The following is a 257,790-nucleotide window of genomic DNA, read 5'->3' on the forward strand; positions in this document are numbered from 1 at the left end:
TGTGACCGAAACAAGCGTCAAGAGTGAGTCTTAGACGGATGTAACAGAGGGAATCTGGTCATTTTAAAAAAATAAAACATCATTCAGACTTAAATATAAATAAAACAAAAATAATGTAAGTTATTTATTCTTTCTCTGCGGGCCAGTACCAAATGGCCCACGGACTGGTACCGGTCCACAGCCCGGGGGTTGGGACCACTGCTGTAAGAGACAAAACCTGCATCTGCTCAGGCAGATTTTTCTTTTCTTTTTTTCATTTTCTGTTTCTTATCTTAGGTTCTCAGATTGAGGCCATTTCTTGGCCAGAGGAGAACGTTTCTGCACAATCTGCCTCCTGCCATTTGTCAAAACTTTGTCTTGACCCTTTCCAGTTAATCAAAACCAGGAGGCGAAATTTCAGAAAGGGACAGACTGTATTTTTTACATCAAGAGGTGTGTGTGTGTGTGTGTGTGTGTGTGTGTTGATCGGAGATGGAATTGGTGTTAAGTCACGAAGAAAAGCAGAGGCTTTGATCAGAGGGGCGAGGAGTAAAGGACTTTTAAAGAAATGCCAATGTAGGCATCAACTTACACCCTTGAAAGTATAACATGATGCGGTATATTCATTCCAGGATTCTTGATAACAATAACAAAGTTGATCAACTTCAACCACAAACAATTGCTTTATTATTAAATTTGCTTTGTTTTTCACTAAATATGAGGAGATGAATTTAAGGTTTCCATTTGTGGTTTCCAAAAAAGAAAGCAATTTGGCATCGCTCATTGCCCACAAGGACAAATAAATCATGCTGTGACACGAACCTGGTTTCCTTCTTGTTTATAGTGATTACTGTATGTCAGCTGGGTCAGCCTGATTTACCTGCAGGAGAAGTTTCATGACCAGCAGTCGTGACCATGGTAACCATGCAAACACACTGTTACATGCTTTTGGTTTGGACTATTTGGAGAACCAATGGTCCCTTTGCTATGGGAAAATCATGTACCACATTCCTTCTGAAGACTCTGATAGGGAAGTAGAATAAAGGGAAAATGACAAAAGCTAGCTTTCATTTTCTTCCTGACACCACTATAAGTACTTGATATGCGTTATGTATTTATTTCTCATAATTTTGCTGTTTGTTTTTTGTTTTTTTTTGTATTTTTCTGAAGCTGAAAACGGGGAGAGACAGTCAGACAGACTCCCACATGCGCCGGACCAGGATCCACCCGGCACGCCCATCAGGGGGCGACGCTCTGCCCACCAGGGGGGCGATGCTCTGCCCCTCCAGGGCATCGCTCTGTCGCAACCAGAGCCACTCTAGCACCTGGGGCAGAGGCCAAGGAGCCATCCCCAGCGCCCGGGCCATCTTTGCTCCAGTGGAGCCTCAGCTGCAGGAGGGGAAGAGAGAGACAGAGAGGAAGGAGAGGGGAAGGGGTGGAGAAGCAGATGGGAGCTTCTCCTGTGTGCCCTGGCCGGGAATCGAACCCGGGACTTCTGCACGCCAGGCCAACGCTCTACCACTGAGCCAACCAGCCAGGGCTAATTTTGCTGTTTTATAGAAGAAGAAATTAGGTTTGGAGAGATTAAACATCTTTCCCAAGGAATACAACTAATAAGTACTCCATGTGGGATTCACATGTTGGTTTGTTTGGATTCAAAGCCTGAGCTCTCAACCACTATTCCACACTACCTTACTTCCCTACATAGAACTTTCCATCGAAATACCATCCTTTCACTCACCTTATATGGAGTTAGTCACCAAACCCTATTAATCCCCATTCTGTCTAAAAATCTACCTTTCCAATTTTTTTTTTTTTTTTGTCAGAGAGAGGGACAGATAGGGACAGACAGACAGGAAGGGAGAGAGATGAGAAACACCAATTCTTTGTTGTGGTTCCTTAGTTGTTTGTTGATTGATTTCTCATATGTGCCTTGACCATGGGCCTTCAGCAGACCAAGTAACCCCTTGCTCAAGCCAGTGACCTTGGGCTCAAGCTGGTGAGGTTTGCTCAAACCAGTTGAGCCCGCACTCAAGCTGGCTACCTCAGGGTCTTGAACCTGGGTTCTCCGCATTCCAGTCTGACACTCTATCCACTGCACCACTGCCTGGTCAGGCTCTACCTTTCCACTCTTATTGGCAAGACACCTCCTTATCCCACAGTGGGATTCATGTCACAGTCTTGCAATGTCTTCCTGCCTTTGCAGCCTTTATTCTCAATCTGTCTTGTATATCATAGTCAGAAAAATCTCTCTTCATCGCCATTCTTAACACCCGTCCTACCCATATTGACTAAGCACCTGTTTTGTGCTTAGCTTGGCACCATATAGACCCCCTGCTAAAGTGGTCTAATCAGGTTCATGAAGTCAGTTCTGTGCATTTATACAGCCATCACTCCCACTGCCACCAGTAATTCTAAATAACTCAGTTTGGCTTTCCTATTATCTACCCACCTATCTGACTTTTATTTTCCATATATAGCTCATCTTTTAGTAAAATCAAATAAGTGAGTTTTAAATTTGGCAAAATTATAAGTTATTGGAGATTTTTTTATTCATTCAATAAGTATTTACCAAGTATCTAATGTTAGTCAATTATTAGCTATTATATGGTCCTAATAATTTATGAAATGAAAAGAAAATGTATATTATAATGGTGAAATTAAGCCATCTTCAATGTCTGCCACTCTGGTCTTGTTTTCCAGCTTTCTCAAGTCATATCCCTCCTTCGCGACAGGTTGCAGGTCTCTGACTGAACTTAAGACCTTTGCTTTGACTGGTTACTGTCATTGTCTCCTTTTTCTTTTTTGATTCCTTGTTGCTCCTAGAATTTGTAGATAATTGAGGACACTTTCAGGCTGCAGAAACAACACAAACTTTTTCTTTAAAGAAATGTTTGACAGAAAATTCAACATGAAAAGAAGGGGGTAGGGGGAGGTAGAGGAAGAGGGCATAGGGGATATGTGGTGACAGAAGAGACTTGACTTTGGGTGGTGAACCCAGAAAACAATATATAGACAACATATCATAGAGTTGAATGCTTGAAACCTACATAATTTTATTCACCAATGTCACCCCCAATCACTTCAATAAAAAAGGGGGGATGGTACCCTGGGAGTGAGGTCAGTAGATTAAGAGACAAAACGGCACAGACACCACCCACTATTTTGCACACCTATTTGTTGGAAGCATGCCTGTAAGGATGGGGCTACCTTAAAGGGAAGTATATACCTCGTGTTCAGCAGATTGAAACCGGGCCAACATGGCCCTGAAATGCTTTTTTCTTTCCTCAAAACAATGGGAGACAAGAACTTAAATGAGCAAAAGCTTATCCAACTTGCAATCAAACAAACATGCTATGGATTCAGAGCCAACTCATAGTTTGCAGGGACGTTTGTCAGTGCCCTTCATTTCGCCAGCTGGAGCGTTTTATAGGTATCAGCCCTTCAACCCTTTGAAAGGAAGGGTTTGTATCTCGTGGGGGAAATGCATCTCGTCATAAACATGGAGCACAGTGTCCTCCATGGAGCTCTAGTTCTTCTCTAGAAAAGCAGGCTGTATGGCTCTAGATGCCAGCAATACAGCAAAGCAGAAGGTGGGGAAACGGACTGCAGTAAATTCATTTCCGGCGTGAGAGACTGGGAGGTGTTTATAGAGCCAGACGGAAAGACTGGGAACATAAAAGCAACAGGTCCCACGCCCAGGCTACCAATATTCATGGAACAGACTCTAAGAAGGAAATCAATGATTAATTCTTTTGTATGTGTGTGTTCAGGAATTCATGAAGACAGAACAAGCCAAGAACAAAGGATCAACTTCAGAAGAACTATGATAGAGTCAAGGGTTTTAGAAAACAAAAGCGCAGTTACAAATGACTGGAACTAGTGTAGCCACAAAACAACATTCCCAGAGCTTTTTCTCAAACTTGTGCTGTTTTTTTTTCTTTAACCCTGGGGAAAATGTAAAGACTGCTACCTCTCTTGCACTACACATCTTATATTAAAGTAAATCCTACACCAGTTTGAAATTTAAAAAGCAAAATTTTCCCATTGATTTGAGAGAGAGGAAGGGGGTGGGGAGAGAAGCATCAGTTCATTATCCCACTTACTGGTTCCTTTTAGTTTTGCACTCACTGATTGTTTCTCATCTGTACTCTGATCAGGGGTCGAACCCACAACTTGACTGCGCCAGAAAGATGACTGAGCCATCTAGCCAGGGCCAATTTGAGATTTTAATATAAAAAAATAATAAAACCATATAAGAACCATGGGGAAATGCTAAAGAAAAAAAGGCAAAACAAAACAATAAAAACACAGATGAATATTTATATAATCTTAAGGTATAAATGGCTATTTAAAGAATAAAAACAACAAAAATTATAAAAGAAATTAGAACTAGATTTGACTTTATTCAAGTTAAAAAAACCATTTATTCAGGATAAAAGCACCATAAACAAAGGCAAACCAACTTGGAAAGTATGCTCACGAAATTCTCTTCAATTTCCTTTGTGTTGTACATAAGCCACTCCAGGCTCGCTTATGACAAAGGAAAAGGAACAGAAGATAAGGTTGTAGGAGTGTCTCCCAGACTCCAGGGATAGGAGCAAAGTTGGACCACAGGAGAAACTGAGAACCAGGCTCCAAGAAGCCATTGGGAATGAAGGAATGAAGTGGCCACTCTCAGAGTTGTCCTGGGACCAGGGTCGCCTGTCACTCATTTCTCGGTCTACACCCTTACTTCCTTCTTTCCTCTGTCTGGCTCTCTTCCCCCCATCTCCATGCTCCTAACTGCTCCTGACTTTGTAGTCCTCACTTCTACCCACGTACAGAGCTGCTTTTCATTGAAGTCCCTTGTCCCCATAACAGAAAATATTACTGGACCAGTTTTCCCAGTTGTAAACTCCTAATCCAGATGGCTGTGGTCAGGGGTCCGTGGTCACCTGGAGCATGTCAGCTGAGGGTAACTGTGGGGCTGTTAGCAGAGAAAAAGGGTCACCACGGGCTGAGCAGACACCAACACTGGTGACTGCCAGCCAGGAAAGGAAAAGAAATGAGGAGCAGAACGTTTACTGACATTGGCTTTGGAATCTGGATTTAAGAAGACTGTTACTTACCTAACGCTTTTTAGAACAGTGCTCTAAAGCTTGTGAAAAATCAGTTTGTATCTCCTTGAAGTCCTTCCAAATTTTTTTAAATTCTATTTTTCAAATTCTACTTTAAGCTTACTACAATAATTCCAAAATTTGTTGAGAGGATATTCTCTAGCAGAGAACAGTGTTTTATGGTTCTTTATGTTTTTGGAGGTGGAGAGAAGACAATAGAAATCTATGTCAGAAGATACACATTGCCACCACGTGCTGGCACTTTGGAAGGAGAGCAGTTTGGAGTTGAAACTGTGACTCGTTCCTTTCTTTTGTGGTCAACCATGCTAGCAGGTAATATTCACTCACTTATCAACCATTTCTTGAGGGCCTGCTCTTATATTTGACTGGAACATCAAAGGTGAGAAAGATGAAGTCCCAGCCTTCAACGAATGTATGCTTGTGGGGAAGGACATGTGGACAAGAAAGGAGTGTCAGCAGAGCTCGGCAGTGGTCCACGTGAGCGGGGTCGGTGTGCAGGAGGGGCCCACTCCACAAGGTGGGGGGGGGGGTAGGCAGGAAGAAGGAGGAAGAGGAGGAATCAGGAAATGTGCCTGAGTAAATGTCTCTACTTGTTCCTGCTCCCAGCTTGACCAATGTGGGGGGAGGGCATCCTGGCTGGTGCAGATAAGATGAAACTGTGGGGCATCCAGGCAAATGCCACTGGAGACACAGTGAGCAGTTTCTCATCCTTCCCTCGGTGCAGGTGCAGACAAGTGCAGGTGGGGAGAGAGCACCGCACCGAGTGGAGAGGGACCTGCCCCGAGGCTGTGGGGGCAGGAGGCTCGCTGAGTGCACAGGGCCCGCCAGCCAGCGTGGCCCCGACCCTCACAGCTTGCATTTGCTGAGGTTGCCTGGACCGAGAGCCAGGTACTTGCACGAGAGTCTTAGTGACTCTCAGCCCCAGAGCAGTAAACACTCATTTGGGAATGATCTCACACTCCTCCCCTCCCTGGGTTCAGCTGCCTTTTGATCCACAAGTGGGAACAGATGAGGACTGACTGTTTGCTTTGAGAGATGCCTTCTCAGATGCCAGGGGAGGCCCTGAGCTATTTGGTGTGCTTTGGGTTTTCTATCTTGGTTCAGAAGATCCTGGGGACAGATATGTTCCCCTCTCCTCAATTGCACAGTGGTCTCTAAAACTAATCGGCTTTGTTTTTGGGGTCTTTTTTTTTTTTAATTGATTTTAGAAAGAGGAAGGTTGAGAGATACAGAGAGAAAAACATCAATTTGTTGTTCCACTTTGTTACGCATTCATTGGTTGATTCTTGTATGTGCCCTGACCGGGGATTGAACCTGCAACCTTGGCATATAGGGATGATGCTCTAACAAATTAAGCTACCCAGCCAGGGCTAAAACTGATGTTTTGATCATAGTTAGAGGGCAGGGAAGCAGATCCCTGAGGAGTACACTGGGGCAGATTTATACATCATGTCTCTAATCAGTCCTGGAAGCTTACTGCCTCTTAATACCACTCTTCCCAGGAGGAATCAGGTGGTGAGTGTCCAGTGGTCCACTTTACAGCTGGACCTTTAGAATACAAGCCGTTTCTCTCCACGGTCTGGTTCTGTTCATCTCAGGAGACAGCGTGGGCGGAGAGGACTGCTAGACCTTGGCCGTGATTTTGTTTACACTGCACGTTCGGCGCCTGGCATGAAGTTGGTATGGTGCACTCAGTGAAAATGTGTGGGATGAACCTATTGCAATACCTGGGAGTTAAAGAGGAACAATTTCCAATGAGAAGACTTTGTGTCTAATCCTTTCTATGTTGCTGTGATATTCAGAATATTATTTCTAATACTAAAATGATTTTTAATATGTCCTGCACAATGCTATTGCATTAAACTTTATTTTGGAAATAATGAGTGCAAAATTAAATGGCTGAGTTAGTTGAGCCTTCCCAGTTAAACACACCTACAGGGAAAGTTTTTTGTTTTGTTTTTTTTTTAATGAAAAGCCCACATAGGAGGCTGCAACAGTCAACATATGGCCTCACAAATTAATTGCATGCTAAGTACTTAGAAAACAATAGGGAGATTCTCTAAACTTGTCGTCAGAGTGACGGAACACGCAGTAAGCTCTCTAGACTTAAAAAGTTAATAAATGATGACAGGGTGAATCAAATAAAGTAGGCAGTCACTCCCCATGTAGTTCTAACAGTTAAAGGATTAAAGTCCCTATATGTCAAGGGTCACATGGTTGTGTTTTTAAGGGCACAGGGCCCTGAGGGTGTCACAGTCAGTGCTGCTGCTGCTGCTGAGGGTGCCTAAATGTCAGGAATGAGGGCTTTTCCTGCCACGTGCTCTTTGACCCAGCATCAAGAGTCCCAGTGAAGAAGAAGGAAGTGCCCTGGCCAAGCAGCTCTGTTGGTTAGAGTGTTGCCACAATGCACAGAGGTAGCTGGTTCGATCCCTAGTCAGGGTACATACAGATACAGGTTGATGTTTCTACTGTCTCTCACCTTCCTCTCTCTAAAATAAATGAAAAGTTTTTTGTTTTTTGTTAAAGAGGAGGCAAGTCATCAGTTTAACTCTGTTTCTTCTTTTTTTTTATTTAGACAAATTTAACATTGGTCAGCCAGAGCACATAGATTTAGAGAAAACATCTCCACATCATTTGGACAGTCGATCATGCCGTACACCCATCACCCAAAGTCAAATCATCCTCCATCACCCTGTATTTTGTTTTTCTTTAAGCCCCTCCCCCTCCCCCTCCCCCATTATCTCTGTTTCAGTACATGAAAAGCAACCTTCCCATTTGCGAAGTAAATGGCACTAACATGTGTTCAAGGCGTGTTGAGACCCGAGGACCATGCCTCTGAGATCTAGTGCCCATCCAGAGATAGTTACAGAAGTGACTGCAAATGGCAGGAAGAGGGAGGTGAGGGAAGGATGGGAAGAGGGGGGGGGGCATGGGAAGTACAAGGTGTGAGAAGCCAGCTCAGATGCTCAATGCTTGGCCCTGTGAACTCCTGAGCTCCTAACAGTGACAGCCCACCCAGAGTTGGCCTTCCCAGAAATATTGTATTTTCCCAGGACCTCTACCGTCAACACTTAACTTGTTCTATCCTTGTTTACATGGGTCCCAGAGTTTTCTAAACTCCTTCTCTGTTATCAGAATGACTTGTTTTGTCCCTTATTGATGCGGGGTCCCAGAGATGTGACTCACTCATTAGATAACTGAAGGAGCTGAGGTGTTAATGGCTGGTAATGGTCCCCTGGTTCATCCCCAGCAGGTTACATTTCCATTGTAATTGAGGTTTTGAATTCTGTAATCAGAAAGAGAAAGAACTGGCTAATGCGAGAACTGAGAACCTCAGGTGCCATAGGAGGGCCCGTGGGAAAGCTCACTGGGATGTGGGAATAGGTTTCCATGGCCATTTTTGTCACTTCATCAAAGGGTGGTGTGACCTACTCAGGTGAGAAGCCAATATGTAAGCCTCCCCAAGTGGGTGGTTGTATATTCTTTTGAAGGTCCTCTAGGAACCCCTGGTAGCTCATTTCTGGGCTTGATTTTTCCGAGAGTAATAAATCCAAATGTTGAATTTAAAAGTCTTCCTTTAAAATTTAAATACATTTTCTTTCTTGTGTTTTGATTTTAGTGAAGGTGGACAGAAGTGGGCTGTAACTCTTCTCGTTAAGCGTTGTTTGTATACTTGAAGACAGTGATTAAATATCGTCCTCTCTGGGCAATATAACCCTGATTTCTCTTAACAAGAGCCCCTTTGGCACTCCTTAAGCAACATCATAACCTCTTCCCGGACTTGATTCATTTTTTCACATACTGTACTTTGTAAAAGGCAAAGGTTGTGCCTGGGTGTTGCTGTTTCATTTGGAAGGCCAACAGCTGGTATATATAGCCTACGGCAGGGGTCCCCAAACTTTTTACACAGGGGGCTAGTTTACTGTCCCTCAGACCATTGGAGGGCCAGACTATAAAAAAAACTATGAACAAATCCGTATGCACACTGCACAGATCTTATTTTAAAGTAAAAAAAACAGAACGGAAACAAATACAATATTTAAAATAAAGAACAAGTAAATTTAAATCAACAAACTGAACCATAGTTCAATGGGAACTATGCTCCTCTCACTGACCACCAATGAAAGAGGTGCCCCTTCCAGAAGTGCGGTGGGGGCCGGATAAATGGCCTCAGGGGGCCGCATGTGGCCCGCGGGCCATAGTTTGGGGACCCCTGGTCTACGGCATGGTCAACAGAGCTGCTGTTTCCTGGAGACACTGTCCATCAGTGGCCATACGTCCCAGAATGCTAAACTTTTAAATAAAATAACTGAATCACAGCATCTCTTCTGAGTGTCCCCTAATTTCACCAAAGTCCTCTAGTTGTGGGGAGAGAAAATCAAGGACAGATTTCATATTTAAATTACCTATCTTGTACAATGTTCATAGCCCTTAGAATGCTGTCTATGCTGTAAGGTGCTCCTAAAATGCTTGGTGCTGAAGAATGGCCATTTCAGCCCAGACCACCTTTTCACTTGGTATATTTCCCATGTCTTCCATCATTCGCACTTAGCACACAGAACAAATACGGACTCTAAACTAATGCAATTTATGCCCACTGTTGACCGAGAGCTGAATTTTTGTCATATTTTTGAGTTGGCCTTTTTTAAAGCCCAAGGATTAAACGTTAGGGGTGATTTTCTTGGATGAAAGCCAGTGCTCCAAGGAATGGCAGTTCTGGAGAAACCCGAGACTGTCACCACCTGGGCCAAGTTTTCCCACGTCATCAGAGAGCGGCTGACCTCCGCTCAGATGAGAAGTGAAGATCCTGTCTTCCCAAGTGGATAGTGTGTGTTCTTTTGAAGGTCCTCTAGGAATATAGAAACCACAGGAACTGCTTTGGGGGTAGAGTAAAAAATAAAAATTAAAAGAAATATAACCATGTTGTATAAAAACAAGAGTTTGTAAGGATCATAATGTTAGATTGCAGCTTCCCACTGAAGTCCTTATCCCCACTGGGGTGTGAATCAACAGTCAGATTGGAGTGTACTCACATGTACACTCATTGCTGAGGGTGGCAGACTGCAGTCCCCACCATCTAACAGGGCTCAGAACTCCTCAGCCAACTTCCTAACCCCTAATGCTTTATTGTGCTTGCTCTAAAAAACAAGATAACCTCTTACATTACCATAGCACAGTTAGCAATTTTAGGAGATTTAATAGTAATGCCATGATTTTATCTAATCTGGAATCTATATTTCAATATTGTCCATTGTCCCAATAATGCCCCTTAGAACATTCGGTCCAGGATGCAGTCCCAGATTACAGTCTGCATTTAGTTATTATTAGTCCCTGTTACCCTGGAACAGTTGCCCAGCCTCTGTTTGTTCTTCATGACATTGACATTTTCAAGAATACAGCCCACTTACAGTTTATTGAAACTTTCTTAATTCAGGTATGTTTGGTAATTCCTTATAGGTACATTAAAATAGATTTCGACATCTCTTTCATGGGAAGTTAAAAATCATGAGTTCTTCCAATTATTTTCCATTTCATTCAGAATGACATTTACACAAGACATTTACCAAGGCCTACAAGGCCCTGCTTCCTCACTATTAGCCCCTGGCTCTCTCTCTTTCTGCCACAGGCCCTTTGCACCTGCTGTGTTCATGTCCTGGTACGTTCTTCCCCTTTTTTCTCTTGTTCCCTCATTTCACTCAGGTACATTTGGCTGCAGACTGAGCAATAATCTCAGATTCCAATCCATAGCATTTTCATTGTGTGCAGCCCTCCCATCCCAGAATTCTGAAACCGTGTCTCTTACCCCCAAAGCGTATGTGTGTGTTAATACTTTACTCTTCAGAACCAACCTAGTGGCTCTTCAGGGTCTAGTCTCACAGTTTGTATTTAGAGCACTATTCATTTAGGTGAGAGTGCCATCTAGTGGACCCATCATGACAGTCTTTGAGCTAAAGGCTCTTCATTAGTCCTAAAGATTTAAGGAAGGGTAAAACAACAACAGAAACCTGCACAAAAACTCCGCCCTGATTTCTGGATAGATTGCACAGTGAAATCTGGAGAACGCAGTGAGATTCCTGTTGACAGTCTGCAGCCATTAGTGGATTAGCGATATCTGAAGATTTAGGTTTCTATTATGTTTGTATGAGAAGTAATGTAGACAACAGGCCTGATGTGAGAAAAATAAGAGAAACTAAGCTGCTATAAATTCTTTTTTTTTCAAGAGGTTGATTTATTATCCAAAAGGCATTGACTTGACATTTGTGTATGCTATCCCCAAGTGGTGGTAATGATTCTAAATTAAAGACTTTACTCAGCTAAGCTCAGGTGAGGAAGAAATTAGCAAATGTCCCTACTTATTGCACTTTGAAATAGAAACATAAAATATTGAAAAGTTATATTAAAAGGAACCTTTAAAATGTAAGATCAAGGACTATTTTAAGCATTATTGTAAGTTGGAACAATTGACATTAGCAATGAGGGACGGAGAGTGCATTTTCCCTTCCACACCATGTGTTCCGGCTTTTTGTGACTGCTGATCTGAAGGGAATGGAAAATGAAGCATGGCTCATGGTATTTTTATTTTAGACATCTCTTATTACGTGCACTGTTTTTCTTTCTTTCTTTCCTGAATCAGGCTTTTGAACCAAAGAAGCCACCAAAACTGTCCTAGTTAAGATCACCAACACCATGGGTTCATCTTTGTCCAAGACTGTCCTGTTTTTTACCTGTAGTCCTGGCCTACTTATGAATGACATTCCTTTTCACTCTCAAAGTTGTCCTGGCTTTAACGATAAATGATATTGTCACCCTCCAACCAGTGATAACATATGATATGACACACTTGACCAAGGTTCCCCCACAGTTAACTTTTTATCCCATTGCCTTTATTATTCGTGCCCTTTCTACACATGTGTTTCCTAACACAAGGAATACTCTCTTACACAGCCATAGAACAATGATAAATTCCAGCCCTGGCTGGATGGCTCAGTCGGGTAAGAGCACTGACCTGACTGATATGCAGAGGTTGCTGGTTCGATACCTGGTCATGGCACATACAGAAAGAAACAGATGGGTGTTTCTCTCTCTCTCTCTCTCCTTTCCTCTTTCTAAAATCAATAAAATAAAATTTTTTTTAAATAAAGAAAGGAAAAAATCCATATGTTTTCCTTGAAGCAATACTTTATATCTTATCAACCTTTATATCTCAATTTTGTCCTTTGACCTAGTAATTTCCCATCGAGCATCCCTGTCCTCCCACCGCACCCCCACCTCCTGCCCAGTACAGGATCCAGTATAGAGTCAGGATCTGGATTTACTTGTCACGTCTCTTTGGCTTCCTTCCACCTAGAACATTGCTTTGTCTTCTATAACATTGACATTTTTGAAGCATACTATCTTCCACTATCTTCTTATTCCGGAACACTCCTAACTTTCTGTGAATTACAATCACCCTCTTAATCACAGAGCTGGCAGTGAATCAGGTGCCCACTTACCTGGCCTTGCTTTGTCTGATCTCCCTTCCTTCCTTCCTCCTGCCTTCCCCCGGCCCCTGAAACCCCAGCAATGACAATTCCTCCTGTATCACCTAACGGCATTCCTGGTGCCTCCAGGGATCCATGTATCATTGTAGGAAAACGTGGCTCTTAGGAGCTCTTGGTCCCTCTGTCTTCAAGGCCCTGATAAATTATTTTCCCAAGCCCTGCTGAGAGGAATCTTGGCCCAATGGCATGATGCTATTTCCTCAGCTGAACAAGAACCCCTTCATTCTCACATGAAGCTCTAAAATATGTGTGCCCCATTAAAATCAGAGAAAGACCCGCCAGCCAGGCTTGCCAGGGACCCTGGAGGAGCTCTGGTAACTGGAGCCTTGACCATAAGCCCACATTGCTCTGAGTGGTCTCACTGGAAGAAATCTTGGTTAAGGTCTTCACCATGGACTGGTCCCTACATGGTCTCTGCTCAGTCTTGCTGGTTTGAAACAAGGCTTACAGAGCCTGCTTCTGCTTTTCAGTGTCTGTCCCAAAGGAGTCGCCACCTGTCCTCTCCAGGCCACCCACTGACCCACACTTGAGTCCTGCTTATTCTTTTCTGGTTTGAGCCCTGACCTGCCAGGTGAGCACTTGCTGAACCACTGCTCGACTGAGCCCGCATGGACCTCTGGGCCTCCCACCAATTCTTTTCTAAATATTGAGTTATGAAATGATTGACACAGCCTCAACCATTTCAGTGTGGCTGGGGGAGGCCCTGCCCTGCCGCTGGAATCCTGACTTAGCGGAAGGTCGCTCTGTGGGCACGACTGTAAAAAGACGCTGAGTTTCCGGGAACATCCCTCCTTCCCCACTGTCCTGAGTCTGGCCAGCTCTGCAGCTGTTGGGAAACCTTTGTTTTATGCATCTACGTGAGGCAGACATTATTGGTAATGGCATGGGTCTACAAAACACTAGGCTTTAGGCTAAGGAAAACACAGTTTTATATGTCCACAAGGTCTCTCAGCCATGAGCAAATGGTTTGCTGCTCACCATATGACAAACTGAACTTTCTCTTTTGAGATTTTTGGGGGAAATCAAAGGGAAAAGTGAAATGAATGGATCAAAGAGAGCTCGGACAACAAAGCTTGGACAACAAACCAAACAAAGACATCCATTTTCCAAAAGCATGTTTAAACATTTTCTCTAGAAAATCTTCCCAAAGTTTAAAAATAGCGCCTGGCTATCAGTTCCAGATCAACTTTGGAGAAGCATTTCCAGCTCTGTAACCGCGACTGTGTGCCTGTGGCCACGTGGGTTTGGAGTGGAGACATTTTTTGTCATCTGGCTTGTTGTTACTCCCTTCCGTGGCCACAGTATTTGTCTGGGCCATGGGGTTACTCAATCAATTAAATATTTATTGAGTAACCAGACAAACAATGGAAAAATTAGACTTGGACCATATTGCATTCCATACTATCTGCCTTACAGTCACTGGGCAACTGAGATCGCAAAGGCTTATCTTTTGCTTTGGAGCTTAGAAAGGAATCTACTTGGTTAGAAACAGGGAAGAGGCATCTGAAGAAGGAAATGCATGCTTCAGACATTTGGCAGGTAAAATAGTCACACTTTCCATTGATCCATTCGAGGACCATTTATAATGGTCCTCTCCATTTTAGCTATTTACCCCATAAAATGTGGACTGTGCCAATGACATCACTTGAAATTAGAAGCTCCGGGAATTAAAGTTCCACCTCTTCAATCCACTGTAGGAATAGGTCCCTAGAGACTGTAAGTTCAACATATAAACAATGTGCGTGTTGGAGGAAGGGTATATTTGTACACTTATATTTTTACTAAATGAGTGTGGAGGGAATCACTAGTGTTATTTATCAATATTTCTGCTTATCCTCCTTCAGGGGACATGAGAAGGTTTCACCTCCCTGCCCACTTGAAGTGAAGACTAGCCCTCTAAGACTTGCTTCAGCCCCTGAAATATGAATAGAAATAAAATGTGCTGCATTGGGGTAGATGCATAATTTTTAATGTTCCCTTTCGTCTTCCACGGCAACTGGTAATGTTTACTTGGTACCGATTCCACCCACGGGGGTCCAGGAGTGAGGACAGTATAAAAAAGTGCCCCCCGCTGACCTGAAATGGACACACAGCAGGAGACAAAAATCATAATTTTGTTCCAGATCGCTGAAATATCAGGGGTTTTTTCCCCTGCAGCATAACCTTACATACGCTGAGTAACACAAGAATCAGAACATGGAAGAGAGTTACAGCTGTTAGCAAAGACCTTAAAAAGTGATATTGATTAAGAGCCAGGCAGTGAGTAGCAAGGATATTGTGCCTGCAGTTATTTGGGATATAGATTTTGCCTCCATGAGCTTGTGCCTCTAAAAAAAGACTATTGTTAGTAGCAGTGTGTTGTTTGCTGATGACTGATTTTGGCAAGATGTTGCAAGAAAGTGGTGATCTCAAAAAGGAACTGTTTCATTTTCAAGCAGGGATATATAGTTTTTATTTTTTATTTTATTTATTTATTTATTTATCTATTTATTTATTTATTTATTGTATTTTTCTGAAGCTGGAAACAGGGAGACAGTCAGACAGACTCCCGCATGCGCCCGACTGGGATCCACCCGGCACGCCCACCAGGGGGCGATGCTCTGCCCCTCCAGGGCATCCTCTGCCGCGACCAGAGCCACTCTAGTGCCTGAGGCAGAGGCCACAGAGCCATCCCCAGCGCCCGGGCCATCTTTGCTCCAATGGAGCCTCAGCTGCAGGAGGGGAAGAGAGAGACAGAGAGGAAGGAGAGGGGGAGGGATAGAGAAGCAGATGGGCGCTTCTCCTGTGTGCCCTGGCCGGGAATCGAACCCGGGACTTCTGCACGCCAGGCCGACGCTCTACCACTGAGCCAACCGGCCAGGGCAGGGATATATAGTTTTTAAATAGAGTTCAGGGACTTAAAAGACCAAAAGAAGACTCAATGCTAAATAGCAAGTAATAAAATGAAGAAAATTTGAAGTGGCCAAGACCCATTAAAACTCAACCTTATATAAAGGGGCAAATTAAGAGTTTTGTAGTCACATTCATTATTAAAATCTGTGAATGAATCAAGATTCTTCTGAATGAAATTTCCATTATGGGTGTGGCATCCAAAAAATCCTCTCACGTCTACAGAACGGCTCAGGAAAAGAGAGAAAGTGTGTGTGCGTGGTTTTCCCCAGAGGCTTGATGGCCCCAGGGAATTGAAATTGAATTGATAAAGATACAAGAACACAAAAGCAAAGAAATATAGTAGATATGAGGATTATGTCTCAAAAACCACTGTGGCTATTGGCATATGGAGCTGACTGGAAGAAAATACACAAGAAGCGATGTTTTTCACAGAGTTGTCCTAACAAAAGGAGTTTCTGGACAAAAGAACAGTGCTTATTTAAGAACTCGTGTGACTTTGGGATGCCAATCATCTAAAAGCAGAAAGTGGGCGGAGAAAGCTGCTCATCCCAAAGAGGACATATTGCCTGTGCCCCATTTAAATGTGGTCATAGAGGATAATGAGCATGGAAGACATTTAAAGAATTGGAGCCAGATTTCAGGAGAGTGGTCGGGTGAGAGAGAGCTCTTCCCAGGAAGCAGGACCAGAGAATAACGAAGGAACTTCCCCTCCCCCCAGGTAGGAGCCCTCAAAATGTCTGATTTAGACTTGCTCTGGACTGGTGTCTGCCATGTTGTCTCTTATTCTTTCCATTTCTGAATGGAGGTAGTTATCTTGTCCCCACTCCACTGCTGTAGGGGGTTGTGAGAACGACAGAAATGTGACCTTCTCGCTCCTGGGTCCCTGAATCAGTGGGTGCCATGTCCAGACTCCATGTGCAAAAAGGCGATGCATCTTCCCAAAGCCTGCATTTGGAACTAAAGCCCTTGTCAGGATGGCACCTGCTGGCGGTCTTCCTCCGCGGAAGAGATGAGTGTATTTTGCATGCGGAAAGGGGAGTAACTGAATATTCAGTAGCGAAAAGGGCAAGTTCTAAGAGTCACTGGACTGTTCACCAGTATTTCTGTGTCTTCTCTTTCCAGATATGGAAGGGTTACACCGTCTGCCTCCGTGATGTTTAGCAGGCCATGTGATCTGCATGTGGTGTCCCTTAACAAATGAACTTGCTTTTGCCGAGTATGTCTGTTACTTGTTTCTCATATGTCTGCTGAAATTTTAGTGAAACAAATGACCTATTGTTTTAAATCACCTCCTTATTGGGACACCAGAGACTCAGTTATGTATGGATGTCATCACTCACAGGGCCAGGTGACATGTTTCTCTTGACTTCCAGTACTTGACTTTTACCAGGATTCCACACTATATTCAGTTTTATTTGTTTAAAACTTATCTCTTTCACCTGACCTGTGGAGGCGCAGCGGATAAAGCATCAACCTGGAATGCTGAGATCACCAGTTCAAAACTCATGCTTCCCTAGTCAAGGCACATATGAGAAGCAATTGCAAGTTGATGCTTCCCACCCCACCCCTCCCTTTCTCTCTCTCTCCTCTCTCTAAAATCAATAAAAACTCACCTCTTTCAAGATAGTATATAATATTTTTGACGTATGTAAGAAGACAATAAACATACTTGTTCTTATAGATTTATAGGAAAAAGAGAACTGTCCTAAAGCATTTGGTGTGAATTAAATTACTGCTTTTGAGCATTAAATCAGCTGCTGGTGTTGGGTTATGAAGTTGTTAAACCCCAACACTTGATAACAGCAAGCCCACAGATTTATCCAGGGAGAAAGTCTTTTTCAGATTCTTTAAGGATGGATAACGTGGACGCAGTATCTACAGTGTGTATGATTTCTCAAAAGACTAGAAAATATTCTTCAGATTGATGTTCTATTCCTCTTCTCTAAAGTCCAAGTACATAACATTAATCTTAATTCTATGAAATTTAATCTGTGGGGAGTGAAGATAATAAAGTTCAGGTTCATGGCTTTCGGATGACCTAATTTACTTCAGGGATCAAGCTTACAGAATCCAGAGAAATGGAGAATTAACACATTTCCTCCAAATCCCATACGCTTTTTAGGCAAACCTTGGCAAGTGCTCAGCTCCTGTCTGTTTGTGATGGGGTTCTCTGACAAACGCCTGAAGCATGTCCACCCTCGCTGCTTTCTCTTCCTGTGTTAATTTCTCTTCAACATGAAATGTCCCTTTCTTCCCCAACCATCAAAACCCTTCTTGTCCTAGCTCTGGCCAGGTAGCTCAGGTACGAGAGCATTGTCCTGATACACCAAGGTTGTGGGTTGATCATCAAACAATGCACATAGAAGAACCTACTAATGAATGCATAAATAAGTGGAACAACAAATTAATGTTTCTCTCTCTCTCTCAAATCAATCAATCAATAACATTTATTTTAAAAAATCCTTCTTGTCTTTTCAGGTCCAGCTAAAATGCTAATCCTTCATGGAACATTTGGCAGAGGCAATAATGATAATAATAGGTTATATTTTTAAATAGAAGTAAGACAGTAATATTTAGGTTCTCGTTGTGCCAGGCACTGGGTAAAAGCTTTGAGTGGTCATCGTATTTAAGTCTCATTGTAAGTGTCTTCCTCTGAACTGCTTCTATCCACACTGGGCATTCTTTCCCTCAGAATTCTGTAATTATAGAAATGCTCTATTGTGACTTTACAGTAGATGTACCTGGTTTGATTCCCAGCTCTAAGCTCACTAGACTCGTTGTGTGACCTTGGACAAATTATTTTACTTTTCCAAACCTGCGTGCAAAGAAGTAAAAAAACTAACAAGTCAGGAGCACTGATGGCCGTTGTCCTGGAACGGTCCTTTATCAACAACTCAGGATGCCCTGTGCCTCCCTTTAGTCTTAAATACCATGTCATCTTGGTTCTTGGCTTACTCTTTTATTTTGGTAGAACACATCCTCCGGATGATTTTTGAGAAAGTAAACATGAGGCAGAAGGCTGTTGGAGAGACCTCGCACTCCTGAAATTTGTTTGATTGAAAGAGATCCCTGGATCCTTCTCTTCCTGACTTCTTCCGGCGTTCATCCAGGTCAATCCACCCATTTCTGGGTTTTCCCCTCTGTCAGTTTAAGTTCTGATTTTCTTTGGCTTGACTATTTACCCACGTGCTTGTCCACCTTCTGAGATTGTGTGTGTAGCTGTCCTCTCTTCACAGCCTCATTATCGTTGGGAGTTTATTTATGCCTCCTTGTAAATCCATTTTATTGTAATGCAATTCTGTTTGGATTTTGGTGGGAACACAAATACCCTCAAGTATTTATTCACGAAATTTAACCAGACTTGAGGATTGTTGTTATTTTAACATGGAAATTCACAAAAACAGCTACATCAGTTTGCATCCATGAGGAAGGTCACACCTTTTCTACATAAAGTTTGGAAAACGATAGGGCAGTTAGAGTAGGAGTTAGTGGTTTCCATTTGGAACAAGTTGATGTTGAGGTTCCTAAGGCTCATGCAAATAGAGACATCTTAGAGACCTTTGTTGCTTAGGAGATAATTCTGGGCTAGATAAAAATGTATGCAAGTTATCAGCAGGGAGGGGACAGTGGGGAGAGCAAGGAGGGGGCCGAACGTCCCTGAGGGCAGACAGAGAGCAGTGTCTTGTAAAGGAGACTAAAGTGGCTCACAGGGATTGGTTGGGTTTTGCTACCCCCCCCCAACCCTGCCCCCACAATTTCTGGGATTAAAAGAAATTTAAAGCAAAGTTTCAAACTCCCTACTTTGTTATATTTAAAATAAACTTTACTTTCGGGGGAGGGAGGTGGAGCAATAAAAACAGCACAAAGTAAAAAGAATCCCCCCTACACACATGCACAGCCTCCCCCTATGAATGCTCTTGCCAGAGTGGTCCTTTCGTTACAGTTGATGAACTAACTACACTGATACATCATTATCACCCAAAGTCCGTGGTTTACATTAGTGTTCATTCTTGAGAGTGTACATTCTCTGGGTTTTGACATGACTAAGTGACATGTATTCTCCATTGCGGTATCATACAGAGTAGTTTCACTGCCCTAAATACCCTCTGTACTGAATTCTCTTCTTTTTTTTTAGGGAGTAAAACTTACTCCCCTTTTCTAGGAAGAGAAACAGACTCTGATCTCCAGCTCTGCTTTCTGAGACTCAGCCTGCATGGAACCGAACCCCAGGGTGGGGATAAGAAAACTAAGATAGATGGAGGGTTGCTCCCAAAACCATGGATTACTGTAAAAGGTCTCAGAGATTTATAGCACCTCACTGAAAACTTCCTTCCTCCTTAAACACCCACAGACGGGCTAGAACCAGCCTCCCCGCCACAGAAATCGGTCATCCTCGCTCATGATCCAACAAACGCTGACAGGAAGCCAACCACCTAGATAGCATCAGCCAGGCGATGCCTCAGCCACTAGGCAGAGGCGCACACGCACACTTTCTACATTCAAGCATGGGGTACGTAACACCCCCTGAGGGGAAACTAGTTCATCACGTAGCATGGGAGGACTTGCCTCCCACCATCACAGGAGTTGGGACCCGTTGTCATGGCGCGTCCCTGTGGAAGGAATTAGAGGAGTACAAGTCTCTGCTGATAAGAGTTTCTCTGGCAATGGGGAACTATTTCTCAAGACAAGCCTTCGAATCTGCACGGATGTGTGGGCAGGGATTTGAGTAAGAGCCCTGGGTTCTGTGCAGAGAAGTAAGGCGGAGACAAGTTTGATCTGAAAACCTTTCAGGGCAAGTGTTACCAATTAGTCACCAAGACAATGGAGAGATCACTATGAGGTCTCACAGACAGTCTGATTTTAAATGAAATTACCCAAAGCATAGCTAATGGTTTCACTACAGTGGTCGGCAAACTCATTAGTCAACAGAGTCAAATATCAACAGTACAACGATTGAAATTTCTTTTGAGAGCCAAATTTTTAAAACTTAAACTATATAGGTAGGTACATTGTTATTAACCTGCGTGCCTGCACGAGGTATTTTGTGGAAGAGCCATACTCAAGGGGCCAAAGAGCCGCATGTGGCTCGTGAGCCGCAGTTTGCTGACCACTGCACTAGGACAGTGAGTTTCATCATGGCTGCTCATGATAATCACCTGGGGAACTTCTAAAACCAGTGATGCCTTAGGTGTCCCAGGTAGAGTTCTGATTAAGTGGGAGGGGACCCTGGCCGGATACCTTGGTGGATTAAGAGCAACATCCCTGTATGCTAAGGTTGCGGGTTCAATCCCCAGTCAGGGCACATACAGCTGCAGCTCAATGTCTCTGCCTCTTTCTATCCCCCTCTCCCTTCCTCCCTTTCTAAAATCAATAAATAAACTTAAAATAAATAAATATATGGGAAAGAGTGGGACCTGGGCATCTGTCCATCTGAAAGTCTCCCTCTGGGGTTTCTACATGCAGCCCAGGTTGAGCCCTATCATATGAGCTAAATCACCTGTGCACCCAGCAGCTGGAGGAGGTCCATTCAGATGTCAGTAACAAGGCTAGAGTAACATGATTTTGTTGAATGAATGGATAAGGAACTGAAACTGAGAGAAGAGAGAGCCCTCATTGCGAATTATGAAGCAAGACCTGTATCAGGTCTGGGATCAAGTCCTCCACTAGAGACTAGACATTATTCTTTTGCTTCTTTGTTGCATTGAGTTCTACTGCAAATGCCATAAATCGGCTTATCAGGCATGCTTCAAAGAGCACCAGCACTTGATAACAGCAAGTACACAGATTTATCCAGGGAGAAAGTTTTTCTCAGATTCTTTAAGGATAGATAACGTGGACGCAGTATCTACAGTGTGTATGATTTTGCAAAAGATAAGAAAATATTCTCCAGATTAATGCTCTATTCTTCTTCTCTCAAGTCCAAGGGCATAACAATATTAATCATGTGAAATTCAATCTGTGTGAGTGAAGATGCAAAGGGTCAGGTCTGTGGCTTTCTGATGATCAAGGTTACTTCTTTGGAGATTGGGCTTACAGAATCTAGACAAATGGAGAATTAACACATTTCCTTTGAATCCCAGATGCTTCAGGCAAATCTTGGCAAGTGCTCAGCCACAGTTAGTTTGTCATGGGGTTCACTGACAAATGCCTGAAGCCTGTTAGCATGGCCAGGACAGGAGTGTGGCCACCACCCGGTTCCTAGAGCATCTCGGGAGCTTGTTTCATGGCCAGGTGACGGCGTGGGCAGAGATGGAGGGAAGGGTAGGACAAACCAGCATTTGAGTGCCCCACTCTTGTTTCCATCAGAGCAACTCCAGTGTTACCTGTGCTATATTTTAATATTCTATAGAAAAAAAATATTTTTGAAGAAGAGTATCCAATGTTAAGAAACAGAAAAGGAAAATTAATAGTAATGGTTTAGTTTAATCAATCTTCTAGTGTAATAAAAGAGAAAACAGGCCAAGGAGCTAAAGTACATCCGAGATCTAAGAAGATAACGGTGCACTAGAAAATAGCCCCTCACTCTGTCTCCATATTTTCAGTTATAACCGTGGACGATGCAATGACTGAAACTTCCAGAAAGGTGTTAAGTGACAATGATATTGAGCATCCTTGAATAATTTCTGATTTTATAAAAAATACCTACCATGTTTGGGTATACTTAGATATATCTTTCTGGTGATATAAAGGGAAAAAAATCAATTACAAGAATGTTTTCTAGAATTAATGAGAGCATTACAAGTGTCTAAAAAGATCATATGATTTCTCTTATTTCAGCTATAGGTGCGAAATATTATCAGACTTCCAAATATCAATCCTTTTTGTATTTACAGGTAAATACTTCTTGGTCATTGTGGCTTACTCCTTTAAAGTACTCTTTTGAGTTTAACATTTTTTAAAAATAATTATAGATGCACACGAAGTTGCAAAAACAGCACAAAATGATCCCAAACTCCCTTCACCTAGTTTCTCCCAATGGTTACATCTTATTGTAGCTATTTTTCTATTTTCTGTTTTGATGAATTTGCCTACCTGAGTTCTTTTAATATATTCTTGATTTTAATTTATCCTGTTACTTGAATGTTCCTATTTATATAGTTTTGTCATTTTGATGCTTTAAAACCTGCTTTCTACACAGATTGGGGAAATGAGGAGTTGTTGGTCAAAGGGTATAAGCGTCCAGTTATAAGACAAATAAGTTCTGAAGATCTAATGTACAGAGTGGTGACTATAGTTAACAATGTATTTTATACTTGAAGTTGCTGAGAGACTAGATCTGAAATAGTCCACCACCTACCACAACAACAAAAAACAGCAATCATATGAGGTGGTAGATGTGTTTACTAACCTAACTGCGATAATCATCTTGCAAAGGATCCATGTATCAAATCATCCCATTGTACATTTTAAACTTACACAATGTTATATGTAAATTCTATTACAATAAAACTGGGGGTCGGGTGTAGCGATTGAAGACCCTGACTAAGCAATGATGGTATTTCCTCCGCTCTGGGAAGAGATGACTACTCCCTTTTCATTCAGGTTGTCCAATATATTTATCATTATTAGGCATTTCTAAAATAGGCAAAAGGGGGGAACATTGCATTCCTCTTTTATAGACTTGGAATAGAATATAATACTACTTAGCTTTACAAAGGAAATGACTGTCCTCTTAGCCAAGTCCATGTAATGGTTTAATGATGAGACACTACATGCAAATATAAACAACTATAATAAAGGGTAACTGCTCTCTTTATTGGGGTCATTAGTACCTTGATTGTTTAGTAGGTTTCATAAAATAATGTGCTTTTCTTTATTCTCTGTTCAAGGCAATTGTCTTTCTAGCGTTTTTATGACTCCTAACAAGGACAGTAAGTTACAACATGAGACTAGCATTTTCCAAAACATGTTCCAATAGATGTTTCAGGAAAATAAAATTTTTTTCTGTGATCAAATACACTTGGGAAACATTGGATTAAATTCATTTAAACAGGTTTCTTTACTACAGGATGTCTCAAACATTTAATATGCTGTGTGTGTTATGAATTTGTAAATGCTATATAACTCATAGCACTTCCCAAACTGCTTTTTTTCTGTAGAATTCCTTTCTCAGGGGCCAGATTTTAGGCAAGGAGGCTAAGCGCCAACAGAACATGCTTTAATAAAATAAAATTTAGATGAAGAACAAAAGAAGCAACAAAGGCATATCATTTAAGTTGTTGAACATCAATGGGCTTAAATTGCTAGACTTGAGCTTGAACACATTTAAATCTGGTATATGAAGGGATGTGTTGATTTTCAAAATATAGCAGGCAGCTGCGGCATCCCGCCAACCAAGAGCTGGCTTTGCTGACTGTCAGTGTGAGGAATGAGGTAAGGAATGAGCCTGTGCATTGCTCACACAGATGCAAAAAATTTCTGAATTTTCTTTGGAGTGCAGTAAAGCTGCCTTATCAACTTACACTTGTGAAAAGATATAAGATAAAAAGAAATTGTTCTAGACCTCAAGAAAAGGGCACAGGGAACAATAGCACCAATTATTATTATTATTATTTTTAAAAGACTTTATTCAGATTTTAGAGAGGAGAGAGAGAGAGAGAGAGAGAGAAGTAGGGGGAGGAGCAGGAAGCATCAATTCCCATATGTGCCTTGACCAGGCAAGGCCAGGGTTTTGAACCAGCGACCTCCATGTTCCAGGTCGACGCTTTATCCACTGCATCACCACAAGTCAGGCATAATAGCACCAATTATTGATGTAAAAAAAATTATATTAAGAGAATAATCATACTGTCATTCCAAAAACAGTCCTGAAAGATTGTAAAATGTGGAATAATAACAGTATTAGTCAAAGTTCTCCAGAGAAACAGAAACAATAAGATTTATATATCTCAATTGGAGGGAGGTTTGTTTGATTTTAAGAAATGGGCTCAGCAATTATAGAGGCTGGCAAGTTCAAAACCTGCAAGACAGCCAGCAAGCTGGAGACCCAAGGAAGAGTTTATATCAAAGCTTAAGGCTCAGGGCAGAGAGTGTAAGCAGACTTCTCTGTTCCGTGGGGGAAGGTGGAGATCAGTGGGGGTTTTTTTTGTTTGTTTGTTTGTTTTTGCCAACATCCAATGATTGGGTAAGGCCCACCGCCATTATGGAAGGTAATCAGTACTCAAGGTCTACTGATTCACATGTTCATATAAAAAAATACATTCACAGCAATATCTAGACTAGTGTTTGATCAAATATCTTTGTAGCCAAGCTGATGCATATAATTAACCATAACAATATCCTATAATAGAAACTATCAAAATTAGGTCAACTTATAATTATTTGCATCAACTTGGGACCTTAAAGCATCTTTAAAATGAATAATGAATCCACCAGTGAAAAAACTATATAAATTAGCCAGTTATTCCATCAGAATCATTTAGACCAGGGGTTAACAAAGTGAACAAGATAGTTGCCTTTATTTTAAGAGCAATTATATGAGAAAGATATTAACTTCTCAAACCTGGAACAAGGGGTAGAAGTGACAAGATTCATATCAATGAAGATTTTTTCCCCCAATAGTCAGAAGTAATTTTTCAAATGGTGTGCTTTTATTGTGAGATGGTGAATTTCCTATTACTAGATGTATCTCAGCGGAGGATGGATGGCCACCTCTGTTATAAGTGCATTGGGCTTCAAAGGAGGTACAGTCAAAAAACATTGAGGTTGTCTTCAATCTGGAAATTCTAATCCTCTAGTCCTGTCCTGGTTATTTTAGTTAAAAATGAACTCATGTATGAGAAAAAAAAAGTTGCAAAGACAGCTTTACGGATGTCAGGTGATGTTAAACACAATGATGACAACATGATCAGCACTTTATACATGCGGTACAAAGTATTAACACACACTTTAGAGGTAGAAGCCTTTTTTTTTTATAATTTTATTTTTTTAATGGGGTGACATCAATAAATCAGGATACATATATTCAAAGATAACAAGTCCAGGTTATCTTGTCGTTCAATTATGTTGCATACCCACCACCCAAAGTCAGATTGTCCTCTGTCACCTTCTATCTAGTTTTCTTTGTGCCCCTCCCCACCCCCTATCCCTCTCCCATTCCCCCCTCCCCCCCGTAACCACCACACTCTTATCAATGTCTCTTAGTTTCACTATTATGTCCCACCTACGTATGGAATAATACAGTTCCTGTTTTTTTCTGATTTACTTATTTCGCTTCGTATCATGTTATCAAGATCCCACCATTTTGCTGTAAATGTTCCGATGTCATCATTTCTTATGGCTGAGTAGTATTCCATAGTGTATATGTGCCACATCTTCTTTATCCAGTCATCTATTGACGGGCTTTTTGGTTGTTTCCATGTCCTGGCCACTGTGAACAATGCTGCAATAAACATGGGGCTGCATGTGTCTTTACATATCAATGTTTCTGAGTTTTGGGGATATATACCCAGTAGAGGGATTGCTGGGTCATAAGGTAGTTCTATTTTCAGTTTTTTGAGGAACCACCATACTTTCTTCCATAATGGTTGTACTACTTTACATTCCCACCAACAGTGTATGAGGGTTCCTTTTAGAAGCCTTTTTTAAAACAGATTTATTCACCGGCAAGTAATCATGTGTCACCAGCCCCGTCCTGCAAACAGTTCATATCTTCCATGGAATGGTCAGCGCACTCAGAATTCGTCAACAGGGGGCATTCTCAGAGGAACTGATATTTCATGTATTTGGAGCCCAGTTTTCTTAAGTTCAAGTTGTAGACTACCCCTCCTCGATGGTCCCCCCTGGATAGCTGCACTTATTTGAAGAGTAATCTTTCTTGGCAAGGCCGACAGAGTTGGTGGGGGTCGCCGCTAAATCTTCACTGGGGTTTCATTCTGATGATGATTAAGAGTGTGACCTCACATCCTGTCTGACCACAGGAGGATGTGGCCAAACTGCTCGCTGTGATTCCTCAGAGCTCCCTGGAGGCAGCAGCTGTCACTAGGGAGAGAGCAGGAAGGGAGGCACCCCAGAGGTGTGTCACAGATCAGTTCTGCTCAGGAAAGAATGACCACCAACTGCAGAAAGCCGAGACAAAGCCTCGGCACTGACCCAGAGAGGAGTGGAAAGAGTTGATAAATAAGGCTTCATTAGTATTTTCCAAATGAGGAAAACTGTGGTTGGGAAGTGGTTCAAGACAGTTCAAGGGACTCAAGTCTATGGAAAACCAGTATGAGGAAGTGGGGACTATCCACTTAAAATTAAGTAGCCCATGAAGTTCTAATTCTCGTTATGTGACCACTTGGACTCCTCCTTCCTAAGAGGGAATAGAAATACTAAAGTATCTAGCGGAGTGTCTGAGGGATGGAGAGGCAGAGGAGAAAAGAAATTGATTGTGAAGTTCTTTCCAATGGCACCGAGACATACCTTTTCACCCACTTGTGTGAGAATGAAGGATAAAATGAGATGTGTGTGTGTGTGTAGGGGGGGAGGTGTTGATTTTACATCATCCCTAAAGCAGTCTACGTGTGACATGGGACAGTCTTGGCAGAGGTAAGAGGGAGACGAAATGTCAGCAAATGACAAGCTTCACGTTCTCATTTGTCTTTCACTGGAAAATAGTTCCCAGAGGTCACCTAAGGAGGGAGTTTCTGGGAGGATTGCTTTGTTTTTGAGCCAGCGATCCAGCGGCCCCCCAACCCCCACCCCAGGGAAGCAGATGGTCCTATAGCTTACGCCTAGTCCTTTTCCCCTGAAGGAAAAGAAATGCAAGCTTTTCAGGCTGCGGTTAAGACCTGGCAAGTAATATAGAGATGGACTGAGAATGAGTGAGATTCCATAGAATTTCCTCTGTCTCAAGACTTCTCCCTTCCCACGAGCTGGCGAGGCAATTCTGCGGTGTCATGACAACAAACACAAACAGCATCTGATACTCCAAAAGGGAAGTGATACAAAGGGGGATAATGGAAGTCAGGAGTTCAGCCCAAATATTCAGAAGTGAGAAAGACTTCCTGGCTGTCCTGAATCACTTTGAAGAGTCGATGGTCATCAACACTTGTGACACCGTAGCGGCTTCAGTACTTGAGGTCCCGGCAACAATCCCCTCGGTAAACCCGGGACCAGTCAACAGTTGCTGGGCTCCACCGTGTCACCGCTCAGGAGTTTGCAGGACACGCAGCTATTAAAAATGACATCTCAAGGTTGTACATGTTGAGTGACAAAGGGATAATACAAAGGTCTGTGAGGTTTCAGAGCAGGAGACAACCAAGGACAGACTCCTGTTTCTGTCCTTCAGTTTCAGGATAAGTGGGTGCTCCAGTGACCTCTAGCTTTGGCCTTCGCCCAAAGACTCAGGTAAGAGCTAGAAGCCCTGTCTACATTATATAAACCAGGACTGTGCAGTCACTGCAAAACTGGGCATGTAGGCAGTGTCTGAACAGTGATAGTGATTAACTGAAGAGAGTACACTTGGCCAATCACATACTATCTACTGATTCTTAAATAGGTCACCTACCTTTTCTTCCTATGTATCTATTTATGTTTTTATGACCATACAAATGATTTAGCAATAGAAAGGCAGTTGTAATTTATTGAATACATAACTCTCTGCCTAAGTTTTGTGGCTAAGATGAGAGAAAAGAAGGGAGAGGTCTTTGGGGGCCTTTATAATCTCATTTGGAATTTATGGTCTAGTTTGGAACATCAGATGAACGTACAAAATGAATTGATGCTTAAGGGGATGGGGTTTGGGGTGTGATGTATTCGTAAGAGAGGCTGAAAAGCGACATGGGTTAGGGGAGCCAGGAGCACCCGAAAAGAGCTTGGGTTAGACATATAAGGTTGGGTAGCATTTGGGATCTGGCTGCCTGGCAAGGACAAAGGCGGGGGGCATTTCTGTGTGTGGGACTCAGAGCAAGCCACCTCGCAAGAGTAGCAGTTTGGTATTGAGGAGTAACTGGAAAGAAGGGACAAGTATTGAGGTTGGAAACACAGGTTTGAAGTCAGATTGGAAGCCCAGCTCCATTTCCTTGTAGCTATGTGACCTTGAGCAAGTGTCTTGACCTCTGAGTCTCTGTCTCCTCATCTGTAAGGTGGAGCTGTATTCTGCATCGGGTTGTGAGGAAGAGCAGAGAGAACAAGTTAAGCAGCTAACGCTGCGCCTGGACTTGCAAGCTCACAAGAAGTATTAGCTCTTACTTTTCATTCTCCAGGAGGGTAGGGGCCACCTGTCTTTCTGTCATTGTTTCCTAACACAACACATTGGCAACTCTCAATACATGATTTTGAATAAAAGAACAAGGGAAGCAACAGAGGATATGAAAGGACAAAGAAACCCAGGTAAGCACATTTGTAATAATGTTCTCATCGAGAGTCCCAAGTTTCTTTCAAGCATTGTCACATATATGTAGATAGAATTTCCTCCTCGGGAGTATTTCTTTCTTGGGTCATGGGAAAAGCAAACAAGCAAACCACAAAAAACCCGAGAGCTCATTGATGGTGTTACAAGGATTATCCAAATTGATTATCCATTGATGGTGAGAACGAGGCTTATCCAAAGAAACGATGTATGGTAACATTATCATGTTAGAATAAATCCAGTTCTTTATCTGTAAGAGTCAGTGAGTGATCAGGTTTCTCTATAGAAGAACAACAGATCTCTCTGCCTATTAAAGAAAACCCTTGCTAATTTGTTTAGGCACACAATAGAGAGAACTATGGCACAATGTTTAAAACAGTGTTTTTTATTTTTACTGATAAATGATACCCCATACAATTATAATTCATTACAATAGCCCCCCCAAATCAATTTGATATTCAATTCAGTAGGGTAGCATATTGTAACATAAGTTAATTGAAATTTATATCTAACTCTGGGTGTGAACCTAGAATGTTTTACGTGGTGTCTGAATAAGGAGAATCAATGGATTTGGCTAGTCGGCCAAGACAACCGTGTTAATAACATTACCCTGCACTCACTGGGAACTTCTGATGTGTCAGGCATTTGGAAGACCTTTAGTTGTATTTACCCATTTAATCCTATGACAACTCTATAAAGTGGGTAATTCTATCATTCACAATTACACATGGAGAAATTAAGATACAGAGAGTTTGTGTTACTTGCCCAAGATCACCCAACTTGTTTAGCTGTCTGGCTGGGAGGCAAAGCCAGGCATTTGGACCCGTGAGTCCAGGCTCAGTGGCTCACCAGCATTGCCCTCAGCTCAGACTCTGCTTCTGTGCACTGCAGGCCACCTTTGCCCCCCTGAGGAGCACTGTAGAGGGGACAGGCGACAGAGGACCAGCTGTGGATCCTTACCCACCTTGATACTGAAGGATGAAGCTGTTTGGGGGGCAGCCTGGACTGTTGCAGAGTGACGATTTCAAGTCCCCTTTGGTTTGTTAGCAAATCCTGGGAACTTCTTTTAAAAATAATTTTATTTCCAGTTTTATTGAGATATAATAGATGTATAACATTGCGCAAGTTTAAGGTGTGCCATGCGATGGTTTGATGCGCAGAAATACTGTGAAACAATGACCACAACAAGCTCTCATTGTTATCCATGATCATATCCATTCATATTCCCCAATGAGTCTAGTCCAGTGTCTTTTTCAGAGAATCCTCTTCTAAGAGTAAGTTCTCCTTGCTTACGTGTCCAGACAATCACTGAGCTCAATTCTTGTCTTTATTTTGCCCAGACAGATGTAGCTTGTCTCTTTAAGTCAAGTGAATCTTTAAAATATGCCCCAGACACCTTTTTATGAGAACTGAAATCATGATTCAAATTCTTGCTATTTTAACTTATCTCATTGTTAATTACAGAACTGTGCAGAATGAGTCTTTCACCTTCTAATCATGTAAGCTTACTTTTATCTAATGCTGCTCCTTGGGCCCCAAATCTTTCAATAGATACAAATTGGAATTTGAATCAGAAAAACTTTTGGGCCAATTTGTAACAGGTTTCCCAGAGAAGTATTTTTCACTGACATTGTGGAAACCAAACTAGTCTTCCCCTCAGGGTCATCAAAAAGAGTCTGGAAACAGCTATCAGCCCCAAACACGGTCCAAGATTTTTATGTTTTCTGGTTTTTTACAATGTCAGTTTTGATTATGATTGAGCAACAAGAAATTTGGTTGTTTATTGGAACAAACAAGGCTAGTAGTCATTCTTTCCAAAGGTTGGATCTTTCCATTCACTTAAACTAAGCGAAGAATTTCTGGTATGCCCACTAGAGACAAGAATGTAGAACTGGGCAGCCCGCATTAGAAGAGATTTGCAATGCCTCCCACAGGTCATGTCCCCACCATCAGCCTATTTGCATTTTTCCCTTTATGTCTTTAGCAAATGTGAGTTGGATACAAATTTGAATCCCCTTGTGGGGGAGTTGGAAGACACTTTAAAAGATGAATAAAGTAGGAATGGAAATCCCATGGCTATATCTTCATTTTAAAGCAAACAAACCTAGCATTGTGTGCTGGGAGGAAGGAGCCTGGAGACCCACCTGGAGATGGCACGTGGGGGACACACATTGGTGGGTGCCCTCGTGATGTGGGCTGTCAGCAGTGGATGGGACGTCAGGCTGTGAGCATAATTGAGGTTGTAGCTTAGGCCTTTTCCTCGCTTGATCAAAGGGCTCTTTTCATTCCCTTGTCTCAACAGAACCATGTTTTAAAGGCTCCCTGGAAGTTCTCTTGCTCTTAGCTGGTGAAAACCACAGAGGAAAGCATTTTCCCCTCTCTCTTTACCCTTCTAGAGGCTCCTCTCCTCCCAGCATGTATTAGAACCAATAAGGAATGCCTATAATAGAAATGCATTTTTTTTCACAATTTCCCTGTATCACATGTCAACAAAATTCTTTCTTTAGCCTGATCACAAAATTTCACATCCCATAAATTTAATAGATGGGTTGGTGGTTTTCAAAATCCATCCTGATCACCCAATTATAATTCTCTGGAATTTCTTTCTTACTTTATTTAGTAACTTAGGGATATTCCTACATATTCAGTCCTCCTCTTCTCTAAAAGGGACCAGTCTTTTATTGGCACACTTTTCTTAAATCTGTTGAGTTTGCAATGGCAAATCAATGAATCTTTTCTTCCTTCTCTTGGTTGGGTTTATCTGGTCTCATGATAGATCTCAAGTGGAAATGGGAGGATTCAGCCTATTGGGTTTGTGCATGTTTTGCTGCTTTGTATAAAAATCTTCTTAGGCAAATTGCTTAAAGCATAAGTCAAATCTTGTTATAAGAAACTCCCCAATACTGCCCAACTGCTATGTTGTGTGGACTATTGCACTGACGGATGAACTATTATATAGCTCAAAGAATGTTTTAGCTGAAAGGGGTTGCAGACCCTACTTAGTCTAACCTGGTCATCCCACAGATGAGGAAACCGAGAATCGGATACTTTTAATGAATGAGCCCTCAGCCAAGCTGCATGCAGAGTGTGAAGCTTTTATTCCAGTGTTCCATGTTAAGGTATAGTTCAAATGCACCTGAGTGCCACGGGAAAGCATATAATCTTGAAAACAAGCTCCGTTTTGATGTTGGCTTTAGCCACATGTCCCACAGACATAACTAGTGCTTGCCCACCTTCCTGCTGCAGCATATGAACAGTCAGGAAACTAAATTTTCCTTCCTCCTTTGTCTGACAGAAACAGGCTCTTTGAGTAAGGTGGTATTTGAAGGTTTTGGGGTTTTGTTTTTTGTTTTGGTACATTTACTTTTAACATTAAATTGCTTTTGGATTATAGAAATAAGTTTTTGCCTATGTTGAGAATTTGGAAAATAGTATAGTATAGATATAAATTATAAAAAATATATAGTATAAAGTATAAAAAATTACTTGAAATCCCACAACACAACAGTTGTTTCTGTTAACATTTTTCTATACATGAATTTTGTTTTACTTGATATCAAACTATATATAAATTTACCACCCTAATTTTTCTCACATATATATATATATATATATATATATATATATATTAAGCATTCCCCATGTCATTAAATATGCTTTGCAATATTAACAATAGTCAAGTATTCCATCACATAGAGGTCCTCTAACCAATCACTTATTTAAACTATTTTTATCTTCATCTGTCAATTCTCTTAAGATAATGCTTTCTGCACTGTTTATAAAACACAGCTGTGAAAAATAGGGCAAGACAAAGGTTGTATATCCTGAATATTGATCAAATTCTGGTTTTTTACAACATTCACTAGTAGACGTAAGTGATTAAAACAACTCAACTATTTCTAGCAAGGCTAATCAGGATGGGAGCCAAAATTCACCAGTGCCAACAGAAGTCATAGTAATTCTTCAAAAGTCCATACCTGGCTTATTTATTATTCTGGAACCAATAGTAACATATGCTTTCCTGGTGCTACTTTCTAGTGATTGTCTTCTACGGACTGACAATTTGATAAATAAATATTCCATTTGGTGATTGTATAACTAGATGAAGAAACATATTAAGGCTTTAAATCATAGAATTTTGATAGTTTACAATGTCAATTGCTTTTCATCTATAAAGTCTTTTAGGGCTGTATGTGGCATTCGAGGAAGCCATAGGTAGCCCTCTTCTGGACCACTTAGGGTGTGGCAATACTTACTTATTGATGAGGCTTGAAGTGTTAGCAGATGCGAATGGTTTAAGGATTATTTTTTGAATACTTAACCCAACTAATCCTTGCATACTACAAATTGACATCAGATAGAATTAAAAGAAATGTACAAACCAGGTATATTCATTTCCTAGCGCTGCCTTAACAAAGTACCACAAACTGGATGGTTTAAAGTGACAGAAATGTATTGTTGTCTCATGGTTCTGGAGGATAGAAGTTCAAATTTAAAGTGTCAGCAGGGCCATGTTCCTGCTGAAACCCATAGGGGAGAATCCTCCTTGCCTCTTCTTGTTCCTGGTGTTTTTTAGCAGGTCTTAGTGTGCCTTGTCCTGGGGATGCATCACGACAATTTCTGTCTTCCGTGACATGTGATGTGGCCATCTCTCCTTGTATGACTTTTCTCCTCTTTGTAAGGACATCAGAGATATTGCATTAAGGGTCCATCCTATTCCGGTATGACTTCTTCTCAGCCAATTACCCCTGCAAAAGCCTTACTTCCAAATAAGGCCATATTCTGAGGGGTTAGGACTTTAACAAATCTTTTTGAAGGACACAACTCAATCCATCACACCAGGAAATGGAGAGTTAAAGCCCTGAGTAACTGAAATTCCTCATAAGAGTACTTGCTCCTTCTTGCTCAGCTGAAAAGAGTAGATCAAGAATAAAAACATGTTTCTGCAACTGTGGGATGGCTTTCATTAATAGAATAATGGGAAGTTTCCCTTCAGTCACTTACAAACCTGTGTTCTGTTTAAATTCCAAACTCCAAGAGTATCACGTGAGCCTTCTGAGACGATAGCACCTCTACATTATAATGGTCACAAAATTTAATAAGGGAACCTCCTGCATTAACTACTGTTTCCTGGGACATTCCCAGATTGCTCTGAATTGCAACGTGAGTAATATGACCTGTAGTAAGGACTGTGTGATATAGAATGAGGAAAGGACACATTTTCCTGGCTCTTCGTCCAAACCACGGTTTGGCTAATTGAGTCCATCTCAGTTGCACATGAGCCAAAGGAGCAGATATTTCCCAGAATGAGCCTTGATTAGAAAAGTCTGCCCCAATGCACTCCAGCTGCAGGCAGACTGGCAACGTCCTGAATCACCAAAGGGCGTTACAGCATGGCTCTTCTCATCTTCGCTCTCCTCATCACTTGTGATAAGTAACCACCAGCGCTAGGATCTTCCAGAAAGCACTCTTTTAAACCCCCAACGCTCATGGATTGATTTGCATGTAATAAATTAATTACACAGGCATTGTCACATGCATTACACACAAATATTGCACATGCTTTCTTCAACCCACTGTGCTTATAGAATACCCAAGCTGGTATGAAGAATCTCTAGTATGTACAATAAGCTTCTTGGTAGAATCATTGATGAAATACTCCTAGCACAAGTTCAACAAAGACCTTTACGAAGGTTAAGATCATTTTTCTTTACATCAGAACTGATGAGGGATAGCCGAATGACATTTTGTATTAATACCATGCCTCTCTGTCGAGTTTAAAGCACTCTCTCAAGGTCGTTTAATTAATTGCCCTGGTCCTTGAGGTCGCCTCATCAGTTTGCAGGAGGAAAATCTAAGACAAAGAACTAACTCAGTAACTTTCTGAGGATCCTGATGTCCGATAAAATTAGGATTCTTATTTATGACTTCTATAATCACTAAGTGCACACTCACAGGAGCGCGTGCACAGTGCGTCTACTGAGCACATTTTACATGCCCAGTAGTCTGTGCTCTGTAGGACTTTCACGTATTGTCCAACCTCACAGTAACCTTATGGAATGGGATTTATTATCTCCACTTTAGAGATAAGGAAACTGAGGACTAGAAAGGTTAAGTCACTTGACTATGGCCCCCAGCTAGTAGGGTACAGCATGGATGGATATGAATCCAAGGGGCCAATTCCAAAATCTGTCCTCTTATAAAATTAGGGCTTATTCCCACTCCTCTGAGGAGCATCCTTTTGAAGACATCCGGTGGCTGTGTGGTCCCAGCCAATGCTCATTCCAGAATTTATCATGGATTCAAGGGTGAGCTTAGTTATGTGAGCCATAAAGTTAAGGCTCAAAGATGTGACACACAGCACCGTCACTGCTCAGACCCAGCATCCTCGTCACTGCCCTTGTTCTAGATCACCCACGACGTGCCCACTGAGGGTCCAGCATGCACCGAAGGCTGGGCTTGGACAAGCCTGTGTGAGGTGCCCTCACTTCTTAGCCCTCCCCAGAGGGCCACGCCTCTTCTAAATTGGATGCAGGCTGGAGGTGTCAGGAGGGCCAAGGACCTCCCCCGCATTCCCTCCAGTGCACATAAGCTGTTGTTCTTTCTGCACACAGCAAGCCCTGGATGTGTCCAGTATGAGAATGAGCACTATGTGAGATTATAAATAACACTCTCTCCACCCCCCACCAGGGGCATATTCCAGGAAAACGTTTTAGGAGCCTGGAAGAAGATGAGTAAGCAGGAACAACCTTGGCCAGTTGTGACTTGTGCCAAAACATGCGTTTTGAGGTTAGAGTGATACGATTTAACTATATATATTCACAGTAAGCTGCTGTGGGGGCCTCCGTTTCTCTCTGATTTGTTTCTAAAGCATGTCGTGTATGTACAGAAACACTTCCCCCAAAAGCAAAATAAACCCAGATAAAATAACCCAACAGCTGACTCTCAGGAGTGAATTATATGAGGTGCTAGAAAACTTTGGATAACACTCCTTGATGGGGAATGCGACAAGAGGAAAAGAATAGCTTCCTAACGCCATCACCATTACATTTTTTAATTGAATTTATTGGGGTGACACTGGTTAAGAAAACCATTAAATTGTTTTACAAGACTCTTCCTTAATGTTTCATGGGGGGGGGCGGGAATGACAGAGCCGTTTGCATTTGATCTCAATGGCTCATTGGCCATGGGGAATGGGGGAAGGCACCGTTTTGTTCTAAACTCAAAATATTCATGTTACTTTGATCCTTAAAACTAGACCATAGCTTTCTGAAGACGTGGTGCTACCCGCAAGGGGGCGAATTGAGGACAAAGCACACAGATGTCCCCTTCGCCACCCCGTCCTTGTGTTGTCTGCTCATCCTTGCCCCTGGCAGACTGCACCATGGTTGCAGTAACCTCCCACCAGTGACCAGGCCAGCTCCAACAGGCACAGCACCTCATTAAGCACAACTTCCACCCTCCCCACGCGGCTGCCTAGCAGGGCTGTGCTAATAGGGAGAACTTCAGATGGAATTTTAATTCTACTCCCTTATCTACTCCCAGACCATGAGCGTCTGGGGAGGTGGCTATGCAGTGAAGAACTTGGGGAAAACTGGCATCTAGCAGTCTAGAATGAGCACATTCTGTTAATTACATGAATTATAATAACTGACTGAGCTCTGAGCAATGGCTCAGATTCACAGAGAGGGGAATGGAGTCCTAATCCCGGGTCTCATCCTTGTCACTGGCCACTGGCTGCAGACAGAGCCCGGGACCTCATGTCTGGTGCCTCTGCTGCAGTCCCGCCCACCAGGGAGGCCACTCTCAGCCCCTGCTGGGGGGTGTCTGTTTCCTTCTAGCCGACTGCCCCTTCCCACCATTGATGTTTGGTCCTAGGGCACCTACACACCCGGTCATTCCTCAGCTACTGCTCTTTCTCCTGAGGAAAGTCCATAGCTGAAGATCCTCAGAAGCTGAATTGATAGAAAAGAACCAGAAAATCAAATAACAGAAGACCGAGCAAGGCAGCCAACCTATCCTATAGCCACTAGCCCAGCGGAGGGGCAGGAGGTGTGCTCGGGGTGAGGCGGGCCCATCTGGACACTGACTACCAGCTCTGTCTCATGTCCAGAGCAGCTGGCCTTTCTCACTATGATGACAACTATGACAAAGATGACAACAATGATCATGGTGATGGTGATAATGATGCTGATAAAACTTCACAAATGGTTTCATAACTGACACATGAAATGAATACAATCTGATTGGTTCCTCCCTTTGACCACGTTGGAAATTATTTAACAAATAGGAGACAGACATCCTACATGAAGAGTGCAACGACGCATTAAATAAACACTTTTCTTCTTCATTCAACAATCAGTTGTTAGGAATATGTCATGCGAGGAATATGTCATAAAGCCTCCATAAAGTATTCAAAGATGTGTAAGCTTCCTTGCCTCGAGTCCTAACCTGGGGCTTCAGGCCCCAGACAACTCCATGCGACCCTGGCATTTTCTTGTGAATAAGGCAGCATGTCCTCCTCTTGTTCGCATGCACGTCCCTCAGCCCCACCTGTGCTGGGAGTCGCATTTCTGGCGGTGCTAATGTTTGCAGTCATCATTTTTCTTTGCACACCTGGGTTCCTCTGGGCCCTTCATGTGTTTGAAGATGGCTGCCTGCAATCACGCATGTGGCCCGTGGCCGCGGGGCAGACAGAGCTGTCTGGCGCACATAAGAACGGTCCTCAGAGCCTCGGTGCTATGACTCCCAACTTGGCCAACTAATCATGAATGTCAGGAATTCGCCACAGGGCACCATGTGGAATGAAATTTAAGTTCATGTCCTCTCTCCTAAGGGACTCTCCCAGACCTTGTTTGCAGGCAAAGCCCAGGCTGCCTGGTGACTCAGGCCACTGATAGTCTCCAAGGGCTCAGTGGAGATCAGTCTTGTCAGAAAACAAGGGTGACAGACCCAAATGAGGTTCCTGGGGGGTGGGGGGTGGTGGATAGCCTAGACAGTGACTCCTTATACAAAACAGCCTGTGGCCCTGAGCCAGACCAGACAGCCCAGTAGCTAAGCATGTGCTCTCCCAGCCCAGACAGGCCCCATTGCTCAGTAGCCAGGTGGGGGCCTGAGGTGAGTGACTGACCCTCCCATGCCTCGGTCTTCCTTATCTATAAACTGGGGTCATCCCCCTCCCTGGCAGGCCTGTTATAAGGACCAGATGGCATCATATCACTAAATCACTCGGCACAGCTCTTGGGATATAGCAAACAGTCTATAAAGGGTTGCCGGAATTGTCATGGAGGTGTGACAGGGCGCAAGCCCAACAGTGATAGGGACAGCAGCTGGGCTCTCAGAACAAGCATGTTAACTGCACAGAGCTGAGAAGAATGTGTACGTGCTCCCCAGCCTGGCACCAGATAGTGGTATCACAAACAGGATTACGGTCCTTTCGGGGACACCCACACAGCCCCCAAGGAAGCCCTTCTCGTGGGAAAATGGGCGATAATTACTGCTCAGGAGTGAAGCTGCAGATGGGTTTGGGGCTCAGTTTTATCTGCGGGGGAACTCTTCCTTACTGGGGATGTTTCCGGACCAAAGAACCCCCCCTCTCAGGAATGACAGCGTGTTGAAGGCTTATGCTAAGTCTTACTGTTTCCCTTCAACCCCCTAAACTGCTTTTGTAAGTTTTCTTAACCTTGACCTTATATTTCAGGGAATTCAAGCCAGAAAAAAAATAAAGCCAGCCTCAAAATAGTTCCCGTTGGCTACAAATTCCATGTTGGAAAGGTGTGCTGTCCTTGGGCTGGGGCGGCTTGGACACTTTTCGTAACGTCTTGATTTCCAGAGTTGCGTCCTAATGCCTGCCAAAGGGTAGCGTTTCCTTCAGTAGCGACACGACTCGGTCCGCTTTGATTTATTAATTGCCCCCAGTTTGGGAAGCAAGTTGGCCTTAAAAGAAAGCAAATATTTTTTTGTAGGAAGGGGCGGTTAAGTGCAGGTAGTTAAATCACTTGCCTTCTGACCCCTGTCTCTGCGACTCGATTGAACGTTGCTGGTGTTTTTGCAAGGAGCGAGAAATAAATAAATGCGGAGCAGGGAGCAGTCACAGGCGGCACGGGAACTCCATCACAAGTCACGGGTGTTTTGCGCTCTGGGGTCAAACACAGGAACCTCCAATTACAGTGGTCTTTTCCAGAATGCCAGGTTTTAGCGCAGGTCTTAGGGGACGCCGAGGGTGGCGGCAGACGTGGTGATGATCCCACTTGGCTACACCGCGTCCATCTGGGAGGCTGCGCGGCACCGCCCACTCATCTGTAAGAGGGACGTGAGACCGACTGAAAGGAAACCGGTGATTGGCGGCCTTGGATTCCTGATTCCTTGGTCCTTGTTTGGCTGACCCCTCTCTGGAAAGGACGGGCAACCATTCCTTCTTTCAGGTGTCCATTCGGCATCTGTTGCCTACAAACCATCAACAAGCTCTACACTGGAGTCTTTTAAAGAAAACGAGTCAACTCTTTAGTGTTTTCCTTTCTGCATCCGACCAAATCTGCTTCTAGATCCTGCAAAGGGAACAAAGCCCTGCTGGCACCTTGATGTTAGCCCAGTGAGACGGATTTCGGACTTCTGACCTCTAGGACTATAGATGATAATAAGTGTGTACTGTTGGAAGTCACTAAGTGGTACTGACCCTTGTAACAGGCCTAGGGAACTAATATAAAGAACTTTTTCCTCTCTGCGCCTGTCCCCCTTACCTTGTGCGTGCAGAGCTCTGTTACAGTGCGCAGGTGCAAGGAGTCCTCTTGTCTCCCCATGAAAGCTGTTCTCCTATTTACTTTAGTGACTAGCATACCCAGTATTGCCTGCCATACAGCAAACACTCATTTGATGGTTTTTTTCCCCAGTGAATGAATGAAGGTAGGGAAGGTACCCTCTCTCACAGTGAGAGAACAGCCAGTATGCCACGCCATGTCAGTGCCAGTGACATCTAACCACCATCATCATGAAGACGTGGCAGGGCAGCCTGTGTGTCCAGGAGCAGGTGAGTGACAGGCAGCACGGCTGGCGGGAGCGAGGATGCTCAGAGCAGATGGCGGCGTAGCTGCACCTTGGAGCACACGTGACATGCTGGAGAGGCTTGGAAACCAGAAGCTTAAGGACCGCCCTGGATCTGCGAAACCTTGCAAAAGAAACAGAATTTTAAGAAAAATATTTTCACAGCTCCTCCAGCCGAAAGAGAAGGTAACTGCGAAGGTGAGAACACAAAGGCAGGAGGAGGGAAGGTCTAGGTGAGACCTGACCAAGTTGGAGGGCATGAAGGAGATCTGGCCAACAGGAAGCGATAAGGAGAAGACCAGAAGGAAACTGAAGGGGAGGCTTGGGGAGGAAAGGGATTAGGCAACTGGGATCTGGAAACAGGAGATAAAAATAATTAAAGTTGAGAGACAGATAGGTATCTGTGGAGGGCAGGATTTCTCAGCCTCGGGCACAATTGACATCTTAACCCTGACAATTTTTGTCGCGAGGTGATGTGGTGGAGGCTGCCCCAGTGAGCCGCATCCTGGCCTCTCCCCTCTAGATGCCAGTAGCACCCACCTCCCCAGCTATGCCAGCTGAAATGTCTCCAGCCACTGCCACATCTCTGCTGGCTGACAAACTGTCCCCCAGTTTAGAATCAGGGATTTTGAGGAGGACAGAGGATTAGGGAAGGGATACACTTGACACTTGGGGAAGGATGACTTTAAGGAAGAGCAGGGTAGCAGAAAAAGAATAGCAGACAAGACAATCAAGCCAGAGGAAAGAAAGTACAAGTTGTTGGGTGAATGGGGAAGAATCTGACAGAAGGAGGAGTTACAGCAAAATGATGGATGAAAGGAGAGGAACAAACCAAGAGACCAGTGAATAGCAGAAACCAGAGAGAAGACCTAAGAGGAAAGCAGGGATGACTGGCCAAGAAGGAAGGACACGGCCTGAGAGGGAACTGACTTCAAAGCAGGTCATTCATGGGGTTTAATGATGGGTCCCTGACATGAAGGGTCAGGGCCCATTAATCTATCAGAGGATGACGATTGGAGAGCCAAATCCCTGTCAAACTACACACACGTGAATCTCAGGCTCATTATAATTACAGCACAGATAAATGCTGGAGCAGAGGGCTTGAAAGGGCTTAACTCCCTTTTTGAGGAATTGTCAGGATGTTCATTGGTGATCAAACCATATATACAACAAGAAAAGATACACTCAGGTCTGAGCATCACCGATCCAGCAGAAAGAAGGTAAACAATTGCCCAGATAGGTCCCAAACTAAAAGGGAATCTAAACCCTGAGGCAGCTTATTTTATCTGGCATTCCTTGGGGCTCCTGCATTGTTGGTAAAGATTAGAAGGAAAGAATGCAAAGCCATACTGATCTTAAATATCCCCTGCAGACTAGCCAACAGCCTCTGAGAGCTGGGGGTGGGGGGAGGGAGGGAGGGAGGAAGGGAGAAGGGGGGAAGGGAGAGTGAGATCCAAAACCCTTCCAACTCTCTTGAGCAAACCTTGGTTGCAACTGCCTACCCACCTCTCTTCTTTCTGGATCTTGGAGAAGAATCAGTTTCCAGTTGGAAGGACAGGGCATTGGATTGTGCTGACTCTGAAGCTTTCAAAACAACTTGCCTAGGTATTTCTTTGTAAGGGTGACAGAAATGCTCCCCCTTCTGATCCCCCCCCCCCAAGAGCTTTTCTAATCTCCGAATTCCGTGAGAGTTCTAGGTCTGAAAAAGACCCTTATCAGGTCCAGGAATAGAACTAGAAGCACGGTTTGCCAAAGTGCCAGAGCTGCAAGAGTTTTGAAACCTGCTGCCACATTTCCACATAAATCAGCAGCCTGTCTGGTTCCATGAGGCCAGGTCTGGTGGACAGAGCTCAGCTTTGCTGCGAAGAGAGGGGTCAGCTGATACACAAAGGTGAGAACTTCCAGCATAGAGCTGCTGAGGAAGGATGGTGCCTGAGTATGGACCGTAATAGATTCCCGAGGTTACTGGTGATGGTAGTGGCCCTTAGGCCTCCCCTGGTTCTCGTTACATCCCTGGACAAAGTTTCTGTAAGGCCTCTGTCTCTTAGGAGAAAACTGCCCAGATGCTTACTTCTCTAAAGAGTAATTTAGTGGAATATTGAGAGCTGGGTCCTGGGCCCCAAAATGCCCTGATTCAAACCCTGCTCGGACACTTATAACTCTGACCTGAGGCAAGTTAACTGGAATCACTACCTTAGTTTCCTCATCTGTAAAATGCAGATAATAATGGTCAGTGACGGAGGACTATACTAAGCATTAAGTGAGACAATACTTTGTGCTTTTAAAAATGTCTGCAGGTATCAAGTGCTCAGTAATGTTTGTTGCCATTCTTGGAAAATTATCATCATTCATTAAAAGTTTGCAGGAATGTGGCTTTTGAGGGGGTATTATGTCACGAACAGGCATCATTCCAGTTAAGAAATGCATTCCATGTTCTATTAGCATCTAACAAGCTTTGACTTGACCTCTAAGTCTTTGCTATACTACATGGAGCACCATGTTTTCTTTAAATAGAGCTGCCCTACTGGGAGGTTGGGGCCTCCTCTGGCAGGGGCCTTTCACACTGGTGCAATTTTTCCAGGCCTGACCTGCTTAGTAAAGCTCAACAGAAAACACAATCCCACCAATGGATAGATTTAAAGTATTTGCTCCACTCTAGAATTGGCCACAGCTGGGTTTTAACCGGCTGGCCCCTCGAATACATTCAAACAGTGATTTGATTTAAAATATATAAAAAGTCAGACAGAAGCACAGCTATTCTCCATGGAGAAGTATATACATTCTAATTTCTAGCAACTGTTATTGATTTTACTTGCCCAGAGCCTTACTCACTCTCTAATATCTCATTGAAGCTCAATGGTAATGATACCCGTATCAACTCTGCTGCTTAGTTTAGCCTGTTCTGTGTATGACAGGACATCTCTGCTCTTGTCATGCCCTGCACCAAGTATCTCTTATGGAAAGCAAATTAGATGGACATGGTGGATGCTCTAGCATAACTGTGTCCAAATTATTGAAGAAAAAGCAATTAAAATAACAATAGCCATTATTTATGATCTCTGATTTGACTCCATGCCTGTATTCGAGCTCATTTAATCTTTTCAACCCTCTTGACTTAGAGAGTGTTCCTTCTATATATTTTTGTAGATAATCTGAGTCCCAAGAAGGTTATGCAATCTGGTCAGGGTTGTCAAAGTTTTAGGTGGTAGAGCTGGATTACAAACCTGATCTTTAAGTCTAATTTCCCACTTCCCAATGCTATTTCTCTAAGTTTGTTTTTTTAAAAGGAGGGAGGTCAAGTCAGCCAGTGGAAAAAGATATTTTTAATTATAGTAAGTACCTATGTTCTGCAAGCATGGGGGATATAGTTATTCATCATAAAAGATATCTTGGCTCAGATTAGAAAACTTTTATAGCCAACATTCTATCACATTGGCTTGATACCATATTACAGGGCTGAGTACCTCCGAGTTCTCAGTAAATATTGAATAACAACTCTTACCCTGACTGGGTTAGGATATATACGCAGAGTTAGCTCTACAAAAGTAAAGCAGAGAACGTGTGTTATTGGAGTGGCTACATGCAAAGAAGCCAGCTCATAAGTCCTGGGAGAATTCTAACACCCTTTTCTCTGCCAGAGACTTTGTAGTGTGGGCCAGCGACCCTACCTCTTATGCTGGCCTCTTATCATCCCTTGTTCATGCTATGGGGACCGCCAGAGAGGGGACCATCTCAGCCACATATCCTGCAGTCTCCCTTTGTCACAGAAGTTGCTACAGAATTGAGTGTTGTTAGACCACACTTCTAGAAAGACGGGTTTGGCTCGATAGCTCTCATGGGCAAGAAGACTGCCAATACCTGCTGTCTCAGGGAGCTCCTCCTTTGGGAAGAACCCCAGACAGGGACCCAGTGTTAGAACTTTCAAGAATATGCCACTCAAATCACATGAAGAATTTTTTCTTGATTTGTTTTTGAGACATTCAACCAAGTAACAGGAAGGTTCTCTTTTATTTTGTATTGTTTGTACATTTTTCTTTCAGCAGCCTGTATACACATAAGGCTAAGTGTGTTAAAATTGTTTTTGTTTCAAAGTTTGGCAAAAATGGTGTGGTTTTGTCATAATCATATGAATCAGGTGTTTCTTCCTGTCTTGGGAGAAAATTCCAGAGACTCATAGCAATATACTGCAAGTCAAAACTAAGGCAGAATAAGTGCGCAGATAATGAACACACCCCCGAAGCAGGGCTTTGAAACCCTTTTACTGTATTAACAAGTTTGAGGGTTCTTGCCTGTAGCGTTTCCTCACAATGGCTTGGAGATTGGCACACTTTAACACTTTCCAAGGTGTAGCCCTAATTCTCTAAAGCCAACCTGGCTTTATGTCAGTCAAAACTGAAATTAAAGGAAAGGTGCCAGGGCAACCGGTTCTTTGTTGATATTGTGTTGTATGTGTAGCATTCGCAATTCAGTAGGAACTCTCCCCACACTTGCTGGGTCTTGTTTCTGTGACAGGCCTTTATCTGAGAGTAGATGACTATGGTAACATTCTAGGGAAACCTCCAGGAACAAAGTGTCATTTTTTTGTTTATAGGAATTTATAGGTTTTCTCAATAACTGATCATGTAATTATCCTGAAAGGACTTCTGAGAATCTGAGCACTGATTTGTGATCTGCTTTAAACATAGCCCAGGCTTTCTGCTTATACAAGCCTGCCAACGGACTTCATTTATTCTTCAAGCCTGATTGCTTTCCCCTTTACCTTCGTTACTTGATTCAATCTTACTATATATACTGCTCACACAAATTAGGGGATATTTCAAAATGAATATGAAGCGATAAAATAAAGAAGCATTTGATTTTTTTAAATTAAACAAGAACATCAGAAAAGCAAACGGCAAGTCAAAGAAAGCTGTTTGATTATGCAAATGAGGTACAAACCAACTTTTATTTCATTGGTGAAAATGCACTATATAAAAAGCTGAAAGTACCAGAATATCTGCACGGTCCCTGATCCCTTAATTTTTGTGAGCAGTGTATATAATATATAAAGAAATAGACATATTGTAAAATAGTGTGTATGTTTGTCAGCTGCCAGAAATCCTTCTAATTAGGAACATTTTGAACACACAGAATAGTGAAATGATTTGTGTCCCCAGTTGGTGTGTTTTCTTTCTTTTGAGTAACTTTTTTTAACTGATCTCCCTTTTCTAACAAGATGTTGATTTTCTCCACATGAGATGCTGGAGTCTCATAAACATGAATGGGCAAAATGGGTGAAAGTGACAAAAAGATATAAACATCCAGTTATAAGACAAACAAGTCATGGGAATGTGATGTACAGATGGTGGTTATAGCTAATAACTGTATTATATATTCGAAAATTGCCAAGAGAGTACATCTCAATAGTTCTCACAAGAAAAAAACTTTGGTGGTGGGTATTAGCTGGACTGACTGTGGTGATCATTTCTCAGTATATACAGATAGTGAATCATCCTATTGTGCATCTGAAACTAATATGTTACATGTCAATTTGGCCTCAGTTAAAAAAGAAATAAAAGCAAAAAACAAACAAGCAAAAAAATAAGTGAAAGAAGCCATTGGTTTTATTTAGAAGAACTCTCTGTTCTGTGGACTAGCTTTTCACTTCTCCTCCCACTTTGGTTGTGTTTACTGTTTGCTGGCCTCTGGTCTCCAGCCAATGTCCCCTCTCCCACCCCACCCCACTGTTCCCAGAATGCACTCAGCAGTTTCTAACAGTACCTAGGCCACCAGGGAGTCTGACGCATAGCACAGGCGATGCCCTATAGCCCTGACACAGCCCTGCAGCCCAGAACATGGTAAATTGTATAAGTATCCACTCTCTGGTTTGTTTCAGGGAAGCTGACAGGTCAATGTGGAAAACACCCAGGGAGCGGTATGCTGAAAAGAAATAATCATAGGCTGCCCCGAGGGGTGCTCAGACCCATATCATCCATCTTCGTGAGGCTCTGATGCAAGAGGCAGGAGGGGAGTCCAATGACCAGAGCAGGGATCGGGAACCTTTTTGGCTGAGAGAGCCATGAACACCACATATTTTAAAATGTAATTCCATGAGAGCCATACAACGACCCATGTACTTTACGCATTATCCAATAAAAATTTGGTGTTGTCCCAGAGGACAGCTGTGATTGGCTCCAGTCACCCACAACCATGAATATGAGCGGTAGGAAATGAATGGATTGTAATACATGAGAATATTTTATATTTTTAACGTTATTTTTTTATTAAAGATTTGTCTGTGAGCCAGATGCAGCCATCAAAAGAGCCACATCTGGCTCGCGAGCCATAGCTTCTTGACCCCTAGTCCAATGGGTCATAAATGAGGGTGAAAAATCAAGGGTCCTTATGACTTTGATTAAGTTTAGTTTTAAATCCTAGCTCTAGAGATCATATTTCTGTCTCTCCCTCTATAGCCCTCAGAGACCTAGCCTTTCCCGGATAATCAGCAACTTGCAAGGCAGCAGAAGCCGGTAGCCTAGACCTGACTAACGGTCCCACACCCAGCTCTCCGTTCAGCTAAAGATGTCTTGTTTTAGTTCCTCAGCCCTAAGGTGGACCAATCCCCTGGCTACCTTCCCATGAGACCAGATAGAGCTGATAAGGACCTCAGAGCCCTCCTCAGGATCTAAAGAAATGACTCATCACCCTTACCTCACCTTGACCAATCAGCTCCCAGCAGGACCCAAACCCCTAACACAGCGTCATGTGGCTTTGCCCCATATAATCTGTAACCTACAGCCCTTGGGGAGTTCAGGCTTTGAGCATTAGCTTCCCGTTCTCCTGGATGGCTCCATTCATAATAACACAGCCAGTATTTCTCCACTGATGTTCTCCAGGGTTCAGCTCTGCTAGCCCTCGGTGGGTGAACACTTTCTGTTCTATAACAAGGGAATGGGCAGATCGGTGGGGGCAAGCTGGAGAGGGGAGCTTGTCTGTGGTAGGAGAGAGAGTTAGGGTATCAGGAGAGAAAAGCAAGACCCTGGAGGTCCCTATTACACTCAGCCTCATTCTGACACGTCCCACTTTGCAGACTGCTGCAGCCTGAGCAGATGCAGGTTTTGTCTCTTACAGGAGTGTTTACCTTCCGGGGGGACTGGTATCCAAACAGCCAGCCACATCTTCCCCTTGAGGATAGACGCTGAAGACCATGCTGTCAGTAGCTGCCAATTAGTTTACGTTCCAGACCTCCGGGCAAAAATTTTCAAAAGGTCTCCCCTCCAGCTAACCTCTTCCAGAAATGCTCCGACCATCCACCACCCTTAGGTTTGGCTCCCCGGGGGAACCTGGGCTGTTCACTTGGCCCCCACCCCTTCTCTGACACCTCATTCTTATCTGTGCTCAGTGTAGGGGCGGGAAATAAGGAGGCAGCAAAAGTTGGTTCTGTCCTGCGTCTTCTGCCAAACAGATGTGCATAAATGAATACGGTTTTGCTTTTATCCTTTGCAGCTGAATTACTTTCTCTGCAAGGCTGCATGCCCCCATATGTAGCCTGTTAAGTATTTAATAAGGCCGATAACTAATCTCCTACACCATCTCTATTATTTGTAGAATTATAACATCCACAGTACAACAGCAGGGGGAAAAAAGAAGTAAAGATGAGAAAAAAGATAAGAAGATAGCAAAACGAAGTAATCAGTAAGACAATAAAAACAGGACCTGCTATAGGGTAGCCTCTTCCACACAAAATTAAGGTGAAACACTTTTGTGGGTCAATCTGGTGATACAATATTTACAAGCTCTAGGATGGGTTTATTTTTCATGTGCTGGGAGAGGTATCTATCTCTTAGGAACCCAAACGACTGACTGTTGTGAAATAAACTCCTTTATAGCCAGAAAGGGGAAGCTTACTTAACAGTTAAAACAAAATTCTGTGCAATAACTTATGCTAAAAATAACAATATTTAACGTCTACTAAGCACTCCATATATGTCTGGCACTGTGCAAAATGCTTTAAATGCATCACCTCATTTAATACTCATAAACATTTTATGAAGGAGTTTCCCTCATTTAACAGATGAGAAAAGTGAATTTGAGAAAGGTTAAGTAACTTGCCCAAGTTCACACACCCAGAAAGCCAACAATCTGGGTTTTAATCTAGGGTGTATTTTTCTTTCTAACACCATAATGGCCACTCTCAGGTTTTACAAGCTTCTGAAGTGTCTTCTGAATTACCCTGTGAAAATTAATTTATTTTGTATATCACCATATTTTACTATTTGTGTGTTTATAGTCTTCCGTGTCTATGTAAGATTTGCAGGAAAAAAAACACCTCACCGATTTATGCAGTCAAACTCCGAGCTTCAAGGACTACAGTGAGTATCAAATAAAATCATAAATGTGGAAAACCTTTGAAAAATATAGACGTGTTCTACAGAGAAACGAGGATGTCACTGCTATTAAAAATGCCAAGGTGTATGTGATATGCAAGGTAATTCTCAGTTGATCTGAACATTTTGAATCAAAACTCACCTGTCTTCCTAACCATTTTAGCACCCGGTAACCTGTGAACAAGCTACTTCGCCCCTCATGGTCCTGGTAGGTGCAGAGCCATGCGTTTGTTGGAGACAACGTGCTCTCCAACAACCTCGTGCTCTTCCAGCCATCTCTGGACCACGACTACTTGCTTGGCTCTGAGGGGCACGTTTATGTCACGAGTTTCTCTTTTAACGGTCACAGGAACTCCCGATGTGCAATACAGCGGTAAAATGCACACTTACATGAATTACAGCTGAGTCCCCACCGAATGGGCTGATTGGCGCCCCCCAGCCTGGTTTGCAGGCGACGCTGTGTTAGCTGGCGGGAGGAGGGGTGGGCGCTTCAGCCTCTCACCCGGTCTTTCAGGAGCTTCCAGCTCTCACGTGTGTGCGTGGCATTCAGACAGCGTTAAAGCAGCTCTGGGCCAGAGGTTTAAAACTCCCAGAAGGAGCCGGTGAGAACTCACTACTTGTCTGGAGCTCGAGTTAGGAAGAAGCTAGCGGCTCTGTTAACAAACGAAGCGGCCGGAGGACGTCCTTCTAAGGGGTTTTGATGGAGACCAACTAGAGATCGCGCGAGGGCTGGTTGGAAAGGCCGTTTGGGAAAGCCGCTGTAGTCTCGCCGCCTCTCCTTCCTCCGCAGCGGGAAAGCAAACATCTGACCCTGGTCATTAGAAATCAACTGACGACAGGAAGGAAGAGTATTAACCCTCTGCCCCCCCCCCTTCCCGTTCCCTGGGGGAGAAGCGGCTCCTCCTCCTCTTGGTCGGGCGACCCTGGTGTAAAATGCGCGCAGCCGCCTGCGTTCTGCACCCTCTCCCAGCCCAGGAAGAGGCGAGAGGGAGGGCGCAGCGCAAAGCCAAGTCGGGCCAGTCTGTTATTTCTGCGTGGCCACCCTGGGAGACACGACCTGGACCCCGCTTGCCTCGCGCCGCTTGGGCACCCCAAGCGCTGCGTTCACCTGCCGACCTACGGAGTTTGCATCCGCGTCGCAGCTCCTCGCCTGTCCCCGCAGCCCCGGCCCCTTGTGTCTGGCGCAGGTGGCGCAAACGCCCCCGCCCTCTGGCGCCCCCTGCCGGGAGAGGGGCGGCGGCAGCGGCAGCGACAGCCGCGGAGGAGCCGGGGCGCAGCGCGGGGAGACGGCTCCGGCGCCGGGAAGAAGCCGGGAGCGGCCCTGATGGTGCCGCCGCCTCCGAGTCGGGGAGGAGCGGCAAGGGGACAGCTGGGCAAGAGCCTGGGTCCGCTGCTGCTGCTCCTGGCACTGGGACACGCGTGGAGCTACCGCGAGGAGCCCGAGAGCAGCGACAGGTAAGCGCTGGCAGCCCACGCTTGGTCCCCCACCCCCGCAGAGACCCGCGCGCCCTCGCTCTGTCAGTCACGGGCTGGGCGCTCAACTGTCCCGGGTGACACTAAACTCTGCCCGCGGGTGACAGCCTCCCTCAGCCTGCGCTTCCTGCGCCCGTGATACCTCTGCCTCGCGTTCCTGCCGCGCCCCTGTGGCCCGCGTCTTCGGCTCCGATCCCCCCCGGGGCTGGGTTCGCTTGGTTGGACCCTCGCCTGGCCCGCCCCCGACCCGGAGTCCACCAGGCGTCCCCACCCGGGATCAGTGCCTGCACAGCGCACCGGGAGGCGGGTTCCCCAAGTCCCCCGGCGCGCACTGGCCTGCGCTCCCACGCGGAGCTTGACTTTCCCTCTCTTTTTTTTGTAGAGAAGTCTGCTCGGAAAACAAAATCGCCACCACCACATACCCGTGCCTGAAAGCTTCGGGCGAGCTCACCACGTGTTTCAGGTAAGCCTGGGGCTCTGCCGAGTCGCCACTGTGCACCGTGGCTGGTGGCAAGGCGGCACCGCAGAAGAGGGGTTTGGAGGTGCGCTGGGGGGCCGGGGTACCAGGCGACCAGGGGGCCACGGTGGCGCTGGGACACGCTGGGTGAGTTCTCCGTGGTGCAGACCTTTGTGTGTGTTTTCTGAGCCAGGGCAGCAACGGGCACCCGAGAGTCTGCACATACAGCGGGTCCCCTAAGATCCCGAGGCTGTTGACTGGTCCTGGTGGAGATCAGAGGGGAAGTGATTGAAAGTTTACAGGGAACGTGGATTAGATTGTGGGTGTAAACAGTGAGGCAAAGACAAATGCTGCTTTTGCGTTTTGTTTTGAAAACACAATGTCAACGAGTAAATACTTGGCATCGGCTGTCTGTGACCTTCTGCCGGCACAGAGCGTAATACTGTCACGGCCTTTGTGAGCTAAGGGCTCGGGGAGGCTTGCAGCCGGTTGATATGATTGTGTTGGGGGGGAGGCGAGAGAAAGATCAAGATTGTTGATCCTCAAGAAGAGGGGCAATCTTTCAGAAAATATGGTCTGCAGACCACCTGGTGTTAATTAAATCAGTCACCTGGGTGCTTGTTAAAACCACTCCCCCCAAAACAAACAAACAAACAAAAATCTATGCCTGGATAGAGCTAGGGAATCTGTAGTTTGGAAAATGCTCTCCAGGACGATCTTACTCTCAAGAGAAGGATGGGGCACTGCTGGTTGCTTGCAGCCCATTGGAGGCGAGGGCTGGTGTGTTTTTTGCCCTTGAACTCTTGGCTTCTGTTCCCGTGCTGTCAGTGGGTGGAGGCGGCATGCACCCATGAGCGTTTGTTGGTGATGTGCTTTTTAAAGGTGCAGTGGGAGACACTGGGGCCCCACAGCGGACTCTATCTCTGGGAGCTATATACTGTTTGGGGTGACTCTGCACTGAGACCCCCAGAAGTGAACTTGAAAGAAAAGGAGCTCTTACTACTTACAGTGTTATAGTGGATGAACAAACCATAATGCTGTCACCTGATGGAAAAGTTATTTCATGTGCTCGCAGGTTCTGGTGTAAGTGGTTTCAGGGCTGGTCAGTTCGGTGGTATAAAGGCACCATCAGTTACATCACTGTACCATGCTTTAACATCTCTCCTTGGTGATGGAATGACGACCTTTTGGGTGATTCTAACAGTCGCTCCTTGAAGAGGGCTGCCTTCTACAGGACACGGGTGGTGAACACCCAACAAGACATGTGAGAGTTAGAGGAGGTGGAAATGTGTTCAGTGGGCAGGTGAAGACTGGGAAAGGTTAACTGGGTTAGCAAGGTCACCCAGCTGGTGAAATGACCTGGGTCCAGCCCTCTGTTTCAGCTGCACAGCCACAGAAGTTCTTCAGATGCATTTTTTTCCTATTACCAACTACAAAGCCTCTGATTTAACGTGGGAAGTGTCCCTGAGATGGTTTGCTCATTTGTTCAGTGCCTGAAGGTCAGACTACACGTAAATCAGCGATAGTTACAGCATGTGTGTCTGATTTTCAGGAACCATGGAGGCCTGATTAGTATTCTGAGCTGACTTCTTTTGTTAGGCTGTTACCTAGTCCTCCCACCCCACTGGATTTTTAAAACAGAGGGGTTTTCTTTCACACCTAGACTCTCAACAAGAGACATTAGCAGTGCCTAGAAGTTTGTTCATTAAGAGGAATGGGAGAGGATGTCCCCAACTAGAGAAAATAGTCCCTGTGAATATTAAAAGTTATTTGGGTTTAAGTTATTTCTTTTATGGGAGTCGAGAGTCCTATGTGTATGCCGTTGGTTTTCTATTACTTCCATAATTCAGTCACTTTTTTCTTTGTTACATTTTAGGTTTTGTTTTGTTTTTGTTTTTTCAAAATTGAGTTATAAGTAACACTAAGTACACAAATCTGAACTCTAGTTCCATGTGCGTGCACCCATGCAACCTCCACTCAGGGACAATACAGTGCTTTTCTAGTGCTCTAGAAGGCTCTCTCGTGCTGTCCAATCGGCACAGCCCACTAGAAGCTAGTAACTTCTTAAAGACCAAGTCGATGGGCTATTTTGTTTCTGGACCCTAAGAATGGGGGAAGACTGTGTGTGCCGTGGCTTGTGAATTCTGGTTGTCCTGGCCCTGTAGACATCTTGCTAGTTTGATTGTGGTCTGGAAACCAGCCACATGGGCATCATCTGGAAGCTTGTTAGAGTCCCAGACCGCCTGACCCGGCACCTGCAGGTGAATGCAACGTGCATTACAGCTGGGGAAGCTTCTGCTATAGAAACCAGGGTTCTCAACCAGGTCAGGTTGAGAACCAGGTCATTTAGACAGGTCCTCAGAGGATCATGGAGGCCTCTGCAGATGGATGACTAGTTAGCCCCTCTGTCCAATTCACCTCAAATCAGACTGAGAACCAGCCTTCCAGAAAATGGATGCTTCAGCTCTTAGATGAGCCCTAACTAAGCAGTAGATACCATAACAGAACTACTGCTGGGGAGTGCTGTCTAATGGGTACCACCCTACTCTTTACCATGTGTCTTTTGGAGAACAGCTGTAGCACAAGAGAAAGAACTCCAGAAGTCACTTCTGAACGTGTAGAAAGTGATTTGTTAAAAAGTGACTTAAGTCATTATTGATATGGAGGGTGGTTTTAATGCTAAAATGAGTATGATAGATGTAATACACTTCATCTCCTACCTAAAAGGCTGTGGCAATGAAAAGAGGGGTGAGAATGATCTATGCTCTGGGTCCCCACGCTTGCACATTTCTACATGGCTTCACATAAGCAGCACCTCTCCATGTTGGCCTTTTGTACTATGTTCAGTAATGGCAGTTTGAGGACTGCGTATTCAGCACTGTTTTATGCTGTTTAAATACATTCTCCCTAATCTTCAGAGCCTCATTGGAGCGTTTGTATCCTCAGCTTTACAGACTAGGGAACCCAAACTGGAGGGAGTAAGTTGACTTGCCTGGGTTTGTAAAGCTTACTCATGGGGGAGCCAAGATTCAAACCCAGATCTGTCTGACTTCCACATCTGGGACCTTTCGTTATCCCAGAGATATGTACAAATGGGGCTGAACTTTCCAGATCCTGGGGTCTAAGTAAGGAAGAAGACTGCAAATTCAAAAGACAGTTTAATAGCAAACTCCCAACATGACTGTAGTAGTTTTCCTGAATTACCATTGCCCGTGGTGTTGGTCTTAAACAATTGACCTCATATTATCATATACAAAATTGGTTAATGCATGTATAGCTTTCCTTCCTTGTAGGATTTTATCTTAATCACAGGGGCTGTAGACTCTCTACCCCAGTGTACATTGTGCCAGTACCCAAAATTTAACAGGTACCTGTTGAATGAATCCAATGACAGCATAACACAAGTCCATATTTACTGAGCATTCTAATCTAACCTAACGTAGAACATACTCTTTTCCAGGTAAGACTTCAGAGTTGCTGTGTGATCTAACTGAATGTATTATTGCCATATCGAGCATATAAAGTTCTCATGGCATTATTCCTCTTGTGGCTACCAAAGCTTTACCCACAAGCTGATTTTTCTCCTCATCCTCAACCCCAACCAGGTAGTTTGAATGAAAGGTTTGCGTTTACTTTATCTTTCCTTCATTGGGCTTCACATCAATAAAATTAGATGTTAAAGGCTCTTTGAGAATAAGGAAAAAGGAATACATATGTTTGTAGGACAGGTCAGTAAAATCCAATTTTCACTGAGTGGGGCTGTGTCTAATAAATATCCTAGTTCTTTGATCTGTTTAAGGATTTATTGATTATGAGCTTAAAATTGTCCTAGGAAAGGAGCAAAGAAGAATATGCTCCAGTTTCTGATCTCAGGTCACAGACTTGATTGTTAGACCATGGCCTTTGGAACTATAACCAATACATAGTGGTGTGTGATTGACCTCAGAATCATGTCATTTATACTTATATCTTCAGCGATGGGGAAGAGATTCAAACAGCCAGGAGTTAGTTTATGGGTAAGAGAGGACAACATTGTTTCTTAATATGGCTCTTTAACATAGAGTGCATTTGGTGTTTGTCTAAGTGGCATTAGCTATGATGTTCAGCGTTGTGGTTCGCAGACCTCCACGCGGAGGCCACTGGCCACCAGCCGTCTCTCACTGCTTCTGTCCAGACAGTGGTATCTCCCGAGGCACTACTTTTGCTCAAGGTTCTGTTCTCATGGGAAGTAATGACACAGGAAGGCAAATCCTCCCACTTTTCTTTGAGATAACACCACACAGTGTTGCCAAACCCTATTAAAACTTGGAAGTTAACGTGACATTTCTGTAACTATGTTTACTTGGAATTTGAAGAAGAAGAAAGTCAACTGGAACGGCATGAGCAGATTGAGAGCAGCAGACTCTGGCTGAGGCTGCTTCGGGGGCAAGACTGGAGCACACAGTATCGGGTAGGTCACCGAGTTCCTCCAGAGGGCTTGGGTACTGTCTCACATGCACAACGATAGAAACTCGGCCAGGGTCTGAATTCCAGCTCTGCTTCTTGTGACCTTGAGCAGTTTCTTAATCTCTGTGCTTTAGTTTTCTCCCTTGGGAAGCGAGGATCACATTAATACTAGAGTTATAGGGTTTCCTGGAAGATGAAACAAGTTAATATATGTAGGAAGCGCTCAATGACTGTTATCTCTCTTGATCCCTACTGTGTCTTCTCATGTCCAGTGTGGTGAGTGCACATAGTAGGTGCTCTGTGGGTGTTTGTTGAGTTTTGTGAGTTTGGGGCTTTATAGTAGACATTTTTGGAAGCATAAATTCACCACAGCCAGAAACACTGAGGATGTTTACATAGCAGTCCCTCGTCAGTTGTTTCTAGATGCCTTTATAAGTGTAGGGACAATTACAAAGATGTATTTTTGCTTCCTGCCTTCTACCTGACTACTTAAAGTGCTCTACTTGTGTGACCATAAAATCAGATAGAGGTACAGTTACCCCATTTTAGAGGATCTTAGAGGTTGACCCCTTGCCTACGGCCGGGAAGGAGTCTTATTGGCAGAGGGAAGCCTAGAAATCAGACCCTGGGTCCTGGTCTGGTCTCTCTTTCCTCTGCCTTTCTCCCAGGGTCCATGTAGCTTAGGACAGGCAGCTCTGGGAATAATTGTTGGCTCATTTTAGGGCACGGGAGCCCCCTTTCAGAAAGCATTTGTATCGTAACCGTCTGCACTCCCAATGTTAAGGAAGAAGCGGGAATGAATGTTGTGAAGAGCAGAGCAGGGGACGGGTGGGGGTGGCTTTGGGCAGAACTGCCTAAGTCACAGGCATGTGGAAGGCAGCCTCTGTCCCCTGTGCTGGCCTTGTGTCCCATTGGACAATCAGCCCCCTGAGGGCCTGCATCATCTGTCCCCTCACCCATGACTGGATCATAGAGGTTAGCTCATGCCTGGACAGTCCTGCATACACATTGTCAATTGACCAAGAAAATGAATACGTGACCGTCACAACTAAAGATGAGATGTGACTTAAACCATGTAGGCCTACCAGAGCCGCTGCTATCCAAGCATGCCTCCTCTCCTAGCTGACAGGTAGGAAGGCTGTTTTAGAATTCGGATTACCTGCCCCTCCGTGAGATGGTGCCATGGTTTGTATTGGTTCCCAGTTCGACCTGCCTCGCTCCGACTGCTGATGTGGTCCAGGGCCCACTCTGGCCGCTCTGGCTGACTCCCCGAGCTTGCTAGTTCAGTAGCACCTGAAAGAGGGCGTGGGCGTGGGCGTGCCTGCCTGGTGACAGTTGCCCTGTAGACACTGGCTTTGATGGGGAGCCTGACCGTTTTAAAGGGGATCCCTCACCCTCTTATTTAAGCTGGAGAACAGGCATTGGAGGAGGGGAAGAGAGAGCACTGGCCAAGGCAGCCTCTGTATCCCTTTTCACTCATTTTTGGAGCCACAACACCAAGCGTGTGGGAACAGCTAACAATGGAACTGGCCACAAAGGGCTGTGCTGTCACTGGTGTGTCCTTGGAGACCAGGTCCGGTTGCTGCACTCATTGTCCCCGGAGTAGCTGATGCCTGACTTCCTACATTAACATCACTTCATCTTTTCTAAGGGAAGCTCTGGGGTGGGCGCACCCGGAAAAAGCCAGTGTGCTCTTCCATTGTTCTAGAATACTCTGTCTTCTTCAGAGAAAGCTTGCATTTCAATCAGCAGTTTCTGTGTCAGTGCGTCTAGATTCTGAACCCCCTGCTCCCTGCTCAGCGGGGTACCTCCCTTTTGTGTTAGAGGGTCGGCCTGCAGGGAGGGCATTGCGGAATATTGGGGAACAAAGGTCTTCATTCTGCTTCAGTTTATTGCTTTTATTTGGGGGGGGAGTAAATAGCTGTAACATCTGTAGCTTCTCTTTTGCCAAGCAAGGTTCTTCCTTTTCCATGAAGCCACTTACCAGTTCTTAAGTTTTATCAACAATTTTCCTTCACTTATTCAACAAATACCTGTGAGCTTGCTGTGCATGCCACACACATTTTTCTAGGCACTTGAAACACATCTGTGAACAGAGAAGATGGAAAACAAACCTCTGTTATTAGGGAATGTGTGCATTTTAAGTCAACTTATCTTTCAGTAAAAGAATTTTGAGCCGAAGATCGAAGATGACCTTTGGGACATTTTGAAGAACGTTGTTTTTGGCACACATCTGAGTCATGTCACATGTTGGGGGCTAGGAGCTTGAATTTCCCGTGGTCCAGCTGTATCCTTTCAGCAAACGAAACCCCACAGCTCCAAACAAGGACACGAGAACCCAGGGATGGTGGGAACCAAAGATTTTTTTTTTTCTGCAGAGGTTCTAGCGAGAAATTACCAGGTGCCACAAGTTTCTTCTGAGCATTATTGGAGTGTGAAGGCATTACTGAGAGGTGGTGAATTCTCTGGTCCTGTTCCCCGACAGGTGGGCAGTGGCATCAGAATTGGCCCACTTGGGACAAATACTTCGGCCAGTTCATCTTGTATATTCAAACAGACACTTGAAGCAAGTGCATGCACCTTCCATATTCCCTGGTCTTCCTAATAATCTATTGTAAATCTATTGTCATAAATGTATCTGGACCTTCTGGACAACTTCCGTTTCCATCCTAAAACACCTGTAGGGGTGGAATGGTGTTAGGATGTCCATGTGATGCTCCCCATTGAGCAGAAGAGGGCTGTAACTTCTTCCCAGCTTCAAGGTGTGACCCATGCAAGTCAGCAGCAGGTGTGAGGAAGCTTGGCTGGGTAGCTGTGTGGCCTCCTTGTTCAGCATGGTGGAACTTCAACTAGACCGTCTTTCCACGCCCTTTACAACCTCAGAAACCTGAACCACATTCATTCTCAGCCTTCATATCCATTTTCAGCCTTTCCCTCTTGGCCACTGTTGTGGGTGTTTTCTGTTTACCCCAGCAGGGTGAAGCCCTGCCCATCTTGAGTCCTATGGGAATGGCAATGGCAGATAGTGGCAGATGTTAGTGTGAATGGCTGGGAAGCCAGGAGGGCCCCCCCGCACGCAAACTTGGCCCAGGGTTTGGTGGAGAGAGCAGGGGCTGGCAAAGGAGGGCCATGATATGCTTTTATATAACCCATGATCTATGAGTGCTTTTTACATTTTTACAGGGTTGTAAAAGAAAAGTCTATGCAATAGAGGCCTTATTTGGCCCCCAGAGCCGCAGATAGTTACTATCTGGCCCTTTGCCAACCGCTGAAGAGCCATCTGAACACAAGAACCAGGAGTGGGTTTCTCCGTCTGAGTGGAACCTCGTCCACGAGTCTGAGTCCTCACGGAGGTGGCTTTGGGCCCTTAGCCTTTGTGTTGCCTCATCTCACTGTATTGGGATCTCCTGGCCTGAGGGGGCATCTTCGTGACTTGGTTTGTCGGTCTCCAGGAGTCAGTATAGTCATTGAGCTGGACCTTTTTTGAGTCACCTTCCCTAAATGGTCCTCTACATGAGTATAACTTGTCAGGGCGTTAGGAAGTGGGACTTTATTGCAGGTAGTTAAGTACTAACTTTCTGCAGTCTCAGGACGATACTTCTCAGCCTTGGATTGCCGTGGCCGACCTCCCACCGTCCCCGATTCCACACTTCCTTAATTCCTGAACTTGCACATTGATCATCACATGCATTGAGGACTCAAAGCCACCTCTCCATAAATGTCATGTTAGCTTTGAATTCCTGGAGGGGGAAACTTTTCACATTCAAAATCCAAATGATACATATTTTACTTGAACATCTAGGAAAAGTCATTTTCATGAAGGGATTTTGAAATCACGGTCGCAACATTACATTTTTCCTCATATGGCTGAAAGGTATCACACCATTACACAGCGTGGCTCTGTGTACGACATAGGACAGGGAAAAAGTAGGTTTACAGTTGTGAGTACACGAAAGTTCCTTCTTGTTCCTGTGTGAAATACAGTTAATAATAATACAACTGTAAACTTACTTTTTGTCCGACCCTGTATATCAGTAATTCAACTTTTGAGCTTAAACTCTGACCTGTCTTTTTACAATGCCAACTGTTTATTTTTTCTAGATGGTTGTATTTTTAATTGAGTTTATTGGGGTGACATTGGTTACTAAAATTATCTAGGTTTCAAATGTACAGTTCTATAATGCACCAACTGTATATTGTGTGTTTATCACACAGTGCCAACTGTTGTTCCCTAAAAAGTCAAGAAGAGTCCTAAATAGTGATGCCTTCTGACATTGAGAATGGGGAAAAAGTGGAGAAGGAAAGAGAATGAGTTGAAAGAAATATTCTGAGGGGAGACAAGCGAAGTCTGATGGTACTTTGGAGAAGGGAAAAGAAGAAAAAGGTTGGAATGCACCACTTGACATGCTAGCGAGATTAGGATGTTTTGGGGTATGGCACAGAGGAAAAATATGGCTATAAAAATTTGACAAGGAAGAGAGCATATTATGGATACAAAGTTGGGCAAAAAAAAAAAAGTCTTCCTGGCCAGTTGGCTCAGCGGTAGAGCGTCGGCCTGGCGTGCGGGGAACCCGGGTTCGATTCCCGGCCAGGGCACATAGGAGAAGCGCCCATTTGCTTCTCCACCCCCCTCCTTCCTCTCTGTCTCTCTCTTCCCCTCCCGCAGCCAAGGCTCCATTGGAGCAAAGATGGCCCGGGCGCTGGGGATGGCTCCTTTGCCTCTGCCCCAGGCGCTAGAGTGGCTCTGGTCGCGACAGAGCGACGCCCCGGAGGGGCAGAGCATCGCCCCCTGGTGGGCAGAGGTGTCGCCACTGGTGGGCGTGCCGGGTGGATCCCAGTCGGGCGCATGCGGGAGTCTGTCTGACTGTCTCTCCTCGTTTCCAGCTTCAGAAAAATACAAAAAAAAAAAGTCTTGTGGGAGCTCCTGTCCTTGTTAACAGCCATTTTTCCTGACTCAGCTCAATGTTGCTGAGAAGAAGGGCAGACTGAACTTATAAAGATTGCCAGCCTGACCCGTCTTTTAACCTCGTGCACGCATGTGCTCCACACTGTTCCTTTGGAGGTCAGGATGTCCAGTGCCAGTGCGGAGACATGCCACAGCTTTGCCTCCCGCTGACCCCTGCCTTTGCTCTTCCCTAGCCTTGCCCTTGGGACTGTGTCCATGTTTCATGTTGGAATTTTCCTATAGAGAGATGGCTCGCAATTTTTGTGGTGAAAAATTGCACAGCAGAGCGGAGGTGGTCTTCCTGGGAACCCACCAGGACCACAAAGACTGTTCATTAGAGGAAAGATCATTCCAAAAAGTGCACTGGGATTCTGTTCGGCAGGTCCTGAGAGGTTAGGAGAAGCCAGAAGGCAGCATGGATGGGAACTTTGAGAAAGCTTGGTTGAAGGATGGTTTCCATTCTGTGAAAATTGATATGATATTAACTTACCTACATCCATTTTTGGGAGATCATGTTCGCATGTTCTAGCCTAGCTGGGTGGACATACGGAAAGAAATATTTTATACAGGAACCCCATACTTGGTGGAGTTAGGTGGAAGTCACTTCATCAGGCAATGATTTCCATGTAGAGCACAGCTGAAAAAAGATGGGAACAGAAGGGACATTGAACACCGAAACAGCTGCCACAAAGAAAATACTGGAGAGTAGATATCACAGAAGGTTTCCGGTAGCCAAAAATAGGTAAGGAAAAATGTTGCGTATGTCCTACGCTGATGAGTTCCGGGCTGCCCGATGTGTGTGGACTGGCTCTGCAGAAACTGGTCCAGCTTTGCACAAGTTCTCACTCCGGGCCTCTGGCAGGTGTGTGGCCGCGCAGGGCTTCCGCCTGACAGCCCGACTCCAGAGCCTCTGTTCTTCTTAATCACCGGGCTCTTCTGCAAGGCCTGGCCATTGCGGTCTCCTTGCCGACCACAGGTTTCAAGAGGCATTTAGAAGACTCTAGAAATAGAGATGGCAACCCCACTGGTAAGGACTGGTGAAAATGTGAGTCAGTTATCAAAAGTGGACACGAGACGTCCCCCCTTCCTAGCGTCGGTCTGCTCAGGCTACCATGACAGACTAGGGAGTTTAAACAGCAGACATTTATTTTCTTGCAGTTCTGGAGGCTGGAAGTCAGAGCAAGGATGGCTCCCTTGTGAGGGCTCCCTCCTTGGCATATAGACGGCTGTCCTCTCCGTGTCCCCACACAGTCCCTCCTCCGTCCATGTCTGTCCGAATTTTCCCCTCTTCTGAGGGCACCACCTCACTAGGATGAATTGGATTAGGACCCATTCTAATAACCTCATCTGAACTCAGTGACCACTTGAAGCCCCAGCTCTAGATGCAGTCATATTGTAGAGTGCTGGAGTTAGGACTTCAACACAGGAATTTTGGAAAGACGGTTTAGCCTGTATCATAACCTCCTAAAATAGAAAAAAAAGAAACCAGCACACACTGGGCCATGTGATAACGGGGGCATTTGTCATACACACTGTAATCCCCATGGTATTCCTGTCCACCATGGTGCTCCTGAGCCATCCAGTGGCATCAAAGTGCCCTCAGCAATACCACCAGAGAAGGAAAATGATTCCATTGTATCTAAAGTGGCACAAACCATAATGATTGTGCTGTTGACTTCTGTGGAGCCTCTCTCTCCAGGGTGGTGACCGATGATGGCGGGTATAATCCGTTCTGACTCCTGACAGCAAGACGTCACGCCCGGGCTCTAGCCCAGATCCACAGAGCTGGAACCTGCGTTTTGCCCAGGCTTCTGGGTGTCTCCAGGCACAGAGTGTCAGGAAGCGCTGCGCTGGGGGTCATCTGGGCTTCGTTCCAGGGCTTGCTTACTCTCACTTGACTCTTCTTTGCTTCCTACTTGTAAAGCTGAAGGTCGTGATCCACAGCCCTGGCTGCATGTTGGAATCACCGATGACCTGAAAGGAAAAATTCCAGTATTCAGGTAGACTGCACCAGACTGGAGGGAGTGCCAGGCACCAGGAATTTTTAAAGCCCCCTGAGCAAGTCCAGTACGCAGCCAAGGATGAAAACCATGCAGCAAAACGGGGCGAGCATGGCCCTGGCCGGTTGGCTCAGCGGTAGAGCGTCAGCCTGGTGTGCGGGGGACCCGGGTTCGATTCCCGGCCAGGGCACATAGGAGAAGCACCCATTTGCTTCTCCACCCCTCCCCCTCTCCTTCCTCTCTGTCTCTCTCTTCCCCTCCCGCAGCCAAGGCTCCATTGGAGCAAAGATGGCTGGCTCCTTGACCTCTGCCCCAGGCGCTGGAGTGGCTCTGGTCTCGGCAGAGCGTCGCCCCCTGGTGGGCGTGCCGGGTGGATCCCGGTCAGGCGCATGCGGGAGTCTGTCTCTCCCCGTTTCCAGCTTCAGAAAAATACAAAAAAAATAAATAAAAATAAAAAAAAATAACGGGGCGAGCAGCCTGGTTCTTCCTTCAGTGGCCACTCAGCCTGGGCCCTACTTACATTACCCAATGGTTCCGGTCCATGCCCCTCAGCAGGGACGTGTCCAGCTAAAGCCCGTGTTGGTGGGCCATTTGGATCCTGTCGGCTGGGTCCAAGTCTTTCTCTCCTGACATCCTTGTACTCTCAGGGAGGGATGGGCAGAGGGTGGTCAGGGGAATGATGAAGTGGACCAGGTGGATCTCCAAGGGTGGAGATTTCTGAGTTCTGAAACTGATCAGTTCTAAGTCCCGTCGTGTGAAATTCATCACTTTTGCTTTCCCATTGCAGGCGCTCAGCATGGTGTCTCTCACTACTTAGTGACCTTAAGTGTATTTTTAAAAACTATATTTTGCTTTGTTGCTGCGCTGCATGAACCTTTTCCCGGGATATAAACATGGCTTGGCATATTATAAATGGGAGCTCTTCAGTGTCAGGCTCTGTTTTTCTTTCCTTGCAAGCATCAAACACAAACACAAGCTTTCCCACGTTGTATGGTAGAAAACCTATATGCAGGCCCAAGAGTCTCTTCCCATTTTTTTATATTTCTGTTCAACTCTTGAGCCTTTCCCTGTGCTGACTGAAGGGACTTCTCAACTCCCAGCAAACGCAAGGCTTTTTTTTTATATATATATAGGTTTTTATTAACTTGATGCATCGTAAGACAATGCTCTCTGTGGCTGGACTGGAGAGTTATTCCAACCCTATACTTAGATGGCCTTCACCCAGGCAGTCCAAATAGATGTCTGACGTAGGGTTTGGTTACATACGGAGAATTGCATCTTTTGAGTGTAATAACAGCAATTATGCTGATTAAATCATAGAAATAGAAATGACTATATATCAAGTGATAAAGGAACTGTTATTGCATTTCGGGGATGGGTGTGCTCCTGAGATTCTTCCTGGGAGGTTGCTTTGAATTGGAGGCTGGCAAGACATGAGATGGTTCACAAGTGACCCCGGAGTTTTGAATATGCTCTTGGAGTTTTGCGGCAGGCTGAGTGGCCACCCTTCTGGAGAGGAAGCAGGAATAGATATGGAAAATCTTAAGCGAAGGAATGTAAGGATCCCGACGATTCCTCGACACCTCTGCCCCACCGCCCTGTTTCAGTCCTTTCCCAGAGACCTCTCGTGTTTGGGAAGTGTGTCTTCAGATCGAAGTAGACACAAACATGATCATCTGTAGAGGGCGTGGAAAGTCAAGGGCAGAGGACTCTTGAGGCTGGAGAATCCTGGCCCAGGAGGCTGCCACCCTGCTATCCTAGGATGGGAGGAGGCTGGGTCTTGGCATGCCTGGAGCCATTTCTGGGCCATCAGGGCTGGGGGGCTGGGATGGGGCAGGGTGTGTGCCCCCACTGGGAAGCTGCTGTGTAGACCCGCCCATCCTCTTAGCTACCTCGCTCTGTGGAAGTTGCATCTCCAAGTCTGGCCCCTTCAGTGAGTCCTTCCTTGGCTGTTTCCTAAGACACAATTTTCACATCCGTTCTTTAAAATACGAGTTGTATCATCTTAGGACATGTATTTATTTGTTCACGTCTGTATAGCTTGGCGCTGTTGGATTGTCCTGACATTGGTATGTGCTCATATGCGTCCCTTTGATGTGAGACAGCTTTGGTTCTGTGAAACCCAAGGTGCTGCTGGGACCATACTTAACTCTCTGTGTCCTGAGCAGATGAGGGTCTCACCCACTCTTCTTAAGGTCTCTATCCCTGGGGGGGCGTGGCGCCTGGAGGAATCGGCTGTGACAATGAGGGGAAAACATCCTTTTTCTTTGAGGGAAGAATTTATAAAGGGAGGGTCTTGCTTTGCAGAAAAAAGAAATCCTCCCCTTTTTAAACGAGGATGACAGCCGTATTTCACCTTTGCACGCTTTGCATCTAGCAGTGTATGGCTTAGGGCTGCGGGTCCCCCCCCGGTCTCACCCCTCTGGGATGACGGCCAAGCGACTGGAGTGCATTTCTAGACCTTTCCACACCTGTACTCACAGACAGGCTTGTAGTTATTACTTACAGAGTGGGGATTATTCCACAGTTGCTTTTTTCACGTAACAGTGGGTGAGGAACACTCACCCATCAGTACACAGCACCAATTCATTTGTCCAGTGTGGGTCTCACTGTATGGATGCTTCAGACTCCATCGCTTTGCTGGGAGCCCTTCATAAGGCAGTTAGCCAGAGCAAAGGGGTCCTCCCCCACCCCTGACGTTCAGGGTCCAGGCTTTAAACTTTAGCTGCAGATTTCAAATACTATATCATTTTAACCAAATGAATCAGGAAGAGAAAATCTAGTGTCACCAGATAGCACGTGGGTCTGGAACCTTCGAGATATGGCCTGCAGGCTCCAGCCTTGGCACTGACTTCTCCTAGAGTGTGTGGCTGCCAGGCCCCTAGCACTGTGGCTCTCTGGGCGCGGTGGGGACACCCTCATAGAGTTCCTTCTAGGTCTGGCCATCCGAGCAGAGCAAACAGAAGCAGGTTTAGTTTGCAGCCCGGGGGATTTGTTTGACGTCTTTGGAAGAACATCTCGCTCATGAATTCGGTGGGACACTTGGAACTTATCTCTAGAATCTGCCTTGAAAGCAGGATGGCCATCTGTGAGCTGTCAGCTGCTGTCAACTGCATCTCTTCAGTGCCTCTGGTGGTTTTTCTTACCCCAATTATTTACTTAAAGAGAAAAAAAGAATGTCTTTTTACTCTCCTGATACAATACTTTTGAAATCCGCTCCTCTCTGGGGTGAGCGCGCACGGGGTGAGCATGGGAACATGGTTTCGTTCTGCAGGAGTGTGGAGACACGCCCACCCCCAGGCCCCTTTGCTCTGGGCTGTTTTCTTCCAGAGCGTGCTTCCCACAGAACAGGGCAGTGTGAGGACCAGGTCTCCGTTTCCTCGCTGAGGGAGCAGCTGTACTCCCACGGTGACCTCCCTCTTTCTAGAAAAGAGAAATTGTTTCACGTGGGGAGACTTCATGCAAAGAAAAATAGGGAGAAAAGGTGACATCGGATGAGAAGGCTTTCTCATAACATTTTTTCACATCTTTTTCAGGGGTCCCCAAACTTTTTACACCGGGGGCCAGTTCACTGTCCCTCAGACCATTGGAGGGCCGTCACATACAGTGCTCCTCTCACTGACCACCAATGAAAGAGGTGCCCCTTCTGGAAGTGCGGTGGGGCTGGGTAAACGACCTCAGGGGGCCACATGCAGCCCTCCGGCTGTAGTTTGGGGACGCCTGTATCCTAACAGGCTTAATATTCTTGTCTTATGTTTACAAAAGCAATTTTTTACAAACTTATGTGTCACCATATGTGTATTCTTTTGAATTGATTTCTCCAAGGACCCTTATAAAGATGTCACAAGCTGCAGACCCAGTGCCGCGTCCCCAGTTGCGGCCTGGTTCTGAGTCCATATTTGGCTCTGTTTGAAGACGCCAAGGAAAATAGTGAACCCAGCAGTCAGCCACATAATTGAGAGACTAGCCCCTGCACCCGCCAATTACTCACATAGTATCAGATTTTTTTTACACCCTTTTCCAGGTTTAGGCAGTCTTCTTTTAACAGAATCGTGTTCCGTAGAGTTGTGTATTAAGTCAACAGGCTCCTTATTAGCTTGAAGCCTGATTCTTCTCCTTTCTCTGTCTGCATGCTAGCCTGCCATGTCTGCATTTCAGCCTGTGTTCCCTTTGTAAGAGATTTAAGGCCCTGCCTGGTGGCTCAGTGTCTAGAGTGTCAGCCCAGGGTATGGACATCCTGGGTTCGACTCCCGGTCAAGGCACACAGGAGAAGCCACCATCTGCTTCCCCCCTTCTTTCCCTCATCCCCTCCCACAGCCAGTTGCTCAATTAATCTGAGTATAGCCTCACGTGCTGAGGATGGTTCTGTTGAAGCACATCAGCCTCAGGTTCTAAGAATAGCTTGGTACTTGGCTGTCAGCCCCAAATGAGGTTGCCAGGTAGATCCCAGTCAGGGCTCATGTGGGAGTCTGCCTCACTATCTCCCCGCCTCTCACCTAAAATGGAAATAAAAATATTTTAAAATAGCTTTAATGAAGTTGGGGTTCTAATTTGATGGATAAAAGTGAATCTTTACTGCTGCCTTGTTTTTTAGTGGATTTTACTTGCATCATAAATCAATCATTTAAAAAAATAGTACAATTTTACCTTTTTTGGAAGACGAAGAAAAGCTGGCCATATTTGCTCTCAGAACTTCTATCTTAATTATTAATATGAAGAATTTTAAATATGCTCCAGTAAGGAGAAAATAAATTTCCGTCTGCTCAACACCAACAAGTTTTCACACCATTTGCTTTCTTTGTCAGTTTTTCCTTTGCCGACTTATTTTACAGCAAATCCCAGAGATGTCATCTTACCACTGTGTATTTCAGTATTCATTTCTAAGAAATGTAGAGTTCTCTTCCATTACCAAAGTGTCATTATTACACCAAGATAAAAAATAACCCACTCTGAATGTTATTTTTAAATATTTTCCCTGAAAAGACATGGGAGTTTGTTTTGTGAAGTTATTTCTGTTGAATTCTGTCACAGACGAGCGGTCCTTCTGTCACTGCTGAGTGATCTTACATTTTCACAGGTGTGCTTGGTTCTGAGACCATGTCTGGAAGTCCTGCTCTGCATCTGGAACGCCCACTGGGGCTCTGTCTGTAGAGAGTGGAACTCTGGAAGGCAGCGCCCAGGGAGGAACTATTGGCTTAAGTTTCCTATAAGGTTGTGAAATCTTACTCCTAATAAGAACATTTCACCTCAAAGGTAGTTCTATACATTTGACCCCCAAGATAATACTATACTGTAGAAGGGGGTATGTTTTTAGATTAAAATGTGGTTTCAAAAAGGAAACTAACTTTTTATTTTTATGCTTATATTTAAGGTCCTTTTATTTTTTATTTCTATTCTTTGAATTTATTGGAGTGATGTTGGTTAATAAAATTATATAGGTTTCAGGTGTATAATTCTATAATACATTGTTATTGTATTGTGTGTTCACCACCCCAGTTCGAGTCTCCTTCCATCAGCATTTATCCCCCTTCACCCTCTCCTACCTGCCCACCCTCTTTCCCTTTTGTAATCCCTACACTGTTGTCTGTGCCTGAGGGTTTTTGGAGTTTTTTGCTTAATTTCTTCCCCTTTTTCACCCAGTCCCCTAATCCTGTTCCTTTCTGACACTTGTCAGTCTGTTCTCTGTATCTATGAGTCTGTTTCTATTTTGTCAGTTTATTTTATTAGAGTCCACATATAAGTGAAATCAAATGGCACTTGTCTTTCTCTGACTGGCTTATTTTACTTAGCATAATCCTCTTTGGTCCAGGAATAGACTATATTTACCACATTGTATGTGCTTGCTGCCCTTGTCAACTACCAATTGACCGTAAAGATGTGGGTCTCTTTCTGTTAGCCAGGGGGTACCTTTGTCTCTCTCTGGTATCGGATTTCCATTGCCTGGATCTCATATTTTTCCCTTTCTTGATTTACTCCACTGTTTTGGTGAAGTGTATAGTCTAGTACTTTCTTAAATAAAGGTTTTGGGAGGAATGTGTTTGAGCTTCAGAAATTCCCATATCCAGTTGCCTACTTAACCTCTTGGATGTTTTTGAGACATTTCAAAGGTAACATAACCAAATGGAGGTGAGGATTTCTATCCCCTACCACCACCACCATTACACAAATGCTGCTGCCCTCGCTTGCGATAATACCCAGTGAGTTGCTCTAGACAGAAATCCAGAAACAATTCTAGATCATTCCATTTCACATCCCTTCCACATCTAACCTTTCATCGACTATATTGGATGAACTATACTTGGGCTCTCCACTGCCTCCATCCTGGGCAGGCTACTGTCCCCTTCAGCCTGGACTGTTGTGACTGTTCTCCTTGCTTCTTGTTCAATCTCTTAAAATCTGTAGTAGAATGTAAAGTCTTGAACCTCAACACAGATCATGTCCGATCTGGACTCAACCTCCTTCAGTGGCCTCTCTTTGTCCTTGAAACAAAATCTATGCTCCTTACCCTAGTCTGTGAGGCCCTGAGTCATCGGACCCCTGTCTGTCCACCTCACTGTACATTGTCCTTCCTCAGTTTAACTCGTTGTCCTCACTTAATAAACACTCTTACTTGTTACCCATCTGTTCCCTCTGCCTGGATAACAGGTTGTCTTTTCTACTAAAAAAACCAACCAACAAACAAAATCCCACCGAATCCCCCCTCAGTCCTTCAGAATTGATGGTGCCATCTCTTTAGGGAGCTGTCCCTCAAACTCCCTACCGCAAGTATATTTCCTTGTTCCTATAGTTGTGCATTTTAGATCCTTGTTTCATTTTGTTAACAGTACTTGAAACAATTTGTAGCTTATTTTGTGTCTTTTCTTGACTAGATGTAAGGGCAGGGGCCAGGCCTGTCTATTTATTTTTGTATCCCCTGTAGCAGCGTGCCTGGTCCATTTTCTGTGCAGAATAAATGTTTGTGAAAGGGTGAATGAACGCACATGGTTACTGGGTAGTAAGGTCATCCTCTGAAACAGGGCCGTGTTTATTATTTGTGGACTTAAATGTATACTTGGATCTATTCTAGATATATAAGACCGTTTATAATGCATAAAATATGAGAAGATAGCACAAATTAAAAAGACCAAAAAATCAAAACAAAACTGGAAACTTAAGAAAGGGCGCCAGGGTTGGGGGTAAGAATATGCCATAAAGCCACACGGACTTGCAACAGGCGGGTCGTTAGGCTCTGACCTCTCTAGCAACCCAGGAGAAAAGATGTCACATAAATTCACAGAGTCAAACCTGAACAATGGGGAATGAGAGCTGTTTTTCAGACCAAAGAGAAATTTCACCCAAGAGTCACCATAGAAAGAACAATACATACTATGATCATCAATGATCATAGTACAATCAATGAACCCTATGATGGTCATGGTAGGTTTTCCATGGTAATGACCTTCAAGTAAAAATGGTGCAGTGTGGGTAAGACCCATTGATGGGATCCATTGTGATGCTGTCCAGGCTCTACATTCTGTGTGACTGTGGTTTCGGCTGCTGCCTGCTTCAGATCAGCTACGTGGGCGAGGGTGGGAGGGGGCACACTTTGGCTTTTGTTATTTGCAACTTCCTCTGACTTTCAGCATTGCCTGATTGCTAATTCACTCCATCTTATAGATCCTAGTCCTTTCCTTACAGACTTCTCTGTCCTCTCTTTCTGTTCCATCCCTGGGTCTGGTGCACACTTTCTCTGGCAGCATCTTCTAGCTTCCAGGGCCTGCCTCTGAGACAGTCAAGCCTGAACCTTCCTGACCTGCCTATTCGCTAAGTGTCTTCCCACTCTGGGTGGACCAACTCCTGTACGCCGTGGGGCATTCATTCCTTTCCCTCAGTCCAAGTTCACAGTCACTGGGCTTCTGAAGAGAATGGAGAGGCGAGACCAAGGAAGTGATTTCCCTTGGCTTTGTAGAAGGAATAAAGTAAGTGTTTTCATGTGGGAGCTGTCCACGTACAATGAGACTGCTCAGCGCAAAACTGTATTGAGGTGCAGAAGCCTTCCTGATAGTTCCGTAATCCTGTGTGTGTGGCGGGGGCCAGGTGAAGTTGCCGTAGATTTCAGTTATTATTGCTTGGGTTTTCCCATAAACAGCTCAAAATGAAGTCAGTCCTTAAAGAAAGCAATCATTATTCTAGCTGATAAGCAGAACAAATTGTGTGTGTGTGTGTGTGTGTGTGTGTGTGTGTGTGTGTGTGTGGTTATTGTTCCTGTTTTTTAGCACCCTGGCTGGTATACTATACAGGAACATTTCCTGCAGGATCAGCTTTAATACCACAAATTGGGGCCCAGGCGGCAGATTAATTAGAGAACACCGTTTCCATCGCAGGTTGTCCCTGTTGGTCACGGAGCCTTCCTCGCTAGAACTAGAACTCTCATTGCAACAACAGTTGCTGGTGATGCTTGGTGTGGGCAGCTGATCATTGCATTAGCAGCTGACCGTTTCATTGGCTTTGTGTGCTTCGCCATTCTTAAATTCCAAGCTGCAATGTATTTTACCTTCAGGGACTTTCTTAACCCCGTGTTTCCACCTTGTGCCTTATGACAAGCCGTAGTCAAGATAACAGACACAGAGAGTACAGTGGTGGTGGTGGTGGAGCTAGGAAAGGCGTTTGGAGCACAGCCTGGATGAGGTGAAATGCTGGGCCTGCTCAGGGGTGTTCAGCGACAAGCTAGTGTTCTTTATCACATTTCTGCAGAAAATAACTTTTATTGTAAGTCTGAAACTTTTGAGACCCTAAATCCATTTTCCCTGTGGGAGCAGTTATTTTTATAACACAATGGTTGATTACACAAGATTTCTTAGAAATGTAAGTAATGTATAAAAGAGCAGAAGAGATTGTGTTTGTTGAATTTTTCTGGACAGTGCCAAATACGCAATAACTTACTAATGATGCTGACGTTTGGAAATATTCTTATTAACCCTTTAATGATAATAATTGTAAATAATATGCATTTAACAGTGACCATGTCCCAGCTGCTGTATTGAGCAATGTAGCTTTTTTTTTAAATGTTCTTGGCAATCCTAAGAGTAGCAAACTTTTTATTCCTCATTTTACAGATGAAATACATTAAGGTTTAGGCTCAGCCAGTAACTTTCTCACAGTCACATAGCTTGTAAGGGGAGGAGCTGTGGAATAACGTTTCCAATTTTGATAGTTCATTCTTGATTCATTTCTTACAAAATTTTGTGCTCTTATCATTCATCTATTATAGCATAACAAAGCCCCCACATCTTAGTGGCCTACAACAATGATTTTCCTGCATGTATCTGTGGGTTTGCAGTCTGGCATGGCCTCACGGGGGTGGTTTAGCTCTGCTCTGTGTGGAGTCTGCTGGGGAGACTCCTTATAGTTGAGGACTGAGACGGCCTCTCTCACGTGTGGGGCCTTGGTGCTGGCTGTCCTCTGGAGTGCCTCTGCTGTCCCCCAGGTGACCTTTCTCCACCTGCTCCCTCAACTTCCGGTAGTCTAGCCAGGGCTCCCTTCAAGGCAGTGTAAGCATTCCAGGAACATAAAGATGGAAGCCGTCAGAGGTAGAAGCCTTGAAGCCCTAAATAACAGAAGAAGAATTAGCACAGATTACTTTCTCTGTTTATATTACTGATCGAATCCAGGGACAGGGCCAGCCCAGATTTGAGGTGGCCCGTGCAGAGGAATGGGAGAATTGTTGGAAGCCAGGATCGCAGACAAGCTCCACGGCAGGACTCTCAACACTGCCCTGTGAACTATATACTTCTTCTTCACTTGACATTTTTTTCTTCTCTTGACTTTTAATCTCGTGTGACTACTGGGATTCTCTACACGGCCACTCCAACCACTTCTTTGCTGCACCTTCTATACTCCCTTTAAATTCCTGTATGAAATAGCAGGTTAGAGTCCTTGGCCCCAAGTTCTAGTCCATTTATGCCTGCATTAACGCACTTATCATTCTGTGCAAATAAAGACAGTCCCCATGCCCACAGCTAATGTGTTACTTTCTTCCTTGGTCCTTTTAAATGTTCAAGCCTCACTCTTCTCTTGCTTGAACTCTTGATCTTTGTTATCTTCAAACCGGCACCCGGCCAGCCTTGTCGTTGTTGCCAATAGGACTTGGAGTGAGTGTTGACGCCACCTTTAGCTTCTCTCTTTCCTTTCCTCTGTCTAACCCAACCCATAGCAACAGCGTTGAACCTACCTTTTCTCCCTCTCTTCTTCACCCCTCAAGCCCAGGCTTGTGTCACCTCCTCCCTCACTTAACGCAGAGTTCCTAGTGGCCACCATTCCAGCCTCATCTCCCGGGCTCCACTCTCTTCTTCCCGCAGTCGCTGGTCTTTGGAAGCGCTGCTCTTAGTACATTCTGTCACTGCCCTCCTCAAGGCCCCTCCCCTCCCACCAGTCATTTCTTACTGCCAGGGGCTTGAACTGCTCTCCTTGTGTTCAGGACCTGTTAGCAGCTACTGCTTGCCTCCCCTGGACTTGGGAAGTCAAACAAACATTCCCCCATAGTCAGCTGCTGTCTGCAGAGCTCTGCTTGAGACCCATTTGTGGCAGAGCTTTGAATGTCTTGGGCTTCGATTTATATTTTAAATTGATGTCGGCTCATGGAGCACCTGGCAGTTTGCAGAATGTTTTGCTAAGGAATAGACAGGCAGATCTACTTTGAAGTCACGGCCTGATGTAGGTGGTTACGTTTGCAGTTGGAGTTGGATAGTTGTTGTCAAGGGTGACAGGTACCATCTCATTATTGTGCACACACAGGCAGGACTAGGAGGCACGTATTCATAATGGAAGAGGCACATCTCCCTCAGGGTCATTTTTTCCACCCTAAGCCCATGCTTTCTCATCTCAGACACATGTTGATATTTCACTTTCTTATACCCCCCTCCCCACTTTGAGACCATTTATATATTGATTGAATACTGCATTGGACTGAATGCTTGTATCCCCTTAAAATTCACGTGTTGAAACCTAATCCCCAATGTGATGGTACTGGGAGGCGGGGCCTTGGGAGGTGATTGGGTCCTGAGGGTGTAGTCCTCACAAAGGCAATTTGTGCCCTTGAAAGAGTCCAGAGACAGTTCTCTCGGCCTTTCTGCCGCGCGAGGACACAGTGAGAGGACCCAGGAACCGGTAGCAGGCTTTCATCAGACATTGAATCTGCAGCTACCCTGATCTGATCTTGGACTTCCCGGTCTCCAGAACTGGGAGAAATAAGTGCGTCTTGTGTAAGCTATGCAGTCTGTGGCATTCTGTTACAGCAGCCTACGCAGACTGACACAGAAATAATTCCTATGTAAGTCTCTGTTTCTTTAGTGACAGCATAAAAAATTAAGTTCAGGAGTATCTGTATGACAGTGTTATATCTCTACAACCTCCATAAGTTGAAAATATAAGTTGAAAATGTGTTTAATACTCCTAACCTACTGAAGCCTGGCCTACCTTAAATATGCTCAGAACACCTGCCTTAGCCTATAGTTGGGCAGAGGCATCTCACACAAAATCTGTTAAATATCTCATATAATTTGTCCTGCATACTGCTTTTGTACCATTATAAAGTTGAAAAATTGTTAAGTTGAACCATTGTTAAGTCAGGGGCCATCTGGACTGTAATTATAATAAAAAAACGCTACTTTGGTTCTTTCCCTTAAAAAGGGGCATACCCTCCTCTCACCCCCCATTCAACTTGCCTCTGCTTATGTCACGGACGTGGTGCAGGAGCTAAAATAGAAGCCGATGTTGGGATGGAGAAGCAAGAAGGAGTCTATTGTGACATCAGCCTGGTAGTATGCATGTCACACAGGTGAGAGAAGTAGACACCTGTCTTACTTCAGGCACTGTTGCCTGACTTGGTAGCATCCAATGAACTATTCATGTTATTACAACATCCATAATGACGATGATGATGGCTACCATTGGTTGAGTGCCTGTTCTGCGCTACACACTGTGTGGATGTATTTGACACGATGACCCTGTAAGGTTGGTGATTATTCATTGTACCATGCTGACTCCCACGCTCATCCAGATGTTTGTGGAAAGACTTGAGGAAGGCCAAAGTGATACCTAGGCTGGTCATTCCTGGTCCGTCATGATGTCTGCGAGCGAGCTCATCAAGCGTCGTGGGTGTTCCCTCCTGTCTAAGCCTCTGAGCACATGAAACTCTGCCACTGTTGTGACTTTTAAGCAAAGAGCAAACACTGCCCATGGGTGTGATATGGCAGTTTCCACAGATTCTGCATAGTTGTTTCACTGAGCAATCACCGTTGCTGACTCATTGCTCATGTCACCTAGCTGTATCCTCCCACTGAATGTCATTTGCTCACGGCTTTCACAAAACTAGAGGGGATTTTCATAGCAGGCCATTAAAACACCGGTGATTTTGCTCTCCAAAAAAAAACTACAGCCTTCCTGAGGATCATCTGCTTCACCATTCCCCATGTCTTTGGCATCACCCCCAGCAAATTCACTGCAGTGTCATGCACATTGTGTGTGGCAACCCTGATGGATGAACTCCAGCCTCCACAGTGTTCCTGCTCAGTTAGAGCCATGTCCTTCCACTGACAGTAAGAGCCACAAAGCAAACAGATGCTCACCAGCCCTGTGCGCCCTGACTCCTGGTGAGCGAGATGTTTTTGGGTGAGAAACAATGAACCAGGAGAGTTTGGCCAGGAGTGTATAAAGGAACTCAGGCCAGTAAACATCACTGCTCTTGAGTGTGATGCCCCTTGACAGCCAGAGCTTAGCTCTTATTTTGCCTTCAGAAGAGAAATCACAGACTTTCCTGTTGTCCACACAAAGTATTTTCATGAGGTTGAGGTGTTTGGCATTGGATCTGTAAAATACAAATATAGCCTCATACATTGGTGGTGAAGACAATGTGGTATGCTCCTACTTTTTGAGTCAGTTTCACATTAGATTGCTTTATCTGTAAGCCTGTTCATCAACAAAAATATGACAACCTGTCTATTGCAATACTCACTTTATTGTGATGGTCTGGGAATGAACCCACAATATCTCCAAGGTCTGCCTTACCTTTACTATATATGATCTGATTGACCCCCAAACTTGCCCTTGAACTCTCACATTTATGCTGTCTGTCAGCATTCCCATTATCCATGGTAATTAAAGTCTGTAACTTTGCTACACCTGGCTGATTCCAACCTATGATCTGATATGGGCTTAAATGTCACCATTCTCCTGAACCTGCTGGTAGATTATGGTCCCTCTTCATACCTCCACCCTAGCCCCCAATGTCTTCCACATCATGCAGTTACCGCATTCTGTAATTGTATATCTGGGTGATTATTAGTTTAACACCCACACATACACGCACATACCCACACTGCACTGTCAGCCAATGAGGAAGGAACCTGTCCATTTGACCACCTTCCTACCACAGGGCCTGGCATCGAGGAGAAGCTCAGTCAATATGTAGGGAATGAATCAAGTACAGTCAATCCTCGTTATTGGTGGAGTATGCATTTGCAAGTTGACCTACTCGTTAACATTTATTTGTAACCCCCAGATCAGCCTGGGACTGTTGTGGTCATTTGCAGACACGTGCAGAGCAGTGAACAATCTGAGTGTCCCACTGGGCACATTTCCAGCTGAGGCTGAACAAGGCAGGGCTGTGCCTTCTTGTTTCAGTTTTCATACTGTAAACACGTGTCCTTTTGTAGTGCCAACTTTTTTTTTTTGCATTTGTGTGTTTTTGTTGGTGATTTCACAGTTAAAAATGGCCCCCCAGCACAGTGCCGAAGTGCTGTCTCATGTCCTAAGCACAAGAAGGCAGTGATGTGCCTCAGAGAGAAAAGTGCGAATGTTAGATGCATTGGTTCAGGCATGAGCTATGGCACTGTTGGTTATGGCTTCAGTGTTAATGAATCCACAATATTTATTCAATAAGGTGTCTTTAAGCAGAAACACACATTAAAAAAAAAAGTTCTGTATTGATCAGTTGGCAAAAATGTAGAGACCAAAGCTCTCAGAAGTCTAACCTTGCATTTCCCGTAGGGGTCATGGTCAGTACTGGTTAATTTGATGTTTGTAGCGAAGTTACAGATGTTAATTACCATGGATAATGGGAATCAACTGTACTAGCCCATTTTTTCATGGTGGAAACTAAAGCACCAAGAATTTCACTGTCATGCATCAAGGCACAGATAGCCAGTGGGTCTGAGACTCAAAGGTTCAACAGCCGCTTATTTCGCCCCTCCTCTGACTCAGAGGTTGTGTACCTTGACCCTCCCTCCCGATCCTTAACCCCCAAACCAAATGGTGTAAACAGAGTGTCCTGACTTCTTCAGTAAATTATTATAAACAAACTCAGTCGCGCAAATCAACCAAATTTCTTCCGAGCTAGACCAAAAATATTTACTGTGTGTTTTTGGTCTCCAATCTGCAGGTCCGCAGAGACGCCTGTTAGATGGCTGTGATGTTGGGGTTTTTTTGTTTGTTTGTTTTTTAAGTTGCAAAATTTTGCAGCTGAATTCCACAGCTGTAATGGGAGTACATTAACCGTATATTGTTGGAACGCCTCCAGGGAAAATAGCTTTGGTCAAGGATCAAAAATCCAAGATCATCGAGTAGGCATGGGTGGAAATAGTTTGCAGATTTTCCTCTTAGTCTCACAGTTTGCCAGGTATTGGATGTCTTGGCCAAGACGAGGGCATTTGTGGATCTGTGGTTGACCATGGCATTATGAAGTTATTCCGATGAGGGGATAGTGCCAGCAGAATACTTCCATGAAACCATCTCATTTTCTAAGCATTTCAGGAGGATATTTTGGATCACTTCACATCCTCTTTGAAGACCCAATTGGGTTGGGTTTTCACTTATGCTTCTACAGAGGCAGAATCTTTAACTTAGGTGAACATTAGTTACATAAACTTCCCTATGAAGGAAGCGGTGAAGAAAGAACATATAGACATGTCAGAGCAGAAACTGGTGCAATATTTACATGGTGTGGTTCAAATAGTTTATTCACCAAATGCTTTTTCTTGGGCTCAAGAGGGCTTTGCCTTCCACACAAACGTATCCAGAATATCGCAACGGGAATATTCTGAAAAAAGCGACTAAAGTTGGAACACAGTCACTGAGAATGAAATATGAAACTCCTATTTTTTTTTAGTAAATAAGACATGAGTAAAATATGAAGATTAGGTTATAAGCAAGGTCAGAGTCTCTATGTAAAGAGCATTTAATTTTTGTTGTTGTTGTTCTCATGTGTTGGGCCAAATGATCTTTTGCTTACTGAGATCGTTTTATACTTTTTGTGTTTGTGAAAGGCTCGTGTTTCCAGGTCGGGCTGCAGCTAGGATGGAGGGTGCTTGGGTTTGTATTGGAGAAAGGGGTCCTTTCCTTCAGGCTGATGCACAGGAGCGTGCAGGTTGGGTTTGTCCCCTTGTGGCTCTTTCTGCAGGGAGACTCTGGGCGGGCAGAGCTATACTTCTGCATATGCAGGTCCTGGGTCCTGAAGTGGCCATCTGGAGAATTATCATGGACTCAGTAAACTCAGGCACTTTCTTCCACTTAATTTCTCTCAATTAGAGAGAAGAGGAAAATATTCACGGGGAGGTGCTAGGGATAAAGGGACTCAGTGTCACAGACACTCAGAACTCGGGGGAACCTCTGAGCTCTGTTGTGTCTGTACAGCTTTCTCATTTTGGAGATGAGCAAACTCTGGTCCAGGAAGTGTAGGCCCACGTGTTTGATCAGCAGCTCCTTGCTGCAGTGGGAAAGGTTTCTGCATTTATCTACTCAGGGTGGACGTCCTATTTCTTCTGCACCCATATGGCACACAGCCACATGTCAGCGGATGCTGTAGCCAGGTCCAGCCACATTTCCTGGGGCCCAAGCTCTCCAGCAGTGCTGATACTATGGTCCGGCAGAGCCGTGACATGGTTCTCTCTGGCTGCACACTAGTAGACCTGCTGAATTTTGTTTCGTGTCATTTTTTCTCTTTCAGTTAAGCCAGCAATGGATACAAATTGCTAAAAGTGCAACCCAATTACTTCTTATAAATTCTTAGAAATGCTGGGAGTAGGTTTCCCTTTCTCCACCTCCCCACCTTTGGGTGCCCAAGAGAAGACATCATGCAGCACTTTTGAGAATTAGTTGGTTATTCAAAAGCCATGTGAGAAACCCGTGTTGCTAGATTTTAACAGTGCTGTCTATATTGGCTTCTTGTTCAAAATTAGCTCCTATAAAAAACAACAAAAAAACCCCATAAATTCTTTTAATTTAATGTATTAAAGAGCTTTTATGGAAAAAAAAAAAAAAAAAAAATGAGGCCTCAGTGAGGAGGCCTCATTTCCTAATGTAATTTCTCCAGTAACATAATCCTCTGTATTGACATGGGACCTGTCTCCAAGGAGGTCAGAGGACTTGCAGTCGTTATTATTTTGTGAGCCCTGACAATTCTAAAATGTGTGCAGAAGCCTGCACAGAAATGTGTGGCATGCCTGGGCTTGGGTTGCTTTTCTCTTCCATTTTTTAACAGTTATTCCTTGTGAGGTCTGGGCTCTGATATGGTGCTGAAGGAACCGTCAATTGGTTGAGCCTTTCCGGTTGTACAGCCCTGAGCATCACATCTCATTTCATGGAACATGATTACTTGCATTAAAGGGTAGGTGGGATCAGGTCATGTTTATTGAGTACTATGTGCCTTTGTGTTCTCTGTGTCTTAACTCACTGAACCTTCATGCTATCCATATTATACTGGTGACATGGAAGCTATGTACTCTGCCCAAAGTCATACAGCTTTTATGTGTCAGAGTACTTTAAAAACGGGGCCATCTGCCTGACCTGTGGTGCTGCAGTGGATAAAGTGTCAACCTGAAATGCTGAGGTTGCTGGTTTGAAACCCCAGGCTTGCCCGGTCAAGACACAGAGGAGAAGCAACCACTATGAGTTGATGTTTCCCTGCTCCTTCCCCCCTCACCCTCCCCTCCCTTTCCCCTCGCCCTTCTTTCCTTCCCCTCCCTTCTTCCCCCTCCCTTTCCCTTCTCCCTCCCTTCTTCCCCCACCCCTTCCTCTCTCCCTCTAAAATAAATAAACAAAAACAAAAATACTGACCTCTTAAAACGTATTGGTTAGCCAAGCAGTTGCCCACTAGATGTGCTTGCAAATAATGAGGCCCAGGTGCCATTCCTGACCATCAGGAACTAAAACTAATGACATGGTGTCCTTAAGTTCTCTCTGATGACTAATTTAAAGCAGCAACTCTCCGAAAGGTTAATTAACCTCCTTCCATCGATTGCAAGCTAGTAATGACCGAATACGCAGGAAAATAATTTAGTCTTTACATAATCATTCTCCTAAGATTTAATGTAACTTAAAATACTTCTAATGTACAGTGAAAGGAGCTACACTCATGATTGCTTTGTAAGGTTTTTAAAAGTCTTCTCTACTGTTTAAAAATAGTACAGAATGTAATAGGCTTTTTCTTTTTTTTGGTCACAAAGTATGAGAATTTTTAGTCAACTGTGGCACCCTTTGAAACCCTACCCCCATCCTATTGAAATGAACAGTTGGCCCTGGTTGGTTGGCTCAGTGGTAGAGTGTCAGCCCAGTGTGTGGATGTCCTGGGTTCAATTTCTGGTCAAGGCACACAGGAGAAGCACCCATCTGCTTTTCAACCCTACCTCCTCTCCTCTCACTTCTCTTTCTTTCTTTCTCTCTTACCCTCCTACAGCCATGGCTCGATTAGAGCGAGTTGGCCCTGGGCACTAGGATGGCTCCATGGCCTCTTCCTTAGGTGCTAAGAAGAGCTCAGTTGCTGAGCAATGCAGCAGCACTGCAAATGGGCAGAGCATTGCCCCCTAGTGGACTTGTTGGGTGGATCCTGGTCTGGCGCATGTAGGAATCTGTCTCTTCCTCTCACTGAATTAACCCCCCCAAAAAATAACAAATCCTCTTGTGATTGTGATTCGCTGGAAATGGACCTGCTCATTGAAAAATATTAATAGTAAAATTATAGTGTGCAAGTTCTCTTGCTTGGGAATGGTCATCAGTCTTTTTAAAAAATACTAAAGTGGAAATTATATTTAGGCCACCTCATCTTCTCCACGTTCCCCCCCCCCCCCCGCCATGTTCTGTGATCCTCAGGACCATTTCTAAAGTAGCCTAGTTTTAAACCATCAAATGATGCTTTTCTGTTTCTCTAGTGTGCTATTTTAGCAGTGCCCTAAAGCCTTCTGGCTATATACATACATAACTTCTAGAATCAGCATTTTTATGTATTAATGTTCCTTAGAGAGTTGACACTTTTTGCTTATGATGTGTGTATTATAAGCATTTAAAATTTTTAATTAACATGGTAGTCATCCAGTAATCCACGTTTGATATAATTTCCTGTTCTCATGAGAGGGATCAGTATTAAACTGGGTAGTAACCAATATTTACACTTATATTTGATTTTGGACCAAACAGTAGATTAACTCAGTGAAAGGCAGTTACTGTGCCTAGTTTTGAAGTTTTTTACTCTTCATTGTAAGCATAAATTCTCTGTTTAGAGCAGTGGTAGTCAACCTGATCCCTACCGCCCACTAGTGGGCATTCCAGCTTTCATGGTGGGTAGTAGCAGAGCAACCAAAGTATAAATAAAAAGATAGATTTAACTATAGTAAGTTGTTTTATAAAGATTTATTCTGCAAAAATCTGATATAAAGTACTTGGTAAGTAATTATTATTCTTTAACTTGCTGTAACTCTGCTTTATAAATTTTATAAAGTAAAGTTACTTCCCTACTTTATAAATCACCATTACTGTGGAACCAGTGGGTGATTAGAAAATTTTACTACTAACAGAGACACAAAAGTGGGCGGTAGGTATAAAAAGGTTGACTACCCCGGTTTTGAGCAACATTGGCATTGAAAATGGATTTGGGGGCTTACTCTGGATGACCTTGGGCAATTTTCTTAACTTCTTTGAGCTTTATATTCTTATCTATAAAGTAGAACAATGGTACTAATCTCATAGGGTTGTTGTGAAGAGAAAATGGGCAGAATGAGTAAAAAGCACATTGTGCTGCATAGCATAGTGTAACTAGTCCAAAGAGAAGCCATTAAGATAAGTGACTTGCTAATGGATTTCTATTTAGAAAGTGATGAACCCTCAAATATATTGGTTACATTAAGCAGGTGGATTTAAAAAAAAGTAACCAAATTAAGTTTATCCTTAATTGGGCATGAAGAGTTTTGATGTCACCTTGTTGTTGGTGGGAATGCAGATTGGTGTGGCCACTGTTGAAAGCAGTGTGGAGTTTCCTCAAAAAATTAAAAATGGAATTGCCTTATGACCCAGCTATTCCATTCTGGGAATTTATCTGAAGAAACCCAGAACATTAATTCAAAAGAATATATGCATCCCTATGTTCATTGCAGCATTATTTACAATAACCAAGATTTGGAAGCAGCCCAAGTGTCCATCAGCAGATGAGTGAATAAAAAAGCTGTGGTACATTAACACATGGAATTCTATATGGCCATAAAAAAGGAAATCTTGCCTTTTACAACAGCATGGATGGACCGGGAGAGCATTATGCTAAGTGAAATAAGCCATGCAGAGAAAGACAAGTACCATATGATTTCACTTATATGTGAAACCTAATGAACAAAATGAACTAACAAGCAAAATAGGGACAGGCTCATAGAGCAGGCTGACAGCTGACGGGAGGGGTGGTTGCTGGGTGAGGGGGTGGAAGAATTGAGGAAAAAGGAAAAAACTCATGGTCATGAACAACAGTGTGGTGATGGCCAGGGGGAGATAGAAGGAGATGGGGGAGGTGGAGCAGGATATTGTCTTGGGACAGGAGTGAACACACAATATGGTGTACAGAATGTGTTATAGAATTGGGCACCTGGAGTCTAGTTATTAGTTTAACCAATGTGACCCAAATAAAATAAAAAAATATATGCACCCCTATGTTCATTGCAGCATTATTTATAATAGCCAAGATTTGGAAGCAGCCCAAGTATCCCATCAACAAAGGAGTGGATAAAAAAGCTGTGGTACATTTACACAATGGAATACTACTCAGCCATAAAAAGGAAATCTTTTGTGACAGCATGGGTGGACCTGGAGAGTATTATGCTAAGTGAAATAAGTCAGAGGAAGACAGCTACCATATGATTTCACTTATCTGTGGAATCAAATAAAATTAAAATAAAAACAGACTCATGGATACAGAGTGCAGACTGACAGCTGTCAGAGGGGAAGAGGGTGTGGGGATGGGTGAGAAAGTGAAGGGATTAAGGAAAAACACAGACAGCGTGGTGCTTGCCAGAGTGGGGGGTGGGAGGGCGGGGGAAGAGGGTATAGGGCAGAAAGAGACGTGAGTTTGGGTGCTGAGCACACGATGCAGTATGCAGATGATGTGTTGAAGAGTTGTACACTTGAAACCTGTATGATTTTCTTAACCAATGTCACCCCAATACATTCAATAAAAAAGTTATTTGGGGTGAGGTAAGAAATATCACCCAATATCCAGATGCATTAGCTGACCATGGCCTGGAAACAGTCCTTTTTTTTTTTTTAAGTGACATACAGTATCCAAGTGGTTTTGGGTGTACATCATGGGGATTTGATATTTACATACATTATGAAATCCTCATGATAAGTCTATTACCATTTATCACCACACCAAGGTATTACAATATTATCGACTGTATTCCCTATGCTTACATTGTATCCCCATAGCTGATTTCTTTTATGACTGCAAGTTTGTGCCTGTTAACCACCTCTGTTGATTTCTCCTGCCCCCAGCCCCCCCCCAACCACTAGCTTGTTTCCTCTGTCTATGAGTCTGCTTATGTTTGTCATAGTTTCATTTTTCAGATCCCACATATAAGTGAAACCATAGCGTATTTGTCTATTTCTGACCTATTTCACTTAGCATAATACCCTCTGGGTCTGTCCGTGCTGTCACAATTCTTTACAAACTCTCAGAAAATTCACCTTGAGCTTTGAGTACCATACTCTCTTGGGCCACACGAGTCTTCTTCTCCCTTGAGGTCCTGTGGCTGCTCCCCATGCACAGGAAGGCAATCTGTTTCTTTACACTTCATCTGTTCCTGCTGCCTCCTGACCGCAGATGGCTAGCCCCATTTCCGACTTCAGAGCCTCTTTCCAAGGTGCATTTTGGTGGGGGGAGATGGGAGACTGTTTTCAGGTGGACCCGTAAGGCAGTGAGAGCGGAGAACTCAGAATCAATGATGATGCTCAGCAGCCCGTGGGAGTGGCTGTAACGTCCAGAGAATGGGTTACGGGGCGCAGTGCAGTTCTAGAATGGGGAGCCTTCCTGGGGCATCAGAAGTGCTTGATCGTTCACATTCCAGCTGGAATAATGGCTCCAGAGGAAGTTGCACTTAGGGTATCCCGGTGCTGAAGCTCTCTCTGAACCGATTACCCCTTACGCCAAAAGGATTAGGTACCTTTCAACGTGTTACCTTTTTAATATGTATTTTATTGATTGATTTTAGAAGAGGAAGGAGTGGGGGGAGAGAAAGAAACATTGACTTGTGTTCCACCCATTCATGCTATCATTGGTTGGTCCTTGTATGTGCCCTGACTGGGGATCAAACCTACAACCTTGGCGTCTCCGTTGGGATGATGCTCTAACCAGCTGAGCTACCCGGCTGGGATGCGTGTTATTTTCTGAATCCATTCACACTTGGGCTCCCGTGGAATGATACAAGCTGAGGGGAACAGGAGGTTAAATGTCACCCACAGGAGGAACCTGGGGAGGGATGGCGGCTCTCTGTGGGAGTTCAGAGCATGCGTTTTGATTGAGTGGTGACCCTGCTCTGTGGATGCCCTGGGTTTGGTCGCACCCCATGCCCCTCAACGTGCTGTCCAGGCAGGGGCGACCCCGGAAACTAGCCTCTACTGCTGTGCATCTGTCTTGTTTTTCCAAAAACGGGTTCTCTTACATAATTCTGTGGGAATTGTTTCCACACTGTAGTGTAGCAGAAGCCTTTCTCCGAGGAGTACCATGGATTCTGCCGTCATTCAAGTCACCCCTGTGGCACTGAAGCTGACGAGAGAGATCCGGATACGGGGCTGTGGCTCCCCAGCTGGGCAACCACGGCCCACGCCTCCTCCCAAACTGGTGCTGACACACACGGGGAACGAGCCAGCCTGTGCCCCTGAGCCCCTTTCCCACCATCCCCCCAGGCCAGCCTTTCATGGTCACGTCCTGCCGTCAGGGGCCTCCGAGCTCAGCCCCCTGACGGCAGCCTTGACTCAGTCATCAGTCACTCTGGGGGCTCCCGCGCTTGGACTGCACCAGCCCCGGGCCCAGCACACACCACGTGCCCCATGAAGATTTAACTTCATGAGCCCTTGTCCCTCATCCCCTCCCGCACCCATATTCTCTGTGGTGAGAAAAGCGTGAAGGGTAGGTGTTCCTTTAAAATCCGACAGCCACCGAGGTGGTTGAAGGGGAGCACACTTTGGAGTCAGCAAGAGGTGGGCTGACCCCGACTCCGCTTGCAGTTACAGGGCCGTGGGCCTTTCCTTACCCTCTCCGGGGCCCAGTCTCCCCTCTGCAAAAGCATTATCAGGAGGTTGGAATCGGCTCTTGTGTGTTAAATGCCCATCGTGTGTGATTCAAGTGCTCTATTAACAGTGGCCGCTATTTTGCACAAAACCTTAACTTATAAGTGACTTTTTCATTTGGGTGAATTTAAGGAGGAGCATGGATTTCGTCCTGCATTTCGGTGTGCCAGCTGCCAGCCATGCGGAAGGTATTTTCTGGGCTTACCTAGCTGACCGAGGAAGGCTAGGGGCATGCCCACCAGGCTCAGAGGGGGCGGTGCCCCGATCTCCTGGTGACCACTGTTCTCCAAAAGGTACAGGGAGGTATGGAAGTTTCCCGAAGTTTCTAGTGTCCACTAACTAAATAGTAATTGTGTGCCGTACTCCACGGACTCTTCCTGTCCACCCTTAGCAATGCACAGTGAGCTTTAGAAAAACTGTCCTGACGGGCCATTTGAATGTCCACTCTGCAGGCACTGTCCCTCCCCTGTGTGGAAGTTCTTGCAGAGATGGGGCCTAGAGATGTGAGCAGTATCAGCAAGTGGCCGCAATGAGCACAAGATGCTCACAGCTCTCCCCTGGCCTCTCCGAGAGGGGTGACCTTGGATAGAGAGTAAAGGGAGGTGACAGAAGGCAGGGCAGCAGCCGGAGCCTGACCTGTCGGGCCCTGTTCACAGCCAAGTTCTGGGCTGTGGTGGAGGTGGCCCGACACTAGCTGAATGGGTCGTAGGTACCAAAAGTTGCCCAGTTCCAGCTCTTGGCCCCTCAGTTTACAAAGCATCTGCCAAGGGATTCTAGAAACATCTGCCCTTGCATAGTCCCTCACGTGGGCTCCGTGAGCCCAGCCACCTGGTTCCCTGGCATCTACATTCCCAGCTGTTCAGGACAGCCGGCCGGTGCTGTCTGCTCAGCTCTCCCTCTCCTCCGTCACTGGGCTGAGGCGAGGCGGGGGCAGATGTGCCCCCCACGCTCACACTTGTGAGCAGGCTTCTCTCTGGTTGGCCTTCCCAGTGGGCTGTTCTCAGACGGCCCCGCGTCCCTCGCCCCGTGGGGGAGACGTGACGGAGGTGAGCGGGCTCTCCGCTGTGTGTTCCTAGCGCCTCCTCCCCTTGGCCTTCGTCTGCCGTGTTCCGGCTGCTCCTCTCGGTCACCGAGTTCCGTTCCAATGTAAGATTTGCTCGTGTCTGCTGTTGCGGCGGCTCTCTGAGGTGATCCAGAGACAACAGTACATGCAAAATCCAAGGGTTTTTTGGGGGGAGGAGGGATAACCTAAAATATTTCCTTAATTTTATTCCTTCCTTCCCATTTACACATACAGAGAACACTTAATTTTTTTTTCACCTAAGACTCTATAAGGTTAAAAGCCATGTTTTCTTATTCAGAACCAAATTTATATTTCATTTATTCCATGGAAACAATTGAAATGTGTGCCAAACAGTTGAAAATTGTGACAATTCTGTCCTTCCTGAGAAGTATGGGTCAAAAATTGTGTATTTGATAAAACTGGGGATATTGTTCACAGGTGGAGGGACAGGTCTGGAATACAATGCATGCATTGACCTCTGTGACTGTGGGCTTAATTATGCAATGTGTCCAGAATTTCTTGAAAGAGAGGAAATGAACACATCCAGAGCTTTCTGCCAGTCGGTTGGTAGGAGCCAGCCTTTCAGAGTAAATTAGGTCATTACAGATTCGGGTTGCAAAAGTGGTCATTGTTGAAAACTTGGAAAATACAGAAACTGTGAAAGTATGAAAAGAATCCAATCATTACTGTGTCAGACAGACGTAATTAACGCATTCTTGTTAATGTTTTAGTGCATATCCTTCCAGTCTTTTTTCTGTATATATGTGTACATGTTTATTTCTTGTTATTGTGGTACATATATGTCATTAATTACTCAGACTCAATATAATATGAAATAATTATATCTGGGATTAACTTTTAACACATCTCACTTTATTTTGAATATTTTAAGGCTGAATTTGTTCTGTTATTGAATACATGGTAGATATTTTTAGGCAGAAATAAAACCAAAGGTAAATAGAGATTAAAGAAAAAATGTTTGGGAAACTACTACTAAGGTTTTTTGGTTTTGTGGGTTGTTTTGTTTTGTTTTATTTTAGAAAGTGTAGAGTCAGCATCAACTTTTAGCTTTAGTCACTATTTCTATTATTAGATAAAATCAGCTCAGCAAATTTCTTCTCCCATCCTTAGAAACACCGAATGACCAAAGCCTGGTGCCCTGTTTGGCTAAGTCTGGTGGTGTGTAGGGTTTGATTAGGGGTGAACTTGGGCTCAATATGACTTTCTGTGGGGGCAATGCTGCAGGGACCTGGTCATCGCCTTGGGTTCTTCCGCCTTCGGATGTGGCCGATAGTTAAAGCGCGTGGACCCGCACTTCATAGCAACAGAGGCTCCCTGCACACAGGGCCTCAACAGGAAGCCCAGTTTTGAAGTTATTGCTGCACAAGTTCAATAAACTCTGCTGAGAAATTTTATGAGGGACATTTATGTCTTTAGGGTGTCTGTTCTTAACCAGACTAGGTCACAGACCCACTGAAGAGTTGAAACGATGGACCACCACATACACATGACATTGTGTTAATTTCATAGGGTTTGCAGTCCTCTAAAACTCAAGCTTCTTCCCAAGTTGGAAAGTCTTGCTTTAGATTCTCTAAGCTCTGTCCCAACATAGCACCAGGGCTCCTTGAGCACTGGCTTCTCTAGGTGACTGTACACATGCCCTTCTTAGCTGGGATCATCTCTTCCTCTGGATGGGGTCCCTCTCAGCCAGTCCAGTCCTGCTTCCATCCCTAGTCCTGCAGGAAACTCACACTTTCTTGGCCCCGACCCATTCTGAGGATAATCATCCATCTTGGTAGCCTCTCAGGCTTTTATATTGTGTGTTCAGCATTAGTAACTGGGGTCTACAAACTCCAGTGGACACACTTGACGTTTAAGTTGCTCCCTGGAATCACTCTCACTTGATTTGAAGCAAAAGGAGGGAGGACTCCATGAACTTCCTGCAAAGAAATTCTCTATACCTCTCTTATGATACCCTCAAGGTAGGTAGGCGATGGGCAAAGCCTAGTTGAGTTGGCTACAAAACCACTTAGTCTGACTTGCACAGGTGTCTGGCTGCTTCGTTGGAATGAGGGGAGGGGTAGTCTTTGCCATAGGTTGTTTTGTTCTAGCCTATGGACAAGCTGCGACAGAAAATGTTCCGTTTGAATATCGTAACCAAGGCTGCTCTTTCCAGATGGCCAGAAGTAGGGACCTCCATAGGATGGGGTATGAGAGGGGATGACGGGAAGAAGAGCAATGGCTGTGCTGCTACGGGGACGATTCTGAAAGGAAACGGGTTGTTTTGAAACCTGGCTCTGGCATTTTCTCTCGCTGAGAGGCAGACGGGACTTGTCCAACATCAGCATGACATTTTCCATAACCTAGCATGCTGCGTGTGTTTTAAATATCCAGATGTGAATTCTGGTTCTCAGAAGCCACATGTGGACATGTGACATTCCTGGGATCTCTAAACCAACAGATGACTTACATTGGGAGCAAGTGTAGCGTCTTGATATGATGGATATAATTTTTCATCATTATTGTTTATATCTAGTAGTCAAAGCAGAGACGCTAGAGAGCAAGAATTTGAGCTATCTGTTTGTTTCCACTGACACCCTGTGGGAAGCAGGAAAGTCTTTTTGGGGGCAGGGGGTTTTATTCACTTATTAAGGAATTGGCAAGGATATTCCCATGTGGGGAGGTGAGTATCTCTGTCTGCTCTCCCATCCAAGCTAGGAGTTAGTGATAATATAAAGGGAGGGATAAGAGGTATTAAGGAGACATTTATATACGGAAACATTTCCCCGAATATTGTACCAATTAGAGATTTTTTTTTTCATTTAATAAGTTTTGAAATGGCAAATGGTGTTTGAAGAGGATTAACCACGTGGGTGTTCAATTAGAAAATCAAATTGCTTTCCTGACAGTGGTTGCTCTAGAAATCATGTGCCCGGGAGAAATAGTCATTTCAAAGCATGCAGCTCTTTACTTGAGGACAAGCTGACATAACTTGCTAGGATTGGGTCTCAGAGGGGTGCTTTCTGTAGCCAACGAGCATAGCAAGACCAGAATTTGTACATACAATCAATAGAGACCCCTTCGAGAAGATCCGGGTTGGTGTGTGTCTGAAACTATGTCCCACACAACACAATTCTGTGGATGTTTCAGAGGGGAAGAGGAAGGGCCTATGGTAAGGTATGGCTAGGAAGCACCGCCTGCATCCCTCGTTTGGGCATTCAGGGTATATTTTAACATAGTAAGTGTTCCAGTAAGATTTGCCATTTACGAGCTTGTCTAACTGGGTTAAAGAAGCATTTCCCCAAGTTCCTTAACCAAGGCTCCTCTACCGCACCCCACCCCTCGAGTGTTAAGACATGTGCTGTTGTAGTGCTGAGTGTGCCACTTGTGGAAATGTTCTGGGTTTCCAAAGCAGCTGCGATGACTCAAGATGCATTTCAAGCTCTGGTTAAATTGCTTTGAAACCAACGGAAAATTTGCTCAAGTGGCCTCTATGGTGGTTTGTTTTCTTTACCTCGAGGGTCAGTTTGAAATTAGAGAGAACCACATGGTTAAGTAAAGGTCTGATAAAAAGATAAACAGAATTAAGTAATACTAAGTAGGGGTCAATAACATGAAATCATTGGACACATAGAATGCACACAATGTGTTTTGAGTGCAGCGTAAGAAAAAGAAGTTTCAATAGAACTTTGATAATGACTCTGAAAATAAATAGCATTTAAAATAACACAGTTGGTCTCTGTCTTCTATTTTTAATACAGCCAGTTATTTTATAACTAGACTTTCAATTGAAGACATTGAGGCCAGAAGCCATGCTGGTCCTGGGCTCTAGAAAAACTGATGTTTTGTTTTTTAGAAATATATAGGAATTTAATAGCAAACAAAGGCCATCTGTACGGAGGCAGAAGGAAAAGCCGTTGACAGTAAATTATCACAGTCTAGATTGGCACCAGCCACCCACCCACCCAACCATCACTCTTGAACTTTTAAATGAATAACTTTTTCCTAAATTGTTTTATCTTCAGTATGCCTCCTGGGGACTTGCTTTCTTCCTTCAACATTATGTTCTAAAGAATCATTGTTTTCTATGTCAGTGACTCCTTTTCACTGGAGCAGAGTTTTCATTGTATGAAAACATGACAGTTTATCTATGCTACTATTGGTAGACATTTGAGTCGTTTACAGGATTTGGCTTTTACAGCTCTGCTGCTATGAACGTTCTGAGGGGTGTCTCCTGGTGTACAGAGCTGGACGCTTTTCTAGAGGGTGTCCCCAAGAGTGGAGCTGCAGAGCTGTGTTTGCTAGAGAGCACCATTATTTCCAGTGATGGGGTAACCTCACACCACCACCACCAATGGATGAGGGCTCCCATTCATTCACACCTTGGTGTTGTCCGACTTCAAAATTTTTAGCGTGTGGGTAAAATCGGTATTTTTTGGTTTGTTTGAATTTGCCTTTCTCTAATTCCCAAAGAAGTGGAGCATCTCCCCCTGAGATACTGGGCCATTTGTGCTTCCTCCACGGTGAGATCCTCTTCACCCATTTCTCTGTCAGTCTCCCTTTACTAATTGGTTCTTTGTAGACTTTGAAGACCGGACGTCTCTGTGCTGCAGAAACTTTGTATGGTGTCTTTCTGATAAAAAGACATTTGTAATTTTAAAGTAACTGAACTTCTCAGTCTTTTTATATGATTTGTACATTTTTGTCTTGGTCTCCAACTTGATTGTCTCCTCAAGTTTTATAGTTTTGCCTTCACAAACCCCCTGGAATTGCTTTTATGTACCATGTCAAATAGGAATCCTGCATTTTTTCCTTTATGGAAACCAGTTCTGCAGTTCTGGCTTATTCAGACTTCACCTGTTCTTCCCTGCTCTCATCATTCATAAATCTATTTCCTATGCACCTGTATCTGTTTTTGAAGTCTTTTTTTTTTTTTTTTTTTTTACACAGAGAGTTAGAGAAAGGGATAGATAGGGACAGACAGATGGTAACGGAGAGAGATGAGAAGCATCAATCATCAGTTTTTCATTGCAACACCTTAGTTGTTCATTGATTACTTTCTCATGTGCCTTGACCGTGGGCCTTCAGCAGACCAAGTAACCCCTTGCTCGAGCCAGTGACCTTGGGTCCAAGCTGATGGGCTTTGCTCAAACCAGATGAGCCCATGCTCAAGCTGGCGACCTTGGGGTCTTGAACCTGGATCCTCCGCATCCCAGTCCGACGCTCTATCCACTGTGCCACCGCCTAGTCAGGCTGTTTTTGAAGTCTTGATTTTGTTCCTTTCACCTGTCTCTGCACCAATATCAAACAATTTTGATTATTTTAGGTTCATGTATCTTGATATCTGGTAGGAAATGATCCCTGCCTTATTTTTCTTCCTGGCCATTTGCATTTTCTTTTAAATTTTAGAATCAGCTTAAGTTCCACCAAAGAAAGTTCTACCAAAAGTGGTTGAATATAAAGATTAAAATTTTTTAGAAATGTTATTCCCAAAGTAATGAGTTTTCATATCCATGGTATTTTTAGATATTCTTTTAGGAGTTTTTTAATAGCTCTCTATCAAATTTTCTAATTTTTTTTTCTGTCAAAAGACTGAAGATCTTTTGTTAGTTTTATTCAAAATGTTTCTGTTTGTATCTTTTTGCAGTTGGTGTGTGTTTGGCTGTATCCACATGTACTCAGCGCTATTACTCACTATTCCTTATTATCTTCTGCAAGGAAAGAGCTTTATCCCAGGCCTTAAGAATTCCCATAGGTAAAGATCCGAGGGACAAGAGCTCACCATCAAAAATGAGTCAGGCTTATCACATACGGAAAATAAGAATGTTACATATTTCAAGAAATGAGAGGCCACTTTCCAAAACAAAATAACAGTTATAGAGAAGCAAAACAGACTAGTCACCAGCAGCAGATCCTCACTGAGAGAATCTGCAAAAGCTGCCCCTTGCTCACAGACTATCAGAGAACATTTGTTTGTGATCCCATGTGCAGATAGATGCCTAGACCGCGAGGCCACCTGACAAGAAATTTTCTGCTGTGCGTTTTCCATGCACACCAGCTTCAGGACGGGTCTGCGATTTAAGGGCAGCAAGTGATTCCTTTGTTCTCCTCCCCACATATTGCCAAGACCAAAGGGAATCTTTTTATTCTAAAAGCTTTGTATCTTAATTTCTCTTTTGTCTGGTTTTAATACAGTTTTTCTTTTTTCTTGTTATAATCTTTCACCTGCCCCTCTTTTCTATGTCTTTATATTTTAGATGTCTCTTTTCTAACATTCTATTTCTAGTCATTTGGTGCGTTACTCTTAAATTTTTAACATGCCCATTGACCTTCAAGTCTATTGTTACTATCCATGTCTCCTCGAGTAAGACAGTATTTTATAAGAATGTTTAAATTTGTAATCATACCTTTTGTAAGTTTTGATCTGTATTTTGGATATATATATCATCTAGTCCTCCAGACCACACTTTTTGTTACTGGTTTTCACAGTGGCTGAGTTATTTTTAGACCTCACCACATGTTTATTCTGTCTTTTCTTATTTATCCTGATTGCACCTCAGCCCTCCTTTTCAAGATAGTAGTCATCCTTGCTGATGGAATACATCCTTTGGCAGTTCCTTTGGTGATGTGCTATTCATGCTTAACTCTCTCCTTTTGAAACTTTTATTTTTCTTTATTTCTTGAATGCCAGTTTAGCTGTTCACACAACTCTAGATTGATAGTTATTTCCTAACAGCACTTTGAAGTTATTGTTTTATTGCCATCTGGCTTTTATTTATAGCTGCTGAAGTCTGGTGTCAGTCAAATTGTTATTGCTTTGAAGTAATCTATTTTTTGCTCTGTCTGCAAACTGTCTTTGCGTTTTATATATTTTTATTATGCCATATATTCCTCCCTCTCTCTCTTTTCTGTCCTTTTTTTTCCTCCTAATTAGGATTTGTTGTGGTTTCAGAATCTGAGGGTTTTGTCTTTCATCAGTTCTCGGGAATTGTTAGCTGTTCTGGGTTTAAATGCTGTTTTTCTATTTTTCCTTCTTTGGGGTTTCTAATTAGATGTGTCAAGCCTTCTCATTCTCATAGACCTCCTGTCTCTTAATCCTTCTTTCATTTTTCAGTTTCTGGGCAGTGTACTGGGATGCTTCCACAGATAACTAGAATTCAGTCTTCAGCTGTGTCCAACCTACTTAACTCATTTCAGAGTCTTTTACAATCAGTGATTACATATTTTGCATATTTAGAAATTCTAGTTTCTTTTTCAAATCTCCTTGGTCCTTTGAGTCTGTTTCTTGCTCATGTTTTAGTTCCACCAATTATTTCTTCAAATAAATGACACTTCACATTTGATTATTTTAAATTACTATATGAAGATTCAGATTGATATCCTAGGGCATTCTAATTTTTTAATTTTGATGGTGTTTTTTTGTTATTGTCTCTAGCTCAAGGACTTTTGCTTCCTCAATGTTTTGTAATTTTTTATTGTGAACTCATATTTAGTCATCGTAATCTATGGGAATCCCAAAAGGCCTGGCCTGAGGCTTTGCTTCTGCCAGGTATCCTGAAGTGCTTTTGAATTGGAACTGCTTTTGGTTAATTTTGTAGCTTGGGGAACACCAAATCATGCCCTTAGGATAATTGCAAACCCTGAAGCTGTGTGAACAAAGGTTTTCTATGATCACAGATTTACAGGGGAGATTTTTTTCTTTCTCTCTGTTCTGAGGCCCAGACAAGTTTCCCTGTTCAGTTTCCCTGCTGGTCACAGGTTTCTCTAGCCTATCATTTCACTGTAAGTGTACCCCTGTGAAGGTCCTGTTGCCATTTTGCAAAATGATTGCCCTTGACTTCAGGTTGAGGGTTAGCACTTCTAGTTTGTTCTAGATTTTACATCCCAGTTGGGTCCATTTCCCTAGGACGTTCAGGTTATTGAGACCCAAATTATTAAGAAGTCCTTTATTTCTTTTTTTATAGATTTATTGCAATTCTCACAATTTTTGCAGGCACAACTGCCAGTCCCGTTTTACTTCCCATATTGGCCACATTTCTCTGAAGTCATGAATAGTCATCCTTTTTCTACGTTAAGTGAGGATCTGACATTCTGTTTTGGTGTTGGTGCAGTTATACAACTCATTTTGGCTTGGGCCCCATGTCAAGTAGAATGTTGATACCATAAAAGAAATCTAGTAGTTCACCATAAAATATTATGCATAAAATGATTTTTTTAATCTAATTTAGGTCAGCGTGTAAGACAGGAAGAAGTAGCTTGTCTTCAGATCGGTAGGCTGGACTTTCATTCCCCTGGCTACTTAACCTCTGAACCATTGAAACGATGCTCTCAGTGTTATGCCTCGAGGGCTCTTGCTGGCTGAACATCCTTTAATAACAGCTTCGGGAGTGAGCGCCTGGAAACCTGGCTTAATGAAATGTACAGATGATGCTAAAGGAGAGAAGTATTCCCATCTCCTGGGGACAGGAGCTGGGCAGCCAAAGGAAAAACTCATGCTGGAGGCAATAAACAATGCCACAGGAGACTACGCCTGCACTTGGACTGGAGAAAATGAATGTATCTTCAGGAATATGAGTCGCCCTGACTCTCAGAGCCATGATCCTGGAGGGGAAGTTGCAGCCAGAGAGGAAATGTGAGAACGAGGGGTGGGACCTGCACTACAGTTCCTTTCCGCTAATTGGTCATAAGTGGAACAACAACAGGGAGTAAGGAAATTTCAGTCTTAATAGGAAAAAAGAAATAAAAGTAGCTCTCCTTGTATAACAACGTAAATACTTGTAAAGTGCTTTACTGTTGTTTGCTCCCATCACCATAGGCTATTCCTGTCATAAGCTGGATTTTGCAAGACATTCTCCATGAGCTCCTGCAGTATGATTCACCGAGAGGTGTCCTTTGGACAGAAAGAGGCTGTGTAGATTGTCCCTAATGATGACATTGTTTCAGCACAGAACACGTAATGCCAATGAAAAAAAATTGTACAGCCTTAAGAATATGTGCCTGGCCTTTCTTTTGTGATTCTCTCCTTGGTTCTCTCCATTCCCTTCTACTTTCTAAAATTATGCCCAATGCCAGGTCGCAGCCCAGAACCTACGTCTACCCTGGGCCCTTCCCTGACTCTGCAGTCTTTGGTGATCTCTCTTGAGATCCTGAGGTCCTCGTGCAGCCTTTGTTGGGCCCTTGTTTCCTCATCGGTGAAATGAACAGCTTGGAATGGCTCTTCTAACTCCAGGTCTGTGAAGGATCCTACTGTCCTTTTAGCCTGTGGCACAAAATTCAGTGCCCGTTATTCATTCTCTTGTATTGCAGGCCGGTCTTGGCTTCACATCGTGATTAAGGTCTTGTGAACAACCTTGTCGTATTTTATTTGAATGCATTGGACAAACTACAGCAGTCCAGTGCAGAATTGGGTATGAAAAACATAATGGTGGCTATTCCAGATCTTTGCTGTCTGTTACTTCCCATTATCTTTCCATGCTAAGATTCCCATCCAAACCACCAGGACTTAGTATTAGGGGGTTTTCATTCCAGTCAGTTTACTTGGCAAACTGCAGATTTCTGCCTCCATTGGGTGCCATGTTTTCCCTCCCCTTCCCCCCTTCCCACAACGTTTCTTCTTTGGAGAGAGTTACAGCAGTGTGGCTAAGAATAGGGCTGGCCTTGACACGTAACACAGTAGGCTGAAGTCTGCATCATGTGACCTGAACGTAGCTGATCTGGGCTCCACTGCTCAGAGGTCCTCATCCCAGTGACCTCTCACGTCTAGTGTTAGAGGCTCATTCCATAAATGCCTCTTTAGTTTTTGTACTCTATCCATTGGCCACAAGATTGTGTTACCCTCTCATTGTGTCCTGGACTTAAGGCAGGACTTTCAGTTACAATGGAAGGAAACCCAACTCAGGCTTGTCTAAAGCTAACAAAGGGAGTGTGTTGACTTATGTAACTGGAAAGCCTTGGGGTGGGGTGGCTGCAGGCATGTTGGAAACCCCATCATCAGGATTCAGCCTCTTCCTCCATCTGTCTTTTGGCTTTACTTAAAGGCACTTCTTTTTCACTTGGTGTTGCCCACCCACCCCCACTTCGCCCACCCCGCCCAGCCCACAGCTTACTTTATGCTTTCTCTTCCAAACCATGCCAACATCCTGGCATTTATTACTGTTGGGTCATGTCTCCAACCTTGAACCAATTACTGTAGGGAAGGAAGGGGGTGGGGCAAGAAGTTGAATTCTGGTTGGCCAGGTCTTGGTCATGTGTCCATGAACTGAAGGGGGAGGGGATGATTCCCCAGAGGAAAAAGCATGTATGATTTACAAAAGGTGGAGGATTGGATGCTAGACAGGCAAAACGATCAGGTGTCCATGACGTTGGCCATTATGTATTTGTCAGCCTGTCGCAGGTAGCTTGTCATTTGCTTTGATACACACCAGCATTTGCACATTGCTGGACACCTAATATGTGCTTCATAATTACTGGCTGAGTAATTGAGGAGTAGGTGGGAAGGGAGGTCAGTGAGCGCAAGGCCACTGGGTACTGGAGGAAGGGTAGACAATTAAGGATAGGTTATGTGAGTGAATTCTGAAATGACCATGTTGGTTTTTTTTTTAATTTTTTTAATTTAATTTTTTTTTTAGAGAGACAGAGTCAGAGAGAGGGATAGATAGGGACAGACAGACAGGAATGGAGAGAGATGAGTAGCATCAATCATCAGTTTTTTGTTGTGACACCTTAGTTGTTCATTGATTGCTTTCTCATATATGCCTTGACTGTGGGGCCACAGCAGACTGAGTGACCCCTTGCTTGAGCCAGTGATCTTGGGTCCAAGCTGGTGAGCTTTGCTCAAACCAGATGAGCCCATGCTCAAGCTGACGACTTGGGGTCTCGAACCTGGGTCCTCCGCATCCCAGTCCAACACTCTAATCACTGTGCCACCGCCTGGTCAGGCTGAAATGACTGTTGGTTTTAAAGCTTAGCCTCCAGCACTTTAAAACCCCTTCCACTGAGAAGTGCTGTCCATGTTCCCTCCCCTTGAATCTGGACAGGTTTATGATTGTATCAATCAACAGAAAATAGCAGCAGTGACCCTGAAACTTCTGAAGAGTGGTCATAAAAGCTCCTGTGGCCTTGTTCACTGGGACACTTGATCTTGGAGTCTAGATCCACCACATACGTTCAGCATGAGAACCCCATCCTGGAGCGGCCACATGTAGGTGCTCTGGTTGACAGTCCCAAGGGAGCCCAGCCTTCCTGTCATCCCTGCTGAAGGATCAACATGAGAGTGGAGCTGGCTGGGACCCTTCAGCCCATCGCCATGGAGTGACACCATGGTACCTTGGTGCCTCACAGACCCCAAGAACTACCCATCTGAGCCCTGTTTGAACTCCTGGCCCACTGAAGTGTCAGGTTTAATAAAATGGGAATGGTTTTAAGCCACCAACTTGTGAGCTAGTCTGTTACTCAGTAATGACACCACTGGAGCAAACTGCTGTCCCTTCAACAACCTTACCAAGCTAGTGAAGACCAGACACGTTTCACATTGCTTTACCTATGAGCTCAACACAAATGTGCTATAAAAAGAGCTGTTTATGAAGGAAGATTAAATGATCTTTTTCCCCAAAAAAGGCTTTCAAATAATAAATGCAAATAAATAAATACCTTCCTCCTGCCAGCAGCATGTCGGCGGGCTGCCTGCTTTTATCTCAGGGAGTCGACAGAGCGAGAGAGCCGGAGGCCGGTGTCTGGCTTGCTGTCCCGGCTTTGCTGCACATGGCGGAGGCACGCGGGTCCCCGGGGCCCACAGAACTTGTTTCCTCATGCAGATGGATCTGGGCGGGCAACTGGAATGAGTCCTTTTTGCAAAAGAAAGTAGGTTCCCTTTCTGGAGTTCTGATCCTTCTTTTCCTCTTTTATCCCCCTGCAGACATACCGTCTCTCCTATCCCAAGAGCCTTGTTAATGATGGGGCAGGGAGAGAATGAGGGGGACATCTGGCCTTCCCTCTCTCTCCACCTGCTGGCCCCGCCCCCGACTCCCCAGAACCAGCAGGCACGTGCACGTCTGTGCTTGAGAACCCACAGTCTCCTCCTCGGAAGGCGTCCCAGCTGGGGCTCTCCGGGACCCCCCGACAGCACAGTCTTCTCTTTGTGACTCCTCTTGCTGGAAGGCACATCCTGAAGAGGACACGAGCACTCCCTCTCACCTCTCCCTCCTCACTCACTCAACCGGGAATCACGGAGTTCACACTCCGGGCCAGGTGGCGAGCGCTCTAGACTCTGGGAACACATACATGAGCAAAACGGACAGGAGTTCCTGCAGTTGTGGAATTGACCTTCTAAAGCAGATGGCAGGGAGAGACTGGTGAACAGTGAGCACGGACACATGGTGTGTGAGGAAGCTGCGGCAGAAATGAAAAATCACCAGCGCAGGGTCAGGAGTGGGTGACGGGGTCGCGGTGACCGATGGGGTGGTCAGAGGAGGTCATCTCATCAAGAAGACGGCATTTGAGCAGAGACCCAAAAGAGATTAGAGAGCTGGCTACATGATACCCAGGGGGAAATTGCTCTGGGAAGAAGGAACTGTCTACACGAAGGCCTTAAATTGGTAGCAGCGAAGAAGCCCGAGTGTCTGAGCGTCCTGAGCAGGTGGGAGTAGATGAGGTCAGGGGCCCCGTGGGCCATTGTAGGGACCCCTGACTCTGACAGACAGGGAAGCTGTTGGAGAACTTTGGACGGAGGAATGACAGGGTCTGACTTGCATCTCAGAGATGGCTCTGGCTTGTGCTCAGGCATAGATGGCAAGGTACAGGGTGTGCACAAGGGGTCCCATGGGAGACTGTGGCAATCACGTGGGTGTGAGAGGACAGCGAGTGGCAGGGCCCACATAGGTAACCATGGAAAAGGTGAGAAGCACTGGGGCTTTGAGAGCATTTTGAAGATAGCGCCAACAGGATTTGCTCATGGATTGGGATTTGGGGTGGAGAGAGAAGTCACAGTGGCTCTGAAGTTCTTGGTGTGTGCCTAGGACTGTGATGGCGGTAGCAGAGCAAGCAAATGGCACCGTGATTGGCCCACCAGGAAAGCTGGAACACCCACTAGCGGCGGGAGGGACCAGGTTGACCAGCACTGCAAAAGTGGGCGGTTTTTATAAAAAGGTTTCCCATCACGGACCTAGGAGAACAGGGCAGCTGAGAAGGCAGGTTTGGGGAGAAGGTGAGCTTGGGCCACGTGGCATCTGGAAGGGAGAGCTGTGGGACATGCAGAGGTGCTGTGAGGAGGCACTTGGGCATGCAGGGCTGGTGGGCAGGGGGGAGGACCAGGCTTGAACGAAGGAGGCCTTCCTAGCAGGTTGCTCGTTGACTTGAGTTAGATTAGTTCTCAGAGCAGGGTGGGCACGCGGCCTTACCACCAGGTTTCAGCATGTTCTCCAGCCTGTCTGGTTTTAGGAACACCATCTCTTCCACAGAATTGTGGACACTGTGGTGGTGACAGACACACAAGATGTCTCACAGCACCATCCAGAATTGTCCATGACAACAGTGTTGGCCTGGAGCATGGATTGGACAGTTGGCACGATCAGACAGAGAGCTGACTTCTCCAGTCCTATGAGTATTTAAGTTTGGAGAGCCTGAAGACAGATTTTCCCGTCACCTCATGTCACATGTCACAATTGGGACTAGAAGAAGAAAAAAAAACCAATTAGGAAAAATACCATTTTATTCTGAGAGAAGCCAATAAAAGAAAAAAGCACTTTGTTCTTATTCTCTTCAAATCAAAAGTAGCAGCTTTCACTTAGTTGATCCTTGTGTCTTATTTATCAATTGAAAATATTTTCCCCAAAGGATGGACATCCAAATCTAGCATGTGTGATCTACTTGCAGGTATAGTTTTGAATATGCCTCTATCAATTTCCTAGGGTTGCTATCATGAAATACCTACTCTGGGTGGCTTCAAACAACAGAATTTCATCTCTCACTCTCTCACGTTTGAAGACCTGACGTCGTAGGGAGAGGAGTGAGTGAGGAATGAACCCGGGGAGGTAGCGTCAATGGCCGACGTCCTGACGGGTGGGGGCGAAAGCCTGTCTCTGGACTTGTCTGAGGCTTGCTCGCTTTTTTTTCCCTCTTTCTCTTTCTTTGCTATGTCAGAAAGCCTCTCCATAGCAATCAGCTGTGGTTGTGTGCTTCTCATCACGGGACACTAAGGACCAATGAGTCCTTGGTCATCCTGTTTTGTGACCGCCACCTCGTCACAGCGTTTACAGACTTGAGTGCGCCTGCTGCTCAGGCGCTGGGAGCCTCGCTACGTTTTGTTCTCTTTCGTCACAGAGTATAACGAGGTTGCAAAGTTGTGTTGCCTCAGCAGTCGGTAGTCCCAACCATCCCAGATATCTTTTTAAAGACTTAGAAAATCATTCAAATCGATGGCGTGTGTCAGAAGCGATGCCCACCTCCTTCTCTCCGCTACCTCCTGATCACTGTCCCAGTCCGACCAATGAGAAGGAAATACCAGAATATTCTCTCTCAGCCTCGCAATGAGGAGTCGGGGCATCTGACGTGCAGACCAGCCCTTCTTCCCCAGAAGCTCCGAGAAGCGGGCTGGCGGCTACGCGTCATCTTAGGCTCTGTGTCTAATGACCTCAGCCTGGCCCCACCACCCTCCTTTTTCTGCCGAAAGGTAATTCTGCGGCTAAATTCAGTCCATCACCCCCCCCCCCCCCCCCCCCCCCCGTCATTTGGAACAACTTATTCCTAGTGGCCTTGTGGTTTGGGTCTTGATGCCCTGGGGAGCATGTCTCATAAAAACCACACAATTCATTTTGACAGCCTTGGCCCACCCGTCCCGCAGTGAGTTGCCGCTCGTGACTGACTCTCTTCTGTTTTCAGTTTGTGTTCTTTTGGTTGCAAAATCAGACATTCCTTTGAATTCATGTGTGTCCTTACAAACAAACCAGCTGTGTTTTCAGTGGCCGACTCTCCCTCTCTGTGGTTGCTGGTGGGTGTGTTTATTCTTCAGTGGGGAGGGAATGCTAAAAAATCATTAGTAAACAGATCCCTCCAGGGTCCTACTGCTTAAAGGCAAAGGTGTGGCCCCCAAAGGGCTGCTCTGGGCCACTGAGCTCGTAGCATGGGCAAGATGAGATTGAGGAGTTTAGGACCTACCACCGCTCCATGAGTTTACGTGTTCTGTGGGTGTGGTTCTTCAGAGTGTTGACCCAGGAAGGTACCCTGTCCTTATGCAGATTCCGCTCAGTAAGAAGCAGGGTGGCCAGTGCACAGGGCATAGCTGGAGAGAGAGAGGAGAGCGAGGTTTGTTTTCTGTCCCATCTCATAATCCTATGTCCTGGACGTGTGCCTTGATCACGTGCTATGCTTGAGTTTACTTTCACAAAGTGGGAGATAGTGATGGTGTTCCCAGTTAATGCAAGAGGAGAGAAACTTTTCAAAGGACCTAGCAAGGCACTCACCACCTGGCAGCTATCAACTGGCCACAGAAGCGTAATCAGCGTAGTCAGCTGGCTTCATTCTGTAGTTGGTACTTCCTTTTAAATCCCAAATGGTGTTCAGTGTATCACTTTTTCATCAGATTTGGCCCTGGATAATGTTTGACTGTTACCAAAAATCTAAACAAATCTACTCGTGAGAGTATTTGAAACAATATATTGCAAGACTCTGAAAATAATTTCAATAGGTTTGTTTCCCCAAAGTTCTGAGAAATGGCAGGGTTATTGAAATAAATACGCAACTTCTTGGAATGCCTTTTTTTTGTTTTGTTTTGTTTAACCAGAAGCTCTGAGAAGCGGACAGGCACCTGCGCCTTGTATTAAATTGCGTTTCTACTTTGAAGGGCAGGCTATTTATTTGGGTAGATCAAACGAAGCACTGTGCAGGGTTTTTTTTGTTGTTGTTTTTTTTCATCCATACAGGACTTAAGAGGACTTACGGTGAGTGGCCTCATGTAGGCCCATAAGTGGAGGGCCTCTTGAACACTGATAGGAGACGGGAATCATCCTCGGACACTGGCACGGACAAGTGAGAACCTGTGACGTCGGTGGCCCCGGCACGGGCTCAGGCAGTGTGGACACCTAGAAAGAGGACTGGATTAGTCCAATCCCGAGTCCAAAAGGAACAAGGGCTGATTCGACTTGTCCTGTTTGACCGTCCGTCCCTGCACTTTCACATACAGGAAGACATGGTCATGTGAAGGTTCTCCGTCTCAAACATAGTATTTTCAACTTTAAAAAAATAACATTTAGTTACTGATTTCAGAAAGAGAAGAAAGGGGAAAGAGAGAGAGAGAGAGAGACAAGCAAACAGATAGATGGAAACACTGATCTCTTCCTGTACGTGCCCTGACCAGGGATCAAACTGGCAACCTCTGCGTATTGGGGCAACACTCGAATCAACCAAGCTATCTGGTCAGGGCTCAAATCAAATATTTTAAAAACTATCGCTTTTAAAAATATATACTCTGTGTCATTCACAGGCACATCATAATAAACTCTGAGCACTGTCATCCCAAGTAGAGATAGTCACCTTTCAGTAGCCCTCAGATTTTGTTCCAAAGGAGCACTTTTCTATGCAGGACATCTGGGGTACAGACTTCTGAAAATCACACTGTTATACTTCGGGGAGTAAAAGTTTACTGCTCCAAATTTTACATCTTTAAATTGCTCACAAACCACCATAAAATTAATATAAAAATGAATCCATAGTTATAGGGGACATTTAATTTTTATATATAATTAAGCACAGTTCAAGTTGTCTATCTTTCTGAGATTGCTTAGATATTTAATCACTTAGCTCTGAAAGATAAATGGATCCTAGATCCACTTATACAAATCTGATTTTGAGGTGAATGCTGTGATCCATTAGTTACTTTACTGAATGTCTGATTAATCCTGCGTGGCGTGGACATCGCATGCTGATCGATTAGCTCAGGTGCTGTGCCTGGTCCTTTCTGGTGGGCACAGTGACGGAGCCAACAAGAGCATTTTCCGATGTGGAGGCCCCAGGTCAGCCCGGCTCAGATCGGACCCTAGTAATCCCCGGGTCAGAAGTATTGTCTCAAAAAATGTTTCTGCTAATGCAGCTGCCTTACGAGCCTAACAATGAAAACCCTGATGAAAAAATTATCCAGGAAGTGGTTTTGGTCTGAGTACAGGGCTAGCCAGGGGAGGATGGGCATTGCTTCCAACCCACCAGGAAAACTCTCTGAAAATGCACCCCGAGGGGTATGAGCCTCAGCTTTTATCTCACCTCCTGCCCTGTAGACCTGTGCTTGACGAGACAAAGACAGGCAGTCACCTCCCTAATGGAAAATTGCATTTCTCCCCATTAAAAATAAAATCTCTATTCTCACGTTTCCCGTTCTTTATCTCAGCAGCTGACCTGCGGGCTAAGGACCATGTCTTCGGGTGATGCTTTTGCGGTAGTCTGGGCTGGTAGTCCTGCAGGTCCGTCTTCAAAGGTGGTTTTGCTACACCAAGAATCTCAGACTAAAATCTGGAAGCATTTCAAACTTTCCTGAGCCACCAAAGGAGGAGTGACTGAAAGCCTAACTTTTGTAGAGAACAGTGGAAAATGCAAAGGAAACTTGTAGTTCCTGTTTCTAAGGAGATTCTAAGAATAATTGTTTCAAAATTCCAATCACTTGAAGCCAAGATCCAAGTGATTACCTTGAGCATCGTGGTCACTGTCATCCTATTGTAAGCTCCCGTAGAACGGCGGTACCCAGCTCTGGCTGCTCATTAGAGCCACCTGGGAAATTCTTAGGGGTACTGACCTTTGAGCTCCACATCCAAAGATCCTGATGTGATTAGTCAGGGCTGAAACCTGGACAGCCAGGTCCATGCAGCCAAAGTGGACAGTCAATGGCTTCCCATCAACCCTGTAAGGCAGACCAGGGAGGCACTGTTATTCTCACTTGGCAGATGATAAAGACAAAGCCCAGAGTGATGAACAGACTCACCCAACATTACCCAATGGTCAGTGGCAGAGGAGGGGTGAGAAGCAAACGTGTCTGCCTGAGTAGACTTTCCAGTGAAGTCTGGCCATCCATTCATCACACTGTGTGAAATTCTTCGGTCATTGCATTAAGAATCCATTTTGGGAAAATGTAATGCAAACTTTTCAAACCCTGGAGTCCCTCCAACCTTAATGGACACTCTCTCATGCACCAAGCTTTGTGGGGAGAGAGAAAGATGAAGGCAACCGGCCCTTGGAAGAAAGGGCCAGACTGAAGGAATGAGTTTGGCGCTGAGCCTCTCTGAGCGTGTTTCCTGAGAGACGACTCCAGCCAAGATGGCACCGCCTCCCTCCGCCCAGGGGCCTGCTTCCTCCCGGGCAGCCGAAATCCCAAAGGAGGGGAAGGGGCAGCTCTCCCCTTTGTCATGTTTTTGATATCTGGACTTGAAACTGATTCAACTTTCCAAATATTTTAGATAACGCTCCTTAACCTGAAATATCTTACTCGGACTTTGTATTAACCACATTTGGGGTCTCCCCAAATCATTTAGCCAGCATTTTTAGAGCCTCTCCTGGTTCACTTTGTGGATCCCCCCATTTAGCCAAGTTTCCATTGAAAACAAATGTTCCTCAACTCTGTCATCTCTCGATGTTTCTTCTTCCACCCAATGCCACATGCTCCCCTGCACAGACCCAGGGTGGCCTTTCCCTCAGGACACAGCTGCCCACATTTTTTTTTTTTTTTTTTAGTATTTTATGTATTGATTTATTAGAGGAGAGAGAGAGAAAGAGGCTGGGGAAGGAGCCAGGAAGCATCAACTCAGAGTAGTTGATTCTCGTATGTGGCTTGACTGGACAAGCCTGGGGTTTTGAACGAGGGGCCTTGGCGCTCTAGGTCGATGCTCTATCCTCTGCGCCACCACAGGTCAGGCGGGGCTGCTCACATTTTCCAGCACTGAAGGGTCCTTGACAGCTCGTCTCCACTGGCTCTCAAGCAGGTCCTCGGGCCGGGAGGCACCAGAGTGTGCTAGCCAGGACATGGCCAGGCCACCCATTCATGTGATCTGTCCCCTGTGCCGGACCACAGCATGGCGTGGTTGTTCTGGCTTCTGTGGCTTAAAAATTTCCTCTCGATCCTGATATGACCATGGTAGCCGGCTTTTATTTCTTTTCTCTTCTCTTTTCATTTTTCTTCTCTTTTTTTTCTTTCATAACCACTTCCTACCACAGTCCCCTGGGAGGCTATCCCCTTTCTCCTGAAGGAAATTGCTTGCCTGCGTTCATCTTCCTTGTCCCCTTTCTTCCTCTCTGTAACACCGATGCACTGTTTTAGCAATGTCAGTGAACACAACGCTCCCGTGGGGCCCTGTCTTCTGAGGTGGTGCCTGCGTGGGTGGCGGGGGACATCTACTTAGCACCTGCCTTGTGCCAAGAATAACCTCATATACTTTATGGAAGAAGGCAGCAGGTTAAATAAATACCAAGTGTGGTGTTGATAAAATGTAAAACAGCTCCTGGTCCTACGTTCACAACCTATTTAGGAGATAAACTTAACTGTTATAGTTTAATATGGTCAAAGTGTACAGTAACAGCAATGGAAACGCATGCAAGAGGTGGTCCATTTCTTTTCCTGACAGCTAATCAGGAAAGGCCTGACCCGTGCAGCTGTCATCGGAAATGATCTGGGAATGAGAACCAGCAGCAGATGAGAGGACAGGGACAGGGCCGTTCTACCAGGAGGGACTGGGCAGGGGGACATGCAGAACCAGGAGGAGCATGGTGATAGGGAGCCAACACAGGAGCACGGGGTTCTGCCTGCGGAAGAAACTGGACATAAAGCTTTGAACAACTTTGTAAATCCTAAGGCAGGGGTCGGGAACCTTTTTGGCTGAGAGAGCCATGAACGCCACACATTTTAAAATGTAATTCTGTGAGAGCCATACAACGACCCATGTATGTTATGCATTATCCAATAAAAATTTGGTGTTGTCCTGGAGGACAGCTGTGATTGGCTTCAGCTACCCGCAACTATGAACATGAGCGGTAGGAAATGAATGGATTGTAATACATGAGAATGTTTTATATTTTTAACGTTATTTTTTTTTTATTAAAGATTTGTCTGTGAGCCAGATGCAGCCATCCAAAGAGCCACATCTGGCTTGCAAGCCATAGGTTCCCGACCCCTGTCCTAAGGGTTAACTTTGTAGGTGATAGGAAATCATCGCAGGTTTTTAAGGTTAGGGGTTTACAAGACGTCTTCCAAAGGTCACTTTGGGAGCATGGAGGACGTGTGCAGGGGAGACTGGTGAGGACACCCCAGCTGTGGTCGGCCTCATCGGGCCATGGTGAAGTTCTGATCTCCACCACAGACAGGGCGGGGGGAGAAGAGAGAAGAATGCAAAGAGAACTAACTGGACACCTGGTGGTCCGTCACCGGTCCTTGGATGTGCCTAGTGAGTCAAGGAGGGAGCCAGGAGACTCTGGTTTCCAGCTTGGACAGCTGGATGTGCCAGTAAGAACTGGAATATGCTACGATTTGGGGTGGAGATGCGGGAGCATAATGAGTTGAAACTGGGGCACCTGTTCCTTTCTCACATGTTAACATCTGTTCTGACATCAACCTTGAGACATATGTAGGTGGGATAATGTCACCCCATGAACTGCTACCAACTCAACACTAGAACTGTGGCCACAGAGGCCAACAGAGCCTGGAGAAAGAAGAGCTAAGAGCCAGAGAAATGAATACTACACCCTAGGGCTGAAGGAAGTTAGCCAGGGACCCAGGGTTCCTGCTCATCAGGATTCAGATATCGGTAACATGTGTGAGTACTCAGGAGGAAGGCTACGAGGGCGTTCCTTTTGGGTTGCGTTGATGTGACAATCATGCGTCAGGTGTTGAAAAATCGCCCCAGTTGTTTGCTGCTCCAGGTTCTGGTAAACATGCGAACCCAGCCAGTTGAAAACTATTCTCCAGAATTAGGAAGGCACCTCAGTTTACTAGGTAAGGCACAATTGTTTACTTGTTTGAGTGCATTTTAAATTAAGTGAAAACTAGTTAAAAGGTAAAGTAAATCAAACAATTATTTTTTTTCGTTAAGACCAGTCTGTGTACATTTTCTATTTCAAATCTTAGTGATAATTAAAATTTATAGAAATGTTGCCCATAAGAAAGAAATATTTATTATGTCTGTGCTTAACTTTTAAAATAGTTAAATAAGATGTTTAGGTTTATGCTTACAATATGGAAACACAAGAGACATGAAGAGCTAATCATGTTGACATTTGAAATTAAAATACTAAGAGTTAAGTTGTTAGACAATTGAAGTACTCTAAAAAGAACAAGGCACTGAACATTTCTGAATAGTTAAAATCTTTGGAGAGTATCATGTATATGATATATATATTGCTTAGTCACATGATGCAGTATGTAGATGATGTTTTTATTGAGCTGCATACTTGAAACCTATATGATTTTATTACCCAATGTCACTCCAATAAATTCAATTAAAAAGCCTTCAGAGAGTGTAATTTCCCCATTAAAAGTAATTGTTAAAACGTGATTGTCTAGAAGATGATTTGTAAGTTGAACTTGATTTCGTAGGGAAGGATTTGGATTGAATTTGCATACATTGAATGCCAATATTAAAGTTAATGCAAATGCAGTAGGAAGTTTGGAACGCCCTTTTTTGCACACGGAACCACTCTCAAGAGCTCGAAACTCACACTGACAGAAAACGTTCGTTACAGTTTGCACGTTGGCTCTGTGTTAATGGTGACAAAGGTTCCAGTGCCCTGCCGGTCTCTGGTTGTATAGTTATTCTGACGTGCATGTGTACACACATACACACACACACACACACACACACACACACACAAACTCACACTATGGTCATCCCCCTTAAGTGCAGGTCTTTGCCTTTCTCATCCCATCCCCCACCTCACTGAGCGTTCTTGAGGTCTGTCTGCTCTGAATTCCTTTAGCCTTTAAAATCCACACCATGCAATTTAGCACTTAATTGTATGCCCCCTGGTCACAGCCTAATTCTTTCAGTGTGTGTGCTAGCCTTCCCAAGCAGAGAACTATCTCTTTGCCCCTCACAACTGAGCTCCAGCCAGCCAGCAAATAGGTGGGCTTCAAAGGGGGTGGGGGTGGAAGGAACGAAAAATCCAAGGCACACAGTGTTTGACTGCGCCCTGAGTTCCTTCCCTCAATGACTTTTCAGTACAGGGACCTCACATAAGGCACACTTTAAGGATCAGTCTACATGGCCCAGCACAGGGCTTAGGCTACAGGATACTCTGCTTCCCGTCTGGCTCCGTTATTTATTTATTAGCTGTGTGAACTTGGCTAATTAATTGAGGCTGTCCATTCCTCGGTCTCAGCAGCCACTTAGCCCGGTGCCTGGGATATAATAAAGCTCTATAAACATCCATCGCCAGTGGTGTAAGCCAGCTGTCGAAGCCTCTACCTTCTAGGGAAGAAGGAAATAGCTCCATCCCCAGCTAGAGTGGCCTCCTCCTCTGAGCAGGTCAGAGAAAAGACGGGCACCTGGGTGACGCCTGTGCCCCCTCTGACAGCCCTGGAATTGCTGTCCTCTGTTCTGCCCCAGAGAAGGCGGCTGGTTGGGGGTCTCTCAGTTCTAAACTGTCACCACGTTGCTGCCCGGAGGAGGGGTAGTAGGGAGTGTGAAGAACCAGCAGTTCTGCCAAAGGACTAAGATATTATGTCACTTGGGATTTACTCCAGTGACTCTTAAGCTGTTCAAACATGAGCAAAGACTTTTGCCTAAGACACCACCATTCCACCCACACTGTAGGATTCCTGCTTCAACCTGTGAATTCTGGGAACTTATTGGGGTTTCTGCTGGCTTAGGAGTGTGAGAAATTGTGCAGAGCCACACAGTCTGTTGCATAGGAGCAGGGCTCCAAGCGGGCAGACTGAATAGCTTTAAACCAGCAAACTAGGGGCCCCCACCCTGCTGCTGAGACATTTCAGACATCTCTCTCTTCTCAATGACTCTGTACTTCTGTCTGAACCTTTATACTTAAACCTCAGGCTCAGTTTTGGAGCATTTAGTTCAACATCATGAATGTTATTTTTCTGCACTCAGAGAGATGCTTTTTGACAGCCCTCTGCCTTGCCCACGTGTGGGACTCTCCTGGAAATAGTTTTGAATTGTTGCCTTTCAGCCTCCTGAACAATGTTGCTGTGCTTTTCTTTCTGAGCTGTGCTCAGAGGGTCAGGTCAGAAAGAAAGGCCACATGCAAACAGGTATCCTAGGAGTCTTCTTCTTCATCGTTGCTCTCTGGTCCTGTCCAGCACGCTTGCCAGCCCTCAGCCGGAAGCAAGTGTAGGTGTTGAGTGTTCCAGCTGAGTCACACCTAATAAATCACACGGGGCACACGTCGAGGGCAGAGCTGCTGTGTGGTGTCCAGACACAGCTCAGGACTACATCATTCTCACACTGGAAAAGCCAGAGCCAGCCGTGTGATGTGCCAATTGATGTCACAGTACAATCAAGGGCATTGACCTTCTAAGTCTTTGAAAACAGGCAGGCTGCTGCAGAATTTCTTCATTTCTTTGTTTTCTTTGTGCTAAAACCTGAGGATCACATGGTGAAAGCAATGCAGAAAGCTGGGCAAACCTGATTCAAAGGGCGTTGGCTTGGGGGCATCTCAGAAGTTGATGGGTTGTGCCTCAGAAGAGGCATTTTGGGTTGTGCCCGCAGGGAACGCTTGTCACTCTGTGCTGAACCTCACAGTGTTAGCTAGCTCTAAAGAGAAGGCGCCTTGTCCCCTTTGGTCAGTGTCTGAGCTCAGCTCATGTTAACCCCTTTTCACTTTTCTGATATTCCAGTGCTTGACTATGCCAAAGTTAGAGGAAGAGTTTTGATTGATGCAGAAGTGTTTAATTCATGTTGTCTTGGTAGTAAACAGAAACCTTTGTCTTGCCCAATCACAGGGAAATACTGTCCCCCAAAACTGGATCATTGCCTGCAGGTAGATTTTCTGGGATAGCTCATTTGGAAAAATGTATGTTTTGGTAATGCTTCTTATGGGAAGAAGAGTAGATCCTCTATGGAAAATGCCTCTGCAAATTTACTTAAATAATCAACTCAGATAACATGAAGAATGGATTAGAGAAGGTAAAACTGATAGGAGGTAAAGATACTTTTAGAGTAACCTAGGCCAGAAGGTATGATGTCCTTGACTAAAGAGTGGCGGTAGGGATTGAGAAAAGTGTAAAGATTAAAGAAATAGCAAGAAGGGAGAACCTCCAGTACTCGGTGGACCAGAGGTGGAGCAGACAAGAAATGATTCCTGTCTGACTTTGGTCTATTGGAAGAAGAAGAAGGAGGAGGAGGAGGAGGAAGAGAAGGAGGAGAAGGAGGAAGAGAAAGGAGGAAGAAGGAAGAAGGAGGAGGAGAAAGAAGGAAGGAGGAAGAGGAAGGAAAAGGAGGAAGAAGGAAGAGGAAGAAGGAGGAAGAGGAAGAAAAAGGAAGAAGAAGGAGGAGGAGGAAGAGAAGGACAAGAAGGAGGAAGGAGGAGGAGAAAGAAGGAAGGAGGAAGAGGAAAGAAAAGGAGGAAGAAGGAAGAGGAAGGAGGAGGAAGAGGAAGAAAAAAAAGAAAAAGGAAGAAGGAAGAAGAAAGAGGAGGAGGAGAAGGAGGAGGAAGAGAAGCAAACAGAAGAAGAAGGAGGAGGGAGGAGGACGAGGAGGAGGAGAAGGAGGAGGAGGAAGGAAGAAGAAGAGGAGGAAGAAAAAAGAAGAAGAAGAAAGAAGAGCTGTCCTGAAGACAAAAGTTTCAAGAGAAGGAATTGGTCAACAGAACCAGATGTGACAGAAAAGTCAAGTGAAGCAAGAACTCAAAGGAGTCTATTGAATCCAGCATCAGGAGGACATTGGCGACCTTTGGGAGAGCCATGTGAGCGGAAGGGTAGGGATAAGAGCCAGGTTTTGACTCAGCAAAGACAAGATAACAAGAGAAAGGGGACAACAGGTATACATTACTGTTTCAAGAGATTTGGTTGGGCCTGAGAGAAATAGCAGCCAGAGAGTAATAATAGGGTTGAGGAAAGTTTGTTTTGAACATTGGAAAGGTGTGAACCTGATCATGTGCCAAAGGGAAAGACCCCATGTAGAAGGAAAACTTGATGCTAATAAACAAAAGAGGACATAATATGATGAATTGGTGAATGGGAAGGAATGGGACCCAGAACAAAAGTGGGAGGATCACCCTTGGGTAATGGAAGAGATTTCTTTCCCACCGAGGAGCTGTGGTAGAAGAAAGAGAGTGATGGGGGTGGTGGGGGGTTCTGGATAAATTTGTCAAGTGGGAGCCAGGAGGTTGAGAGGTTGATAGTGTTTCTGCCACTGTATCTCTGCAGATACCTTTCATCCACTGCCGGTTTCAGGTAAACATCTCTATAGCATTTGAACTGTTGATTGTGTTATGTACCCATCACCCCAAGGTACTTCTAATGGTTTGCAAGAGCTGTTCAACATCACTTCCTCAAATATTACATAATACAGTAGCTGCCAGCTGCCTGTGGCTATTTCATTTTATATGATTAAAATTAAACACAACCTTAAAAATTCATTTCCTGAATTCAGAGCCACATTTCAAGGATACAGTAGCCACATAGTGGCCGCTGTTTTGGACACCAGAGATGAAGAATATGACCATGATCACAGGAAGTTCTCTGAGCGAGGGTTGCCCTCGGGGCCTCCCTGATCACATTCCCTTTAAAACCTCAGCCTTTCTTCTGAGTTAGACATTCATCCTCTGATCTCCCCTCTAAGGATATTTGGCCTTTAATTACCTCAAGTGTCAACTACTTAAAAGGCAACTTCATCTTTATATCCCAGTAGCCCTATCAGTGTCTGGTTCACAGGGAATGCTGAATAAATGGTTGTTGAAAACTCAAATGAATGAACAAACTGAAAATTGAATGGATGGATGGATGGATGGATGGATGGATGGATGGATGGATGGATGGGTGTATTGGCCTAAGTCTTTGGGCCATAGTCAGTGAAGCTTGGGGTTCTATAGCGACTAGATAAGTACTCATCCATCCACAATAAACACCTTATTTATACTAAAGCTCTATTCAAATACAGTTTTGTCTTTAAAGTTTCCCCTCAGAAACTCTTACCTTTCTTGAGTAGCTGACAAATTTTAGCTTCAGACTAAAATTCTTCCCCAGATCATTTCGTTGCTGATATGAAAGTTAAATTCTTGTCTTTTTCCTTAGGCTTTCCCTGGAAACATATCTTGTAAGTAGGCATAAAAGATTCTGTCTGGTAAGAATAACATTTAAACATTTTGTTTCTTGTTGACTCGTTGGCTCGAGTTTCTTAAATAGTCTCTGTTTAGTATAAGTGGGAAGTAAGGCTTTAGGTTCTGGGACACAAGAAAGTTTTTGTAGTGTTGACTTCTAAGGAGAAAAAAAATCCTAGTAAAGAAAGTCTAGAAATGACCACAATAATAGTAACTAATGCTTCTTGAGCATTTGTGGGTCACACACAATAAGAAAGCATGTTATAGACCTTTCTTTGTAATCTTTAAGCCCAATTACATATATGCTTTCCTTACCCCCATTATATATGTATATGGCAAATGAAGGCTATGAATTTGGAGAGATGAATAGCATTGTTAGTGTCACAGAGTAAGTGGTTAGAATTTGAACTCAGGTAGAGTCCAGAACCTGTGTTTAACCACTGCTCTGTTAGCTCCCAAGCCTTGGTCTTCTGCTCTGGGATGAAATCTGAGGTCGTTGAGGACAGCTGAAGGTCAGGGAAGAACAGTGAAAGAAATAAAAAGAGAAGAATGCAGGTTGAAACCCAGTTAGGCCCTCTTCCTTTTTGCTGACAGTGATCTCTGGGACTGTAGCAATTGTGCCTCGCAGTTCTATCTTTGCAGGCAGTCCCTCCCTAACAAGTAAGCTGTGTTCCTTGCCGACCACTGCTCTAGTTGGTTCACAGGTGATCAGTGCCTAGGGCATTACAAGGAGGATCTTCATGTCGTACACAAGCTCATGAACCTTCATCCTCGATGCTACTGTAGCTGCTTTTATAACCGTCAGCCAAAACCACACAGAATGAGGTGACTGAACCCGCAATTGCAGCCCCACAGGTTTCCATTTAGAGTGTGGGCGTCCACTGCAAATGGCTTCCCAGAGCAGCTGCTGAAAGGGGAAGGGGGCGAATTCGCACTTGTGTTTATGAACGTAAGGTTAACCTGTTTTAGTTAAGAAAGCGGCCATGCTCGAAGTCAGGATTCTTGGATAAAACGACTTCACTGGGTTTTCTTTTCATGGTAAAAAGAGCCAGAGTGACAGAAGACCCATGATAAAATACAATCTGCAGAGATGACAGTTGGTGTGTTTCTTAACGCCCCTCCCAGTGTTGTTCATGTCACCCTGTGGCTCGATGCGGACGCTTCATTTACAGATGCTCCGCTGGTGGTGAGACCTGGGGGAGGGGGGAGTTCACAAATGGACCCTCTTTTACAGACTGAAGTCATGCTTACTGCTGTATTTGAGGGCAGTTTATAACAGGCTGTCATAACAGGCTTGTTCAGTATGCAGATAATTAAAACAAAGTCTGGTTTATAAACAAAAACAAAGACACACAGGAAGTCAGCGCTTCATGCGTGCCGGTTGTGGTTTGCTGTGTGGCCATTTTCCTTGTCACACACGTGCCTTTCTGCTTTTCCTGAAAGGGTCACTGTGTCCCTCTCTGTCACTGCTGAGGAATTTCATGCTAAGTAATCAAAAACACCATTTTAAGCTTTGTCAGGGAGCATCCAAGTGTGACCCCCGCCTCCTGACAGCGCCACAAGCATTTTTCTAAAACAGCTAATGAGCAGTGAGGACTAAGCTGGTATTACTAAGAAAGTTGTGCTCATCCAGCTTTAAGTGTGGGGTAAATTGGAGTTTATTCCAAAGCACAGTAGGAGCTGAGATCAATTGCTTATTGGAGAGGGGGGAGAGAGAGGTTGTGTAACCTGGTTCAGGCAGGAAGCTGTAGCTGGGAAGTCCAAGTGTTTAGATTCCTGTCCTTGGCTGACTTTCAGCCCCGGCTTCCTGGGGCCCGGCCTGGGCAGTCTTCAAGCAGAGCAGGTTAAAGACTTCCTTCACCTTTCCCATAGAAATGACCATAAGGAAGGCAGGTTATGTCAAATCTGCCTCCCTGGGGCCATCATCCATTTGGCTGTGGGACGGTCTTCCTCTGACTTCTCCTCTCTGATGACAACCCACGTACATTTGAACTCATTTGAGGTATCCTGGCAACAGAAGGTGCTTCCTGCTCCAGGGGTCTGTGAGAGGCAGGGGCAGGGTCCTGGGGAGCCCTAGGTGAGGAATGGCTGCTTGGAAGAGCAGGCTGTGTTGTCTTCAGGTCCTCGGTTTTTCAGTGAGGTCTTAGCATGTGAGAGCGATGAGGAAATAATTACTGGGCAGTTACCCACACTGGCTGGTGAGTGGGGATGCTGATGAAGCCACAGAACATGCTTTCCTCTGTCTGACTTGCCTACTTGGCATCTACCCGGGCCACTTTTTGTCATTCATGGCTCAGATTGAGCCATGCTACCTCCATGAAGCCCTCTTGTCTTTCCCTGGCAGTGTGGGGCTTCCCATAGGGTGTGTGCTAGAGACTGGTTCATATCCCGTTCTAACCTTCTGCACCTCTGTTTAAGGACTGCATGTGTTCTCTTCATTGTGGCATCTTGGTGCCTCGTGTGGTGACTAGGTTCTAGCAAATGGCAAGGCATGATCAGGCTTTACTGTTCTTAAGAAGTTCAGTGTTTACCTTTAACACGTTCCAGAAGGTATCTTATCAAAAAGACCTAAGCTCACCCCGCTGCCAGACTCCTCCTCCTCTTTCTCTATTTCTACTCACTTTGCATCACAAGGGGCAGCAGCCCTAATGGGGCAGGTCCACCTGCTCCAGGCTCCAGCACAGTGGGCCAGTCTCCCTGAGTGGATGCTCTTTCTGACCTTGGCCACCGCACCAAGTCACAACATGTTTGCTCTTTCTGACCTTGGCCACCGCACCAAGTCACAACACGTTTCCCCAACTGCTTTTGTGAGGGCATTGCTTTTATCTGGAGGCAGGATGAGCACGGTGTTGGTGGTGGTGAGCGCCGAGGCTGACCCACATGTCCAGTGGGAGGCAGCTCGGGGACTGTCAGCTTCTGAGCAGGTCACTGGATGAAATGAGGGTTCTTGTCCCCACTTGACCCTTATCACACATCTTCATACAAGCTGACATAGTGTGAAGGATACATTGGAAAGACTTGGAATAGATCTTAAAATACACAAAATGCTAAACTGATGAAAATACAGTTTTTTAGAATCAGGAGTCCTGGTCTAGTGCATGTCAAAATTACCATTATGAATAGTTGATCAAGTTGGCCATTGGTGCAAATGCCTATGGAAGTGATTATACACAGTGGAGCTTGTTTCTTTCTCCTCATCATCCCCCTCCTCCTCCCCCTCCTCCCCCTCACTTCCCTCCTCCTCTTCTTCCTCTTCCTCTTCCTCCTCCTCTTCTTCCTCCTCTTCCTCTTCCTCCTCCTCCTCTTCCTCCTCTTCCTCCCCCTCCTCCTCTTCCTCTCCCTCCTCCTCCCCTCCTCCTCCTCTCCTCCTCCTCTCCTCCTTCTCTTCTCCTCCTCCTCTCCTCCTCCTCCTCCTCTTCCTCTTCCTCCTCCTCCTCTTCCCCCTCCTCCTCCTCTTTCCCCTCCTCCTCCTTCTCCTCCTCTTCCTCCTCCTCCTCTTCCCCCTCCTCCTCCTCTTCCCCCTCCTCCTCCTCTTCCCCCTCCTCCTCTTCCTCCTCCTCCCCCTCCTCCTCTTCCTCCTCCTCCTCTTCCTCCCCTCCTCCTCTTCCTCCTCCTCCTCCTCTTCCTCCCCTCCTCCTCTTCCTCCCCTCCTCCTCTTCCCCCTCCTCCTCCTCTTCCCCCTCCTCCTCTTCCTCCTCCTCCCCCTCCTCCTCTTCCTCCTCCTCCTCTTCCTCCCCTCCTCCTCTTCCTCCTCCTCCTCCTCTTCCTCCCCTCCTCCTCTTCCTCCCCTCCTCCTCTTCCTCCCCTCCTCCTCTTCTTCCTCCTCCTCCTCTTCCTCTCCCTCCTCCTCCTCCTCCTCTTCCTCTCCCTCCTCCTCCTCCTCCTCCTCCTCCTCTTCCTCCTCCTCCTATTCCCCCCTCCTCCCCCTCCTCTTCCTCCTCCTCCTCCTATTCCCCCTCCTCCTCCTCCTCTTCCTCTTCTCCTCCTGCTCTTCCTCTTCTCCTCCTCCCCCTCCTCCTCTTCCTCCTCCACTTCTTCCCCTCCTCCTCCTCTTCCTCTTCTCCTCCTCCTCCCCCTCTTCTTCTTCTTCCTCTTCCTCTTCCTCCTCCTCCTTCTCCTCTTCTTTTTGAGGTTGTTTCTTTTTTTATGAGATCTTCCATAATTAACATTTTCCTGTTATAGAAGTGAGAGGCATTAACTATTCTCTTAAATACAGGCAATTGTAGCCAAATACTTAGACTAAGCGTCAGTTTACGCCAAGGGCATAGTGACAGGTGTTGATTTTGTTTTATATCTGTCCAGGAGAGTGGACTATTCAGCCTGAGGTCCCCTTTGTTTTTAACTGGACAAGTGTCTCCACATGAGCATCCTCCAGCACTGCCAGAGGTGTGGGGAGGAGCAGCACCCCCAGCTGGCAGAACCGTGGCTCTGTCCAGAGATTCTCTAGGCCTTGTGTGTGGCCCTGTGGCACTGGACATCTTCATGGATTGAAGAGGAGCCCCACTTGGATACATGTTTCGGTTTCTTCTGTGTACTGCCTCCATTGGACCTGTCCTCATGGGCCTGCCTGAGCTGGAATAGAGCAGCAGAGAGCAATGGGGGAGAGCTTCCCCACTGTTGATGTTACTAAAGTAACCGATGGCAATGGCAGTGGGCATGTGTATGGAGTGTCAGGACCTTCATCTTAGATGGGCCCTGCAAAGCCATCTCTATTTGGAAGTGGAAATTGGACACCTGTCAGCCTGAGGAAGTTGGGATAGAAGTTTCCCTGTTACTTCAGGCCCCAGGTGCTACCTTGGGTCCCTTTATAATGTCCGAACTGCTTTGTATCGCTTTCTTACATGGTGGTTTAGTTGCTTATTCGCTGGTGTTTTAATGAGGATATCTTTAACAAGTTTCTCTTTCTCTTAACATTGGTATGTTTCTTTTTTTTTTTTTTTTTTTTGCATTTTTCTGAAGTTGGAAATGAGGAGGCAGTCAGACAGACTCCCACACATGCCTGACCGGGATCCACCCGGCATGCCCACCAGAGGGTGATGCTCTGCCCATCTGGGGTGTTGCTCTGTTGCAACCAGAGCCATTCTAGCACCTGAGGCAGAGGCCACAGAGCCATCCTCAGCATCCAGGCCAACTTTTGCTCCAGTGGAGCCTTGGCTTCGGGAGGGGAAGAGAGAGACAGAGAGGAAGGAGAGGGGGAGGGCTGGAGAAACAGATGGGTGCTTCTCCTGTGTGACCTGGCTGGGAATCGAACCTGGGACTCCTGCACGCCAGGCTGACGCTCTACCACTAAGCCAACCTGCCAGGTCTGGTGTGTTTATTTTTATAAAGGATAAGGGCGAGCTTTCTGTAATGGGAGGGAAAAAAATAACTACTTTCTAGTAGGAAAAGGACACTGATATCATCTTGTGTCTTTGTTGACTGCAATAACAAGTTAGGAACACATCATTACTTGGTACATAATTCTGTAATTACATCAAGAGAGCAAAAACTTGAAAATGACTGATGGTGTGAGAGGTTTGGAAGCCAGCGAGGTATGCTCCCTGAGGACTCTATTTAAATCAGATGTTTGTGGAGAGAGGGACCATCATCTGTAAAGGCCAAAGCCTGCCTCTCTTCCCAGGGGTAGAGGAGAAAGGTTGTTTAGAAATAATAATGTGAAATTTAAAAACCTTCCCGCCAAGGACCTCAAGGGCCTAGTTGATATACTTGATAAATCCTTACTACATTAAGCTTCTCCTGGTCCTTCAATACTTCACAACTTTCAAGGCCCAGGAACTAAATTCACATCCTTATCTTTGAGGCCACAGGAGGAAGGGCCTCTTTTCTTCCACTTGTCATTCCAGGATCTTCCGAGCGAGTTGGTAGCAGCTGGCTATGGAGCATGCATACCCTAGATTCTTTCAGGGATAGTTTAAAACTAAATATTTTGACCTGTTATGTGTAATAGCTCACAAATTCAATATTCTGAATTCCTGGGAGCATGTGAGCACAATTCAAGTGTTATGTCCTTTAAGCCCCCACAACAACCCTGCGGGATAGGTGTTACTGTTTCCTTTTGATTCAAGGCAGTAAGACGCAGAGAGGTTTAGCGGGCTGTCCCAGGGCTCAGAGCCCAGAAATGTGAGGCCAGGTCTTGGTCTCTCAAGTCTGACTTTGAACCTGAACTCTTTACCATTTGGCTGCACAGTCTCTTGTTTTGTGAGACTGCATGTTCCGATTTGGAGTTGAAAACGATAACCATTCTATGTCCCTCCTCTCCATGGTCTTGGGGTCCTCCTGCTATTGGGCAAGACCACCTTTGTCCCACAGTTCCTGGGGCTGCTCTGGCCAATGGGTAGCCCTCTGGGATGGCCCACTGCTTAGGCCTGGCTTCTCCTATGGAACCTCCTTCCCCACCTTTTTCCTCTCACTTTTCCAAGTCCTACTCATGCTTCAGGGGTCACATACAGCCTTTATGGTTACTCCAGTGTATTGAGATCACTGCTTCTTGAGAGTTCTCTGCACTCAGAACTTGGATGTCTTTCTTTGTGTGCCGTGTTCTCTCTCCTCTCTATCTTTCTATCTCTCTCTGTTTCTTTCTCTGACACATAGGCATGCACCCGCTCTCCCACCCATCCCTTTTCTGCACTGTATGTATTTTTTTTTTATTAAGAAGCTGGGAGGCATAGAGACAGACTCCCACATCTGCCCTGACTGGGATCCACCCAGCAAGCTCCTACCAGGCGATGCTCTGCCCATCTGAAGACCCTGCTCCATTGCTCAGCAACCAAGCTATTTTAGTACCCAAGGCAAGGCCATGGAGCAATCCTCAGCACCCAGAGCCAACTTGCTTGAACCATTTGAGCCATGACTTCAGGAGGGTAAGAGAGAGAAAGAAGGGTAAGGGGTGGAAAAGCAGATGATCTCTTCTCCTTCGTGCTCTGACCAGGACTCAAACCCAGGACTTCCTCATGCCAGGCCGATGCTCTACCATTGAGCCAACCAGCCAGGGCTGTACTGTATGTATTTTCTGTTTTCACAATGTGGTGTTTTTCCAGCTAGGTTTTTGTCAATGGAAACATTTATTTATTCAATTATCCATCCAGTGAACTCGTGCTCTGTGCACAAGCACCAGGGATACAAATGAAATATACAGGAAAGGTCAGTGCTTTGAATATTTAATGCTGTGCTGATAAAACTTAATTAGAAAAATGAAGGAAGGATCACATGATGATGATAATGCGTGTCAACCTCAGTTCTCTCTTGACATGGTTGTTGAAAGGCAAATGCAGGATAAGGAAAGACAGATGAAAGGAAGTCACGGAGAAGAATCGGCTCATTTGGCTCCTCCAGCCTCTCTTGGCCCTGCTGTCACCCTAAAGAGGGATCCTGGTGCCAAGAGCTTGCATTTCTTAGGCTTTCATTAGCTGTAGGGGACCCTGTCGGTGGCACTTGTAAAGGAAATCAAGGAGAATTCGCATTGGTAGTGACAAGTGGTCTCTAAGTCACAAGCTCTCACAAGGATTGCGGTGCACCCCTGTTCACTATTGTTCATTCCAGTGTTGTACTTCATCGATATTAAAAGTGTGTCAGATTTGTAGATGTCTTCACTTTCCTATATCAGTAAGCTGATCAGATGTTGCATTTACTAATTATTTAAATATGGGCAAAGTGGAAAAGAAAAGCTCTTTTGGAAATATTAACAGGATGGAGAGGGTGGTGAAGGGTGTGTGTGTGTGGCGGGGGAGGGGGGAGGCAGTTTCTTCTAAAATGTCGAGGATTTTATTTAATTACAATGTCTGGCTTAACAAAAGCCGAATGTCCCCCTGCCCACAATGACCTCGTGGGACAGGTACATTGATTATCCTGAGTTTACAGGCTTGGACGTGCCAGCGGGGAAGGATTGTGTGACTTCCCTAAGTGTCCACAGCTAGTGAGCAGTAGATTGGAGACTCACACCTACCAGTCTGCCTGCGGAGCCATAACCATAACTGCTGGCTGTGCTATTGCTTTGTTCCTCCTATAAAACGTGAAATGAATGTGAACACCTTGAAGGACGGAATACAATGTAGCCTCATTCCTTCTTGAAGAGGGTTTCATTAACTGATCTTCAGAACTTAACATTTCTTGTTGTGCTGTGTTGAACTGTTACAATGAGGCATCCACATGCTCTTCTGTGACTGCCTTTGTAAGGACCAGCCTAGTTTAGGAGGTTGTAATGGGGGCCTGTGTCCTTTGGCCAGGGAACAGAAGCTTTACCCACATGATACTAATTGGCCTCTCTAGATGTCAAACCTGTCACTTTGTTTCCAGATGAATCCTGTTTTAACTAAATGAGCTACATTGCCTTGTCAATTCAACACTTTTATGAGTGGTTGGCTCATATCCAAGCCATTGCTACATGATAGAAGTAGACAAAAGAGGTCTTAGGACCCTTGCTATCTGATAGTAGAAAATGGGAGAGTTAAATGTAGGTGCTCTCCTGACTATCAGCTGTGAGAGCCTGGGCTTGGGAAGGGGACACTGGGCACAGAAGTTCAGCATCTGTAGGAAAACTGAAGTTGTTTGCTACTTCTTAGAACGTTCCTCCTCGTCATTTATCATAGCCAAGAACGATTTCCTGACAACGTAGATCTAGCCTGCGTCTGAAATATTATATTCTTTCATCTAGAACTGTTGAAAATGATCCAGATACGGAAACTGAAATAGTTCAAAAAGGATCAATGCACATAAACATTTCAAGGGACATCTTATTTTTCAGTGTTAAGCAGGGAAAACTAAGAATTATTTGGCAAAATCATTTTTAAAAGTAGACTTCTGTCATTGCGATCTGTTCTCAGCTGGCCTGGAGTCAGGGTCAATGGGCCCTTTTCAAGTTTCTTTCCCTCCTTCTCATCGTAAAACACTGAAATACTTTGAATTCTACATAACCATGAGGGTTTATCCAGGTTGTCACATAGTACAGAACTCTTGTCCTCAAGGCTGAGCATGTGCATTGTTGTATGTGTAGACATTTTCTTTCTATCCGTCACGGGCACTGGCTTGTTTCCACATCGCCACATCCTGGTTATTCTAAATGAAGTCCCGGTGAAAATAGGCAAGCTAATACCTCTTCAAGATCCCAATTTCAATTCTTTTGGGTAAGTTCCCAGAGGTAGGACACTTCTTAAAACGCAGATTTCCAGAACCCACCTTGGGATCTTCACTTGCAGAAATAGAAGACAGACACAGGGAAGATATTGGGGTAATTTTTAAATGGCTGTTATATCCTTAAGGAGGGGGTGGGGGTCAGACTGGCCTTGTCCCGAGGGAGCAGAGACCCTGCAGAGAGAGAATTTATTTTTCATGAGGCTGCTTCAGCTTGCTGGTCTCTGCTGAAGCCAAGATGTCTGTCCTCTGCCTTCATCCAGATTTCCTGGGATGTCAAGACCGGAGGAAGCCTGTGTGGTTTGGCCCGGGTTTATGAGGGGCTGTGGTTCTTGAATGTGCCAGGTGAGAATGACTGTGATGTTGCCACCGGAATAGGGCGCCCCTTCCATTGTAAAATGGTGCCCCCCGCAGGTGCCCATGGAGTCACGTGGCTTTTTTCCCTGGACCAGAGGCTGACACTTTCAGTGACCGATTGAGCCCACAGCCCATGGACCAGACTTCATCAGTTACAGTTTGTACAATTAACTGGCGGAAGTGGGACGATGTGAAAGCCTTGAGTTTGTTTTTTTCCTCCCTCTCTCTCCCCAAAATGTTGTAAGCATTCAAATGTCAGCGCAAATCAAGACTCTCTGGGAATACTCCAGCCCAGACCGCCTGCAGCTGGGGTTATAAAGATTATAAATGTGTCCAGCGAGTTTCCAGAATTTCAGGCCTCATCTTATGTAAGCACATTAGGCCTCTTTTACCTTTTTTCTTTTTTTTCTACTTAAGAAAATGAGATTACATTTTTTTTTCATTGTGTATGTTATTGAGGGAGGGTGGCAATGCAGATAATTTAAAACATCTGATCAAGCAAAACAATTTAGAGTTTATAGTTGGCACTGGAATGCATTACAAAAGTTATTGTTGGCAATCACTTAAAGCCTTCTATTCGTGTTTTTCTTAAATTAATCTGAAAATTAGAATGTGCTCTCTGATCACGCACCACTGAATGGAAGACGTGTGTTACACAGTTGTACTGAGTAGCAGAAAAATGCTAGCTAACGGTTTAAGGATGCCTGCAGATAAGTGTCCCATAGACAATTGAGCGACGGCCAGGCAGGTAACTGTTTATCCAAGAGCTCTTGATTGTAAAATGAAGTACTGTGCAGATTATAGAATACCACTCAAAACAACTGTGCATCGTAATATAAGGCAGATGTCTTTGCAGCCCCCACCCATGTCAGGAACTGTAACTGTTAGGCACCTAGAAGTCTCTCCCTGTGCCGTGTCCTAATATACAAAACAGCTATGCCTCCGAAAATCATTGCTATTCCAATACTTCCTTGCATTCCCTAATAATTCTGTCACCCACATGTGCATTCCTGAGCCCTAGAATTTGCCCATTTTTAATTCAAACTCTTTTAAATCTTTACAACTTTGTACTATCCAGGCGGGCCATTTCCCCTCATCTACTGCCCAAGCTTTTCTTAGTTAGTGTTTTCTCAACTATTCTTGGATGTTTTTTCTTTTCATATGAACTTTATTATTATCTTGTCTAGCTCCATAAAAGCAAAAAAAAAAAAAAAGTTGATGTTTTTATTGGAGTTGGATAATTTTATTGGAATTTATGAATTTGGGAGACTTGACAATGTTTAGTCATCCTACCCAAGGACATGAGTGTCTTACTTGTTCAAGGCTACTTTTAGTAAGGTGTTTTAAAATATTCTTCATAAAAGCTTTGCAAATTTCTCCTCAAGTTTATCCTTTAAGTAGCTATGTTATAGGCTGCCTTACTAATTTTTTTTTACCTATAGAGATATTTTTCATTGTTTTTCTTAGTTTTCTAGGTATACTACTATCTCATGTGCACACAGAGATAGTTTTAGTTCTTTTCTGATTTTGCTGCCTCTGATAATTGAGTTGGCCAAATAGAATAATGTTAGTGTTAAATAGTAGTGGAAATAGCGTCTGTGCTTTGTTCCTGACCATAGTGGAAATGCCTCTAATGTTTTTCTGCTATGAAAGTTGTTAAGGAAGATGGTGATTTTAGGACTTAGCTATATGTCTATTAGTTCTTGTTTTCTTGAGCATGAACCTGTGAGTTTGTATGTATGTGTTTAAGTCAAGAATGGGTGTTCAATTTTTTCAGACCTTTTTTTTTTACCACTATGGAAATTATGTTAGTTGTTCCTAGATCTGTTAATACGCTGTTTATTAATGCATTTCCTACTATTGAAGCCAACATGCATTCCTAGAGTATATCCCAATCAACATTTCCTGGAAAACAGTTGACTGTGGTACATTATTTTTTAATGAAATATCAGATTCTACTTGCCATTGGCTTTGGAATTTTATACCAGTATTTTTTGGGATGTGGGTTCTAACACTCTTTCTTGGTGTTATCAACAACGGGCTCTTTATCTAACATTGAACCTATTTGATCTGATAGAATACCTCAGTAAAACCACTTTGTGAGGGGGGCCACTTTCCCTATTTTTTATATGAAGTTGGTCTGTTTAAGATTTCTATCACTAGTGGGTTCATATTGAGGAATTGTACTTGCCTAGGCAATTAGACATTTCCTACAGGTTTGTGAATCAATAACAGGGCATAACTCCTGCCTCAGGGCTCAGCTAGAACTCTCAGGGGAAGAGAGGCCCCCCATCTGCCGGGCACCCCCCAAGTGAGCCAGACCTTGCTGAATGATCATGGCCATGGCTCAGTAGCTGGTAGGGAAGTTGTTAAGATGCTGTAGCAATAGACCTTGCTGAGAATCCTCCCTCTGGGGTGCTGAGGACAGTCAGCCACGAGGAAGACCATAGCTTGAAGATCACTGCACAGCCACCCAAGGGGGTAATGAGGAAGCTCTCCCTGGGCTGGTCCCTCACCAGTAGCACTCCGCACAAAGCTGCTAATGTGCCTCCCAGGTGACCTTCCCCCACGCAGCTGCCCGAAGGGATGCTTCGGGAAGGGAGCTGGCAGATGCCAGGCACTGCTGGTCCCTGAGCACCTCAGGAGCTGGTGCCTCCCAGCAACTGCGGGACCAGAATCACAGGCTCCCACTGCTACACCTGTTCTAGAGCCACCGCGGTGTCCTAGCAAGAGCAGCAACAGACAAGCACAGTGTACTGCTTGCTACCTGCTAGAAAAGTCACCTGTTGTTCTTCGTGTTAAGGGAGCATCCCGATGGTTCTGTGCATCTGAGCATCAAGATTAGACAAAGCTAACGATCATGATGGAAGGCAGGACTGCAGTTGCCTCTTGGTGGGGGATTACAGTCTGGAACGGGCATGAGGGACCCTTGCTGAGTGCTGGAAATGTTTACGTCTTAATCGGAGCAGTGGTGGCATGGGCTCCACATGTGTAGAAAATACTAGGGCTGCATACTTAAATCAATGCAATTTACAGTTTGTATATGTCATAATTTAAAAACCAAAAGTTGATCTTGGCTATGCTTGGTCCTCTGGTATTTTGTGTAAATTTTAGAGTGTGTCTAATTTCACACCCCCCCCCAAATCTAGGATTTCTATATATCTAGAGATGAATTTGAGAACTGACATCTTTATGAGTCTTCTAATTCATTATTATGAGCCCCTCTATTTCTGTAACCGTCTTTAACATATCTTAGTTTTGTAGTTTCTTTGTAGCATTCTTTTCAATTTATCACTTGCTACTTGACATTTTACTGCTATTAAAAATGATTATAATCTTATTGATGATTAATTAAAAATTTTTTTTTTCAATTTCCACATCTTTTATTTCTTTTTTCTTGCCTAGCTCAGTAGCTAAGACTTGGAGGACAATGGTCAGTGGAAATAGAGATAGCAGTTATAAGGCAGACAGACCCCACCCCAGGTCTGAGGTTTTGGATGCCATGTGCGATATAAAGTAACATGTCAGATTTTAAGATAAATTGTTACTAAAAAGCCAAATTGAGGGAGAGACACAGAATCCCCTCCATTTTGATATCAACTTTGTAGCAAATATTTTTCAAGATCCAAACTTACCACTCTTATTTAAAATTTTATTTTACACATTTAAAAATGCAAACACCTCAAATCATGGCGGTGGGTACTGATGTACAGGTTGAAATGCATTCATGCAATTAAAGAATAAGACAGTGTATTCTTCCTTTACTAAGCAGCTCTTCTTGCCTCAATTTCTAAAGAAAATCAATGCCTACTGGAGTGGTGTAAGCTGTTTGAGCACACTTAACAAAAGGTATGCACATGACAGAGGGTGAGGAATGCGGACTAGGTAGGAAATAGACTGAGGTGCCAGGCATTTTCAGTGTTTGTAGTTTTACCTCCACGTGGGTTGACGATGGCTAAAGAGTTGTTTTCTTGACATTTAACAAAATAAGACATTTCACCACTCTTCCACTTCTAACTGGAGAAGCTAGACTTCAAGAGATCTGAGAGTGGTTCTCTGCAAATTTTAGTGGATTTGATTCAGAGGTTACTCAACCACCGGTTATTTTCTGGGCATCTCTGATGCATCAGGCTGTCACCTGGGTGATGGGGGTGGAGTGGTAGCAAAACCCAACATTGTCCTCCCTGGCCGGTTGGCTCAGCGGTAGAGCGTCGGCCTAGCGTGCGGAGGACCCGGGTTCGATTCCCGGCCAGGACACACAGGAGAAGCGCCCATTTGCTTCTCCACCCCTCCGCCGCGCTTTCCCTCTCTGTCTCTCTCTTCCCCTCCCGCAGCCAAGCCTCCATTGGAGCAAAGATGGCCCGGGCGCTGGGGATGGCTCTGTGGCCTCTGCCTCAGGCGCTAGAGTGGCTCTGGTCGCAACATGGCGACGCCCAGGATGGGCAGAGCATCGCCCCCTGGTGGGCAGAGCGTCACCCCCTGGTGGGCCTGCCGGGTGGATCCCTGTCGGGTGCATGCAGGAGTCTGTATGACTGTCTCTCCCTGTTTCCAGCTTCAGAAAAATGAAAAGAAAAAAAAAACAAAACAACATTGTCCTCATTCTCAACATGATCCTCGTGACTCCCTGGGAATCATCAACCTATCATTTCATAAATGTAAAATGACCTTGTGGGCAGTAGTTTTTAGGATTTCATGGGCTTTGGAGTGTTTATAAGAGAGACATTGGGAGAGGAGTGGGCATCAGAGAAGGCTTTCTGGAGGGTGTGACATTTATTAGATAGGAAAGGTGACCAGGGTGTTCGTGAGGAGGGAGCAGCACATTGAAAGGCCACGCGGCTGGAAGGAAGGTGGCATGCTGGAGAAGCTGACAGAAAGCGAGGTGGCTCAGCCCCAGCCCGCCAGGAGGGGTGTGGTCCCCAGTGGGGCTTTGAGAAATGGAAGAGGGTGGAACATGTGTGCTGAGTTTTGACTCTTTGCCTTGCAGTGCTCAAAACTACTAACTCGCTGGTCTACGCAGGAGAGTGATGAAACCAAAGTAGTCCTTTGAGTGGGTTCTCTCGGGGCTCAGGTGGAGAAGGCCCTTCTCTGCGTGGGACGACCTCTGCTTTGACTCAGTCGTCGAGACCACGGAGAGCAGCGGGGGAGCCAGGCAGCTGGCTGCTATTTATGGGGGTGGGATGGGACTCTGGTCCCTACCATTCATCCCAAGGGAACTTCATCCCACAGATCTTTAGAAAAAGGGCACTTGCTGTGGGCTAGATAATGAGAAACCAAAGCCAAAGAATGGAGCACATTCTGCCTCACATGCTTCTCATCAGGGACAGTTTCACCCTCTACCTTCACCGGGGATGATTTTTGGTTAGGTATGCAGAAGAAATTTCAGAAACGATGAAATTAAAATGGACAGCTAGAAAGTTGCTTTGAGGTTCTCTTTCATCTGTGAGAATCTTTAATGTTATAGCTTTAGTAAGTTCAAGGAGGAACAGTTTGATTTTTTTCCATGAAAGCATAAATTTTAATGTCATAAAGATACTTCATTAGGAGAATTCATGCAGCATGTAAGATTAAAATTCAACCTAAAAGTGGTTAGTTTGTCCCTGAAACTTGACAGTTTGGTTTGCCCACCAGAGTACATAAGCGTTTTACAGCTCGCAAGGTTGGTATTAGTTTTTACCTGGTTGTGAAAGAGAATTCGCTTTCTCTGATGAGCAGGACAGGAGGGGTGCCTGAAGGCAGTCCTGCCCCAGGGCAGGGTGTGGGGGTGTCTGGCTGCAGTGCTGTTGGCCACTCCTGGCTGTTGGGGACTGACTGTTTGGCTCCGTGACTGGCAGCTGTCCCCTTTGTCCCTCGGCACTCCAGGGCACACAAGGTGTCAGTAGTGGAAGAGCCTGGTTTCTTAAGCTGAGGGTATCTCTTGCCTCAGCCTCCACAGAGAGCTTCTCAACAAACTCTACAAGTCTGTTTGCACCAGACACATTGAAATCCCAGCTTTCTCTCATCAAGCACTTGGCATGAGCATCAGGGTCTGGTGATTACAGTAAGACTGGTAAAGCCTCGGGCTTCGACAACATAAGCTCTGAAGTCAACACCCTGAGATCTTACAATGGAGAAATCAATGGAGCCCGAATTGCACTGGGTCGTGAGGCAGGTTTTCTGTTTCTCATAGGAACATAAGCTCAGCAGAAAGTATGGGAAAGTTGAAGGAAGGGGAGATGGTGAAGAAGGGCCTCCTGGGGAAGCTGTTTTTGTCTTGGGCCTTAGAGAATGGGTAGGATTTGGCCTGTTGGAGACAAGGGAAGAGAGCATCCCAAAAGGAAGCGAGGAGCGTCACAGCATGAGGAACAGAGGTAGATCAGGTAAGTGAGTGCAGAGGTTCTGTGAGAGGAAGGTGTGGTTGGATCAGATAGTCACCCCTGATTCTCCTCACTGTCTCATTTCATATTCACGCTTGGCCCATGTGCTAAGGAGGGTTATTATTATTGGCAATGAGAGAAAGATAGAAAATCCATGTTAAATGAACTGTAGACGGGGATAGATAAGATACTCTTGTGCAATGGTTCTCGACTGGGTGTTGGGGACTTCAGCAAAGTCTGCACACATCTGGTCATCCCAATGGAGGGTGCATGCCCCTAGCATCTGCCAGGTAAAGGCCAGGGGTGCTACTCAATGTCCTACAGTGTTCAAGACAGACCATGCCCCCGCCGTGCCCCCCAACAAAGAAACACCCCAATGTCAGTGGTCCTGAGAGTCCCCTCACGTTTTTGGAGGGTCCAGAAAGCCTCATTCAACCTTTCTTTTCCTTAGGTCGCCCAAAATGGTAGCAAGCATAGATATTTCTAAACTTAGGAAGACAAGAGTGTGCTTTGTTACCCAGAGAATCTGGGCACTTGCAAGCTAGAGTCTGCTCGTTTTCCTTGGGCATAACTCTCTCTCCCAGTGTCCAGTATCTGTTACTTTGGGACTTTTAAAGAAAGTCGAGACACGCGTGGGAGTCCCTTGAACATTTTCCATGAGAACAGAAAGGCTGTCGGGTCAGTTTATGTGTCTTCTGTCAACATGTGTTCTCCTTGGCTCCCTCTCCGTGTTAAGTGCAGTATGAAAGGTTGTCACTTCACTTTCAGATGTGTTGGCAACTGAGGCTCAAATGAAAGGAAATAAATAAAAGTAACCACAGGAAACGGCACAGAGCTCCGGTGCCTTTTCTCACCCACCCCAAAGGCAGCTTCGTGTGAATGGAAAGCACGCAGAGGTGGAGTGAAGTCCCGGTCAGGCGCAAAGTCCGGCCAGCCCGTGGCAGACACATTCGTGTTCTGGAGTCCTTCGCTGATCACACCACATCACAGCAAAGACTGGCAGTTGGAAGCAAGCAATAGTCCAATGGAAAAAGCACAGATTGAGGCCGGGGTCCCCTGGTTCTATCCTGGACCAGTCACCAGCCAATAATACGTTGGATAAGTCTCTGTGTTTCAGGACTCATTGACCTTATGTTACAGATGAGAATGCGGGACTAAATTATTTCCAGGACTTTCCATAATGGATTGGCAACTGGCTTCATCCTCTCAGACTTTGAATAGGTTTTACCTTCTTTTATTTTCATAGTATGAATTCTATTCAGATCAGATGTGATGTGCTTGAATTGTGGGAAATAGGCCTCAGGTACATTTTTCCTTCTGCTGTTGTGCTCCTGTCTTCTGACCCGGAGGGGGCTTTCTCTCTGCGCGTGCTCAGCAGCACCAGCTAGTTAGCGTAGGTGGGCACGGGTAGCGTAGGTGGGCACGGGTAGCTCAGAACACACAAGGCATGTCTGTTACAGCAGGGAAGAGTCGGGTCAGCACGAGCTGGTAAAATATTCCTGGATAGGGACAAGCCCCAGGCCGATGTCACTGACAGGGCACACTAAAGGCAGTAAGAACCCAGCTATTTCCTTCTGTTGCCATGCTCCAGGCAGGTGGGTACCACACACAGTGGGGGGAAGAATGAGGGTCCTCAGAGTATTTTCGGAGGTGACCCTACATTGTTATGTTGACAAGTGTGTTATGAAGGATGATTCGTGAGCATTGTCCTTGGTTGGTAGTTCTCAGCCTCTGCTGCACGTTGAGGGGCTTTTTCAGTGCCCATTGCCCAGGCCACACCATGGAGCATTTAAGTTAGTTCTCTGAGAATGGCACCGGAAACTGACAGGTCCCGTGAGATTCCAGCGTGCAGACGAGCTGGAGAGAGCTGTTCTTGGGAAATGTTGATCAGGAACATGATCTGTGTCCTGTTCATGCATTTAGGAAACAGTGAATTGTTGCTTAGTTTTGCTTTTCTAGCTAATTTTAATGAATAAGCTAATAAGTGCACTTGCCAGATATACAGTTAGTTATAGCAGTTGTCAAAAAAGATTCAAACATTGTCCAAAAAATATGAACGGCCTTACCAGTCTTTTTGTCAAGGGGATTCTTGTGTTTTGAGAGACATTGAATAAGAAATTGTATGTTTTGTCCCTGAGAGTCTAGGATTCTGTGATTAGACTTCTGTCAACGAGGCTGAAATTAATTTGTCTGGAAGCCGTTTCTTCTGTGATTTTCTTCATGTTCTTAATAATAAAAGTGAGTATCTTTTATTTAAACTGTTGCAGCTCTGTAGACTGGCTCTCTGGGTGAACAGTTCACTTTTGTAAAAAAAATCACATCATCAATTTGTTTTCCCTTTAATCTATTTAATCTGACATAGCAATATTACAATTGCTGCCTTTGTTGTATGTTTTCCCAAAAAGACACCTGGTATGGATGTGGGCACAGGCTTATGTTTATTCATAGATACCTGTAACACTGGTTCTTTAAAATTCACAGATCTTATTAACACTTCTTTCCATATGGCAAACATATTTGAACCTATTTCATCAACTATGATCGAAGACATTTGGGGTAGATTTCTGATGATTAAGCATTAGAACTCAGGGAAGAACAGAAGTGTCATCAATCAAGGGCAGCTTACGCTGGTCCCTCGTGTCTTTCCACGGGGCTTTCCTTTTGTTTGTATTTGAGCCAACAGTGCACTGCCCCACGTGGCTTTCGTTGGCGCCATTGGCTGGAGACTAACAGCTGCCTCCCAGGTAGAGCTGCCCTCCCTGGTGACACTGTAAACCCTTGTCTCCCTGAGTGTGCAGTGGCCCACACGTGTCCTTCATGTCACACCTTTTCCTCTCAAATTCTGCCCTTCCTTCCCCAGCTCCTCAGACATTCCTGCTTCCCACAAGCACAGGTTCGAGGGAGGACCCTTCAGAGAAGGGACGAGGGTATCAGATTTCTTTTGTGTTCGAGCTAGCTGGCCTTTGGACTTACTACTGGGATTTCTCTTATTCCTGCCCATAGAGGCACATCCGTGACTGGAGTCAAGTTCAGAGAGAAAAGAGGGATTAAGGAAGCAGTCAGGGAAAAGGGCTCTTTCAGTAAGCACAGAACCGCTCTGCAGACTTGATGAAATCTTCACTTCAAAAGATGGCCAGCATCTCAGGGGAAGTGAATTTAAGTGAGTTCCTGGGTGAAACACACAGGAACTCTTAACAAGTGGATATGTTTCACCTCCTCGGTACTTTTGAAGTGACCACTCACGGTTTGGCACCAAAACAGAAGCCATGCTGAGGCACCCGGTGACAGCGGCAGGTGGGAGGGTGCGTGCAGGGGGACCTGCAGGGTACGAGCCCATCCCGGCTCCACTCAGAGCCCGTCCCTGCAGGGGAGACGGTGAGAGTGATTTAGTCCCACGTTTTATTGGAAGTGAAGTGCAGGTGGAAAGGAGTAGCTTTTAGTCTCCGCTTAGCCTCCGTCCACTGACAGCTGTTCTCCATTTGGTTTTTGCTTTGGTCATAAATACCGCGGATTTTGACAATCTTCCCCATTTAGCATTGACATTTCTAATGAAGCTGCTCCCGGACAGGAACATATTTACTGACCGACTTTAATCTTTTCCTGAGTGTCAAGGGTAATGGAGAGCTCATGTACTTAAAAAGAAAAAAAAAAGCACTCTTTCAAAAGAACCATTTGAATGGTGCAGCCATCTTGGAAAACACTTGGACGTTTTCTCATAAACATACATTCATCCATTCCTGAATATTGACCCAGATGAAACGAGAACCTGGTGCTCACACAGAAACCAGTATGCATGTGTTTATACCAGCTTTTATCTGTCCTCTCCCAAAACTGGAAGCAAGCCAGATGTGTTTTGTGTAGAAAGGCAGAAAGCTGCGATGCGTCTCTACCGTGGAATACTACTCGGCACTCAACAGAAGGGACTGCGACACATGCAGGAGCAGGGATGGGTCTCAGGTGCGTTATGCTAAGTGAAAAAAAAAATAGCCAAATGCAAAAGGGCTGCGACCTCCAGAGTAATTCCATTTATGTGGCGTTCTTACCAAGAGAGAGTTACCGGAGCAGAAAACAGATTACTGGTTACTGGGTGCCTGCAGCTGGGGTGGAAGAGGTTAATTAAAGAGGCATCAGGGGTGGGGAAGACTTGGGGTGATGGGACAGTCCTGTGTCTTGTGAGGGTAGCTCCTGAACGTGTGCCTTTACCAAATATGTAGATATTATACACTTAAAAGTGAATTTTACATATGTAATTTATGGCTCATGTTTACAAAGAAAGCAAAGGTGGAGGTAGGAAGAAGAAACCACCTGTGGGAGGTGGAAAGGGCTCTCACTCAATACTGCCCACCTTGGGCATTAAGATGGCGGCTACCAAAGTGGATTGCATCCAGTCTTTACAAATGACTGACACGGCATCGGTTAGGGAAAAGGGATGGGAACTCGGCAGTTAACTTCGGTAGAACCTACCTGATGAGATTCTACAAGGGTCACCTGTCACCTCTTCTGTTCTCGCTTTCAAGTTCTGCTGTCTTCTGTCTATGTCAATCTGACTGTGTTAATCTATTTGTCTATTATACACACACTGTGGATTGGCTATTCCTAGTATCAGAATTTTTATTATAATTGGTTGAACACTCTCAGTCTCTGATGTCACTTTTATAAAAATGTCTGATCTTTATACCTATAAGTTGGCTGTCCCAAATGTATTTCTGGCATTAGGAATAACCTAGGGAAGGTGTGCCTTGCTCTGCTCTTGAACCCTTTGCACTGTGATTCGTGCCTTCTACAGTCTTCCCCTTTGTGTGTTTTGTGTGAATTTGGGGGGCTCTGCAGGCAGGAGTGTGGGTTAGTTTGCTAGGGCAGCCTTGACAGTCACACAGCCTTGGAGGCTCACAGAGGAGATGCTGACTGTTTCACAGTCCTCGAGGCTAGAAGTGTACTGACTTAAATGTTAATCACACCTAAAAAATAACTTAACAGCAACAGTTAGACATTGTTTGACCAAAAAACCAGTCACCATAATCTAGCCAAGTTGACAGACAAATCACCCATTTCAGGGGCACACAATATACAATGAAAGTTGATTTACAGTTGTTTGTATGGAAAAATAGAAATAATAAAGACTAAACTGTCTTTGCATACTCACAACTATAAACCTACTTTTGCCAATCCCTGTATATGGTCTTCACTGTCTTCGAGACAGTACATCATGAATGAAGCACAAATGTCCCAAGAGGCCATGGTCTATTCTCTTGAAAACCATCCTGAGGTCCAACGTCCCCTTCCTGCCATAGTAGGACTGTCTCAAGAATTCTGGGTCACCCTACTACTCTCTATAGGCTGACATTTGAAAATGAATCAAGTTAATCCATCCAAGCCTGCCCAAGCAATCAAAATGATCTTGACAGATTTACATGTTTTGACATTTCACAAAAAAACCCAGATTTTTTATCCCAAATGGTCAATGTGATATAAGTTCATGATAGAAAACGTTAAGGAAAAAGTAATGTTATACAGTCATTTTTCTTCCTCGAAATATTTCATTTGGAAACATTGTCAAAACAATTTCTGGCAAAGACTATACAGTGCCATTTCATGTGGGTTTAATTTGGTTACAAAAAAAAAAAAAAGGCCAAAATACCCATCACATATTATTCTAGCATCTCCTGTAATAGCAGGAAATCCGGGACCTGTTTTATTTAGTCTCCCTAGAACAGCAATTGGTTCCAGCTTCCCTGGGCTGGGGGTGGGCATAAAATCTATGACCGCTATAATAATACCACCTTGGCTAGGTCTAGGTTACACTCAGTAATAGCAAATTGGTCAGGGGATTGATGTGATGCCACAAGACATTTTTAAATAATAATAATAAACCACGTGCACTCACTGTTAGGGGATATTCAGTTTCTTTCATGCTCCAAAACTATGATGCCAAGGCAGTGCCAAGGAATGTGCCCTTTCATCTTTGTTTTCTTCCCCAGATACCACCTCCTCCAAAACAGCCTGGACAGAGCCCCGTTTTGGTGTTGACCTTTGATCTTTCTGAAAAGGATGTAGGTGTCACTGAGCTTCCCCAGTGGCTGACGTCTGCACTAGACTCTCCAGGAGTCTAGAAAGGTGGGCTCTGCCCCGTGTCTGGACAGCATTCACATCCGGCTTCGGCAGAGTCTGATTCAGCAGATCTAGGGTGGGGGCCTGAAAATTCGCATTTCTAACAGATTCCGAGGCCCAAACTGTACTTTGAAAATTACTCTACTATGTATACCAAAGATAAAATTAATTTTATCTTGTTATAAAGACCCAGATAGTTCTACTGATTGTCCATATTGTCTATTAATTCATTTATTTGAGTAGTAGGATGACTATCTGGATGGTTATTTTTAAAAATCACTGTCACCAAAGACCTTACAGTCTATTTAAAAACACACATACACAGAAACATACACATCAGAAATATTATGTAATAATGCAAAGCCACATTTTGTCATGTGCCGAACGCTTCAGCCTTTTCTGACGCCTTTAGCAAGCCGATCTCTCAGAGGAAATAAGTTAATCCTGGCTTGCTCTACTATGAACCATAAAAAAATGAAAAAGAAGCACCTTTCATGTTTGGGGGACTATTATAATGAGAAGTGGTAGGGAGAATTTCTAGGTCAAGCTCACATATTTCAACTCCGCGGTGCACTTACTCCCGTGACGGAGCGTGAAATTGGAGCAATATGGCCCCCCAGCTGAAGGACCAGCTTGATGGGATCTGGGCCCAGGGCACTGCTGGGGGGCCATGTGAATGACAGAGGCTCTGAGGCCTTGATTTTCATCCTGGCTGGTGGGCAGCCGTGGGGTGTCTGGTTCTCTTGCTCTGGTTCCTTTGCCCAGCAGCAGTCCTGCCCTTTGTCCTTCCTGAAATCCTTCCCTCTTGCCCCCCCCCCACACACAGAGACCTTTCAGTATGGCTTTCATAAGCTGCAGGGGCCCCTGCCAGGTCCTGGCCCCCCAACACATCCTCCATGGCACTTCCTTTCCATTTTCTGGGAGGTCACTGCCCTGGCCACGTCATGCAGGACTCTTCTTGGAGACTGTGGTCCTGGGGACCCTGCTCCAGCTACTGTTCTTGCTCACAGCCATCTGGGACTAAAGTCAAATCCAAGAGAATGTATGCAAAGTCCTGTAGAGGCCAGAGATGTTGCAGTCTGCAGACTGGGGCCAGGTGCACCTTTCTCAACCTCTATGCACTCGCCTGGTCAAAACCTGTGCCGGCTGTTTCCAGTTCTGGCTCAGAAGCCTGGCTTTTAAGACTCTCCACACCAAGCATCTAGTCTCTGTTTCAGAGGGTGTCTGCATGGCCTCATTCAGCATTTTGTCCCTCCTTAGTGTGAGCATACGCCCCGCCCCAGCAGACTCGGGTCCCTCTCCCTTGTGAGTCTAGGGCTCAGGAGTCACTCTGGGTTGCAGAGCTGGTCTCAGCACCTACTTAACGATTCTCTCAGGGCTTCCAGGGAACTCCATCTCCCCAGCATGCTAAGTGCCCAATGGGAGTCATTACAGTTGACCCTTTGGTGTTGAGTCACCTAGTCAGAGCTTGGGGTACTTGTTGAATGAAAGAGGAAATGAATAGCAACTGACTTTTCAAAAAAGTTGCAAATACCTTTGCTTATCCTGTTTAAGAAAGTGAGAAGGAGGGCTTTAATCTGATACTTTTCTGGTGGTGATATCTGCATATGAAAAGAGAGCTGAATTGCTAAAAAATAGTGTGTTCACAGAATTCTGTAAAGACAAATTTGGGCTTTTTGCCTAATTTTGACTTCAGTTTACTGGCTGGGATTGCAGCTAATTTACTTTCTCTTTCTGATATTCTCTCTCTCTCTCTTTCTCTCTCTCTCTCTCGTCTGTAAAATGGGAATTAAATCTACCTTGCAAGGATTTTGCAAAGATGGGAGGAATCAGTGGATATATGCAAAAGTAAACCAACTAATGGAGAGCCTGTTCGCACCTGGCACACAGTAGGTGCTGAGAAAACAATACTTTTTATATTAATATTGTCAGATGCACCATTTTGGAGTAGAATGCTCATAAAGTCATAAAGTGAACAGCAAAGAGACTGCAGAGTCTTGAACTTCCTGACAAGCTGGTGCAGTAGATGTCTATACCCTTCATGGGGTCGCGCCCAGGCCAGTGCTCCCTGTGATGGAGGATTCTGCAGCGTTCAGCCCTGCTCCGAGGAAGGGAGAGCCGGACTGCAGGGGAGCCGCTGGGGTGGGGGGATTATTACAGAATGAAAGGAGGGAGCACGACCAGACGCGGCTGAGAGACAGTTGGGACGAGCCTCACTGCCCAGAGGAAATCTGACTGGGAAGCCTTCAGGAATGCACATGGACACAGTCAGTGAATGGAGGAGGTCCGCAGAGGAGAACCCACTCGGGCGGGTCCCAGGGTGGAGGTGGCAAGTGAGAGAGTCCGTTGGTGAGGATGTCACTGCATTGAGAGGATTTCTGCCCTGCCTGTGTCCTGTAGGTCAGTCGGCTTGCTGTGCCACTCCTGTCTGGCCTTGGCATCGCGTCCACCTTTTGCAGGTGAGCAGAGGTGTGCAGGTGCACACCAGTGAAGCTCCTCCGGGCCAGTGAACCCTTCCTGAGAGGCTGAGGCCTGCAGTTGGGAACAAGGCACATGCCCAGCTGGGGGGCTTCTGCAGCCCCGAGCCGGTGGGTGGGCTGCTGGCAGCGCTCACTGTTCCTTTCTATGTGGGTAAAGCAACCAGGTGCTGCCTGGCTCATAAAAGCCCCGCTCCTGGCCACTCTGGTTTCGCCATCTTCTTAGTCCTCCTGGTCAACAAAGCGTTATGTAATTGAAAGCACAAATTGGAAGGCTTATATCTTTAGAGGTTCTTTTGAAACACTACTGAGAAGAAAAGTAGGGTCAGGTGACTGATTTTGTTGGAGGCCAGCTGGGAAAGGGTGCTCAGAGGACTCCTCACAGTGTTCTGAGCTGGCGTCTTTCAAAATTTTGGGGGAAATAACACTATTTACTTTCAGCCACATCTGTATTGGACTTCCTACCCACCGTGCTCTGGTTGTCCTGGACCATTGGCACAGCCAGCAGGAATATCAGCTCAAATCTCTTCTGAACCAACCAAATAGCTTGTGAGAAGACAGCACAGTGGTAACAGCAGAATTTAACATTCTGCAGAAAATCTTGGTTTCTTGCTTCTCCCAGATAATTAATTTGAGACATCAGGATTGGAAGGCACTATGGGCTAAATGTTTGCACACACACACCCCCCAGGTCATATGTTGAAGTCCCAATCTCCAATGTGACTATTTTGGAGGAAGGGCCTCTATAGGGGTGATTACGGTTAAACGAGGTCAGAAGGGTAGAGACCTGATCCAGTACGATTCTCATCTCTAAAAGCTCGCTAGATCTCTGCACACATGAGCACTAGGAAGAGGCCACGTGAGGACACAGAGAAGGCGACTGACTATGACCCAGAGAGAGGTCTCACCAGACTCCAGCCCTGCTGGCCCCTGGATCTTGAACTTCTAGTCTTCAACACTAGAAGAAAATAAATTTCTGTTGTTGAAGCCACCAACCTGGGGTCCTTTGTGATGGCAGTCTGAGCAGACTACACCGGGGGGTCCCAGTTTGGAAAGGGCTGACTGGACCCCTGCAGGGACCTGCTTTTGCCCCACAGGGATTCTCCTCACTGGGGTTCTTTTTGTGTGAATCCGGGTTTCAAGAGTTAGAAAAGTAATATCAAACCACAACAGCCATTTAAAAAAAAAAAAGCCCACGTATGAATAAGTAAACAAAATGAAAAGTTTAAAACAAGTTAAAATATTTTTAACTAGTACAATTTAAGAAGAGCTTTTGGAAAGGGACGTGTTGGATCAATGCTCGGGTACAGGACATAGGAGTCTACTGATAAAACCTGGAGCTGGGTCTGCTTTAAATCTGCACATTAGTGACAGTGGCTTTTATCCCTCTCAGAAGCGGAGCCGTGTTTTGTGTTGGTTGTTTTGCAATATGTGCAAAAGTCACACATTGTTGGCAAGTCTTGGATATCTCAGGCAATTCTAAGCAGGGCACCGGACAGCGAGTCCCAGAAATGGACACAGAAGGACCATGAGGTGGCAGCAGAAGCGGGGGTCATCGCAGGATCGCTGTGTTATCACCAGTTCACTTGGGTGGCAACTGAGGACGCGCTAGGGTGGAGTCCAGTAAAAACTGTGGTCATCTGCTTCCCCACCGCCTCCCTCTTTGCTTCAGGCTAGCCAGTCGAAGAGCTTGGAGCCTCAGCAGTGCACACAAGCAGGCAAGGTTCAGCGACATCAGATGGTGAAAGAAAATGCCTTTTTCAAGAAAGCCAGGATGTTGGAGCAAGGAGAGACCTTGAAGAGGACCTCTTCCTCTGCCCTGCCTCTTCACTTGACAGATGGAGAAGGAAAAACGTGCAGAATGGTTGGTGGCAGTCATGTGGCTGCCTTAGCAAACGGGTCTTAAATTAAGTGGATTTTTAAAAAAATCTTAGTTGCTCCTTTCACCCTGACTTTCATCTCTGCTCTTAATGTCTTCTGAGGCTTTAAAGATTTGCTGGTAGCTAGACATTCCAGGAAGCAGCTTCATTTTTTTCATGGGGGGGGGGGGTGAGCAGGGGGAGTGATGTTTCCTAAGAAGCAAATGTTAGTCAGCGACTGTGTCAGTGATGGTATTTCTTAATAAGGGAACTTAGTGGTGTGATTAATATGTCCAGATAGGATTAGCAGCTTCAGCAAATATCTTTGGCAGGGCTCAGCCAAGCAGTCTGTCCCTGTCTTGGGACAGTGGAACATTTTTCCTGTTTACCGTGGTGAGGGCTTCTTCCAAACACACGCCTGGAGAGCGTGCATTAAAGATTTACCAGGCTATGTCAAGTTATAGTTGTTTAATAACATAGCACGTCTATCTGTTAGGTTAATCTTTTTTATGTTTTGCTTAAATTTTACAGCATTTTCTGAAAGCCAGTTTAATTATGTGTATGTACTAGTAAATTAGGCAGATGAGCCTTAAGCAGACATGTTTAGTAGAAAGTTCCCTGTCTCTCTACCAGAAATGTCCTCTCAAAATGGTCACAAGGGGCAAGGGATTGACTCCGCGGCCTTTGTTATCATGGAAAGTGGGTGTGTTATGAGTGAGAAGAGGTCTTGTGCGCTCGCACGTGGGCGGGAAAACAACGTCCCTGTGGGTGGGAGGCTGTTCTGGCTTGCTTTCCTGCGTCCGTGGCCCCTGGCTGCTGTCACTCCTGTTGCAGTGTCTGTCTGGACGTCCTGCTCTCAAAGGCCTCTTGCAGACGGGCCCTGTCTGGGAGCACAGGAGAGCCCACTGCGCTGGTCTGAAAGCTGTGCCGCCTGGAGTGGGAGGTTGAGGGTTGTGACCCTGGGCTTCTTGGCGGTGTGCTGAGTGACAGCTGGCAGGAGTCCTGGCGTAGCAGCCTGGGACTGGTTTATGCATGAGGTTGAGTGTTTTGTTTGATTTTCTTTGGGGAGGAAGAAGTTTGAAAACCCAATAACGTGTTTAAGAATTTAACAGGCTCTTTATCTGTGCTGTAAAAAGAGAACAATTATCTAGCATTGACAGCCCGCCTCCCTCCCTCAGCTGCAGGGTCTGGGTTTGTCCTCCACTTACAAGTGGGGCTGGCTTCATGGCCACAAGTCCTCTGCATTTGCACGAGGCCCCGTGCTCAGAAGGGCCCTGAGCTTAGTCTAATGCTCTGCTATCACCACCTTGAGAAGTCTTCATAATTTCTTAATAAGGGCCCCACATGCTCATCTTGCACCGGGCCCAGCCTCAGCCCACCCCTGATTTCAGGCTGGTTGAGGCGAGCGAGCATTAGCCCTCAGGGGTCCCTGAGGTCAGCCTTCCTGCCTAGCCCAGTACGAGATCAGGCGTACAGAGTGGATCCCAGACACTGCGCTCAGACTGCCCATCACCCCTCAGGGTTTGCCCAGTCTGCCTGTGTTTTCCTGTGCTGACCCTGACACAGCCCTTGACAGCCCTTCTCAGCCACTGTCCTTGGGGGCTGGATTCTGCCCCTTCCCGGGCCTGGCCATTAGCTGCGGTCCTGTTCTGAACAGACTTCCTAGAATTCTGACATAGCCTGCACGTGACTAATTCGCAGCCATCCCTCTCCTGCTCCCCTCTTCCCACCGCCTCACATTTTGATGCTCAGAGGCCACCATCCTGACAAGCTCCACTAGACTGCTGCTGCCCCCCGTGGGTGTCCCTGGTCCCCGGCCTGGCGCCCTGTACCCACTCCTCCCTGGGGAGGCTGTGTCTGCCACGCCTTCACGAGCAAGGGGACAGGCTCACTTGCCACTCTGTCACAGTGCTCATGCTGGACCATGGAAGCCACCGTGTTTGAGGGCGTCGGCTGGGATTCATGTGAATGACACTGAAGCCTGTATTGTGAAGTCCCCTTTGTCATCTGCCTTTAAATAGCCCCTAGGTCTAGTCCTCGCTTCTTGCCCCCCCCCACGGACCTAGCCCAGGCCTTCAGCACTCTGTCCTCGGGTTCTCAAGCACAAGGCCTTTCTGAGTGGTTTCTGGTTTCTCCCCACGCGACCTCATATATGACCTCCACAACCTCACACGTCCTCCGCGTCCACTGCCCTTCATCCCGACAGCTGGACCCACCATGCTCAGTGTGCAGGGCGCTGAGCCGAGCACTGCGGAGAAACTAAGAGGCACAGACCGGTCCCAGAGGCCCCATAGCGTGGTCCGGGAGATCGGTACCATCGGTGACGTACAAGGCGGCCTGCCGTAGGGACTGGATGAAGGGCGAGGAGGAGGTGCTGGAGGCGTGTTACACAGATAATGAGGAAAATGGAAAGGACCCAGATGTGTATCGCTGTAGAAATGGTTACATAAACCATGATCTATCCATCAAGTGGAAAACATACTATGCACCCATTTCAAATAGTAGCTGGGTCTGTGTGTTCTGATATTGGGAACTACGTATGATCTACTAAGTGGAAAGAGCACAGAGTGTGTGTACAGGCTGGGGCAAAAGGAGGTTTACAGTCGTTCGTGTGGAAAATAACCCAATAATCATTAAATAATAATATAAGAATGTCTGTGTGTCACATACACATTTCTGTAAAGTTTTGGGTTTTGTATAATTTTGTATTATATTTGTAATTAAAAGTGAAACAGCCTGACCAGGCGGTAGCGCAGTAGATAGAGCATCGAACTGGGATGCAGAGGACCCAGGTTCGAGACCCCAAGGTCGCCAGCTTGGGTGCAGGCGCATCTGGTTTGAGCAAAGCTCACCAGCTTGGACACAAGGTCGCTGGCTCGAGCAGGGGTTACTCGGTCTGCTGAAGGCCTGTGGTCAAGGCACAACATGAGAAAGCAATCAATGAACAACTAAGGTGTCACAATGAAAAACTGATGATTGATGCTTCTCATCTCTCTCCCTTCCTGTCTGTCTGTCCTTATCTATCCCTCTCTCTGACTCTCTGTCTCTGTAAAAAAACAAAAACAAACAACAAAAAAAAACCCAAAAGACATTTTCCAAAGGAGAGGAAATTAAGACCGGCCGGCTGATTGTGATAAAGGTTGTCCCCCCTGGTGGCTGGTGGAGTCAGACGGTCTTAGGGGAAGGTCCAGCCGTCTTGGGGTGGTCCTGCTCTTGGTGCGCATGTGCCTCTGCTGACCCAGCCTCCCAGACCACGCCCCCTCAGCCAGCACTTGTTCTTTGCTCCAGATTTGTAGTCCAACTCGGCGCCATTGTCCATGCTTTTTTCTCTTCCTGAGAAACTCACCCTCCTTCCTCTTCACCTGCTCAAACCCACCTTTAATCACATTCCTGCGCCGGGACCCCAGGCCATGCTGTTTCTTCCCTAAACACCAAGGCACCACTGACCTGGGATCATGATCACGAATGGCCTCTTGCCTTTCTGGAGCTCTTGTATAGAGCTGGGTTCCAATCACTTTTCACATCCTCGGGGACATGAGAATTCTGTGCACCCAGTAGGCACCCCACAAGGACTTAGTGGCTGAATCGAAATACAGGGAGCTTAGCTTCCAAGCATCCATTAAAGCTGGCTCCCTCACACCACAAGAGGCCTCACCCTGTGAGCCCCAGTGCCGCTCATGGCTCTGTGACCTTGGCGCTGGTCCAAGGAGGGCCTCAGCTGAAATCAAAGAGCGGCGTTGCTTTCCTGATTCACGGCGTGGGAACGGAGGTAAGGCAGAATTCACTCAGTATTTTAAAAACCCTCGTGTTAGCTACTGAGTGCCTGCTTATGAGTGATGACCAGATGGCCAAATGAATGCACAAGTGGCAAACAAATATTATTTTTAAAAATCAGAAACAGCTGATCATGTTTATTTCAGCAGATTGGTACCCTCTTTCCCAACTATCTCAAAGGAGTGTTGAGTTTTTATAAATTGGAAGTGAGACAAAGCTGTATTTTGTGTTTCGGGTCAGGCCACACTCTGTCGGACATGTGGCTCTGTGGTTGCCACCTGTGCTTCCGGGCCACACCCACCTGGCAAGGCGAGGGGCCACCCTGGCTTTCCCATGGAGATAGGCCCACTGGAGAAGTAAGTAGGTGACTAACGGTCCTGTTTGTGTGCCAACAGTTTGGGTTTTGCTTTAAGCTTAGGCATCCCATACACTTGGTCCTCATGGGAGACCCCTCCCCAAACACTGCTGTTCAGTTATGGAAGTGGAAACACCATCGCCAAGTCCAGGCTGAATCATTTAAGGTGACTTCAGTGCAGGCTCAGGGACGTTCCATGGGATGGTACACAGGGATCTGTGAACGCAGCATTGCAGGGTGAGGTAGGCACAGCTGAGTTGTCCATGGTCCCAGAGAGGGGACAGGTACTAACTACCAGCCCCGGGGCAGGAGCTGGCACAGTAGCGAAACCGTATACTGTGTGGGTGGGGGAGTGACGTCTGGGCCCTGGTCAGCACTCACTGGTTTTCAGAAACGGGTTCCATCCGAGTAGCTCAGATGGAAAAAGATCAGGGGACTGCCCTGGAAATGATGTGCAGGAAGGACACTGGATCACACAGGAATTGGAACTCCTTGGGCCCACACTGTCTCCATTTCTGTCTTTCTGGAGCTACAGGAGCTTTTGTTCCTGCTTCTTTCTGCTTCTGGCCGATTCTCTGTCTGAAAACGCCCCAGTTTGTCTGAGGTAAAAAGTGACTACTCTCCTCCCCAGCGATACCAGGTTTACATCTCCAATGTCTTAGAGTTCTAGAACCATGGATTTGGATTGGTTCCCGGTTTACCAATAGCTGGGTTTCCTTTGGGTCAGGTGCTTATGCCAAGCCAATCAGCCTGTGGGTGTCTGTGCACAGACCTTACCTATTTCATAGAGTTAAGTATTCACAAGTGAACCTGTGGAAGATCTCATAATAAGCTTGTCCTGGGTTCTTTGCGTGTCAGCTTTTATGCAGTGAATGACACTGGGCAAGGAGTCTTGTTCTGCAACCTCAACTAACTCCAAGACCGTAAATAATCAAAGTAGACAGTAGAGCTGAGGGTAAGCGGTTCCCCACTTTGTTGCAAGGTGGCCTTGGGTTTCTGTGAAATTGAGTTGAATGATTTCACAAATCAGGTGATTCTGTTTGCATCAGCTAGTAAACCGGGAATGGTGTTAGGAAGGGGGAGGGGAGGAGTTGTTGTTGAACAGGTGCAAAGTCTCAGGTATGGAGGAAGGATCAATTCTAGAGATCTGCCATACCCCTTCATGCCTATAGTTAATAATACTGTGCTGTGAAGTTTAAGAAGGGAGATCTCATGTTGTGTTCTTACCACAATAATAAATAACTACATGCATACATACATAAACACTTACACTATTAAAAATGCAGTTTAAAAAAGACAAGCTTTAAAGAAAGTGAGGTGCATTGTAAATCACATGGAAAGAAAACACAAGATACACCTGAGTCGCCATAGAGCGGCCTCCTGGTCTTCCCTGGGAGAGCTTTGAGGGTTTTCCTCCCCAACACTTAAATGTGACTCGTGTCTGATATACAGGAGCAGTCGTGAGCATGACGTAGTCACATCCCCAAAACTCTTCAGTTATACCCACACACAGTTCCATAAAGCTATGTGTGTCCATCAGGGAATTAGAGAAGCAGAAACACAATGATAAAATAAGGTTATAGGGCTTTGACTGTATGCAGTTGTGGGTGATGGTTAAACAGTCTCCATAAAGCTGTTGCTTCTGTATCCGGAGCTGCACCTGGAGTCTGCGGGGCTGGCATTGGACAGAAAGATGGACACAAAGTGCTCAAGAGCAAGGACGAGCTAGACTCTACATCTGTCTTCTGCTGCTTCTAGGCCTCCAGGTTTCATGATGTGGGTACCTGCAGGAGAAGCTGCACAGGCTGGCCCAGGATGCAGAGAGCTTGAAGATGGCGAGAGGCTAGCTGGAGAAATGGGGGCCCAGTTGCCAACCCACAAGCTGCAGCAGCTAACCCTTGAGTGCAGGCAGAGCACTGTTTCCCCCCCTGCGGCTGTGTTTCCCCCTTGCAAACGGCACACAAGTTTCCTCTGGTGGCCAGTGTTAATGTAGAAGCATTCAGGGCTAGGAACTGAGAAGTGCGGTACCAGCGTCGCTGAGCTGACGCGCATGAAGGCAGCAGACCCAGAAAACGTATGAGCATTCCCACAATGCAAACAGTTCTGTCTGTGTTTTAAGTGGAAGCTATCCATCAGATGGACTTACATGGGATACCTCCTTCCTTGGAAACTACCACATCAATAAAACAAAAAATCTCAGTGTGGGTTGGAGAAGTTACAAACTCATGATATATTGATTCTCCAAATAATTATTAATTTCAGAACTGGTTAGCTCCTTCTAATAATGGCTGGCTCTCTGAGCAGAAAGGAGCCTTTTAATTAAATTCTGATAAACAAGGTCATTGCTCTGCCTTCCACCTGTTCCCTGCCACAGGGGCTCTGCCTCCAGCTACCTTCAGTGTTGCCTAGACCTTTGTCTTCTGCAGCTGGGTCACAGTCAGTGAGTAATTACAGCACATCTGATTGTGGTCACTCCCAGAGCTGCCATTAGTCATCCCTAGGAAAGAATGCTGGGGAGGCAAAGGTTACTGCAGGTCACTTTCTCCTGTCCTGCGGCTCCACAGTCTCCTCACGCTCTCACCCGATCACAGCCCCCACTGAAATTGCTCCTGGAAGACAGAACACAGCTGGACCCTGAACACCCTGCGGCCTTGTCCACAGCTGGGCTTCTGCTCTTGCTGGGACCTCAGGGATATGCTGAGGACAAGATGCCTTGTCTGTATTCCACGCACTTCCCGAAGCAGCCCACACCGAACACAGCAGGTCGGTCAACTGAGATATCATTCCAGCTAGGAACCACAGAGGTCTGGAGCAGGTGTGGCTCACCTGGGGGCTTGCACAGCTGAGACCTGGATGCCATGTTTCTGAGTGAAACCCCAAAAGGGTGAGCACCAAATGCCCTGAGATGTGGTTGAAAGTGCATTTTATTATCAAGGCTGCAGGCAGCAAATCTTCCCTTCGGCACTTTCTGTGACCTCCCCAGCTCCTGAGCTACAGTTTTATTGCCAAGGACTTAATTTGTAACAGATGGCATTGGTCTGTGTCCTCAGTATGTCCCAGTGGAACTGGAATGCTGACTTCCCTTCATACACCATAAAGAATCATTCCAGGTCACTGGTATTTGTACATGATATAGCGACATTGCTTTTCAACTGTGGCACATTTTGAATGAAGACTTACACCATCAGTAGTGAGCTCTAGAACTATTTCTAAAACAACTGTATGGCCTGCTTCGGTCACTAAAATGACAACCCAGGAAGCTGGCCCAGAACCAGGCTCTTAAATTATAGCATTGACCTAGACTTCTGGAGCAGAAGCTGAACCCTACCGGTTGGTAAACATAACGAGAAACATCAAGAGCTGAGGGTGTGGGTTGTGGGTACTGGCACGGCTCTGATGGACTGTAACATGCCTATTCAAACTTGCCATCTGACTGAGCTCCCTCTCCCAGGAGAAAGAGAGATCCATGTATTCTTTGAAACTTTTACTCTTTTACTTTTGAGTATTGGTCAGTCAACAGCTCCTCTTGTTGAAGGATTATTAAAATGTGCCATTTCAAGAATAAAAGTTTCTGGCTCTGTGTGGTTGGCTCAGCAGTAGAGCATTAGCCCAGTGCGTGGATGTCCCAGGTTCAATTCCCAGTCAGGGCACACAGGAGAAGTGCCCATCTGCTTCTCTGCCTCTCCCCATCTCCCTTCTCCATCTCTCTCTTCTCCCACAGTCATGGCTCAGTTGGAGCAAGTTGGCCCCAGGTGCTGAGGATGGCTTCATGGCCTTCCTCCCCTCAAGCACTAGAATAGCTTGGTTGCTGAGCAATGGAGCAATGGCCCCAGATGGTCAGAGCAGCTACCCCCTAGGGGGCTTGCTGGGTGGATCCTGGTGGAGCACGTGCGGGAGTCTTTCTCTCAGCCTCCCTGCTTCTCACTTAATAAAAAAAAAGATATTAGAACTGATAAATGGCTTCAGTAAAGTAGGAGGATACAAAATTTAAAAAATAACAATAATAAAAGCTTCAAATTCTGGAATCATTTATCACTAAATTTCTCATTATTAGAGCCAGTTGGGTAACATTTCTCATTTATATATTGGCATTGGAAGAGCACACATGCCTATTAAGTTGGCTGGGGGAGAAGAACATAAATGTCAGAACCAGAGGATTCTAAGAAAGCATGTCCTCCAACTACCTCGTCGTACAAACGACTTTAAATCAATGTCTTCATTAATTTGACTGTGGCCCTGCTGTCTTCTCTTATTGACCCCAATATCAGGATGGTCAACCCTCTGATGATACATAGACTGCAACTAGCTTTGGCAAGGAGGAATCGCTCCCGACCCACACAGATATCTGCAAAAGGCTGTGTGAGTGTAGTTGTGTAATCCACAGGGACTAGTGTTATCTCCGATGTTGCTATTTTATCTTCAGCTGGACACGTGGGACAACTGTGTATATGGTCAGAGGAAGGCCAGCGTCAGCTCAAGGGGAAGGACTTCACCCTTAACCAAGTCTAACCATTCATTTCAAGGACATAGATCATGATTTCCCCCAAAAAATTATTGACTACACAGGTCTGTTCACTATAAGAAGCAAGCAAAAATACTCCACATTTTCCACAGGCTGCTTCTTAGCATTATGTTATCGTGATATCATATCATTTCAAATGAATTTGATCTGGCATTTTCCTTTCGGATTTAGACAACTTCCCAGAGGGAGCTTTCCAAACTAGGTTTCCTGGTAGAAAAACGGCATTGGAACTGTTGCCAGCTTTGACATACACTTCTTTCAAACTGTTAAGTAAGCAAATGAATACTCGGGATCATCGAAGCAGGAGGAGTTGCCAGATGAGTTCCATGCACGGCCAGAATCAGGATGCACGCTAACAGCAGGAATGCCTTTCTTAAGACACACATGCCAGTCTTGCCAGAAACTGGATCAAGAATTGAGAAGCTCTTTTTATATTTTCCGGATAGTTCCTGAACTTGACCCTCTGATGAAACATTCTACATCTGTTACCTCATTCAGTAATCACAACAAACACAAAGGCATGAATGTTCTGGGGAAAACATGGCCACAGAATTTTGCAGCTCTTGTCAGCAAGAGCTAGAGTCCGTGTCTCTGCCCCTGGTGGCTTCCTCCAGCCAATAGCATGTGACAAAAGAGATGATGTGCGAGTCCCGCAGCCTCAGCCGCAGGGGCGTCTTGCTCCTCTTGGAATGCTCCTGTCCCCGTAGAAAGGAAGTCCAGTCTTTGTTTACTGATAGACAGGCCCATGGAGTGAGAGAGAGGCCCAGCTGACAGCCAGTGCCAAGGCATCAGCCATGTGAATGAGGCCACCTTATACCCTCCAGCCCCAGGCCATTTGCCAAACCTCACAAACACATGAGTGAGTCAAATGAGTCAAAGCAAGAAGAATTACCCAGCTCAAATGGAGAATGACAATCACTTAATGGTGGCTGTTTTAAGCCACTGAGGTTTGGGATGACTTGTTACATACACAGCCATAGGTAACTGATACATACCTCCCACACACATTACAGATGAAGAAACTGAGGGTCAGGAAGGTTAAGTACCTTGCCCAAGAATTGTAGAGACAACAGTGGTGGAGATGTGATTGGAACTCGGTGTTTATGATTTCCAGTCCTTTGCTTCTCCACGTCAGAACTTCCACTTCAGAGAAAAAGTGCCGAATGACGAGAAATGCTGCTTTTTAAAGGCCTAGTCTCTTATAACAGGTCATAAGAACTGGTTAAGTATCCTCTTTTGTTTGAGTCTTTATTCTTCTGTCTCCATTAGGAAATGTTTCCCGAAACACCTGCAGAGAGTGTCACCTGCTTGTTGGGAATGGGATTCTCGATCTTACAGGATCCTCGAGCCGCTGGTGTTCTAACATCACAGGGTCTGGCAGGCACTGTTCACACGAAGTCCAGGCCTTTTCTGGTCCAGTCCATCTGAGGAAAGAGAAGGCTTACCAGGGAGTCAGCCGGCTTCAGAACTTGGTGTTCGGCAGCTTGTCAGGTCTTACAGGTGAGGGCCCTCTAAAGAGCTAGCCCTCCCATTAGGGGCCAGGAAACTTCTGTCAAGAGCCAAATGGTTTTTGTTACAACTGCTTAATTCTGCCCGTGAAGCTCTTAACCAGCCAGAGGCAACATGTAAATAAATCAGTATAGATGTGTCCAAGTAAAATTTTATTTACAAAAACAGCCAGCAGGCTAGATTTGGGCCATGGGTCCTAGGTTGCCCACCCATGGCTGTGCTGCTGGTCTGGGAGCTATAGGGTTTGAGTGAAAGCACAGCTTCAAGGCAGCATTGTGTGGACAAGCTAAAGCTGGGGGTGGACACAGCCAGCAGGCCAGATCGCGAGTTACTTTCTAAGGATTCATGGAAGCACCCCTTCTAATAGGACGATCATCCCAGCAGACTGCTGAGGAAGCGGGGGGCAGGCACCTGGCACTGTTCTGTCTTTGGGCAATGACCTTTCTGGGTCCCAGAATGTTTATCAGTATAATGAGGGGGATAAAAAGCAGACTGCAAAGTGAGAGGGCTCTTTATGTCGCACTGGTGTTGTCTGCACCCCATTCTCACAAAGAGGGGTCGAGGGCAGTGCTGTCATCACCCAGCGTAGAGAGCAGCTGCAGGTCATTTCTTCTTGCCCACATGTGTTGCCAGGGGCGTGATAATCGCCCGACTAGACCCTATATCCCTGCCACACTGCTGGCTGCTGGCCTTGCTTGTTCAGCTCATAGTCTGAATTTGGACACCTCCCTCGTGGCAATCCACTCAATTGGTAACAGAAGGCAGCAGGGCGCATGGGGGTTCAGTGCCAGCTGTCCCCAAGGGTTTAAGCAGCTGATTGATAGAGGTTACCTGCTTGGGCCCAGGTGCACCAGACAGTTTATGTTAAAAATCAGCCTCAATCACTGAGATCCAATATTACACACTCTTAATTCAATATGCTCTGTGGGACTCTCTGTAGCCCCTGTGGGGGTGCCCACCAGTGTGCTTGCTCCTGCAGACTTCCGTTTGTTTGATTCATTTTGCTGGGTTTCTTTAGGAGATGACAGAATAACAATAGTGTAGTTGAAATCCACATTCCTCGTGATGGATTATTTTTGCTGGTGCTCCATTTCTAGAATGCCGTCGTATTTGAATCAGATGTTGCCATTTTGAAGTGTGGATTACTTTATATTTTAAAAGCACATGTAAAACATAGTCCGGTCTACATTCCAAAGGAAATGAAGAGCTTCACAGTGCAAAGTATGCTTCTTTTGGTTTCTGCTCTCAGTTATAAGGGCTTGCTACAAACAGTTTGTTGATCCATGATCTCATCTGTTAGGGCAGTAGCTGCTTTGGCCTAACTGGGGTTTATCAGAAGGGCTTTCCTTCTCGTGTCATTGTCCCTTACCGATCTAAAAGGAATCTTAGTAGTGACCTAGCCAGTTATGGACTTGATGTAAGGGTCCTCCCCCAAATCAGTGTGTTGAAATCCTAGCACCCAGTGCAGTGGGATTAGGAGGTGGGATTTTGGAGGTGATTAGATCATGAGACTAGTGCCCTCATAAAGGGACAAGGGAGCTAGCTTGCATGTTCTCTCTTCTCTCTGCCATGTAAGGACACACCAGTTCTGCTGTCACCTTGGATCTTGGACTTCCCAGCCTTTAGAACTGTTAAGAAATAAATTCCTGTTGTTTAAGGGACCTACTCTATGGTAATTTGTTATTGCAGCCTAAACTAAGACAGATGTAGGTCACTATATATGAATAATGGAAACTAGAGCAATCTGGAGGTCTCCATATAATTTAATGTTTTCATATCAGTGCAAATATTCCCACTTGGTCTCATAACAAGGATACCTTTCTTCTCAAGGGAAGAACCAGGGACTGAGAGTAAAGAGACTCAAAGTCTTGGCCCAGAGGGACCACTAACCAACCACGTGGTCTTGCCTCCTAAGATGAGGAGATGGCCTTAGAGGAATGCCTTGTGTGGCTGTCACTCTCCTGTGAGTCACCTGACCTTTTTTACTTCAACTTTGACCAGGGAGGTGTGTTTGGAGCACAGGGCTCCAAATTAGGGGGAGAAATATACATTTGATGTTAGGAAATGTGTCAGAGTATTGGAGGTATAAGCCGCCGGCCGAGGGTATGCTGTCACTTGAGTCATTTAAATGAAAAGGTGTCCCTTTGCTTCTGGAGTCCTCTAGGGACAAAGATGTTGCCTGAAATGTGAGACTAATGAGGCTACTATGCCCCTCCCCCTTAAGATAGACCACACTGACCTTCCGTCTTTAAATTGCTGGATATTCAAGGTGTTCCCTGGAGAAGGTATGGGTCCCGAAGTATCCTGTTAGGAATTGCATACACAGTGTCAAAATATGTGTATAACCCCCAAAAATTAATTGACATTTTAGTGCCACAACTTGTAAATAGCATGAAGCAACTCCTGTTGCCAAGTTTCAGAAATCAAAAGTGCCCTATTGTCTGAAGGTCGGTAAGCTACGGGCTAACCCAGAGGTGATGTTCATCACAGATGAAGGTTCCCGAGAGTCCTCTCTGCTGTTCCCTCGGGCATCTGAGAGGTTGCAGTAATCAGTCATTACCCAGTACTTTAGACTCGTAGGAAATTCTCCTCTTCACCACCACCCTGTCTAAACACAGCCCTAGTGGGCCAACTTCAAACTCCACATGCTTCACACCTGGGCATTTATTTACAGTATTTTACCAAGTTTTACCTACCTGTTCCCCTTAACCTATTTTACTCTTGCATTAATCTTCATAAACCAGATCTCATTAAGCTACTCACTACTAATTAAATCCATACTCTTTAACATCAGATGCCACCCTGGAGCTGGTCCACAGTGATCTTTCTGATGTTCAGAGTGAACAGGTTGCTGCCACACCCACACCTTTGTTTGGGGCCCAGGTGCTCCACTTCTCCCTGCCTGATGACTCAGTGATGCACCACCGTCGCCTGGAAATCGTCAGGACCGCCAGGCCGAGGCCGTGCGGCACCCCTCCCGCCGCCTGGTTCTGTCTCCGCCTCCCCACTCCTGAGGCTGGCCGCTTTGACCACACTTCCAAACTAAAATATCAGCCACAGAACAAAATAGGTCTTTTTCTGCATAAAAAGAAAGAAAAGTGAAAATTCTTTAATACTGCATTTTTCCTTTAAAACTCTTCCCTTAAACATGTTTCATGAAAATGGGCACAAAGATCTAGATTTTTGGGGTATTCTCCAGGAGTGACCCCGGAGAGAGGAGCTTTTATGGAATCCTAGCCACACCCCCCACTCTAAGCCAAGGACGGGGACCCTAGACCCCACATTTTAAAGTACTCCACGGGTAATTTTTAATGTCTGGTGACATTTAAAACACTTAAGGTTGAACTTGGAAAAATCTAGGACCTTTCTGAGAAAGAAGCCAACATTCTGAGGAGATTTCTAATTATGCTTATAGGCTTGTCTATTAAAAAAATTCAAAAGAACTTTTCAAAAAGAGGGAAGGTCACTTCTGCGTGGCCTGTAGGACCTTAGAAGAAGGAGTGGAGTCCTGGAGGGCTGCCGGGATGAGGAGACCAACTGAGCCAGGAGAAGAAGGGCATTGGCAGGCGAGCCTGGGAGAGGGCTCAGTAACATGGGGCACTTCCACAGTGACACTGGGGTACCAGGAGCACAGAGAGCCGGAAGTACTGCCCTGAGGGTGGGACGGAGGGACCTGAGGTCAGTGACTGTGACATCATCTCAGAGCACGCTCAGTCCTGCCTTTCTCGGGCTGTCGTAGACACTTTTTAGCAGTGTGACTAATTTCCCAGCAACATCACAGAAGTTCTTTAAAACAGTGCTTGCCTCTGTTTAGGACATTTCATTTTTCAGAGAAGCCCAGAGCACAGGAACTTGGGGAGGACAAGAATGTCTTCTTTTAGTTTTCGGACTGATAAAGGGAAGTTTGGAGACCTTGAGGAACCAGGAGATACGGTCAGATTCATGCAGCCCTGGAGAGTCAGGAATGGGTGTTTGCAAATAGCTTTATACCTTGTCTGATTTTCATCATTAGCTGGGAGAAGTTCTATTAATTTGTGGCTATGTAACAAAATCACCGAAATTTAGCAACTTAAAACAATACATATTTATTCTCTTGGTTTCTGTCAGTAATTCAGGCACGGCTTCCCTGGATTCTCTGCTTCTGAGGCTGGAAAAAGGTGTCAGCTGGACCATGGTTTATTCAAGGTTCAACTGGGAAAGAATTCGCTTTCAGCGTCACGGTGTGATTGGCAGATTTCAGTTTCTCATGGGATGTTGAGTAGAGGGCCTCAGTCTTCCCTGGCTATTGGCTGGAAGCCACTCTTGCTAGGAAGGCCTCTTCATTGTGCTTAATCAAAGCAGACAGGCCAGGGGGACACTAGCAAGAGTCGGCCAGCAAGGTGGATCTCACAGTCTTTTTTATAACCTAATCAGAGAAGTGACATGCTGTCACTTTTGTTCTATTTGTGGATTAGAAATAAGTCATGACACTCAGCTTACCCCCAGTGGGAGGGGATGACAAAAGAATGTAAATACCAGGAGTGGGAATCCCTGGGGTCATCAGAGACGTCTGCCCACTATAGACTTCTAAAGCCTTTCCTGCCGGGACAATCCAGTCTTTGAATTAAGAAGTTGCCTGTACGTGTCACCAGTGTTTTCACAACATGTGGCTCACTTTGGGCTGTTTTCTCTTGTCCTGACTTGATTTTTCAGGTTGCCACATGTAGTACCCTGTGACTAGTAGGTACTAATATTTCAATGCCCTTAAAATTTCCTTTTGGAAATCTGTGTTACTTAAGAAGCTAGCCAAGAAAAAGTGTGTGTTCTGCAGAGAGAAGGCAGGAGCAACAGGTTTGAGAAGTGTCTGCTGAAGTTCTTGTTTTTTAGCATTGTTTTGTTCCTTTTGAAAGTATCTCAATACCAGATACAAACCTGTTCATGATTATGTTTAATGGAGCTGAGTTCTGAGGAATAATGGCTTTATCAGAGACATTTAGGAATGGAGATTGAGAAATCAAATGTGCTCGCATTTTTTGGCAACTGAAGGTGAACATTTCTTTCAAGTTCTCTGAGGTTTTGGACGTGTCTGGAGTTTACTGTGGGGGTTTGGAGAGTGAACACATCCATGTCAGAGCTTTGTCTCCAGCTCTTCTACACTATGCTTAAGTGTGCTCATCGTTCTTGACATCCTGGGTATGCAGGACCAAAAATCTTCAGACACGTCATCTATTGGACATATGTCATGAAAACCAAGATGTTTTGTTATATATCACCTTGTCAATGTAGCTTATCTATAACCACATTCATTTAGAAACATATATTATAGTATTTATCTATTTCAGGTAGTCTTCAATGTATTTTTTAAATAATATATCATTTAGTCCCCATAATACCTCTTTGAAGTAAGAACTATTATTATCTCCATTCTCCAGATGGGAAAAGTGACACAGAAGAGGGTAAGTGACTTGCCCAATGACACTTAGCTAGGAAGGGGTGAAGTTGTCAATCATATTCCATTGAGGTAGATTATGTAGTTCAGCTATAAGTTTGATGCACCAGATGAAAAATGTGTTAAGAGCAGAAGGGTTCGCCAAGTTCCTTTTGAGTAGACATCAAATTCTGTGTATTTTATTTGCTTACTAAAGTACAAAAATGGTACTAAAGTACAAAAGAGTATGTCACCTTGGGTCGGCTAGCATTGTGCCACAGAGACTATACATAGAATATAGAGCGCTCCAAAATCTGAGTTTGAAATTCAGGGACAAGATTAGAACATGGCAGCTTGAAAATGGATCAGAGCTAATATAAAATCAATGAGATTTACTGCTGGAAAAAAAAAAAAACCCAGCCTAAAAAACAGTTTTTAAGTCTTAGCTGATGAGGTCAGAGGTCTCCCAAATGCACTGTCATTAATAATTGTCGTGCTTATTTCAATTTATAAGATAGGGAGAAAAAAATACAAGAAAAACACAAAATATTCTTCTGATTTTTTTACTTCATGTTGGGAAACGAGGAGAGATGCCCGTTTACTCCATTAGTAAACGGCTCCATTAGTTTGTGTTCACCATCCTTCTCTTTTGTTTTCTGCATAATCACTATTAGCAAATGTGGTCTCCTGGCATTTTGTTACTTCCACCTCCATTTTTCTGGGAAAGTTGATATTTCCCCAGCCCACGACCCCCTTCTCTTCTTTTGTACATACCAATCTCCCTCTTACATTGCCTTGATTACACCTGAATATAGACAAGTCTCTTGCCCATGCTACAGAATTTGAATGAGTCTAGGTGACAAAGAAGAAGAGCTAGCGCTGATGGTGGTCATGTTGCAGGAGAGAGAGAAGGAAGAAGAAAGGTCATGAACCCAAGGAAGAGTTGAGTGTTGTGTGCCAGGCTCTACAAAATGTGGAGCACCTCACAAATGACAAGTCACTGGACCCTTAAAACTTTCCCACACCCGATGAGAAAACCAAGGTTCGCAGAGATTAATTTGACCAAAGTTTTGCTATTTGTCATGGCTAGAGTTGATATACCTATCTCTCTAGATTCAAAACATATTTTAAAATAAGATATTTCAACCTTTTACATGCTACAAAAACACTTTGTATTCACCAATAATAATAATAATAATAAAATATTACAAACAATTGGACAAAACCCTGTGGAATTTTCTCCTCCTTGAAGAAGTACACTCTATCCCAAATCTGGATTGCATTATTTCTCAGAAAGACCCTTATGTTGATATATGTGTGCATTCCTTAGCAATAAATTCTATTATTTTCAGTATTTAGACTTTGACATAAATGGTATCATGAATATACCTACCCTCGCACAGCTTGCGTTTTCTATTTTATATTATCAAAACGTGATATTTTTTCGTATGGGGAAACCACAGTTAATATATTCATGTTCTTGTTGATAGAGATTTGAATTATTTCCAAAAATTTAACTGTCAAAAATGCTGCAGTGAACATTCTTGCATGTGTGCCCTTGTGTTCATGTGCATGGATTTCCCAGAGTTCCAGTTCTCAGTGTGGTTAGGGCGTTGACGGAACTGCTGGGTACCAGGCACATTGTCAGCTGCATCAGGCATTACATACTGCTCTCCAGCGATGATGCTAATTCTCACTTGCCATGTCTGAGAGTTCCTGTTGCTCTGTGTGCCTCTCATCAACACTTGATTATATCAAGCTTTGGGGACTCTGCCAGTCTGAGGTGCATGATGTAAATCTGGGTTTCTGCAATTACTACTGAGGGAAACATTTTACAAAAGAGAGTTAATGCTCATTGAGGACCATTCACCTTGTCAAACTCAACACACTCTGCAGTCACCAACTTTGACCGTCTCAACATTTATTGACAGCTTCTCTTCATCAAGATTCAGTTATGGTCTTGACTTCATTATTACTGAAGGCAAAGCTACAGCATTCTGAATCGCATGCCCTGAGATTAAAGAAATTGTAGTTGTTTTTATATTGTCTTTTTATTACATAGACTTAAGGGAGCATTTGGAGCAACGGTGGAGTAACATTTTATTCACCTCTCTAAAATTAGAAATAATTTTTTCAGCTTGAGAGGGAAAATGAATTAAAATGGGGTTTTTTTTCATTGAAACCTTGCCCTGGCCAGTTGGCTCAGTGGTGGAGCATCAGCCTGTCGTGTGGGAGTCCCAGGTTTGATTCCCGGCCAGGGCACACGGGAGAAGCGCCCATCTGCTTCTCCACCCCTCCCCCTCTCCTTCCTCTCTGTCTCTCTCTTCCCCTCCCTCAGCCAAGGCTCCATTGGAGCAGCGATTGCCCGGGCGCTGAGGATGGCTCTGTGGCCTCTGCCTCAGGCGCTGGAATGGCTCTGATTGCGACAGAGCGACACCCCAGATGGGCAGAGCATTGTCCCCTGGTGGGCGTGCCGGGTGGATCCCGGTCGGGCGCATGCGGGAGTCTGTCGGACTGCCTCCCCATTTCCAACTTCAGAGAAACACAAAAAAGAAAAAAATAAAACCTTAATGCCATTATTTATTATCTCTTTTTTCCTCCCCACTCGCCAATGAGTACTTGACTTAAATGTGCATGGACAACTTAATGGCCTTTGAGAAAATGCACACATTGTGAACTCCAGGTTACACAGCTGTGGATTCCAGGCCAGAAGTTGTGCTAAGAGGCATATCTAAGAGGCCAGGGAGGAATCTGGGTAGAGCCCATTCTGTATAGCTGTGGCCCTCAGATGTCATCTGGACTCCTTGTTAAAGCAGATGGTCTGCATACCCCGCCCCTAGAGTTTCTGCCTCGGTCATCCTAAGGTAAAGCTAAAAATTCACACTTCTAACAAAGTTCCCACATGATGCTGATGATGGGACCACACTTTGAGAATCCTCCTTTAGAGCAGCTTACCCCACAGTAGGATACATATGGGACCAAGAGGGAGCTTTCCAGTTAAACCCAGATGTAGGGTTGATGTATGATATTACAGAGTGGAGGTCTGGCTGGTAGGTGTGGTGGTGATCTCTGTTTTTGTGTGTGTGCTTTTTGGCTTATCCCACTTATTTTAAAGTGAGCATGAGTTTTAAAATATTTAATTAAGGGCAAGACTACGTAAAACTAAGCGAAGCCTCAGGGACTCACAGATTATGTTCCCTGACTGGTTCCTACTTTGAATAACACATGGTTTCTACTTTGAAGTTTTAAAATTCTAACAAAGATTTTAGGACATGATACAAATGTCACAGTTATGTTATTTTTAGGTCGATAGATGTTTAGGAATGTATGGCGAGCAAACTACTTTTAAGATTACACTAGTTGTATATTTATTTATGCTTAGCCCATATTCTGCAGTCTTCACCCATGTACCAGGTTATGGAAGGTAAATGACAATTTTTAAAAGAAGGAACAAAGTCATAATGATCATTCTATAAATCAAAGGTTTTCCATTATTTGGGCTCTCCCAGTCAGATGGCTCAGCTCAAGTTTATGGATACACAATGCATGTGACGGTAGAAATATTTGGTAATTGCCACTACAAATGTAGTTATGACTTATTTAGGTAAATGGATAAATGTATTTTTGCTTCTATGGGTGTATCTGGATACACATGCATGTACAATTCATATATATATATATATCTGCACATATATATATGGATGACTTGAATAACTTAGACATTTCAACCAAGGTGATCTAGTAATTTTGTTTTAAAAAATAATTGTGAGCACACATGTAGTATGTAGAAGGGATTTCAGAATGCCAGCGAAGGTCTGTGTTTTAACTGAGACAAAAATTTTCATAGATCTTTCTTGATAAACACTTGCTACACTGAGTATGTGCTAGTTTCTATGTATATTTTAAGTTTCACAGTAAAATCCTTTAAATATGAATAAGTTAAACCTAAGTTATTTATATTTTCTTTCCAATTGCTTATTTTTCTTTAGAAGAGTTATGCATAGTTTTTACAGTTAGTGTATTATCTATGTGCATATTAAATGTGGAAGATGTAGGCTAAAAAGAACATAAGGAAATAAAGTATCAGTGTCTTTATAATCTCTCTTTTTAGAAAAAAATGGTCTTATATGGGAGGATTTCATTATTTTGAGTTTTCTCACAGGAAAGTTTGCCTTGGTTTCAAGTTTTCATTTATACTTTCTTTATTTCAAAAGACAACTCTAGATTCAGAATCTGAAGTCATGGGAAATCCGTCGGCATGTGCCTCTGATATCTCTAGCATTTCATTTTAATACAACAAGCCTAACAGTCGATTTCTTTTGGACTTACTGTGCTGAGAGTAAAGGGTAATATTTAGTTGCAATCTACTTTTTGTTTTCTTGTCTTTGAAGATTTTATTTGAACGTATGTTAAACATAATGAAATGTAAGCCGAGACTAGCCTGGGGAGGGAGAAAAAAAAAACTAGGACCAAGGTTTCAAAATATTATGAAAAGGAAATAATCAAATGCAACACTTCCTTTTATGTTGGTGTCCTGGCTCCAGTTCTTCACCCCACCCTTGGAGCAGTGGTCTGAAGCCCGTGGGCACCCGTTCCCCAGGTAGACAGGCTTTGAGAGGATTTGGTGGAAATGGACATGACCTGCATAGCCTCCAGAATAATTTTTAAAATTTTTATTTTATAGAATTGTTGTCTCCAGAGGGCAGTTTCATCTAATATCTCTCTGGTTTTAGTTCTGAAGTAGCTTAACGTGGTGGGACGAACATGAACTTGGAAACCAGATAGACATGGGCACTCTGCTCCCCTGCCCCCGTTCCTGGCTCTGCTACAGTTAACCTGGGGTGATTAACCATAACGCTTGTGAGATGGCTCTGCAGAGTGCGGGCTGGCTATCATAGTGTGCCACGGGACTCCGAGGATGATAAGCGTCAACACGTGAGAAAATGAAGGCAGGTTATTGAAATGTTAATTCCGAACTCTTTCTGCCCACATTTGGTCTTCAAAGCACAGTGCTGGTTCCCACCCAGCCAGCGCCTTTGGAGGCTAAGCAGGCTATTGGCTCAGGGCCACGTTGCCTGACCCCATCGCTGAGTGAATTTGCTGCTAACCGTGATTTTCTGACACAAGCCCTGCCTTCTAGACATTGTCCACATGAAAAGACAACATAAAGGACAGTAAATGAAGAGATGTAGATAAGAGGTCATGAGTGTATTAATTCAGTGTCCAGTTGATGAAAATGGCATGGACATAGCTTTTTAAAGCAAACTCAACTGGTGTGGTACACGCTCGGATGGGGGGCAAGGGGAGAAGTGATGCTACCTCCACTTGGTGGCTTCCAAAGGCCATTCTGAGCTGGCCTGCTCAGTAATTGACGGGTCTGTTTTCCATCTTGAGAGCTTCCCCTCCCCCAATCCTTAGAGTCCAGAAATCTCTCATTCTCTGAACCAATGACCGATAGGTTTGTCCCAGCAAGCATGTCTTATGTTCTTACGATATTTTGCTAATACGCTCAGAGAAGGATCACGCTGCTAGAAGCTGAGTGAAGGACTGGGAGTTCATAGATGTGGGTGACAGTCACTCATGGTTCAAGACCCACTCTCCTCCCATGCCTTCTGAGAGTCTTCCACAGCTACTACCCGCCCCCCCATTAGAGTGCATTCTCAGAAAGCCTGTACCTTTCAGGTCTCTGTTCCTCCTTTGTACTGGTTGGGTACCAATTTGAATCACTCCTTATTTTATGCTGGTGTGCCCTGGTCCCCAAATGAGTTGCCATTTGAAGGCATCATCATCTTATATAGAGTCCCTTAGACATATAGTAGGTATTTAATAATTTTTTTTGTTCCTGAGGACAAAAATTTTTTTGCTTCTCTCCCTCCCTCCCTCTCTCTCTCTCTCTCTCTCTCTCTCTGTCACACACACACACACACACACACACACACTTTTCTTTTATTCTAATAAGAAGCTTAATGTAATAACCCATGAGAGTTTGGACAGAAAGAAAAAGATCACATGAGTTGAAAGTAAAAGTGGTTTTTATTTTTATCTTGAATGTGTCTTCTCGCATTTCACTCTGGCAGGGACTCTGATGAGGCTGTGTTTCCAGTGTCTGGGTCATTTCTTTTGTAATGCTTGGAGTTCTGTTTTGTTCAATAATCTCATGTCCAGCAAGTTGATTTGAGGGATATCAGATCATTTAGCTCACCTCGTGATCGCTTATTATGTTGGAAGAACACTAAGTCCTCGGGTGTATTTAACGAAGACAGACCTCATTTGGAGGACATTCCAACTGGGTTTTTGGTATTCTACTTGAACAGTTTTGAACTCATCAGTTCATGGCCATCACTTAGACGTCTGGCACTGTCAGAATGGAAGAGTTTGCTCATTGTAATAAAGCACCCCATTAAAATATTGTGTTTAAGAAAAATATGGCTAATTCAAGAAATAATTAGATCGTCAAAATTATTTGGAAAGCTGTATCTGTAATAACAACAATAATCATACCTAATACTATTGATTAATAAGGCATTTAAGAAAAATATTTTAGAACAAAGGAAAGTGGTGCTTTATGGGGTGTGTGTGTGTGTGTGTCCCTCTGTTTTCATTCTTGGTTCCTCTGTTTTGTTTCCATCAACCATCACTTAAGCCAGATTTTCCAGAGAATGCCAAAAACCATGTCACTTTGATGAACATTAGCTAATAAACAAAGACAGGAGAGAAATTAAAAATTAGCATCAGAGGATGGGATGTCCAGCCTCCAAATTAAGGCCAACCCCGATCTTGACCCCTTGCCCTCCGGCTATCTCAAAGACCTTGCTCTGTCGGTTGTCTTTCACTCAGTAATTTTCTGGTTTCTTCTCGTCTAAAAAATACTTCACCATTCAGCTGGCTATTGTCAGGCCCTCTCTCTTATTGTCAGCATCTAAATCTGGTGGGATAGTCTGCTTAACTCTCTCCATTAACTCATTGTCACCTTTCCCCTACAGTAGCCCATGGTAGTAAGACTTTTACCCTCACTGCTGTTCTTATTGTATGTTCTTTCTTCAATTCTTCTTCTCCTGAGGCACTCTTTCTCCTTGAAACTCTTTATTCTTGGTCTTTAACATGCTTTCTCTGCTTCTCATCTCGCTGTGCCCGGCTCTCCACAGCGCGCCCCTTCTGTTCCCCAGGGTCCCATCCCTGGCTCAGGGCTCTGTCCCTCTGCTCCCTGGGAGCATGTCCCTTAGGATTCCATCAGTCATTTCTCCTCTATAGCAAATGACTCCCAAATTTTTCTTCTACTCCACTGATGATCAAGCGTATCTACTTGATAGTCCAGAGCATCAGACTCAGTATCCCACCCCCACCTACTTCCTTCTCATTGTTTCCAGTATCTTTAGTGAGATAAGGAGAGTCCAGGGCAGGGAGCTCCAGTGCTGAAAAGGGCACTTAAACATGAGCAAACAGGGCAGGGCTCCACCAAGGACACAACACAGGTGTCCACACTCTCTGCAGGTAAACACAAGCTCCAGACAGAGCGTGATTCAAGGGTCTGAGCTGTTGGACACCATGTCCTGTGCTCAGCGGGTGTTATAGCCATGGTGTGGACCATGGTTCATGCCTACTCGGTCAGCCTGCACAGGGACAAAGAGCAAAGGTCTCCTTCTTTGACCGGCTGGGCGAAGTCAAGGTTCTCAGGGAGAGTGGCCGAGCCAGGTGGCCAATGCACAGTGCGCCCCCAATCCTTTCAAAGTACATCACGTGCTTTTATATTCAAACAGGGAAGTTAAGACTAATGCAATAATTACAAGCTAGTAAAATTATTAATAACCTGAAGTATGCAGATAGCTTAGGAGAGGATGATTATCAAAGGAGAAAGTCCCTTTAGAGTATTGAAATTGCTTTGAGGACTGAGGCTTACAAGCAGGATTTTCCATAAGCCCACACCATGCCCTGGGCAACCCCTGACCTAACTTGGCATTTTAGGGGGGATGGGACAGATTCTAGGCCCCCATTTACCAGCTCTAATGTAAACAAGAAGGAAGAAATGATCAAAGGAGAATGAACGTATGGATGAAAGAGCTGATCTATGACTATTCCTATTTCTAATCTTTCAAGTCTTTCTGGAAAGTTCATTTGTTGATACTGAGCTAGGTTGACCATGTGTCCCAGTTTGACAGCTATAGTCCTTGGACCCTTGCGCCATAAGGCTATTGAAACCTTGTTTATTTTTTTTTCTGGGAGGGTCAAATTAGAGGAGCCCCTCACTGACCCACAGCACACAGCCCAGACTTGTAGCTGTAAACAGAGCAGGAACCTGAGCTATCTGAAACCAAACGGTGAACTGATTAGATCTGTGTAATTGGTTAGCCAGGATGCGGTTACACTGTCATCTGGGGCTGTGGGTATTTTTGTTTTGGTTTGTGTGGTGGTATAGATGTTTTTTAGGGAATGTTTAATAGCACCAGCCAACTTAGTGCATAGCCAACTAAATGCAAAGGGGAAATTTTGAGTTTTGGTTCCTTGATTCCAAAAGCTGTCTAGACGTAGGCTGAAATGAAGCAGCCTGTCGCTGTTCAAGACCCTAAAGGCGGTCTCTGTCCAGAGGCCAGACCAGTCTGGTTTTACCTCTCCATGATGTTACCAGTAACTCACCAAGCGGATGCTAAGTCTGGCCTCAGTCATCCCCCAAACAGATTTCCTTTTCTAAACAGCTTAGCAAGATAAGCAGAGTCCCCGGCAGGGAGCTCCAGCCCTGAAAAGGGCACTTAGACATGAGCAAACAGGGCAGGCTCCGCCAAGGACACAGTGCAGGTGTCCACCCTCTGCAGGTAAACACAAGCTCCAGACAGAGCATGATTCAAGGATTAGAGCCGTTGAACACGGTGTCCTGTGCTCCCATAACCATTTGCCTAAATCGCAGACTTTTCACCCAGCCTGTAGCAAGGCTTCCTTTACTGAGGGCTCCTCAGGACCCAGGTTTCCTGTGTCTTCAGAGTTGGGAAAGTCTGAAGGCACTTTGTAAGTTAGAAAGAAACGCACCTTCTATGCATTATCCAACTTCAACTCCACAGCCCTTGATATAGCGTTACAATTCCCATTACACAGTTGAAGAAGTTGAGAGCCAGAAAGGTTAAGTAGCTTGTCTAAGATCACCAGTTCAGGAGTAGCAGCCTGGGATTTGCATCCAGAGTGTCTGACTCAAGGGCTGTGCTCTTTATTGGTTCCCTGTTCTCTCTCTCTCTCTCTCTCTCTCTCTCTCTCCCCCTCCCTCCCCCTCCCTCCCTCCCTCCCTCCCTCCCTTCCTCCTGAAGTTCTCTGCCCAAGCAGGGTCCCCAAGGCAGGAGTATCTTACCTTCTTGATCCCTACCACTGTTGCTGCACCAGAATGAATCTCAGTCCATTCAATGCATGCCTCTCCAACAGGCAAACAATTTTTAAAACTCAGTGATGTAAAAGTGTATGGGCACTTTTACATCATGCTGACAGGAGTTTTTACTGATAGAACTTTCTGGAGACCCATTTGTCAATCAACAGCCTTTACATCCTTTTTAGGAATATGTAATAAGAAAATAACCAGGGTTCCTGTAAAAAGTGTCTATTAAAGGATTATATGTCTTGGCATAGAACCTCATACTATACAAATACACAATAATTAGAGAAAGATTAAACCATGGTTCAACCATATGAAAGAACATAATGTAGCCAGTAAATGTCATGCGGTCACAGAACATTTCATGACAGAAAATAGAAGATTTTCAAGTGAAAGCCAGAAATAAAAGAGTATAAAGAATACTGTCCTGAGTTTGTTTAATATCTGAATATACCTTATACAATCAAATGTAAATATGATTTATGTATGAGACATAGGATTATGGAACATTTGTCATTTATTCATGTTTTACATTTTCCAAATTTATATAATTATCATATAGTATTTTAGTGTTTAGAAAAAAACTAAGCATTACTTTTTTTCTCACTAAAATGTTCATAAAGTCCAATGAATATAACTCTTTTCAAAGAAATTCTCACAAATATTTTATTCTAGGTTTCCTATAGCATTGTCTTTGCATTAAAAACAAACAAAAATAAAGCAAAATCAGATCAAGTGGCATGGCGGCTTGGCTTATGAAAAGAGGGCAAGGGTGCTATCTCATTCCGTTTTTACATCAACCTTTTTCACCTGAGCCTAGAGTGAGGAACACACAGAAGGAATCCCTGACGGGCAGCCGAACCCAGAGATGTGCGTGGAAAGTTGGGTCAGACTCAACACAAGAGCCCTTGGATCCACTCCTGATTATAAAGACGACGGGCCATTTCCAAAATCCTCTTGGAATTCCCTGTCGGGAAGTGTATCCCTTGCAAAAGCGACTGCTATTTCTATGGAAGGATGCAGTCCTCCCACACTCATCTGTAGTCCACACAACTCATAAATACATTTCTCCATTGTCACCACAACCGAGAAACAGGCAAATCAGCATTGGAAAAAACAAAGCACAACAATGGTGTTGAAATCAAGTAATAAATCCAAAATCCCAGTTCTGATGCATATCGAAGTCCAAGCTGGGGGATTTTTATATGCGTAATGCTCTTTAGAATTTGGCTGTTAATTTTTAACTTAGTAAAAATTCTTGTGCACTTAAAATAGTCATCTCAGCTCTTATGGAGCAATATCTGAATAAGACTTCAGTGCATGGGATTAGATGTTGGCAGGAGGGTTGAAGATTCCACTTTGGACTGCAGAATCCGCACTTTTGGCTGAGGAATAAAAGCAGATGGATTGAATAATGGGACAAGTTTAGCATCCAGAGAATATTGTTCCAGAGAAATAGCTTTACAGCCCTTTCGTGACTGATGAAAACCAACAAAAATCTGTCACTTTTAAAAAATCATTATTTAAACAAAACACCCAGTGTGTCCACTGTCAGAGTTAAGAGGCATTGTGCCGAATTGGATTAATTTATATCTGTGTTTAGTGTGTCTGGATCTTTTTTTTTCTTTTTTTCTCATAGCAACATTTTTTGTTTAACATCTTAACATGTCAAATGGCCTCTTCTAGGCTTTTGCTTTTTCATTTTTATTTTTTTATGTTGAAATAATTTTAGACTTACAGGAAAGTTGCAAAACTATTGTAGAGATTTTTTACAGAGCCTCATTCAGAGTTTCTTAGGTTATATTGGAAATAATATCCATATATACTGATTGTGCATAAATACATGTCTACATTTACATTTCTGTATTTATTTATTCTTCATTGACTTTATTGGAGTTATTGGTTAATAAAATTTACAGATTTTAGGTTTACGTTCTACAACACATCGTCTTTGTAGTGCGTTGGGTGTTCACCCAGCAAGCCAATTCTCCTTCCATCACCATTTATCTCCCCTTTATCCTCTTCTGCCTCCCCCCCAAAAAACTTCCCCTCTGGTAATCAGTGTTGTCTGTGTCTGTGAGAGTCTGGATCTTAAGACTTTGAACGAATGTTTTTCAGAGCCAGAAATGATGGTTAGCATGATGTTCATCCTGGCAATCAGCCAAATTCAGCTCAGCTTACATTCGTCATAGAAATGATCTACATGTAGTTCCGGTGGATGCTCCTCTATCAGGAAGCATGAATTCAAATATTATTCTAAATCTTAAAGTGAACCTTTGTTCTTATTGTGGGTTTTATCAACTACTTCATGTACTACTTCATGTATGTGCAAAATTGCTATGTGTTGCCCCTCCTTGTAGGGATATTTTAACATTTTTCTAAAAAGTCCCCATTGCAAGAGGTTACTTGGAGAAAGTTTGAACATATGTGCTTGGTTAGAAACTGATTTACTGTGAGCAGGTAAACACAGTCTGTGTTGAGTTCTTCTTAATCCAAACTCATCTTGTCAATGGACCAGAGTTTATATCTATCACCTTGAGTTCGCTAATGACATGAGTCCTACATAGTGTGCAACCTGTTGCCTTTGGGAGAGGTAAGACCTTTCCTGTAGAAGCCATTTCTCCTGGGTATTGAAGAAAAACTATTAATTTAGGTAAAAGTTGATTGATTGAGGTGTTACTTTTCAATAAAAATGTGTAAAATAAGCTGTTTTTCTAATCAGTTTTTTTCCCTGCTATGAGAGAGCCTTCAAAATACCTAAGTAATTACATTTAAGGGAACTTTAGAGATTGCAGCCAAAGGTTATAAAAAAGCTCTGTTAAATATAGTACGTAGAACAAACAAAGTAGTAAAATTGGTCTAAAAATAGCATAATTTTGCAGCCATTAGAAATGAAAGATTTTGAGATGAAATATTGATTCTGTGAAATGGAGAGAAAGCAGCCCAAACACTAAATATATCAGTGTAATGTTAACTATTAAAAAAAAAAAGGCATAGAAAAAAGTGAAAAGATGATTGCCAAAAGTTTGATATTCTGAGTTGTAGCCTTATGGGTAATTATTTGTTTTTCGTATCTTTCTGTAATTTCTAAAATTTATACACTGGGATACATAGGCATAAAATGGTAATTAAAATGACAAGAGTTCTTTAATATTTAGAAAATAGGAGTAAGACTTTCAAAACTGCAAAGCTTCACATCATGTACAAGCAGGTGCACACACGCACAAATATGCATATAAACTGTAAGTTAAAACAGAAGTCTTAAAACAGGGGAGGGAATATTCCCAGATTGATTCAAATGCTTGCCAACTTAACTTAGAAATAACCAGAGAGAATATACAATCAATTTTAGCTAATGTGGTTTTTTACTGCATAGCATCCCTTCTCTCTTCCTAGTAGTATTGTCTTCATTTTGTTCTGGGAAATTGTTCTTGGAAACTCTGAGAACATCAAGTTGAATAGACCTCCCAAGCTGGCCCCAGTGTCAGAGCCTGTGGCTGAGGCGTGAGCTGGTCAGAGCGTTAGCCTCCACGTCATAATGGGTAGAGTTGAGATGCACACATGGCCTTGTTTGGGCTGGTGGAAGACAGCAGATCCTTAGGTATGCACAGCATGTTGTGTGAGACAATTTGGACCTGGTGTTGTGAGGATGTGGAAGATGGAGCCTGATGGTATTTGTACCCTGGATTGAGCCATCCTTTAAATCTAACCTTTCCTGTTGTCTGAACCAGTAAGTTTCCTTGCTACTACTGTACTTTGAGTTTAATTTTATTTCAACTAAGTGAACAATAACTGGGACAGAAACCAGATAGGAAAATACAGTACCCAGTCAGATACTGTCACAGTCACTCTGACTCTGTACTGTGTTGCATGCATTGGATAGTGTGCCCTTGCTGGGGCCTCTACAGTGTAAGATAGACTCTCCTTCTTCACTAGGAAGTGTTTTGAGAAGGTATTTGAAAAGCAGTGCTGAGGAGCTTCCTCTGAGTATGTACCTGGACGCGGTGGGCAGCATAGGAGATAGATACAGCTGGAAATGTCATAATAACTTTGTAATGTGATGGAGGGTTACTAGACTTGTCATGGTGATTATTTTATATGATATATAGATGTCAAATCACAAGATTGTACCCCTGAAATGACTATGATATTGTATGTCAATTAGACTTTAATTTTTTTAATGGTGTTTTATGGACCTTCCATGAAATCAGAAAAATGTTGAGAACCAGCAAGGAGCCCCAGGGTTCTCCTGACCCTACTGCTTTGTGCCCAAACCCACAGAACACCATTTTCTCCTTTGTCACGATGCTGATCGGGGACCTAGCAACAGAGTGTAAGTCCCCTCCACCCCAGCTTCCTAGAGACGCACCCTGCTGAGTTCAGAACCACGGACAGTGTCAAGGGGGTACCGCCCAACAATCTGGGACATATGGACCCTGTGACACATCTCTTTTTCTTAATCTTTGAAACTTCCCTACCTTCATGGCTCTGTGTGTTGGGTGGTCAAGAATATGTCTATTATTTCTTCCAAATCAAGACATGTGACTTTCAGGGGCTGTGGCTGTAACCCCGGCCAGCCTAATGGCTAACGGCTCAAGAGAAAAACCCAGAGCTCCAAGAGCCCACTGCTTGGCATGCTCGCAGTGAGGAGCATCTGGTTATAAGTGAAACATATAAATGACCCTAGGAAGAAAGGAACAGAGTTTATCAGATGGTCTTGCCTGATTAGCCCTGGGGGCTCTGGAGCCCGATACTTGGCGAGTCAACAATAGGCTAATGGTGTGTGTTACAGGGAGTTGGTGAGCTTCGATGTAGGGTGTATGCCGGTTACATGTGGTGCCTACCTGGTGTTGGATTCTTCACATGTGAATAAATGACTTTTTACCTGAAGCAGAGCCAAACAGCTATCCCTAAGGCTTCCCCTGTGAACACACCTCAAAACAGGTGAAAATTTCACCTACCCCAACAAGAGAGAACCTTGCCCCAAGGGAGCTGAATTGACTATTCCAAGAATACCAAGTGCCCAGGGTTCCTTACAATCAGAACAGCTTGGTATGAGCACAGGGGCACATAATATTCTTTCGAAGGAGTATTTTGGGGGGTTTTGGATATAATCCCAGAAGAGGAAGTGGACCCTGGCACATAGTCTGGGCAACCATCACAGACACTGCCCAGTAGTCTCAGTGTTTGCTGCGACATCCTGGCAGCGTCCTCGTGAGTGACCACACACACCTACTGCACTCCACTGTGACCCTGCCTGAAGACTGACGGCTGGCCTCCCAAGCATCTGGAGTCTTGGGAACGAGGTCACACATGGAAACAAATTAAGCATAATTTCTGTTAGCAAGCCAGAAAGGTCCATAGTAGTGAGCCGAATCATTTCCTAAGAAGAATAACAGACGACCCTGCAGTTGAGTCATAACAGGAAGGTAAATAGTGTTGGTGACCCCCAACTCGCCTCTCCAGCCCAGACCGCCCCTGTCGGTGGGCTCTGCGTGACTCACACCCATCCACAAGGTAGCACAGCAGCGACAGACACAGTGGACGGGTGTACTGTCCCTTCCCAGTTCCCCTGGCTCCTCCTTAGCCCTTTGCCTTAACGAAGAGTTGCGTTCCTAGCCAAAGAGCGACAGTGAGTGGAGGTCTTTCTGAAGAGGAAGATATTTGACCTTGTTCCCTTTCCTTGACAACATGGATTCCATGAATAAAGGCAGCTGTGCTCTGCAAAATTAACTAGAAGAAAAAACAAACAAACATTTTTTGAGTACCAGGAAAAGACAGGCACCTATACTTAAGCATGACTTGGTTTATCCCCTTAACTTCTCCTCAAACCTATAAAGTAGCTGCTGTTTTGTCCATTCTGCCAATGAGGAAACTGAGGCTCAGGGAAAGAGCTCGTCTGAGACACAGCTGGAAAGTGGCAGAGGCAAGATTGGAACTCTCTCAACCTGACACCCTAACCTCTCCTTTCTCCTGCCTCCCTCCAAAAACGATTGTTACAAGGACTAAATGAGAGCAATCTAGAGCCAGCACGAATTTTAAGGTAATGTTTGTTTTCCCAAAGGATCATTTTTCTTACTATTTAATTAATTTTCATCCAACTTAAAGATTACCTTGGACTTCGAACCTGAAATTGTGTCCAAGATGGGCTTTCAGGGGGGTCTGTTGACATTCCCGGAGAACTACTGAACAGAGATAGAATCAGGACCTGAGCAGTAGCTGGTCTCAGAGACCCAGGATGCAGTAGCTCCGAGAAGACCTGAAAGACATGGGGAGAAAAACCTTGACAGCCCAGTTTGGGAAATGAGACCATTTATAGGCAATTGCAGCTCAGGGTCCTTGGGAGAAGTAGCCTCTCATGTTTGTAAAGAACATGTTTAGGCCCTGGCTCAGTTGATTGAAGTGTTATCCCAACCAATATGCTAACATTGCAGGTTCAAACCCCTGTCAGGGCACATACAAGAAGCAACCAGTGAATACACAACAAGATGGAACAACAAATCTCTCTCTTCACCCCAAACCCATCTTCCCCTCTCTCACTCTCTCCATCTTCCTCCATCTCCCTCCATCTTTCTCCTCCCTCCCTTCTCTCTTTCTCCAAAATCAATCAATCCTTAAAAAATTTTTTTAAAGAGTACTCTCTTTAGCCTGACCAGGCAGTGACACAGTGGATAGAGCATCGGACTGGGATGCAAAGGACCCAGGTTCAAAACCCCGAGGTCACCGGCTTGAGTGTGTGCTCATCCGGCTTGAGCACGGGGTCGCTGGCTTGAGTGTGAGATCATAGACATGACCCCATGGTTGCTGGCTTGAGCCCAAAGGTCGCTGGCTTGAGTCCAAGGTTTCTGGCTTGAGCAAGGGGTCACTCACTTTGCTGTAGCCTTCCCCACCCCCTGATCGAGGCACATATGAGAAAGCGATCAATGAACAGCTAAGGAACCACAATGAAGAATTGATGCTTCTCATCTCTCTCCCTTCCTATCTGTCCCTATCTGTCCCTCTCTCTGACTCTCTCTCTGTCTCTCTCTCTCTCTCTCTCTCACACACACACACACACACACAGTGTACTGTCTTTAAGAAAAAGAAAGAACGTGTTTATTGATAATAGTTGCAGTTTGAATTACTAAGATCTATTGAGTCTTGAACAGCTGTTGTGTGCGTGACTTCAGTGTCAGCTTGAACACTTGGGAAGCGAGCGCATGGCGCATGGCCCCCTGCGGCCAGGAGCGGGCTGGTTGCATGCAGGGGTCGTAGGTCTTCTCCTGGGGCTCACGCTCAGTCTGTCTGCTTTTCCCTCCCCCACTCGCTTTCTCCGTGCACCCCTGCTTGTCACCCTGTGCTTTGGAGTTTCAGGCGTCACCCGACACTGTATCATCTTTAGAGAAAGCCATGGGACATGTATACATTTTAAAAGTAAAATAAACGTCAGAACTTCCTGCTTCTCCACTTTGCAAACATGAAAGTAAACCGTGCGTATTTGAACCTGGCCCCCTGGTCACTGTCATTCCAGTCATCACCCGTAAGGACAGTGGAGGGTCAGGATTTGAGGCCACAGTATAAAGATTGATCAGTGGCCGTGGAACAAGCTAAGGGACTGTGGCCAAAACAACTTCACGTGTATCTACTAGTACGGGTGACTTTCCCCTTATGATTTATTGATTAAAACCAAAAGGCATTCTGTGTCATGGCAAGGGCGCTCTGGGGTAAGGAATAACTATATGTTCTTTAAAGTCAGCAGATGCCACTTAGATGAGGGTTGCAGGCTTTTGACTTATTTATTTATTTATTTATTTATTTATTTATTTATTTTAAGACGAAAACATGCCTGAATTCCCCAAGGGAAGTCTATATTCCATAGCAAACAGAGCCCGGCCAGAAGTCACCCTTGCACGCACAGAGCTCTGAGCCAGCTGGACGTCACCCGTGCCTTTCCAACTCAGACTAGCCGGCCAGCGGGTTGCCGGGCTTGGCCGCACCGAAGGCTGAGTTTGGGGAAAAACAAAGTGTCAGATCAAAGAGTGGACGGAGCTCTCAAGTTCACTCACTGGGAGGGCCCTGTGTGGACCAAGGAGCCAAACGGGGGAGTTCCCAGGAGTGCAGCATGGTAATCAGCACCGACCAAGTGCCACCGTGCACTGTACTACCGAGCAGTCGGCTAGGCACCGCGGAAGGTGCAGAGCGGCCCCTGCCTTGACGGGCTCACTTGGGACATGTCGTGTGGTACATGAATGTTCTTTGATGACGATGATAAAGTAATGGCCCCATGACAGGTGGTGGTCATCCTGCTGTTTTTATTATGATTACTGGTGTCCCTGAACTCCAAGCAGATGGTCAGCAAGGCCATTCGGGTCCCTTGTGCCCACAGCAGCCATGGTGGCCTGAGCACAGTGTGCAGGCCGCCCAAAGCTGGAAGGGGGCTGCCCTCTTCTTACTTATGGGGAGACATGTGGACGACAGAAGGAGCAGAGGCTTGGGGCCGTTCAGACATGGGTCAGAATCCTACTGTCAGCCTCAGTGTCCTTCTCTCTAGTTTGGGGCCCGTAGCTCAGTGGGAGGTCAGCCTCGCTTGCATAAATGTAGCCCAGCCCCTCTCCCTGTTTCTCTAGAAGTGTACCTTTGGCTGATATGCAGGGTAACCAGAGGTGTTTTCTGTGCCACTTCCTTCAATCTCTTGTGTCGCAGTTGAAACTCCTGAGCAAGCTTGATGGGCTCAGCCAGCTTATGAGGGGGCCCTGTCATGGCTCCTGTGCCCTGATGGTGGAGGGACAGGGGACTAGATTGTGATGCGCTGGACACCCTGGTCAGGAACTAGGAGATGGTCCCGTTCCCCAGAACTAGAATGTAGTAACATTGCAAAATGATGATGATCAAATGGCATCAATTCTATGGAACAGTTTGTTTTGTTGGTTGGTTGGTTTTGTTGTTTTGGGGTGTTTTTTTTGCATTTTAACGTGTCTGAAATTGGGGTGTGTCTGTGATTCGCTGTGTCAGTGCCTGCAAGTATACACACCAGCACCACAACCACTTAGACAAAAGTCCTGTGGACACAGGAAAGCGATATTCATCTCACATAATTGATTTTTAATGGTTAAGAACCAAAAGGTGGTGGGGACATGGTGGATTCACCGTCTGCAGCCGTATTCCCAGGGCAGGAGTCAGTAGGAGGCTTTAGGTGCTCACAGAGCCCGCTCGGGGCCAAGTGCCAGTGACCTCATTCTTTTATGGGTTGCTCCCGTGCTCTGATGGCAGGAGGGACAGCATTCTGTTTTAAGCACAAGAATTGATGACTCTCTGTTAGAAGAATCAGGCTGAAGAGTCAGGCTTCATATGTGAAGATGTTTTAAGACCGTCTTAACCAATCTCTGTTGTTTGTTTTGTCTTTATGTGTATATACACATGTGACATAGGAGCATCCTCTGTCTGATTAGAATTAAAAGGAGTATTTTAGTAAATGTAAACGAATGTCAGTGACAAAGCATCATCTCCAAGATTAATCGGCAACTTAAAAAATTATTTGTTACATAAAATAATGATGCATGTTATAGTTGAGAATGTTTCGCATTCAATGAAACATCGCAACACCTCAGCAGTAGATGCTGCAGAACTCTCAGCGGCAGGTACAGAGGGGCAGGGCTCTGGCTTTGGGGGGAGGGATGGTGGGACTTGTCTTGAGGCCGGGTTTGCATAGCAAGCATGTCTTTATGTAGAGAGTATGTGACCAGTCCATAAATATAGCAACATTCTCAAAGAATCCTTTGCGCCACACTTGATGTAAGATTTCAGCCATCTAAGAAGAAAAAGACACCAGGAGTGGATGGGCCGTGGTGATGAGGTAGAGAAGGGGCAGGCACAGGCCAATGTACCTGCAGCTCAGGGGAGCCGGGGGAACCTTCACCTGAAGAGGAACCCAGGGACTTGATCACACAGGACTCTGTAGGCCACAGCAGGGAGTCTGAATTTTCCTCTCTGTGCCAGGGCGTGCCATTGAGGGAGTTTAAGCAGAACAGTAATTGACTCTTTTTTTTTTTTTAACAACATTCCTATTTCCTAGGAAAACAATGTCATATAGGAAAGAAGGCAGAGAGACCTGAGGTCATTAAAGGTTTGGGGTTGAAGATGTGGAGGGTTGGAGCAGAGATGGAAAAATATTATTAGAACCTAAGAATTATATCCCCATACACTCTCCCTCCAAACTCACACAACAAAATAGGGCCAGTGGGCCCAGCGTTCTCTACCACTCACGCAGCAGCAGGAACGGGTGGCCATGCAGAAGGATAGATGTCATCACTCTGTAAAACAGGGGGCGCTGACCACCAGGGGTCTCTGCTTTTCATGGCCAAAGAGGAGGCTGTTTCTTGGGCTGGGCTTGCAGGGCCGGAAGCCTTTTGCCTACAGGGGCTCACATTTCATAATATGCATTCCCAGCATCTCTGCGGCCTGGTGCTCAGGTTCACGGGTTTCCTGCGGGCTTCCCGCCTCTGGCAGCGCGGCGCCCGTCTAACACAGCTCGCACAGTCGCTCCCCTCCCCTGCCTGCCCCCCAGGAAAGTGCCATTCCAGCGCTTTGAAAGCATGTTGGGTCACTTAAACTATTATTTCTTTCCTCGACCAGCTTATTAATAATGACATTCAATCAATCAGTCCTGTCCACACATCCTTTCAGAGCAAAGGAACCATCTGGGTTTTGGGAAGGTCATCAGAGAGCACACATGAAATAACTGTTCTCTGAGCCCCTCTGTATGAATCTGGCCTCCTGCCGCCGAGCACTGAAGTTCCCCCTTTTGTAGAACGTGCGTCTGCAAACAAGAAATGGGCTGCATTCCACTGTGGCCAAAATCTCAGTTTCAGTGTGTGCCTGTGAGGGGTTCTGGCTAAGAACCGCATTCTTTGTTTTTCCTTTTTTGTCCCCTTGTATTAATTACACTAAAAAAATGCTACAATTTTCTTAGTATTTATCTTGTATCTATAAATGCACAATAATAAGAATAAAAATAGAATTGGCATAATTGTCCTTTATGTATTAAGTGATAGCAAATAATTTATAGAGAATGTCACCAAAATTGTAATCAGATTAGATTATTATTCATTGCAGCTACTGCAATATATACATATAATTTTCATTCATGTTTGCATAGACAACCTTTCAATTAGCTTTTGATTTTGACTGTTAAGCAAGAGGCAGCTAGTGATGTCCATAAATATGGAGACAATATGACAGCCACTCACGACTATGGCCAGTTCTTCAAAGAGTCTAGTTACTTAGGTTTCAGGACAGTTTGGGATGCACAGAAACACTGTTTCTAGGTTTGGTTGTTTGGAAAAATCATGATCTAGCCACTAATTTCTGCTTGTTAACTCCAGCATGATTGAGCAAAAATATTGGCTTTAAGAAGAAGACAAGAGGATGGGAATGGGGACCATATATGTGACCAGCAACCAACTCTCCATTCTGGGCTACAGGTGGTTAGAAACTGTATTTACTCACTGGCCTGGAGTTTATAAGTTGCATGACTTGCTGTTCATTGTTTGTATTAAGAACCTAATTTTATGCCTGCACTGTGATGTGTTTTGCATAAATATCAATTTGTACCTTCACAATAACACTTTAGGCCAGTTTCAAATTGCCGTTGAACAAATGAGAAAACTGAGGCACAGACAGGAGGAAATAACACTCACATCCTCTGACTTCCTGCTGGGTGTAGCCAGTGGGAAACCCCGAGTGGAGATTGGAGGGAGGGGGGCGAGAGATGGAGGTGCAGACATATCCTCCTCTGACTCCCTCTATGCAAGGTTGCCCCAGACTGGCTCTATCCCTTGATTGAAGGTCACTGCTCTGCTTAAAGTGGTTTACTCAAACGTTTCTCCCACTGGGCTGTTATTCCCCCCCCTCTCCACCCCTTGAAGACATGAGGCAGTGTATCAGTTTCCCAGGGTCACCACAAGCTGGGTGGCTTAAAACAACAGAAATATATTCTCTTACAGTTTAGGAGGTCAGAAGTCTGGCACCAAGGTGTCGTCAGGGTGCGGTTCTCCTGCAGATTCCTGGGAAGACACTGTCCCATGCTTCTCTCTTAGCTTCAGGTGGTTGCCAACAATCCGTGGTGTCCCTTGGTCTGTGAACACCTCATTGCAATCTCTGCTTCCAATGGTTGCCTTCTTTGTGTCTCGGTCTCTCTGTGTCCTTTCTGTCTCTTATACGGGTACTAGCATCCTAATCCAGCAGAATCTCATCTTGATCCTTACCTCACATCTGTAAGATCCTATGTATTTCCAAATAAGGTCATGTTCTGAGGTTCCTGGGGTGGACATGAATAGGGGGTGACAGGGGCACTGTTCAACCTGTAAAGGAGGTAAAGCCCTGCTGTAGTCGGCCCAGAGTTTCTGCACTTGCCCTTATGGCTCCCTTATACCCTGCCCACATATTTGCACTTTAGCCCCTTTGTAAACTTGAATTACTTAAGTGAATTCCCTCCTTGAATTTTCCTAATTTCCCCTTGCCTTCTATTTCCCACTGCAGATCTGAGTGATGACCATCCTTTTGGTAAATTTCTTTCCTCTTATACAAACTTATACTAAAACGAACTCATCACAGTGCCCCTCTGGGACCAGCTGCCAGGAAAATTAGCTGTAAACATATAGTGCTCAACCATGGAAGCTCTCTTTAGCTTAAATTCCTGCTGTAATTCTCTTATCCCTTTAATGACTCTGTTATTTTGTTCTCATTTTAACATGTCTTTATAAATTATTTTAAAAGATATGAAATTGTGTAATTTAGTAAGGAAAATGCTGGTTCTTCAAGTCTTCCTTTCTCTTGCCAAATTGCTTACAGGTTAAAGGTTATCCTCAGAGGAATCATATGCCAGCATTCATTTTTCACATTCTGGGGGATGCACATTTGGATAATCTAAAGCGTTATGTATTGAATTCACACTGGCCGACATGACTGAAAGGAATGCATTAAGTAGTTTTTCCCCTGTGTGTAACTCTGAGCTTGTGTGCACTTGTGATAACCCAGCCTTTTCATGAGGCACATTTGACAGCGTAGTTCAAACAACCCACAGCATCAGGCCCAGGGACAGTAACTCTCACCCTGCCGGGCCACATCGTGGTTACATGCGGAGTTGGAGAATGCATCCTGCAGCCCTCTGGAAAATGAAGAGGAGCACTCGGGTGATGGGGCACATAACATGCACTCATTAAACAACGGTGGCTGTGACTACTGCTCCTGGTCCTCTGTCACCTGGGGATGCTGACTTCCAGCTGACACTGCACATCAGGGGATACTGCGTGGCAGAGGACTCTGCACAACAGCTGACGGGGAACACTTGCTTCCCTCAGGGGTTGTTCTCACTGCTCACCCCACGGCCACCAACTGCATCCACATCACGGCAGAGGGTGTCATAGGCATATCGCTGGCCGGCCTGTAAAGGGAGCAGACACCAACCTGGCCCAGGAACAGTGGCCCACGAATAGCGGTTCAGTCCCCGCCTCCCCGACAGTGAGCAAAGAGCCTGTCTCCGCAGTCAGGACAGTCTTTCCCCCATTCCCATTTGCAGATCGCCCTGGATTTGTAAGGGGGTTTATTATTCACGGGCGATACAGAGTGTCACGCGTGCTTTGATGGCAGAGACGGTGCAGAACTGGAAGGCGCTCAGCGGACTGGCCCTGCCAGAGGTTGGGGCTGTTTGCTTTTGGCAGCCTAGCAACGGGCGGCCACCAGCCGCTCCGCTCCGAGTCCTCACAACTCCGCTGGGCTTGGCCTTCGTTTCTGAAATGGAATTTACAGCCTCATATCTCGTGTGCCTTGTTTTTTCTTTCCTTCCCCTCTCCCCCGCCCCCCAAGGAAATTGGATCCACAAAGACAAGTCGTGTAAGCTGGAGAATTCCGAGGACTCAGAGTTGGGCCCAAGTTCACCAGGCGGGTGTTCGGCGCTGCCCTCTGGCTCACCTTTGTTTAGATAAATAATTGAGAGTGCGCCATTTACAAGGCTCAGGGGCACACGGAGGAATCTGGCGGCAGGCCCCTTAATTGAAAGCAGGAGATAACCAGCGTCCCAGCCCATCCCTCCCTTGGGATGTTAACATGGGGAAATTTGTTTTCTTTGGAATGAGTGTTCTCGGGTTGCCCAAGTTAGAGGATGACACACATACGACTTTCACCATAGGGAAAAAAAAAAGGCAAAACTTGCACCCCTCCCACGGGGGGAGTGTTTAGACTTTCAGGTGAGTGTGCAGACACTGGAAACATTTGATGGGCGCTGCCTGTGGGCAGGGCCTGGGCAGGGCACTACGGGCAGTGCTATGCCAGGCTGGGGTCCTGCCAGAGGAGCACCCAGCTGGGTGAGGAAAGGGCATAGTGAAACGTCGAGGCATCTAGCCTGGTTCTCAGTCCAGCCCCAGAGGTTCTGATTGAACTATTTTAAGGTTGGGCCTCAGCATAAGTATTTTTTCATCTTTTATTTTTAAACACTTCTCTGGTAGATTTCTAGCATGCAGCCAGGATTAACCACTGGTTTTTTGGTTTTGTTTTTTTCTAGATATCATGAGACAGGCACAGGTAGTGAGTGAGAATGTGGATGTTCAGAGGAAGGAAATCCCTTCCTGGGGGGTGGGAAGTCTGAGAAGGCTTCTAGGAGGAGGAGGAAGTTGAGCAGAACCTCTGAAGAGGAGGTTAAATAGGTACATTGGGGGTCAGGCAGGGAAGACGCTTCACACTTGAATTCAACAAGTCAAGACTTGAGGGGTTTCCTCCACACCTCAGGTTTGCCAGCACTTCGGAAACTCTCGCGCTTTCTACATGGCACTCACATACAGCTGCTGACCGCCGTATTCCTCGCCCGTGTCTTAGGAAGGACACACTGGCTTTCCCCACTCTGCGTCCTGATTCAGTAGCCCTGTGTCCAGAACCCCCCGCCCCACCCGAGAGCAGCCCAGACCCTGGTCCCGTCAGCTTGACGTTCCGGCTGAGTGGCCCAGGCACTCCTGGGCTCAGAAGCAGGCTCTGCTGAGGATGGTGTGAGGATTTCCATGCTGCCTTTATTTTTTTTTCAATCAGATCTTCTTAATCACCGACTATTCAGAGCAAGACACTGTGCTTCCCACTTTGGGGACAGAAATCCTGGCTCTCACCCTTCTTCACAGTGTGACCTTGGGCAAGAAGCTTCAGCTGTCTGGCCCTCAGTTTCCTCACCTGCAAAATGGGGATGCTCACAGACTTCCGGTTCTTCCTTGTGATGATTTGCTGAAACCATAGAAGGAGGCAGTTTCTTACCTTGTGACTCCCATAGCAAGAAGCCCCTGACCACAGCAAGAACAGTGTTTGGAGAAACAGCCGGCAGTTCCTGCATGGGTGATTTCCCTTGGCTTGGTGGCTTCTGCTAGCAGGCATGATGGCACCAGCCTGCCCATAGAGAGAGAGAAAACAATAAATGTTGCCACTGTTCTGCTGTTTCCACTACCGCTGCTTCCGTCTTACCAAATGGTGGGCCTGGGCGGAACCTCCTGGTTAGGAAGGTGGGAAGGGGACATGGAAGAGCAGCAGCAGCAGCGTGCTGAGTAAAGCCAGCACCTGCTAGGGGGCTCCTCTGGAAGCATGCTCAGGAGGCCCTGGCCACTGGAGTTAGTCTCTGACAGCAGGAAAAGCCGACAAGCTAAAGGGAAGTCGCATATGTGGGACCTACTGGGCCTTCTGAAGGCCCTCTCAGCTGTCAAGCTGCCTTCTTTGAGACGTGGAAATGCAGAAACTGCGGGGACAGGTGATGCCATTGTTGTCTCCCAGAGTGAGTCGCCAGTGAGAAGATGGCACTGCAGGGGTCTCCCAGGACCTGTAGGAAAGCTGGTCAGCATCCAGGCCACTGACACAATTGTGGAGTGGGGTGAGCTCGGGGACACCAGTGGGGTGGCCTCAGAGCTGAGGTGGTCTGAGTGGTTGTCCTGTTCTGCTCTGGGAGTTCTCTCTCAACTCAGAGAAGCCCCTGCTGGGGCTAAGCCCTACCCTGTATGGAGTCATCTAGAAGTGGACCCTAATTTCATAACACATACTCTTTGATAGCCTTCTTCACATCTCCAAAACCCCAGAGCACCAGTTCCTAGGAAAATACTGGCCCCAAGGGGAATCTCCGAGAGTGACTGTGGAAGAGCCCGTCTCATCTACACCTGCGCCCCACAACCATCACCCACCTTGCCACCACAGATACACACACTTCAATCTGTGGAGAAGTCCTGCGTGAAATGCCAGCTGCTGGTGTCCTTTATCAGCCTCAGAAAGCATCACTCATGCCATAATATCTGGAGTCTGTCCTTCATGATACTGCCTGGAACTCCATCAAAGAGTTGCCCCTCCGAGTCAAACACCACCCTTTGTGCAGTTGATGCTCTACAACAGTGGTTTCTTAGGGTGCCCACGTCTGTCCCCTGGGACTGAGTGAAAGGACTCCTCTGTCACTAGACTCTCTAGCAGTGCTTTGGAGAGTATGACCAAACAACCCTAAAGCCACCGTGGCTGGTTTTCAAGGTCACGTGTCACACTTAATCACCTGGCACTGTTTGCTCTTTATCTTAAATGCCATACTTGGGATAGGGAAGAAAAACTGCTCTCTCCAACATCTGAGAGCCACTTGGCCTTCGGTTACATCAGGAGAGAACAGATGAGAAAGCACTTCAAAGACCTGGAGGAGGGAGTCCGTCAATAATCTAACAGCAGGGAGTGGTCAGGCGCACGAGACAGTGCACCTACTTATCAGTCTTACCGCTTGTCTCTAATGGAGCTCACAGGAGGATTTCTTTCCTGCCGGAGGAAGGAACCAGGCCCTAGGGAAAGCCAAACAAGACAGGGCACTGAGGCCCGGACCTGGTGAATTACGCGTTCACATTGCCAAAGACAGCAAACTTCCATGTTTTTAAAGCAAGCTCAGGTTTATAAAACACATTTTCTTTTTTATTTTTATATAAATTTATCGGGGTGACATTGGTTAATAACACTCTATGTTTCAGATGTACACTCTCATAATACATCACTGGTGTATCATATTGTGTGCTCGTCACCCAAAGTCTAGTCTCCTTCTGTGGCCGTATGTTTGATTCCCCCTTTAGCCCTCCATCCTTCCCCAACCCCCCAGGAGTGTTTGTTTGCTCCTTTGTTGCTTTCTGTTTTAGGTCCCACATAAGAGTGAAATCATAGGGTTCTTGCCCATCATTTCACTCAGTATAATACTCTCAAGATCCATCCATGTTGTTGTAAATGGCAATATTTCATCCTTTTTGTGGCTGAGTAGTATTCCAGTGTGTGTGTGTGTGTGTGTGTGTGTGTGTGTGTGTGTGTGTGTGTGTGTATGAGAAAGATCTTTATCCAACCACCCATTGGGGCCAGGCTGGAGAGGCAAGCCTGGTAGGTAGTGAGGGTGCATGCCACTATTTTAACGGGACCTGATATATTTTTTCTTGGGCTGGACCAATTCCAATAAACCACAATCTTTGCAGCCCCTGAAACTGCCAGTGCTGCCCCTCCCTCTTTTTTGAAAGAACATGCTATACTTGTGTTAGGACGCTTTGAATGCTCTCTTGTGTTATTCATAGCTGAGTGTACCTGTTTCTCCCACATTGCCTTCAGGATTAAATGCAAATCTTAATCATTTCCATTTTTCCTGCAACACCCAGTTCAGGGGAGAGGTGGCGTCTGGAGCCCCAGCAGCCTGAGACTAATTTGTCCAGTTCGGCTACTAATTTGAACAAGTTACTTAAGTGTTCTGAGCTTCAATATCCCCATGTTTTAAAAGGGTGGTTGTGAGAATTAAATGAAACAATCTATGGAAAAGGCTTGACTTGGCCCCTAAGTAAGCTCTCAAGTGTGTGTTGAATTAAGTCAGACTGAACGCTTCCCGTTTTTACAATAACTAATCTGAGCTGAAACGTTTTATGTGATTCTAAAACAAATGGAAGATTCCTGCTCTTGTCTGTAAATGACCTGAAGGTGGAAATCCCACTTTTGGTGTTGTATGACTTCCTTCCTGCTGTGACTTAGACCTGAATCTTTCTCAGTTGTGCCCATTCTCCCTAAGGGTTTTAAGCATGTGAGGAATGGCTGTGCACATCATGACTAATTAACATAAGCAAGAAAATCTTAGTCTTTCCAAGTCACTAGAAGTCTAATGCTCTCCCTTAGGACTGCCTCGTGTAAGTCCCAAGTGACTGACCCGTGGGCAAAATCCTGAATCAGCAAATGTATTTCCACGTTGCTGTCCTGAGACACTCTGGAAATGCCTCGTTTGCACTGGGCTGAGCACCAGTGAGGGCCCACCTACAGTGCAGAGAGACCTCCCTGTCCAGGCAGAGAGCGCTTTTGCTTCGGATTATTAACAAAGGAGGCTCCAGACAATTATGTGTCAAGGGTCAGTATTTCACGAGACTCGAGGGCTACGAGCACTGTTGTTATTGGAGCAAAATGAAAGCCCACATCTTCTCGGGCCCGTTAGGCTGAGTCACCTTGCATTTCAGTAGCCCTTTGCCCATGGGTTCATTTGCTTCAGTTAGTTGAGCTTTGGGGGTATATTAGGCTCCTGTCACTGAAACCAAAAATAAGAGCTTAAACAAAAAGGAAGTTTGTTTCTCTTACACAATAGTGTCAGGGGTCCTCAGCTCACATGGTGATAGATAGCATCGTGGACTCAGTTCCCTGTATGGTCATCCACTCATGGCTCGGTGTGGATCTCATTGTCCAAGGTGGCTCACCACCACCTCAATTACATGCCCACTCGGGAAGTGGAGGACATGTGACGCTTCCACTTAGGGGTGGCACTTGAGAGCTGTGTACATCACAGTCAGTTACATCCCAGTGCCAGGCTTAGTCACAAGGCTGTTCCTGGTGGGACAAGAGGCTGGGAAATGTGCCCTTTATTCTTTGTGGTTATGTACTCAGATATAATTGGGGGGTTTGTTACTGCTCAGAAAAGAGAAAGTAAATTTGGGAAAACAGCTAGCTAGCTCTCTCTGCCACAGTTATGACCCTCTGAAAGGGCAGCTGTTGTGAGTCCTGTGGGGCTTCCCCTAGAGAACCAATTGGAGGACGATATTTATGACAAGGGCATGGATCGTTCACCTTTATGCTCGGACTCCATCGGGGATGCTCCCCTGTTCCACCTGGGCAGTGAGAAATTGATTTTCTTCTGTCTTAAAATAGAACATTTTCTCCTCACAAAAGTAGTATTGGATCATTCTAGAAAACTAAGGAAATACAGGCAAGCAAAAGGAAGGCAATTAAGATACGCAGAAGTGTGCGGTGTAGGCGTCACGGGAGAGGGAGAGTGAGATTCTGAGGCTGGGCCCGCCCTTTGAAGGAGAGAGAGGCACGTGGTGACAGTGGCTGGCTGTAGAGAAAGCCCCAGTGGGAGGAGAAGGTGGAGGAGCCATCAGGACACTTCCAGAAATGCCCCAGTAGCCGCTGTGAATGACTCATGCTGCTCAATTTATCGTGAATAATTCAGTGTTTGAAGATATGATCCTTTCGGTGAATGCCATTGCGGCATGTTATTAAGAGCCATTCAGGTGTTCCTAGAATGCTTAGAAAGTTGAGTTAGACAAAAATGAAGTTGATGATGAGGGCTTGGGGTCCCACAGTGTCACTGCAATGACCGTGGACAGCGACCTGCAGAGTAAGACACAGTTCCCAGCTATCGGTGCTTCTGAAAATTAGCAACCATGGAAATAAAGGTGAGCAGAGATTCTTCAAACGTCTCAAAACTGGGGGAAATCATTGCTTTATAATCCTCTCTATGACAAACCTCTATTAAACCAGTTATTTGAGGTGAAAAAAAGTAAGAATGAACATCCTGCCCAATGGTACCCTAAATCCCTTAGGCCGTTTCCTAATAAATACCATATACTGGTTGCAGGTGACTTAGTCAGAAGCAGTTTGGTTGAAACCTAGGTGGTCACGTTGGTCCAGACGTAGCTCGCATCGGTTTTGCGGTTGGTTAAACAACCATGTGGGGGTTCTGTTCAAATACGTGCTCACGCATGGCTGCCCAAGCAGTTTCCACGAGAGTTTCTGAAACTGTTGGCAAGCCTGGCATTAGAAATGTACCAAAACACCTGAAAATCCCTAAAGGTCCCTGTATTTATGTTATTTCCTCTATCTCCTCCTACTGTAAAGTCATCACCAGCTCATCCCAGAAAACACACACCCAAAACAAACCACGAGGAACATCTCATCCACATAGGCCAACCTAATGAGTACCCAGCCTAGTCTTTGTTTTTAATGTAAAACTATCTCACCCCCCCACACACACACACACACACTGTATTTTTCACTCCATAAGACATACTTTTTTTTCTCCCAAAAATGGAGGCGAAAATGCCCATGCGTTCTTATGGAGCAAAAAATACAGTATTTTATTAAATATTTTAACACACCATTTGGTTCAGATTATTTTTTTCTTATTTTCCTCCTTAAAACCCTAGGTGTGTCTTATGGTCAGGTATGTCTTATGGGGTGAAAAATATGGTACATAGGTACAATTTATATTTTTACAAAGAAAATACCAAACCACCTTTTCCAATTTGTTATGTTTTATTTTCTTGTTTCAGAAATGGTTGACTTTTCATCTGAAATTGGAAAAAGGCAGCTAGCAAACAAGACAATGGGGGGGTGACGAGGTAGGAAACTCATTTAGGAACGCAAAGGAGAAAATGTGTGAGAGGTGGGCTGGGGTGTCCAACAAGGGCGTGTTGCGAAAAGGAAGTCAGTCAGTCCTAGGTTCTGGTCCCCTCCTGGACTCCGGCAGCCCTCTGCAGAAGTCTTTGACCCTGGGAGTCTGAGGGACACTGCCAGGGAGATGGGAGGCGCTGGCAGAAACCCCATGTGAAGGTGACTGCGCTTATGCTCAGCCCACAGCCTGGGGTTTGTCTGAATTGCCCGTGTGCTCCTGGGCCAGCTTTGAGCAAACAGAGATCCAAACATGTGTGTTTCATCACTGAGAACGGATGCAGTGCTGATGGGGGTGGAGGCCAGAGTGCCGTGGGGTTCCACTTCTCCTGCAAGATGATCTGATAGAATCATCCTTGCACAGGCGTTAGCATGGAAACAAAGATGGCCAAGATTCAGGCCCTTGTGTTGCTGCTCCGCAGGGAGTGCTGGCTGCTTCTCACTTAAAGCCCAGCTGATGGGAAGTCAGACTGGCCTGGCAGGCCGCTGACTGCCTGACGCTCCCTCCTCTGCAGCGCTCCAGGGGCCTTGAGGGTGGGGAGCCAGAGCGGGGACAGGGCAGGAAACCGGCACGTTTCTCCCTAGAGTTCCGACTGGAATTAACGCATGCCAGCATTGAAGTACTCAGAGCTGTGCACCCTAACTCACTGAACCCACACACCAGGCTGGTGAGGTGGGCACTATTGCTCTCCCATTTTACAGATGAAGAAATCAAGGCAGAGAACCATGAAGTCGCTTGTCTAAGGTCCCACAGCTAGAAAGCAGCAGGACCTGGATTCAAACCCAGGAGGTTCAACCTGAAAGCCCAGGGCCCTACCCACCAGCTATTCTGCCTTTGGGGTTACATGCAATATTAATGTTTGTTCAGTGAAGAAATTATTACCGCCCACAGCCTTGAAGGGGTAGATATCTTCTGGTTGTTGCCTTAGCTTTATTTAAGAATAACCACACACACTTCTTTTCCCACCTATAATTCACACCGCTAAAACCCAGATGACACCATGACCAGGGTACTAATGGTTAGAGGACTGACTTCAATAATGTTCCTCCTCATTTGATCGTGTTGTGTCTGTGTAATAAAATATACACAATGTAACAATTACTGTTCTAACCATTTTTAGATGTCTAGTTCAGTGACATTAAGTCCTTTCATTTGTCACACAATTATCATCCCCATTCATCTCCAGAACTTTTTCACCTTTTCCAGATTAACACTTGGTACCCTCTACACAATAACTTCCCATCCGCATTTCCCGAGCCTCCAGCAACTGCCATTCTTTCTGTGTCTATGACTGTAACTATTCTAGGCACCTCATATAAGTGGAATCAACCAGTATTTGTCCTTGGGTTTATCCACTTCATAGCCTGGGTCAGAACTCCCTCCTTTCTTAAAGCTGCATAATATTCTACTGTATGTACATGGCATGCTTTGCTTTTACCCGTCATCTGGTGCTGGACGTTTGGGTTGTCTCCACCTTTCAGCTCTTGTGAAGGATGCTGCCACAAACCCGTATCTGTTCAAGTCTGCTTTCAGTTCTTTTGGATATAAACCCAGAAGCGGGATTGCTGGATCACACTGTAACTCCGCTTAATTCTTTCTGGATCCGCCATACTGCTCCCCTCATTTGATCATCACCATCTGTAACTGTACACATGAAAGCCAGTTATACCTGATACCCTCCTTACAATTCTCTTAATGTTGTCATTGGTGTGGCAGTAACAAGCTTGCATGGAGATGAATAAATGGGTAGGTTTGTTTGGGTTTGTTTCAGTTTTTGGTTTATTGATTGGTGTAATAAACATCATATTCTTCCATTTTTTCTGGGCAGGAGCTGGGAGTGGGGCTGGTTTAAAGGCTAGACCCAAGCCTGCCCAGCTGGGAGGTGAATCCTTTTATTGGGTTCTGTTCTCAGGGCATCGAGCATAAAAGGAATTCCAGTGATTCACATGAAGTTGTACAAAGCTCAGTGACACTTTGGGGAAGCAAGAAGGCTGAAAGGACGAGAGGAAGGCTTCCCTCGTCCCAGGCCCTTCATAATAGCCCCCGAGGAGTTCACGTGCCGAGGTCTTCCTGGCAGAAGTTCCTTATGACCCCTCTTGGGTGTGCCACAGCAGGTGGAACGGCAAACATAAATTAGGCAAATCGGGCTCTACAGATTGTCAGTCTCAGCGTCTTTGGTAGTCTGCAGTCTTCACTTGGAGCTGACTAGTTGGCAATGTGAGAAAGCCACCAGCAGTTTGCCTTTAGAAGCCATCACCCAGAGAGCGTCAGTATTTTGGAATGAAATATTAAGTTGAAGGGCAACTGTGTGTGCTGGCTCTGCTCAGTTCTCCGGCTTAGGGTCCCAGTCTTGAGCTTCTTGGGTACAGTTTTCAAAATATATCTATGTATCTGCTGCCTTTTGCAGGAGTGCGCAGAGGGTGTCAGGAACTGCTTGGGGTTGAGGAGGGCTGGCAGTCCACCCTCTCACCAGACTTTCAGCTCCTCCTGCTCGCTCTGCCTCCACTGTCTTCAGTACCTGGAGTCTCCGGTGTCTCAGGCTTGCTCCGTGATCACCTCCTCTGCAGGCACTTAGGGTTGAAGTTGCCTCGCTCTGCAAAATCATGTCCCATCCGTCTGTCCACTGGTCACGTTCGGAGTTAGAGAGGTCTCTTGAATCCATGGGATGTGAGCTTGCATTTTTATTTTGTGTTAGTTCTCATTATTTGAGATTAACCTGTGGAAGAAGTCAAAAATATTACTTTCCCATCATCTTGAAATAAGAGGTTTCTCTTCCTCCCCTCTGGGAGAAAAGATGACATTAGCCATTGAATAAGAAGTGAAAGAAAGAGCCCTGGCTGGGTAGCTCAGTTGGTTAGAGCATCGACCTGATACACCGAGGTTGTGGGTTCAATCCCTGGTCAGGGCACATATAAGAATCAGCCAGTGAGTGCATGATTGAGTGGAACAACAAACTGATCTCTCTCTTCCTTCCTCTCTCTAAAATAAATCAAAAATATTTTTAAAGAAGTGAAAGAAAGAGATGAGTCTTAAGATGAAGGCGTCTGGGAAGAGTGGCTTTTGTCGTTTTCATAAAGCCACAGCCAGAACACTGTTCTGACCCTAAACCAGGCCCTGTGCTAGGCACTTGATTTATCTGTATTTGGGGTGATAATCCTGGCAAGCAAATATTATCGTTCATGTTTTATCCATGAGGCATCTAAAGCTCAGCGAGTCTCAGGAAGAGCCCAAGGCCACATCCTGAGCTCTTCGAAGGGCAGAGCCAGACTGTAAACCAGGTTTGCTTGAGCTTCCAGCCATTGCTTCATCTACTGCACCTAACTTGGAACCAAGAACTCTGAAGAGTGCAGTTTGTTCTCTTTTAAAAAAAAATCTGTTCTATCTGATGCATGTCTATGCAGTTATGAAAAGGAAACCCCAAGTAAATCTTAGGAAAATTTACTGTTGCCTTAGAGCAAGTGTTAAATATTTCTTGCCTACTAACACGCTTGACCTTCTGACGCCCCCCCTAGTCCTCTGATTCTGTAGGCAGTTGTTTTCCTAAGTTCTTCTCTAGAATCTGAGAGCTAACAACAGGCGGTCGGGTATAGTATCTCTGCTATCTTCATTTTCTTGGTTTAGCTCATCTTTCCTAGCGCGCACGCACACACACACACATACACACACACACACACACACACACGGGTTGAAGGATGTATTTCGGGTTGCACTGTTCTTATTTATGATTTTTTTATGTTACTACTCAGAGGCACCCAGGGGAAACTGCCACAGACTTTTCTAATTACCAGATGTCGCCTTTTCAATGTAACAGCCGTCTAATCGCCACTTCCTCTTGCCAAGAAATGAGCCAAGTATTTGCGTTTGGAAAACCGAGCTATGACACGTGAAGCGCATTAAGAAGAACAGCCTCCCCTGAGTCCACGGGAGCTTTCCCATCTCAGTTTGTTTTGCTTAAAGATAAAAACCAACCACACAGCCACGTTTGTAGTTGGGTCTAACAAGTGCTTGCAAAACGAGAATTCACTTGGGCTGCCTCAACTTCATTCTACGTAAATTAGGTTCTAAGTCATCTTTGACTCGGTAAAACACGTGTAGCCAGTGTTTGTTTTCTTTTATACTTTGGCATATTTCATTGCTTATTTGAAACAGTGATTTATGATAGGTGGGTGTTCAACATGCAAAATAATGCTGCCACCCCCAGGAATTGTGGGGGAGATGGGGGGGGTGCAGAGAAAGACCTCCTTCCCTGGAGCAGAGACAGGGCATTAGGTATGCAGTTAAGAGAAAAGCAGCCATGAGGAAGTTAATTCTTAGCTGAGAAGGTATTTAAATGAAACATGCCCATCCTTAGGCTCAAATCTGCTCCTGACAGAGTTCTGTGGCTTTTTGAAAACATATCAAATCACTGAATTCTCAATTTAAAAAAAAAGGGGGAGGGCAAAGGACAGGTTACTTTTGACTCCATTGTTTGGATAATCCCAAGCCCTTGCAATGCTAAAAAAGGTCAGAACGCCCAAGTTTCATGTCTTAGATGCGGAAAGAGAGATTGTAAGAATTGCATCTATTTGCATGAACTTTCAAAATGCCATCAAACGTTTCTCAGGCTATAGCCTGGATATGCCATTTAAGTAGGAACAGCCAAACAGAACCATATGTTTAAATGTGGTGGTATCATTGAGACCTATCAAAAACACATGCCTTTTCCCCTCTGTCCCTCCATCTGATTTGCTCATGAATCACTCGAGTTTCAGACCATTTGAACTCTTTTCCTCTCCTAATTTTCAGACCACTGCTTTCCCTCTTATAATTTTTTGTCAGAAAGCCTTGTGTAAATAACCATAAAATCGTTATGAACACTCTGTTAAACCAGTTTTCTTTTGGGTTGTTCAGAACTTGGACTTTCTTAAACCACAGAGAACTAGGCAGAGTTTAAGTTTCATGGAGTATAAAGGTAGATCCTCTATCTCTGTTAGAAATAGTAGTTATCATAAATTTATACCCTATGGGCTTCTTTTGTCATATAAAATGAAAATTCAGCTGGAGACAGTAGTAGACTATGTCTAATGAGAAAACTCTGGATGTTGTCACACATATCAGTACATTTTATATATGAATAAACATAATATGCATTATGAATAAACATATATACATTAAATATATATATAGTGGGTGGACAAGTACAGGTAGACAAATGGGTCATTTGCAGGGCAGGAATACCCTTAACTATTTCACTCAAGTCCGTTTTGGGAGTATCCCAAATGCACTGTGTTTTTATAGTGGAAGCCCATTTGTTATGTTTTTGAAGTAATATTATCACAGCTGGGCTTGTGTTGCAGGGAGGAAGGAGGATGGATTTCTGAACCCCACTCGGCCTCAGAATCTTCTGCCAGATGTGATGTTTACAAGTTGTATACATATTTTCATAAATCTTATGTAAAACTTCTATAGGATGGATTGAATAAAATGTTTATAAAATTTACAGGTTTTAGGAAGAGATTGCTGGAGTCTCTCTTTCACCTGGCAGGTGGTAATCCGCCTAGCCGACCAGGGCACAAGAACTGATATGACCAACAATATAGTTCAATTGTGCTAATTTGCAAAAGTAGAAAACAATGCTGTTAAATTTTTATTTTTATTTTTTTACTGCAACGTGACGGGTAAAAGACACTTAAGTGTATCAAATTATTCTGCAACAGGAGATCTTGTCTGATCTGGCTGAAGGTTCTGACCATTCGACAAAGGTGGGCACTTGCTTTAGTTCCCGCCTTTGATTATTTCTGATAATAATAATAATAGTAATAGGAAATTACCCTTTGTGGGTCCCTTGTTCAAAATGTCCACTCTCCTCCTCAGTGTGTCTGCCCTGATTTACTCCCCAGAATGCTCAGGGAGTTGTTGGACTCTGTTTTGTCTGGAGGGTGTAGTTGTTATCAGCAGAAGGGAAGGTCTGTTGGGAGCTCACAACTCCAGGCCAGACCTGGGATCCTTCCAGAGGAGATTTACATTCAGAGCTGATGGTACCGTTTCTCTACCACAGGCAGAGGCAGAGGACTTGGATATTTATGTTAGTAATTGCCTGTTCGCTGTTGTTTTTAACCTTAGGGAATTTAGGTCCCTTCTGGTTCTTTACATGGTACAGGCATTAAAAAAAGCACTCCGTCAGGAGTTACAATGCCTGGGTTTCCGTCCCAATCTTATATTAAAATTAGCAATTATTATGCTATCATTATCCACTGATTATTATACTTAGCTAATTGTTATTATAATTAGCAAGTCATGTGACTCCTCAGGGTGTAGGATGAAAGGTTCTTCTCATGCTTATATCCTGCAGACCTGTAATTATCCAATATAAGTATCTTGAAATCTCTGAGTTAATTCCCTTCATAGAATTCAAAGGATTCATTTAATGTATCATGTGGTAAGAAGGATATTCCGCTATTAGATCTGGTCATGTAATACTGACAGTTTTTTTCCTTTCTGTCTCAGATATCCTTTAAAATGCTCCCCTTGACTTTCCTTTTTTCCTGGGCACAAGTTATTTCATTCAAAAGCAATAACTGAAAAGAATTTTTTTTAATCTAACATATCTAACATATCCCATTTAAAATGCATTTTTGTTTGTCTCTTAGGAAAAAGTGCTGCAAAGGCTATAAATTTGTTCTTGGACAGTGTATCCCAGAAGGTACGTAATAGAAAAGATTATGTCTTCTCACCCTATTGATGACTGATCATCAGATGTCAACAAAGTTCAGATGAACCTGGAATGTATGTGTGCTATTTATCTGCGTGCACGTGTGTGTGTGTGTGTGTGTGTGTGTGTGTGTGTGTGTGTGTGTGATATTTCTGTTTGGGGGAATTAAATTCTCCTAATACCAATTTGGTTGCATGTAGCAGGTTCTAGCCAAATCATTACACAACATATATATATACATACATCGAGTAATTCTCTCATCAGCAAATTGCACACAGAGTACAACCGCCTGCCCCTACCCCTCTACCTGCTTTTCATGTGTTCAACTTGAAGCCCCCTTGCATGACCAGCAGCAGGCCCTGTACATGGCCCAGCCCTGAAGAGACAGAGACCCACCTGCAAGGCACCCACCCTCAAGCTCAGTAGACAGGACCTGGATGGTGCAGCGTCAGAGAGACCTGGCCTCACGTTAATTGTGGTCCCATGTTGCCTATAACAAAACTACCATAGCCCGGGCAGCTTAGATAGCAAACATTTGTTTCTCATGGTTGGAAAGGCTGGGAAGTTCAAGATCCAGTGCTAAAAGATCCAGTACCTGGGGGGAGCTTCCTGGTTCATGCGCAGCCGCCTTCTTGCTGGGTCCTCCCGTGGCAGAAGGGGCAAAGGCACACTGTAGGATCTCTATTACAAGGTCATTGATACACTACACCTCCCAAATCACCTCTGAATCACCTCCCAAAGCCCCACCTACCACCATCACATGGGGTTAGGATCTCAACACATGGATGTCAGGAGGACGCAAACATTCAACCCATCACACACATCCTACTAGCTATGACCTTGGGCAAGTTACTTTCTAAACCTTAGTTTTTGCAGGAAAGTATAAGTACTTGACTCATACAGTTGTTTTAAGAATCACCACATAAAAAGTTCTTGGAACAGAGGCTGGCTCTTATTAAGTCTCGGTGAACAGTGGTTACTGCTATGGTCACTGTTACTAATGATGACTGAAATAGGTGTGCTAGAGGTCTCTGGTGCAGCAGGTGCTCAGGGAACACCCAGCACAGAGGACCAGGGTGGTCAGAGATGTTCTCTGGAAGGAGGGGAGACGAGCTAGCTTATCTAGGAAGGCTGCCCAGAACATAGACAAGCAGGAGGCAGAGGCTACAAGGGACTCCAGTACAGACACAGAAAACCCTGAGAACCATTTGAAGAACATGAGGTTAGCTTCCCTGGGGCTGCGGACAGGTGGGTGGTGTGAAATGGTGTTCTTCGCTGGTGCCCAAGACGCCAGGTATCTGGAGGATCTGAGCCCAGGTAAGCTCATTCATGCTGTGTTATCTCATGGAGAGCAATATTTTTAATCAGTTAGAAACAAATAAAATAAATAAATAGAAAAAAACCACAATTTTTTTATCAGTGAAAAATAAACGAACCCCTCCTGTTGACTGCGCTCTTTGGTGGAAGGATGGCAGAGCCCATGAATCCATAGCTGTGACCCCTGAGAACGCTGTGTTGGGGAGAGGCTGTAGGAAATCTCATCTCCAGTGACGGTTTATATGGTCTTGGGTCTTTGCAAGACTGAATTTCTCGCTGCCAGCCAATTCCAATGGTTAGAGCTTAGTGGAAAAAACCACAGGGGTCCAGATAACTGCATTCTTTAATAAGCCAGCATTTTGCAGTCACCAGCTGTCTTTTATATTTCAATGTGACAGCTACTGAAACAAAATTAAGTTTAGGCCAATCAACTTGAGATCCCGGCCAAAGACTATGCCCAAAGTAATTAAAAATACATTACAGGGATACCGCATATTTAAGAGTTTCTTTAAATGTTAGTTATTGTGGTTTCAAACATCTAGGCCTAAAACCAGCCTCCCTCGCCCTGACGTGGGGCCCCAGCACCGGTGATGAATGTGGCCTGGCACCGACCACCAGAAAGCGGTCTCAGGAGCTAAGAGCTGCCCTCTCGTGACGTCTCTGCTCTATTGCTTTCACTAGAACACTTTTACAAGTTTGTCTCAATCTGAGGGAATAAATCAGCATTTGTTTGTCTTTTACTAGAGCTATCTTTAATCATAAAGGTTTCTATTGCCCAAAAATGCCAAGTGTTAATGTAGGATCCCAGAAAAGATGGTGTATTAGTTTGGATTCTGGACAGAGAGAAGCACTTTTAAGGAATTGGTAGACAGAATTGGTGAGGCTGGCCACTCCAAAGCCTGCAGAGCAGGCCGGCAGACTGGAGACCAGGAGAGAGTTCAAGTTCGAATCCAATGGCCCTCTGCTGACAGAATTCCCTCTTTAGCAGGGGAGGTCCTATCATTTTTCTGTTAAAGCCTTTGCCTGATTGGATGGGGCCCACCATTATTGTGGAGGGCAATCTGCTTTAGTTGAAGTCCACTGATTTAAATGTTAAACTCCTCTAAAGAAACGTTTCTCAGCAGAAACATCTGAAACAATGTTTAACCAATACCTGGGTAGTGTGGTCTAGCCAAGTTGACACATAAAGTTAACCATCATAGATAGTAAAAAGAGACTAGAATTTATTTTAAAATATGCTAAATAAAGAGTAGGAGCTGTAATTAAAAGAGTGTTCTTGCCTCACATTTTGCTTATGGGCCAGATCTGTTTTATGGGAACACAGTCATACCCATTAATCTAAGTGTTGTCTGTGGCTGCTTTTGTCCTACAACAGCGGAGTTGAGTAGCTGCAACAAAGGCCTGCAAAGCTCAAAATATTAACTGGCCATATATTTTTGTGCCCCTCCCCCATTCTCTGTTATCTTAATTGACCAGGTGACAGGGAGACCTGATTTGTTCTAGTTCAACGATTACTAGTTGAGTTACTCTGGGAACACAGCCCCTGCCGGATACCCAAACAAGTGTACAAACTAGAAATTTAAAAAGCAGAAGAACAGGTAGAGCTTTCACTGTGTGTGCTAATGCATCAATTCTGTGTAATCTCATAAAAGCACCACAAAGTCGGTATTGTTGTTGCCCCATTTTATAGGTAAGGAAACTGAGGCTTAAGGAACCAGAGATCACAGAGGTAGCAGCAGAGTTGGGAGGTCTGGCTCTATCTAGAGCCTGCACTCCTCACATAATGTGGCGCGTTCCTCGGACAGGGCCTGGCACAGAGTTGGTAAGCCATCACCATGTGGGAGCCCCTGAGCATGACGGAACACATTGGACCAGGAACACACACTTATGGGCAAAGCAGGCCTGGAGCCTCCCTTGTAGGGAGAAGCCTTTATCCAGGGCAGCTTTCCAGGTCATCATGAGAAGGGCATGGGCCTTGTCACCTGGACCCCGCCCACCGCCGGGGCTGCCAGCCCCCATTGCACCTTCATTTGTGACAGAGCCATGCAGGGCTCCTGCCGCATCCAAGGATAGTCTACCTTTTAGCACTGGGGAAGATAGCGCGGTGCTTATTGAGATGCTGGATCTAGTCAGCAAGTAAATGTTCAGCCTGAGCACCTGGCTTAGAGCCAGGTCCCTTCAGAGGCTCGTTAAGTAGCAGGATGTAAGGACATAAGGACAGAGAGAGGGAGACGTTCTAAGTTTTTAGCAGTAATAGTCCACTCCACCCCAGTTTGCACAGGCTTAGGGCTGGAACGAGAACTCGAGCCATTAGACTGTCCCCAGCCCCTTCTCAGCATGTAGAATCAACTGTCCTGGCATGTACACCTACCACACGCACATGTGCACACACAAACTCACACACGTCTCCATTCCGAAGCCTCCCTCACGCTCCTCAGAGGGGGCCTGACTCCCAGCCCTGCTCCCCACGTTACAAAGACAATGCCCATCACCAGGGCTGTTTTTTAGTGTTCAACTGGAAAGAACTCCCTATTTCTGCAGCAGTAGGTTTTAAGGAAAAAAAAAACAAAACCAGGCGCAGGTAGCACTGCAGAGCCCCGTCTGGCCATCTAGAGTGCCTTTGCTCTTGGGCTGAATGACAAAGACTGAAGGATGAGGAGGGGACCCCAGGGGAAAATCTTGTGAAGTTTGCTTGTACCCACTGTAAAACCCACATGTAACCGGTCACACGTCAGTATATCCCTGGAGCAGAGTGCAGCCTAGAAAGCCTGTTCTAAACCACAGCCAGGTGACCCACCACTACCTCAGGAACGACTGTGACTGATGTGAGCTCACGCTTTCCTTTTTCAGATTATGACGTGTGTGCTGAGGCCCCCTGTGAACAGCAGTGCACAGACAACTTCGGCCGCGTGCTGTGTACTTGTTACCCGGGATACCGGTATGACCGTGACAGACATCGGCGGCGCGAGAAGCCCTACTGCCTGGGTGTGTTGGCGATGCGTGCGTTTCCCAGCTCCTGGCGCTGGGCCGCGCTCGCACGGGGCTGTGCAGCGCACACTCTTCCTCCAGGGGACCCGCTCACGGGAGCTGCCCTGATCGTTGATTCCTGCCCTTACCTCCCGATACTTGTTGGATAGTGTGTTGACATTATCCTTAGGGCATCAATTTTCAACCGGTGTGCTGCAAGAATTTTTAAAACATGCAATACCTAATGATTTAGTCAGGGGCACTGACCTCTTCTCCTTTAATTGTCAAATTAAAAAAAAAAAAAAAAAGACAACAGCCAACACAACAATAACCTTCTGGTGTGAATGAATCAAAATTATATCCTTTTTTTTTTTTTGTCAGATTGGCAAAATAAAAACACATATTTTTTGGTGTGCCGCAGAATTATAGTAATTAGTTTATATGTGCCATGAAATGACCAAGGTTGGAAATCACTGTCCTAGGGTATCCCTGCCCTTCACCCCAATTAGTGAAGCAAACGAGGGCCAGGACGTCTTCATGGAGTTGGTAGCAGGCAGGGCTTAATGGGCAGTGCAATGCATGAGCCGGAGAAGAGAACAGAATCCAAGCTACACTAGGAGACTGGAACAGAAAGTACGTGTGCAGAAATGTAAAAACCAACACAGGCCTAGGCCTTCTCCCAGAACTAGGAGAGGCTGGAGGGGGAGTGACCATGTGACCGCGTGGCTGGCAGGGTGGGATGAGTCGGAGGGGGCTGACGCCAGCCACCTGGGCTGCAGCCGAGCCAAGCCAGCACCGCCCATCGCCACGGGTGTGCTCCCCTCCCCAGGCCTGCAGCAGGTTGACATGTGTTTCAAAGCGGGGTCAGTCTGGGCTAACCTGTCTCAGAAACATCTGGGGTTCTCTCTTTAAAAAAGCAGATCCTGGCCTCTCCCCACCCCGGACTCTGAGGGTCGGTTCGGAAGTCTGCCTTTATACAAAGGTCCCTAGTGACTCATATGCTCCGTCAGGTTCGAGGATTGGCTGGAGGGTGAACTGAGGAGACTGGGCCGGGGGCCCGGGGGGAAGTACAGGGGGTGTGATGAGCAGCCCTCCTCTGTTCCAGCAGGGGCTCTGGAGAGCACCACTGAAAACAAGCTCTAGCTCTTAGGTCCCCTGGCTCCTCCCCAGGGGACCAGGGAAGGGGTCCTATGCTGACACGTGGAGGAGTGGGGGACCCACGGCCTCTCCTGCAGAAAGCATGGTACTCCCCTCTGTACTCCTGAGGTCCCAGGCCCAAGGGCTCTTGTTTGGGGGATGGTCCCCTGTTTGCATCTGGCGATCAGCAACACCAGCTTTCTGCTAAGAGTTCTACCCATTTCTCTCTCTCCTTTCAACCTCATCATCCCTCCTCTGGACACAGGCAGCTTCACGCTTGGTGTAGGGCAGGGCCACGTGGAGAGAGGGGGTCAGCCTGTGGCACTGCAGGGGAGACATCTTCCAGCTGCGACATCGTGGTCTGCAGATGGTGTAGTAGGTACCGCCAGGGAACCTCCGAATGACGAGGCTTCCCTTGGCAGGCCCTGCTGGATGCAGGTCCCGGACAGCTTGTCTGGGGGCTGGCTGTCACATGTGCACAGTCCTGGCTGTGTGTCCTGGCTCCCAGTCACTGCCACCCATGTCCTTACCAATGAACAGGAACCAGATTTGGTCCTCCCTCTCCTCTTCCTGGTGGGAAGCAGTTTTGTTTCTACCTCACTAGTTGGGGAGCAGGTCTGTGATGCGCCCGGTTCCCGTGGGTTCTTACTGGTTACTTGTGTGGTGGTCTCACGGCACATTTCCACAGCTCACGAGGAGTCCATTTGGGTCATTGATGAGGCCGAAATTTCCTGGGGAGAACTCTCTTCGTTAGACACATTGTGACTATTTTCTTTTATGAGAAGTGGCTTTTGTCAGGTACCATCGTGTCTCTTACTGCGAAAAAGCCCTTCCTAAGTGACCTTGGGTCACCACGTGCTATTGGAACCACAGCCAACCGTAAAGGGAACATAAACCCCTCAGCACACTGGGGTCCTTGCAAAAAACCGTTTCTATACTGCTCACCTTTCCAAGTGCGTCACCATTTTCTTGCCCTACGGAGTGCTTCGTCATCACGTCTCACGGGCGAGACCTATGAGAGCTAGCAGGGCCGGCACCAACCACCTGACGGGGTAGTGGCGGAGCCATACCGGGAACCCAGCCCTGACCTGCTGCTTGTAACCATGGAGACACTGCCTGAAGTGCTCCTGTCACTCCAGTGTCTAGCTTCCTACTGTGTCCCAGGCTTCTTGGATGTGTCCCAGGAGTTGTGGCAACATGTGCTTTGCAGACAGTAACAGAAGGGCCAAGCTTTGTGTCGCCTGTTGTGTTGAAAGTGAATTCTTGGAGACTGAGTGTTTCTCTGCATTTGGTTTGAACCCAGATATCGACGAGTGTGCCACCAGCAATGAGACCCTGTGTGCACACGTCTGCATCAACACCGTGGGCAGCTACCGCTGTGAATGCCAGGAGGGCTACATCCAGGAGGACGACGGGAGGACATGCACCAAGGCTGACAAGTACCCGAATGACACCGGTGAGCAGAGCAAGTTCAGTTATTCCCCTGACTGGGTGGGGGATGGATGCGTGGGTGATGGGTGGATGGGGGGGTAAGTGGGTGGGTGGGTAGACTGGTCTGAGGAAGGGGCATGTATGTGAATAATGAGTGGGACCTGGGTAAGAGAGGGTAGGACTCAAGTTCAAGCCTCTTCTAGAGAGAGCTGGGGAGAGGACTGCCTGGTAGCAGCAGGGGTTGAGAGCTGGTGTGCATGGGAGGAAGCTCTCCACCAACCAGATGGGGTATGCTCATGGATAAGTGAGTAAAGCTTAGGTACCTACTTAGACCAAAGTAGGATAAGCAAAGAGGAGGCCCGAAACACTGTCTTCTCTCAAAGAAAATGGGCTGAACATAGACACGAAGCATTTCCATGTAAGGCAACGGTCTACATCAGTGCTGCTCAGAGTATGGTCCATGGCCCTGTGCCTGCGATGAACTATTTATTCAGTTCATGATGAGATAGAAACAGTAGTTAAGAATGTTTAGAAATCTCTATTCCCATTTGACAGAGATATTGTGTCTACATCCAAAGATTTCTGCTGGTGTTTTATGCCTTATTTTTTTTCTAGTAATTTATTTTAATTGTATTTTGCAAATACAGTCATGATGAAGTGGAATGTTTTCTAAAGATGGCCTTTCTTCACAGAGTTGGAGAAATTGATAGTCTATCAGCCAGATTGCACTGAGATGTCTGATTGCTCAGGGACATGACCAGCTTGCATAGTGGGTTACTTCCTTATTTGAGTTTGCATGGGTGAGGATAGAGGAAGGGAGGGAGGGAAGGAAGGAAGGAAGGAAGGAAGGAAGGAAGGAAGGAAGGAAGGAAGGAAGGAAAGGAGGGAGGGAGGGAGGGAGGAAGGAAGAGGCAGCTCTCATGCTCTTGTAGCCAATGCTTACAGGGCCAGGAAGTTGTCACCTTCCAGAGCTGAGGGATAAGGGATCCAATCTTCTCTGCCGCCCTTGGGCAGGGAAAGTGGCAGAGATGCTGTCAGTGGCTAGGCTGCCTGGGCCCAGCCCCGTCGGTGGGGAGGGGGCAGACCTCAGGTACCAGAAAGGCAGGGAGAGAAAAGGCCAGCACTGTCTGGGTGCTCAGGAGCTATCAGTAACTTCAGGGGCATAGCCTGGGGTTCAAACAGGGGCAGGAGGCAGCTGCCATGAGCTCAGGACAGCAAACAGCTGGCGACAAGCTGTTTCACGTGGGGAAAACTACAAAGCAGAATTAGGAGGAGCAACCTGGTCGAGTCACAAGGAAGCCACCATATATTAGAAGTAGATGCAAAGATTCTGTTTGGAGCCTGCTCCGAATGGGGCAATTTGGCATAACGTGGATGTACCAGAGGGCCCTGTGAAAGCGATTTAAACCCTGAAGCATGTGAAGCCAGCATGCCCAGAGGTACTTAAAGCAGGGGCCGGTTGAGGAAAAGAAAAAAAGTTTGCAGGAGGCTTTTATTTTTTGTTAATTCAAAAATAAAATCACTACATTTTTGTCCCATGGTGGAGAAGGTGTGGGAGGGGCCGGAGGTGTGATTTACCTCTCAGGTCATGTCCTGTATTGATGAGAAGACTCTCATTGCCAATGAGGGGCAGCCCCACTTTCATGTCACTGACAGATATGTAAGTGTGTGGGTGGACTTAAGAATTAGTACCAAGAAGGCCCTGGCTGGTTGGCTCAGCAGTAGAGCGTCGGCCTGGCGTGCGGGGGACCCGGGTTTGATTCCCGGCCAGGGCACATAGGAGAAGTGCCCATTTGCTTCTCCACCCCCTCCTTCCTCTCTGTCTCTATCTTCCCCTCCCGCAGCCAAGGCTCCATTGGAGCAAAGATGGCCCAGGCACTGGGGATGACTCCTTGGCCTCTGCCCCAGGCGCTAGAGTGGCTCTGGTCTCGGCAGAGCGACGCCCCGGAGGGGCAGAGCATCACCCCCTGGTGGGCAGAGCTTCGCCCCTGGTGGGCGTGCCCGGTGGATCCTGGTCGGGCGCATGCGGGAGTCTGTCTGACTGTCTCTCCCCATTTCCAGCTTCGGAAAAATAAAAAAATAAAAAAAAAAAAGAATTAGTACCAAGAGAGCAGCTTTCTCGTTTCTTATTTTGGAATTAGATGTCCAGCTATGCTCTGAGCCAGGAAGCCTGTAGCTACTCTGCCCGACAACTCCATTCTATTTTTTCCAATTTTAGAAAGGAAGCAGGAGAGAGAGAAAGAAAGAGATCAATCGGTTGTTCCATTTAATTTTGCATTCACTGGTTGATTCTTGTATGTGCACTAACTGGGGATTGAACCCGCAAACTTGGCGTATCAGGATGATGGTCTAACCAACTGAGCTACCCGGCCAGAGCTTCTGTTGTCCCTTTTAGCCTCACATTTGTATTCAGGTGAAATCTTATTTCCATTCGGATGAAATCTCATTGATGTGGAGCAACCCTACCCAGAGCACAACCATCAGAAACAGCAACAAATGCTGCTGACTGTCAGGGTGGCACTTGATGGTGGCACTTGATGGTGGTGATCTCCAAATAATAGGATCTGGTCCCCCCCACACACACACAAGCAGTGCCGCCTGGTGAAACCTGGTCTTAACTAGCAGAGACTAGTGACGCAGAGACTGTTTACAGAGACTGATGTAAAATTTTATATGCCTGAATTTACCAGTGCTTTGGTCTCTGGTGGCCTCCACTTCTTGCAGTAATTCTTAGATTCTGCTAACACATCCCTCTTCAGTCCCAAACATCGCCCTGCTGTGTGGTTCCCTCGGGGTTGCTCTGAGCAGTGACAGGTACCCTTGGTGGCACTCACCTCTTGTCCATTGCTTTGGCAGTGTGAACCCATGGGCCCAGCCGCAGGACGGCGACACAGGGGGTTCTCACTGCATCTTTGAAATTAATCCATGCTGCTCAGTCAGCCCTGAGGACACCCTCCTGCTTCCTTCCCCAATAAACAAATTGTACTTCAGAAAAATTTCTCAAACACACCAAAAGTTTCAGTACCAGCAATCAAGAATTCTATTAGCCCTGACCAGCTGGCTGAGTGGTAGAGTGTCGGCCCGGCGTGTGAAAGTTCCTGGTTTGATTCCTGGCCAGGGCACATAAGAGATGTGTCCATCTGCTTCTCCACCCCTCCCCCTCTCCTTCCTCTCTGTCTCTCTCTTCCCCTCCCGCAGCCAAGGCTCCACTGGAACAAAGTTGGCCCCAGGCACTGAGGACGGCTCCATGGCCTCCACCTCAGGCACTAGAATGGCTCTGGGTGCAATGGAGCAACAGCCCTGATGGGCAGAGCATCTCCCCCTGGTGGGCATGCCAGGTGGATCCCGGTCAGGCGCATGCAGGAGTCTGTCTGACTGCCTCCCCGTTTCTCACTTCAGAAAAATACAAAAGAAAGAATTTCATTTAAGATATAACCAGTTTGACTTCTGTAGCTGAGAGTTCAGTAAAAAACCTGAGTGGTCATAATTATAAAGGGTATTTACCTTCATGACATTTTTTGTATCTTCTCTACTATTACCTTTATTTAAAATTATGTTTTATCTCAGCCACTTATTCCAGCATCTCCCCACATGTGTTCTGTGGAATTTTGGATCCTGTGGGTGTTGCTAAGCCTTTCTTCCCTTAGAAGCTTCTGGGTCCAGATGTCTGGGGAAGAACGTGTGACTAATGCCCACTCCTTAAGGATTCATGATGCCCAGTACATTAAAAGGTCAGAGAGAGAGTGTCCTTTAAAAAATAAAATGTTAATTTTGATTAAACGTGAATATCCCAAAACTAGTGTCTTAGGGTACCACCTATATGATGATGGTGTCCTGAAAATTAGAAATTTGGAAAATTCTAACTTATTAGCATGAAAACTCTGAGCTCTGGGCTGAGCTTGGTAGATCATCTGGTCGACGTTCAGGGAAGAATGTTTTCCGATGCAGCAGCAACCCAGTCCAGAGGGAAGCCATTGGCTGCCGACGGCAGAGCATCTGATGAACAAAACAGGACAGCGCTCCTCCGTCCTACCATTCCGACAGACAGGATGTTCCTGTTTACAGGGGCCAAGGGGGGGGGGCTGTCTTTCTGTTTAACCCAAAAGAGCTGTCTGGTGGCTCTACCGCCGAGCTTGATTGTAACAAACTCATTGCGCAGATTTGCCTCGGCTGCCAATTCACTCCCTCTCCTCCTCGAAATACAATAACCGCTGGTAATTTTTTTAAAAACCTGAAACGACACCACTGTCGGCTGTATCACACTCCCCTGCCACCAGCAGCCATAAAAGAATTTCTCCGTATTTCGTGTTCAGTTACTAGTCTCTGATGAATTCGCCACATAGGCACAGAGGACTCAGTGTTTGATTTTAATAGTTTACTGAGAAAAACATTCCAACACCAGTAGCCAAGGATATCGGGAGTTGCCGACCGAGAGGAGTAATCACACGCAGCATCCGAGAAAGGACAGGCGCATTGTACGCCCTGAATGTTAAAGTCATAACTCAAGTGATGGACCACCGAGAACACGAGGGGCTGGCTTTGATGGTTCTGACAACCAGAGGATGCTTGTCTGACAGCGGTGCTGTCCCCAGAAAGTCCCTTGGCTCAGAAGTTAGGGCAGCTGGTGGCTGCTTTCATGTTAACCAGCCGAGCATCGTTGGGCGGGTCTTCGGGCCCCAGTTTCCTCCCCTGTAGACAGGAGGTTTGGACAGGGGAGCTATGAAGACCCTTTAGCCCTTGTAGATATTTTCTGCAGTCTGGCGTGATGTCGCCTAAATAAAAAGGCTAGAAGCCCTGCCAGCCCTGTGAGTCTCTGTGCAGCCACTTCTTTGTCCTTCGGAGTGAGGGCCAAGACTCCAAGGTATGCCAGCTTCACCACCAAAACAGAGAACTTACTGTACCTAACGGATAGAGAATTGACAGCCAGCTCCTCGGCTCGGCCACAAGCAAAGGTGGGGGGCAGACAAGCCTTGTGTCTGGAACGTCAGAGGCAGCTAAGTGGTTTCATCTGTTTTGGGCTAATTAAGCCGACTATTTCCTCACAGTCACTTTCTGTTTTGGATGAGGAGGTAATGATTATTAAGGATAAACACATGATCTAAAACCTCCTTTTCCTCCTCCTTGTGTGTGTGTGTGTGTGTGTGTGTGTGTGTGTTAACTTTGCATTGTCTGATATCTGGAACGTTGCAGTCAGAGGAATTGAAACTCAAGCACAGCGCAGAACGTGGGCGGAGAGTAGCAGGGACGGCCTTGGAACTAACTGTCTGGTCATTGACGGGTTATCACAGACATGGGGACCTGTCTGGCTAATAGGCAGGAATGGCTTGCTCAGTTAGTTTGATGCCCTCTTTGCAAGTGTGTAGCTGGAGCCAGTTTGGTCACTCCAGGGAGTCTGTGCAGCCCTGATGAGGAGACAAATTAAGGACATGTTGGCTCCATAGTAATTAAGCTTACGGGCCTCTTATTTTTCAACTCTTGTTTACTTTCTGATAAAGTAACCGTGACCTCCCAGTGTCACTTATTACAGTTCAAAGTGTTAGGGACAGCCAGGTGTTTCATATCACTTTCAAGCTCCTCTAATCCATAGGTCAGTAGTTCTCAACATGGGGAGCTCTGAACAAGGCTGATCCTATCCCCCTGCTGTGACTCCTAGCTGGGTGCAACATAGTCAGTGGGATTTTTAAAAGTCCCCCCCCCCCCCCGTGGTTGTAATGTGCCACCAGGGTTGAGACCTGCAAGGGCACACATTGGCCCCATCGACTTGAAAAACAAACATGCTTTGTTTATGACACTGCTCATGTGCAATATGTTGGGGACATTTTTTCTATGTTTATTACATATTACTAATATGGTATATAAAGAATTCTATTTCTAATGTTCAGGATGTCTGTGTAGCCTGCTCTACATCAGTAAACATTAGAGCTATCTGCCCCCATGTGGCTAAGTGATAATACTGCACCTTTAAAGTCTGAACAGGTTGGAGCAATATGTTGTTTACACCACTTAACATGGTCATGGTCATGGTCAGAGGCACTCAATGGCTACCCTGAGAGGACTGAAAACAAAGTCAAAGATGTCTACCCATATTTCTAAGTGAGTTATTCATGTAGCATACACCAGATTATTTTAACTCCACATTTGATGGGACTGTGGACACACTGCAGGATAGGTGAGCCCCAATTTGGGACAGATTGCATACTCCGACCTATACACATAATTATTTATCTTCAAACCATCTAAGAGCTCTTCCCAAAGGAAAGACCTCTGTGATTTTGTAGGTAACTTAATTTTTTTAAAAGATGCCAACAGTAACAGTAAGATTAACATTTACGGAGCACGCGTCACGTGCCCAGCACCATTCTGGGGACTTACAGGTGGTTTTGACGCTGCACAGCAGTCCCAGGAGGTAAGTGCTGTTGTCATTCTTACATGCCAAAGCCCGGATGCTCACAGGAGCTGTGCCTTCCTCAGGATTCAGTCCTGCTCATCAGACCGCACCAGCCCTCCTGCTGAGGGGTGGGGAGCAGCCCTGTCCATGTCTCTCCGCCGGCTCCGTGGGTCCACTGGCCGTCTCTGCCATTCCTTGGCTTCTGTTGCATGATCCTGGCCTCTCCCTTCTTCACATGGTGTTCTCTCTGTATCCAATGTTCTCTATTCTATGAGAACACCAGTCCTATTGGATGACGGGCCCCCTTACCCCAGTATGGCTTCATCTTAATGACACCTGCAATGACTCTTGTTTTCAAATAAGGTTGCATTCTGAGGCACTGGAGGTGAAGGTTTCAACATGAATTGGGGGGGGGGGTGAGGACAGCTGAACATCTAACACTATTTCACAGACATTTTTTGAGCATCCACTATGTGAGCCATCAAGAAGTAACCTCCGTTTCTTAAGTGGCTCCCACTCTGGGCCCAGGGTCCTCTCTGCACGGAATCTGAGGCGGACACATGGTAAATGCCACCTGACCTCAGAGGACTGCAGTATCTCTGTAAGCAGAGAGGTGGGCTTCATGGAACACTTGAGTTGGGACTTGCTAATTGGTAGAATTCCACCAACGGAGGCAGCAAAGAGGGTTCCCCAGAAGAGGGACTAGGAAGAAGAAAAGCATGAGAAATGACTTGGGGGAGGTGTTACTCTGTTGTTCCCGAGCTGCATCCCAGGTAGCACTGTTACCTGTCACACAGACGGCATACCTGGCCCAACACCAAAGCTGGGAGGGTTTCTACTTGACGCCACACTGTCCTTTCACACCTACGACATGCATGCACACCCTGTCCCCCAGCTCCTGGCCCGCACCATCGCTGCCTTTTGTATAGCCTGTGGTGTCCTCCCCTACTGGTCTGTAGCAAGATGACCGCCAGGGTCTAGTCTCCCAGCACACAGGTGTCTGTGGCCCATTTCAGTGCCAGGAGGCAGACAGCTGTGTGAATTCTTGAACACTCACCCATTCTTTCTTTAGCAAAATACAATTTTACAGAAAGCCCTTGGATGGCCAGAATGCCTTCTCGGAGCCTGTCCCACCTGGCCCCAGGTGGGCGTGTCCAGAGTACCTGGCACGTTTTCCATCCGTGCTTCATGTCTGCAGGGAGGCCAGTGTCCAGCCCTGGTCTGTGACCCCCCTGGCCTGGCCGTGCTGCCTTTGATCAGCAGGTGATCAGAACCAGATAAGGACCAGACTTGTGAGCCCGGCACTCAAGTCCCACTGCCTGAGCTCAGGGATAATTTATGGCGTGCGCACATTGGCCGTTGGAGGGGAGTATAAATCATGTCATGTTGATGCAGCCTGCCCCCTGGAAGGGTCCTGATAAAAGGGCCAGGTTCATGTTTCCCCACATGAAAGAGAAGAGGCTGGGAGGCCTAAATGAGAACAGCTGAGCCCAAGACCCAGAGAGGTCCCTGTCCCCGCCCCGGGGCGTGCTGTCCTGTCAGTGCCCTGGGAACTGTGAAATCCCTCGCAGGCCCCACTGCCAGCCAGCTCGCCCCAGGCCCGCCTTCGGTGATGCCGTGGCTGTGGGGCTGGATGTCCTCCGCCTCCCAGACGGACCGGAGCCCGTCTCCTCTCTCAGGGCACGACGACAAGTCTGAGAACGCGGTGAGGGCCGGAACGTGCTGCGCGACGTGCAAGGAGTTTCACCAGATGAAGCAGACGGTGCTGCAGCTGAAGCAGAAGGTGCGTGCCTGCAGGTAGAGGCAGTCACAGTCTGGGGGGCGGGGCTCGGCAGAGAGGAGGTGGGAGAGCGTTTAGAGGCAAGAAGAAAATCAATCTGCGACCTCGGTGAGCCTTAGGCGAGGTTGGTGCCAATGAGGGGATTGGGTGACTATTAAAATAGACCTACAGGGAAGGGGCGCGGGGTGGAGCTGCGGAGGGCGAACTGGGACTATTGTGACATTCTGTAAAATGATTGGATGCATGGCCCTGGGCCAAAAAGAGGCGACTCTATTTTTATCTGATATTTTGTCAGTCGAGAACATCTTCTCTATAAATTTTCGTAAGCTGGTGATTGATTTCTGTTGTAGCTTTCCTTTTCGCATTTAAAAATTATAGCCTGTGTTTTGGCTGGGCTCCATGCCCCTCAAAAAGCAGCCGTTTGGGAACCTCATGTCACCAGGAGTGAGGACAGACTCTCTCCATTAAGGTCCCCCACGCAGGCTTGACAGAATATCAACTTTCTAGTAACATTGGTGTGCTGTGAGTAATGCCTCTGTGATGGACCTGGTGACCGGATTTCCTGACCACGTGTCCTTCCCCAGGTTGATGGTGTGTTCTTATACCTGTGGTCAGTGAGTGCACCCGCTTGTCCACGACTCAGAAATTGCTCTTACGTTGATAAAACATAAACTTACTGGTTAATTTAATTGCTACCACTCAGCTCTCAGGACATCAAAGGGTAGTATATAATCTGTTTAACTTTGGCATCTAGTTCTTCTAAAGGGCAAAAGAGTAAGTGGAAGACAATATTGCTTTTCCGTGTTCGACAAACATGCAGACCTTTCGTACATCTTTGGTGAAACATCTATATCAACTTCAACAGAGGCATGTATAATACATAATCATGATTCTAAATAGTTTGTGATCCAATAGAGAGGCCAGGCAGAAAACCTTGTAAGTGTATCAGCATAAACACAGAGATCTGCATATATTCCACAGAGGTTGAACAGGGATTGAGATTAATATTTATTGAACAAATCACACAAAGTTTCACAGAAGATGATTTCACAGTTCAGAGGATTAGGGCTTGGGGGAGGAAGTCGATCAATTTCTTGAGACCTAAAACCATGCCGTTGCCTCTCCCAGGTAGTTAATAGTCCAAGGACTACAGGGAAGGTCTTTGCAACCTGGAACATCCTTAGGATCAGTGCTGCTAAATCTCATATGGTGTTCAGAAATTCAGTTGCTAAATTGACATCAGGTTTTTTCTTAACCTCTGCAATGTTTTAGGTTCCATGAAAGGCGTTCTATTAAAAGATGTTGAAAATTATGTGTCACAACATCTGTCTTCTTTATAAAACACTGCTGTAGCGCTCCACACAAATCCAATGACAAGTACCGTATTTCCCCATGTCTAAAACGCACCCTTTTTTGAAAAATTTGGGGTCTGGAAACTGAGTGCATCTTATACAGTGGTTGTAAATTTTTTTACTTACATTTCTTGCTTTTTCACGCTGATGAATTGTATGAATTTTATGGTGAATAAAACGAGTTCAATAACTTTGTGTAATTTTTTTTTCAAATTTTTGTTCCCAAAATTAAGGTGCATCTTATACATGGGAAAATATGGTACTTCTTAGTGCTCCAGTGACCCTCACGCAGTTAGTTGGGCTGGGCTGGAATGGGTCCACCTTACGCTGAATTCTGCAGTGGCATGTGGCAGGTCTGAGCTCATGCTGACGTTCAGGGAACATGTTGAACCACTCATTTCTAAAGGGGCCTATCAGAATGTGTTGCGTTTGCAGCTTAAAAGCCATTTGTTAGCCAGGATCTCATTTAGTTCTCACCATGAGCCTGCAAGAAAGATGCTGATATTCCCAGGGAGGAGCAGTCACTGCCCATGAAGACTTACACCTACATGTTCTCTCTGCTCCTGTGCAGTGTTGGGATTGGCAGTTGGCCTTTAACGTCACCTCTCTACCACTAATGCTGTCTGTTCTGTTAAAAAAAAAAAAAAGAACAAAGAATACCCGTCCAAGTGAACATTGGTTAAGAAGTAGGAACCGGTGTCCTGGGCCGTGGCCGGCCACACAGTGCGCACGGTGGGCAAACATGCTGCCCCGCACTGCGCGGGAGCCGTCAGCGCACCCAGCCTCTGGCAGCCTGCAGAGCACGTGGCCTGCGTTCTCCAGCGGGTAAATTGTAAAGACAACAAAGAGGTGGACCTGCAGATGAAAAAGAAAAAACTTAAAAGACATTTTTTTTAATGGACGACACTAAACCATAGTGTCCAGGCATGCACACTTGGGGGATAAATTACTTTTAAGAACATGGGCAGTGGTATAAGGCAGGAGAGCACTTGCTCTGGGGGGAAGGAGGAGACTGACTGGGTCAGGTCATGTAGAGAGACTTCCAGTAACTGGCAAAGGTCTGTTTTTTTACTTTAAAAGATGAGTTGTCTTTGTAAAATGGGCCGTCTCCTGATTGCTGGGTCATTGCTGACGGTGGTAGCATGGTGTGCTGGGTAGGAGCACAGCTGAAACAGGACTAGGACCTTGCCCCCGACAGCCCGGTGCGTGCTCTGTGGCGTGCTTCAGGGCCTGGAGCAGACCAGGTGGGAGGGGCAGCAACCCCCTTGGCCTCGTGGCTCTACTGGAGCTGGAACGTCGTGCGGCCTGCAGGAGGGTCCTGCCGAACCCTCTGTGGTTTCCTGTGAGCTTACCTTTGAGGAAAACCCCAAGTGCTCCCGTTAAGGGGCTAGTTGGACACAGGACTAAGGCAGGCCCCTTGCAGAGGAATGGAAGACTTTGTTCTCCATGAGGCTGATCAGGTAAAAGTTACTGGCCAAAGCACAAACCACATATCATCACGATGTTCATTTTTCATTTATATTGGATTTCTTCCATTGGCAAGAACATCTGTCTCTGTAAGAAAAATCATTAGTTTCTAAAGCTGGATCCAGCCGGCCCCAAACCAACACCCACCCAGCGGGAGGAGGCGATCTTGGCAGGGGAGCTCCATCAGAATCATGTTTTGTAACTGGTATGCGAAACCTCAGAAACAGACACTAGTGCCGGATGCTGAGGACCTTCCAAAGCCAGATAAGGTCAACTTGGACAGCAGAGCTCCCCCAGGCTGGCCTGTCACCATCCACAGGCTGGTGTCTTCGCTTCAGTTCAGTGGACACACTCTGTAGTTCACCCTAAGCTCCCCGTCATCCTAGGCTTGTCCGTTTTCCTGCTGTTCCTATCGAGCCTGATAAGGAGTTCCTTATTATCAAAGGTACGTGCCGGCCTTGAAACTTCAGACGCGGTGCTGTGGCCTCCCAGCAGGGTGTGCCTCACTCTGCTGCGCCAGAGCTCCACTGGGGCCTCCGGTCTCTGGGGGACAGCAGGAAATACATCCCTGAGAAAGGAAACCAGAGGTGCAACCTGCTGACTTGCCCATGAAAGTGAAAATAAAAATAAAAATAATAATGAACCATGGTCATTTAAATCACCACGCAGCCCTATGTTTCTGGCTCCCAGAGTAGTCATTCCGAGCCTATGTAAGCCTTGATAAGAGAGAGAACGTCGCACAATGTTAATTTAGTGCTCTATGCTGACATTGAACTCTCCGGGGCACAACTGGGTTCCGGTTTGGTGGCCTCCGGTCACACAAGGTTGTAGGTAACTCCCTTGAAAGCTCAGATCCAAAAATGGGCTTAGGGCCTTGGAGCACTCCAAAGTCAAGGAGGAGATTGCTGGGCGCCTTCTCCTAGTTTGAGTTGCCCTCTGGGAAGGGCCTCATCCAGAAAGACATGAGGACAGTGCCATTTTCTCCAGAAAACTGCTGGGATCTCTTGTTTCTGCAGACTCTGGGCCCACAGGAAGTCCTCTGCAGGTTGCTGTGACCCTCAGAAATGTGTCCATTTCTACTGGATTTTGCACCCTTGAATTAGCTTCTTGCAAGGAACTAACTAGAATACCATTTACCAAGCACTCGTGTGTTCCGGAGGCTATGCTAGGCATCCAGAGAAGATTTCCTTGGGTAACCCTCACAGCCCTAAACAATAAAGGCTGCCCTTCTCCCCTTGCGTCAGTGCAGAAACGGAAGTTGTAGCATTCAGTTCTTCCCGAAGGGCTCCCAGATTCACAGCTTGCCTGGACACAGGAATCTGAAGATCATTCATGTGTGGGATCCCTCCGGCTTACACTGGAATGATCCCCTAAAATCCAAGAGAGAGCAAAGAGGAAGCCACAGTGCCTTTTATGACCTAGCCTCAGAAGTTACACATTGTCATTGTCTAGTCATTAGAAGCAAGTCTCCAAGACCAGCCCACACGGGAGGTGGGAAATGAACCTCCATTGTTCTGAAGGTTGTAGTGTTCAATGTGAGGACATATTTTAAAACCATCACAGCTGCTGTTCCCACTAGCTCCCAAACACCTGAGCATGCAAGTGAACTGTCAGCCACACGCATAGTCCGGGTTCCCAGGATTGAAAGGTCTTCAAGAGCAGTGACCATGTCTTGGTCACTGCTGCTACCTTAGGACCAAGCACAGGACCTGGCAGGTCCTCAGTAGATGTCTGAGACATAACATAATTAACAACTGGAGAGTCTGACACAGGTAGACTATTCATTACAGAATGACGAGTCTAATGGTGATGTCTCAGTGATCAGGAGCCCAGCCAGCTTTGCCCTCTCACTAGCCGAGTGACCACATGCAGGTTGGGTTTGCTGGAAGAACTCTGGGTTTAGAAGGAGGCTCTCTGTAGTCCCTTTGAGCTATAATGGGCGTGGATGAAGGGAAATCATCACGAAAAGGCTTTGCAACCTTTGCAGCCAACACGGTGCGAAGACTCTCCCTGGTGACCGAGCGTCACTTCCTGACCAAGGTACCACTTCTCTCTGCAGATTGCCCTGCTCCCCAACAGTGCCGGTGGCCTGGGCAAGTACATCAATGGTGACAAGGCGCTGGCATCAAACACCTACCTTCCAGGACCTCCTGGCCTGCCCGGGGGCCAGGGCCCCCCCTGGTGAGTGTGGACAAGGGTGTTGAAGGGTGATGTCACCAGCCAGAGCCGCCTCCCAAGCTCTCCTGTTCAGAGGGGGCTAGACGGAGTTCGTGAGCTTCCATGGAAGAGCACAGAAGCAGGAATCAGGGAGCACCCACCCCTGTGTGATAAGCGGGCCTTTGGATATTAGATCCTCAAGCCTGAGAAACCTCGTCACCAATACTAATTTGGGAGAAGAAAGTCTTTTCTCTGGGCTTGGATAGGATTCTTAGAGATCATATTAAGGTACAGAGAAATTAAATGAAAACTAGTTTTTAACCTTAATATGTACAGAAGTAGAGCCATATGATGTACTCCTATGGGCCCATCACCCAGCTCTAACAACGCACGGCCACCTGGCTCCCAGTATTCCCCAGGCCTATCCTCCTCCCCCAGCTGTTTATGAACACATTTGCGTCAATATTTACTTGTGTATGTATTTTTTCTTTACAAGTCGGTCCTATTGAGCTACAATTACATACAATAAAATTATTCATTTAGCCTGACCATACAGTAGCGCAGTGGATAGAGCGTCAGACTGGGACATCGAAGACCCAGATTCAAAACCCTGAGGTTGCCGGCTGAGCATGGGCATATCCGGCTTGAGCACGGGCTCACCACCTTGAGCATGGGGTCACTGGTTTGAGCAAGGGATCATAGACATGACCTCATGGTCGCTGGCTTGAACCCAAAGGTCGCTGGCTTAAAGCCCAAGGTGGCTGGCTTGAGCAAGGGGTCACTCGCTCTGCTGTAGCCCCCTGGTCAGGGCACATATAGGAAAGCAATCAATGAACAACTAAGGTGCTGCAATGAAGAATTAATGCTTCTCTCTCCCTTCCTGTCTGTCTGTCCCTATCTGTCCCTCTCTCTGTCTCTGTCACACACACAAAAAGATTATTTAAATTACAACTTCTGATGCCCATATACATCCTCGGCCAAGCACTAACCACCACCACCTCTGCCCATATCAAACGTACAGGACTTTCCATCACCAAAAACATGCCCTCGCGCCTGTCTGCAGTCTGCTTGCCCTCCCCAGCTCCAGGCAGACACTGGCTCGCTTTCTGTCGCTACAGTTTTGGATGTCTTAGAACTTCATAGCCATGAATTGCATAGTGTGTGCTGCTTTTGTCCAGCTTTGCCATACTGTTTTGGAGATTTCACCCTTATTACTTTAAAGAAAATCCCCAATGTCCTATTATTTCGTCAGGATAAATGCAGTGAGAACTTTAAGAGTTACAAGATGTTATATTTTATAATTTACAAGTATGAAAGATGTTTTATATTGTATTATGATTCCCTCCATAGATTGATAGATCAATAGATTTTTTTCACACCAGTAAAAGAAACGGTTTGAATGTTAGCAAAGGATTCTAGAACATGGAGTGTTTTAACCCTGCTGATCATTACTTAACCGTGTGCTGGGTGTTGCAAATGACGTCCTGACAATTTAATTGGGAAGACAGGACACAAAGAGCGAAAGCAAATAGGCTAAACATTATCTGCATGCCCCTCCGTGATGCATAGCACTTCCTGCTCAAGAAGGGAGACCCCGGTGGCCTGCCCTGTCCGGGGCTGGCCTGGGAAGCCTGGTCGGATCTGTTCAAGAGGAAGGACATGGGCAGATTTTAGGTTGAAAAGTCAGAAAGAACAAAGGCTCAAAATTCTTTCCTTGCTTTTTATGGGTTTTCTTCTCTACTTAACTCTGAATCTCCTGGTTTCCATCAAACACAGGTGGCGTGGGTCTCAGTCTGTACAGAGAACGAGAGCCGGCCCGGGCCTTGGGTTGAGCCTCTTGTTCATTCCTTGGCCTGATGTACTCCAGTCGGTCGTGGTGGGGTTTTCTCTAGCAAATGCCTCACAAAGGAGGCTTCTCGCTGCTCTGGGTAGAGGTAGACGTGGGTCTCTTCCGACAGCCTGATTCCTAGCATGCGTCTCCGCCCTCCTCCAGGGGGGTACGCTTACCGGTCTACACATCACTCCAGCAACGACAAACCAGGGACAGGGGAGCCACTGGCGGTCCTTCTTCCTAACAGATGGCCTGCTGGCTCTCTGGTCCAGTCTGCCACGTGGTGTCTAACGGGGTCTGAGCTGTCCAGGGTCCTCCATGGAGCAGAGCATGATTGAGGACTGGCCCATGATTGAGGGACTCCGCCCCTGCTTCCTGCTCCAGTCCTGTCTCCTCCTCACTCCTCTGGCGTCAGTTTGTGATGCCTTTGGCTGAGGGGTGTTAGGGTGGTTCTCTCAGCCTCAGCTGAAAGTCCAGTCCCCGGGCCTGTGCTGGACTGAGGCGCCAGCACAAGGAACTACAGAGTTGGAACCCTTGGGCTTTGGCCCTGAGAGGGTGGCTGCTGCTCTGGGGCCCCCACTGTTATGTACAAGGGGGCCATTTGCATATCAGGGCCCCACATTTTGAAGGCATTTGACATGTAGTGACCTCTGCAGTTCGTTGATTCTGTAACTGAAGGTAAGCTATCATCATCCCAGGCCTGTCTGTGTTCTATTCGAGGTTAAGTATTTAGTTACAGAAAGGACTGGTCCATTCCCAGATAAGTTCTTTCGGGATTTATTGGAACCAGCACTGGAGCAAGGGTGTGAGACAGGTTTGAATGGAATATCAACTGCCTTTAAGTTTGGGTAAATTATTCAAGGAAAGCCTAACAGTTCTTTTAGCGCTTTCTGTGTGTGAGGTGCTACGCTGAGTGATGTGTGTGCTTACCCGAAACCTCATTTCAGGCTCAGAGCACTCTGAGCATGATTTTTATGAGCTCAGCTTTACGGATGAGAAACTAAGGGTGAAAGAAGACAAGCAGCTTGTTTGAGACTCAGACCTAGGTCTCTCAATGCTGGACCCTAGACTCGTGACCCTACTCTCCAGGTGTGGTGACCACCACCCTGCTATGACTGAGGGCCTACAGAGGGACAGACAGGTGGAAGAGGTGTGGAAGAGGTAAAATACATGGGAACTGGTCACTGATTGGGGGGCATGGAAACAGGGAAATCTAGAGGGAGGCTCTCAAGATGCTAGCTCAAGTGTGTGGTGACTGGTGGTTCAAGAAAAGAGAGGAAAAGAGGACGTTAGTTTAGACTAGGTTCCATTTGAAATGCCAGTGGGACAGCCCTGGCTGGATAACTCGGTGGTTAGAGTATCATCCCGAAGCACAGAGGTTATTGGTTCGATTCCCAGTCAAGGCACATACAAGGGCAGATCAATGTTCCTGTCTCTCTCTCTCTCTCTCTCTTCCCTCTCTCACTGAAATCAACACATAAAAATTTTAAATAAAATGCCAGTGGGACATCTCAGTGGAGGTGTCAGAAGGCAAAGGACAGAGTACACAGAGAAATGGCTACAAGGGCTCGGAGCCTCTCGTGAGCCTGCGCCTTGTGGGACGTGGAGCTAACGAGCTGTTCTTTGATTCCAGGCTCGCCAGGACCCAAGGGCAGCCCAGGCTTCCCTGGCATGCCGGGCCCTCCTGGGCAGCCGGGCCCTCGGGGCTCAATGGGACCCATGGGACCACCTCCTGATCTGTCCCACATCAAGCAAGGCCGGAGGGGCCCTGTGGTCAGTATTTTGTCAGAGACCTATGTCTTGTTGTCGAGACAATTGTGTCCCTGCCCCCTGCTTTTTTCTTCTGTTAAACTAGACCCCGTTGTCTTGTAGGGTCCGCCAGGTGCACCAGGAAAAGATGGCTCTAAGGTGAGTCTAGTGAATGGTCCTTAAAAGCCTAAGGTCTCTCGGTTTCCATACAGCTCGGCCCTGGCTACTGGCCCCATTTTGCAGGCAAAATTGAGACTCAGGTATACTCCCCACACCCCAAAACACTGGAAAGAAAATCTAAAAGTCAATTTCCTTAAATGTTGAAACAATCATAACAAAACAACCACCAAAATCAGTCCAAAGAGAGATTAGGCCTGTAAATCTTACACAAACCCCTGTGTTGTCGTAGTAGCAGATGTTTTTCTCTTTAGCCAGTGTTCTCCTGCAGGGCTGCTCTGTGTGTGACGAGTGTGGGGCAGGAGAAGTTCCACCCTGTGTAAGTTGGAGGTAGGTTCCCTTTGATAGCCGGCGCTACTCGCCTCATAAAGTCAGTGTGAGTTATTTGAGAAAGCTCCTAAACTGCTCGCACACGCCTGGAAATACATGCATTCCTCTTGTCAGATCTGGTTTGAAAATATATGACCTTGGGGGGAATTGGAACGAGAGACACTTGACCCAAGCAGTTCTGTTCAAATAAGTGGTCCCATGAGTCCAGCTGAAGTGTAATATTTGTTTCCAGTGAAAAATGTTGGTTATTTTGGGCAGGGAGATGGTCGTGGTGGGTGTCTAAGTAGAGACTGCGGTGGTGGCATTCTCACGGTGCAGAAAGCTAACCCTGACTTTCTGCTTTTAGGGGGAGAGAGGAGCACCTGGACCCCGAGGGTCTCCGGTAAGTAGCACCATTTGCCTTGCTTCTCCAGTGGGAATATTCTCTGGGAAGCAGCTCTGAGAAGCCTGTGAGTTGCTAATAAGCCAAAGCCGGCTTCTTCCAGCTGTTACTCAGCCTACCCGAACGGAACGAGGTGGTTAGCAGGAAAAGCACAGGGCCTTCAGCAGCTGCTTGGCATTTATTTTGAAAACTTGTTGTCTTATGCTTCCTTTTGTATCGTGGCTAACCTCTATTTGGAATGTCTTAAGATTCAAAACCTCAGGATGCCATGACTCTGTTTTCAGGTATGTCATAAAACATCTGAAGATCTAGAAAGGAAGTCTCTGGAGCTGAGTCCTCGCTCTGAGTGCTTAAGACGTCAGCCACCGCTGTAGCCCTAGTGGGTCAGATGTGTGTCCCTCCAGAAAGTCAGAGACATGCAGGGCTTTGGGGACCACTGAGGAGAAATTGGCTGAGTATGTGTGTGGTGTCTGAGAGATTAAAAATGAAAATCAGCAGTATCCAAAGGCACAGGACATTCAAGCAACTCCATTGCTTTCAAAGAAGTCAGTGTCATTTCTGAGCAAAGACAGCTTTAGCATTAGAGGGAGGAGTCTGGCTGGGTTCCCACCTCAGCTCTTCCATCTGGTGGTGCTCCGATCGTGGCCATGTCACTGAGCATCATCCCCAGGTATTCGTTCCCTCCCCTGCTACGCCAAGTGGAATCTGATCCGCCACACTCCGGTGAGCGTCCAATGAGGTCAGGATGCTCTGCGTTGCTAAGGATTTGCAGATGTGAGCTGCTGTGTCTAGCACAGCAGCAGAGGGCCTCCCAACTTCCTTTAGGCTGCAGTTATAGCCAGGCTTCCTTATAAATGCTCGGGTAACTTCATTGTAAAAGATAACGTTTCTGAGCATTTGCTATGGTCCTCAACCCCTTCCATGTATTAACTCATTTAAATACTCACTTGAAAGCCCGTGAAATCCAATGAAGTTGAGGCTGTTATCCCCTTTTCATGGACCAGGAGATGGAAACCCAAAGTAATTCAGTAACTTGCCCCAAACCAGCTAGTAAGTAGCAGAGCTGAGATCAAACCCAGCAGAACCCAAGCCTCTGAACCCTTCCTCTTCGCCTCCATAGTAGCTCCCATATTTCTTTGGAAAGTCACTTGGGAAGGTTATTTCTCCTGTCCTTTCATTCTACCCGATTTGAGGTGGTCTAGAATTGGGAGAAAAGAGAAGTGAATATGTCAGGAAACGAGGGGATCAGAAGGCAATCTGAGGAATCCCTCAGGCTGTTATCCTAGTGCAGGGGTCCCCAAACTTTTTACACAGGGGGCCAATTCACTGTCCCTCAGACCGTTGGAGGGCCGGACTATAAAAAAAAACTATGAACAAATCGCTATGCACACTGCACATATCTTATTTTAAAGTAAAAAACCAAAACGGGAACAGATACAATATTTAAAATAAAGAACAAGTAAATTTAAATCAACAAACTGACCAGTATTTCAATGGGAACTATGGGCCTGCTTTTGGCTAATGAGACGGTCAATGTCCAGTTCCATATTTGTCACTGCTAGCCGTAACAAGCGATGTGACGCGCTTCCGGAGCCGTGAGGCGTGCGTCCCGCGACACCGGAAGTAGTACTTACTGTATGTGAGCGCCACCGCGCTTTGCATCCACATCCTGTGCTCCTCTCACTGACCACCAATGAAAGAGGTGCCCCTTCCGGAAGTGCGGTGGGGCTGGATAAATGGCCTCAGGGGGCCGCATGCGGCCCGTGGGCCGTAGTTTGGGGACCCCTGTCCTAGTCCCTTTGTTGTCTCCATTTGGGACATGGGATTATATGTATATGGACTTAAGCAGTGGCCAGCATGCAGCGGGAAGAGCACATTGGGGAGCCATGGGAGCGGCCAGGCCATGCAGGGGGCTGAGCCTATGGTGTTCCAGCTTTGATTCCTCTCCTGTGCACAGGGACCCCCTGGTTCTTTCGACTTCCTGCTGCTGATTTTGGCCGAGATCCGGAATGACATCAACGAGCTGCAGGATAGGGTGTTCGAGCAGCAGCCTCACTCGTCAGCAGAGGCGGTCCCCTTACCTCAGGAATATTCCAGCTACCCGGAAACCACGGACTTCGGCTCTGGAGACGACTACCCGAAAAGAACTGAGACAAGAGACTGGGGGGCCCCCAGAGACTTTTAACCTTGGACCATGCTGACATCTTCACGCCAAAAGAAGAGGAGGATCTTCACACCTGCAGTTAAATCATCTAAAGAAAAGTAGAAAACAAACAAAAAGAAAGTTTCCACTAGAAACCCAGACAAAATACATTTTTTTTCTTTTTCTGCCTTTTCCCTACTTCTTTTCTTTCAAATACCATTTTCAGAGGCCCCTGCTAGACATCCTAGAGACCTGAGGGAGTGGTTGATTGACACACCTCCCTCTGAGAGCAGCTGGGGGTGGTTGACATTAGAACTGCTCTTTTATTTATTTTTTTCTTTTAGGAACCTCTGGACTTCTGAGCTAAGGACTCTCACAGTACCTGAAATTTGAGAGAATAAAAGTGAAAAGTGGTGAGGTGAGCTCCAAGAAATGTGAGGTCACTAATAAAAATAGTCAGATCCGTATCCAAGAGGGACCGTTACCCCTTCAGTGAAAAGGGGGAGGCGGGAACGCACATGGACTTTGGGGGATGATTCTGTTTTCTTGGTTTTTTAATTTTCTAGCCTCTCATCCCACTTGATTTCTTGCTTTCAATGAAAAATCAGAAAGAGTTAGGAAGGAACAGAGATTAGGGGAATGGAGAAAATTAGTCACGATACTGTCATAGGTTGCCCTGTTCTAAATTCAACCGTCACTAGTGTTCATGCCACACTTGTCTGTAAGGATCCTAGTCAGAAAAGGAAGTCACTGCACATGTAGGACTAAGTCCTCTTTTTAAAAAAGCAAGATGAATAAAGGGCCCTGAATCACCTTAGGACAATAGGCTCCTGGTTTGCCAGGATTTTTTAAATCTACGTGATTGAACGTGTGGGCTTGCTCAGTAAATCACAGATTATTTGTTGAACGATGCTGGCTGACCCTTAGAGAGAGGTGCAGAAATTCCCAGGCTCGGACTGGGTGCCCAGAGGTGCCATTAGGCTATGGTCTGGGCTGGATGGATGTACAACGGGGCTTGGGGCTGGAAGGAGATGGCTGGCTTAGTTTGCTGGCCAGGAGGAAGGGGAAGCTTGGGCGGGAACTCCGCTAATGGGCCGAGGCAAGTCAGTGTGCTCTCCTTGGGAATTAGAAGTCCTCGTCCGGGGCCAGTCGAGCTTGCCAACATAGAGAATTATACACTATTGAATGATGTGGAGGGGAAAAAAACAATAACAACAATTTTCCTTGTTTGGCAGAAATTTCCTTCCCACTGGTCCTATTTTCCCTTAATGGTCCATAATCCAGTTCAAGTCCCAGTTCTTGCAGGCCTTCCCCTTGAGTCCCTTTCCAAGAAAATGTGAGGCATACTGGGGAAGGGGTACACTCCCGAACCTCCCATTCAGCCATGTTTGTTCTGCGCTCTGGGTCCCAGAGGGAAGCAGATTCTGGGGCAGGCTTTCCTTGGATGCACAGAGCGGGGAGCAAGGGGAAGAGCCTGGAAGACCAGCAGGAGCGTTCCCCCTGTGGAGAGCTGTTGTTGGGGAACCTCTTGGCTTTGGTGGGCTGCTGCTGACAGGTGTCTTCAAGTTCACCTTCTCGTGTGACACGCAGAATGGCTTTTCACCGCCCTGTTCAGGAGACCTCCACCCTCGTGTTGAATCTCACTCACTAGCTATCCCGTCACAGTTCATGTTTGCTCGTGTTGGGGTTTCCATTTCTCACCCTGTGATTTCCCCCTTGTGTTTTTTGGCTCCTTCTCTTTCTCCACCATGTAGCGCTCCTCCTGGGAAATGTGTTGGGACTCATGTGCCGCTTTCGACCACCCCTTTCAGAATGAGAGGAAGGGCTTCTGTTTGGGGTCTCCAAGGGTAACAGCCTTCTTTCCCATCACGTTAGAAACACGGGGCTCCAGTCAGCCAGCCAGCGGCTAAGTTTCTCATAAGCACATCCCGCCTCCTTCCTCTTGCAAAATCCCCCGTGGCTGCCCACCCACGTGTTACAGCTGAGAGCAAGCACGTTCTCAATGCCCCTCTCCTAGCACCTCTCGCTTCGGCCTCGCCAGCCCCAGGTTTACAGGGAAATGCACTGAGCAGCAGTCAGCTCCCATCCGGGTGACAGTTCACGTTTGTCTGTGTTGTGGGCGGATAAATGCTAAAGAATATTATGCCCAGGCTCTATGAGAAATGATGAGGTCTGTCTTTGATTGCTTTTTTTAAATAAGGAATTTTATTACCTTTTCTTTTTCTTACCAGTAGATTGTGTTTAGAAAAAATAGTCTTGATCATTAAATGCTCATAAGATGCAAGCAAGCTACACATTGGGCGTGCAGAAGCGATGATAAATTTATTAAAAGGATGAACTGATAGGAGTAATATCTAGGGTTCATGAGATTATTCTGGATACTATCTTCCAGCAATACACACAAGAACCTCTGTTTTATCATCTCAATTGGCTGGATCTGGTCAATTTATAACATAATTATTCATCCTCAGATTTTCAAAAGTTGGACTAGGACCACAGGCCTAAATATGTACTCTGTGTACCCGAATTACACTTCCCAAAGACAAGACGTGATAAGGCACTGTTATTTCTAATGTAGCGTTTAGTTACAGACACAAAACTAAAGCTTTACCGTCTAAACAGGCCATGTGCATAAAACAAAATAGGGATGCTATTTGGGGGATACAATTTGCTATGGTTTTGCTACGCCTCTTCATGTTTTGGGGGGAGGTCTTTGTATACTTCTTCAACCCTTTGGCAGAAATGTTGGCTTCAATTGTCTGCACCCTCACAAGTAAGACATGTGAACAGGACTTAAGAGATTGCTTCTGTTTCGAGAAAGTGATGGGAATAAAAACTTGCCATTGAAAATAATTCAAGGAAGGCATACATTTTAGTTTGGGACTGTCCCCCATCCCTTCCCAATCCCAGAGGAAGAAATTGTGAGCTTTACTATGCCCAAGGGTATGGGGGTACAGAGGGAATGCTGTCTTCTCTCTTCTGTGTTAATGCCAACACCTGCCGCAAAATGAGTTGACCAACTGAAGCCATTTCTACTGTGTAAACTCAGAGAGGCATGTCCACAGTTAAACAGGTCAGTAATTAGTGCACGTTGGCATGGGGGCGGAGTGTTACCGCAGCACATCCTAGGTGAAAGGCACCCTGGCCCTGGGCATGCTCCCTTTCCAGGGTGCCGAGCTACTGGGGCCTTATGAACCCTGTTTCTAGACCTGCAGGGGAAGACAGTCTCCTTGCCAGACATCTCCCTGGGGTGACAGCAAATGTCATGTTTTGTGTGTCACTGCCCCTCCCTCTCTCCCTCCACTCCTCATTATGCAAACTTAACATCTGTCGGATAACCTCCCTGTGAACGACATTGAGTTGCAGGAATCCGGGCCAAACAACTGGTAGAGTCATCTGAAGCTATTAATAATAAATTCAGGGAAATAGATGAATTTTTTTTTCCTGGCGCTGTCAGCATGTATGTTTCACAACAAATCAAAAAATGATTTTCCATTTGAGAAAAAAAGACCATGACTATAATTGTTAAAGCATAAAATCTTGGACCTCACGTGCTCCTTCCACAAATATCAATGTGCCTTTAGGGAAACCACAAGAAGGAGGCTCTTTTATACACCCCCCAGCGACCTCAATGTTCTTTATTAGCTCCCCAAAGCAAGTGCCCTGTGGGGAGGGGAGCACGTGCGTCATGACTCTACTTCCCAGTGACTGGTCAGCTTCTTTAGTAGCTACTTTTGTTCATTATTTATAACAGGTCCATGTAACAATTGAGCTAGTAATCAAATAGTTACAGATGTGATACTATGAGTACTTTCGATAAGATTATATATGCTTAATAACAAAGTTATTTTTCTTATGTGGATGTCCTGTGTTTTGTCCTGATACCCAGTCTTGTGGAGCGTGTGGTCTTTTTACAAGATGAGTACAAAGGGGGCGGGGGAGACAGTTCTCTTCCGAGCCAGAACCTGCACTCTGGGTAGGCCACTCCTGGGGGTGGGGGGCAGGTGAGTGTGAGTGTGAGTGTGAGTGTGGTCCCAACATTGGCATCTGGGTCAAGGTCTGAAGGCCTAGCTTCCATGGAATTCTGGGTCTCTGAGGCCCACATTCCCCAGCTGGGGAGATCCTTGGGGACCCCCAGGCTGGGCTCTTCAAACCTGAAACCCCCAGGGGATCATGGCAGCACCTGAGGCACTCATATATATATGGAGGGCTTGTGAGGGTTCCCCCTCCCCCATACTTCCTCTGTATCCTGAACAACTCAGTTTTAGTTGGTTTGGGATTAAAATTCCTCATAAGGTTTCCTTTCAAGGGATAAAACATTGACTACCAAAAAAAAAAAAAAAAAAGAGAGATTAAAATAAATAGAACTGGGGGAGGAAGCCCCATGACTTTTTAGCTGAAGTTCCCTATGTGAGGATCAGAGTGAAGGACTTTCCATCAGTGGGGCCACACAGGAGGCAGATGTATAATAGAGAGGTTGCTTCTAAAGGAGTTGTCACTCTCTAGGGGGTGCCTTTAGCACCCTGAAGTTCATCTGTATTGTCTCCCTTTCCTACAGCAAGAATTCATCAAATGCTTGTTGAAGGCTGTGTGCTGTGCTCTGCCCGACAGACAGTGGGGAGCGAGAAAGTCATGGCGCCTGTCCTCCTGGGGGACTTTGGCAAAACAGACAAAGATCCTTCCAGGCAAAATAAATTAATCACAGAAATATGCAATTACAAACTGATAAGTGCTATGACGAGCTCTAAGTGCTGCGGGAGCCAGTAGTAGCTCCATGCCAGTAGGCCCCGCCGTTTGCTCCTCAGTCCCGCAGAAAGCCCCCAGCAGCGTCCACACGGCAGCTATGTGAGACCCTGGCCCTCGCAGAGAGAAGCTTCCTGAGTCCTCAGGGTGAAACAGCAGTCGATGGGACTCTGGGAGACCCCTTCATAGATTACTTTTCCAATCTGCATTTAGAAAGCAGCTTAATGAACCGAGAGCTGGGTGAACACTCCTCAGGCCTCTGGGCACCCCGTCCGTGTGGTTGGCTGGTACCCTCGTGTGGGTTCCCAGCAGGTTAGGAGGCTGGTTCCTTCCCACCTGGGAGACGACAGTTCTGAAAAAGCTTGCTGCGCATGCGGAACACCCCCAGCTCCTAGAGAACATCTGCCTTTGAACACTGGCAGTTGAAACCCGACATTGTTACCCCCAGCAGATTTTCACCACCGGCTCAGGTCCAGATCCCAGGTTCCAGGGTGGCCGAGTCCGAACCTGCACTTGGACCCTGGGGTTGGGGGGGGGGCAAGAAATCCTGTGAGGGTTATGTGGGGCAACTGCAGTTGAATCACACGGCTCCAGGGGACTGGCAGAGGGGTGAGGAAGGGGGTGTATGTGTCCTCAGGCTGCCATAACAAAGCACCACAACCAGGTGCCTAAACAGCAGAAATGTGTTTTCTTACAGTTCTGGAAGCTGCGAGTCCAGCAGGTGTCTGCAGTGGCCGTGCCTAGAGGCTCTGCGGGGGAAGCCATCCTCGCCTCTCTCCAGTCCCCGGGGGTTGCCAGCCGTTCTGGTGTGATCCGTCTCTGATGTCGCATTCTGTTCCTCCTTCACACCCCTTTGTCTCTGTCTTCACATGGTGTTCTTGCTGTGGGTTCCATGTCTCTGTTTCCTTATAAAGACCAGCTGGATGAGCACTCACCCTAATCCACTGGGATGTCATCTCCATTTAACCAACAATTCTGCAGGATCCTGTTCCCATATCAGGTCATGTCCTCAGCTTCCAGGTGGCCATGAGTTGGGAGGGGAGGGGACACATCCACCCCACACAGGAAGGAAATTTTCTCTCTATCCATTGGCTCTTAATCACCTGCTTATTTCCTTTAGTAGGATTTTTCTAATCTGAAATTTTTACTTGCCCATGTCAACAAAAATGTATTGAGGGCCGAGGATTTAAAGCAGTGACAGTACAAAGTCCCTGCTCTCACGGAGCATGCATTCTGGTCCAGGAAGACAGACAGACATATGTAGGAGTCAGGGTTCTCCAGAAAGGCAGAGCCAATAGGATGAGTGTCTGGAAGGGTGAGGCAAAGTAGGTTTACAGTTACTCATATGGCCAATAGCACAATACTAAATATAAGAATAAGCTCTGTGTCTTGTGTACCCACAAATGTGAGTATATATTGTATGTGTGGATGGGTCGATAGGTATAGACGTGTATGTATTTATGTATTTATACAGACAGAGATTGCTGGCTCCCAGGAATGGGAGGGCAGAAACGAAGTCTGCACAGTTCATCAACTCAGCTGACTGATTCGCCAGGAGGTGTGTGTGGTGTCTTCGCCAGCATCTCCAGGCGATAGAGGGACTCTTAACCCCCTTTTCTGGCAAAGTGACAACGTGTGTTTGGAATTCTCACTTCTCCAGTCCACGTTCTGCAGGTTTTCATCCCCTCCCATCTCTAACATCACTGCCGGCCACACCAGGAACGGGAGCTGTGGAGAAAGGATTCAACCAGAAGGAAAGTTGTGTCTATGGGGTCATGTTGTGCTTCATAAATAGTTTTTATGGTCTATGAAGATGGAACAACAGTTCCAGAGTCAAGTTCTGTTTTGTTGGGTGTTTTTTTTTTCCACTGCAATCCATGGGTGTTCCTGGCTCTGTCTGCCTTGCCTGTCTCCCCCACAGAAACCCGGTCAAGTGCTGCCCTGAGTCAGCTCGGGGACAGCTGTCCACCTTGTCACCCCCAGCGTTCTGCAGATAACGCCCAGCATCTCACCAGACTGCCATCACGCCCTGGAATTGAAAGACCACGTGATGTGGAATACGTTTCCCCTGTACCGATTTATGTACCGGTCACTGATTTATGATTCAGTAAAAGTCACAGCCAAAACCAGGGGAAAATATAGATGGTTGTGCAGAGCCATATGCTGGTAATTGGCCTTCTGAAAAAAAAAAGAAATCTGGAAGAGAGGAAGGTGCCACAAATTGAATTAGGCTCAGATCATTTGGAAAGGAAGTAACAGCTAGAAAACATTTCAAAAAGAGCTCCCTTCAAGCATGCTTCCCGGGACCGTGGCCAAACACATTCATTCTTCTTCCCGGGCTTATTCTATGGCGCTGTCAGCAGCTGAGATCCAACGCCGCCTGCCAGATTGACACGTTTTATGTGTAAATATTCACACAGGTGGGATGAAAGCCTCTCTGGTTGGTATGATTTGGTTTCAGTGTTCCAAGAAAGAAAGAAAAAGATTGATGTTCCCAGCTACACGGGCATCTTTCTACCAGGGTTATACCCGTGATCCTGGGAGGGCACTTGCTCTTAGCTAGTCTCTGTTCAGTCGTCAGCACCCACTTTGTAACACCTGATCTTCCTCCAGCCGGTCCCTGACTCCTGGACTCAAAGTTCCACTCCGTGGCCTGTCCGTGATCAGATGGGACTGGGGGCTGCAGCCACGCTGTTCCCAAAACCCATTGTGCAGAGAGGAACATGGGCAGCTCACAGGCCTCCCCTCCTCAGGCAAACCAGTCTCTTTTTTGCCTCTTTCTTGATTCCCAAGTCCCCAGTGAGACCAAGGAATCTGGTGACTGTTCTCAGGAGAGTCCCCCCAGAATTATTCAGGACTGGTGGGGATCTCATCCCATCTACAGGGAAGGGGCCCCAGAGAAGTGAAAGGCCACCCCCCTGATGGAATTATGAATACTGGTTTCTCCAACAACCAACGGGTACATGGAGAAGAGAGCCACCTGACTCCGTGTTAAGACCCAACCGAAAGCAATGTTGAGAGAATTAGACAAAGTGAGGAGAAGGAAACAGCTCTAACCCGAGGGCTAAACCCCAAGCACTGCTAGTTCCCAGGGGAGGAGATGGGACATAAAATAAGCCAAGACGACAACCTGTGAGCTTTGTTATCTCAAATGCACTTTCTCTTCCAATTCAATAAATGTTCTCCTAACCATCATTTAAACTTGGGGGTTTCCAGGTCACTTCCATTACTAGCTGGGTGACCCCCTTGTCATCCTTGGTGAACATGAAAGAAGGATTCAGCCCCACTTGAAGTATTTTGGGTCACTCCATGTCCAGGCAGGAGCTGTACCACGAGCTGCTCTGTCTCCCACTCCTGGATAGCTTCAGAGACGGGGCCCTAACTTCTCCCTAATGGAGTCTGGAGGCTTTATTGATAGGTAGTTTTGTCAAGCTGTCTCCTATCCTTCCTCATAAACTTGAGGACAGGAGTTTTAACTTAACCATCTTTGTAGCTTCTGCAGGACCTAGGGCAGTGATACTTGGTGCACAATACAAGTTTAGGAAATGTTCTCAGGAAGCAACCGATTGCTGAGAATACAACCACTAATGGCCCCCAATTACTTCATTCAATTTTTCAACAAGTCTGTACATGACTGCCCCGATGTGACATACACTATGGTGAGCACTGGAAATACAGTAGCTAGCAAGACCAGCCCCAGTCCTGTGTGTAGCGGATTATAATCTAGTGAATGAAATCAGAGACCTGTGTCTATACATACTGAAGCCCCACCACCTTTTTAATTTTTCTCTGTATGGCATTTTCTCAAGAATCTTTATTTTACAGCTCAAAACTGGATTCTTTATCCCAGATAACACCACCTGTAGTGACTTTCACCCCTTTTAAGGAAAGGAACCACCTCTACACCTCACTGACCAGTAAGTTAAGGGTTCTCCTGCCTCTTCCCACACTATGTATTACAGGTGGGTTTAGCAAGCTGCATATCCTGCCCAGTTATTTTTATTTACACATGAAGATCATCTTGTCTTATCTGTGAAATCTGCAAGGGTCCAATCACAATCTAACACAAGTGCCCACCAAGCTGTGGATCTGAAAGTTTAGCCGTATTCCTTCATCTTTGTGAGAGACAGCGTCCTTTTGCCACATGCCGTCCATCAGAATCCCGCACTGCTCCCAGAGGAAGAGAGATGTCTCTGGGGTAACCGTATTGGCATTTCACGACTCCTGTCGCCTAACGGGATGCATGCAAGGACGTCCAGACATAGGCAAAGGTTTCCTTCCAGTGCCAGGGGCAGCAAAGAATGAAAGACGTGGGTGGCAAGCTAGATGCCGAAGTCATTTGGTTTCAAAATAGAAGGGAGAGACACATGGGTATGGGAATTTGCTTCAGAGATTCTCAGTTCTGGGACCTCAGGCCCCTAACTGGATGATGCCGTTGACATAGGCCGGTGGTCGGCAAACTCACTAGTCAACAGAGCCAAATATCAACAGTACAACATTGAAATTTCTTTTGAGAGCCAAATATTTTAAAGTTAAACTATATAGGTAGGTACATTTCTTATCGAGGTAGCGCCCGCACGTGGTATTTTGTGGAAGAGCCACACTCAAGGGGCCAAAGAGCTGCATGTGGCTCGTGAGCCACCGTTTGCCAACCACTGGACATAGGGGATGTCCAAATAGCTCCATAATTATTCTTGAGTGACGTGACTCACTTTGGGGGAAGGTGCATGGGAAGGTGGGAAGGATAAAAACAGATTTATTTCTTTGGTCAGATTTATCTAATTCTGGTATGTGAGTTGGTTGAGGTCAGTCCATGACACCATTGAAACATATATGAATTGTATGACTTTAAAAAAATGTTTTTTAATTCCTTAAAATATTATTTCTGTTATATGATATCTTTAAAATAATCCCACAGGATAGAGAGAATGAGTGGAGATAATAAACCCAGACTGTTCCTCATGTGTTAATCATCAAAGCTGGGTAGTGGGTACATGGATGTGTTTTTTATAATGTTCCCCCTACTTTTGTGTCTGCTTGAAAACGAAAATGTCTGTCATAAAAGGCCTTTCGAAATTTCACAAAAATGTAGTAGGTTTAGCAGATTACATGCTGCTTAGCAAACGGGAGGATTGTTCATCCTGAGGTAGAGGTGACAGGTCAGCACCCACCCGGGCTCTCTCCCTCTCAAGAGCCGCCCACTGGACGGAACTGGCTCGGTCCCTGCGAACAGTACACGCGGACTGAAATGAAATCCTGCCCCTCTGTTTCCACTGTCTTCCTCCCTTACATAAGAGGCCTGATATTTGTGGAGGAAGCCGAGTTGTGCAGACTTTCCTGCCATTTCTGGGCACAGTTTTTTTTTTTCTCTAAAAATTCCTAGTGGGCTAATCTATTTATTTGTGGATTTGTCACAGTCATGTCTTGACCATCCCCACGGCCACAGGCAAAAGCACTAGGATTAGGTTTAGCTTGTAGTGAAAAGAAATTCTCAAGTCCCAAGTTAAAAACCTTTACATAGAATTTTCTTTGGGCCTTTTTCCACACTAGCAGGCTCTCCGGATTCGTACCAGCTTCTCTCCACTCCCATCGACTCCGGACAACATGGACGAGATAGACTCTGGGTCTCATGAGAAATGATTCCAAAGATTTTCAATGTATTCTTTTATTTTGTCCCATTGGTCAACTCAGTAAGTTCTAATTCTAAGTGAATTACGACCTTTGGTTTTCTGTGAACAGACACGGCCTCTCCAGGGTGAGAGGGTCCTGTTGTTGTTTACCCAGCAATTCTTCCTCTTCCTGGTAACAAACTCGGCCTCCCTTTGGAGAACCCGTTTGATATGGTTGGAGGATGGCTGACCTGCTTCCACCACAGAGGGGACACGTATTTGACCCAGGCCTATCTATATGGTATCCCTGGTGCCCAGCAGTGCCTAGAACATGGAGGTGAGTATAGTTTGTATATTTTCAATGCAAGAGAGCAGATACATGGGAAAAGGTCTTAGATACACACCAGTCCCTTCTGGGGAATGGACCTGTATAGTGCGGAAGGGACGTTGGAGAAGTGAGTCAAGTGACTTCGTCTGTAATTTATTTTTCACTTGTATAAGGAAAGCATACATGTGGATTCATGTAAAATGTATCTTTTTAACTGAAAGCAGATGAAAAGTATGAACACCCTTTTATTTTTACAAAAAGCTAAGTTATAGTTTTGTTATTCTTCGCAGCAAAACTATTCACAGTGGAATCTATTTCATTCATGGGCTCTCTTTCCACAGCATTCAGTTACCAGCATTCTGTTTGCACACATCTCTCTGTGCTGTCAAAGCAGAGATTGTCTGCTCCTTGGGAAATGTGAGAATGGCAACAAGTCCAGAGTTAACGTGGTGGTGCGGTCCTTACTTCCAGGAGCGATGTTATTCTGTCTCTATTTGTTCACCTTCCACCCTCCTTGTATGAGGTCCAAGCTTTGGAATCAGGCAGAACTCTGCTATTTAGTGACTTTGGAGCCTTGGATAAATTACCTGATCTCTCTGAGTTTCAGGTTTTACCTTTTTTTTTTCTTTTTTTTTTAATTAAGAGAGGCAGGGAGGCAGAGACAGACCTTTGCATGCACCTAAACTGGGATCCACCAGCAAGCCCCTATTGAGCGATGCTCTGCCCATCTGGGGCCACTGGTCTGTTGCTTGACAACCGAACTACTTTAGCACCTGAGGTGAGGCTATGGAGCCATCCTCAGTGCCCAGAGCCAACTTGCTTGAACCATTTGAGAAATGGGTGTGGGAGAGGAAGAGAGAGAAGGGGGAAGGAGACAGGTGGAGAAGCAGATGGCTGCTTCCCCTGTGTGCCCTGACTGGGAATTGAACCCAGGACTTCCACACACCTGACCGACGCTCTACCACTGAGCCAACCACAAGACCTCCAGCTTTCTAATAACCTACTTCTATGGCTTGCTGTACTGAATAAGACATGAAAAGTGAAATTATTTAATCTAGTTCCTGATCGTACTATAGTGAGTAGAAAGAAGGCTTTGAAAAGTCAAGCATGCCACATTAACAGGTGTGTGAACTTGAACAAAGTAATTAAATCTCTGAGTCTCAGTTTCCTCACCTGTGAAATGGGTGTAACAATATTTTCCTTATGCATATGGGTTTCTCTGTATCCTAAATGTAATGAAGAAGTCAACATGGGGACCATGATAGTTACCGTTTGAGTCTATTTCCCTTTCTTCCTGTCTCTCTCCTCCTTCCTCGGGCTGCATCTGCACTTCCTAGCTGACTCAGCAGATGGAGCAATTGAATTGCATGAAGAGCTTCAGCGCAGCTGGCCTGAGTCATGTCCCCACAGGGCTGCTGCCCTGAGCTGCTCTCACTGGGCACAAACCTACATTACTTTTTTTGTTTTAAGGTATATCACAGTCGCTCATAAATTTTAACACACTTTTTTTTTATTACGGTTTACATTCATATTATTTTCAGGTGTACATACATTACAAAATGTTTCTCCTGCTGTTTTCAGTATCCACCCGGCACCATGAATAGGTATGACAATACTATCGATTGTATTCCCTGCGCTGTATGGTACATCCGTGCAACTGTCTTGTCACTGCCAATCTGTGCTTCGCAATCCCTTTATCTCTCTCACCCAGTCCTCCAGTTGGCAACCTGCAGTGTGTTCTCTGCATCTATGGGTCTGTTTCTGTTTTGTTTGTTCGTTTACATTCTTTCTTGAACGTCCATCAGATGAGGGCCGTGTTCCAGGTAGCAGGTAGCCACGGCAGTGCGGACACACAGCCTGGGGCTTCCCGTAAGCACGGAGCCAGCTGGAGGCTCCCACTGACGCAGACTGGTCATCCCCATGCCTGCGGCCCCAGGCAGGCCGTGGAGCACTGCTCTGTGAGCCAACTTCTTATTGATTAATATTCCGTCTATTAGGAAGGCTTTGTTCATTACCTGGGTTTCATGAAGACTGTTACAGCTTTTGGAATCAAGGAGAATGTGTTGGCTTCCCATTTTCCAGTCTACTTGGGTGAGGCGAAGTTGATGTTCTAGGTTGGGTAGAAATGAAAACAGGATATTGACAGGCAGCTCTTTATATAGGCCCATCTTCCCTACTCCAGACCCAAGAAGTTTATGAGCTTGAATGCAGCACCTAACTTTCCAGGATCCCAAAAATCATCTGATCTGCCCCGTGCCAAGAAGCTGGGTAAGCAAGGGCTGGAACCACATAAGCAGCGGAAGGTTGAGGATGGGGCAGTGGTGTTACAGCTGCAGAATGTCCAGCATGTGAGAGTCACAGCAGCATGCGGGGGCAGAGTCGCTGGCCATAATGTCCCAGAGCACAATTAATTTCCAGGTTATTCCCGCACAGCAGAATTGATGGGGGCTGTAAGTTCATCTGAAATAGCCCTTCTCAACCCTCTCAGACCCGATGCCCCTTTCATAACAAATATGGTCTAACTCTCCCCTGTGGTATCTGAAAATGAATGCACAGCTGCGACTTACCCACACAGGCAATGATTTACTCACTCAGATGGCCTAACAGTAATATAAAGAACAAAGAAAACCAGAGTCATTATAATAACTTGATATGTGTGTCAACATGTGTATGCTGGGACACAATGAAAGGTAGAAGACGTGAGCACGTTGTCTGATGTTTGTGCCGGCTCCTAGTCTCACACAAATAGGACAGCCACAGACACTGAATGTGTGCTGGGACTCAAATACCGTGAGCTGCATTGTATTGGTGAATAACTCTCAGAAAAGTTGCAACCAAATGTGAGTATAATCTTCCCTTAATTTACATAGAATATTTGTAGATTAAAGCCTTAAAAGATAAGTTGTGTTTATATGTAAAGCAGAGTTAGTTTTCTATTACTTGAGACAACAATCCCTCTTTCACCACACGCGCGCGCGCGCGCACACACACACACACACACACACCATTCATAATTTCCTAAACAACCCCTAGGAGGCAGTATTGTTACTGTTGAGAATCACCAACAGTAGGAAGGCCAGGGATTGCCCCCAGAGCATAGGGAGTGCCTTTAGCTGTCTTCCAGAACTCCTAGAAAGCATCCGATTTTCCAGATAATTACCTAGCACCTCTCTCAGCTGCAAAATCTGAGACTTTTGCACACGTGGTACTGGGTTTGCTTACAACCCAGAGTGGAGACCTAACACCAGTGGCCGTGCCCTGGGTTCCTGCATGATGATGTCCCCTGACCTCAGACATTGCATGGAGCAATACTGCTGCCCAACACAGTCATCCTGGGAAAAGCAGGGGAAGGGACACCTGGCTTGTCCCCTGAGCTGCCTTCCGCCCCACTCTAGCTTGTCAGGCTGCCGAGGAAAAGCCTAGAACGAGGCCATAGCGGACCAGAGCTGCAGCCGCCTCTGCAGTTATTTGGGGATCTGGGGTGTCAGGGGCTCCCAGTTTGGGCGCTAGTTAACTGGATGTCTCTGGTCACACACAGTCCTGTTTGCTCCAATCCTTGTAGAGCTTTCCCAAAATTCATTAACTTACCCAGGACCAAAATGATAGTTTGTTAGTAGGCAAGACCCCTTTTTCTTTCCTCTCTTCCGATGTCTCACAATGAGGTTACAATATTTCTATATTCGTAGAAATGCGGATAGTAAACACACAAGTCCAGTTTCCTGGCTGAGCTTTTGTTTAAGAATACATAAATTCAGGCTCCTCTTTCTGAGCACTTCTCACCATAGAAGGTGCCGCCCGGTGGCATCAGAGACTGTGTTTAGTGTGGATTCTGGTTTCAGGAAACCTCCTGAAACCTTCATTGATTTTTCTGTTTCAGTTGTTACATGTTTTTCTGCCACACTAAGTGTTTTCTCTACAATAAATGTAGTGTGTGCTGTGTCAGTTGGAGGTCTCCTAAGAAGCAGATGCAAAGGTGGAACTCAGTGTACATAGATTCTATTAGAGGAAAGGCCTGTGAGAGCAAGTGGGGAAGGAACCCGACCTGGTTGAGGGTGGTCAGGCCACGACGCAGGTGTAAGCCTAACTACCCGTCGGCATAATGGCCTAGCTAATTAAACACCGACTAAATCTATGCACACCTGAGTATGTGGAAAAAAGAAATCAAAATTGAACACTTTACAGACAGTTGGTAAAAATAAATATGTAACCACTAAGATGTTTTTGATCAAATCAGATCTGGGTAAGATTGCTATGAAAGTTTAGGGGAAATGTGTTCATTTCTAGAAGAATTCGACACTGTTGTTGTGTTGCAGTCTCTCTATAGTTCAGTGAAACTAAAACTGGACATCATTGCCAATAGGTAAAGGATGTGATTTCTGCAAAACAAGTAATAAAGAGCTCAAACCAATGGATCCTACGCAAAGAAGAGACAATAGGCTCACATCACAAGTATACATGCCCACGCTTTAAGCTAAATGCAAATGTTTTATCTGTGATTTGATGGGCTTTCTCAATTAGCCAATCAGCTACTCCTGACCTAGGAGCCTTCTACATGTGTTAAACACAGTACAACTCCATTTACTACTATTTTTAACATGTAAGATAACAGAGGAAAAAAGATATTCCTGGGTTGGAGAGTATACATGAATGTCAATTTAGGGTCATGATCAGGTCCTTTTGTTTCATAAATATATATTTGTTAAGAATGGTTTTAGAACCTTGCCAAAATCATAAATGGTCTCCTTTGATTGCATACCTATATTTTGCAAAGATATATTATATATATATATGATGACATATATATATATAATGGCATATATATATATATAATGGTATAAATTTTGAGATCCCAAAAGATAGAAATTGCCCTAACAGTTTCTGTACACTGGACACCAGAAGTGGACACTCCCTCCTAGCTAATAGTCCCTCGCAGCACTGCAAAGTTATGTTCTGGAAGGACCTTGGTCTTTGTCTCCTCTGTAGACCTCTGGTCCCAACGTCCAAATACCATACTTAATCAACTCTTCAATTACATGCACATTGTTTCCCACTTTAACCTCTATAAAATCGGATGCACCTTACAAATCAAAGACATTGTGTAATTGTTGTCAATGAGGCAACAGTCTTTGTGTACTTGTCACCTGTGCACCCGCCAGCTTAGCCATAGCTGCTCATACCATCCTCATTTCCACTGGGTTGTATGCATTTGGGGTACTAACCTGCCCTTTAAGATGGCTTCAAAAAATTCCACCCTGATTCAACACTGAAACAGAAAACTATTGTGTCTGCAAAAAGGCACAGAACTGGAACAGCTGGGCATAAACTTGATCTTAGTAAAGCCAATATTCTTTGAAGGCAGTATGGTCACAGTTCTATATTTTCTTGAAAATCACTTTGGAAGATTTAAGAAATGTAGATACCCACAAACAGGTGAAACTCAGCCACCTTTTCTCTGCTGAGAGACAGGCTAAAAGGTTGCTTACCGGGTTAAGAAATGCAACAGAAGGCAGAAGAAAGGGCCAAATTCCTCAGAGTGGGTGAAAGAACTTGTCAAAGCAATCAGAAGCCAATGACATCAGTTCTTGCATAGCAAAGGACTATTGTTAAGATGGTGTCCATGTTTGATGGGTGGTAGTTTTTTCTCTTTAATCTAAGGCATCTTAGAATTGGTAAGGCATGGTACTTTCCTATTCTTTTTTTTTTTTTTTTTAATTGATTGATTTCACTGAGAAAGGAATAGAAAGAGAGAACATTGAGCCACTCCGGCATGTGCCCTGACCGGGGATCGAACTGGCAACCTCTGTGCTTTGGGAAGATGCTCCAGCCAAGTGAGTTATCAGCCATGGTGGTACTTTCTCATTCTTAGAGAAAACAAATACGTGTGATATGCGTGTTCTGCAATCACACTGCTAGCCACAGGTCACATGAGAGACAGTCGTAAATGCATGTGGCCCCAGAAAAAGTTGGGGGTGGACAAGGACCCTCTGCCTTCCTTCCTGATAGTTTTACCTTTCCTGATTCTGTTCCCTGCAGGCCCAGCTGCTCTTCCTGCTCTGACACACCTGATGCCCTTGGAATAGCTCACCCTACTTTTCCTTTCCTTTCTCCATTGATGTGGTTCTGCCTCTCACGATTATAACAGAGGTCTTGCTCAACCGTGATGGCTGCGTGCAGAGCCTCCACCCTCAGTCTACCCCGCGGGTTCAGATGGAGCCTCTTCCTCAAGGCAGGACTGTGAGTGTGACCGGTTCACCCACACCCTCTTGTCCGGGCTGCTATGAGCCCAGGATACACCTGTGGTGGTTGGGATGGAGCAAGAATCTTCTGAATGAGAGACCCATGTGTATGCACTCTAAGGGCCATTCGGATCCTCTCCAATGGCTGGTCTGTTGTTTAGGGTAAGATATTTGCATTTAACATTTGCATAACCTTTAACATAAGTCAAGGACAATAAGTTATCTGACATGACTGAGTGAAAGGTGGTCTGCTGAAATAAATATCCTGATTATTAGATAAATATATCATACACACCATAAACAGCAAAAGGAGACATCAAAGAACTAGACGGAACACTTTATTCTGAGCACAGTTTAACATTGCAGGATGTTACAGCTCCTTTTTTTTTTTTTTTTTTTTGTACAATAATACCAGTTGTGTGCATCCAATAGGATTAAAACTCCAGGTTTAATAAGGAGGCCTGGATCATAGAATGCCAAGTAGACAACTTTTGAGATCTAGGTTTTGGAAGACATTTCTGAGAGGGTAATTATCTATTCAGTGTGCCTTCCATTGGTTTCAGGCTTTCCTTCGCCTCCAAAAATAACATGAGGTCAGAGGTCATTTCTCTTCACCTGTTCCCCATGAGGCTGTCACCAGGAGTGCAGGCTGGAGGCAGGACCTTCATTTCCAAGGGGTGAGCCCTGGCTGCCGAATGGTTATCCCCAACCCCCCAAGTTCAGCCACACTGTGAGTGCTGGGGGCACACGCTGCTGCCCTGTCATCCTGGGGGCCACTACAATTCTGGGGTTCAGGGAGCAAGCCAGAAAGGTTGGGACCAGGGCTCCTTCCAATCACTGCCCACTGGCGGGTTCTGAAGAGCTGGGGAGAAGTGGGGCTCGACCTGGGAGGCACTTGGTGCAGGGCAGGGTGGGGGATGGCTAAGGAAGCGAAGTATTCTGGGCAAGTCGGAGATTGGGGGTTCTGACCCTTTTAGGAGGAACCGGATGTAGCTGAGTGCGGCACTGGGGCACATTACTGCCCACATGCAGAGGGAATATTTGAGAATTAAACCATCCATAAAAGCAAGACTTGGCCTGACCTGTGGTGGCACAGTGGATAAAGCGTCGACCTGGAAATGCTGAGGTCGCCGGTTCGAAACCCTGGGCTTGCCTGGTCAAGGCACATGTGGGAGTTGATGCTTCCAGCTCCTCCCCCCTTCTCTCTCTCTGTCTCTCCTCTCTCTCTCTCTCTCTCTGTCTCTCCCTCTCCTCTCTAAAAATAAATAAATAAATAAATAAATAAATAAATAAATAAATTTAAAAAAAAAAAAAAAGCAAGGCTTTATAAATGGGCTGTGAGTATAACAAACATTGACTTTTGGCCACAGAGCTCTGGATTTGCTGAGCGTCACGGGTGAGTGGATGACAGAGGTTGGAGCTAAGGAGGTGGCCACGGCCTCCTCTGTGCTCTCGTGGGCTTCTGAGTCAGGAAAACCTACCCTGGTGTGATCTACTGGCCAACTGGGACAATATTAACAGAGTCCCAGTAACAGAAAAATAAAATAACAGAAAGAGGCTCCAGCCTAATTCTCTTTTTAAATAAAGTTGGGTGGCTGGGGCAATGGGGGGTTCCTATTAGAAAGTTTCATTGTGCATTTGTTGCAAATTATGAATTCCACTTTGGAAGCAAACAAAGCAGTTTGCACAGACTACTTTCTGAAGTGGGAATAAGACCGTCAGGCTGGCTTTGCGCACCGCCCGAGCTCAAGCACCTACCTGCGTGTGGAGCAGAGCAATCAGTCACCCCTGTGGTCTTTGGGGTCTCGACTCGCCCTTAAAGAGCCTCCTTTTTTCTTGTTCCTCTGTCCTGCCTTTATGTACATTTAGTTCCCACAGGCTTCCTTTATTAATATTTCAATTGATTGTTGCTGACCTACACTTGAATCCAAATATTTGCCCTATTCAGTGTGAATTGTGCATTCAGCCAAAAGCTTGATTATGTCTGTGCTCTTTTGAGCAAACTGAATGGGCTACTTGACTAGGTAATGCCGATATAGCCTGGTCATTACTCATGTTTGTTAGAATTGACCAGATGCGACAAGCAAGGAAGGGAGAGGGGGAGAAAAAGGGTTTGTGTTTGGCTTTCCGTCCATGCCGCCACAGTGAAGCAAGTGAAACTGTACTTTCCAAGGCGTCATTATGAACTGTCTCCCTGTTCTTCACAACGGACCCTTGGTCTGGTCTGAATCGAATGGGCCAGCAATCAAAAGAAAATTATGCCCTGGAAAAGAAAAATAGTATATTTTTTGTGGTGGCTAGCATTCTCATTTTCTTATTTATTAGTTGTCCTCAATCTCACTCCCTACACTGTTGAACAATCATGGCATTTTTCTCTGCATAGAAAACTGATCTTTTATGAGCATCAAATGTCACGGAACTGCACAATTTACAACTGTGATATGTCAAGTCATAATTCGTACAGTTATGGATTGACCTGCAAGGGCCGGTCCTGAGTTCTGCTGTCAAAACACTTCGTGTGGAATTAGTTAGAATTCTTGACTCTGACCTAAGGAAGGAAGCCAGTGCAGGTCCAGGAGGAGGATTCTGTCAAAAACAAGAGTGGTTTTGAAATGGGCATGCGTTTGGCCAGGGGCCCAGAGCAGGAAATAAAAAGATTGTACCTGTGTGTTTGCACTTGCCCTTGAGGAAATCATAGCTTGTTGGAGAAAGCAGACACGTAAAGAATGTAGAAAAGGTAGGAATGTGACCACGTAGGGCAGGATACAAAGTGATCTGGTCATTATGGACCAAAGTGTGAGTAAAAGGACTCCTGCCCTCGTGGAGCCTACAGTCCGTTAGAAAGGCTCCTTCATGGCTGAGCTTAAAGGAACAACAAGGTGATGTGGGTATTCAGAGCTGGAAGAGGTCACATCCAAGTGCACCAGGTATGCCTAAACTTATGATTTTGTCTAGAGAGGTTACAAAATTCTTTAAGTGTGTCCCACAAGGCTCTTTGAAGACAAGTGGACCTGCTGCCTGACTCCGTTTCTGTTACACTGATTATGATGCCTGGTTGTGTACAAGACAGGAGGGGAGAGGAAACCGATACCTGTTAAGTACTTACTTATGGACCAGCCATTGAACTAGACACTTGCGACCTTGCGTCTCACTTATTTACGGAGATTTTTCTCCTCCTGCTTTGTTGTTGGTTCTGTCAATGCTATAAATATACAGTTTCTCTTGTAATTTTTTTTGAAATGTACATATAACTTTATTTTAACAAAGATAGAAATGGCTACCTGTTCATGAGAAGGTCGCCTTGACATCTGATGTTTCTATAGGGTCAAGAACACCACAGAGTAAAGGCAAAACATGGCAGTTGGCTGTGCATATGGTGTTTGAAGGAGAGTGAGGGTTGAGGAAGGGGAGAGTGTCAGAGGGGAGCTCAGGAAATTTTTTTCTTATAAATATCTAACAATAATCAAACTGTTATTGTGTAAATATCTTTGGGAGGAAAAGATTATATGAACAAAAAGGTATTGCTCTAATAAAAGTATATTAACAGGATTTATATAACAAATCACTGTGTTACTGATAATCATGGTGACATAAAGGTAAGGCCCATTACTTATAACAAGGTTAAATAATCAATTCTAAAATATTTGTATCAAACCTGTATGAGTTTCCTCATTCTGCCAAAACAAAGTACCACAAATTGGTGGCTTACAAAACAGAAACTTATCTCACAGTTCTGGAGGCCAGAAGCCCAAAGTCAAGGTGTTGGCAGGACCATTACCCCCTGAAGGCCTCTTTCCCAGGTCCTAGTGCTTTGCCAGCAATCTTTGGTGCTTGTAGATGCAGCTCTTTAATCTTCTGTCTTCACGGGGTGTTCTCCCTGTGTCTTCACATCCCCTGTCCTTGTGGGTTGGTCTCTGTGTCCAAATTTCCCCATTTTATGAGGACATGAGTCATATCAGATTAAGGCCAAACTATTCCAGTATGACCTCATCTTAACCAATTATATCTTCAATGACCCTATTTCCAAATAAGGTCACTTTCCCAGATACTAGGGATTAGGTTAGGACTTCAACATATCTTTTAGGGGGGACATAAGTCGACCCATAATAGCACCTGCTTCACAGTAACCTTGGAAAATCTGGTATTCCCTAGCAGTTTCAGGTGTTCACGTCAAGACAAGAAGGGTCTTGACCAAGAACAGTGGCCATTTCAACAATGACCACACCTAGTAAATTAAAACCAAAGGCCAGGAAAATGTTGGTTTTCACATTGGCAGGACAGATTATTTAAAAAAAACACACAACTAATATTATATTAATTAAGGGAGATACCTTGTTTTGATAATGAAAAAATGTTGACAAGTAGTATACTTGGCTGTGAAAAAAAAAGAGGTTAAATTGTGCAAATTATCTGATGGAGTCACATTGACTTGATGTAGAAAAATACATTTCTTTCCCCATCCTTGGTATTTTCTACAAGGTCAGAACTCCTGTATTTGATGCTGGTTGTGTAAATATTTTATAATCTCAGAAATGTACAGCATTCTAATGCCATACTTAATATCTGGTGGTTTTAAAATAGAACATGGCAATGGAAGGAGACTGGATTTGGGGTGGTGAACACACAATATAATATAGATGATGTATTATAGAATTGTACACCTAGCACCTATATAATTTTATTAACCAATGTCACCCCAATAAATTAAATAAATAGTTATACTTAACCCATTATCTTATAAATCATAAATATTAAATTTATGAATTGATGCATCTTGGGGCTTTTCCAAGGTATGAAAGAATTTAGTTTGGTTCAATAAATGGTTGTTATAAATACCATACTTTCTTTATAAAAGGGTCCAGAATAAGCCACTGTGGCGTAAAAGTTATTTGGGGCTGAAAACATTTAAGTTCCTGGAACCCCTTATCTGCCTAAAAATAGTCTCCTAAAAAGACTTAATTTTCATAAACCTCTCCCCTGGAGCAACTCCTGTCTCTTCTAGGAGAAGAGAAGTCTGTATCACATTCAGACATTGGGAACTGGTCATACCTTCCATTATTCTTCCAACGGTTCATTTATCTTTCCAAAATGTCATTTGCTTTTCTTTTTCTTTCTTAATTTTTTTATTTGTTGGTTGATATTGGAGAGAGAGGAAAAGAGAGAGAGAGAGAAACATTAATGTGTTGTTCCACTTATTTATGCATTCTTTGGTTGGTTCACAGATGTGTCCTGACCAGGGATCAACCTGCAACCTTGGCCTATGGGGACTACACTCTAACCAACTGAGTACCTGGCCAGCATTCATTTGTTTTTCTTGAAGGCCTTTTCTTCCTTTTTCCAATCCTGTTTCTAAGAAGACATGTGTTCTCCCAGAACTATGCCTCTGGCCCTTCTCATCTCCTATTAAAATGGTATGTAAACCTCATAATTCTCCTTGAGTCACATTTTTCTATGAATAAAAATCTACCTTTTCTCTTGCTAATCTATCATCAGTTTTATCTGCAGGGCCCAAGCACAGACTCTAAGCGAATAAAGGGAAAGTTCTCCCTCTGCAACACCATTTGCTCTCGGAAACTTGCAAGGCACTGTTTGTATGTTTACTTTTTTCATGTGTTATCTCATCCTCACAAATGGGTTTCATTATCCCCATTAAAGAAATGAGGTGACAGGCTGAGAAAAAATGAAAATAACCTGTTCATATAGAGGGCAATTTTTAAAGCAGACCCTTCTGAGCCCAAGTTCCATAGTCTTTCCATGGAGCCTCTATATTGTTTGATGGTTGTCACATAACTTTGGGTTTCAAAAGAATATGCTATGTGCTCCTATTTAGGTCTCTCTCTCTCTCTCTCTCTCTCTTTCTCTCTCATTGTTTGCACTTAATGATTGAACACCACTTTGCATCCAGTAAAACCTACTCCATCCATTTCTGATTCATTGACATGTAATGAACCATGTGTTATACAATTATGCATACAAATTGAGATGGAGCCAATGCAAACATGCTTGATGCTCCAGATGTTACTAAAAGCAGTTCTGTCCACAAAATCGGAGCACTGTGGCTTTACCTCAAGTCTGCCAGATAACAGCCTCTGGTCCTGCATTTGCCACTCACCATGATTTGGGGGGAGATCCCTCAGACTCCCTGAGCCTCCTGTAGTCAGCCCCTAGTATCTCAGTCTTACCTCATAGGACTGTTCTACGGAACGAGAAAATGTCAAGGAAAGCGTTTCTTAAAGATCAAATCCCCAAAAGGCTGTACCTTAGAAATCATCATGAAATATCTCAGCAGAGCCCACACGTCTGGTGTGGCTGCAGCAGAGATGGGAAGTCAACCACCAACTTGCCCAGTCCGTGTACTTAAGGGGTTATTTCCCCCTAGAAACGGGGCCTGTGTGGCACCCTTCAAAACTCATGGTAGAAAGCCTGGGCAATAAATTATTAAGAGAACAAAGACTGAGCTCATCGAAAAGCTATTGCTCTGTGGGTAAATACAACCCCACTGTGTATTAAACAAAAATTAAACCCCATTTTCTTTTTTGTAGTTAAGTTGCCATCAATTCAAATAGTGAGAACAAGGCCGTGGACGTAGTTAATAGCGTGCCGGCCGGCCGGGCCAGGCTTTGAAAGCAGTTAAGCTTCTCTAAAGTGCTGCTTGTGCTCAATTATAACTCACTACTTACCATCTTCATAATTTAAATCTGTCCGCCCCTCGGGAGGGGGGAATTTTTTTGCTAATCAAAGCCATGAATGCACCCTTTTCCCTTTGACAGCATTAAATTAAAGCTAAATGGTTGGTTTTGAATGAGTTACTGTGGAGAATAAAGGCATTAATGAGGTAATTTCATTACGGAGACTCATCCAGGCCCATGTGAAAACGAGGGAAGTAAGTGGAGGGGAAAGCGGTGGAGGAAATTAGGGTTCCTTCCACCCTAATTAATGTTTGGGGGCATTTAGGACAGGCACCAAATTAACTGCTCCAAAGAACTCTCATTGAAGAAAAAAAACTACACTGTGGCCGTCCCATGTAATTAGAGGACAGTACAAGAACACTGTGAGCAGAAAGCCGTCTCGAACGGAGTTGGCTGGTCACAGAGAGCGGGCCATTAGGGAGGCAGAGGTTTAAGGCAGCACCGGGAAGACAATGTGGGATTGTTTAGGTCCTTGAGCCCTGGGAGCTGTAAACAGGTAGCCTCTGAATAAGGAATTATGAGATTCCTGGGAGGCCTGTCTTCCCAGCAAAACAGTCTTAAATGCATCCAAAAGGAAGAAAGAGAGGTGAATGGCCCAGCGTGGTCGGTCAGTGGAGAGAATGCTCAATGCTTGTCTTAAGTGATTACGTGAGGTTGTGCGGGCCTCTCTCCTTGAGTTATCTTTACACTGCCTTTGTCTCCCTTAATTGGAGCTGATGAGGTGCTAATTGGAGGCCTTTTTAAAAAGCCCACTACTTTAATCATTGGAAAATCTGGGGAGACTGAGGGAGTGGAGTTAATGAGACATTTAAAAAAGAGAGGGAGAGCGAAAATACAAAGTGTGTCTTGACAAAAAGACAAAGCTGTCATTTGTGGTGTCCAGGAGGGGTGAAAGGGAAAGGTTTGATGGGAGAAAGGCGAGGTATTTTCTTTCCAAAGCATCCTCGCAGGTTAGCAGGAAGAGGACCCATCTGCTCCGCCCGGCTGTTTCTTGTCTTTCGTTCTCATACTTAGTTCTCATCACTCTCTGAGTTCGGGCTAAAAAGCCTTTCTGTTTCAACTCTCTAGCTCCTTTTCAAAACTGTAAGGAGAGGGTGTATGGAGACAGGCACGCTGACCTTTGTCCCTCCGCTCAGAGCGCAAGTTTTTCCCCCTTTGGATGTCATTTGCCATTTCCTCGGCCACAGAGAGGCCCTTCACCTGAGACCTTGTCCTGTCTCACAGGCATTGCATGAAATGTGCTTATGGGAATGTCCTTAAGGAGTAGGAGTTGGGGGGGGGGGGGGAGGCAGAATTAGCTTCCCAACAGTGCCTTCAAGAGTTGACTGTGTTCTGATTTCTATTTTTTGACTCCTCCTTTATAGTTTTATACATGTTCTAAATCTTTAGCATGAGCCTGTATAAGTGTTATCATCAGAAAAATAACATTTTAATTTTTCCACTTGAGGTAACTTTTTTACATTTTTAAGTGGCAAAGAAATCAGAACAGAGTGCACAGCAGGGAGGAGAGGTCTGCTGTCCCAGACTGGGCTTCCAGAAACACCTTCCCGGGGTTACCGCGCCGGCTTGCCTGCTCCTGCCCCGTGACAGGGCCCGGTGGAAGGGAAGGACCCCACAGAGATGCAAAGCCCAAGCGAGGCTTGCACGGACTCCCACTCAACCCTCCCTTCCCTGACCTCTTGCAGGATTTATACAGTATGCCAAGGGAGTCTAGCACCTTATATATTACCTCCTATTGTGGTCAAACACATCTTGAAGGTTAATTTCCGAACACATTGTAACTTACTATAGAGCAGTGACCCTGAAGTTTGTTTTCCATTCCCAAATAAGTATTCAAGTGCTTAAGTTACTTTTTTCGCCCTGCCTTAATGTAAAATCCAGTCATGCAATAGACCATCGGTCAAAGAAATATGAAATTGACATGCTACAGGTCGAGCCTATGACATGTACAAACCCTAGCGGGATTGGGATCTCGTTTTAGCCTTTGTGAAATGACTTGATACACGTCAAGTGCTTGGCACAGTGCCTGGCAGGCAGGGTTAGGGCTCCATAACTTAAAACCGACACATAGAGCCTGAATAAGAGCCATAACCTAGGGAAGCCAACAGTCTTAAGAGGCAAAAATGACATACATGAAAAAACTGCATTTCCTTTGAAAACTGTAAATCTAAGGAAGAGGTTGGTTTATGGAGAGATGTTTAGAATGAATGTCACTTCTGACATCTATGGCTGTAGAAGTCAGCCTGCCTGTATCTTAGCTCTCGGTCAGGGAGACAACACTTCCCCCGTGGAGAACCTTAGGATCACAGAGCTACAAAGATCCCTCCAAGTGCCACTCTTCTGCAGATGAAGCAGGGATGTGCTCACAATCACCCAGGTCACCAAGAGTGGCCAAGTCGGCCCAGACTTGACATCTTCCTCCCAGGTCAATGCTTCAGTAGCCCCTAGGACCAGAACCAGAACCAGCCAGCCTCCTGCTCTGGAGCTCCTGAGAATGTTCGATGAGAACAGGAGAGCTCTGATGTCCTTGTCTACACATACAAGCATTTGCACACATATACTAGCACCCAGATCTACACGTTGACCCCAGTTTGTGGTTGGAGGGGGGCATGGGGAATCCTTCTTTAAACTCGCATGGACAATTTGAACATCAAGAGGAAAGTGTGTGTCTGGGTGGCTCTCCATCAAACTGGTTCATTCAATCGTTTGCGTACCCCTACATTCAGCGCCCAGCAAATCCTGGGATACCTGCAAAGTGTCCGCAGGTAAGCAAAACCACGACACAGCCCGACACAGTAGGCTCTCATGGAGCCCCTCACCTAGTGTGGGGCAGGCACGACACAGACTTATACGAGGGGTGCTCTGATTCCTGATGCAGTGCTGAGTGCTATGGAGGACAAGCGGGCTGTGACACCAAAGCAGGTGGATGTTGTCAGACAGTCATTCACTGAGGTCTCCTAGTGATACTGAGGCAGGTGCTTTGAAAACTCTGAGCTACAGGCAGCAGACAGCAGAACCACCCCCCACCCCACTAGGAAAGCACACTGGGGCCCTGGCCGATTGGCTCAGTAGTAGAGCATTGGCCTGGCATGTAGAAGTCCGGGTTTGATTCCCAGCCAGGGCATACAAGAGAAGCACCCATCTGCTTCTCCACCCTTCCCCCTAGCCTTTCTCTCTACCTCTCTCTTCCCCTCCTGCAGCCAAGGCTCCACTGGAACAAAGTTGGCCCAGGCGCTGAGGATGGCTCCATGGCCTCCATCTCAGGCGTTAGAATGGCTCCGGTTGCAACGGAGCAATGCCCCAGATGAGCAGAGCATCGCCCCCTGGTGGGCATGCCAGGTAGATCCTGGTTGGGCGCATTCAGCAGTCTGTCTGTCTGCCTCCCTGCTTCTAACTTTAGAAAAATACAAAACAGAAAGAAAAAAAAAGAAAAGAAAGCACATTGGAACAGGGGAGCTCTGCTGTCTAATGAGTGAATGGCAGCCTGAAGACGGAGAGAAAGGCGACTGGGAGAGGGAGCGGCAATCCACCAGCCGCAGCAGGTGCTGGGCCGGGAGCCTGCGGAGCCGTCTGCAATTGGCTGCGGCTTCTGAAAGAGCAAGAGGAAGGGTCCATCTCTGCGGCCTCTATCTGCGCAGTGACCTTATTTCTCATTAATAAATTTTAAAAAACAAAACAGAACACATAATCTAACACATTGTTTCATGTTACAACTTAATTTGATAAAATAACTGGCACAGACCCAAATTAAAATGAACTTGTTTATACAAGTATTCAATTGATTTTACTGGGGAAAAAAAATACCTTTAGATGAAGTCTAGGACACATGAGAGCCAGGAATGAAGTTTCCAGCATGTTAGCTGGAATGTGAAGACTGTAGAGGCACACTCCTAATTTGATAAGGAAGAAACAGCGTTCCAGAAAGATACGTGACTTCCTGACAGGTTATGTCAGTGGCAGGAGAGAGCCGGGCTCCTGCCCTACAATTCAGTGCACCCCAACACCTGCCTGGCCCCCAGGTCGGCCAGCTGCAAAGTAAAACTACATCTAGTGAAACTCACAGAAAGCTCCTGCTAATAAAAGAAATGCAAACTAAGGCTCCATGGCATGCCACATTTCACCCAATGGGGAAGTTCAGAAAATTGTACCAGAAAGCAAGAAAACTATTTGTCTCTTGGGATTGTATCAGTGGGACTCAGGGGGCACCTTAAAGAGGTCCCACAGGAATGATCTTGAGCGGATTAAAATGCATCAAATATGTTAAATGATACTGAACAATAAACAGAAAAGCGACCGCTGACAACAAAAACGGATAGGTCACTCTCGGAGTATGCCTGGGAACTCTTTTGTTCTGAAACTGATTACAAAAAAAGGAAAGAAGTATTTTTCTTATTGGTATATAAACTGTAAATCAAAGTATATAGTTGATAGGAAGTTTCTTTTCATGGAAACATCCAACTAATAAATGAAGAAGAGATGATGGGATTAGAATATCGCCATCTCATCAGACCTGATGAAATAATAGTGGACCCAGGACGTAACTGGCAGTGGATGCGAGTGGAAGTGTACACTCCCCACTGCCTAAGAGCTGTTCTTGCCCAAATTCCAGCTGGCTTGGCCAGTCTTCTGATGGCTCAGCATTCTTAGACCCGGCCTTTGCCCAGGCCTCCACAGCTCTTACTGTTTTTCAATAATAAACTCCTAATTGATCCTCCAGCATTTTATGGTCTTCTTGTCTCCTCACCTCAGACTTCCCGCGTGATCCCTGTACGATGTGTATTTTTGTGCCTCTCTCCCCTGCTCTAACTGGTCAATCCCTGTGGTAGGTTGAATTGTATCCCCTCCCCTCCCAAAGGTTTGCCCTGGTCCTGTCAGTACCTGTGAATGTGACCTCACTTGGAAATAGGGTCTTTGCAGATGTAATCAGGTTAAAATTAGGAGCGAGACAGTGTTGCTGTAAATGTACTGTCACTAATGGAAAATCTGCGTTATGTGTATTGCATTATAATGACAACAATAAAGACATCTGCACACTGGGATTATGGAGAGAGTGAGACATCTTCCTGCCATGGCAGAGCTGTCCCCTGGGGGAGATGGACCACATTGCTGACTGGCAAACACAAAGGAAGAGGCGGACACAACATGCTTTGGGGTCCCAGAAGGAATTTAATTCTGCTCAGGAGGAAATGTGAGGGTTCAAAGACCTGGGGGCATCTGAACAGACCAGGAGACAGATGACAGCCATTGTTGCCAAAGGGAACAATATGTGCAAAGGTCAGAGGTGTGTGAGACCGGGTCCCCTTTTATTATTATTATTATTATTATTATTGTAGCGCAATACACATAACATAAAGTTTACCATTAGTGACATTTAGTACATTTACAGTGTCACACAACCTCAACACTGTCTAGTGCCTAAACATTTTCATCGGCCCTAAAGGAAACCCTGTATTCACTAAGCAATCACCACCACCCCCACACACACACAGTATGCCTCTTCGCTGCCCCTGGCAACCACCAGCCTGCTTTTCATCTCTGTAGATTTGCCCAGTTTGAGTATTTCATATAAATGAACCCATACAGTATGTGACCTACCCTGTCTGGCTTCACTCACTTCACATAATGTTTCCAAGGTTCATCCATGTTGTAGCATGTTATCAGTCCCCGTTCCTTTATGGCTGAATAATATCGCCCATTTGTTGACCCTTCATCAGTGGACACTCCTGGTGTCTCCACCTTTTGGCTCTTGTGAATAGTGCCGCTATGAACATTCATGTACAAGTTTTTGTTTGAACACCTGTTTTCAGTTCTTTAGGGTGTATACCCAGGAGCAGAAACGCTAGGTCATATGATAAGCGTTGTTTGTTATTGAGGAATAGCCAAACTGGTTTCCATGGTGACTGCACCATTTCACAGTCCCACCTGGGAACAATGTGGACATCTCCACATCCTCTCTGTCACTGACTTCCCCATTTAAAAAAAAATTATAGCCATCTTAAATAGGTGTTCCTTGAGTCTTTTCAAAGCATCAGTAAGATTGTAGCAGTGCTTCTCACGATGTCACATACCTGTGCAGTACTCGGGGGTCTTTTTAAAATATAAATTCCTATTCAGTCAGTCTGGGGTGGGATTGGAAATTGACATTTCTTTTTTATAAGATTTTATTCAGTGATTTTACAGAGGGCAGGGTGGAGCGAGAAGTATCAACTTATAGTTGCTTCACTTTAGTTGTTCATTGGTTGCTTGTCATATGTGCCTTGACCAGGCAAGGCCAGGGTTTCAAACAGATGATCTCAACATTCCAGGTCAACGCTCTGTCCCCTGCTCCACTGCAGGCTAGGATGATATCGGCATTTCTAATAAACTCCCAGGCGATGGTGATGCTGATACTGCTGACCCAAGAGATTCATTTATTGCCAGAGATCACAAAGCAAGATTATAGTTGTCACTCACTAGAAGCACTCCAGTAGCTGCCATCTGTGATTTGAATAAAATGCAAAAACCCTGTACTGTGTTCAGAAGCCCCTGTCCTCCCAGCCTGCCCTCCCCCATTCTTCAACTCCTGACCACACTTCAGTCATTCTGGGTTTCTCTTCTGCTTTTTGCACAAGCCATGGGTTTCCTGCCCCAGGGACTTTGCACTTTCTGTCCCCTCTACCTGGGACACTGCCCCTGATCCTCACTTGACTGCCTCTTCATCTCTTGGGCCTCTTCATCTCAAATGTCTCCCCTGTCAAGAGACCTTCCCAGAGCCATTTCTACCCAAAGTACCAACTGCCCTGCCCACTGACCCTACGGGGCACTTTCAATACCATTTCTATGTTTGTTTTGTTGTTGTTTGGTTGGTTATTGATATTACAATTTAAATTTTCTTTTTTTTTCTTTTTTCTGAAGTTGGAAACAGGGAGGCAGTCAGACAGACTCCCGCATGCGCCCAACCGGGATCCACCCAGCATGCCCACCAGGGGGCGATGCTCTGCCCATCTGGGGCATTGCTTTGTTGTGACCAGAGCCATTCTAGCGCCTGAGGCAGAGGCCATGGAGCCATCCTCAGCGCCTGGGCCAACTTTGCTCCAATGGAGTCTTGGCTGCAGGAGGGGAAGAGAGAGACAGAGAGGAAGGAGAGGGGGAGGGGTGGAGAAGCAGATGGGCACTTCTCCTGTGTGCCCTGGCCGGGAATCGAACCCGGGACTCCTACACGCCAGGCCGACACTCTACCACTGAGCCAACCAGCCAGGGCTTAAAATTTCTTTTTAAAAACATGGGTTTTTTTTGTGTTTTTTTTTTGTGATGGAGACAGACACAGAGAGAGACAGATAAGGACAGACAGGCTGGAAGGGAGAGAAATGAGAAGCATCAATTCTTCATTGCAGCACCTTTTAGTTGTTCATTGATTGCTTTCTTATATGTGCCTTGACCTGGGGGCTACAGCAGACCAAATGACCCCTTGCTCGAGCCAGTGACCTTGGGCTCAAGCCAGTGACCTTGGGCTTCAAGCCAGCGACCTTTGGGCTCAACCCAGTGACCCTGGGGACATGTCTATGACTCCATGTTCAAGCCAGCAACCCTGCACTCAAGCAGGATGAGCACAACAAGCACAGTGAGCTCAGGGCTTTGAACCTGGGTCCTCTGCTTCCCATTCCAACACTATCCACTGTGCCACCTCCTGGTCAGGCAAACATGTTGACAGCTTTATCTTCTATCTCCTCATGTAAAACAGTATGAGACAAATGTCTCCTCTGTCCGATTCATTTCTCTGTCCCTAATGTTTAGAGCAGTGCTCAGCACATAAAGGTGCACAGTAAAGGAATTATTAAATGGATTAATGAATTGATTACAATGCTAAGCCCTTCTTGCACATCCCCATGGTTTTCAGGTGTGGCTGTACATACCTGAAGTCTAACCCAGAGGTTATAAATTATTATCATAATTATAAATGTGAAACACCTTCCTGCATGCAACCAGTGGTAGTCAACCTGGTCCCTACCGCCCACTAGTGGGCGCTCCAGCTCTCATGGTGGGCGGTAGTGGAGCAACCAAAGTATAAATAAAAAGATAGATTTAACTATAGTAAGTTGTTTTATAAAGATTTATTCTGTCAAACTTAGCAAAAATCTGACATAAAGTACTTGGTAAGTAATTATTATTATATGCTTTAACTTGCTGTAACTCTGCTTTATAAATTTTATAAAGTAAAGTTACTTTCCTATTTTATAAATCACCATTACTGTGGAACCGATGGGCAGTTAGAAAATTTTTCTACTAACAGAGACACAAAAGTGGGTGGTAGGTATAAAATGGTTGACTACCCCTGATTTAAACAGTTGTCAGACAAAAGTCTGCATTTCACCTCAACCTCCCAGTTGGCTTCATCATTGTCTCTGCTCCCATACCTGCTGGCCTCCCACACCAGTACTTTCACATCTGCTTACAATACTCAGAGAAAGGAAATCAGACACGTCCTTCACCTCTGTCTCCTCTATGTCCCTTTGTAAATGCACACAGTCGCATGAAGGGCTCAGCTGAGTGCCAGCTCCAGGGGGCCTGCCCTCGAGGCAGCTGACAACACCACACGTCTGCCCCCACTCTACAAGCAAGTGTTCTCTGTTTCCCTCCGTGGAGCTGATGCTTGTTTTCTCTTTTTGCCTTTGACCCTGAAGACGCTGAGTTTATTTGGACCTCTGTTGTGCCTCTACTTCATACACAGTGAACTTATTTGGGTCTTAACTTCCCAGAGTATTTTGAGCTTTATTCTATCGGGTTTCCCTTTGTCTTTCATATATATGTATGAAACATGGAGTATTCATTCTTTTCTCTTTGAAACAATTCTCTAAGTGAGCATCCAACCTTCATAAATCCCATCAGCCTTTGCATCTATGTTTTAGGGATTCTTAAGTCCTTTCCCTACCAGCCTGTGAAATCTGTCCTTTCCAATGTAGCGTCGGGTTGAAAGTGAGTTTCTCTTCCCAGTCCCTGTCATCTCAGCCTGGGCAGTTTGGGATCACTTTCCTCTCTTGCACACTTAACTCAGCCCTGTTGGGAGAATTAGCTCCGAAGGGTGTGCGCCTTGTCTGACGCTGGAAACATCACACTGGTCTTACTTTGACAGAGGAGGTCATTGTCAGACTTCGCCAATACATCTTTCTTGATTTACCATTTTCTGCCTTAACCCAGACATTCAATACCCTCTGCTTTTCTTCTGTTACTTGATTTGGTGATTACAGGCTGAAAATTTTTACTGCCTATAGTTCCTAAAAAATAAAATCTTTCTTCTGGTGCTGTGTTTTCTCAGTTCTGCCATTGGCCTTGGTGAGCAATCATCTTTTGTGTTCCTAGCTCCCCTTCTTGTTACTGAGCATCCAAGAATGGACAGCACCAGATGTGCGTCTGTCCAGCTGTGCCTGCATCGCTCTTAAAGTTGATGGCAGGTAGCCTAGCGTGTGGAGGACCCGGGTTCAATTCCCAGCCAGGGCACACAGGAGAAGCGCCCATCTGCTTCTCCACCCCTCCGCCGCACTTTCCTCTCTGTCTCTCTCTTCCCCTCCCGCAGCCAAGGCTCCATTGGAGCAAAGATGGCCTGGGAGCTGGGGATGGCTCTGTGGCCTCTGCCTCAGGCACTAGAGTGGCTCTGGTCGCAACATGGCAACGCCCAGGATGGGCAGAGCATCGCCCCTTGGTGGGCAGAGCGTCGCCCCCTGGTGGGCGTGCCGGGTGGATCCCGGTCGGGCGCATGCGGGAGTCTGTCTGACTGTCTCTCCCCGTTTCCAGCTTCAGAAAAATGGAAAAAGAAAAAAAAAGTTGATGGCATGCATGTCTCTGCTCACTTACCTGCCTCCCTCACTGGTCTGCGAGCACCTGCTGTCAGACAGTGTACACTCATCTTTGTGTCTACAGCATCGAGCACAGTGCCCACCTCACAACTGACTCTTAGTAAATGTTTATGGAGTACTGAATACATATACCACGACTTAGAAGCCACGAGACACGAACCAGGTGAAGCTGTTAGCAAACACTGAAAGAGGCCTCCGGTTGAGTGTGAGATGGGTTTGTTTCTGTAAGTGTTCAAAGAAGGGAAGGGAACCAGGACTCACAGTGTTTGTAGAAAGCATTATAAGACCCAAACTTGGTCATTGGAAGAAAAAGAGAGAGAAGCAACTAGGCAACCAGGAGGGCACTTGAGTTTTCCACTCTGCCCCCCCAGGTTTCTGTGGGGGCTGCCTTTGTCATCTTCTCATTTGTCACAGCCCTCCCTCATTAGGTCGCCCGCACTGTTGTTCTCTTCCACCTTTACCAACCTGGTCTGAAATCTTCTTATGGTGCTTATCTGTGCAACCTTATCTTATTTTCTAGCCCAGCGTGAGAAATCAAAGACTCTGATGGACAATGCCACTTTTGTCTCCTTGTCCAAAGGTCCCTTGGGCCAATCTCCCAGCCTGCTGTGGTCGCTGAGGCTGTCCCTCTGGAGACACAAGGCTGTGCAGTAATTAGGTCATAGGAGGCATGGAAACCAGAGGATTCGGCTGGACACCAGGCAGACACTCATAAATAAAGATCAGCATCGCTAGAGTTCAAGAGGAGCTCATCTCAGATCCGCAGGCTTGGTCTAGCTCAGCAGTGACAGTTATGCCCAGTTATGCTCTCTAAATGTTCTGCATTTAGTTTTTGAAGCACTTAGTTTCTGTGGTGAAATCAGTCAATAGCCATGTAATTGTTATTTCCATTTCTCCATCTCAGATTGGTCCGGGAGGCAGTTACCATGCCCAGTTCATTAATCGACTGGCCTTAGCATTAACAGCCCCTCCATCGGGGGTTGCCTTGGAGACAAAGCTTCCTGTGGGTAATCCAAGATTATCTAGCTCTTTATCCTCCATGTGACCCTTAATTACTTGCTAAATTAGAATGGTTTTCTGAAAATCACAAGCGGGGGTTAATATGTTCTTCCAGAGCTGGTCAAGCTAAGATGACACTGAATTCACTGGGAATTCAAGTTACATGATCCCTGAAGGCGTCTCTTTGAGTAAGAAGATGAACTCTCCCCCTGGGAGGTACCGCCCCCCGTCAAGCTCCTGTCACTCACTGTTCCTACGCCTGCTTTTCTAGTTGTGGTTTAATCTTCTTGGGACAATTCACTATGTCAATATTGAGCAGATCCACTCTGGTCAGGATCCTGCATCCATTGGTCTTTATTAATTAACTGCTTTAAATTTAAGGGCATTTTTTAATCATAATTGTAGGGCTTTGCCCTTTGCGTTTATACAATTACAAACCTTTGCGTGCCAACTTTAAACAAGCATAGGAACTGAAGAAACTATTTTTTTAAACCAGAAAGTAAACACTTTTGGGGAAGGGGTCTGGGTCATAGAGTGTCCAACCTAGCATTTTATAGCTTCCGAGGGAGACCAGTGGGAAGGAGGTCTGATTAGAATGCACCTAAGGAGATATTTCTTTGCTCGTTTTTGCAAATAAGTAAATATGTGTAAATGCAGGTATTGGCTGAGAATTATTATGAGAGCTTATATTTAGCACAGAGCCTGGGATCTAACAAGCATCCATCCAAGAAGTGTTTAGGAAACTGAACTGAGTAGAATGTGTTAGAAATAAACATCATTGGTGACTCAACACCTCCAGTTATTTATTCAGACTTCTGAAGGAGTCGTTGGCAAATTGCTAAAACTCTGTTCAATCAGAACGCTTAACTGATTGCATATAAAGCTTTGTGTATTCATGATTATACTCCTTGGCTGTCTACCGCCTTGAAAAATATTTAAGCATCTATTGTATATAAGGCATCGTGCAGCCCTCATTTTGTTCAACTATAGTAGTCAGAATTAGCAGACGAGTCATATGAAAATCATTTTACTACATTTGCTCATAGCTTAATCATGGTATGTGTGAAACACCAGGGAATTGACTTTGACTATATGATACATTTAGAGTAGCCATCAGAGTGAACTCCTTTTAAAGAGAAGTTTTGGTCAACCTTGGAGTGGTTACCAATGGAAACTGAGGTTTTCTTTGACAGCGTTTCAAAGTAGTTTTGTTCAGCATTTGCTGAGATGTGTTCCACAAGACGGAAGTCCTGCAATATAATGAATGTTGTACAAAAGAGATTCTAGATCAAATATCCTTGGAAAATATTGTATGAAAATGAAATTAATCAGGCTTCCCTACTAGAGAAGACCTGTGAGCTTTTAACACTTTAACATGCATGTGAAACATCAAGTCTCAAACTTCTGCTTATAGAATTCTCATTCTCATAGTACCTCCCAGTAGCATTAATACCCTGTGAGTTTTTAAAGGACACACTATGAGAAACACCATTTTCTTTTTCTTGCCCTACTTTGGCTAATAGGTGCAGATACACTGATTTAAAAAATTGACGAATCGGATATTCCACTATCACACCCTCACCTATGAAAAGGTACTCTAATTAAAAACCATCCTGAGATGAATTTAAGCAAGTTGATCTGGAGCCCTGCCTGAGCAGTTCTAATCATGACTTCATAAAAGCCAGGAGGAGAGGCGATCCAGAGACAGAAGTCGCTGTTTTCCATGGAGACTCAATCCAACTCTGTGTTCTCCCTCCTTAGAAACCTTATACCTTGTTTTCCTGTTGATTAAAAAGTATCCGGGCCCTGGCTGGTTAGCTTAATCAGTTAGAGCATCATCCCAAAACACCAAAGTTGAGGGTTTGATCCCCAGTCAGGGCACATACAAGACGTGACCAATGAACACACAACTGAGTGGAACAACAAATGAATGCTCTCTTCCTTCAGCTCCCCCCCCCCTCTGTCTCTCTAAAATCAATCAGTAAAAATTTTTTCTTTAACTTCTGATTATGTGAACTGCAGTATAATCTTGAACTGAAAACTCTTTGTTCTTATACTCATGTTAACGTGTCCTCCTGCCTTGGGCCACTCTTGCATTTTGCATCCTTAATAAATAGTCTACAAAGTCTATTACAGACGTTACCATGTTCTTGCTTAAACCTGTGTAGGAGACACTGTCGGATGCCTTTCAGTCTTTCATTTCAATCTTCTTTCTGAACTGCTTTGGTCAGGTATTCAGCCCATGTGACGCTGGGGAGCCACCTCTATCCTCATCTCCCGGGAGAGGTCATGATTTGTCTAAGCCAGTGATTCACACAAAAAAAGTGCAGTCCCCCAACAAACAGCATTAGTATCATCTGGAGTGTGTTAGCAGTGCAAATTCTTGTGCACCATCCTCAGCCTACTAAACTAGAAGTGTTGCAGGTGAGCTCTGCAGGAGATTCTCAATCACACTGGTCTGAGAGCCACCGTTCTTAACTGAACCTGGTAATTCTATTCTTCACCAGTAATTGATTCAGTGCATGGCCTTCCCCGGGCTACTCTTAACGTTCCAAAGGTGGACATGTAACTTAAGTTGACCTAACTAGAGTGGAAGGTAGAAATTGTATTTCAAAGTTGGAAGACAATTTTTTTCCTTTCTCTCATGGGACCCGAGGAAGGAGCTGCCATCTTAGAACTAGGAGAGAAGCCTGAGGACTAAGTCAGTGCAAGGTGGAGCCAGGACCACCTCAAAGACGCAGAGCCTGGTCATACCCCTCCTGCACCCTAGTCCTACCTCTAACTTCCAGTTCTGTGAGATAACAAGTTTCCCTATTGTTTTAACCACTTCAAATTGAGGCTTGTTGTTTTTTTTAATTCTTGTAGTCTATAACATCCCATTTATTAAAACATATATAGTAATTTTCTAATTTTTAAAATTAAACCTGAAATCTCCAAGGAGGTTATATTCCTACTGCCTTGCCTCTAGTATAGGGGAGCACTTGATTATGTTTGATGAGTGAATGTGAATGAACCCATGAACGAAAGTGAAATGATCACACACTGAAGGAACAAGCTGATATGTTTTTCATTCTTATTAAATACAGTTGGTTCCAAGTCATTATCAGGTTCCAATAATAATTAATCCATGAATGCAAACAATGAATTGTAATGCAACCTTAGTTTTAACACTATTTTCTTTGCAACTAACTGAAATCCTTTCCAGCTAGCTTAAGCAAAAGTGAGGGTTGATTATAAGGCTACTGATGTGTCTCGCAGAGCCTAGATTTTACTTCTAACTTTAGCAATCAAGAATATGTGCCATTGGTGAGGGGAGTGTTAGAGCATTCACATTTCTATATATATTAGCCAATATTTCATATTATCATAATTTTAAATTGTTTCTAGTCTGATGACTAGGAAATGGTATCTCACTGTTCTAATTCAAATTTCTCTGATTTAATTCACATTACTTGGAATAAACATCTTAACATTTATTTCTTGGCAATTCAGATTTCATTCTGGGGAAATGGCCTGTTCTAATCCTTTGTCTGCTTTGTTTTGTTTCGATGCTCATGTTATGTATGTTCTTCCTATTGCTTTCAAGAAGGTTTTGATTGTGAGTTCTAAATTCTAATCCCTTGCCAGGCTTATGAATTAAAGTTATATTCTTCCTGTATGTAATATTTTCTCTCATTCTGTTTATTGTGTCTTTTGTTGAACAGAAGTTTTTTTCGTGAATTTACAATAGGTAAATTTATCAACCTTTCCTCCTCATGAGTTGAGGTTCTTGTGTATGTTTGAAAGAAATGTTTTTCTATACTGAAGTCATAAATATATTCTCTTGTATTTTCTTCTAAATGATTTATAATGTTGCTTTTTTTACATCTTGATCTTTCATTTACCTGGAACTTAATTTTATGTAAGGTGAAAGATAAGAATCCATTCTATTTTCTTACTTCAAATGGTGCTAATTTTCCCAGTACTATTTATTGAATAGTCCAGCATATTTCTAATACTTTGTAATAAAAAAATATCAATGTTCCCATATACACGTATGTCTATGGGCTTTGTTCTGATCCATTGTGTTATCTGGCCCTATCTCCATATCACCCTGTGTTCATTATAAAAATTATTATGATTAGATAGTAGAGTTAATAGAACAATCTGACAGAAAAAATCCTGCCTCCTTGGTCATGTTTTTCAAAATAGTCTTGGCTGGTTTTGGCCTGTTGCTTTTCCACATGAATTGTAGGATCAGCTAGTCAAGATTCATTGTCCTCATTAATTAGAATTGCTTTTAATTATAAATTAATGGAGGGAGAATTAAGAGTTTTATCATTTAAGTCTTCCCAAAGATGAACTTAGTATATATTTCTATTTATTTAGGTCTTCACATGGGTGTCACATTTTGGAACACTAAAAAAAATTAGATAGAAAAATCCTTTACTTACTGAGCTAGCCAGTAGCTGACAAGAAGTTTCCATTATTGCCATACATGTCACTGAAATTTTTTCTGAGCTTCATATTAAATATGCTCCAGCATTCCAAATGTATGCAAAACACTTTATCTCTAGGGAATGGATAAAAAAGGCCCTAAAAGCTCTGGTTCAAATCTTCATTAATGCAGCGGAGATGTACGATTGTTCCCTATCAAAGCTCTAGCTTTGATTCCCAGTCTAAATGTTTTGCTTAACCTCTCTTTGATAATCCGTTGTCTTTCTGCATTGGAAATCAATATCTACAAATATTTATTCTGAGGTCAAAATGGTGCAGGATGTCATAGTTCAGAGAAGAACATTTTCCTCCCCTCTTCAGTTTTCTCTCTTCTTTTGCTTTCTGTTCTCCTGCCTACTTTTACTGCCCCTCCTTTCCTTCTTAACTGTGCCTTGAATTTGTCAAAGACTTGAAAGATAATGTTTTATCCCAATGGAAGTATAAAGGGACATATTGCTGACCTTTCCATATATGAGAAAAAAATTAAAGTTTCATTTTATAATAAGTAACATGTCCTCTTTCAAGTATGAGCCCTAATTTTACATTTACTAAGTAAGTATATATAAGTAAAGGTTGAAATGGGGTCAATTAGTCTGTCTAATCATAGCAGGACCAAGAAAGGTGTCTTTACATACACTGATTGTGTAAGACAAATACTATTTAAGAGCTTCACCCACACATAACTTATTAATACATAAGCAACAGATATCAATACATACATGTCAAATAGAGCTTCATTCTCCCTCCTCTTTCCTAACCCAAATTGCATCCAAAGGAGTTCTTACCTACATTTTTTATTCATTGACTAAAAGGTAAACATGAAAAATTAAGTTGAAATTTTCATTATAATTGACAAATTCTTCAGCACTAACTACCGTAACATATACAATACAGTTAAGATATACCAAATTAATCATATTAGCTTTGCTCTGCCAAGATCTATGGGATGACAGATAAATAGCCCTCAGGCTATTTATAAAATGTCTGCTACTTACCTAAATAAAGTTAGGCAGTTTGTGTTCATATAAAGTCAACAAATAGTTCAGTTCTCACTGCTCAAATATCACTGTACTGGCTGTGTTTTCTTAAGGACAAAATAAGAGGTGAACTGTGTGTTGTGGTGAATGCAGCCACAATGGGACTGGCTGAATGGGGCTGAGTTAGGCTTCTCTGGGCTGTCTGTTAGTGGAAGAGTGAAGAAATGTCATTAAAATAGCTCCTGTTTATTGGGAGTTTGCTGAGTACCAGAACTGAATTCTTTCTAAAATGTAATGGCATTGCTGCTGCTATTCATCTCCCTTATCCAGATGTGGAAACCAATCTTTAGAAAGGATAAACACCTTACCCAAGACCACACACTGGGAAACCACGATTCAGCCCCAGCCGGTTGACTCCAAAGCCCTGTGCCTCACCACTGATTTACAACTGCTGAAAACATAGAGAAGAGCCTTTGGTATGTCCAACATGTTATTTTAGGAAAGGTAGACATGTGGTTTGTGAAAAAGGGCTCTTTCTTATAAATGAAACAGCTAGAGCAAAGCCTAGTATTAGATGAAAACCTTGGATTAATTTCCTATTAAATGATGGAATGTGTGTCTGTCACCCAGAACAGTGCCTGATCTGTAGCAGCACTCAGTACAGGTGAGGTCTGGTATCAGGAGTCAAGGTAACAAAACATGGAAATGATGGCTTATATGAGTAAGGGTCTTAGCTCAGAAAATAGAAGTCTGGAGATAGGCGGACGTGGCTTGCCAAAGGGGCTCAAGGAAATTGTTAAAGTAGCGGCTCCTCTGGCTTTCGGGGCCATCATTTTTAGCCCTTGGAATTAAATTTTGAGAGAGGTAAAGCCTGAGTGACAAATTCATAGAAACCCCCGATTCAACACCAACAAAAAGATCCTAAGGCTCCACAGCCCTGTGGGTCGCTGGTTCCCAATTTGAAGTGCCCTAACAAAGGCTGGTGGAGCTCAGTTGGCTGGGAGTATGCCTTGTTTCTGTGAAGACTAATTTCTGCAGAGAACACCTAATGAAAACAACATAATGAAGGAATGCCTGTCTTCTAAAACTGGAAAGGTTTACTACAGCCACGAAGGACGGATGTGGTGGATTCTCAGGTGTCAGGGCTCGCGAATTCCACCTCTAACGTGTTAAGAGACAGAAGGGTTCTTGCAGATAGGCATTGGTTTAGTCGGCTCCTGCAACACCCGCTCTCACGTCGTTGGA

The 257,790-nt window shown here is 45.3% G+C and overlaps 1 protein-coding gene across 1 annotated transcript; it reads left to right on the forward strand.

The window, feature by feature from the left end:
* Nucleotides 1–48,996: 48,996 nt before the first annotated feature.
* Nucleotides 48,997–216,852, forward strand: CCBE1 (collagen and calcium binding EGF domains 1). The gene is made up of 11 exons (XM_066247109.1): nucleotides 48,997–49,729; nucleotides 50,130–50,210; nucleotides 189,989–190,041; nucleotides 194,218–194,352; nucleotides 196,775–196,927; nucleotides 204,970–205,073; nucleotides 209,949–210,070; nucleotides 213,494–213,650; nucleotides 213,750–213,785; nucleotides 214,480–214,515; nucleotides 216,473–216,852. The coding sequence occupies exons 1-11, from the start codon at nucleotides 49,599–49,601 to the stop codon at nucleotides 216,698–216,700; spliced, it is 1,236 nt and encodes a 411-aa protein (XP_066103206.1). The 5' UTR covers nucleotides 48,997–49,598; the 3' UTR covers nucleotides 216,701–216,852.
* Nucleotides 216,853–257,790: the final 40,938 nt, after the last annotated feature.

The sequence above is a fragment of the Saccopteryx bilineata genome, chromosome 11 (genome assembly GCF_036850765.1).
Source record: "Saccopteryx bilineata isolate mSacBil1 chromosome 11, mSacBil1_pri_phased_curated, whole genome shotgun sequence".
NCBI lineage: Eukaryota > Metazoa > Chordata > Mammalia > Chiroptera > Emballonuridae > Saccopteryx > Saccopteryx bilineata.

Excerpts from the sequence above, each read along its gene's own strand:
- CCBE1 (XM_066247109.1), top strand. The coding sequence starts at position 49,599 with ATGGTGCCGCCGCCTCCGAGTCGGGGAGGAGCGGCAAGGGGACAGCTG. Across the intron at positions 196,928-204,969 it reads CAAGTACCCGAATGACACCG|GGCACGACGACAAGTCTGAG; the intron begins GTGAGCAGAGCA and ends CTCCTCTCTCAG. Across the intron at positions 213,651-213,749 it reads AAGGCCGGAGGGGCCCTGTG|GGTCCGCCAGGTGCACCAGG; the intron begins GTCAGTATTTTG and ends GTTGTCTTGTAG.